Source organism: Acanthochromis polyacanthus, chromosome 13, assembly GCF_021347895.1.
Source record: "Acanthochromis polyacanthus isolate Apoly-LR-REF ecotype Palm Island chromosome 13, KAUST_Apoly_ChrSc, whole genome shotgun sequence".
Lineage (NCBI taxonomy): Eukaryota > Metazoa > Chordata > Actinopteri > Pomacentridae > Acanthochromis > Acanthochromis polyacanthus.
In genome coordinates this window covers 28,247,238-28,535,595 of record NC_067125.1, presented here as the reverse complement: position 1 = coordinate 28,535,595, position 288,358 = coordinate 28,247,238, and the positions used below count along the sequence as shown (strand labels likewise).

General features: G+C 40.8%; 15 protein-coding genes and 1 non-coding gene across 21 annotated transcripts; 11 read left to right on the top strand and 5 right to left on the bottom strand.

The window, feature by feature from the left end:
- Positions 1-17,325: 17,325 nt before the first annotated feature.
- cog6 (component of oligomeric golgi complex 6) lies at positions 17,326-41,309 on the bottom strand. Its single transcript, XM_022189108.2, has 19 exons — positions 41,096-41,309; positions 40,489-40,632; positions 39,080-39,151; positions 38,822-38,880; positions 32,460-32,571; positions 31,539-31,621; positions 31,247-31,317; positions 30,178-30,271; positions 27,960-28,088; positions 26,335-26,426; positions 25,886-25,950; positions 25,720-25,811; positions 24,644-24,761; positions 23,703-23,834; positions 23,424-23,591; positions 22,817-22,924; positions 21,093-21,146; positions 20,926-21,005; positions 17,326-19,189 (listed from the first exon to the last, which is right to left on the bottom strand). Exons 1-19 carry the CDS (start codon positions 41,228-41,230, stop codon positions 19,042-19,044), a joined length of 1,956 nt encoding a protein of 651 aa, XP_022044800.1. The 5' UTR covers positions 41,231-41,309; the 3' UTR covers positions 17,326-19,041.
- Positions 41,310-43,945: 2,636 nt separating this feature from the next.
- Positions 43,946-88,094, top strand: LOC110947827 (LHFPL tetraspan subfamily member 6 protein). 2 transcript variants are annotated; one of them, XM_051957697.1, is made up of 4 exons: positions 43,946-44,249; positions 45,234-45,752; positions 82,628-82,726; positions 87,236-88,094. In XM_051957697.1, exons 2-4 carry the CDS (start codon positions 45,368-45,370, stop codon positions 87,352-87,354), a joined length of 603 nt encoding a protein of 200 aa, XP_051813657.1. In that variant the 5' UTR covers positions 43,946-44,249; positions 45,234-45,367; the 3' UTR covers positions 87,355-88,094. The 2 variants fall into 2 exon arrangements, with proteins under 2 accessions (XP_051813657.1, XP_022044799.1); XM_022189107.2 differs by having other exon boundaries at positions 43,946-44,282.
- A 15,861-nt stretch (positions 88,095-103,955) lies between these two features.
- trnak-uuu (transfer RNA lysine (anticodon UUU)) lies at positions 103,956-104,028 on the bottom strand. The gene has a single exon. It is a non-coding gene; the product is annotated as a tRNA-Lys (tRNA).
- Positions 104,029-106,190: 2,162 nt separating this feature from the next.
- Positions 106,191-111,417, top strand: nek3 (NIMA related kinase 3). The gene is made up of 13 exons (XM_022189106.2): positions 106,191-106,525; positions 106,872-106,965; positions 107,061-107,158; positions 107,253-107,336; positions 107,687-107,754; positions 107,850-107,936; positions 108,826-108,880; positions 109,142-109,342; positions 109,599-109,710; positions 109,865-110,032; positions 110,118-110,249; positions 110,403-110,520; positions 110,995-111,417. The coding sequence occupies exons 1-13, from the start codon at positions 106,409-106,411 to the stop codon at positions 111,059-111,061; spliced, it is 1,401 nt and encodes a 466-aa protein (XP_022044798.2). The 5' UTR covers positions 106,191-106,408; the 3' UTR covers positions 111,062-111,417.
- Positions 111,418-123,209: 11,792 nt separating this feature from the next.
- On the bottom strand, positions 123,210-125,349 carry lpar6a (lysophosphatidic acid receptor 6a). The gene has a single exon (XM_022189105.2). The coding sequence runs from the start codon at positions 124,408-124,410 to the stop codon at positions 123,316-123,318; it is 1,095 nt and encodes a 364-aa protein (XP_022044797.1). The 5' UTR covers positions 124,411-125,349; the 3' UTR covers positions 123,210-123,315.
- A 6,044-nt stretch (positions 125,350-131,393) lies between these two features.
- Positions 131,394-142,101, bottom strand: rcbtb2 (regulator of chromosome condensation (RCC1) and BTB (POZ) domain containing protein 2). Its single transcript, XM_022189103.2, has 12 exons — positions 141,854-142,101; positions 140,592-140,726; positions 139,485-139,635; positions 138,435-138,601; positions 138,190-138,348; positions 137,655-137,762; positions 137,425-137,567; positions 136,884-137,074; positions 136,075-136,201; positions 133,370-133,509; positions 133,151-133,281; positions 131,394-133,039 (listed from the first exon to the last, which is right to left on the bottom strand). Exons 2-12 carry the CDS (start codon positions 140,715-140,717, stop codon positions 132,899-132,901), a joined length of 1,584 nt encoding a protein of 527 aa, XP_022044795.1. The 5' UTR covers positions 140,718-140,726; positions 141,854-142,101; the 3' UTR covers positions 131,394-132,898.
- Positions 142,102-145,054: 2,953 nt separating this feature from the next.
- Positions 145,055-198,463, top strand: fndc3a (fibronectin type III domain containing 3A). Of its 4 annotated transcripts, none has more exons than XM_022189099.2 (26): positions 145,055-145,506; positions 150,029-150,169; positions 164,181-164,256; positions 176,477-176,553; positions 176,660-176,906; positions 177,191-177,487; positions 178,564-178,622; positions 179,850-180,016; positions 180,127-180,186; positions 180,277-180,415; positions 181,101-181,154; positions 181,243-181,367; positions 181,551-181,725; positions 182,690-182,776; positions 184,909-185,047; positions 185,647-185,715; positions 185,829-185,947; positions 187,009-187,114; positions 187,320-187,495; positions 187,594-187,707; positions 187,873-188,022; positions 189,015-189,373; positions 190,310-190,522; positions 190,790-190,956; positions 193,678-193,802; positions 195,926-198,463. In XM_022189099.2, exons 2-26 carry the CDS (start codon positions 150,059-150,061, stop codon positions 196,247-196,249), a joined length of 3,735 nt encoding a protein of 1,244 aa, XP_022044791.2. In that variant the 5' UTR covers positions 145,055-145,506; positions 150,029-150,058; the 3' UTR covers positions 196,250-198,463. The 4 variants fall into 4 exon arrangements, with proteins under 4 accessions (XP_022044791.2, XP_022044792.2, XP_022044793.2 ...); XM_022189100.2 differs by having other exon boundaries at positions 150,026-150,169; XM_022189101.2 differs by lacking the exons at positions 145,055-145,506; positions 150,029-150,169 and adding an exon at positions 162,036-162,848.
- A 3,332-nt stretch (positions 198,464-201,795) lies between these two features.
- On the top strand, positions 201,796-207,778 carry mlnr (motilin receptor). The gene is made up of 2 exons (XM_022189098.2): positions 201,796-202,613; positions 205,914-207,778. The coding sequence occupies exons 1-2, from the start codon at positions 201,803-201,805 to the stop codon at positions 206,219-206,221; spliced, it is 1,119 nt and encodes a 372-aa protein (XP_022044790.1). The 5' UTR covers positions 201,796-201,802; the 3' UTR covers positions 206,222-207,778.
- A 4,144-nt stretch (positions 207,779-211,922) lies between these two features.
- Positions 211,923-228,882, top strand: zgc:153184 (uncharacterized protein LOC751652 homolog). Of its 2 annotated transcripts, none has more exons than XM_022189097.2 (6): positions 211,923-212,074; positions 224,910-224,993; positions 225,110-225,184; positions 226,088-226,156; positions 226,956-227,168; positions 227,832-228,882. In XM_022189097.2, exons 1-6 carry the CDS (start codon positions 212,069-212,071, stop codon positions 228,237-228,239), a joined length of 855 nt encoding a protein of 284 aa, XP_022044789.1. In that variant the 5' UTR covers positions 211,923-212,068; the 3' UTR covers positions 228,240-228,882. The 2 variants fall into 2 exon arrangements, with proteins under 2 accessions (XP_022044789.1, XP_022044788.1); XM_022189096.2 differs by having other exon boundaries at positions 211,925-212,074; positions 224,907-224,993.
- A 3,286-nt stretch (positions 228,883-232,168) lies between these two features.
- On the top strand, positions 232,169-240,190 carry LOC110947819 (TPA-induced transmembrane protein homolog). Its single transcript, XM_022189094.2, has 8 exons — positions 232,169-232,665; positions 235,002-235,082; positions 236,056-236,133; positions 236,383-236,469; positions 236,773-236,905; positions 237,171-237,331; positions 239,297-239,367; positions 239,466-240,190. Exons 1-8 carry the CDS (start codon positions 232,597-232,599, stop codon positions 239,668-239,670), a joined length of 885 nt encoding a protein of 294 aa, XP_022044786.2. The 5' UTR covers positions 232,169-232,596; the 3' UTR covers positions 239,671-240,190.
- Positions 240,191-243,943: 3,753 nt separating this feature from the next.
- On the top strand, positions 243,944-247,394 carry guca1c (guanylate cyclase activator 1C). Its single transcript, XM_022189092.2, has 4 exons — positions 243,944-244,238; positions 244,734-244,883; positions 245,427-245,514; positions 245,703-247,394. Exons 1-4 carry the CDS (start codon positions 244,044-244,046, stop codon positions 245,837-245,839), a joined length of 570 nt encoding a protein of 189 aa, XP_022044784.2. The 5' UTR covers positions 243,944-244,043; the 3' UTR covers positions 245,840-247,394.
- Positions 247,395-247,712: 318 nt separating this feature from the next.
- On the top strand, positions 247,713-248,054 carry thrsp (thyroid hormone responsive). The gene has a single exon (XM_022189090.2). It carries the CDS (start codon positions 247,713-247,715, stop codon positions 248,052-248,054), a length of 342 nt encoding a protein of 113 aa, XP_022044782.2.
- Positions 248,055-248,391: 337 nt separating this feature from the next.
- On the bottom strand, positions 248,392-250,191 carry ndufc2 (NADH:ubiquinone oxidoreductase subunit C2). Its single transcript, XM_022189091.2, has 3 exons — positions 249,928-250,191; positions 249,183-249,326; positions 248,392-248,585 (listed from the first exon to the last, which is right to left on the bottom strand). Exons 1-3 carry the CDS (start codon positions 250,064-250,066, stop codon positions 248,536-248,538), a joined length of 333 nt encoding a protein of 110 aa, XP_022044783.1. The 5' UTR covers positions 250,067-250,191; the 3' UTR covers positions 248,392-248,535.
- Positions 250,192-251,261: 1,070 nt separating this feature from the next.
- On the top strand, positions 251,262-255,976 carry rab30 (RAB30, member RAS oncogene family). The gene is made up of 5 exons (XM_022189088.2): positions 251,262-251,436; positions 252,689-252,787; positions 252,877-252,960; positions 253,048-253,231; positions 254,243-255,976. Exons 2-5 carry the CDS (start codon positions 252,695-252,697, stop codon positions 254,491-254,493), a joined length of 612 nt encoding a protein of 203 aa, XP_022044780.1. The 5' UTR covers positions 251,262-251,436; positions 252,689-252,694; the 3' UTR covers positions 254,494-255,976.
- Positions 255,977-259,533: 3,557 nt separating this feature from the next.
- prcp (prolylcarboxypeptidase (angiotensinase C)) lies at positions 259,534-273,029 on the top strand. The gene is made up of 9 exons (XM_022189087.2): positions 259,534-260,048; positions 264,086-264,226; positions 264,311-264,412; positions 264,642-264,823; positions 265,210-265,367; positions 267,962-268,134; positions 269,957-270,124; positions 270,240-270,427; positions 272,035-273,029. The coding sequence occupies exons 1-9, from the start codon at positions 259,872-259,874 to the stop codon at positions 272,246-272,248; spliced, it is 1,503 nt and encodes a 500-aa protein (XP_022044779.2). The 5' UTR covers positions 259,534-259,871; the 3' UTR covers positions 272,249-273,029.
- Positions 273,030-276,219: 3,190 nt separating this feature from the next.
- LOC110947609 (protein FAM181B) lies at positions 276,220-278,201 on the top strand. The gene is given in 3 exon segments (XM_022188963.2): positions 276,220-276,251; positions 276,253-276,323; positions 276,326-278,201. Coding segments are annotated over 3 exon segments (1,230 nt in total). The 3' UTR covers positions 277,453-278,201.
- The last annotated feature ends 10,157 nt before the right edge of the window (positions 278,202-288,358 follow it).

Below are 288,358 nucleotides of genomic sequence, written 5' to 3'. Positions count from 1 at the left end.
CTTATGGGTGCTGAAGTCACAATAAAACTCAATTTAAATTACATAAAAAAACTTATAAATACAAGTAAATGCACTCATATGGCCTCAGGGGAGAAAATTATACAAAGTAAACACTTTTCCTAATGCACTGCTTCATTCTAAGGTGCTGTGATGGTTTGTATTAAGGAGTGGTATAACATTTATGGCAAAATGCTGATGAACAAATGAAATACATTCATTTAAAACCTTTTATTATAAGTAGCAGGGACAGAACCAGTATGAGCTTTGCTCCTTGCCTCCCTTTACTTTCTTTTACAGCCTGGGTTTTGTTGTTATGCTATCATCAGTCAGGACAAAATATTAATCACTGCATTAATTGTTGAGATTGAAGGATGCGGCTGTAGAAAGCCACAGAAGCAATCAAACAGATCTGAACTTTGAAGTTAAGTTCAGATATCATCCAGATTGTCCTTTTGTTAATGTCCATTAAATTTTACAACTATTTAGTGGTCTAATGTTGACACCATGAACCCCTGTGTAGACATTATGCTTTTATGATTTAATAGACAATAGATAAAAGACTTCACATCAGGTTTCACCCCAATAAAACCATGTATGGCTTTAGGATCACATTTGTTCCCTGTTTAACTCTGCTGACCCTGGTTGAAGGTCTACAAAAGTTTGGAGAGAAGCTAAATACTTGAACAGTTGTATGACTGTATGTTTCAACAGAAATTGTCCATTCTATGGGGTTAACAGGTGTATTTCTGTTCATTTCCATTGTCTATTTGCTTTATTATCAGTTGGTGTGATTGCTGTCATGTCTTTATGCTTGTTTGTAATTTGAAGAAATAAAGCAATCAATTAGCAAATGTGGAACAAATAAAATATTTACTTGTTTTGATTTTACTTTACTTTAGGTAGTATTTTTATGGAAATTTCAAAGATATACGAGTTAATAAACTGTGGGTTTAGCATTGACAAGCACTGTCCTTTTTTATTTTCAATAGATGAACCATTACCATTTTTTCAAATTACAGGACAAAGCCCAGGTATTGTAGTTTTTGTACTGTATATACACTGCCAGTCAAAAGTTTGGACACACCTTTTCATTTAAGGGTTTTTCTGATGAGACGGACTGCAGAGCGAAGGCAAAAGGGCCAACAAGGGCTGAGCATCTCTTGGAATTCCTTCACGACAGTTGGAAAACCATTTCAGTTGACTACTTAGTGTATATACCACTGAAAAACAGAAAATGTACATTTTTATTTATCACTGATTTACCATTAAATATCAGGAAAATTACCATATTTCACTGTTGGTACACCAGTAATTTATAGACGATGTCTTGATTTTTTTTGTGTGTGTTGTTTTTTTTTAAAAACTATATGTAAATCACTACAGTACAGATAATGTCCTGTTTTTTATTAGGAAGTTTTATTTATTCATTTATTTTTAACTGTGAACATGCTATTAGCTAACTGAAATATTTTTTTAATGATTTTTTTTATTTAGAATTAATTAGCTCCCAAATTTTTTTGCATTACTTTTGCTTTTTTTGTCTTTTATTTTTTACAGTGTACTCAACTTCTGCGGGCCTATGATCTCACTGCTGTTTCTGCTTCTGTAAACTGTCATTTCAGTGTGAGATTGATGCACCCCTCCTCCACCCCATCCACCTCAGCATCCAATAGTCCACCTGTTAGAAATCCTGCTTCACGTCTCATCCATTAGCGCTTCAGTCTTGCTCTGTACCGCCTCTGGCAGTTTCCATCAGTGGAGATATTCATGCAAATCTCCTCAACATGATCATGTCACAATAAGGTCTGATTACAAAATGCTTTTCCTAAATTCATTTTTCGCTCCATTAGTCTTGCCAGAGTGAAAGGCGGAGTCATGCAAAAGCAACTACATTCTTAGTATCTGTAGATATACGTGTCAAACTGTAGTTACAAAATTAGGAAGTATAAACATACAGATGAATTATATGAGCGCTGTATGAGACCCGCTCGTATTTTAGTGTTACTCTGGGAGAAAAATGTGTCCCTGTGTGTGTTCGTTCTGTGAGAAAGAGGCTGTGCATGTGTGTGAGCCGATTCACTGTTGCTAATGACCGCCTTCCTTTGGGATTAATCAAAGATTTGTACATTTAATTGCTGTCAAGTCAGCGCTCACCACCTGCCACGGCTTGCCACACGTGTTCACCCCCTCTCTGGGAGCATTTCCAGATCCATCTATCATCCCTGGCTGAAGGCTGAGACAACACAGCCTGCTGGGCAACCTGTACTCAGCCGTCCAGCCGGGCCCAGCCAGGCCTGCACAGCATGGACCCAGTTAGCCTGCTCAGCGTGGAGGGAGGTCTGTCAGCACCTGGACCTCACAGTGCAAACCATTCCTCAGATTATTAAAAACAGACTTGCCTAAAAACTGACACCGAATAAAGTCAGCGAGATGTACAGTATGTTTTTGTTTTCTTCGCTTTGCGGGGGCATTCACACGGCCGCGTGCAACCTGGCCGTGACATGAGATACGAATCAAAGCAACCGGAGTTCTGTGAGGCGCCGCCAACCCGGGCAGGCCTCACACCTCACTCTCAGGCTCACAGCTATCACTGTGGTGTGTGAGAATTGGTGGTCTGCTTTGTCCCTCAGCGCAGTCCAGGAAGGAATGTGGGCTTGATCTGTTATCGGTCTCGGCTTGTTTTTCCAGCTGATGCCCACAGGCCCGGCGTAGCGCAGCCGCCCGAGTTGAGCAAGAATCTGCCAGGACTGTTCAGTTAATGCCTCGCACCTTTTGGATTTGTGGGGCCATTAGAGTTTGCATGACAGACATTATTAGTCCCCAAAGGCCTCAGCGTCCCAAGGAGCTGCAATACAAGACAGTTGGCAGCATCAGGTGGAATCTGAAAGCGTGGGAAGAACAGTTCTCCTGTTTCGGTGACGCTTCAGAGGGTCGCATTTACTTAAATAGGATAAGAAAGTCTACTAAACAATATCACTGCATTTAAATAAAAAAATATATAGATAGTAACCAAGAAGTAAATAAATACAGTGCCCTCTATAATTATTGGCACTCCTGGTTTAGATGAGTTGAAAATATTGCAGAAGCAAACTCGCACTGAAAATTGCTGAAAAATGTATTAAAGGAGCAGATTAGGTGTTGTTTTGTTGGGAAAAGGGGGTTGTACAAAGTATTAACATCAGGGGTGCTAATAATTGTGGCACACATGATTTGATGTAAAAGAATTATTTCTTAGTGTGTGATTTTTTTCCCTACTGAATAAATGCACTTGAATTAAAGGTTGGATTTTCCTCTTTTTTCCATTGTGGTCCTATATTATTTAGAAAAAAATACTGTATTAGAAGCTAAAGAACAGATCTTAACCAGGGGTTCCAATAATTATGGAGATGCTGTAAGAGACACTTGATTGCTGACTAATAAGTGATAAACTCATGATGGTTTCAAGTTTGTTTTTTGTTTTTTTACTGTATTTACTTGACAATCAAATTTAAAAGTAGTGAGATTAGGCTGCGGTAACCAACCTAAGATCGATTTCACACGTAGCCAAGCTACCTACACAAGCTCACATAATGCATAGTGGTGGCTCAGGTGTTACAGTTAATCCAATGTTATACTCATCCTTGAAAGTTCGCTAATTATCCCACGCAAGGCTCCAAGCTATGTACAGGAAAACAGGCCTGACCTGTCGGGTTGGAGTCAGTTCGACTGGAAGCCGGCAAGTCTGAACAAGGCTCTCCGAGGCCTGACGTCTCCAGGGGCTCGAGGAGCTTCAGGCAAAGTGTGATCCAAACCTGCTCCCATGGGCGCCAGCACCAGGGAGCAGGTGGACGGCCACAGCTGCCTTTCTGACTCCCTGAGCTCATTAGTGCCCCTGCATTGTCACTGACTAGAGGATAATAGGCCTTCCAACATGGTTTTATTTCCTTCACATTCTTTCAATCAAGGGATTTCTTCTGATGCAGATTCGAAGCTGGATAGTATTTTATGTTCAAATGAGGAATGGGATTTTTGCTAGCAATGCTCACCACATTAAAGCCCACTTTCTTGCTCTTGAGTTCAAATCCGAACTTTGCAACAAGAGTCATTGACCCACATACCAAGTGTAATTTATTCTTTTTATTCAATAAAGCACTCACCACTCAGACACAGTGGTATAGAAAGTGTGTCTTTCCGGCTTATTGTCGCAAGAACGTTGAATGAATGAATCAGATCATTTAAAAGCAGAACAGAAGCAGGAACATCTGACATCTGTTCTGAAAGGCACGACAGTCGAAATACATTGAATTAGTTATTCCAAGAAAAGTTGAGGAACTCTTATTTATGTATATAAAGGGGACATAGTTAACCTCAGTTGCCTTTACCTTAATGCAAATAGATGCACAAGTGGATTACCCTGGATTGACTTTTAATTTGGGAAGTCTTCAAAAGCTATAGCGGCAGCTGGAGGAAAAGGAAAGACATCCCATGATTTCTAAAAACTAATGGATTCTATGAAGGTTTTCGTTTGTCTAGAATTCAAAATACTCCAGCTATAAAAAACACACTTTTTGAGTCACTCTATGAGACATCACAGTGGGCAAAGGGCCAGATAAGATAGTAAAGCATCAGATATTGCAGTCTACACTGAGGAAAATGAATGAATTTCAACAATACATCTGTAAAAAAAGACTAAGAATTTCATATATTAAAAAAATGTGTGAATGTGTATATTAGTGTTCATATTACACTAAAGTAATCTGATTTTAGGGGCTTTGTGTAATTTAAGTGCCATAAGAGACCCAAGGTATGTAAAACTGTCTTAAAGGGTTATATTTTTTTGCTATAGTTACTATGGTTTTCACATTTTACACCTGAATGAACTTCTGTCCTGACAAGATAGTGAAATATGCTCTCACTGGACAAGCTTGTATGACTGGTTGGTGGTTAAAAGAATCAATTAATTAGTATACAAATATACTATACTATGAATATACTCATATGAACCCAACTGGAATCATCACCTTCTGTTTTTTGCTTCCACCAACCAGTCACGTTCCACTTTACATTCACTTCCCCTTTTGAGTTTTGGCGTTATTGGATATAATACATCACCATTTCATCATTTTACATTTTTTTCAATTAAATATTAATTATGTAGAAGTTATGTACACACTTTTAAAAAAGAAAAAGAAATAATTCAGAGCTGCTTTTGAGCAGTTGGAAGCAACTTAAAAATCTCCCCTTCATTAAAAAAACAAACCATCAGTCAGAACTAGGCTCAGGGAGGGCAGCCGTCTGCCTCGATCAGCTGGGGTCATTTGTGTGGAATTTTGTCATAATTAGCGTAAAAAATCTTGACCAGAAATGTGTTTTGTGAGTCCAAAGTGAGCGTAACTTTTGGCAACCAAAATCGAATCAGTTCGTCCTCGAGCTTAAGTGGTCATGTGTCTCAAATTTGAAGAAACTCGTAACATTTTGTTCAAGAGACGTGTTCGCCAGAATGGGGCAGATTACAGCACCAAAGCATAATGCCACGACTGCTGCCAACAAAGAGGCAGGAAAACAGAAACGACATCAAATGAAAAGGTGAAAAGTACAACGCTGCTGTGCTAGAAACAGCTCCACCGACGTAATGACTGATATATAAAAAAAAGAGTTTCATCAAGTAAAGATGCTTCCTGCTGTTGAGTCGCACCCTGCCGTTCACAGTGAAGAGAAAAATCTTCAACTCTGTCTCTTCATCAGGACTGAAGTGGCCTTACTTGTTGAAATCAGGCATTTATGGAACTCTCATGCTCACCTTCTTCAACAGAGTTAAATCATCAGACTGTACAGACGAAACAAATGCTATGAGGGACTTGTAAAGACTGCAATCCAAACCTACTGTTCTTTCTATTTGCAAAATGCTTGTGTTTCTTTTGACTTGGGTGTTCATTTTGAGCTGAACCTGACAAAACCGAACCAGACAACCGAGTTTAAGGGTTTCACCAGCTGAAAAGAGGCTCGACCATATGGCCTCTCTTCAGGGAATAATAATTTTAAAAAAATACATAGAGTTCACAATCTCTCATATCGTGACAGCAGATGCAATGTGAGTGGTCTATTTCGCTGACTCACATGTTTGGGCCACCCACGTATGAGAGCGCCAAGCTAAAATCACACACTGTTTCCACGACAACCATAATTTATACCTTCAAAACAACTTTTTCTTTCATCTCGCACAAAGAGAAAAAAAAAAGCATAATTAGAAACTAACTTCTGGACTCACAATGTCATAAATACTGCATTTTTGCTACGTCTCAGCAGGATAAGCGTAACACAGTGTTCCTGTTAAGAAGGAATAGTCGAACATAACAGGTAACTGCAATGAAACGAAGGCCTTTGAAAACAGATGTTTGGGAGAATTTAGCATGTTGCCTTTACAGATGCTGAACCCAGACAAAGGCAAAAACAGCACAAATCCTCATAAATCTCGCAGCGAGACGAGTGGAAAAGCGGTTTTGTGAAGGTTTGATCCTCCATTCTTGAATTTTATCTAACTTCCTACTGTGATTTCCTACTTCAGGTCAAACACAACTTCCTAGTTCTTGATCAATCTGGAGAATTTCATATGTCGGAGCCAAGATGTCACTTAAGAGAAAGTCAAGACCTTTCGGAGTATGAATGGGAGGAAATGGCTGGAGAGTTTACCCACCGGGCCAGTCATTTGATAATAACACCCTTTCTTTGCTTCTGTGCACTCAGGTTAAATACCAAAGCTTGTTTTCTCTGCATGGATTTGATCTGCTTCCATGATTTGAAAGTGACCCCCCTCCACCCGGCTCCCCCCCCGCCTCCTTCGTAAAAACAGGGCCCGATCTGGCCCCGGCCCCGGCGCCCGGCTTGTTGGGACAGCTGCTCGCATGATCTGGGCCCTCTGCAGGTGCCGTGATTCACTTTCTGAGTCAACACAACGAACTTGAGCTGCAACCTCAATGTAGCTGTGATTCACAGGCAGATTTGTAAATTTGAATGATTACTCAATCTTCGCGTGTGTACCTCACAGAGAGGCTGTGAAAAATAGACCAATTATTTTATTTTTTCCAAAAAAAAGAAACACTACGAGGTTTAGATTAACAAGGAAAAAAAAACAAGGAGTGAGACTCACTTATTCTGCTCTTTTCTAAACTGCACCCGAGACTAATTTTGCTTCTCCTCACGAGATTTGAGTTGTGCCAATTATTTGGGATAATAAGGAATTTTGTGCCGTGTTACGTGGATAATTATTAATGATCTTGCAATGAGAGAAGATCAGCTGAATCAGCGCTACAGCTGACTGTCATGCATGCGAGGTTCATTACGTATAAACTGATCATTTGTCTGTTGTTTATCAGTATTACTGACTGGGGGAAAATCCTGCAGCTGCTCTAATGGAAATGGTCTTCCTCCTTTGAAATTTAAAGGCCTGTTGCTTGGTCAGTATAAATTCAGATTTTTTTTAGCTTTTTAAAGTGCATTTCACCTTGTTGTTTTTTTAAACTCACGTTCATTTTTTCTTGACTTTACTCAAAAAACAAATCAAACACTTAGATCCTCTTCACGATGTAAGTACCAATCTCTCAATTGTGCAGTTTCCCATCACCTCAGTTGAACGTTCAACAACATTTAATACAGTTTACCTGCTTTGTCTCTCCTCTATCATTACAGTCTGTGTTTCATTGCAGCTTCACCCCTCGACCACCAGTGTTCAGACCGCTCTGTGGCTCCCCGGAAGGATCTTCAATTGGTTGCTATTTATAGCATTTATCCTATACATTCAGCTATTCAGTGGGATACACATCAAAGTCTTTCAAACAAAGCAAGCTTCTGTATTCAGGCCAGCTCGTGTCTCCCCTGACTGAACTGCAGTAAAATGTCACAAAACAAATGAGAATTGTTTAATAGTGTCATACAGTGTATAATATATAGTAGTCCAAGCCACCATCTTTCATTTCTAAAAGTTATTTTGTGATGATTCCCATTTAAAGGACTTCATAATGCCCACAATACTACAAACAGAAGTATGGTGCTTTCACAAACTGACTGTGCTCCAGTTTTTTTCTTTTATAATAGGGAGTCCACTGATGCAGTCACGAGTCACTAAAAAGTTGGTCATCAAAACTTCTCCTTTCCATCATATTGCTAAAAAAAAAGCACAGCTGGTTTATCCAATATTGCACAAACAGCACGAGACCGACCAAATGTTTGATTTTGGGGAAATCTAATTGCCGTACTTCTACTGTATTGCTTTTTATCATTCAATAACTACAAAGACTGCACATAATGACTTTGCAGAAGGCAGCACCTCCTCTTTTTCCAAAACACGGCATCACCAGAAAAGCTCCCCGTCACACCCATGCGAGGGTAGAAAGTTTCAGTGTGGCTGATCTGGATCTCTCTGGTTCTGCTGCTCACCCCGGACTGATTTAGCAGCCCGTCGCTCAGCCGGTACCTCCCTTACCAGTCTGGCGTGGAGAGTGTGTGGGCTGGGATGGATTAATGATGTCAGGCCTGCAGTTTTGTCACAGCCACTCCCAGTCTGCGTACAAAGCCACTAATCACCAATCTACCTTCTGCAGACTGCGTCGAGTTCCCTACTCATGCTAAATATTATTGTTGTGAGTTGTAGGTTGAGTGACTCATATTTTCCATCGACATCTTACTCATTCAGCTGCTACAATGGGAAGGAGTGGCTTTCTGCTGACACACATTCCCACACATCTCTCCAGCCAGCCACATTCAACTGCAGTTTATGCTTCAAGAATCCAGATAAGCCTTTCGGAATACTTTACCAGTGACTAAGTACTTGCAACAGCAAAAAAAGTAGGTTAAATTCTTGAAATAAAAGAGTCAGAAAATATACTACAAGGCGAAGAATGAATGAAGAAGAAATATGATAATGCAGTTGTACTCCTGCTCTGTCAGGCTTGCTAACATTCAGAGCTGTGACAGTTTAGGATTGTGCTCATTCATAACAAGCTGTCAGGTGAAAGTTGAAAAGATGTGCCTCTACATGTAAGCACCTACAGATGCAACTCATCATGCTTTCGATTGTGCAGAAATAGAACAAAAATAAAGGGAGCATGGAATATTTTATCGTGTTTCATCCGTAACAAAGCGGACAAGTGTTTGTTGTTCTAACACATGACGCCTCTGCAATGGAATGAGCATCTTAAAACAAACATGTATGTAATATACTGGAAATGATAATACCCAGATAAAGACACCAGAAGTCAGAGACGAGTCACACATGTATGACGCAGAGAGTTAATGAGGTTCTGGCTTTTTGAATGTTGTCCCGCTCTTCCTGAAGGGCTTGGCGACAGGATCAAGCTGTCAGGCACGTCAATCCAGAGCCGTTTGAAATGATTCCTTAGATGACAAAAGGCGCAGTTGTGGAAAATCAAGTCTCTGACGATGGATCTAACTGACATCCAGCATGCCAAAAACACATTCTAGTCTTTTTCTTGTCATCTGTGGCATCATGTGGCATCTTAAGGAGGTCTTTTACTGTGACTGGTCAAAGGACTGTCTTGTACCGATCACGGTATCTGATCATTGTCCTTTAGAGCCACACCTGACTAAGGCGTGGACTACCGTCAAGGATTTGTCACCAACTGATCAGCTCAAGAACTTTTTGCACACAATTGGCTGAATACCAACAACAGAAATGGGATTCTTAAAGTCAGACAAGAAGAAGACCATTTGCATACTGCATTCATATTTTTGCTTTCTGTAGCTCCACGTACACCACAGGTGAAGTGACACTCGACCACACGTGGCAGAATAGCGCCTGACAGCTTGGAGTCATCTGCACCCCGAAATGTGCAAACACGAGTTTTAAAAACCCAGAAACGTCAGCACAGTGTGGTAAGTGATGAGTCATTAGTACAGACCAAGAGCCAAGTTCAACCCTCACACATACAGCGTATTCTGCTCTGTCTATGTTATGAGACAGTAAAATGAACACAGTCAACCTTTAAGCTATTTTGTCGTTCTAGTGTCAAGGGAAATTTCTACTTAATGCTCTTGTGTTTGCTACTGTGATTCGCTGACTGGCTAAGCTTTCTTAGAGAGTGTGTGTGTGTGTGTGTGTGTGTGTGTGTGTGTGTGTGTGTGTGTGTGTGTGTGTGTGTGTGTGTGTGTGTGTGTGTGTGTGTGTGTGTGTGTGTGTGTGTGAGTGCACACTATGGGGAGTCAGCATACAGGCTCGCTTCACGTGGTTTGAAAGGTGAAGGGCTATTAGGGGAAAGGTGAGTACAGGACTGCTGCTCTGGGTTACTCAGTAACTGGGGCTCTGTTCTATCCTTCCCTTCTCAGGCCTCTGCTGCTGCTTGGGCACATCCACTACCACAGCTCCCACCCATGCACATGAACACACACATACACACACAAATGCACATACAGCAGCTGTATCAGGGTGTTCTTTCCCTGTGATCTTTAGAAGAAAAAATTATGTGCCAGTACATCAATTTTCATTTTCATTATCTTGTTGCAAGACCTGAAAATGTGTCTACAAGTGTAATAAAAGGTGCAGAAAGTGCATTTCCCACCTTAGTGTGAATTAATGAAGAAATAATTTGAATGATTACTGCAAACTAAAAGTCTCTATAGCTGTCAGGCCTCTACTAACAAGATTTTAAATCATATCTGCCAATGTTTGAGCTCAAAATCTGCTAAATAACAGATTTTCAAATCAGGAAGTAAATGAAAAAACACAAGAACTTCAACAATATTCAGCATTACGACAAAAAAAACTAATCTTTGTGCCATCAGAAACAAGGTCAGAAGAAACTAAAACATCTACGTCACAACAGAAAACGAAGAGACTAATGAGAAATGTGCTCTTCAATCTGTGACTTTCATTTCCTTTTCATTTTTAGGAATATTACGGCACTTCATGACTCAGTCGGGACAACTTAGCTCACTCAGAAATGTCATAATTTGGTAGATGTGGGACACATTTTTCCTGTTAAAGGGGTTTTTAGGAGTCATATTTAAAAAATGCATCAGTAAAATAACAAGAAAACACAGAAAGAAAGAGATAGAAGATGGCAACTGCAAGACAAAAATACACTTAGATGGTATAAACTGATCTGATAATGGCAGAAAGATGCTGCAAATTTCCAACTATGACAACAGCGATGGAGTGTACAACAGGGCAGATGCTGCCACCTGTGACTGGATCAAAGCCTCCTCTCATTGCATCACCATCCAGGCATTCTGGTGTCAAAACAGAGTCGAGTGTAACGCAGCTATAGCTCGTGCTCTCAGCCCTGTTTACCATCCTTGAGCAGGGACACATGAAAGTGAGTTGACTGGGTGTGTGTGGCCGTGATCCCTACGGCAAGAACATCCCCAGTTCATATAATCACTGTCTTTCTTCCCCTCATACACACACACACACACAGAGCTTGGCCCAGTTCTCTTGCTTCAGAATGGGAGTCACGGGACTGTGCTTTGAAGAAGCGTACACAGCATGGACGCATGTGGACCAATGAGGGCAAAGACAGTGTTCTCTGTGTGAGTAATGATTGACAGCATGTTGGATTACTCACAGAGGCATTAGTCATGGTAAATTTGTTACATGTTCTTGTTCTCTCTTCTGTTAGTGTGAATAGGTCTGAGTGTCTTTCAAGTTCACGGATTCGGTCGTGTGCTGGTGGCAAACCTGGCGTTCTTTCAAAAACTTTCACAAAGCAGCACCTCCATGTTATTTAGTTTATTCGTTCATAATGATCGTGGACAATCTCTGTGAAACTCACTATCGCGTCGTGCACCACTTTGCAAAAGATTTTAGGTGCACGCAAGCAGAAAATAACAGCGAGAGATTTTTCACGGGTGACTACAATCCAACAACAACAGAGGAAAAATCTGGTCATTAGTGACACAATTTGGAAATCGCTGAACGTGCTTGTGTTCGGCCCAGGATTCTGTACAAAGTGTTTCATACCAGCAAAAGCAAACATGTTTCTGCTGAGAGGAAAAGCTTACACAATGAAGTATCGCAGCCACACGCAATACTGTACAAGCATTCTGGGGCACCATCAGGGGGTCCAACCTTTTCTAACAGCGTGAGGGCAAAGCAGCTCCATCATTGGCTAGTCCTCAGCTACAGAGAGCCAGTCAGCTCTGTGCCCTCTTCTCATCCCACAACTATCCAAACACTGTGCTGTTAGCGTCTCTGATATGCTTTGTTTATCAGGCCACCTGGACATGCATCTGGTCAGTCAGGGAGTATGCCTGTCAATAGCAGCGCCAGATGGATGTGCATTAATAACTGTGTCTTGTGTGTCAAAACCACGGACGGCAAACGCTGACTTTTGAGGCAGATTTGAAGTTTCTGCAGCCGTGTTATGTTGAGCGCAGTGAATGAAATGCTGATTAGGGTGATGGGAATGGCAGACAATCAGAAAAGAAAATTAATTAGTGTGCACTCAGGTTTCAGGTCAGTACTTCACAGTGCTCCCCTTCCTGTGCTAATAGACAAATTACATAATAGCCTCCAAAGAGGGAAAGGTTTGACATAAGGTAACCTTTTCCAAATGACAAAAAGGATGATGAGAAATAATTAGAAGTAGTATTGATATGATAGAGGAGATATTTCAGCTTCATAATAAGATGGATGACCGTAGCCTTCGCTTGAAGCAGCGAGGACAATACATGGAGAGCATGTTACATAACTAATATCTTTATTCTAATGGATTTAATAAGAGATGTTAGGAGTGAGGAGGGATGAGAGGCTCAATTCAAACTAATCATTCCGCTGACGTGAGGAAATCCAGAAGCAAACCATTTTCCAAGTATTGAGCAAGACCATTTTACTCATAATGACTGATAACTTAGTTTTGAAGGGATAAACAATTCCCTTCCTCTTGCAGAAAGTTTGAGTTCAATGTTTAACCAGAGAGGAGGCCATGATGCAACTGTCCACGATCTGCAAGTACAGCACGGTTTGTGAAATGAAGAACCTAATCAAAACAGATAATTCATTAACAGTGTACACTTTAAAGTCTGCTTACTAGGTAGTTTGCCGTCACAAAGTCCATTATTTCATCATTGATTTCCTAACAACTTCCTGTTGAATTCTACTTTACCTGTGTGGGAAGATTAGAAGTGGAAAGCAGAAGAAGGTATTTTTCCTGAACTACGGTTTCACTGGTAAAGTAAAATACTTGTCAGCAGTAGGCTTGTCACGAGAACCGATACTTCGGTACCAAGTCAGTACTAAGATTCAGAAAATGTGACGGTACTGACTTTTCTAGACTAGCCAAAGTACCGTAGGTACCGAGGAGTCAGATCTGGCCGCTTCTTTAGCGTTGTTTTTTGGCTGTAAATGAGCGATTATCTGGCAACCCTCACACAGTGCTGATCACATGACTGACTACGCTGCAAAGAGATCAACTACATGCAGCATGGCGGAGGCACACGCCCCTGGCTCGACAACAGCAGCTGCCCCTCAATTAGCTGAAAAAAAAAAAAAAAAAACGCCAGAAGTCGCGTCTGGAAGTATTTTGGATTTGAGGCTGACGAGGACGGATTGGTTATTGATCCTGAAAAACCTGTCTGCAAAAAATGCCGTCACCGCAGCACGGCGAAGGGGAGCAACACGTCCAACTTGGCGAAACATTTAAAAGACAAGCATCCAGACTTGTACACAGAATTCAAGATGAGTGCATTTGAATTCACGTGTTATCATTGTTGCTCATATCTAATTACGTTACAATGATTAGATGAGCCCAGCCCATAGTAAATGAGCTGCATGGCAAAGTAACAAGCGTGTCCAGCCTTGTTTGTCCCGCATAATAGTTTTGTGACATTTAGGGCTGAAAAGATTCCTCGGATAATCTGAATAATTCGATTACAAAATATCCTCGGGGCAAATTGTGTGCCTCGAAGCCTCGTTTAATATATAAATATATCTAAAATATATATCTGAACTACTATACAGCTCACGGTGTTTGACACGGACGGTCATTTCTGTGGCACAACGCGCCTGCTACCTCCGCTGCTGCGTGGCATGTAAAATCATGAAGGAAGAGAAAAGAGAAGGACAGAAAGGAGAGAGTCCACAGAAGAAATGGCAGAGAGTGTCCCAAGTGTGTGGTCACTACAAGAAGGGATGAAAAGAAAACACAGTACAGTGTGTCTGATGTCAAGTTAGCTTAGCACGTAGAACTACAGGGGATTTTTTTATTTTTACCGTGGTATCGAGTATCGTAGAATTTAAGTGGTATTGGTAAATTTCTGGTATCGTGACAAGCCTAGTCAGCAGTGACAAAGTTGTTTCTGTCGTTTATCCTTTTAGTCAGTCTGAGGTAACCAGTTTGGATGTTTGCACAGGCTGGCACAGCGGATATTATCTGCCAATATAGGCTGATCACAGATACATTGGTATCGGTATATAATGGACCTACATACATGGGGGGGGGGGGGACGGGACGCATTCTTTTGCAGTACATAATACAGAAAAAAATGCTTGGGGTAATTTGGAAACATGTCCTCACATTGTGCAGCAGAGACAGTTTAATCACTTTACTGTCTGTAGTAGAGTAGGTATCACAGCTTCGCAGCGTTCACGGTAAGTTTCTAAACAGTTTGTGAAATACACAGCTGGAGAGTTTATAAACAATGGCATCCTTATTGTTAGTTTTCAGGATAACTCTACTATACTGTATATAAACAACACAGGTTGATACAATGATATCAGAATGCTTTACTCCTTGAAATTGGTACCGGCCTATGAATCCAGTATCATTTGGGTTCTATTTAATATCTAATTTTTAAGACTCTCTACTCATTGTATACACAATATTTTTTTATTCAAGAAGGTACAGTTGCATTGACAGTTGACCTGGAATCTTCACGAATGTGGTATGAAACCTTAATGAACAACTTAATGTGAACATTCACTGTGTGATAAAACAGTTTTTTCCATGTATGTAGATGATACTGTTATATATATACACCTGTTAGACCGAGTATTTCCCAAGTGCCCACACAAGAGTGTGCCTGCTATGGTTGCCAGAAGCCAATAAATCTAAACTAAAAGTTAATTTAAACAGTTAAACTGGTTTTGTAATTATATTTACATGTAATTATTTTTGTCCAACACTTGATGATCATTCAAAATTTTGTTAGATACTTGAATACTTGATCCGCGACACTTCCACTGTCATTTCTGATTGCAAAGGCCTTAGTTAACATGCAACTTCATGAATTCACAGCAGCTTTTATATATTGCATAGCTGATGATGCAAACCAAAAATATGACAATACTGCAAAAAGTGTCACCACATACTCAAAAGAAATGATTATGAATATTTTGAGGTCTAATAGAATAAATGTGCAAATGCTAAATATGTCACATTCTATATAATCTGGCTCAAAAGGAAATGATATGATCAAGATGCAAAACAGACTTACAGAGCGCTTCCTGATGGATTATGCAGTGTAGGAAAATCACATCCAGCTCAGGGTTTTCCTCCTTCACCTTATCCCGGATTCTTTTCAGCAGCCCGACGTTTTTTCCTGTCGAGTTTGGAGATCCATCCGTGGTGACATTGGCAAGTTTACACCAAGGCATCTTCATCCTCTGGATGATCCCAGACATCCTCTCCTACAGTCGTCTCCACATGTTTCCCCTTCATGGATTCCATGGTCACAAATTCCACCATTGTCTCAAAATGTTCATTAATCCCTCTAATAAAAATTATAAGCTGAGCAGTGTCTTTTATGTCATTACTTTCGTCCAGTGCTAATGAATACAGCTTGAAGGACTCCACTTTTTCGTTCAGTGAGCTGGCTAAGTCTTCGTCCATTAGTTCACACGGCAAGTAACAGGAGACCTGCTGTCTCTACCATGCATTCTTTCAAAAGCTCCCCTTCAGAGAAAGGCTTGCTAGCCTTTGCTATTTTGAATGCTAGCAAATAACTTGCCTTCGTGCTTGACTCTTGAATCGTAGTTTGCAGAAAAAACGTACTTTGCTGAGTGTGTAAACTGGCTGCCAGCCTCTGACCGTAGCTGTCCGTTCTTGCGCTGACTGGTTGCTAGCGTAGTTAGCATGCTTCGTGGAAAAGTGCCGGCTGATATTGTATTCTTTAAAAACCGCAACGATTTCATTGCAAATAAGACATACAGCCTTTGAACGGACTTCAGCGAAAAAATATTTAGTAGTCCAGTCCTTTCTAAACACTCGACATTCACTGTCGATTTTTCTTTGATCCACACATTGTTACAGCAGGGCTCAACGCAGCTGCACAGAAGAAGAGAAAATAAGCAACAAAGGTCACTTGTGTCTGGAGCGCGCCATCTCGTGGGGTCAACAGAAACGTCGGGTACTGTAGGGAAGACCAAATGAATGTGGTCTTTACTGTAATTTCGTCAATTCTAATATTGACAAAATTATTTTGCGGACCGGATTGAAAAGCCCAACGGGCCATTAGAAGGTACATTTAGTTTATAGTAAACATAATATGTAAGCCAACGATACAAAATAAATTTTGTTACTGCAGGGACTGATTAAAAAAAGTTACAATAACTTGTTAAAATAAAGTAACTGCAGCCTTCCCCCTGAATGTATCCTATATTAAGACATGACAAATGAATTCTGAAATGCAGTACATATGCTGTGGCACAAAACCATCCCTCCTACTAGTTACTAAGTCATGCTTTGAGGATGATGATGATTCAGTTTCCAAATGAGGAAGCAACACGTGGTATTTCTAAGCACAGATGTGATTTCCAGAGTGGCTGCAAAATTCTAAGTTCCTTTCAAAGTTTCAGTTGAGGCAATATAGCTGTCATCTGTAGTTCAACAGTCATCACCGGCCACTGGAGCAAAAGGAGGACAAAAACTCAGTACTGCTGGTATTATCCTTTAACCCAGATTCCTGCTGGTTTCATGCTTCAGCAGGCAAAAGCTTGGTAACTGCTGTCATATGGAGCGAATGATGGGATGAATGTTTGCCACTGTGCTCACCACTACCTGCCTCTAAATGGTGACTCCATCACCTGTCACATCTGTTAACTCCTTAATACAGCCACTGGTAGGACGAGGCTCTCACATGCTGAGCTGTGCAGGTCCACTTGCAGTCGCAAACAACCGACGTGCAGCTGAGTAAGTGAAGGCGTGCACTCTGTGTATTGTTACACATGAACAATGTGTTGTTATTCAGTAATTCTGCCTTAATATCATCCCACTTTCTGCTAAAGATTGCTGAGTAAAAACACTCAAGACCCAGTTTGTATCCGACCGTAGCCAAGCAGAAGTAGAAAAGAGAGCCGGTCTATTTAAAGGACTTAAGAACGCTGTCCAGATGCTGAACTTTGTGGTATTCCATTTATTCCCAGTACTCAATGTCCTGGCCAATGATATCTGAGTAACATCCGGTGAGCTGGGGAAATCCTGGGACTCAGTGCTGGCAGTCCTGCCAAGATCAGGCTGGCTGCCATGGACCTTGATGTCAGATAGCAGAAATGAAATGCTGCCTCTCAGACCAGAGACCATAACAACACACTGGATCAATATTCACTTATCTTTACAGTTTTACTGGGGTTTTATTGGGGATTACGTTGACTGGGTGGTATCAGATTTTCAGTGATATGATATTATATGTCATCATGTCACAAATATCTGTTGCTGTGTGGCTTCCTCGAGAGAGATGAAAGACACAAACTGTTCTGTGTGGGCATTTAGAAATAACTTGGACTGCACTTTTTTTGAAAGATAATCCTTTTCACACACATCTTTTTGGGTCTATTTTTTCTGGTTCTTCTGAGGTTTCAAAAGTTTTTGTATTTTGTAGACACACATGTCTGTTCAAAAGTTTGGGGTCACTTAGAAATGTCCCTATTTTTTTTTAAAAAGAAGCTTTTTTTCAATGAAGATAACATTAAATTAATCAGAAATGCAGTGTAGACATTGTTCATGTGGTAAATGACTATTCTAGCTGGAAATGGCTGATTTTTAATAGAATATTTACATAGGGGTACAGAGAAACACTTCCAGCAACCATCACTCCTGTGTTCTAATGCTACATTGTGTTAGCTTATCATGTTGAAAGGCTCATTGATGATTAGAAAACCCTTGTTTATTTATGTTAGCACATGAATAAAAGTGTGAGTTTTCATATAAAACATGAGATTATCAGGGTGACCCCAAACTTTTGAACGGTAGTGTAGATATCTATTTTAACTGAATACTGTCTTGCAAAAGCTACGGCTTTTATACCTTTAATTTAATGCATCTCAGTCCAAGACTAGAAGGTGTATGGGGTGTAAAAAATATCATGTAGTGAAAAAGTTAGTTTCCATGTAAATCAATTCAAAAATTACTCTGCTGTGAAAACAGTGAAGAAAAATATTTCTCCTTTCTGACACCCTAAATTGTGTTTCACATTTCATTCGTGTAACCGTACAATTTATGGCAAACAATTAAATCCAATCTCATTAAAGTTTTGCATTCACATTGTAGTCCACATGATAGACACTGTTCAAAAAACCAACTGTGATGGTAAAACTGATTTTCCATTTTATCCCTACAACTCAAAACAGTTGGGATTAAAATAAACATGACGTTTGTAGTGAAGCCTCTGAGGTTCCCCTTGGAACTATCGCAGAATTTTTCCTGACCGCTTTCAAAAATAACACAAGCCTCTTAAATCCTGCGTTTCCTTTTGTTTTATATAATATTCAGTTTTTTCAATAAAAAGACTTTGTTTTCTATAATTGTGGAACCAAAAAGGGTTACATTGTATAAAAACAAACAGAAAGAAAGACAAATGAATGTATGCTTTACAGAGAGAGAGAAAATGCCTGCAGTAGTGAAAGTAAATGCATCATATACATATAATGCTCTTTCCTCCAGGCACACAGGAGGCCTTTAGATACACCCACATTTCCCAGAGAGAACTGCACCTTTACATCAACTTTCATAGACATTTGTGTTATTATACTGTACAAATGACATGGCTCTTTAAATAACCTGCAGGCGGTCCTCTGCTGGTGCCTTTGAGATCATCGAAGTGGGACGAAAGCGTCTCTCAGGACAGCAAAGTCTGAACCTGCTGAGGGGATCTGGGCAGCAGGTTTTCAGGGTCCTTGTAGGTGTTCGCTGGGCTGGTCAGAGCAGTGTAAACCTCCCCATATGCTCTGCACACCAGCTCTGTCGACTGACGGAAAATCTGCTCCCTGTACAAACAGACAGAAACCTTTAAAACTGACGCTCGCTAAAGAAAGTCGCAGCAATGAATAAGCCTTTAAAACATTTCTAAATCGGACAAGCAGAGCTTTTTTTTGTAATTAATCACTAATCAAGAGCTGAAATGCCTTGTGTGAGAATTCACTTATTTTTGCTCAGTGACCACTATGTGCCCCTGCAGTATGAAAACAGAGAAAGACAGTATGTGGTGCACACTGCCATCTATGGATACATATTACAGCAATGAGGAAATTTCCACAACACCACATACTGATAGTGTAAGAAAATATGACTCAAATAAGAGAAGTTTACTCCCTATACTCACATTTGCCCTGATTTTTAAAGTATCTTTATTAAAAAAAAGTGCCTGTGTATACTGAATTTTGTAGGTTTCTGTAAGGTTATAGATGTTTTCACTCCATAATCAAGATAAATCTTTCTTTTTTATAAGAATTTCTGTAGGTTTAGGTCATAATTTATTGATTTATAGACTAGAAAAGAAAATATACTGGGCACTAATTAGTACTAATTAGGTAATTGTTTAAGTGATGTTAATTTGGTAATTTGCTGCCTTGTTTGGTCTTAAAATTTAGCAAATAAAATATTTTGTATTTTAAACTGTTGGTTGAACAGCACATGATGTCTGAAGATGCAACTTTGGGCTCTAGGATATTGTGATGGTCATTTTCATGGCATTTTTAGACCAAACTATTAGTCGATTAAAAGAAGAAAATGCTCAGATTTTCTTTTAGAAGCAACATAATTTCCTTGTATACATCTCTCTATATAACCATCTTAATATGTATAGATATATATGTACTATGAGTAAAGTGAAGAACATAATGTGACTATTTCCTGCAGTGGAGGATACATCACTTGGACCGAAGAGCCTAGTGAGAGGCCTCGAGGACACAGTGGGAGCACCTCGGCTGTATCCCACTCAGGCTCTTGAGAATCCATATTTTTAATTGGCCCGCAGAGAACATGGTACCTCGGTGCCATGTACACCACCTTACTCCACACCAAGTGCACTAACACGATATGTGAAACAAACGGAGTCTAAAATCGCATTCCCATTATTTGTGTGCATCAAGAGTGTTTTCAGAGTGCTGGCGGGTGTTTTTGTGTATTTAGGTGAGCAGAGATGCAGACGTGGGAGACAGCGGGAGAGAGGGAGAAAGACAAAGAGGAGGAATGATTTCAGGGAACGAGTGTGAGTGAGAAATGGACCAGAAGCTAATTAATGGCGTCCTGCCCATCAGTCCTCCCATGTCCATTAATAGAGAACATTAACCTGAGGTACAAAGTGCTCCTCAAGCCTGCTGCACTTCCCAGTAAACGTAACTCATAGAAAGAGCCCTCCACTGTAGCTGCTGGATTGGGCTAAAAGCATGTGCATTTTCTGATCAGTAAGACAAACACAGGCAGCCATGCAGAGCCGACCGTGCTCTCAATGCGTTGGTGGGCTTGGCAATTTAGCATTCAAACTCCTCGTGCATTTAGTCGAGTGTTTTGTTTAGAATGCGGTAATGATCGCATTACATCTGGGGAACTAATAAATGTCGGACATTATTGGGTTGAGGCTCCAGTGCTATTTTTAATCACTCTGAACACGCTCTCAACTCCATTGATACACCCACGTGATAAGGTAAACATTTAGCTACAAGCCTGAGTATTGCATGCATGCTGATCATTACATGAACAGAAAACACCACAGTCAACTCACTTGATGGCTGCACTCAGCAGGAAGTTGAGCTGCGGCATCACAAGTGTGTCAGGTGACGACAAGTATCGATCAAACTGGACCTGTTGTTTGCGTGAGAGGGACAACTGCAGCATTAATCAGGTATCTGCGGATAAATAAGCTCTAGTAATGCCAATGCTGGAATTCACCATTGCTGCTTTCACAGAAGAGCTGTCCATGCTTGGAAGGAGCGACAGAGGACCCTGAGAAAAGAAAAGACAAACATCAGTTTAGAATGCAACCAAGGCCACAGTATCTGAGCAGCAGTGATGCTGAATGTCAGGTGGCTGAGGTTCATTCATGTCGCCACGTCACTCGGAAAAGTTGACTCCTGCTTTTCGTCCACATTTCCTAAAGCAGCTGCTAAAAATAGATGTAGATAGGGACAAACTGATGCCTGGCTGAATGGCTTACTACTGGACAACACTTTAAAGCTTTAAGAAAAAAAAAGACATCTTTATTGTGTTTGTCTCTCTTACTTCTTCCAGTTCTTAACAGAAAACAAATGATTTACACTCTGGCTATACAATATAATCTAAGCTCTGTATCACAATAAAATGTCACATTTATCTAACTGGCTATAACTATCTCACAATGGCCTATTTTTAAATGACTGATTGGGTTGTTGTGGCTATTCTTGGTTTAAAGCAAGATTCAGACAAGCTGCGTCCTGAAAACAAACCAAATTTAAGTCAATATGACCTAAATTTGATAAGTCTGGTTCATCATTCAGTGCTAATTTATAGCACTAAAGAGATTTATTGGCAAAACAAATCAATGCAATGCACCTTTTTGAGAATGGCTGAACTTAGACATGAGTGTTTCACTTTGTGAAAAAGAGAAATCTCCTCCCTAAATCCTGCTGTTAACTTGACAGAGTGAATGCACATCTGACTTTGTGTACACAACAGCATGTACCTTTAAGGCAATTAGCTGTCACTGATTATCCAGAATGGTAACATTAAGACAAGCTTAAATGCCTAAATTGCCAACATTAAAACCGGCAAATAGAAGGCAGTGCAAGGTTCAAAGCAGCAGTGCAGCACCTTGAGTGGCTTTATAGGGATATGGGCACATTAACAAACATACTATGAGCCAACAAACACATCTGCGGGCTACTAACACTGTGAACAGCATCGTTATAATGCCTGTTTTCTTGGTCATCTAACAGATAAATACAGAATGAAATGTTACACTATTAGCAGACGTAAACTGAAAAAGTCTTAGACAAACTCCAGAATTTTTGTCAGTCGCTGACATCTGGGATGTCGTCAAGTGTAGAAGGATAGACTTAATCTTTTCAAATAGACACAGCCATTTAAAGAAAACCAAAGACAGGCCACCCGGGGAGAGAGGCAGTCTGCAGAAAAATGACAGTTTGTGATTGAGCTTTGCGTTGAGCAGCAGCAGCAGGGTGTGGTGTGTCCTGACATGAACCAGAGTCAAGACTTGCATGCTAAACCACAACTATGGGTCTCAGTCAGCCCAGTGGCAAAGTGTGTTATAAAGAGGGAGGAAGGCTCTGGGGCATCAGCTCTTATCTGCACAGGACAATTCTGCTGAAGCCAATATATTTTAATAGAGCATGATATAATCTGTCTTTCTCTGTCCCTTTCTCATCTGAAAATCTGATAGAAATGCTATTATGCCCTAACAAAGACATTGGTCATGTGGTAACCATAGCAATAGTAGAGCCTACAAATACTGGTCAAAGCCCAAAGAGGTAGTGTAAACAATACTGTTAGGGCCTGGATGATATAAAAAGAAAAGCATTAACAGGAGAGATGTGGGGGAAAAAAAAACAAAAACACACAGTTCTCCAACTTCATGAGTGAGTGCATGCGAACATGTGTTTAAGTGCTCCATGTGAGACCTGTTCAGCACTGTGCTGCTGGACACAGCTGTAAATGTAACTCAGTCCGGCTCTGGTCAGCACGTAGGACGCCTGTTCGTTGATTAGGGTGTCAAGGTGAGCCTCGATCTGAAAAATGTGGGAGAGAGGGGTTTAAAATGGAGTCCAAGCCTGCATTGTGAACCAGTGGTACTTGTGGCTAATGGATGATCACTGTGCTATTGATACTGAAACTTCGCCAGGAGCTCTTGTGGTGCTCAATTACAAAAGACGAGCTAAAAATAGAGGGATAGATGGCGCGTCACAGCATGAACAACAATACATGACGCACACCCTTTTCATTAGAGAGCAAATTAAATCTTTTTAATAAAAGATTTGGGCTCTATGGGTTTCAATAGAAGGGGCAAGAACAATTCACTACTTTTAATGAACAATTCAGACAACGCGACGACTAAATTGGGCCTTTAAGTGTTTCATTATGTAATTTGTCTTGCTCTACTACAGTACAGTGTATTTATTATTTCATAGCTTTGACTAATTACTCAAATGTAAATAGATAAATGAAAATTAAAAAAGAATGCCTAATTCACTATTAATCTGTTAATAATTATGTATAAATAGCGCAGACCTGGAACTCGAGCATCTCAAGCCTCTTGTCAGTGAACTCAAAGAGAGCCAGCGTGGTTTTCATGACATACAGCGAGTTGACCATGTAGGTCGCCATGTCAGCTGTGCCGAGGTTACTGGCAGACACAGTACACAACTGTAGGAGGGGATCCAAGATGCAAGAGAGAACCTGGGAGAGAGACAGAGCCTTAAGCGATGAGTGAAAAGGCATCGGGTTTTATGAACAGATAGAAACACCCTGCGTGTTCTCATCTTCCATTATTTGATAGAAAAGTGTTACCTGAGCAAAGTCAGCCTGGCGGGCATCCAGAGGAACGACGGAGGAGTCATGGGAGGCCAGCACCTCCCTGAGGAGAGAGAGGGTCTGAGTGAGGGAGGCTGTCGGTCCCAGATCTGCAGGTGGCAGCTCCACCTGCCAGACAGACAAGGCCACAAGATGAGATACAGGAGGCCGTGCAAACAACGAAAGTTTCACAGAAGTTACTTGTGTGTGACAGCACCATCTAAGCAAACATCCCTAACAAGCAGCATGATGAACCAAGTACTCAGCTGCTACCTGCTGTTACTCTGAGCCTCGGTCAGTGGAGCTTTTGTAATGAAGAGAGTTTTGATTTCATTGGCCTCTGGACACACAATGCAGAACTGAGCATGGACACCTTTGTCCACCTAATAGAGCAAATTATGAGAAGGCTGTGTTCCTGACATTAGCTGGAATTGACACCAAAACCCTGAGGGCCTCCAATGTGATTAACACTGAGCTACAGGGATAATTCTTGTAACTGCTATTGATCGGGACACAGCCAGCCTGTAATGTGGAAGAGCTCATGCTCGTGCTGATGTATATTTGGATGCCAATTTAACTAAATGGTAACAAGTCTGGTGTTTGTTGGCAGCTAGCGCCATTTTGATGCTGTGGCCAGCAGGCCAAAACTGTTTACAAGTGTAAGAGCTTCAGAAATAGCCTTGTTGTCTTTGAGGGTTTAGACGTAGAGTTGAAATACACAATGTGTGTCCACAGGGAGCTACGCCGAACTATGCTGCACTGTCATTTAAGCATTTTTATGAAAGAACATTGTGAACCGTCCGTGCTATAAAAGCAGGGCTTCCTACTTTTATCGTTTTCTTGAGAATGTTGTTTTTAGCAATCACTTTCTCACATTCACACAACAGAAAACAATATTATGAAGTATACAAATAAAAAGCATCCTGGTCACACCACACCTTGTCCATGAGTCGACTTGCATGAAGGCTCAGGCTGTTGAAGAACATCTTTTTGCTGAGGAAGTGCATTTCCTCAATAGTGACGAGCAAGGAGGCGACACTGGTCCCAATGATAGAGCTGAACAAAGATCCGATAGATAAGTCAAGTAAGGATTTATTCATTATTATGGGATCAATTATCTTATTTACAATCCATCAAGAAATGTATAAAACTTTAAAATGGAAACAAAAAGTTTATCCTAGCTTATATTACTTTATACAAGCAGCAAATTCCAAAATTTGCAAAGATAGAACCAAAGCATATTTTGTTCTACAAATGATTTATATGGTTATTCATTTCTCAAAAATGTTGTTTATTAACCCTTTGAAACCCCAAAGTCTCTCAGCAGGTTTGAAAGGCAAGTTAATTAAAAAAAAGCCATTTATCAGAAAGTGTAAAAACAGACTTTTGGCTTCAATGTCCTTGAACTAATCATCTGTGATGACAAGAAAATTAATCAAACCTAAGTCTAAAATGACTGTATTTCATCATAATCCATTTATTCTATATCTTCACCAATAACCAAAAATCTTGCAGTGCTCGTTGTAACAATAAAGCCATTAGTGACTTAGCTATGATGAACAGTTGTTACAGAAATTGAGGGATTGAGCTTCAAGCTGTGTTTACACAGAGCAGAGAGCATGGAAACAAAAAAATAACATCTGTGGACACTTGGAAAAACCTTGTACAAGTTGATTCGAGGCTTTTTCAGTTTCTCTAAAATAAAAAAATCAAACAAATTCAATTTTTGTTCTTTCTTTTTTGTGATTATGGCATTATATATTTAGAACTTTATTACACTGCACAACAGACATTTTTGATTTCTCTCTACCATTGTTGTGCTGTTTCCACTGAGGTGCAGGACTTTCATGAAGTTAAAAATAAGCCCACAGAGACAGAACATGTGACGGGAGCAAAAACCACCCCGAAACTCTTTATGTTTCAGAGGGTTCAGTTTTTGTTTATGATTAAACAATCAGTTATTTCAAATCTAACGTCACTGCTGAGTTATTATGTGGAGTAAAATCTGAAATACCTGATGGTGTGGTGGTAGAACTTAAGCAGGTTGGACAGCTTGTACAGTAGGACGGCACCTGGCTCTGCCACAATGACCTGTTCTATCCGGACCTGTGGAACACACAGAGTCCATGAAATAGCCATTCAGTCGTACATAGTTTTTAAAAATAAATTTGGTTGCTTACTTTCAGCGGCCTGCAGACTCCCTCAGTGATGTGTCCGACCACTTCCTGCATGTTCTCCTCCACACCTAATGTAAGTGGAAGAGCCACACAGAGCACAGAGTCAGGACTATTTGAAATTAAATACATTGTTTGTCTGAGGACATTAAGTACATAACCTCAATATTAACACATACAGACAAGTAAATAGAAATTTATCCAAAAAAAAAATCAACAGTAGCACATTCACTGACTATAACTGAGAGATGGATGATTCCTAATACATTCCTGTAAGGTAGGTGACAGTATTACCATGGTGAAAATGCACTTAGAATGATATAGCCATACAATTACATCCCTAAAAATGCAAGGATTTTCCATATTACTTGTGAGTAGTGTGATAACAATGAAAATGAACTGCAATAAAACACTGAACCAGATGATGATGGACAACAGTGTGTAATGCATCACACCTTGTAGGGTGACTTGTTTCAGTAGAGCTTCTAGATGCTCCTTCTCTGACGCAGTAGCTTGATGTAGCCAGGCTAACATGTCCCCAACATACCTGAAAGAGCAGCAAAATAGCCTGTAGTAAACAGTAAACAGTCATTATGGGGCCAAGCCGAGGGGCTAATCTCACCATGCTGCGACCACAGACGCATCGAGGCATTGGTCATTGTGTTTAATTCCCCCTCACACACAAACATACGCATGACTTTTGCCATTATATAACGGTGGAAAACAGCAAGGTTAAACTGAAATTATTGTGTGTAAACGTGCGTGTGTGTACGTGAGTGTGTGTTTGTGAGTGAGTGCGAGGACACGGAGAGGTGAGAAAGAACTTGATGTTCTCAGAACTGCTGATGCCTTCTATAAAGTGGAGGTGATTTTGTGTTAAACACATGGCTGGTATTCCGAGAAAATCTCCCATTTGGCTCCTGGGCACAGGAGGAAGAGGGAGCGAGGTGCAACAGGAAACACAGGCAACACTCTGGACACTCTGTGATGAGTAGACATTTAACATCTTCCTGAATTGGATTTTAAAGTTAAAACTCTGTGGTGATGGGGACAAAATCGGATCTATTTATACACCAGGGACAAGCACAATCATAGATATAAGAGATACAATTTAAAATGCATCTAGCCTGAATACTGAATAGTTGTGTTTTTAAGGAACAGCACTGCATTTCCTGCAACATGTCCAATGACACAACCCAAATGTGTCTGTGTAAACTGAATGCATGGTAAGATCAAACTAAATTCCAGTAGCAGCAAAACAGCCTGGCATTTCTTTTTTATTTACATTTTTTTACAGCATATACCATACTGTGCAAATGTTTTAGTAGCATTAGAGTGATGTCTATCATGTAATTAAACCAGGGAGCATGACAGCAGGCCCAAACATACAGCCAAGGTGAGGAAGCACCAACTCCTGTGACAAGAACAACAAGGAGCTCTGCAGCATATGGTATTGTCCCCAAAGAACCTTAAACATCATCAGTCAGACACTGAGACAGTCTAAATCCACAGAACTGAAGCAAGGTCTGAGATTCATGAAACACCCTGGCCACCGAATACTGTGAAAAATGTGTGCAAGTGTACCTAAGAGACTTTGTTTTAAAAGCAAAGGGTGGTCCCAGCAAATATTGTTTTTCTTTAATCTTGGAATTCTTTTCAAAATCATTCTTTTAGTGGCTTAAAGATTTGCATTCTACTTTATACTTTGTATTCACTGGCTGTAGTTGTGCACACCTGTAAAGAGGAAACAATTTTAAGGCTTGATATAATTTAGTTTCTTTGAAAATAACTGAAATAATGACTGCATAATTACATGCATTTGTGTTTAGGTATGTAGAAGGTACTATTTTTAACCAGGGTGTTTTCTTTATATTATACAGCCATCGGTTTTTTATATTGACCTCGTTATTCAGGCCTCTTTCAAACCTTATGCACAGACACAAAAGACGTGTCCATGAGTTTATCCAGCTATAAATAAGTGCAAAAATAGCTTCAAGTTTTCTTTTAGTACTGCATGATTCAGCTCTTACATGAGGTCCAAGAATAGAGGAATTTCATTACAACGGGATTAGAGCTGTACCTCATAGGGTCGTGTGAATGCATCTCTATGGGGCGTGGGGTTCCTCCTGGCCCACCTCGAGTGAGGGCGTCGATGAAGCCTCGTACCACAGCACACCTGCGTGCCGTCCCAAACTCATCCAGGGTGTACCTGACCAGACAAAGGAGAAACACGGCAACGTTCAACACCCAAACCTCATGAGAAAAGCCAGCGGCTACAGCGTTGTTGTGTAGACTGTGTGTTGTGGTCAGTTGCTATGATCAACACTGTAGGCAGCTTTTCCAAATGGAAAGAGTTTGAGGTTGTTCTGATGACTTGGCGGTGGCAGGTCCTGTGACAGACTAAACAAAAGATAGTGCTGAATTAAGATTCCAAGAACGCTGGCATCCACTCTCCCAGCCTCAACATACCCAGCCAGAGCCAGAACATGACCTTGGACGCTTTTGTCGGCACAGAAACAGGTGCATTTCCGAGAACGCAGCACAGATAGCGGGAAACGTATCAACGTGTGAAACTTTCATTTGTGTTAAAAACCTGAGTCCTGTGTAATTATTTGTTCTATTTTAGAATAAATTACCTTCTCCTGTACAATAAGCTACACATTATTTACAGAGACAGACATTCAGTGCTTTTGAAATTGTGTTTATCCATTTTCTTTGCATTTCCTGCTTCAGTCTGTACCTCAAAATAACTATGAGTAATGGGCATTAATGTTATTGACTCATACAGTCTGCATCATAAGTATTTGGGCAGTTACACTACTTTTATATACTCAGTGTACATAAAAATACCAAAGACTCAGTTTTAATTGTATTTTTATCAACTGTGTGGGAGACAGTGTTCCAAGTTTAGGGTTTAAATTTATTAGGACGTACACATGTGGAAGAATCTTATTCAATATTTTGTTAAAGATCCCTGCAGCCAACTATTGCCCAAGGTCTTTGACTCAGACATCACCAGACGCCTTATATGTATTTAGTTGAATGTGAGCACACAGAATTGCATCAATGCTGCTGTTTCTGTCAGCAGCAAAGTCATCAATAAATCCCTCTGTGCTAGTTCTATTGGCAGTCCTACAGATGAAAATGTGTAAATATCCAGAAATGTCAGTCTGGACTGTACGTACTTCAGACATCTGAAAGCACTTCAACACCTTCAAGACTCAGTAGCAAATAATGTGTGTCATGATTGTCAGAATGATTAGCGTATCAACAAAATCTTTGAATTAAAAGAGTCAAATGAGAATTCCAAACAAATAGACGAGGTAAATTAAGGATAAAATCACCAACGCAAAGTTTCACAATAAGCTAATTCTTCATTACCTGGATATGAAACTAAGAGCAATACTAGTGCGCTCACATGTTATCTGCAGCTTGTGCTCCACCAACATGTCACAGGCATGAAGTATTAATGCTACACTGACTTCAACAGGGAGCAATGAAAGAAAAGAAGAATACTGCATGTTTGTGATCAAAATCCAAGGCAGCTTTGATAGGCTTCAAGAATACATACAATAAAGGGGCACTGAGTGTAAGCAAAACTGTGTGTGGTTACCATGTAAATAATGAAATAACAAATCATATTACATAACGGCTTTACTTAATGTAATCAGAATTATTTGAATGTTGCTTTTTTTTAAAACCTAAGAGTGACCAGATTTGTAATAATTCATGTAAAATACCCACTTGATTTGTATTACTAATACAAGATTTATAGTGGGTTTCTTTTTTTCCCGTTACTACACCTGCTCTTTCCTCCTCTACTGGCTATATAGTGGCGACATTTTCTGTTGCTTCAGGCTGTTTGGTCTGTTGTTTTATAACCAAGAACCTCTTTGCTTCTCTCTCTCCAAGAACACAGGGACAAGAATGCCCCCAGCTCTCACTGTTCACCTGCGAAAGCCCAAAGAGGACTGTAGCACAGTGAAACAGGGGAGCCTCACAATCACTGGGTAAACAACAACTTTGTTTCAAATTTATCACACATCTGCTCCTACAATGAAAGCTTGTAGCTATTTGGAAAAGGCGTAACAAAGCCAATAGTTCAAAAACATTTTAGCTCACCTGCTATTAAACTCCCACAATATCTCATTCACATTGATCCTTTGTTTCTGCACGCGTAAAAACATTCATCACTACAAACAAGTCGACATAAAGAAAAAACTGAATAAAGAGGCAGACAAAATGATAAAAGGGAGCCAGTGTTTTGCTTAGATAAATATGTTTGTGCGTTATGTTACTTGTAAAGGACGGGTCGGTCCTGTAAGGCTTCCATGGCTTGAGTCAACACAGGGCTGATATCACACGTCTCCTGGGTCAGTCCTCTGCATTCATCTATGCAGAAAGAAGGAACAGAAATTTATCGGAAGGAGCCTCATCCAACTGATTTAATAGCTGCAGTCTTCATAGTAACTATGCCTGTGTTATTCTGAATGTTTTGGACCATGATAACGGTGTTGGCGACAAGCAAATCAGAGCACCAAGGATGTCTTACAATCACATTTTCCCATGAGCTTTCACCAAGAAGTCAGTCAGTTTGCTTATGTTTTGTACAACACAAACAATGGATACAGTGAGGTCAACCTTCCAGACAGCGGCCAAAATGGATAAACACACTTCGCTGTTGGCATTCTTACCAAACGCTGGCAAGAAATGTCTCCTTTAAAAGACGTACAGTACTATATTTGAAAATTCAGTTGCCCTTTTTAAACAACCGCCAGATTCATAAAACAAAGACCCTTCACAATGAGCATTAACTTTCACTACATGAAAAGAAATGACCAAACATTCTAACTTACAACTCTTCTATTTTTCCATTACAACTTTCACTAGAAAATGTCTTTGGGTAAATCTAAACTACAGCAAACCCAGTGTCTGTAGAGCAACTCATATTTTAGTAAATGGTTTAGAGTTTGGTATTGCATAATTACACAAATGAGGTTTCTGTGATCTAAATGGTTTATTTCCATTTTGATTTCAATGACAAAAAGCATGTCTAAGCTGTGGAAAAGTTTGTTTTCCGGCATTCTTTTGGCAAAAACAGTCAGAGGATGTGAGTCACATGAGTGCTTAAATGTGTCCTATACACGCAATTACTCTCACTTGAAATAACACAGCTTTGTATTTAAATGAAAAAATGAATTAAAACAGCTAACAAATCATCACCAGAGACAATACTGGAAACTGACTCAGAGCCCTCAGGAGGAAAGTACAGTTTTCATTAATTTTGACAAGATGCAGTGTTTTGTTCAGGGACACACAGTGGGTCTTCAGTGTGCTGGTGATTGTAAATCTGTGTACGGTACTCACTCTGAGCCCAGCGGTAGAGCTGCTCGTATGATGTCTCCTGTAACACTGCCATCTGCTCCATGATCTCTAACCTGAAACAAGCACACAAGCCAAGACCGCACATTACATACTCATGACCTGCAGAATAGCGTCAGATCCCCGACATGAATACTAATCCTGGATGTTATTTTCCATCTGTCTCTTCCACCTTTTGGGCTCCCAATAAACGTCATGAATTTAGGAAAGAGAACACAATTACTGTTACAGAGACTGTCCCACTTTCACTGGAAGTGGAGCGCAGAGTAACACTTACCCTGCGGTTTGCTGGTTGGTTCGCAGGAGGATTTTTACATCCTCGTGGATGTGCTTCACCCGGCTGAGAGCTTTGAAGAAATCCTGGGAAATTTAACAAAACACAATTTACTTTTTACATGCAAAACTGGTAGCAGAATTGCAGAAGCCAATGTAATTTTTTCCAGAAATCCAAATAGTTACAGCTTCAATAAGACCGTGTTTCTAACCGATGATATGCAGATGCACAATGCAGATGATTTGAAGCTGACAGATGTGTATGTCACTTTACCTGCCAAAATTCTCACTTTAAGTATTCAGAAAGTTCAAGATGATTGATATTTATATTTGCACACTGACAAATGTATAGTATCTGTAAGTATACAAGTATAAAGTAATAGGAAAAATGGCACAAAGAAGCAACTTCAACACTGATTTTAACATTAAATCAATAGACTTAACGGGAATGAACTGCAAGTTGTTGGCATAGAGCAGAAAGGAGACAAGTACAAAACAAATAAAAATAAAAGTACTAAAATATTTATACATGGTAGCGTCATCACCTGTTGTACATTCCAGGGCCTTTCAGTTAGTGTGAAATGAATTATCAAAGAAATTCAGCTTTTGTTTATGATGCTTCTAGTCATAGTTTTGCCATTTCAAAGAGGTGCAGGACTTCATATTGCAGTAAAAACAACACCCAGAAACTGCTCAGACTTTAAATGGTTAACATCCTGATGCTAAAACACATTAAATGTAGTAGAAGCTGTGGTGGAGTTGTGATCAATGAGGGTTTGTCAGAAAACTGTAGATAAATGATGCCTATTGATCAGCAAAGCAATTATCCGTGCTTGATACTGTATCCTCCCATTCTGTGGGCACCAATGGGACGATTCTTCACGTGATTTACTTCATTAATATACATGGTAATAGAGATTATTACCTCAGAAATGGGTGCATCCCGAGCCCCTCGCAGCGTGGACATCTCCTCATTAGAAAGCTGGAACTTGGCCAGGAAAGCCTGAGCGACCTGAGCTCTCACCTCCAGACGTTGACTGAGAGGGAAGATATAAGTGTCACACAATGCTTGCCCTTGTTGCACTTTATTACATTTTCTGAAGAGTTATTTTCTCCTTTTAATGCTTTTTAATTTAGTCTGTGTTCAGTTGGGCAGTTCTTGTCATCGTGATTTGTTCTCTCTTGAAAACCCTGTGGATCTTTATCTCAGAAAATGTATATTTTCTTTAGTCTTCCGTCTTCGAGTTTTATCACTGTAAGTGTGAAGCCTTGCATGGTTTCATTTAACAAAAAAAAAAAAATAGTACAGGCTGTCAACAAGATGTAATGTTCAAATATCTACAGCAGATGGCAATCACACTCCTCACACACACACTGAGCGAGCTGAGAATGAGACAACAGGGTGGGACACAGAGTGAAGATATCATGTGCTGCAGTCAGAAAATTAATATTGGAGGAAGACGAGGGAGACAAAAAGAACACAGAGCCGGATACTGGCCAGGTTCTGTCACTATCAATAACAGCCGAGCGATCATTATCCATGTCACTATAAGTGCCCCAGCACAATAGTGACCATGGCAACCACCCCAGTCAAACAGGGAACTCTGTCACGGGATAGCAGAACAACAGCCAGTCCTCCCTCCGTTCCCTTCATTCCATCCCAACCACTTCGCCTATATTCTCTTCCTCACGGCGAAGGCGAGGCAGGGATCAGTAAATCACCAGGTTATTTTGGTAGAGCAGAAGAACCCAACATTACACAACCATTGTCTCTCACATGGCTATTACCAGTGCTCAGCCAGCTGAAAGTAAGGGGTTGTAAAACTGTTCCAGGAGCCTGTGATTCAGTATTTCTCTGTGCAACCCACACACACAGGACCTCAAGGTGTCTTTGCCCTTTTGTGAGTTCATGTGTTGAGATTTTTGCTCCACATACAAAGATGCTTGTGGGGCATATTTCAAAAGATGACTTCATTACAGCTACATGTAAGAGGTGGCAAAAATAACAAGATCTTATCCCTGCCCAAGCCTGCACATGTGCAAAAACTTCAAAAACACAAACGAAAAAATGTAATCAGAACTGACTGGAGTCAAACCATCATGCTACTGCGAGATGAAAAATTAAAACAAGAGGCACTCAAACATCCCGATATCCCACCACAACTACAATGATATATAAAAAAAAAAAACTCGCTATGCTAATGAGGTCATTAATTAAACTGAGCGATGAATAAATTTAAAAAAAAACTTCTTCCATGTGAACATGCTTGCCTTCACACAATACATGAGCAATATTAATACGAAATCTGCAAACTCCTGTCGAGTGCCGTCTGAAGAAAAGCAATTTTATCACTAATATGCAAATTTATGCAGCAAGCATTTACCAACAACTAATTGAATCATCTGTTCCATAGTCTAGAATAAACATGGAATTTGCATCATTAAAGGTTGTTGAGTTATTATCTTCACAAGAGGAGAAAAGAAAGAAAAAAAAGACGCACACATGGCATCTGGGACAAACAAATAATAAAAGCAGCGAACAAATTCATTAGCAAGTTATGGAAAGAAAACAAGGAAATCTCCATGTTTATTGTCACTCCTCTTGCAATGTAGTTCTTATGGGGAAACCACGAAGTGTATAATTTACACATGTCAAATACAATCTAGCTTAATGCATCTCCTTTTAAGGCAGCACTCGCTCCCACTTGTTCCTAATTTATTTTCTGTGTATGGACATGTTCAAGCTCACAGACCTGAGAGCAACTGGCAGGGAAAACGCTGCTCGCACGTCGGACTCGCAACAGATTCACCTCCAGAAGAAAAGAGATGCCCCCTATTTCTCACATCCAGGCCAAGAGTGACAGACCTGTTCCTCCAGGATATAAATCACAACAAAGAGACAGGCTGCACAGGCCTGTACAAGGTGAGGAGAGGGGGATTGTGGGAGCTTCCCTTGCAGAACAAGCAAGAGCAACGGCGGAGCAGCAGAATTATTTCCTACAGCGCTGTCAGAACATGACACATTCTTCTCCACACTACAATCACTGAATACCAGAGAGAGACAACATACTTGAGTGAATCCGCAACGTCACACGGGAAAACGGCAACATTTAGAGACAGTGAACTAGTGGTTCAGAGAAACACAGAAGTCAATGATGTAAGACTTTCGTGACGTCTCCCCAGCAAGTGCAAAAGTTAATCTCGACCCGGGTTATATGACGGGGTAAAAACAAGTCACAGTGAGTGTTAACAGTCTGTTTCTTAGCGTGTGTGTGTGTGTGTGCTCAGATTTCTCAAGTAGGCCAATTGATTTTGTCTGTTCAAGCACAGAAATCGTTTAAGCAGTATAACACAGCACAAGCTCATAAACAGCTCTGTCAAAGTGAAACACTGAAATTACCAGCGCCTACTTAATTACCTCGCAGAGCCAAGCTGATAAATCAACACCAACTTTATAAAAACCGTAAGCTTTATTACAGAGTAGCATTTACTGACCTCGCTAGCTTTTAAACAAAGTGACTTAATACTTCTATGGAAAGATTTCACAGGACTTTTACTTTTGTTTCTTGTTCAACTGATAAGCGTGCAGAAGCAATGGTGAGCAACAGCCCCAAACACTCAAACGTCCAATGGTCTCAGGAGTTGTAAACCATGCGGGTCGATTATCCATTAGAATCTATCAGGGGGCCCTTCAAAGAACTGCATGGAGATTTGGCATTCACAAAGCTGCTGGTTAGCCACGCGTCACTGATCACAGAGTGCATGCAGTTACATCAGACTGCACAAAAGGCACACTCACAGCCATATCCTCATTAGCCGCTAGCTGATAATGCTCAAGTGTCATTTTACACAGGTTGTCATTCACACTCCCTGATTGTTCTCTCAAGGGTTTCAGCATTCTTGATTTATTAATGACCTACACAGAAGTCATACTAAAATAACTTTATAAAAAAATAGTCTCGATGACACACGGGGCTCCATGTGCAATGATTCATTACCTGCTCTAAGAATTTCTGTGGGAAACGTGTAGCTACCACAGACCAAATGCAGCTAAATCTTAGTTGTGGTTACTAAATTTATCTGAATCGTACTTTGGCAGGCAGCCAAGTAGGCCTACTATAGCTGCATGAGTGGTTTAGTAACAAGTGGAGAACTAGTCCAACAGTCCCTCCCCTTCAGCTTTTATGCAGTCAACGGAAGCATCCGTTTGTGAGGCGTCTCAACATGTTCAGCATGATGTCATGTCACGCTAATGCAAAGATTACACAGATGAGAACAGGTGGGCTGCATTACATTTCATTATGAAACAACGCACAACACCAATTTAGTGCTGTTGTTGACAGCGTCTTTGAACAGGAAAAGCCCCACACAAAGGAGCAGCACGTCTGAAAGCCAGCGGACAAACACAGGTCGCCTGCACTCAGCGGCTCACCTCTTCTCCCTTTGCTTCTGCAAACTGTAAGTAATCTGCTGCTACTTTCCGATTCATTAGAGGTGACAAATGACACCGTGCCGCTGGCAGATAAGACAACAAACAGTTGCGGACAGGCCTCCTCTGCCAGGTAAATACAAATCAGGAGCATCTGCAGAGCTTTGAAAAGCTCTGCGTGTCCTCTCTCAGCAGAGCTGCCCTATAAACACAACTTGTGAGATTATGCTGTAAATGTCGCACTGCTATAATAAGTGTCAACAGGACAAAAACGTCAAAAAAAAAAGATTGTCCTGGGACTGCAGAGGCTTGTGTGACCTGAAATAGATCTAACCAAGAGGACTGGAGTGGGGAGGTGCAGTGGCCGAACTGGTGGGCGGCTGAAAGAGGACAGCTTGACTGCACACTTCCCCTGGCAGCTCTTCTGAGACAAAAATCGCTAAAGACAAGGTCAAAGCCCAGCGTGCACACACCATCCAATCTGGCTGTGGGGTCATTGTGGTTCTGCGCATGAAAATGTCACACAGACGGACAGCAGGTCCCAGTGGGACCACTATGCAAAGAAAAAGACAAGGCAAGAGGGCCACTCAGAAGGGCATTCATGTAAAACCTCTGACCGCCTCTCTTCAGCGAGACCTCCTTTCACAAAGTGATACATTGTTTTAATTCATTGCCTGCATGCACTCACTGGTGGTTTTATCCCCACTGCTGTCTTTCAGATTCAGAACTCATCTCCTTCCTCTTCCATCTCCCTGCCTCCCCTCCGATGTCACCTTTTAGTCAAGGAGGTCCTGAAGCTCTGCCAGTGGAGCATGGAATTGCGGCTGTACATCACAGCTGTCAGCAATGTCTTTTGCCAGAAATCTACATTATCTGTACCCGTGGCCCTGCCTCCATGTCAACTCACAAGGTCGCTAAGCACTGAGGTCACATCTGCCACAAATGCTAATGAACCCCACCCCAACCTCGAGCTGTCAGCGAACACGAGCAGGTGTTTTATTTTCATATTGCTGCCAACACTCTGGCGGACAAATTCATACATTAATGATACCCAGATTAATTTTATTGGAAGGCTTTCAACCAAAAAATATCAGTATTCTAAGCGATGTGGATGGACGAGTACCCAAGATACGCTGTCTGTCTGCACTTTGACTCAGTGTCCTGATGAGCTGAATATATTGAATCTGCATATCTGATGGCGTTTGATATGTGTTGTCAGCAAATCTCAATGCACATGCTCACATACAAGAACGTACTCTTGAGCTGCTCTCCAGCTACAACAGTCGGTCTTCAATAAGACCAGGGAGCGGCGCTGTGTAAACAGGAACTACTTTGATGTATAACTCAAGGCCAAACATCACAGGACAAGACAAATAAAATAAATAAAGCTCTGTTAATGGTGATTGCCGCCCTCCTTATGCAAACAGACAACTGCAGAAGAAATATTAATCAACCTCATGAATCATTTATTCCTCCTCATCAAAAATAAAGACATGCTTGCCAGGATCTCCTGCCCAGCACTAAAACTCTTCAACTTTAACAGACTGGACTGCAGCCTTGAGCTAATAAGTGTTTTAACCGAAAGTGTCATATCTATTTGTAAAAATAGCTTATATGATCAGTATATATCTTTGTATTACCCTAATTATCTGATTCTATTGAAAATGAAAATCCCCTTTGATAGATAAAAGGTAGAGGCGAATCCTGGGAAACAAGGAAGTGTGAGCACATTCAGCCAAGTCTGTTCTTTCAAACAACATGTGAGCAATAAAGGCTTATCACTTTCAAAGTGGACCATGATATTCCTGCTGCAGAGTTTGACTCAAGTGCTACTTGTCTGGAAACTTGCCCAAATGGAAACTTGACTAAATGGAGTCTCATTTCTGTCAAAATGAGGCTCAGGCGAGAGTGAAATGATGGTGTCTCGCTTTGGACTGATGAAGATGCCTATCAGCGATAAATGCGACATGTTTCCAAAATGACTTCGTTTCAGAGAAGATAAGAGGAGAACTAACGGGTTGAGATCTCTTTGAAATTTCAGCAGATAGTTTAGAATAAATTGGCAATCCTATCTCCATGATTTGCCTGACAGAAATTTCTGTCTGAAATGTCAGTTTAAAAGCTGACAATAGGAGCCTTGTCGTATGGTCCTATTTTATATTTTAGTCAGACCTCAGTTACAGTCACATCCTGATTAATTATTATCCCAACACTTTTACGAGAGCCAACAATGCTGAGTTCGACATGTGTTCAATGTGATTCATAACAAAACTCTGACAACAAACAACACCTTATGAAAAAGCTTTGCTGTGCATGTGTACATGTAGGAAGTGTTGTGAGCTTGAATTTTGTTCCCCATATATATGGAGCCAAATATAAGAAACAGTTCTTATATTTGTACTTATTGCACCTTAAATAATGCAATCCAATACAAAAATACCAAATTTCAACGTCAAAAGTTACAGTAGAGCTGAATTAACTCATAAGTGAAAGATTGCATGCTGCTGTTAACCAATAAAATATTAAGTTTCCTTTTGCAGACGATAATTACTGCACACAGAGTTAAATTAGATTGTCCGAGACTTTCTATTTTTCTCTGTGTTCCTGTAATAGCAAACCACCGTTAAATAACATCTACCATGAAATGTAAAATATATTTATTGTGAAAATGTCTACAATAACATAAAGACTGTCAGTGAGCAGAATTTTGGGACTATAGCTGTAAAGGTAATTGGATTTACTATTTTATCCTTAAAAGCATTTTCCCATTGATTCCTGACTGCAATCTTATTTGAAATATAAAAGTATACGTCAAGTAACAAAGTTAACAACCACACACCCATTCGGAATCAACTTACTTTTCTCCCTGCAGCTTGTTGGTTTTTACGATGAGGTCCTGAGTTTGCTCTTTGGCAGCCTGTTAAGGAGAAGTTTTCACATTTTTAAAAGATGGTTTTCAAACAGTATATTCTCAAAATAAACTCTATACATCACCCAACACCTCCTATTTGGTACAAGTGTTTGATGCAACCCCCGACCGAATACTCGGTATAGCTAAAATAAACCATTGCAGGAGAATTTTCCAACAATATGTGGAGCTGATTTGATTTCCGTACCTTTAATCTGCTGGTCATTTCTTCACAACACGTGCTCATTGCCTGGACATCCTCATGAACACTTTCAAGCTCCTGTGGAGAATGTAAAACACAGTTACAACAGAGCAGATGCAGATGTATTCCTGTCTAAACAAACACAATCAACAACAAGAGGTGTGGCAGCCAGTCTTAATCTTGTATGTGCGTTAGTAGATTTGATACAATATTAATAATATTAATGATTTTGTTAATGAATAATAATGACACTGCATGTAATTGGAACTTTGTCACGACAGAACATGTGCTTGTAGTACATTATTAATGTTCAGATAAATATCGACAGTCTGCTTGAATCCCAAGTTGCCAGGTTCTCCTTGGCACTTTTTGGTCTTGTGATTATTGCTGGAAACAAATTCTCAAAAGTTTATGTTGCAAAGGGGAGGTGCATCAGTTACTGAGAATTTGCAAACATCAGGCTACTGGCAGAAGAAACATAGGTTGAGATGTTGTTTGTGGCCAGTGGGCTGAAACAGATGCACACCTCATTCTACACTATAGTGCAGTGGAATGTAATTGATGTATTTCTGACCTGGTTTTGTGTGAGGTTGAAGACAGCTGACAGTCAGTAGGAGGGTATTTCAACATACCAGGCATTTAAAATGCAGTCATGTGGTTTTTGACATTTAATCTATATGCATTATAATAGTATTTTAATCTAATGTTTTAAGATTGTTAATAATTGCTTCTGCAGAATATCTCTGGTTCATTTGTTGCTCTTGCCGTGGAACTGCTTTTTGTTTTTTGGGAGGGGTAACTGTTTTGTCTAGTCGCCCCAAACAAATGAGCTGGTGGTGGACAAACATATGTGTGCATTGTCTTGGAGGCGGACTAGTTTTCTTTGCTTTATTTATGCTTCTTTTGTTTGTGATGGTAATCTGCTTCCTACACTAATTACTGTCGGTGCCATGTCGAATCCCAGTCAGGCTGTTAGGGGAGGCTAAAGAGGGTGATTGTTACTGGCTGTGACAGTAATTATGTGTTGAGTTTTAGAGTTCAACTTTTGTGGGTACGGTTTAGAGATTAGAGTGTGCACTGGTGTGATGGTTGGACTTATCCCATGCTGTGATAGCAACAGCTGGTATGCAGAAATTGGCATTAAGGAGGGTGACTATACATTTCTTCAATAAAAGAACTATGTATTCCTTACTGCTACCTGCTAGTGAATGGGAAGTTATACATCCATGTGGACATTAAAATACTGAAAGTGTTTCGGTTAATCTAGTAAGAAAGGACTGGGGTACCACTTTGTAAAAATACAAAAGTGAACCAACAACAACAACTTCACAGATGTGTTGCCTTGTTACACAGAGACAGATCTGAGTGCTGTTTGTGGGTAACAAACACTACTTTAATTCAAAACTGTGCATTACCTCTTTTACTTCTTTAAATATTCGTGCAAACTCCTCGTTGATGGCCAGACTTCGCCTCTCTATGTCACCGCGAAGATTTCTCCTGGTGCGCAAACTGTTCTCAGTGAAGAACACTGACAGCGCCTTGAGAGCCTCCAGCATCTCCTGGATGAACAAAAAGAACATCACGATGGCAGTTAATGGAGTTGCTGTGACAAGTGTAGCACTCCCAAACTACTCCCTTTGCACACAAGTCACAGCAGTTCACACTTAAAGGGAAATTAAATTGGGGCATGCTGTATTTCCCATTTGCATCATATGCTTCCTTTAATTAACATGACTGACAATACTGGTGTCAGTGGAAACTCCAGAGACTTAATACCTCATTCTACACAATGTACAAGAAAAGGCTGCAGCAACATGCTAACTGCTAACCTACTAAATATAGGGCATTATTGACATTATTCTTATTATCGGGTTTTAGCACAGCCATTGCAGACCCCTTGTCTTCTCTAAATGATTGTCTCTGTCAAAGTTACAGTGCTACAATTACAATAGTCGCGATTTACAGCTTCCAGGTTTAGCAATTGTTAGCCTGCTAGCATCAAGCTAACCTCCTCCGGCTTACCTTGTCGTTGTCAAGCCTCGTCTCCAGTATTTTGTTAAGTTTCCTTGAAAGCGGATTATTTGGCTGAGTCGACGCATTTGAATTCTGTATTGCTGTGGAGCTGTCAGCTGAAATTTCTGCTTTAGTGTCAGCCATTGTACACAATTTGGCGTCCACGTCAACTTTCGGAAAGATGTTTTTGTCCGTTTGGAAATAAGGTCCGGGCGGAGTCGAGATTCCTGGATGAAAACGATATATGGTTCCGCAAAGTGGTTAATTATTTCTCTTTAGGGAAGTTGTTGCTTTTATTTAATGGGAGGAGAACCGCAGAAGATTGATGGTAAGTGATTCTAGAATTCGGTTTCTTCTAATAAAATAATATTATTAGATCTTGACATTATTTTATGAAGTACCCTGTGGTTACTTATATTGTCAACTGGCGCTTTATTTAACATTTAATGTAATTTAATTGAAAAGCATTGAGATTGTGTTGCTCTAATATTTGTCCTACTGGGTGTTACTGAATAACAAGAGCCCTGAAATATTCATAAGTTTAAGGGATGTATGATTTACAAGGAGGAGAAAACTGGCTCAAGTAGTTCCTTTATTTCCATTTTACTGGGTCAAAATCTGTGTCAGTTTAACTTTTTAACAAAGAGCGACGAGACAAAATTTTAATGAGATCTTCGAATCAAAGCTCCCTCATTACAGGCTGAAGAACTTTCTCCATGTAGTTCTGTCTTCCCACACTCACACAGACAGGAAATATTTATCACTGATAACAATGCTGCATTCAAGTGCTGTTGGTTATATTGTCCCAGCAGTAACTTGATGCAGGTCTTTGAAATCAGTGCTGAAAAAATTAAAACAACAAAACAACAGTTTACACCATTAGTCACAGTAAAGTTGTAACTTTCCATCTGCATCTTTCTTTACCGTCTAAAATTAGAATTGCCTTTTTCTGTAAAACTGGATGAAGCAATTTTTTTTGTGTGATCCTTCAGTTCCGCACAAACAAGACGATGGAATAATCTTGTGGCTTACTTGGTGGTTTCACAGCTGGACTAAGCTGAGCTAAGAATCCATATAGATATAAATCACCTGTCTGAGCATTAAAGATAAACAACTATCCCACAGACTGTGCACACCAAAAAAGGTGCATATGGAGAAACTGAAATCCAATTAACAAGATTTTTTTTTAAAAAAAGCTTCAGAAAAGTTTTTAGAATGCTTTTCACCCAACATTTAAGTTTGTTAACTGAAGAATATGATGAATAAGATCACAAATACACATATTATAGTGGGGTTTTGGATCTTTTAGCTTCAGTTTTTCAAATGGAAAAACGGTGAAAACTTTTATGATTAACACTATAACACATTAAGACCACAAATAACTGATAATGTATCCAGATTCAGCTAAAGCAAACTAATACATTTACTTAAATACTGTATTGTTGTGAATTGCAAATACTCAACCACTTTCTGACTATTTCTTATTTTCCTACAGTTGCAGCAACTTCTGTTTCACTGTTTCCCACAACCACCCCCTTGTGCCATTTCATAGTACTAGGTTGTTCATTTAATTAACATTTTGTGCAGGATTTTGTCTGGACAGCATAGATAATAACACACTGGGGTACGCAGAGTGGTTAAAGTATTTGGTTGCACGGTTTAGAGTCAACACATCCTTTAACTGTTGTTATCTGTGAGTGCACAAAACAAACCTAATCTAAGAGATGTCATTATATTTCCAGATGAGACGTTCAAAACAAACGTGGTTAACGTACACGGATAAGCGCATAATTAAGAACCATGGACATGCAGCAACACAACCATTCCAACACTTTTTTGTGTGAAATAAAGTAACTAATATAGTTTAATGTTGTGGCATATAAGAGATCGCTTAAAATTTATAAATAAAAAGCATAAGATAGAGCTGAAAATCTTTACATGTTTTAACAAATTTTATTTGAATGTGAGTGAAACTAATTTTTTCAGCCAGTCAAGTAGCACATTCAAGTCCCTGATACTTTTTTATATGTTTTTTTTTTTACTTTACATTTATTTAGTAATGGGAATAAGAAGAATAAGTAGCAGTAGTAATAAAAATACTTTATTTACATAGCACAGAGGCAATCAAGCAAAACATTAGGAGACAAGGCAGAGCAGCCAAATAAAATAAATAGTAAAAATAATAATTAGTTAAATGAGTAATTAGCTTGATTAGCGCACACATCAAACGAGGGAACAAGGCAGTTTAAAACATTAAAGAATAAGACTGAAGATTAAAAATGAGAAATTATAAGTCCAAAAACTAGATAATTAGGGAATTAAAGATCATACCAAAAAACAAGGCAGCGAAAATTAAAATAAAGCAAAAGAGGACATATAAAATAAACAGAGAACTAGTGCATAAATACAGAATAGAATGCTTAAACTAATTAAAGCTAAAAGCAAACTTCAGAAAAAAGCAAGTCTATAAAAGTGGGGTTTAAGAAATGGCTTAAAAGAAGTTCGTGACTCTGCAAGGGTTATCTCCTCAGGCACATCGTATTTACTTTTAAATATGCTTTTCACAACTTGCTTGTGGTTTTTTATTATTTCTGTTTAAAATTTTTGTCACTAAATAGGCTGCTGCATCCTGAGAGTTTCATCCAATGACGTATATATATATAGCTATATATATACGTCATTGGTTTCATCACTTTTCGGCTACACAGCTGGTTTCTCAGTTGTCGAAGGCGTCCGTGAACGCAGCAGCAGCTTGTAGGACTGATAGTAGCTGTGAGTCCAGCCCCTGGGTGGGGATTTGTGTGATTGATGGTCACCTCCCGAGAGTGCTTCACGGACCCTCCTCCTCTCCCCGCCTCCCTCCCTCTCTCTCTCTCTCTCTCCCTCTCAGAGCAAGAATGTGGAAACCAGAGTCCAGTCAGTCAGAGCTGCACGTTTCTGCGCCGCACCGGAGTGAATAATTGATCAGCGCCTCGCTTTAAATGCACTGATGAGGGGGAAGTGATTTGTGAGCGGAGACTTTTTGTTGGGATTTTTTCTTCCACATTCTCAGGTCGAAGGTGTCGCTGTTATTATTTTTTTTACTCTGTGTTTTCCTCGACTGAAGGAAAAAAAGTTTGCTTTGAGAGCCAACACAGCTGGAGTCCGCGGATGGAAATACCCTGTGAGTGCACACCGAGCGCACCTCTCCCAACATGTAAGCTGCCTCCTCTGCGCTTCTTTGCCTTGTTCTCCATTATTTTCATTCCGACAGTGTAGCACTGCGATAATAGGCTGTAGTGTTGCTCCTTGAGGTCACCCCTAACGAAAAGAGAAAAAAAAATCCCCGTATAGTCCTGAAGTGGCTGCTCCTGCAGAGTAGCTCTCCTCAATTTCCACTGGTTTTGTGGGCAGTTTTTTTTTTTTACAGTCCTTTCAAAGTTCATTATATGCATGATATTGCTGTTTTTGTGGGGAGTTAACATTGTCATTAAAATAAAATGAAAATCCTCAGCAACTATGCTCAATTACAACTAATTGTTCCAATAACAGGCCACCTAATGGGAATAGTTATTATGCATATCCATTGCTGCCTCAAGCGTGAACTAATAACTGTGATTTTTTTTCTTTTTTCAGTTCTTTCTCAACATTTTATGCCACAATTAAAAGAAAAGCCTTCAAAAATGATGGAAGTTGCTCTTCCAGCTTGAATCGATTATTTTCTGGTCTTTCTTTGTGGTTATAATTAAAATTTATTCACAATATAATTACAGTGAATCTGTGTTGCAATGCTTTGTCATTCTGGAATGGTTTTTACAGAAAACAAAACAGGTCTAACTAATAAGTAATCTGCCCCAAAACTTGATTAAGCCATATTTGACTGATGGATCTCTGTTTTCACATCTGTGCTTCTTGTTATTGTGTGTGTGTGTGTGTGTGTGTGTGTGTGTGTGTGTGTGTGTGTGTGTGTGTGTGTGTGTGTGTGTGTGTGTGTGTGTGTGTGTGTGTGAATCATGCAATCATGCACTTCTAATGGCTAGGGAACAGATTTCTTATCTTCAACCCACCAAACTGTGATTTTTCTTGCCATTTCCAAAGCCAACAACTTGTTTGCACAGATGAAGTGTCTGTCAGTGCTCAGTCTGGATGTTTCTCTCACTCCTGACAGGGACCCGGAGTCACTGAGAAGGTGAAGACTGCTGGTGTTAAATGCTCACTGTGAGGCTTCCTGCAACACAGCAACTGCTCGTATAACTGCTGTTAGTTCAGTGACTGTGTGAACCATTCCCCAGACTGTTTACTATGGCGTCTAGTCTGACATGTACGGGTGTTATCTGGGCCCTGCTGTCCCTGCTGTGTGCCGCTGCTTCCTGCGTTGGCTTCTTCATGCCCTATTGGCTGCTGGGAACGCAGATGGACAAGCCAGTGTCCTTTGGCACGTTTCGCCGCTGCTCCTACCCGGTGAGGGACGAGGAGAGGCAGGCCACGGTGATGCTGGAGCAGTGCGGCCGCTACGCCTCCTTCCACGGCATCCCGAGTCTGGAGTGGAGGATCTGCACCGTGGTGACAGGTGTGGGATGTGGCCTCCTCCTGCTGGTGGCGCTCACAGCTCTCATGGGCTGCTGCATCTCTGACCTCATCTCGCGTACCATCGGTCGCGTGGCCGGCGGCATCCAATTCGTCGGAGGTGAGTTTTCTTCTCCCAACTTCAGAATGTGGTGCTTCAGTTCTGATTATGCAGTGCAGAGGTTCTAATTGCAATTACAATAAAAAAGATCTGGGAGTTAACAGTCAGATCAATCATTCATTATGGTTTGCTTTTCATCCACACACTACAGATTCTCTGCAACTCCAGAGATATAGATGTTTAAACAGATTACGGGGGATTTAATAGCTGTAATCATCCTCTCATCAAATTTGCTCACTGAAACAAGATGTGAAACAAAATCACCCTGCCGAGAAAACAAGGAGGCGCAGAAATCTTGACACTTTTCTTGGCCGACAAACCTGCCGCCAGACAGATACTCACTGCACAGGAAATGAAAAGTCTCCCAGTGAGATACTGGTGTTCTCTTGATGAAGTCGGGTCGTTTTTACATTGTTCACTGTAAAGTTTAAGAGCAACATTCACTGTATTGCTTATTGCTGGATGGAACTGGATTGATTTGTTTTATGAGATGGTTTTAAAAAGTGGAACATAACAAACTGGATTGTTAATTTCACATAAAGCGTGTTGGCGCATGAGCTGTTTGTCAACATTATGTGCTCATTCTGAGAGTAGCTTTTGGCTGTGTGCGACTGTAGTCCCATTTGAGAGAGCTTGGAATGGGCTCGCATATTGTAAGGATAGTGGAACGTATAATTTGATGAAGGAAAAAAAATCTTCAGAGCTTGGCTGAGTTTTATCATACTTTCCTGTGTTTTACTCGGACCAATCATTTTCCTTTCACTCCCTCTTGCATGCAGCAGATGTTTGGCATCAGTTCAAATCTTTTGTTTGTAGTTTGACTGCTGAAATGATGAAAAATCATTTGTGCTGTAAACATGCCCACAAAATGTCAGTGCGACTCTCTGCTCTGCGTTTGATGCAGAATTCACCCTGTAGTTTCAAAGAATCCCGCAGCCTTTTGCCTCAGTTTTGATAAGCCCCGTCAGAGCTGCAGCTTCGGCCCCTGAAAACGCCCTTTTATTTGTTTGTTTGCCTACAGTAAGTGGACACATTTCCGCACAGCAGCTTTTGTTTATGTGTCCTGTTAGTTTTGCACATGTGCATCTCCCGGGACGTGAGGTCTGAGGGAAGACTTCCATTGAAGCTGCAAATTTTCTCTGCCCTAGTTTAAGAAGCTGCGGCGCTCTAGCCCTCTCATTAACTGAGAAACATTCGCTCACATACTGTGGCTCACCACTTGGGCTGTTTACAATCCCCCATCACTCGAGTTTGGCTTTAAAAAGTGATGTGACAGAAAAGCAGGTTGCAGGCAGATTTGACGGAGCTGCCAGGTTTTCCAGAAGGATAAATCTACAGAGGACCACCACAACACACCATGTCCTAATTCTAAAAGGCTTAGCTACTTATGAACATCGGTATTAATGATGTATAATATGGGGGATGATTAAGGTGAAGCCTGGCTGGTCTATTCAGAAATGTGCACTTTTATGTAAGGAAAGCCTCCTTTTAAGCTCACGCAGCAGCAGCAGCAGCAGCAGCAGCAGCAACCCCCCATACATGCAGCGTTACAGCAAGCTGCTATTTTTGGTTATAGGATTAAAAAATTCCTGTCTGTCTTTCTTGCGATTTCTCTCTTTCTTGGAATCACAAATCCGGACACGCATGACTTTAGATGGTGGGACAGTGCAGGAGGGCAGCGAACAACACAAAAGGACGCTGCTCAGATCTTTTTAAGTTGAACGCCGGTGAGCCAAAGGGCAGAGATGTCTGAGGAGGGCTAATTGGAAGTGACACAACTGGGAAGCTCAGTGGGCTGTTCCTTGTTTTGTCTTCTATCACTTTGAAAAAGCGTGAGCCGAAATGTCGAGGAAGGCAGGGGAAGAAGTTCAGAGAGAGAGAGAGGATAAAAAATACCTGATGAGGGAAACAATCACGTCTTGTTAACTGAGCGGCTTGCTGAGAAATAAAGATGTGCTGCGGAACAAGTGAAACGGATGCTGAGAAGTGTGATCAAATCTGAGTAATTAGCAGGAACAGGGAGGGGAAGTAAATGCGGCGATAGCGAGGTGAGACTCACGGTTCAACGTCTGCTCTCGGTGTCGTCCCCCTTTTGTGTTTTCACTGCTCCTATTGTGGGCCACTAATGAAGAGCATCTTGCCAGAGAGGCCGGGGCCTCTGGGCTGCCACAAGTAAAACATCCACTTCACATCGTCCTGTAATTTATCTCACTCCCATGAAGCAGATTAGAGCTGAAAGGATTTATCAGTGCTTTATCTCGTTACCAGCAACCCCGACTCCAAAAGACTTGTAACAATAACTATCACTGTGGCTCGTGTTGTTGTTGTTTACCTCTTGTAATGCTGTTTCTTCCCAATTCACAAAAGGTGAGGTTGTTCCAGAGCTTGTTAATTGCTAATGGCACGGACCCAGATTTCCTCTAGGACACAGAGTTGGAGTCGGAGCGTGTTCTGGCTCAATAATCAAAGGTCTGAGAGCTGCAGACTCGCATGAAACAACTGCCTTCACTGGAGTTTCTCGTGTTGGTTATGCAGCGGTGTGGACTCTAAACGACTGTTGCGCAGATGAGAGGCTCAGACATTTAAAGATTCTTGACTTGGATTTGGTTGTTAGGGATTTTGTGTCTCCCCCCCCCGCTGAGCGTTGCCTTGTCTTTTTGGGTGCCTCAAGCAGAGATGCTCACAGCGGGAGGAAAGCTATTTAATGTTTGTTTTCAACATCCACGCTTTAAGCGCTCCTTTTACCTTCTTCTATACCTCGTATTTAGCCTCAGCGCTGTAACCTCCATTTAAATCATGCTTTTGTATCCAAGCTGTGATTGGATAACTGCTCTGCTCCATTGGCATTTAAATATTAGGGAGAGTGATGGGAGCCTGGGGCCAGGTCAGCTTCTAATGAGCTTACTCATAATGAGATGCTCCTTTCCCTGCCTAATACTTTTGATTGGCAGGGCTTTATAAAACTGACACCTGATTTTTCTCATGGGATAGTTCAGGAGATCTCCAGGATATCTGTTAAGACAAATCGTTGCGGCTTGAGAAACAAGACTAGATCACTCAAAGGAGCTGAGAAGGAGACAATAAGGGCTCCATGTCACATTTGAAGGAGAGAGTGGCTGGGAAATGCAGATTGCAGTGGCCAGAGATAAATTATAAAGGTCCCTTAAGATAGCTATAACTAGACTGTGCTCTGTTTGATGCTCTCATTATATATATTTTATGGCAGAGATAAAACTATCCCATAACCTTGAATCTGCTAACATCAGGTTTTTACCTTTTTCTTTGATGGATTTTCTTGCACTCTCATCGGATGTGTTGCTTATTGTTCTCCAAACCTGCCTTTTGTGTCAATGTCAGGCTGCACAGGTGATGCAGGGTCCAAACTGAAGAATAGGTTTGAAAATCTGCAGATGTCTGAAAGTTTTCTATCCTCGGCTCAGGTTTTCTCTCAGAAACAGATTGAACTTTGAGATTTCAGTGACCGCCATGTGCTCTGAATTGGCCTCCGACGTCAAGGATTTTGTCTCAGATCTCAAACCCTTGTCTGAGACGGTTTAATTCATGCATTGTGTGACTGGCTTTAAGGGATTAATGGGCTTGTGATATAGCCAGATGCCAAACCCGACCATAGCTAAAAAAAAAAAAAAAAACCACAAAACCTTCAAATCATTTTTGAAACTAGGAGGAAAACATTGCAAAGTTGCCAAAAGTAGAGTAGTGTGACCCATTTTCAGCACACCTGATGGAAAAATCACGGCGTTCTATTTTCAAAGAAAACAAAAGACTAATTAGTGTTTCTGTTGTTTGCAAAGCAAGAAAAGATCAAGGAAGCTGTTTCTGCACCACCACATACAGAAGAGACAAGTTTTGGAAGTGCCTTTGTTGTAGAATAAATGTTAGAAAATGTGAAAGACAGAAAAATGTTGTTTTGGGAATCAGCTCTTAAGGTCAAAACAGGATTTGCGGATGTCCATTTAATAGCCTAAAATGCAAATGTGGACCCAGTGTGTGCCACAGAAAACCCTGCTGCTGTTTTTTTCTGATCCAAAAAACTAAAGGTTTTGATTTGCACCATTGAACTTTACTGGCCACATTAGAAGAGGCAGTGATAAATTATTGTTTCAAACCACCGTGCCCAAAAACCTCTCCAAATATTGCCTTGACCTGCAGAGAATGTCAGCTGGATTGAAATCATTTAAACTCTTGATAAAAATGTCAGGAGATATAAGTGTTTCAGGCTGGAGGGTGTTGAAGCTATATTTTATTGAGGAAAGTGTTGAGTCCTCAAAACTCAAGGTGAAATAAGACAAACAATGCGATGCGTGACGTGCTGCATTTGTCCTTTTTTTGAGAGGTTGCTGGGACGGTGTGTATGTAGGGTACAAGACGTCAGATGGGCTTCTGCTGTTTCAGAGGAAGTGCAGACCTGTGAGGTGTAACGTTCCCCAGGGAGGTAAAACAAGTTTGAAATAGCTCAACGCAGCATTTTCAACTCGATAAGAGAAGGTAGTGGTCAGCAAGGAATCCATAGTCTAATTTTGCAGAAGTACAGAGCGCTCTTCGCAGTTTTTTGTAGGAAAATCCAATGTCATCCATGTGGGACGGGCTAAAAGCATTCATTATTGATGGAGACATTTAATGTCGATTCCATTAAATATTAGCTCTGGGTTCTGACAGATCTTTGATGAACTGAGATCATAAAAATGTGAGTTTTCACATGCCTCTCTGCTTTGTGCTCCCCTGTGAGGTCTCCGAGAGTCGGATGACAAACTTGTAATTTATTTGACGTATATTTATCTTTTGACCGCTTACTTTGAGGCTGGATGTTTTATTTCTTCAAAGTGGAATTGAAGAAGCGCCTTCAAATAGACTAAAAATACAGACAGAATTTAATCCAAGTGGATGAAACCATATTAGGTCGGTTTGTCTGAGCAAGAGGACGTTTGAGGGGGGGAAACAAAGCGCGTTCTGGATATCGCCTCGGCGGTTTGCACAGACTTTCTGGCCGCGCTGGTTGAATACTTTCCACAGCAGCCTCCACTGAAGCTGCAGTTGATCTGAAATATCAAATAATTGGCTGTGTTGCCGTCTGGGAAAGCTTCTCCATTTCGTTTCCTGGTTGATTGACTGTGTTTACACCTCTGTGCCAGCCACTCGTTCGCCCACACTGGTGTGGAATGTCAGTAAATGAACGATATGAAGCCGCACCGGGGATGAAATTTGCTTATTTCTGCTAAGTTTGCCAACAACAGTGTATCACTTCCTTCAGTAGCTCCGTTGTTCCCTGCAGGGGCGACCGGTCGCACACATGTAATACAGTATCCCGGTCATGTTTCGCTTAGCCCAGATGAAATTAATTTCACCACGTCTGTCTGCACTACCTCTCAGCTCAAAGGGTACATGAAGGGCACGAGCACGAGCGAGAAATTTAAAGACATGTAAATAAATTACAGATGGGCGGCCCTTGTGGCTTCTATAATGTTGCCAAGGGCTATTTGGCACAGTCTTGTGTTGTCCTGTTTCCGAGCCATACCAGCGCAGCCAGGAGCTTTGTCCTTGTGTCGGCTTTGTGAGTTCTTGCCAGCTGGATCGGGCCCAGTCCCACAATGTGCGCTTCCACTCCCCTCTCAGCACCAGCACTCATTTTCAAGAGGTACAACAAAATGAAATTGCATCCATATGAGGGCGGCTTCTGGATGAAGAGCTCATCTTTCTAAGGGAGGGGGACGGACGTACTGTCTGGAACAGAGTCTCTTGACAGTTATTGTTTAATGGTGTCGGATCACGAGACATTTCCGGGGCGATGGGTAAATATATCCTGACATGCCGTGTTATCCTTTTACTTCCAAAACCGATCTGTATTCCTTGCTCCTCATAGGCCTGCCAGTTGGGTGTGATGATGATGGACTACACTGTCTCATCTGTCGTGTAGGCATTGCGTAAAACTAATGAGATAGCACGGGCCCATATGTTTGAGAGGAGAACGCCAGGAGTTCTCACCGTGGACAGGAGCCTTGTGTAATGGTGTTTAGAGCGCTGCCTTGCTCTTCATTGCTTACGTTTCCGGCCTCTGATGGTTATAAAGTGAATGCCTCTTCCTGCGGGCTGATTGATCACCTAAAGTACAGACCGCTGTAATACTGTAAGATGCTCATTCAGCCCAGCAGCTATTTTTTTTTCTCAACGAGCACTTCCTTTAAACCCTCCACCAACCCCACTGAGACAGAGTCAGAAAGCATCGAAATATAGCCCGAGCACCACAGGCAGTCTATTCTCGCCAGCACTCGGGTCTATCTTTCTCCTTCACCCTTCGCTCTTTCCCACTCCTCCCTCCCTGCCCTTCCCCTTACGGGTTACTCCAGTATTATTTCCAGTGCTCTCAGTCTTTAACTCTCTATTTCAGGCTTGTTTCACCTTTCCCCTATTTATTCTTCCTGTCCACCCATCTGAATCCTTCCCCTCTTTTTTCCTCCATCTCTTTCTCTCGCTCTCCTCCTCTTCCTCCTCCTTTTCTTCGCAGTGGTTGAGCAGATTTCTCTGTGCTGCAAACAGGAAAAAAAAATACATTTGGCCAGTACCTAGTGACCCGAAGAGCGGACCTGGGCTCAGCCAGAAAGACAGAGAGAACGAATGCAAAAAAGAAAACAAGAGTGAGACAGAAACAGAGAGAATAGGGCGGAAAGCCCAGCATCAACAGGGATTTAGTTTTGTCAAACAGGAAGTCTGGGGAACCAAAGGACAGACAGAAGGGTTATTTCTGTCTATTCCTCTGTTAAGTCATTGTTTTCGCTGCTATAGGAGCAGACATGCTGCATATCAGGTTGTTTTGTGTCACTGGGAACAGAACTGTTCCAGAAAACGTGCCTGGTGTGTCTGCAGTCGTGTCTGGCATTAATGTAACTGTGAAAACAGGCAGCAGGGGAGCCTGGCTGTACAGGGGAATGAATGAATGGATTCAGACAATGAATTTGGTAGTGATTAAACTATTAGTTGAATGAATGACTTTTTTGTGATCAGTTATTTCATTCATTGTTAATTTATCAGAAATGTACCAAGCAAACAATCAAAAACTGTCCGAGCTACTCAAAGCTCTGCTTTTTGCTAATTGCAAATTAAGTGGATTTAGGATTTAGGCTGTTGATTGGACAAAGCAAGTAATTTGACTGTGGCCTGTAGGAATTTCAGATGAGCATTTTTTTTTTTACCGTTTTATAGATGAACTAATTAATAATTCACACAGACTAACTCAGGCACAGCAGTGCTTTGAGTCGCCATCCTGACACGCTCATATGGACGATATAATAGGATGCTTGGCAGGTGAAAGGTTTGCCAGCTTCATTATCCTACTTCAGTGCAGTAACATGTTAACATTTGCTTGTTAGCACAAAAATACCAAGGATGTACAATGATGTGGGCACATAAAGGCATAAAAATGAAGCTGAAGTTGACAGTTTTGTCTGAAAATGTCACCTAAAAATAAATATGGCACCTTGAAGTAGGTTTTTTCTATGTTGACCAATGAGTGTGTATATTGACTTGACGTTCTCTGCATTTTGGTAGATATGTGCTATCAATGAGTCAGAAAACATTGACAAATTGAATTTCGGCAAAAATCCAATATTGCCCACCCCATCTAAACACAGCATTCAGCTAAAGTTGATGGGATGCTCATTAGTTATGCAGGTATTGACCAAACCAAAGCATTGAACAAGTTAGAAATTTGCCCTAATGATGGCATTTGATAAAAAGTCAAGAGATAACCAAAGTCATTCATCCTCTTCAGAATATTGCATGGAAATTCATTTAGTATTTCAGTCTGGGCCAAAGTGGTTGGCCGACCTACCAACTCTGCCTGCTTTGACCCATATAACGGACATATTCATCGCTAATGAATATAGATTATGTAATAATTGTGAGGTGTGTCCAAGAATTCAAGAACCTTATCGGTGTCTTTGTGAAGTTTTCTGGGATTTTCTCCTCTGCTTTTCCAGAAAAAGGGCAAAGCAGAAAGAGAGGTAATTGTTAACACACATCACATCTTTGCCACTGACACTTAAAACAGTGAATATGTGTGATTGGATGAGTCATTGGTGAGACAGATGTTTAACAGATGGTGGAGGCTTCGCTTCTGGTGACACACACTGAGGAGGGCATGTTTGATGTCAGCGCCGCGGCCTGCACCTACAGTGAGCAACACTTCAGTCACAAGAATAAACTCCTTTCATTAGAAACGCAAATGGAGAGCACGGGAAAGAGGAAAAAAACCCGACCTGTATCACCACATGTTATGTCTGATTAGGGCTGAAGAAGACGGAAAGCCCATGTTTGACCCGTTAGACATCTCGTAGGGAGTCTGAGGCCATGAGTTAGCTGAATAAATGAATAAGTATGGATTGCATGGATTGGGTCTGAGCCCTGTGGGATAAAACAGTTTGCTCAGTATTCATACCCTGTTTTACAGTCTCAGAGGCACCGTGCCTTTAACACTACAGTTAATTATACCCTGTTCCTCCTAGTGAGGGGAATGTGGGGTCAGTACTTCTTTTGTGCTGCCCTCTTGTAGGTCAAATAGCAGTCCAGTTGAAAAAATAGAATATGAGCTGGATGTATGGAGGCAGATCCTCGACTGTAACGGCAGCAGAGAAAAGAGAGAAGTCTGCTTTTGGTAAAGAGATATCCTCAGTAATGCGTTTCTTTAGTGCCTTTTCCGTGAAACTGCAGACACATACATGCATTGTATTGCAAAGTTCCATTATCCTAAAAGGCAATGCGAACACCCACTCAGGAGTGAGTCATTTTCTCCTTTGACTTGTGGACGTCTCATTTAAATTGTGTCCAAGTGTCTCTCGCATCTCAGCCCCTGAAAGGCCAGGAATAGCATTAGGAGCCGCGTGGAGAGCCGGAGCTCTCGTGGTGGCTAATGTGTGGAAGAGAGTCTCCTCTGTCTCCGGGAGAATTAGATCAGGGTCGGTGTGCAGCTCGGGTAGAGAGAGGCCCCGCGAGCTCAGTGGGTCACACGTGTGGCCGAGCCGCCAGACGCCGAGGACAGGTGAAGACGGCGTAAAAGGCAGCTGAAGATCAGATCAGAGGAGCACCGAGGTCAGCTGTGCCTGGACATTCGTCTGTCGAGAGGGGCCTCCGCTCTGTTAAAGACCCGCTGACGGTATCTGCATGTGTGAAAGGGACATGTGCTCTTTTTAGGTGTGAATTTGCAGCTTCTTGTACCTCTATGTTTTCCAGCGAGCGCCTGCAGATTAGTTTTTTGCGTGCGGCTGAGTGTATTAATGTCCTGTCTGCTGACGCCTGGGCCTGCACATAGCTGTCTGCCTTGAGGAATGCTGGGAATTTAGGGTAAATATTCTGCTGCCCACCCCCACCCCACTACAATTTTAATTTTAGAGGCTATTAATAAATGCACTTGCAGAAGAGAAAGCGTTGGCTGAAATTCACAACTCTCCTTTCGTGGTCTGTTATTATTAACGATAACAGAGTCAAGAATTGTGCCATTAAAAATTCAGCTTATATAAATTAGAGATGCAAGACCCTCAAGAGTGTTTGTGTGTGTTTACTGATCAACACAAATAATTCTGAAGGAGCGAAATGTGCATTTTTTTTTTTCCAGAAGCCTTGCGGAAAAGAAACACCAAAGGCACCTTGGCGTCGTAATAAGCAAAATGTCACTCCCATCATTATCGTAAAATGACAACCCTGTAATTGTGCCGCATGAAATTATGTCTCAGGAAAGAAAAAAGTGCATGCTTCAGTTTTTCAGAAGGCTGACACAAGCTGGAGAATAATCTGCATTTTGTGGCCGACAGCTTCACTTGTGGGGAGGTTTGTGCGAGTTTGAGTGGAGGTTAGTTTTGTTTTGCTTCCCAGACTCTTATTCCAGCTGGTCAGCAGTAGTTGGGTGGGCCTTTTTCCCCATTACAGGATCTGGTTTCCACAGCAGCAGGGGGTGCAGACCCAGAGGAAAGACAGTGAGAGGGTCAACATTTGGAGAAATCCCCGGAGTCTCGTCGTTAGGGGTTTGTTGGTTAAGATAAACAAGGCGAAGCTACAAGTCGCCTTCAGTTTTGTGAAGCAACACGCCATCATATCTGCTAATCATCACTTCAGTTCCCAAAGTCTATTTTTACCCTCCGCGGGCAGATTGTTGCCAAGCCTCAACAGTTAAATGGCACCTTGTTGACTGGCCTTCAGGTGAACCCGATAGAGAGAGCAAAAAAAAAATCAGCAACAACAGCGAGGCATAAACAAAACCCAGCATGAAAGAGTCGAAGTCAGGCATTTGTCCTCTCTGGCTAACAGACAAAAGGCGGTGAAAGTGCTGCGGAATAAGAGGCCCCAAGATGGGACGCCCATTCAGTTGAGAGTGGCTGGTTGTATTTTGAGCTACCCGGTCAAAAATGCAGCCTTGAGAAAGGATAACACAAGATCTCTGGAATGCACAAAGTAAGCTTCATCTCAAGGAGAGCTAGAGGAGGCTATAAACAGGGCAGAAGATGTCGGCTCTACCCATATTTGTATGTGTTTATGAAGATCAGCCGAGCAGATGGCCATATATAGGATTGCTGTGGATAAAACGGCTTTGAAGAAGAGCTGCATGGAGCTCTTAGAAGGCTATTATATAAAGTGTCATAGAGAAACAGTTGTTATAATAAATAAACCAGCATTAGAAGCTAAATCAAGCACTTGTCTTGACATGTTCGGTCAGGTGCAGCTTACACAAATAGCTGTGTGGTTGGTGGAGGAGATACTGATATCAGCAGCGATACTTTATCTCATTCCTCACCTGTTATAAGAGCAGAGAACATTAGTAAGACCGTCTGCCCTTCGTGCCCGCTCCGCCTCCTCCTGCCACTTGCATGCACTTTTATTACCATTACTCACTTATTCTCTTTTCCACTTCTTTTGCTTCACTCATGTCTGTGTTCCTCTCGCTTGAACAGAAACAAAATGTCACGGAAAGTGAAAGCTGAGAGTTCTGCTCCTTTCCAAAGGGGGAAACAGGGGGAACAAAGGTAGTCTTTGATCCGGCAGAGCGACTTTGCCGTCTGCTCTCCAGTTCTGGGACTGGACCAGTCTGATTCCCCTGTTGGTGTTGCGCTCCCATTACCTCCAGCCAACTACGCCCGGTTCCTGGCCCACCGGCTCTCTGTTGGGTTCCCCATAGCAACAGCGGCCTGGCTCCAGTTACATCAGAATACTACAGAAAGTTTTTCCTGGGTGTGATTTAGAATCGTACTGTGACTGAACCCGACGTGTTTTTAATCACGTATTCTCGCTATTGCGCGAGCCGGCGGCGTGACTTGATGTCTCTAGCGGGATGGTGTGGATGAATCGAAATGATTTAGTATGAGTTATTCTCGGGCTTTATAGACTCACCAACATAATGAAAACACCAATCTTCACTGAATAGCTCCAAGATAATGCAAACACTGACCGCTGTCGTTTATCTCCTTTGTGTTGTGCCTTTCATTTTAAATAAAGCCTCACAAGGCGGAGTATTCTAAATCCATTCAAAAGCAAAAATGGGATCAAATTTTTCGTTTTATTTCTGGCAGTGTCTGCTCTATTCTAGTGGTGAACATATGCACCAAGTATAGATTTTCCTTAAATGAAACACATGAACCCCATTACAGCCTGACTGTACCTGTGTGTAGCCACCATTACAGCGGCAAATTAGAAGGAAACCAGAAAGCTTTTAAGAGAGACAACTAAAGACAAGGGTGTCAGCTGTTAAAGTGAAGCAGAATGGAGCGTTTGTAATTATAAAGTCGTTATATGTGGAACCAAGCCTTTGGGAGTGGAACAGCATTGCTCCACTGCCAGTGATATCCCTCACAACTCCTTATCTCCTGCACCGCCAGCTAAGACTTGATCATTACTGACTGTGTCGCTATCTCGACTGTCCTGATAGTGCTACTCTGAAGCCCCTTTCAGATGTGCGCTGGTTTCTGTGAATCTGATGGCATCTGAACTTTTGAATGAGCTCCCCGGTAACTTTTCTGTAAAAGTCAAGATAGCAATCTTACTAGGCTCAACCTAGTAACATTCCACCAGCACTTCCAACACAGCACAAGAGTGAACATTAGTGGATTGGCACACACCTGCGATGTGCTCCCAAGTTGTGCAAAGCAATTTTGGGAAGGCTATTTCCACCTATCAGAACCTATATTGGTCCAAAAACAGAGAGACCACTAAAGATAAAGTTTGTATGCCAAAATCACAAAACTCATTTCTTCTTCACAGTCAAGGAACAGAAAGGTCCATTGAATATACAAATTTGCTGCAATGAAGACAGAACAGATCAGATTAATAATACCCACCAAAAATATATGTAATGCAGGTTTTGATGAAGCCTTAGCAGCAGCTGAAGTTTAGTTTTTTGCCTCCAGCTGTTAATCTGACAACATATGAAAGTTTGAATGAGCACCCTGATAACCTTTCTGTAAAAATCAAGACAGCAATCTTACTAGGTCAGATCTTGTAACATTTCTGCAATACTTTCAACACAGCTTAAGTCTGAACATTAGCAGATAGGCACACACCCAAGATGTAGTTCCAGGTTGTGTGAAACAATTTCGGGAAGGGTATTTCCTTGTTTCAGCACCAATATTGGTCCATAAACATCACAGAGAAACCACTAAAGACAAAATTTGTATGCCAAAACCACATAGCGCCTCTCTTGTTCACTTGGCTGCACAATTTAAAGGGGAACTTCGGTTTTAATAAAACGGGGGGGCCTCTTGCCTCATACTTTTCGCTAGCTGAGCTGCTAAGCTGCCTGCCTGGCTAAATACTGGAGCTATGTCGAAATTCATTTCTCAATCACTCACATGTATGAAATGACAAATGAAAACAGACCCCAGGTTGAAAAAAACCGAAGTTCCCCTTTAACATCCGTTACAAACTTAAATGTCCACGAAAACAAAACTCTCCTGCAGTGAAGACAACAGGTTAGATTAGAGACTTGCCAGTAGCAAATGTAAGTAAGGTTCTGGCAAAAAGTTAACAGCAGTTGATGTTTGGTTTGTTGCTTCGAGTTGTTTGTAAGAATCTTTCCTCTAAGTTTTAGTCTGCAGCGGCAGGATCCATGAGAGAGCTGTGTGGATTTACACACATGAAACAACACTAGAATGATTGTTAATATTATGAATATAAATTATTCCCAACATACAGACGATCAGACAGGAACTATTGGTATCAGCTGCAGTTGAATCATTCGTTACATGGCGGTTGTCCTAAGATTAAATCATGAGCTCCATCTCAGCTGTCGTGATACTTTGCTGTCGGCAAAGTTAGATTATTATCATATTTAGGAAATCATACACAAGCTGTTATTTATTTGGACAGTTTAATAAGCTTGCTGCTAGTTTAGATTTAGTCTTATTATTGCATTATTATGCTTTATACATGACTTGATGTGTTTTCTAGTCTGGCATGAATCACAAATACCCATCACTGTGGTGGGTACTTTTGAATTAAACCATTTAGAACATTAACGTAAAAGTGACTTATGTCTGAATGACAGAATGTCGTCACTTTGACAGACTGATGAAGCAGCAATGTAACGTATCCCATGTCTAAAAAGACTGTAATGCTATCCCTTTATTAGCATTCCTCTCAGGACATCTCACATTTCTTCCTTCTGCTTCCTCCTTTCTCTGCTAGACAATGTCATTTGCAGGAAAACTTAAGATATGTTCTAAAATGAAATTCAGCTCATTCACAAAGCGCACATCGGATTTGATTGCTTCAGGGTTAAATCACACAAATAGAAGATTCAGATGCTTGTTTGTCGTCACAACACAGTTACAGCAACCTGCTAAACTGTTCAGACAAAGGGATAGCAGGTTAGAAGTCAATGTTATTTTTCCTAACATCGCTGAATCTTTGTGAGAACTGCTGGATCAGGGATTGAAATCCTCCAAAGCCGTTCTGCTCAACATGTTTCAGCTTGACCGTGATGTGCTTCACCATCTGACATTTGAAGATAACCACAGAGTAAGCGGCTGGACAGAGCGTGGGTGTTTTTTTTTTTTCTTTTTGTTTTTTTCCCTCCTCCCTCAACAGAGCACTCAGCCTCACTCATGATGGATGCCGAACAGCTCGTCATGTGCAAAAAGGGAGATAATAGGAGCTGAGGAGTCACAGGCGCTTTGGCCTGCTGATAACACAGTGCAGGCTGCCAATCACACACTGGAGTGGACAAAGTGTAGGTTGTACTGTTTTGATTGCCAGCTTGATATCTGGGTTTTGATCTGGTGCAACACCGACATCTTTCTCTCATTCGGCCAGAAATGAGATGTTGCTTTGTGTTGTCTTTTCTGCCTCTGTATTTGCATAAACTCTCCAAAGTATTAAAGTGATGGGTCTCACCGAGGTTGGTAAGTGTGAAATCAGTCATTCTGTAGCGACACTGAACATCGCCAGTGGACACCGGTGACATTGAGGTAATTCTCTAAGACATCTGGTAAACTGACTTGGGCTGCATGCACAAAATGTCAATAAATGCAGAGGCAGCTGTGTGGTGCACAGAGACCCTGCAATATCCCGCTGGGTCCTAGCTAGTAAGTGTCCATTATTATCTCAGCATCTTCTCCTGCAGCCTCCGATGTGTCTGGAGCTCTGCGATCGTTTAGCTTCCACTTTCCCAGGCGCTGCAGTTGGAGGCGAGTTAGACGTTGTTTTGGCCGTTAAAAAGCAGCTGAAAAGCATATGGACTCTCTGGCTGCTGATCTGTGCTGGAAATGTCCTCTAGGATATGAGCAGGACTTTATTATGTATCTTGGCAGATTCTTCCTGTATGATTAGACCAACTTTTGGATCAGACTGCACAGGGCTGCAATTCTTGATGAAAATCAGGTGGCTTGACAGACTGCTTTGTTGAAGAAGCCGGTACGCCTGTCTGCCTGATTGTTAACGTGGCTGCGAAATGTAGAGATACAAACCCTTGATCTTACTTTTTTGCCTGCAACCAAAACCCAGTGTTTGCTACGGATGCAAGCACTACAGAAGACGTTTCATCGCAACACTGGATATATCTTGACATGTGGCTGGCCGGTTATTCGCAGAAATGAAAATTTTGCACCACCTGAACTGACCTGAAGATAGTGGAGTTTTCTCTTTTAAAGTTGCCAGCATGCTTATAGCTGTGTGAAGTATTAATGTAACTACTTTTATCATGAATTCGGGGGTTTTAAAAAATGTGTTTTAACATGACAGGAAAAACTGTAGAGACAAACGGTGCGGAATGAAATGTCAAAGGTTTCTAAGGAAATCTGACAGCTTATTATTTTAAAGGATTGTGTTCCCGTGGGTTCGGAGCTTTCATGTGCTGGTGTGAATCTCACACTCCCTGCCTCTTCTTCACACTTTCAACCCAAAGGAGAAAAAAAAGCTGGTGCTAAAGGAAAAGCTGGCAAATATATGGTTGCTGGTCAATCCACAGCTTTGTTCTCTATCCTTTAGAGACGTTCGCTGGGAAAGACTCAAGAGGAGCCGAGCACTTTTTCTTGGGCAGTTGTTGAATGGCTACTGGCAACTGGTGCGTGGAGATCTCCCCCAGCGGCGTACATTCACTTTGAAGAGACACGTTCATACTACACATACGCCACTCCAAATGTCAAACGGAAAAGGCACCGGAGTTTTACAATTACACTGAGTGTCGTCGCTGTGCGTTTTCATTTGCTGGAATGTGATGCTAGTCAATAAAGTTAAAAAAAAAACATGAAAAAAATCTGTGTGGTTTCATAAAACAAGAAAACGGATGACACGAGTGGGACAAACTAACTTGGGTGTGGTTGCGATAAACTTCTTTGGGTTTTTTGATTTCCTATCTGAAATCCAGTATGGAGCTCCCGTGGGTTTTCACAAGCATCCTCTTTTTCTCGGAAGCCAACTGAACAAAACAACAATTCAAAGCAGACAGCTTGTACGCACGTATCAGAGGTTTAAAGAGTTTGTTGTCATTGAAGGCGCAGCATTCAAACAGTCGTTCTTCCCACTGCTTATTGATGGGCTCTCAGCAGGGTGTTTGCTGACTCAGGAAGACACCTGCCCTGAACCACAGCAATCTGTAATCATGATCAAAGCTCAGTTCTGTCAGCTGGGAACCCACTGGTGTCCTTGCTCTAAGCTTTGTTGTTCTGGGCTCGCGCTGCTCCCTTCGGCAAGCCCCGTGGGCAGCTACACAGGAGGTGAATGGGAGTTATGGGAACAGTGGAGGGTGGAGACACGAGCAGGAGCCAGGCCCGAGCATGTGACAGCCAGGACTTATTGATCTGTGAAAAGAGGGCTACATCCTCTCCTGAGCTATCAGCACGCCACTACTTGACATTTTGTGGTGGTGAGCAACTCCTTGCCGCCTCGCTCTGCCCTCCAAATGTGCTTTACATTGCTTTCTCACAGTGCTTTTCCCGGCAATCTTGGTTCTTCACGTGCAGGATTCTGTTGATCTCTCCATCTGCTATCCAGCTATCAAGCTTCTTTTGTATTCCGTCTTAAAAAACCACCAAATGATTGATCCTGTGCTGCACGTCTGGCAATTAAGGAGCCTCCATTCACACCTCAGTTAAACATATCATCCTCTAACACACTCCTCTGTCTCAGCTCTTTGTGATAATTACCCCGTTGTTAGACCTTGAGCTTGAGAAGTAACACCTATCCAAGGGCAACGTGTCGTGTGCAGAGTGGGCCTGTGATTCATTGGCATGTATATGGCCAGCTATATATCTTCTCGGGGGGAAGTAATAGGTGGGGGTGGTGGAGGGAACATGGGAAAATGGGCTTCTGTCACTTGAGTGGCTGCTAATGTGGTCTTTCCCGTGATAATATGAAGCGGTTGGGAAGGCGATCTGTTATTATTATGTTCTAATGACCTAAACAATACAAATGAAACGCCTACAGCTCTGCATCGGTTTCTCATGATCAGTATTGATATGTGCAGGGATGAAGCTCATTTCCCCTGCACAAGGTGATGCCCAGCAGTCCATTACCAAAAGAGATTCCATTTACAGTGATATGAAGCAGACAAACATCCTTGCAGTGAAATAGCTCCTTAATAACCTCAACAATTTATTTTAAATCATCTGTTGATTAAGTGATTGATTATTTGCCCAGCAGTCGATAAGTTTATCCTTGACAGAATGGGTATGAGTATCTCAAACATAGTCACATGGCGGCTGTGTAAAAAGTAGTGGAGGAAAATGCTTCACTCTCTCTCTCCACCATCCTCCAATTGTTCTCTGCTGTGGCATGTCAGCTGCGATCCAGACCTAATCTACCAACCCAATAGTGAGGCACCTACAGGGAGCCCGGGGGCCCCCAGGCCCTGCACCACTGCCTCATTCGTCTTCAAGACAAGCTACAGGCAGAAAACAGTCTCACGCCTCTCCTGTTGTGCCTGCATATGCAGAGTTACGTGGGGACGCTGAACCCTGAAGCCTTCATCTGGTCACCAGGTGTGCACCGGAGCAGTGGCCTGTCTCTTCCCCTACACGCTCTGTCAGTGAGCATAGATATGAAAATCAGTGAAGATGGCCCTGTCTTTGCCCATGGGGAGGGTCCAGCTGCCTCAGAGGCAACCAGCAGGCGTGACCGAGCCTGCACACTGAGGTGACGATGAGCAAACAGCATGGAAAAGTTTGACCTGCCGCACTGTTTGTGCAATTTCCTGTTTTTTGGTTGTTGTTTTTTTTCACATCTGTCTGGTTTGTTTGGGAAGCTGCTCACGTATCACCCATATATGTTTGCTGAAACCACATTTAATATTTTTGTTTTCTTCCTGCTGTAAAAGTCAGTCAGAAGCTCTGTCACGTTGGTGGGTTCCGAGCAAACAATCGGTGTCGCAGTTATGCAAACACATGCACATGCTGCAGCAGCCAAAGACGCTCAGCATCAGTGTGTTTACTCTCCATTACGCAAAGTTTTAGGAAGACAAAGAACTGTTTGCAAGTCATTTGTGTGCTTGTTTGCTTGTGTTTTGTCACACAATGCACTCATTGGACTTTAGTTTAGAGGCTTTACAGTCTGTTTTAGCAGCACTGTGTGAATCTAAAGCTATGCAAAGCAGTAGGTGGACAATTTTGCATGGAATCCAACCACATTCAAATTAAAAATCTCTGTTTTTCAAATTTACATTTCGAAGAAATCCAAATGGAAGAAATTGAGTCAAAACCAGACCCAGTCTTGCCCAAACTGTGCATAATACAACAATAAAGTTTACTGCAGCAGACAGACGGTCAGCCTTATGTTGAGTTGTTTACTTTGGCAGGTACACTCAGAAAGTCTTGCAATTGTGGCAAAATGAATGACATGTCGCGCCTGACAATGCTGCTCGGGGCTGTGCTCTTTGTTTGCTCCTTTCGAGAGGAAGTCAAACACAGCTTCAGCAAACTCCATCCCTAAATGCTGCAGTAAAGGAGTCAAACGGCCGGTCAGAGCTGAGGCCAGATGCCGATTAAATATCAGATTAGAAATGATCCAATTTGAGCTTTTTTGCTGCAGAAAAATAACCCATGAAATGAGGCATTTGTGATAGTAGCTCATCTTCAACCATCCCTTCCCTCATCTCTCTCCCCACTTCTCTCTGCACCAGCACACTGAGTAAAGAATACATTAGAGGGTAATGAAATAAGGACATTTAAAGATTTGAACTGAGTGTCAGTCATGGGTAGACGATCACATTACCAGTTGTCCATTGCAATGACTTTCCTTCCCATTAAGAGGTATTATGATCTCCTCTAAAATGTAATTATCGTGGAAATGGGCTCATGTCTGTGCATCAGGAGTGGTCAGAGAATTTGATTTTTCTGTTCTGTTTTTGGTGCACATGTGTCTATATTTGGAGATTGTGTCAGGAAATTATCTTTTCGCAGCTCAATTATCCCGTCCTAAGAAGTTTAGTCCATTGGCATGAGGGAAATTATTTTTTGGGTACAAATCCTTGAAAACTGCGCTGCACGTTTTATTATTGAGCTGACGGGAGATTCAGATGTTGAAGTCAGAGGGTAAAGATGGTTTTTAATGTGCTGCTTCCTCTTCTACGCCCCAAACCTCAGCTCTGCTACCTCCACTCATTTCCCCCTCCCTGTTCAGGGGCTTGCTGAAGGTTGATGGGAGCTGAGGCTGGGGGAGGGTTGCGCTGTGCAAGAAGGAAGGGGCTCTGGAGGCCGCCTGTGGAATCTTTGCATACCACCAGAGAAAGTGGGAGGTTCCCCCCCCCCCTATCTTTTTCTTCTAGCAACCGGCATCATAAACTGTGCAGCAGCAGCTGGTGTCAGGGAGAAAGATGGAGAGAGAGGAGCGACGCCCTGCTATCTCACTTACCATCTTCTTTAAATAAAAGCCAGTAAGCATAGAGGTGGTGGGGAGGGGTGGGGGAGATTACACAGAAGAGACAGAAGATGTGGCACCCATCCTACAGCAAATCACCAGATGGAGCAGATCTAAATCAAGTTTCCCCCCCTGCTATAAATACAATGGAAAACAAGCAGACACAGGGAATAATAAGCAGCGGCATATGCCGTGGTCAACCTCTGTGGGTAGAAACGAGTGCTGTTCTTCCATGCTTTGCATTTCTCCTCTGAAGTCATGCATGAAGGCACTCAGTTTAGCACAGCACTGGCAGCAGGACATGCCAATCAGACCAGTGGCCCCTTTTACGTTACTTGCACAGAGGAAAAACGAGTTATACCCAATGAAAATTAACTTGAGCAATATAATGCTGCATTCAACTTTATGGTCCAGCGACTGCTCAATATTACAACCGGGCCTTATATCTCTGTAATTAAATGTTGGACAAGAGGGCTGGTTGGGTTAAAAGCTGCTGTGGTGAGGTTTTTTTTTTTCTTTCCACATTCCTGTTGGGTGTCATAATACTTGGATAGGTGGAGGAGGGTTTCGTTTGTTGGCCCACAAGGATCAATTAAGCCATCAGGAGGACGAGATGGTAATAAGATCTGTAATGGAAGGTCCTCCTTCCTTGGGGAACACTGTTAAATTCATCACCACCTCATGTTCACACATTTATCACTGGCACATTACAACTTGTAATCAGTCACAGATGTCAGGGTTGGTGCTGACTCTCGATCACTCCTTGACACCAGTATTAGTTACTACATAATGCATTTAATATGTGTTCCCTCAAGCTGTGGAGTCCTATAGGAAGATCTCACAAGGACAGATTGAATTAATTAGATAGTGTTGCGACGTGTAATTTTCTAATAATAAGGTTGTCACAACAAACTGGAGAAAACATCAGTTCTGTTTCCTGACAGCGCACCTGTGCAGAGGAGAAACGCAGCGGTGACACCTTTCCATTTGAACCAAGCTTCCAGTCGAGAGCACACTCGACGCATGAAGTGTGATCGCAGGGCAAAAATGTTTCATCTTCACATTATAACACATATTCCACATGCCTGTCTGGCCAGCAGGGTTGGGTAAATCTATTTGCAGCAGAGTTGGTTTCACACTTCCTTCCTTCCACAAGCTGGTTTCATTCCTACGGCTGCTGGTACCAAAATGGCACAAAGCTATTTGTCAGAATAAACTTACGGGCAAAAAATATATATTTATTAACTGCGGATGTTTGATGTTCCTTCCAGCTAATCTTAAGTCAGCTCAGCTCCCCAACCTGAAGTGATGTTGAGCAAGTGTTGTGTTGCTAAGGTGAAGTGCCAAAAAACAGTTTGAGTCCAGCAGTTCAATACATTCTGACCAAAAATACTGCACCTTGTAATTTCTGTGTTTTGGAATAAATGGTGTTGCAGCCACTGCCAAGCCACAGCTTTCACTTTGCTCATTGTGGCCTGGCAGCTCTTTCAACCACAACGTACAAGAGCTGACTGACATTCACTCATGTATCATTACAAAGGCTGCATGCACCTGACTGGACGAACACACCGCTCAGCTGGCTGTCATTAGTGTCTGTCCACCTGATTTCCAACTGAACTTAAAACTGGGGAAAATATGCTGCAATTATTGTGTAGCGTTGTCAGCTCTGTCTTAAGTTAACCTGCAAAGCTGGACAGAAATGAGCTATACAGCTGCAGGTTCACTCTTCATTTTATATCCACATCGCTGAGGAAGTTATTCGCCAGATTTGGAAGTTTTGGGTTACATCATCTAAACTTTTCCCCATAGTTCAGAGATGAGTTTGCCAGCTGTCAGTTTACAAGCGGTATAGTATCCTGTAAGGGAAGGAGGTACTAGCCTTTCAGGGGAACTTTTCCCTTTTAAAAAGCGAAAGATTGTTATAGATGACTTCATTATACTTTGCAAGAATCACATGGCAAGCCCACCTTCGGAATCTGTTTCTTCAAAATCTGTCACATTTTGATATATTTTGTCCAATTCCAACATATTTTTTTCCAGCAGAAAGCAAACATTTTGTGAAAATTGGGCTCAAAAGAGGCATATATTTTGTTTTTCATCCAGTATGCACATTTTCTAGAGCACGCTTGTGTAATTTTAGAAGGATTTTGAAGAGTTTGTGCCAAGACTTAAGAGACGCTTTTACCTGCAAACCCTCCTGAGGTTATAGAAGCTGAGACCAGCATCACATGTACACACCTTATCTAATAAGTGTAAATACCTTCTCATCTCTTCTTGCAAGTCCCTGCCTTGCTGTGGTCAGATATCTGTATTTGTGATGCACAGTCATGAGTCCAACTGTACTGGAATCCTGGAAAAAAAAAAAAAAAAACACATGGAGAATGGAGACGCTGTTTGAGCCCTGCCTGCAAAGTTGGCCTTGCCATATGGTGCTGGTGGAGCAGCCAGCGCCTGGGGAGGATACAGTCATATGGGAGCAGGAAATACACAAACACAGCAGTAAAGGAAAACAAGACAGTGGAGGAGAGCAGGTCTCCTTTCTGCAATTCACCCAGCAGACATAACATGAGTACATGCAGCATGACAGAGACGAATGAATGAGAAGATGGGAATAGAAAGGGTCAACAGTGACCTTCAAACTGAATTAAAATGTGCACAGGCATTCGTTTGTTCCCTGTGAGAATTGATGTCTTTTATACATCCCTCCGCATCTGCATCTTTTTTCCCTTCTTGTTAAGCATCTTAACAAAGGAGCTCTGATAAAATCTGTTTTCCTCTGAAGTGCCACACGCTTCTCACCGAATTCAGCCTTTGCCACCATCTCATCAATGACACTGCGAGCCAGGGCTGGCACCGTTTGACATTTTAAAGGCATTTCTGTTCCTGTCTCTGTTCCACACTTGAAAAGAGTGATTGTGGAGCATTCAGAGGATTGATGAGGGACTAAAAGCCCAAGCACAAGGCAGCCTGAGGAATCTGTTAGCAGCGGTGAATGGGTGGGTGAGTAGATGGGGGTGGCTCTCCTGTGTTTTGTGCGACCTTTTCAGAACGGCTCGGAGGATTTTGGTGCCATCTGTGCCCTCCGGGTACCACTAATCCCATTGCTGCTACACTCAGCAGTAATGGGTACCTTAAACCTTTGCAACATGCCCCCGATCTCACTCACACACACTCACAGGGACACACATTTCTCTTTGTGCAGCTTCAACTGAATCACAACTCAGCCACAGAATTCTTTTACTTCTTGCTTTTGTGAGTGATGGTTAATGCCTGGCCTCTGATCTGCAGTTATTCTGTCAGAACAGTTTTTTTTCATGACAGGATTTGCTATAAATGAGACAAATTACTTTTCTATTCAGTTATGCTCGCTGATGAAAATTCATTACCACAATTTTGACATTTCAGCGGCTTTTTCCTCATTTTGACCCAAGCTTGAATGCACTACAGATGTGTTTATTGTAGCTGTTGTTGCCGCCGTATCACTTTTTTGCCATCTCAAAATGCATTTTCAGTCAGCGCAGATTCCTCTTTATTCCTCTGTATTTTTACTTGACCCCGCAGGCTGAACTTTGAAGTACTCCCTCCTTCCTAAATGAAAGTGCGCTGCCTGGGTATGTTTGACTTGCTCGCACTGTCACGTTTGTGCTTATGTGTCTTGCATGCCTGGGTCTCTGCAAGGGAAAAAAGGCATCTTTGGAGACAGAATGCTCTGGTCCCTGCTGAGAGGAAGTCTATTTTAGCTTTGGCTCGGTAACAAAAACTGAACAGGGTGCACAAAAGAATTTCAATCCTGTACTGAACAAAGGAGCCACAAATAATGATTTATGAATTAATTTTCACTTGTGAAGCGATACCTCGTAAGCACACACACCACTCTGAAGTCAGCATTATTCCTGATGTTGGTGATCTATCCTTGGCATTCTCTCTCTCTCTGTGGCAACTTAATTTCCACTCATGTCATGACAATCCACAGACCGTGTGGTGTGTCAGAAGGATTTTTAGCAATTTGTTTTGTTTGACACTTGCTTCAGAGCTTTACTTTCCTGTCAAGGGGGCTGCAGCTTGCTGGAGGTTCACCGCTTCTCTTTTCATGACTGTTCACCTCATTTTCTTCTACTCTGCATTCCCCTGTGTGGAAAACCCAACTCTTATGCCCAGACTCTGTTTTCCTCTCCTCTTGGTAAGTGAGATACAGTGGATGATCAAAGTCTTTCTTCCTCATTGTAGTGCAAAAAAAAAAACCTGAAAGAAGCTTCAGGATATGACACAGATTGCTCTCTGGGATCCATAAACTGTGGCCTTCCACAACTCCACTTCATAGTATTCTACTTTTTTTTTAATAGTAATTAGTTTTTCTGCGAACATGTTTAAATTGGTGCAGGCTAAAAAATCTTTAGTCAGCCATCAAGAGACCACTTGAAGTGAAACACAGAAGCACAAATTGTGATATTTAGCCCTGGGGATGTGTTTGTGCCTTGTGTTTGATCATTCGCTCATAATTTGAAATCATTTCTGAGATAAGAGGTGATGACGACGAGATATGTGCTGTGACTCGAAATGGTAACAGTGGGATGAAAGAAACATGAGATTGACAGTCCGGCAGAGAGCCGAGCCAAAACGCTACTGGATTTGTGCAGCGTGGCTGTATGCAGCGCCTGTGATTTATTATTGTGAAGCTTTCATGCGGGACAGGATTTTTGGGTGTTTTTTATTAAACTGGCTCAAGTGTGTAAGTGCTTCCCTGAGGAATGATTCATCACTGGGTTGCCAGGATGCAACCAAAGCTCGCCTCCCTAATGTATGAGCCACTGGAGCAGCCGGAAGAGTTTGTCTACCCGGTGTCCCCCTGCTTCCCGCTGTTCATTCATCTCTACATTGATTTTAATAGTCAGGAAAATGGGGGTGGGTTGCAGCTTTGAGGGATGGATGGTGTGCAAGTTAAAGAGTCTGATCTCATTTGTATTTTGTTGTAGCTTAAAAACGGGAAACACTATATTATAACTAGAACACTCTCTCCTGCGTGATGAATCATCGTCCACTTTGGGGACAATCAAGCCAAAGGACTCGCATTTACCTTTTTTTTTTTTTTTTCTCCATCGAGTGCAGATGTTTGCATGCAGGCAACAACACAGCATGTGCAAATAAAGATCTTTACGCCGAACCTCTCTAACTGCTGTGGGACCCTGATCATCAGATCACTGGCAGAGTGAGGACGTGGTGACCTTCAGGCTTGGGGGATGGGGTGGGTTTTCTGCTCTGTAGGGACTTACCCAGTGGGCTGAACTCAACCTCTCCTCCATCAAGAGTTCCCATGTTCCCAGACACCAGCGATTGTGTCTTAATGAATTCACTGAATACTAATCAGGTAGCCTAAGTCCAGGGGGTGGGGCAGGGGCTTGACACAGACAAGGTCTTGTATAAATATGCAGAGGAATTTTTTTTTCTTCGTCTTCTCCCGCCGTCGTTGCATTCATTTAGGAAAAAAAGCTGAAATGAAATTGGTTGTTGCCTTTGAGATATATCTCCTAGCTCACTCTGTGCTGCCCCGTCCTACTTCATCTGTCTGTTAATACACTTGTTTGTGCCATAATGGAGCTGCGACAATTCTATTTAGATTTAGCTCGTGTCCTGGGGATACCCGATGATTGTTTCGTCCTCACCGACTTCAAATCACTCCAATTTCGGCGTGCGTACATTTCACTGCCGAGACCCTGTTTATATAAATCTCTCAGCCCTACTGGCCAGGAGGTTATATCCTCTAACATTAATCAACACTCAACAGACTCCTAATCTTTTATCCGAGTCCTGTTAGCCCCACGGACAAACTCTTTATGGCTCAATCAATCAGCCTGACTCGCTCTGAAATGTCCAGTGGTACATTCCCAACAGTCTCTTGGCAGCCCATTCACTCTCTGCGTGGCTGCCATAACAGTGCTACACGAATCGACATCCAAGAAGAGAAAAAAAAATCATCCTCGGAAAAAATAGTTTGCACATGCGCTGACCTGTGATCTCGGACAATTCAGACGTAATTTGTGAGCAGGAACAAGCCCCCACTCTTAGATTCAAAGGCACTCAATTCGATTCAATCAGTGGCTGCTTTGTGGATGAGCTCTTCTGGCAGCCAACGGGAGCCTTTGTGGACACATGACATCGGAGGGGCCAACTTTTCTGCCTCATCATCGGGAAGCCCTGTAATGACACGGAGTTCATTTTTTGCTGTGGACTTTCACAGTTTCATTTCGCAAAGCTGATCTCTAATGCATCGTCAGTGTAGCAGACCCAAGTTTTATCTGCGGTTTTAAGCCTCTGAAGACAGTCATCCATGTTCATGAATACTGATGGAACTTTATAATGGAACTTCGCAAAGCTCTGTTTGTACGGAGCTAATATGAGCTGAGGTTGGGAAGTAATTTGTATAATTGAGGGAGATCAGTGATGATTTTAAATCTGAATGTGAAACATGGTTATAATTTAACGCTTTCTACCCGGCAGTCCCAGCATCGGGCCATATCCTGACCGGCTACTGGCAATTTGAGATGCTTGCTGAACTCCAGAACTCTTCAAATGACTAAAATGGAGAGAAGACTGAGTACTAAGATGACAAAAGGGAAATATTGTTGAACTTTGTTTCTGCTGCATCAAGCTTGATAGAGCCGCAGTTCAGAATTTAAATAGCATCTGTGTCTACTGACTCATTGTTGTCAGGCTGCTACTCTCTAATTTGGAAATGGGATTAGCCAGACGAGAGCATCTCAATTTTTGCATTGTATTATTGTATCTCTTAATTCTCCCAAGTGTCTCTTATCCACAGAGCCTGAGGTTGTTCATTTTCACCACACAGCCAGACAAAAACCCAACCATCCTTTCTTCTATTACATGCTAAGTTTTGCTTTTCGCTTTGAAATTGCAGGGAATATTGGACACCATACAAGAGGACTGCAGTTTTTTTTCTAGGAGGGGCATTGAAATTTCAGTCTGCTTAATGACGAGCTATTACAAAAATCATTCTCTTGTCCTAATGTTTTTCAGAAAACACGGAGGTAGAGGTACTTCACTCGCCTTTAGCTTGTTAATTGCGTAGTAGTCATTGGGACAGTCGAAATGCACAACCAGTGTGACTGTTGGAGGAACCCGCTGGTGTTTAAGCAGCATGGTTCCCTCCTCTTACTGCACATGTTTGTATTGTGATTTTTATTTTTTTTCTCCGTCTTTGAAATAACTCGATGAAAGGCAATTTTGGAAAGACTCCGGGAACTATTGATTTTCATTTGTCCTTGTGGCTCCGCTGTAATCTGTGGATTCATATCCACTGACTTACAGCATGAATGCCTGCTGCTTGATTGAAGCCATGTGTTTGTGGGAGGCAGAGGTGTAATGGGGGTTTTAAGTCTGTATTATCTGAGGCATTGGAAAAAAGAAACTTGGCCCAGGACGCCATCCTGTTTTGAAAGTTCTCATTTTATTAAGAAAGCGTCATGCTGAATAGCTGCTCCATTGTTCATTCTGCATTACATCATTGTTTTTAACATTTTCCTAAATGGATGCAGGAGCAAGAAAAAGGAAAGCGGCCGATTTAATTCACGTAATTGTGTGTGTTTTCTGAATTTTCTGTAATTACCCATATAAACTCCTTCATTTTCAGCCTTCCTGCTGGTGTGCAGCCCTTTGGGTATCAGTTTGTCAGAGTTCATACTCATCCAGCTGGTTTCATTTCTTTACCTTAAGTGTTTTTGAATTAGTTCGCCCGAGGGCTTAACTGACAGACTGTTTATCAAGATGAACATTTTAATGAATGGGCCTGTCAAAACAAGAATCAAGTCATCACATTTAGCCCATTCTCTGACCAAGAAAGCAAAAAATAATCGCTGATTTGGGAAAAGCCCTCAGGTGCTCTGTATATTTCATCATTGTTTACCATATCAGACATTTTAACACCAAAGTGTTTTCAACCAGCATCACTGTCAAGTCTATTTTCCTCACACTCAGTGTTTAGAAACTGAGGTTATAGATTTTCTGTTGTTATCGATGGCTCCAAAGGACTCCGCTGTCAAGAAGACAAGTCTTAACAGGACTCTGTAGTTTCATCTGTAGCATTTACCTCAACAAAAACAACATCCGCTTCAGTTTACTCCAGTATGTTTCACTATCCAGTCATAGATGGCATAACAACAGACAAAAAAAGCATGATAATCGTTAATCTTCATATAAAATAGAATCGGTAGCCTTTTCTTGACATCTGTTTGGTTTCAATCTGTGGAATCATTGGGGCAGAAATGGCTTTTCATCCTTGAGCGGACAGGATAAACCAGATATTATATGATTATAGGATCGCAGTGCCAATTCAATATGATACAAAATGCCATGAGCGCACACACAATCCGCCCCGACCTGATCTCTGCCTCTCCATTGTACTGCCCTATTGTATTGCTCACAGATTACTTGACATGTTACATAATGTGTTCCCATTTGTCCCATTCTCTGCCTTAAAGGCTCTCAAATGTCATGATAACAGCATGAAAGAGGAGCCACTTGAGCTTCGTCGTGTAACCTTTGCATCAGTGCAGAGGGTACAATTTTAAAAAGGTACCTTCCGCAGGGTTAAATGAGCTTTTATCGTTTGCCGCTTTTTTTCCACTTCTGCCCGAAGCTAAGCTAACCAATTTCTGACTGTAATTTTGTGTTGGTACAGATATAGGCGTGGGTATAAACTGGATTTCTTCAAGAAAATCATAAGTTTTATATCAAGTAGGTCAGTCTTCCTTCCAGCAATTAATATCTAACGAACATTCTCTCATGAAACTTGAATAAAATGGTGTTTTCTTACTGTAAAAATGGATTCCTCTAAAAAATGGCGACTTTATGCTTTGTATTGAATGTGTGTTCTGCTGTTATTTGTAGGTTACGCCCTTCCAAGGCTTTAGAAATGGCCTCATGCCCTAATGAGATTTCCACCCTTTACTGAACGGTTTTCATATTACAGCCACACAATAAAAATCCTGGGACTAAGAGTTGACCTGTTAGTTCAGGGAATATTTGGCTTTTTTGCGAGTAGCGTAAGGCTGCTTAAACTCAATCCAACTCAATCCCCGGGGTAGTAAGTCGGCCTGGTGTGTGTCCCAGAAGACAGCGTGAATGCAGTGGGCTGGGACTTTAAACACAGGCTATGGAGTACTTTGTACACTTGGCAGTGGGAGTCAGTTTTTCCTCAATCCCTGAAGCGTTGCATTGTCTTTTGAAAGGAGGCTCTTTGTGTTTGCGGTATGGAGCCGCTCACATGATGAGCCGCAGTACTGTCGGAGAGGCTGTTTTGATGTCTGTCTGTGTCTATGTGGAGGATACTAAAACATTCATTGCATATTTGAATGCTATTAACATGAATATTACAGCGTTAGATTGCAGCGTCTTTGATTTCCCCACTCCCCAGAAGGCTCTGCGTTAGCATGCTTACTGCTCATTATAAAGGGTAATTACGACAGGAAAGCACTGCTGTAGGTATTTGCCGACTTTTGGACACGTGGCCCACTGTCATGCTTTTCTGTCAGGCTCTGTCAGTGGGAGGAGGGTGCTGCTCAACACATCAGACATGACCCAGTTAGAGCAGCTACACTTGTAGCGCCCTATAAAGTGGATCCTACCCTGAGGAGGATTTCCATAGGCTACCCTTTGGCTTTGTTGTTCTCATCACACGTTTTCTTCCCCTCACTTGCCTCTCTGATGGATGGAACAGCCACCACTTTTTAAATTGAAATTCCAGACTGCCAAGCTGACAGTGTTACAGTTTGTTGAAGATATGTATATATTTCCTTTTTTTTTTTGCATGCCTTCCATTTTATTTGTCTTTTTAAATTGCTGAAATTTAATCTAAATGAGGCTGGAAAATGTTGCTCAGATCTATTGTGAGCTGGCTTTGATTCCATCTCTGTCATGTGCAAGGAAAGTAGCTTATTGTCGCCTGCCTGCCACCATGCCTCATCGTGATAATAAGTCATTAAAATATGGCGAGATATTGCAGAAGCTAATCTTTCTGTGGACTGTGGTGGGAAAAAAATGAGGCAGTTAATTGATACAGTGCAGTAAAGTAGAAGTCAGGTGATGTTGGCACTTGTTTTTTTTGAGACACTAGAACACTCTCAACTCACCATTTTTACGGTTTTCATGCTTTTAGCACAGTTTAGCCCACGACTGAGTAGATTTACAAGAGAAAGGTCAAACTATGTGATGCATTTTGGAAGGAATTTCTCCCGGATGCTGCTGAATTCTTTTCCTTGTGCTTAGCATGCCCTCTTTTTGTTGGCATTTGACTTCCCCTCCTCACTCAAAGAAGGGGAAAGAATGTCCAATTTGCAATATGAGATCAGAGGAGACATGCTTGAGGTTGCATGGAGGCATGGGGATTGTTGCTGGAAAGAGTGAGACAAACAGAAAAATATCTACGCCCTTGTGTGAAAAGCTCATTCTCCCCACACATCCAGAAGATGTTCTCTTTTCAAAGCTATTTGCTTCGTATTTAGGCACACCCCACTTTCGGCTCGTGCTCGTTTTCCTGCACTGCACTTGAGCTGCACAACTAAAGGGCTGTTTTGACCGCTGCCTAATGAAGCAGAAGTTAATTTTGCTCTTGTAATTGGTGTGTTTATTAATTACTGGTTGTAGTCGGAAAGTGTGTGACAAATGAATGGTGTGATTAGATAAGACCAGCTCTTGACAGAATGCCTGTAGGAAAAGCAGTGAAACGGATCAATACAACACAAACTGCTCTTTCCGCCCAGGGCCAGTGTTGGTGACTGATGGGTGGACATGCAGAGAAATGAGAATGTGTTACAGGAGAGAGTGGCAAAGGCCAACTGAGCGCATACTGTGTCTTATTTTGGACTCATTCTCCACCTGTTCTTTAGAAATATGCAATCAAAACTGACTGCATTAGTCACTAAGTAGTCTCATTTGACAGTTTTCCATTTAATGCAACCTTTTCACAGCCTGAACTTTCAAGTACTTGATAAAGGCTTTGGTACTAAGGTTTTTTTCTCTTGCCTTTTCCAAGCTGGGATGGTGGTCAAAAACAGCGCCCAGTGTTCTGCAGCATGCCCCGTTTGGCAGTTTGCTCCGCTGCACAGTGTTTCGCTGTGTAGGAGTGCACTAAACACTCGTAGGCCGCTTTGCATTCACATTTGCTTAACCAACGACAGTTAACAGCACTGCTGGCACCACTTGAAAGTACTGAGATTTAGTATCACCTCCTCAGATAGAAGCTCTCTCCAAAGCGTGGAGAGAACAACTGCAATAAAAACAGAATACGTGACAACACAATATCACAGTTTGTTAAAAAATGTCTTGGTTGTTTCAAATATTAAAGTATTCTCAGTTTTGGTAACAAAGTATAGCAATAATATGCCATTTAAATGTGAAATAATGCAAACATGCCAAACCAAAAGCAGACTGAAATCATAAAAACGTTCTGTTGATGAACTGTGAGGCTGCTTATTGGCCTGTTGACAGATGCTTGAAGCACCAGAGTTCAGTTTATTTTCAGACAAAGAAGATGAACAAACAAGAAATACAGACTGAAACATTGCAATGTGGCACAAGACCACAACCACGCAGCCCTCACATGGACCTGACCTAATGATGTGAGATAAAGGACTGTTTGGATCTGTTTGACCTTTTCATGGACCGGCGGCGGCAAATACCAGAAGGGGAAGAGGGAGAAAATGTGTCACGGAGATGATGGTCGCGCTCGGAGTGAACAGTCAGAGCTTGTTTGTCATAGAGCTCTGAGCTTACTGGCCTGGTCAGTAATGCAATTTCCTGTGTTTGATATTTAAGTTGTAAAGCTAACAAATGATGGAGAAGCAAAACCAAGCAAAATATTGTCAACTGGAACAGGAGGAAACATGTACGTTTCATTTATTATTGGTATTTATTGGGGAAACACATAGTTCATGTTCATTATAAGCACTGTTCTTGTCTCTGGGAAGACCCACAACATTAGCAAAGTGCTACTGAGTTGAAAAAAATGAAAATTTAACAAGCTTAATATAACATTTTTGTAAAATAAACACCAAGGCGTAGACTTTAGGCTAAATGACGCTCGAATGGCAGTCATTGGCTGCAGCAAGTGTTTCTATGCTCCACTGTGCACATCGCACATACTTCACATACTCTGTTTAAATCCCTCCTTTCTCTGCATCCCCCTCATCCTCCATCTCTCCATCTCCTTTCAACAGAATTTCCAGATCCCCACATGAAAAAAAAAAAAAAAAAAAGCACACACACGCACACACCAAATGCTCACAGAGGAGTAAGCCCCCTCCGAAAAACGGCTGCGTGGATCACGACTTGAACGAATCGAGAAACGTGATAAGAAAAGCAGGCTGCACAAGTTTGCTATGTGCCTTGTGTTTCAAGCGAAGAAGGAGCAGAACGGGCCTCAACATGCTGGCAAAGGTCTGTGGACAGATTAGTCACACGGGCTGTTTAGGCTGATGTGACTCCGGGAACCTGTGGCTGCTTTTGATTAAAGCTCTCAAAAGTAAACCGGCAAAGAATGAGAATGAGGTCCGCCATTAACATGTTAATAATATCATTTTAAGTCGCCGCTTGTTTGCCAGCTGAGAAATTACCCTCTTTATCTGCGTCTCTTTCTCCAATTGTTTAGAGGAAAAAAACACAATTCTGAAACTGAATAAGACCATCGGGCATATAAAGGTAGATATTGTTTTGGATGCTGCCCCCCCAGATGTGGTTGCTCTTACATTTCTGTGCCACTTTTGGATGATCCTCCAAGCCCAAAAGGGAATGTCTTACATTAAGCCAGCTCACTCAGGCATATCCCCACTCCAATTCCCTGGCCACCAAAATTCTCTCCAGCTTTAGCGGCAGCTTTTTTTTTTTTTCTCTCCCCTCCTCTGTCCTCTTTGGCCTCTTGAATGATAACCTTGAATGGTATTGTCTCGGGGCATGAAGGAGGGTAAAGAAAATTCCTTGGGTCTTGACAGAGAGCAGGAAGGCTTGACAAAAGGCATCAGCTCTCCCTAAATCAGAGAATGTGGGGGATATGGAAAGGGGGCAGTTTTTCATTCAGGTAAAAAGCGTTGACAGAAAAAGGAACGGGAACAATAGCTCAGTCCTGATGGAATAAAACAGTTCTCTCTGTGCTTTTTAAAGCATCGAAAATGTGATTTCAAAAGTGAAACTCAACTACGATGATGAAATCTGAGGCAAGGAGAGGTAGAAGAGAGATCTCTATATTAGAGCAGATTCTATGGATTGAACAGTGATCTGTAGGACTGATTGTATTTGGTTGAGTCCATTTAACCCAACTCTTTCCCAGTCTATAGAAGAGCCTTTCACAGAAGCCATTAGGCCTCAGATAGTCATTCTGATAACGACCACATGGAGATCAATCGAAATTCAATCTGTGAATAAGTTGCCCGGCCTCTTAGATTCTGCTCTGCACACTCCATTCGACCCTCTTCCTCTCTGCCTCCTCCTCCTATCAAGCATCGGCCGGCTGCCATGGCAACTGAAACAAAACTCTGAAAGGCGTTAAGGTTTTTGCAAACAATGGTTGTCCGCAAGAAAAGCGGCAAGGTAAACAAACAGACCTCCCAGGTCTACGCAGATAAAGCAGCACTTGAACCTCCATTCCCAGAAAGCTGAGTGAGGGCATCTTTAAGTTTGGCCTGGAGGCGTGATCGAGGCTGCTAAAGGAAAACAAGCTATTTGGATTCTTAATAACCTCTGTGGACGGCGAACACGGCGCCTGTGGATGCTGGTGGGAGCAGACTTTCGCATGTTTATGATCTTTTCTGTACGTCTGTTTTTCAGTGTCGTGTAGCTGCTGCAGAGCTTCTGTAACAACCTTCTGGTGAAATCCACCAACTATCCTCACGGCAGCTGTATGGAGTACTGCAATGATTTCATCATGAGACGCCCATCTGTTGTTCATACGGTCTAAAATTGAAGATTTCCTTTCTGTGGTTTGGGGAAAGCTGTAAAATTCACAAAAGACCTTATTAGTAAGAGCTGAAAAGACTGAATTTGAGATTCTTTGAAATATTAGAGTTTTCAGCAGAAAGAACATGAAGATTTAAAAACCATCTTCTTGTTTGTATGCAGGGAAATGCTTTTTATTAAACATCATGGCATAATTAGCAATTAGCATCATAGCATTCTTCTCCCTTTGGGCGATCTGCATGTTTACAGAATCCCTTTCAGAATGGGAAACAAAAAACAACCTACGACACTGAAAATGGGACGATTTGGATCATGCAATAAGTGAATTCAGTTCATTTGCATGGAATTGTCCGAGCAAAACAATTCCTCCTGTCATTATTTTTGCAGGAACACCGTTGCTGCATCCTGGGCTTAGCTGGTTAAAGAAATACAAACATGCAAAACCGTTGTATTTCTCCCCTACAGCAGTGCGATAATGAGGTGCAGCCAGACCATTCTGCAGAATACAGTATGTTGTAATTAGCATAGTCCTTTAACTTTTCTCTTAGGCTTTTGCTAGTGCTTATTCTGCTGGAATGCTTGAATTTTCCCAAGAGAATCATGAGGTTTTATGTTGTTTTATAAAGTCTAGCATGCAGTTTATTGCTTATGTTTGCCCCAGTTTAGTTGTTCCTAAGACGGGTCATGAGATAGCAGATTGTGGTCAAACTGTGTGGGGATTCATGAAATTACTTATGCAAAAAAAGAAAGGAAAGTCTGTGTTTGTGGGGTCACGAGAAGGATTTACTTTTATTTCAAAGGTCACAAGCTGAAAAGGTTGCTGCCGTAGCTGACAACCACATGCTAAATGACACAAATCCCAGACTGTCTGTTTGTGCAGATCGCGGTGTATCTGTGTCAGCTTAGCAAGTAAGAAGGACAGGAAGTATCTGTCTACAGCAGCATGCATGCAGAATCAGAGCCCGAGGTAGCTGCTTCTCACAACTCCACACTTGTTTCCAACAGCTCGCCTCATAAACAACATGTGAAGGAACGTTTTCTCATTCTTCCTAATCTTTTTCAAACATCCCCAGTCACCAGCCTCCCTACCTCTGGTTTTCAATAACCCACATAGTGAGTGTGGAGGATGGGATTTGATGGAATTAAGCATCCTGGGAAAATAAATAAATCAAATAAATAAAAGCCCGAAGAGAAACGTGGGACCACATATGATACAGAAGTGAATTACACCTTAGCTATAGGTGCGAATTTTTGTTCGTCTGCTCCCACAGTGGTTTGTGTTTTGCAGGATCTGTTCTCATAGTGTCACGCCAACATGTGAGCGCTCACGTTGATTTTCACCGACTGCAGGCTCCACGAGTTTATCCCCCAAAATAACAGAAAACAGTGACAGGGAAACCTTTGATTTTTTAAAAAGTTGCACAGTGGAACTCGGCTCCTGTCTTTGTTGTGGCTGTAATTCCTGTCTTGCCTGTAGTCTTAAAGCAATTTTCAGCGATCACTGTCATCATCATAATCTGACCTGATGTGGAAACTATGCACTGAAGTCTTTCTTTTCTTATTCTTCTCTCTGGTGCCTGCAACACAGCAGAGCAACTGAAGTGTTTCTGATCGTTTTAACAAATGTGTTAATCAAAGCGTGATTGAGAATCCCCATAAATCGTGATTTCTCAAATGGAAATCTAACACTTTTGCTGGATAGAATAACAATGTCTCTGGGAAACAAAGCCACATTTAGTCTCCCCTCTATTTTGCTGCAAGGAAATTCAAATTGATTACATGCTGCTGTATCTCCGCATTACACAACACTTGAAAGAGAATTTTAGATTTTGTTCAATATTAATCATGAATACATTATCATTCTGGCTTGCTTTACTGTCTTTACTGTTACAAATTTGAATCAAAACACATTCGATATCATTATGTAACTGGGAACATTTAGATCACTGTATGCATGCATTCGCCCTCTGCTTTTTTATACCTTGTAGAATAGTGGGTTTTTATGTTCATCAGGGGTCCATGGTGACTGCTTGAACAGGGATTTACATCAAATACTTCTGTTTTACTTCTGCTGTACTGCTCTGCTAAAGGTAGTAATTTTAGGTCTGAGGCAGAACCTCGTCTGAAGTTCTCTTAAGGGGTCTGAGGGAGAAACGGCTGAGTTGTTGCGTATGAAAATCCCCGGATCCCCCTCTGATCCTGAGCTGTAATGACACAGACTTGGTCAGAGCCTTTTTATATCCCTTCATTCTCATCAACATGCCAGAGTTTCACTGAATTGATTTTCTCCCACCAGTGCCACAGTGAGCGGCTCCATTTTTTCTCACAGAACTGCACCAGTGACATTCGTTGTCTTTTTGAAAGGCGACTGGGGAAAACACAGATGTCTTTTTCACTTTGCCTGCACCACCTCAGATGTTAGCCAGTTTGTCTAGCCCATCTGCATTAGCATGTGGATTAATTCCAGCTTGTTATCTGGTCTAGATGTAATAAGGCAGTCCTGGATGGCACCAGTAATCAGGTTGGAAGGCAGCGCTTTCTTGCCTTCTCTTCCTCCGCTGCCATCTTCACATCCCAAAACTGATAGCAGGGCAGACACATCGGAGGGGATTAAGCTAATGTGATGGCGGAGCCACCTACTAGGGGGCCCCACAGGGTAATTTTAAGAGACAGGCCTTGACATCCAGGGAATAACTTGTCAGGACCTGGCTACAGGCAGATATTGAGGATATTAATCCTTAATGTAATGGCCTTGACTAGATTTTACTCTTGTCTCAGTGCGCAGCTTTAAGCACAGTCATAAGTCTCTTTAATCACTGACAAAGCAGTCCCTCAAGGATTTTCCAGAGTTTTACAGTAATTATTGCATACCGAAAAATGCTTGTTTTTTTCACTGTTGCCTGTGTGAGAAATTGCCAAGCTATTTGCATATGTTCGTCGCTTATTTGTAGCGGTTTTATGAGCTGCTGGCAGAGGAGTGCTTTGTTTTGTTGCACTGAAATTGTGATGAAGTGGGTAAAATCACTATCCGTGTCATTGTGCAAAATATTGCGTGGCTTGTTCTGAGCTAAAACCATTGGAACAGGTCAGAGCTGCGTCTGCTGGAAACCGATAAGGTAAAAAGGAATAAAATCATGTAGGTGAGGTCACACATGTATCACTCTGTTGGAAAGCAGCTGCTCATTGTCTTTTTGATCGTTTTAATTAAAAGACAAACCAAAGAATGTGGGAGAATCCACACAAAAGCTGGGTATAAATTCATTCATTCTCACTGGATATCTAGATGGAACAAAGTAAAGACACAACGCACCGTTTTGCATTTTGATTCACGTTAATGAAAAGATTCTTAAATTATGAAAACCAACACAGGCGAGGTCTCCCACAAAACAATGCAGACCTTCCAAGCAGCACCTTGATGATGAGGGTTCGTCCTTGCCGCGGGTCTCCCCTCGCAAGCCGTGTCTTGTCAGCCTCCAGCCATGTTTTGTGATATTTTTGGAACCCCCAGTGATCAGTTATGTTACTGCAATTCCCTCGTCGCCGACTGACTCTCCGTCTCTTCATCTCGTTCTCAGGTCTGCTCATTGGATCGGGCTGCGCTCTCTATCCGCTGGGGTGGGACAGCGAGGAGGTGCAACAGACTTGCAACAACAGCTCAGACCAGTTTAAACTAGGTAAGTCCACAAACACACACGACCTGACAGCCTGCACACACACACACACACACAGGCCTCAAATGACACACAGATGGTGCATAAATTAGTTTTGCATTCGCTGAAGAATCGATGAAAACATGTGAAGCTGAGAACAGACTTTCATGTCTGACACTTGACATTGTGCCTTTTTCAGAGAGCAGATGCAGGACTCTGGTTCTGTCAAATGCTGAAGAGATATGATTTTTGTGGTGTTTAAAATGCACGATAAAAAGTCAACAGAACCTCCAGAAGCTGGCCATTTCTAAAGTGTTTTATAGCTATAAATATGTGCCAAGAATAAGCAGGGGCTCGATTTTGCGCTTTGTATGCAGCTGGCATTTTAGGACTATCTCACAGACAGTAATGTGCTACTTTATCAGACACTAGGGAGGTGGAAGAGATCTTCATACTGCAGCTGCTCCTCCATTTGATGTTAATCAAATCACGTTTGATTCTTTGCTGAAATATTTTGAGGACGTAAATTAACATTATTACCAGACATCAGAGGTGTGTATTGACAAGTTATGTGATGTCGCTGGGTTTAAAATATAGAAAACTCTTCCTCAGATTTCCCTCTAGTCTGACTGATTATGTTGTTCAGAGCTGACATTCTGACCCGACGATGACACATGCAGGAAACTCACGCAGTGTCAGAAATGAGAAGGCTCATCCTTGTGGAAACATGAATTTAGTCAGCGGCTATCTGTGCAATCTTCCCCACCAATTTTGACGTTTGTCATGCACAAGTGAACATTTTTGCCATGATGGTGGTGGTTCTCTAAGAACGGTAGGATCCAAAAAGACGCTGAGGACCATGAATATCTGCAGCCAGCTTCCAGGAAATTCAAATGTTGGCTTTTGTCATAATTTCTGAGTCAGCAGAGGCATCACGTCGGCAGTAGACAGCAAATATTTGGATTCCATTTCAGCACAATCTGCTTAGTAGCTGCTAAGATACACTGATAAGCTAGAATAAAACAACCGGACTGATATGGCATAGTTTTCAGTGGTGCCACCAAAACAGCACTGACATGTCAGGACACGGACAAAGGACTTCCGCAGGTGTGTCAGTCAGCAAGTATCAGTGCAAGGACCAAAGTTTTCCAAGCAGAACATTGCATTGTAACAAGATAATCAATGTTATTCACTTCACCTGTCAGTGGTTTTAATGTTGTGGCTCATTGGTGTATCTCTCTAGATAAGATCTTTCACACCATTGGCAACAAATCAATGAATATCAAACAGGCAAATGTGTTAAGAGCTGCGCAAATATGCAGGAATCACAAAGTTTCGTGCATCTTCTGCCAAGTCAGTCATTAATTGCAGCTCCCACTATGTCAGTAGATACATGCAACTGCTCCTGCAGCATCTAAATCTGAACCATATCCACAAAATTCAAACTGACATTATTACGACTGATTTAAATTCCTAAACATCTCATCCTAAACATTTCAGAGCGTGTCATCGGAAGCAATTATGTCGGATATCCAGTTTTCATTTTTTCCCCCTGGTTTCCCTCTTTGAAAGAACAGACTCTTGTTACATATAAATTATTGTTAACAAGTGCGTTTGCATCAGCGTGCTTTTTTTTCCAGCGCTGCCGGCAAATTTAATTTGCTTGTTGAAGACCAGTTATTTCGCCTCACTTCCTCGTCCGCAACACGACAAGATGCTCTCCAGCACAAACAGTGGATTTCACACAAGCGATGCGTTCCTTCGTTGATTCATCTCGCATCCATTAATCATGAAAGGAGCAGTGATAAGTTTTCACGTCGCTGAATGTATGTTCAATCTTTAAACGGTCGCACTCGTCAACGCACTGAAAGCATTAAAAAATCCAAGTCACTGCTTTGACAGAATGTGTTTTTCAAATGGAATATTCCCATCATTAATTTTAATTAGCTAATAGATCAACTACATCCACATTTCTGAGAAGAGGTGATGTCAATTTTCATTAAGTGTGACTCACAGAAATAAGTGTTTTCAATTTTGGCCGTTAAATCTGGTTTCCACAGTGACGAGTCGGCTCATATGATTTGTGCGAAGCCTCCTCCTCCTCCCACCCACCTGGTGATTAGATAACTGCGTTCAGTCATATTTTATCATAGAAATTGATTGTAATGAGAAGTTTCAATGGTCATCACAACATTTTCTCCAAAATCAGATGCTCGTCGTTTCCTGTTTAATAATGCAGATTATTGATGATGTGTCTTAAAGAGGTTCTTTATGTTTCCCTTTCAGTTTCATCCTTTTGTGCCACTGGGTTTCTTAACCATCTGTGCTGTGTATTTACCAAGTACAAGAATGTTTGCAAATGAATTTAAACTATGTTCTGTGCCTTTGGTTTAACAATGCTAACACTTTTTCACAAGGAGGAGAGAAATGTAGTAGCTCGAGCAAAAAATGTTCAACAGTTCACACACTGTTTAACACTGATGGGTAAATGTTGGATCTAAGGTGCAAGTATAGCGCCGTATTCTCATGATATGTTGCACACAGATAGACAATGCATTTCAAATGAACATTTGTGTTTTAAATGATAACACTGAAATTATGATTCAAGACATGGGTGAGCTGTTGGATTCAATTTTATATCCCCCACTGTGCATTTAATCTCAGTGGAGTAAACACTGAATTTCTAGAAGTGATGTGAGATTTATAAGCAGTATTCCCATGTCTTTGCTCGAACATTTATTCTTGCTAGAACAAAAATGAGGGATTCCTTGGTCAGAGGCTTATTTGATCACATTTGATTGAAATCAATTTATGGGATTTGGAGATACCCTGACATACAGAGGGATAAACTAAAGAGTGAGAAGATTTTTTCTCTAGATCAGGTGTGTCAAACATGCGGCCCGCAGGTCAATATCGACCCACCAGAGGGTTCAATCTGGGCTGAGGATTAAGTGTAAAAATTACAGAGACGACATTAACCCCTTAAGCTTCAGTGTACCGCTGGCGGTACACCTACTAATTTGCATAGGAATTTCAAGAATGTCCGACGGCTGCAAACACGATTATACAAACACTATACACCGATGGAAAGCTTAGATTCTCATGAATCCGCCGGTATAAACCACTTTCAGATGCGATTACTACAGCGGGTGAGAAAAACACATTTGTCCGACAAAAACAAATATTCATCCATCCGTTCTCTATACACGGCTTCAACGCACACAGCGTGACTCACATTTCCGGGTTCATTATTACACACAAAAAAAAAGATTCCACAAAAAACGGCCATAATCCAACCTTTTACATCCAGATGACACAAGTCAGTAAACTATTTTGTCCAAAACATGTCCTGAAGTCGGTATAAAATCCCCGAATCGGTCATTTTCAAGGAAATGCACCTCGCGATGCCCGTCCAATATTCCCCGTATTTTTCGTAATTTTTTTTTAACTTAAAAATAGAATATTAGCGATTTTTTTGTACTGAAAACGGCTGGAATTGACTGAAGCTTAAAGGGTTAACTGCAATTTTTCAATAAAAATAACTGAATTTAAATTACCCACTGTACTGCCACAAATTTGATGTATTTTTATGTATAAATTTAATACATTTACAAGACGGGGATAACTTAACTTTCTTTCTTAATGATTTCCACTTTAGTTTGTACGGTGTGGTGTCAGGATAACTACACAGATGTGGAAATAAATGTAGTAGAGTACCCCGCCAAGGCTGCTCAGTCGTATCGTTTCCGACAGCTGAAGTCTTGAAAAAAAATTGTGGCAGAAATCACGGCACCATAAAATGTGGCCATTAAATATAGATGCACCCACAAACAAAATGACCTCACGCTCAGTACAGGCGTGTGTTATACATGTGTACATTATGTACGGATACCTAAATGTGTAGCAGGTGGAGGGAAATGATGGGACTCGGAAACACCCCCACAATTTAATCAATTGTTCCTTGTATCATTTCTGACAGATAAGTCCACAGTGGTTGATTTGTTGCAGGATCACAATCACGTGACTGTCAGCAGGCAGCTGATGTTGCATTCACTTTTTGTCATAGTTACAGTGACGCCTTGATGCTATCTGGCAATGATACAGAAATCTTTAACAAATCAGTGGATCCAAACTATAACTGGGAAAATCTGATAAATTGGTCCTTGGTTCATCTGACCTTCCCTGAAAACTTCATCTAAATCTGTTTGTTTTTTGAGTAATGTTGCTAACAGACAGACAGAGAGACAGACAAACCAACGCTGATCGTCGCATAACTCTGCCATGTTCCTTGGTGGAGTAATGATTAACTGAGGAATAATATTGAAGAGGCTGAACTTATTTTTCCTTAAGAAATTCGATGATGTTTTGCAAAAAGATAGCTCATTAAATATGAACAAACAAAGGGAAACATTTGGAGTTGTGGTTATCTGTACGTTATTATGCTGTGATTTTACTAGTCCGGCCCACTTGAGACCAAATTGGTGAACTAAAATGAGTTTGACATCTTCTCTAAATCCTCTGTTTCATCTGCAGGTTCCTGCCAGATCGGTTGGGCGTATTACTGCACAGGAGCAGGGGCGGCGGCCGCCATGCTGCTGTGCACCTGGCTGTCCTGTTTCGCGGGGAAAAAGCAGAAGCAGTATCCATACTGAGCTTCAGAGAGACGAGGAGGGGGGGACGGAGAGAGACCTCGGGCGGTTTACGACAAAAGGGAGAGGACTCTGACTCTGTGGACTCACACCAGTACAGCACATCAGGCACCAAAGACACCAAGTCATTATGGTGCTCTGCACATCATGAGACAACTACTCATCTGACAACTGCAGGGACTCTTTCATAATGCAGCACACACACACACACACACACACACACACACACACACACACACACAGCTTTGAAAAGTGGTACTTCTCTCAACAACCTGTTCTTAAATGAAAAATGTATGGACCAATCCTATTTGTAAAATTGTTACATAACTATTTCTTTCATGAAAAAGAGTATTCTCTGCCTTTTTTTTTTGTCTTCTTTTTCTTCCTTCGGTCATTGATGTTTATGTGATAGTGCGCCCTGTGATGAACAGAAAAAAATAATATTGCCTCATTGTTACGTGAAGTGTTTCGCTTCTCCCTCTTCATGTTTCATTCTTGCCTTAAACACAAACTGAAATGCAATAATCCCTATAATGTACAGCAATCCAACACTGGCTGCCTGCTTTCTCCACTCAGCCTATTCAAATTCCCTCCCAAAAAATAAATCTACGCATAGTTTATTTAACACATTCATAAGATATACATTGTGTATGGTAATGTATCTTATCATATTATCACATTTTTTTATTCACTCTTTATTCTGTTGTCATTATTTTGGTTTTGTAAATAAATGTTTACTGAAATACTGGATTCACAGCGGTTTATTTTCAGCTAGAGACTTTGCCCTGAAGCAAAATGAACCGGGCTGCTCTCACATTCCTAAAACGCTTTTCCCATGACTTCCTGACTTTGCAAATGTTCCCTACATGTGGAAGTCCTTTTCTTTCCCAGATCAATAAAGAAGATAAGGACAGACAGAGCCGTGAATTTAGCTTTTCCTTGTTATTGATGAGGCAAATCTTGCGACCTCTCGTTGGAGTTTTCCCCTTTTGATCCAGTTTCTGAACTTCAAAAAGCTTCCCAAGATACAATCACAGCCTGGGAAATTGAGCAGCTCTGCATCCATCAGGCCATCAGCTTAATGTCAAGGGGTATCTCGTAGTCCCTCAACCTGCCTTCGTAGCGTGAATAACAATAATAGTAACCTTTTTCTCTTAGCAATTACCACGGGCTGCATGTGTGCCATCAGAGCAGCACTCAGCTTTTCAGTTTTCTATTTTTAGCCATCGGCTCGTCTCCGCTTTTTCCCCTCCTTTGATTAACAAACAGCATATCCCCAGCCCAGAGTCTACAAAGTCAGCTCATTTACAATGCAGCTGTTCACGGCGTATTTGGCCCTCATTAGCATGCCCATTTCCTCGCAACGTGCAGCATTCCAGCAGATAATGGCAACGCCCCCTCCTCTCCATCTCACTTGAGAAATATCTCTCGCAGTAGTCGCTCTGTTTAATATGTTAGCGTGGCTTCCTCTGCATTCTGCTCCGTCTCTCTGATCTGCCGGCGCTGATTGATATCAGTGGTGATTGTTACAGAGTGTCAACCAGATGCCTCATCAGCGCAGGCAGACACATTGGGGTCAAGTTAGAGTGCTCCTTTCCTTCATATCAGCCGGCATATCTTGGAGTGACAGGGTGCACCGTTCAATCTGAGCTCTTGTTACACGTAGGCGGATGATTGTCTTAAAACATGCAAAATGTGTGGTAACTGGGACGTAGAGCGGCTCCTATCAGCAGCTGAACGAAGTGATATTACAAGTGTTGTAACTGATGTGAATTCAGCCTGACTGGTGCTGATGTTCACTGGGAGTAGTATGACTTTTTAATGTTATATGGGCTGATTTGGGCAGAAACCTTCACTAAAAAAGCCTGCAATATGTCAGAATTAAAAGGTTTTAAAGAGCAGATTTATAAAAGAATGATCATCTTAAACCCTAATGGAGTCAAGAAACAAATACAAGTTAGTTTCAAAGGCAAAATATTGAAAAGACGGAGCAGAAAGATGAGCTGATCCTCAGAGCATTATTGTAATTTCACATTGGAAGGCGAGCTAAAGTTTAGTCCTTAATTCATTTTCTTTAACCTTTAAGGAAAATGCCACGAGAGATGAAAACACGAGGAGAAATCAACAAAGGTAATCAAACTTGAATGCTATTGAAATTACAGGAGCTCAAAACGTGCAGCATCTGTTAGAAAAGCCCCTGAGAGTTCAACACACCGCAATTCAGGAAGAGCGTAAATCTGTACTGTCATTTTAGCAAAGAGGTTTCTTTGGTTTGCTTTTTGTCTGCAGCGTGTTGCACTCTCAGGGCCACTTTAATTATTTAAGGACCAAAACACTGAATCACCTTTGCAGAGTTCAACGTTGGCAGTCACATAGATTCCATCCACATCAATTAATTCTTTCTAATTATTATTTTTTGCCCACCCTTATAGTTCCCCAGCGAGATAATTGCTGCCCTTAAGAGCACCTCGGCTTGAAAAAGGTTTTGTGCCACTATAACACCAATCTCCATAAAGATACTGCATAATGGATATAGCTGCAGGATAGCAAGATAGTGAGCTCTGTCTGCATCCATAGAGAATCTGCGTGGCAAGATAGTGGTCTGCTGCCCTCAACACAACTCATTAACTGTTATTTTGTTGTGAATATGCAGGCGGAGGCACAAACAGCAGCCATATGAGGGAATTCCAATGTTGAAGTGTGCGACACAATAACAGCTCTGCTTGCACAATATTACATTCCTATACAACGAAACAGCATTTACGTTTTGTAAGAAATGTGATTTCAATCCGAAACAAACATATTTCTGGACCTGTGATGTAGTAGGAAAGTCAGGTCACTGTTATTTCTATCACACATCTAAAACAAGAGCTAAAGTGCTTTCCAGTAGAGAAGGTTAAGAACGTGCAGATTTATTCATTATGTGAATTTATGAGTAATTTAAATATATTGACTAAAACTACACACAATTATCCATCCATCCATCCTCTATACACCGCTTTATCCTCACTAGGGTCGCGGGGGGTGCTGGAGCCTGTCCCAGCTGACTCGGGCAAAGGCAGGGGACACCCTGGACAGGTCGCCAGTCTGTCGCAGGGCTACATGTATAGACAGACAAGCACACTCACATTCACACCGACAGGCAATTTAGAATCATCAATTAACCTCAGCATATTTCTGGACTGTGGGAGGAAGCCGGAGTGCCCGGAGAAAACCCACGCATGCACAGGGAGAACATGCAAACTCCATGCAGAAAGATCCCAGGCCCAGGCCGGGACTGGAACCAGGGATCTTCTTGCTGCAAGGCGAAAGTGCTAACCACTACCTCACTGTGCAGCCCACACACAATTATATGAAATACAATTTACCAGAATAAATTAGAATATAAGGTTAATATACGATGTGTAAAAGTTACACACCAGTGCTGTGTGTTTGTATATTCTCACTTTCCCCCCATTTTTTTGCACTTTAAGAATTTTCTGCGGGATTGATAAAGTCTTATCTTACCGAGGACGTTTAACAGACTAATTTAAAAATGAAAATTAGTCTTCTCTACAAATTTATGGATGGAAAGCCTATGAATCCAATGAAATAAATTCTTTTCAACAGGAAGAGACGTCCAACACAACCAGGCGGAAGAGAGAGACCTGCCTCGAATGGTTGGGGCGAGGGTAAATTGGAGCGAGAGAAAAAAAGGACCGCAGAGACAAAAAAAAAAAAACGGCAAACAAGAGAACATAAACATAAGCTTCTAATTTGAAAGATCCACGAAGTCCGAATAAAGAGGCAGGAGGGGTCAGCAACCAGGCTGACCTCTGCCTCCCAGGAGACCGGAGCTTAAATTTATTAAGTTAAGCTGTTTTTCTCTCATTGTTTGGTTAGATTTAGGCCCAAAAACTACTTAGTTAGGCTGAAGAAAATATCCAGATTTGAGTTAAAATAGGACGCTTCCATCACATGCTTCTTCATTTTCAGGGGTTAAAGGATTGAGGAGTCCTGCACATATTTGTTGATTTCAAACATATTCAGGATGGATCACAAACAAATATGGAACAGGTTTGTCTCAAAGCATAGTTACAAAAGCAGTTTGTCTGTATAGGATTGCATATTTGGTGAAATATTGGTAGTTTGGGCATAGATGTGTGTTACGATCCAACCTCTAGGGGTTGGCTGGATGCAACCAGATGTAATTGGTTTAGGTGAAGGGATTTATTGCTTAGTGGCAAAGGCAACATAAAAGTGACAATAAACACAAGACTGGTGAGTGTTGCTAAATCAAAAAACAGAATATAACAAAACGAAGGCTAACAGAGATCCCAAATTATCTAAACCCAAAACAAAGCAACTAAACTCCCTAGCCAAACATAACTACATCAGCAACACCCACCACCAGTAACAAAAACTAATTCAAGGTGTGCAAAAGCAAACTCAAATCTGGTGCCTCACACACAGACATTTGACCACACAGATCACGAACACTCAAAACAAATGGCTTCTTCACTAAGCCCAACCTCTCTGTAGCACTCACTCATCGTGTCTACAGACCAAAGGATCTGCAGTACCCACCAACCCAACCACATGTACCTACAGACACACATCACACATCACACAAACAACAACCTGACACACAAAGAGGCACCAGGGTGGACTGGTCACAAATACCAGCCACCCCAACTAATAACTTGGTGGCAGGTATATAGCTTGCAGGTGCATCTAGTTGGATAGTGGTGGAGGAGAGCTGGAGGGCGGCCCAATCAGGACAGTCGGGAGGCGGGGAGAACAGGACTGCAGTGCAGGTCGTCATCTCAAGAGTTGTCAGGTGAAATGGCTGGCAGCTGGGGTGTTGGAGAAACTCATAAAACAGCCACAGCTGAATCCACACATGCAGTCCCCCCCACACAGAGGCCTAAAAAGACACCACCTCAGAAACCAGACGGCACACCAATACTGGTGGCCGTAACATGGAGTTAAATTTCCCGCTGGAACAGCAAATCAAGGAGTGTCAGAAAGTTAAAAGTCTAACTTTTTTTTCAGTTTTCACAATTTCCCGCGGATAAATGGTGTCATTTTGGTGATTTTTTTAGATATAGCATGTCTTTTCACCTTAGTGGAGTGCTTTGGGGTGTGGATGGTTAGATAGTATTATATTTTTTGGTTAAATGTGAGAAGATTAAGTGTAGATTTGGTAAATTTTCCACATGGAACAGCAAATTCACAAATTAGTAGTTTAAAGACTGTTGAAAATTTGCTTATTTTCCTGCTTTTACATTTTCTAGCTGATAAATGGTGTCATTTTTGGTGGGTTTTTTTTTTGTTTTTTTAGGGACACCATGCTTTTTCAACCTGCCGGAATGTTTTGGGGTGTAGAAGGTGTTATGGACTTGGAAAGCTCACGGCCACAGCTCTCAGATCAGACTCAATCTGCTGCACTTGTGTGATTGAGCTCGGCTGTGTGCTGTTGCCAATCAGCTGGTATAAGGAGCGATCTCCCAACTGCTTGGATGGCTGTGGGTAGGCGACCTGGAAGGTTTGACACCATCAGTCTGCCTTCTGTCTAAAAAAAAAAAAAAAAACTCAGTACCTTTGTGTCATTAAATGCCCAGAACCCAGCACTTCCTTCCTTCAGTTTTGGGGAATGTTTTTTCTTTTAAGGGGTTTTTGTTTTTTTCTATCACCTTTGGTAGATTTAGTGGGGGATAGAGGTATTTAACCATGCCCTATCCCCTTTTAGACCACAGAACCCTGTTTTCTGTTAGTTTGTGCAGTTTTTTTTTTTTGTTTTCACCCTGAACAACCTTAGTTCATTTAATTTGTCTGAGACAGAGGAGGGGGGGAATGTAACAAAGGTTAAATAAGATATTTTTTGGGAGACTGGATTGGCTTCTCCCATTAATTTGAATATAATCAATAGGGTGACCCAGTGATTGATCAGCCGTGATTCCTTGGTTTGAAACTTACATGTTTTCTTTTTCCACATTTCTTGTTTTTCTTAGTTTGTTTAATAAAAGGGCAAAAATGCCAACAAAATACATAGAAAATCTGAATATGGACAAATAAAGCAAGTGTTTTTGAAGTGGCTCCACCCTGTTCACTTAAAACATAATCAATCATATATTCTCTTCTCTGTCACCTGCTATACTTCACATGTCCCTCCTCCACTTAAAAGAAACTGCCAATTAGATGTGAATGTTTGGAGACCTGGCAATTGCCTCGTTGATATGGACAGAGAAGTGAAGGGAATTCATGATGAAATACACACCAGACAGACCGCATCAGCAAAGAGGATCAGAGGCTGTTACTCAAAGCTCACAGACAGGGATAGATGGATTACAGCTCAAGGTTCACTGGTTCACCCCCAGGGATGCAGGGAGGCAGTGGTTAGCAGGCTTTCTAAATTAGCAGTTTGTTTGTACTCAGAAAAAGGTAAAGCCCATACTGGCAGGGCATATTTGAGCAAGCGAGAGTGTCTGCTCAGTATTAATTGTGCCGCTGTTTACCTTTAAAAGACCATATATGTGCACAAACACACAGGTGTTTCCAATTCTGGCTGATTCCAACTTTGCTCAGGTTCAGAGTAGGTGGGCTTTTGCTGCTCATTATATGAGGTCACCGAACTCCAGCAGATATTTTGGCTTCTATTAGGAAAAGCTAAAGCACAGGTGATGCTAATAACATTAGCGATGGCTCATTTGCATTCGAGTGTCCCGGGAAGCAATACGAATTAGACATCTGTGCTTTTCCTGCCAAAACATCTTCAGCAGAGAAGATTGTGTTTCACCAACATGCTCACATGTGAAACAAACAGAAGGCAGAGTCTGGGAGATGATACACAGTACTGAGAACAGGTCTAATCAGCCACAGTAATTGAAATCACGTGTAGTTTTAACCCTCCAATCTCCGAGCAGTTTCTGGGCATTTTTATTTGCTCCTGTCATATTTTTACTCGCTGTGGGCTCATTTTTCACTGCAATATAACGTCCTGCACCTCTATGGAAACAGTACAACCATAGCCAGAAGCAGAGAGAAATCAAATGTCTGTTTTGTCCAGTATGACACAGTTATATGTTAAATAAAAAACAAGGTTATTAATTTTTACAAAAATAAAAAAGGTGGCTCTACATCCAATGTCTGTGTAGATTCTCAGTCATCCAGGTCATGATAATTGTAGGAGCTTCAAGTAGAAATCAACGGGACTTCTTAGATTCTCAAAGACAATGAACTAAAGAAGCCTCTTAGATGACAGTTGAAGCATCTTCAAGAATCTTCAAGAGAAGTCTAATTGGTCTCTACTGAAGCTTCTAAAATCTCCACATGCAATCTTCATTTTACTATTTACATTTTTACACCCTCCAGAAATTAGGTATTTGTCACACTATGCTAGAGTTTCACCATGCTGAATGTATCTTCCAACAACTTGCTGACCAGTTGCTCCTCTGTATACCATTTTTGAGTCGTGTTGCATTTATTTATTGCTAAAGTATGTCTTGTTTTCCTCTCAGTATGTCTTATTTGTTTCCGTACTTCTCTCCTGTCTGCTGGGCGAAAACAATTTGTCATATGGTTGGTCCCTGCTGAGCCGCTCATGGCGTCTCAGTTGTCAACAACTTTTGTTTTTTTTTTACAGAATCTGGCTGAAGCAAACGGTTTATTTTTTATGGAGGTATTTCAGGTGCAAAATGTTTGAGCACCTGTAACATTGAATTTGTAGTTGTGTACATTGAATTTGTATGTGTATCAGCAAATCTGAATTCCCACACTCTATGAGTTGTGTACTTGTAAAATAATTTCTTGTATGTGTCGATTTTTTTTCTTCCCACAAATACAACACAAAAATACACATTCATAAAATCGTAATTACAGGTGCACAAATCACATTTACAGGTGCACAAATCCTTCTCTACAAGTCACATATTTCAACACTGACACGCTCACATTTTGCTCCTATTGTTGCAGGACACTAAGTGCAAAACATACTTGTGCACCTGTATTGTACGAAGTGAAGTTGAAGTGAGAATTTGAATATGTGCAAATCTGAATCCCGGAAGTCGGTAAAGCGACCTCGGACGGAATAAAAACCTCTGATTGGCTGGGCGGGCAAAGCGTCTTTCCGACTGGCCGAAAAGTCTGTCAATCTCAGAGCACAGAATTTATAGACAGATCGGATCGTTTTGTAGTTTTGCACCAAATATCTCAGCGGGACCGGAAGTACGATTTCTGATTTGCACCTGTAGATTTCTGATTTGCACCTGTAGAAAACAGAGAATGTGTGACTCGTGGGGAGGATTCGAGTGGTTCTAAGTAGCAATTTGTGTTTGTGTGTTAGAGGACACAGCTGTTTTCGTGGTAAATTATTTCACATACTTATTGCACAAGTTCACATTCAGATTTGCACATATTCAAATTCTCACTTCAACTTCACTTCACACAATACAGGTGCACAAGTATGTTTTGCACTTAGTGTCCTGCAACAATAGGTGCAAAACGTGAGCGTGTCAGTGTTGAAATATGTGACTTGTAGAGAAGGATTTGTGAACCTGTAATTATGATTTGTGCACCTGTAAATATGATTTTGTGAATGTGTATTTTTGTGTTGTATTTGTGGGAAGAAAAAAATCAACACACACAAGAAATTATTTTGCAAGTACACAACTCATAGAGTGTGGGAATTCAGATTTGCTGATACACATACAAATTCAATGTACACAACTACAAATTCAATGTTACAGGTGCTCAAACATTTTGCACCTGAAATACCTCCATAATTTTTGACCAAGTTTTCAATGATACATATAGGATAAAATGTTTTTGGTGAAATATTAGGAGTTTAAGTTCACATTTAGTTCATTTTCCTGATGGAACTGCAAATCACAGATGAGTAGCTCAAGGACCGTTGAATTGGAAAGTTAAAAATCTAACAGTTTTACAGTTTCTAGTTGATAAATGGTGTCATTTTTTGTGATTTTTTTTTTTTTTTTTAGATAACGTGTGCTTTCAACCTCCTGGCAGGATTAAAATGAGTGTACTTGGCCAAAATGTGATCATCAGACTGATGAGGTTCATCTGCATGCAGGATGATGGCTCCTCTCTGATATCCATTTTATGCCTTTTTCCCCTACTTATTTACTACAAGCAGTAAATCCCACAGGACAGGAGACAACTTCAGCGCTGCCCTCTATAAAGTTGTACCACTTGGCTCGTTCAATTCAATGCCTCAGTCACTGTTTTCTGTTTGCCTTCAGAAGAAATGTGACTTATTTTCTCTGACAGCAGTAATAAAGTCAACCTGTCGGCTACATGTCGCGACGACGTCATCAATATGTCAATTTCTCATTATGAGATAAACATCCAAATCTCAGATGACCTCCATGTTGCCTCACTCCTCCTCTTCCCTGCTTCATTTCATCCTCTCCTAATTATTTCCCTGTAAGAAGAAGACTGGCACTGAATGATGGGAGGAGAGGAGGAGGAGTGAGAAAGCTTTGGTTTCCTCCGACAGATGTCTTCCTTGTGCCGCATCAATGAAAAACAGTAGGATTCAGGTTGGCATCGCCTTTCAAATGCCTTCAATTGAAGCTCAAACTCTGGCAGTGTTTCCAAACCCATCAACGGTAACTTTATAGCTCCTAAAGACCAAAAGTGCTGCTTCACAAATTACCAGAGATCTGAAATTATATCTGTAGGCACAAAGAAACAGCACTGTGAGCGTTTTTTAAAGCTGGCAGAAATGTTGGCTTTTTCTGCTGAGTGAAGTTCTGTTGTACTGTTTGAATTTTTTTCAGCCTTTTTTTGCCCTGAACACAACCACCTATAGAGAGTGAACACAACCGACAGCCAACAGAGTGCAAATATTCCACAGCCATATGGAAAAGCTGCTTTAATGAGTGCTATACACGGAGAAGATGCAAGAGCAGCATTCTCCGAGCGCCTATCTGCGAATTGTCACAACACTGAAGTTGCGTTCGGTGTAATCAACTCTGCTATCAACACTCTGCAGTACACAAGCTTCCCAGGAGAAACACGCTGATTCTTTCATCCGTCACCAAACGCTCGCAAGCAATGGATTCCAAATATGCTGCTGATTTGATGCTGTTTTAAATTGCTCTAAATCTATTTTCCTATCATGTATTTTTAAAGATGCTAGTCCTATGAAATGCTCCACCTGTTCCTCAACATGCCATCCCAGCTGAGCTCTCCCACGAGGCCTTTTGATGAAGTGAATCCCGGCATGTTTTCAGTCATGAAACAGCCTCTCTGGCCAACGGTGGGTTTTCATTTTCAAGACAACAGCAGCTCTTTTAGAATGCAGCCTTGATTCTTTAATCGTCAATGCATTTTGTTCTTTTTGTTGTTGTTGTTAGAAACGGTTTTAATTTGCAATTCGTTTCACACTGAATCACATGTGCGGTGGTGAAAAGATTGAGATAAACTCACCAAGATTCGTCACAAGTCTGCAAACAGTTTCAAATAAGCACGTTGTTCTCCACCTGACCAGCAGTAAATGTCAGACCACAAAATTAGTGACTGTCTGCAGAGAAAAAGTTGGAAATCAAGCAGCTATAGAGCATGATATTTGTCAAGGGCAAGTGAGGACTGAAACATTTTCATGAGTCAACTTCCTGCAATATCTTTTATGTTCCTGTAAAGTTTTCCTCTGGTATTTTTGCGGTACTAGGAGACGTCTGTGGTACAATCCTGCGGTAAAGGTCCCAAAATGCAGCACAAGTCCCTGAGGACAGGAAGTGTACTAAAGGGCACTGTCACATGTGTGTACACGGGGCACCAGCATCACAAAACATATGGTGTTTTTTTTTTGTATATTTGTTGGTATTAAATTGATATTTCAGTTGCCAAATTTGATTAATGTAGCTTTAAGGTAATTCTATCTTTAAAAGTACGAAAAAAATATTCCAAAATATCAGAAAACCTGGAAAGTCAGTGATTGTTCTTTATAATCTGAATTGCTGTAACTCCCTTAACACGCCGTCAAAAGCCAGTCTTGCTTCAATATACTGATTTCTGTTTTCGTTGAGTATTTGTTCAAATTACGTTCATTCCTCCAATCACGCTTCTATACTATGAACCTCATTTTCACAGCAGTCAAACATTTTACATTGCCATCATCATCCCTGAAATGATCAAACTCTTTCCTCCTTGTGGAGAAAACACAGGTCTAGATTTTGACGCACTCCAGGGTTTGACTTGATTAGGTAGTGATTAGTATTCTTACTCTAGGGCTTATTTGTGTTGAGATACTTGAAAATTGCTGCAGAATTTTCCACAACTGAAGTCTATGAAGTCCATCCTAAATGTTGTGCTGGTGCATAATGCATCTAGGTTTTTCACATGTGGAAAGTACCACATTAGTTCACCTGCTACTATTTAAGTACAGATACTTACCCCAAGTGTTTGTTTTATACTATGTTTTAGTTTGAAGTAAATGGTATTTGTTTTGTATTCGTATGTCTCAAAATTTGAAATTTGGCCAACCTTCATTTGCTTGTCATTACTAAGTGCCTAATCAAGCAACAGTGATGTTTTCTAAAGCTATATAACAGAGAAATAATCTAGATTTATTACAGTCAAACACATCTTGGGGCCCTAAGAACCTGAAAACCTTTCCAAATATTTCTCCTTGTTTCCTTTCCTTTCCTTTTTTTTTTTTTTTTTTTTTTTTACTATTTTCGCCTTATCTTGTAATTAAACCAGGCGTAAACTAACCGTGACGTCACCCGTTGGTTTCAACGCCGAGAAAATGAAGCCCGGATTTTGCTATTTCCTGGTTACCGTTTTGGATTTTTTGGAGCCAGTGACGTAAAAAGCGTCATCAAACAGACTGGACCGGAGAGCAACTAGGGGCAGGATTGGCTGAGGATTCTCTTATCCCGCCCACATTTTACCGCAGAGGCTTCTGTTGCTGTCTATCAAGTATAGCCACGCCCCCTGGCTCCGCCAACTTCAACGATTTATTTAAAATTCAGTATTGATTTATTTTTAGATCGGCCTCCTGATCTCTCATTTTGACCATGAAAACTAACAGGAAAAAAATCCTGAGCTGTAGAAAATCAGTCCAGCAAATTTTATTTTTTCCAAAAATGAATTGGGGTCTATGGAGAAAAAACTTTTTGGAGCCAACCCTAGCGGACGGCGTGATATTGCAAGTTTTTGACACTTCCGGGTGGGCTTCAATTCTAGAGCCAGATGCTACGTCCACTATATATACAGTCTATGAATTAAACACACAATTGATCTGATAGTCAACATTTCTCATGAACCTATACTGTATTGCATTCGAGACTTTGAACATTATCTTATTCAAGGAAAAACATATTCAGTAGTCTATCTGTTTCCTTTGAAATGACTGAAAAATGTCTGACAGAGCGATACATTTAATTAAAACCTCAGTCAAACATGAATTCAGAAAATAGTTTCATCTATTAAAACTGCATTTGAAGAGTTGAATGTTTTTCACTGAGTTCCACTGGGGCCTCAATATATTGGTATTTTTGAAAGGCACTAATTAAAACAGAAAAAGAAAACAATAATGTGAAATCATTATGGACAAAATGACTGAATAAGCAAAGAAAAATTGGAAGAATAAAGGATCTGAACATGTATCAGCGTTAATCTAACAGCCACAGGGGCCATTTTTATGCAGATCCAGTACGTACAATTTAATATTTTTATTATTTTTTGCTGATTGTATGTGTGTTCTTTTACTTCAGTGGGATTTTAAATGGAGCTTTTGCTTATTATTACATCACTGTAAGGATGGGAGTTTGGGAAGTGCTGCCTCAGCAGAAACGACAGCCCGATCTAAATTCAAACCCTGTGAAGGATAAACCGATAAACAACAGTGAAGACAATGAACCGAGGAAGAGGGACAAGGTGACAATATCCAGCATAATTATCTGAGGATCAGAACCATGGTCTGAGGGTAAGGACGGTGATAAAAATCTTTGTTTATGATGCTCAAATGGACCTTAAAATTCGAGTAAACTTTGAAAGTGACCTTCGCTGCCCACACAGCAGCTTCACCCGCACAAATGTAGTTTCTTTGATGCCTGAATTATCAGATCCAGTTCATCCATTTCATTTCAAATTCATTCTGTTTGAACTGCTTAACAGTTTTCAGATCTGGGCTGTGATCCAGTGGGTTTGGAGCCAGGCTGTATCTTTAATGTTTCCTCCATGAACTGGCTTATATCAATGAACATCAAAAAGTTCTTCATAGCTTAGCTGTTTTGATCATCCCTTTCTTACAGCAAGATTTACCGGTGCTGCCTCAGTTTGTCCTATGCACAAAAAAGTGTCACACAATGTTGTTACAGTGTATTGCAACACTCTTTCATAGGCCTAAACATTCTTTTTTTATATTTAAGTATTAGGTATTATGTCTTTCTCTTGCTTTTAATGGCTCTCTAATGGACAGTGGGCCTCCAGTTGTCCCCATTTGATGGCTTTCAATATAATGTACGCCTCATTTAGAAATTAGATTGGCTGGACATCAAGATTTTTTATGTTAAAATAGATGTATTTTACTCATAAAATGGGGCATAAAAATGTAAATGAGGCTTAAAACTGACAGATTTTGACATGGGGGACTTTCTTTTAAAATAAATTCCATTTAAAGAAAGTCATTCATGCAGGATTAATGTGTTTTTTGTTTTTGTTTTTTGGCCTTTGAATGTTGTTCAGCTGCCATGTGCAGAACATCAATGAAGTTTTGTGGTATTATTAAGTATAGATGTCTTTAAAACAAATAAAATTCGACAAATAAGTCTTAGAGATGTCTGTATATTATAGAGGCCCATGGAGGATTGAGAAACTTCTACCTTGGAAGATATTACTGCCATTTATTTTCTGTGTTTATTGCCTCGCAGCTGCTTCACGTCTGTCAACTGTCATTTATGTAGCAGCACAAACTAGAAGAGTCACAGAGTCTGACTCACACCATATGTTATGAGTCTGCATTTCAATGTGCTCTCAGCTCCACAAACACCTACACTAGTGCCCGTTCTTGTAGAAACATGATCCTCATCTCACCCCTATCGCCTCACAAATTAAATATTAAATCTGTGGTTGAATCCCTGCTAGACAAACACTTGCACTGCTTGGTTCTTAGTAGCACAAATACTGTATTTTTTTGGCTCTGTACTTATTATTTTACCTCATAAAAATCACTAACTAGGGCTTCTTCTATGATGTGAACTTTCATAATGTAAAATAAGAAGACCTTGTTCCTATCTTGCCTTAAGAAATAGTTCACCCAAACTGCGTGCAGCCCCCAATTCCTTTATCAGTCGGAGCTCCGCTGAGGCTTTGTGCAGGGCGTCTTTCCAAACTAAATGAGGCACTCCAAGAAGAGCACAAAATTGTCCACCACATTTCCCCAAACAGCTTGTGCAGCATAATCCAGGAGCTGTAAACAATCTGTTGTATCGTGCCCACTATTTACCTCATTATTGCCTTTATTTTCCTCCTGTGGATGAGTATTTGCCGATAGGTCCAACCAGAGCACTGCCAAGGAACACAAAAAACAGAAGGTAATGAAGCAAATATTCGTAAACATGCAGATTGGTTTTAGGATATCACCATTATCTCATAATTTGATCTTTATAGCTTATACACACGTGGACAAAATTGTTGGTACCCCTCAGTTAAAGAAGGAAAAACCCACAATTCTCACTGAAATCACTTGAAACTCACAAAAGTAACAATAAATAAAAATTTATTGAAAATTAAATAATCAAAAACAGCCATTACTTTTGAATTGTTGATTAACATAATTATTTAAAAAAAACAAACTAATGAAACAGGCCTGGACAAAAATGATGGTACCTCTATAAAAGATTGAAAACTATTTGACCAGAGTGACATGATTAACTCAGGTGTGTCATTTAATTGACATCACAGGTGTTTCCAAACTCATAATCAGTCAGTCTGCCTATTTAAAGGGAGACAAGTAGTCACCCTGCTGTTTGGTGAAAAGGTGTGTACCACACTGAACATGGACAACAGAAAGCGAAGGAGAGAATTGTCCCAGGACATCCGAAAAAAAATTATAGACAAACATCTTAAAGGTAAAGGCTATAAGACCATCTCTAAACAGCTTGAAGTTCCTGTGACAACAGTGGCTCATATTATTCAGAAGTTCAAGACCCACGGGACAGTAGCCAACCTCCCTGGACGTGGCCGCAAGAGGAAAATTGATGACAAATTGAAGAGACGGATCGTTGGAATTGTATCCAAAGAGCCCAGAGCAACCTCCAAAGAAATTAAAGGTGAACTCCAAGGCCAAGGTACATCAGTGTCAGATCGCACCATTCGTCGTTGTTTGAGCCAAAGTGGACTTCATGGGAGACGACCAAGGAGGACACCACTGCTGAAAAAAACGAGACTGGAATTTGCAAAAATGCATGTTGACAAGCCACAAAGCTTCTGGGAGAATGTCCTTTGGACAGATGAGACCAAACTGGAGCTTTTTGGTAAGGCACATCAACTCTATGTTCATAGACTCAAAAACCAAGCATACGAAGAAAAGAACACTGTCCCTACGGTGAAACATGGAGGAGGCTCAGTAATGTTTTGGGGCTGCTTTGCTGCATCTGGCACAGGGTGTCTTGAAAGTGTGCAAGGTACGATGAAATCTGAAGACTATCAAGGCATTCTGGAGAGAAATGTGCTGCCTAGTGTCAGAAAGCTTGGTCTCAGTCGCAGGTCATGGGTCTTCCAACAGGACAACGATCCAAAACACACAGCCAAAAACACCCAAGAATGGCTGAGAGAAAAGCGTTGGACTATTCTAAAGTGGCCTTCTATGAGCCCAGATCTGAATCCCATTGAACATATGTGGAAGGAGCTGAAACACGCCATTTGGAGAAGACACCCATCAAACCTGAGACAACTGGAGCTGTTTGCTCATGAGGAGTGGGCCAAAATACCTGTTGACAGCTGCAGAACGCTCATTGACAAATACAGAAATCGTTTAATTGCAGTGATTGCCTCAAAAGGTTGTGCAACAAAATATTAAGTTATGGGTACCATCATTTTTGTCCAGCCCTATTTCATTAGTTTGTTTTTTTAAATAATTATGTTAATCAACAATTCAAAAGTGATGGCTGATTTTGATTATTTAATTTTCAATACATTTTTATTTATTGTTACTTTTGTGAGTTTCAAGTGATTTCAGTGAGAATTGTGGGTTTTTCCTTCTTTAACTGAGGGGTACCAACAATTTTGTCCACGTGTGTAGATATGGACAGAAATGAATGAATGAATAGATGGCATTTGAAGAAAACTAAATGAGTAGATTTAGATCATATCCTCTGTTCTGTCACAGTGGAAGTATGGGGGTTTAAATAATCTACAGGAATATACATATGAATAAATAAGCTACATTCACTAGGGTAAAGCATGATCTTTTTTTTATTTACTTTTTGTTTCTTTAAGAGACCTCTACATCCCCTTGAGACAATTTTACAGTGTGTTTGCATCTCCCAAACCAGGGAACCATTTATTATTTCCACCAGATACTATTCCCTGTGGTCTAGAAGTACATTAACCTCCATTCAAGTCTAACCATTACACAACCTATAAACCACACTTGCCCGAACAGGGACTTGAACCCTGGACCCTCAGATTAAAAGCCTGATGCTCTACCGACTGAGCTATTCGGGCTCTAAAGAAACTTCTTGGTGAGGTCACTTCCTTTCAGCCAATGACATCACTTTATTTCCATTTTTGCCTTAATTGACCACCAATCACTTTGGCCCGTGTTTGAAGGTCACCAACCTTTTGAACCAATTAGTGCTAAATGTCACTGTTTTTGACAGTGCTACCAGTGGCAGGCTAAGGGGCCCTTAGTGCAGAAGCGTGGAAGATTCAGCCACCCCTCATTACTTTTTCTGTCATGGCTATCACATTACCTTTTCCACTGTGACCCAGCAGGCATTTTTTTCGACCCTGGCTTGTTTATTTAGCAGTTCTGTGAGAAGAAAAGCTTCTCTCAGCCCATCTCAATGACAGTATTTAACCAAATCACCGGTGCTGCTGACCTAGACCCCTTAGGGATCTTTGTTTTATTATTTTTAATTCAATTTCTCCGACAGTAGGTTAGGTCACAATGTAGGGGAGGTTACCAGAACTATGGCCTGTTCAATAAAGCACGTTAAGAAAAGTAGAGATTAAAGTCCAACACCTGACTGGAACGAATCAGGTCAGTCAGGGCTAAATTGGTGCCATAAAATGTCAGTTCATGCAATCAGACTCATTTAATACATATTCAAGTAGTCACAATAATTGTACGTACACACCTCGTAAGTTGATTTTCTATCAATTAAAATTTTTGGACAGATACTGAGTAAAGAAACAAAAGCTTTATGACAGCACACCAGTGAGCCAGTGGTAAAATCTTGGTTTACTGGTCAGGTCAGTGTTAAAGGATATTCAGTGTGACTCAGTGGATGTGGGTTGCGGTTATAAATTTGCCATTGGCCACACATTTTACGTGGTTTTCTCCTTCCCCTCCTCTATCTATATATTACCATTTTTGAAATCCCCTGCACTACAGGAAACAACAACAACAGCAACCTCCAGGCAACAACCTACACGCTGAAAATTTCAAGTTTTCCCAAGGATTTGGATCTTGCTGTAAGGCGGCCCTGCTATTTTTTTATTTTATTTTTTTTGGTGGATTTGCCCTTTCAATGACAGTGCTCACCTCCCTGCATGTAAATGTTCCACCAGAACAATTCCCACGTTGCTAGTTTGAGGCGATGCCGTTGCTGTATGTATCCTTGGCTTTGCAGCGTCTAATACATTCGTGACTGGAGTTTATACATACAGGCCAGAGTGTTTTTTTCACCTGCAGAAAGATGAATCTTCATGTTTACATCCAAACACACTTGCGATTTATAGACTGAACTTACACATATGTTAACATGCAACTGCACTTTGTATGTACATGTTGCACTGCTCTGCAGCAGTACATTTCTGCTAATGTTAAACAATATGCAGAATCCAAAAGTGCAGTTACACTACTGTATTTATAGCGATGCTAATAACCAAATAAGCTACAAAAATAATACCAGCTAGATTACTATTTTATTAGTTTACATTTGTATTTCAATTTTTTTTTATTATATTAATATTTGCACTTTTGTTCAACTTTTTTCACTGCTGTCTGATTGTGTGCATGCACTGACAGGATCGACTTAATTTAATTTCACTCTGAGCAATGACAAGAAAATAATTATATTTTATGATAATATGATAACGCATGACTACAGGAACTCCAGTTGAGCATCATTTCTGGGCGGGCCTGGCGATTAGTCCGCCCTAGACAACATTAGATTACCAGCATGAATTGCCCACAGTAAAAGAGCTTGAACAATGTTAAATTGGGTTCACGGAACCAAAATCACCTCTGCTAAGTCAGACTTTATGAAATAAGCCTGGCTTAGTTGGTAAACTTCCAAATAGTATTATTTATAAATAGTATTTTTTTAAAATACTGATATTAGATGAAATCTGGCCTGTCCAAACTGTTCTAATACAATCAAAATTTTACTTCTGAACAGGTTACTCAAAAAGGAAAGGCAAAAAACATCATTAACATATCATGAACTGAAAATATTATGCAAATTAGAAAGTGAGCTGCTACATTTCTAATAATACTATTAAAATATATCACCATGAAACCATTACTCGCCTAAAGTAAATTATACTAACATTATTACGGTCAGCGGGGGAACTTTCATGACGAGACTTAATCCAGTATTTAGATATTGGGATCTGCCGCCATCTTCCGGTCACAGTGCGCAATGCGGCTGCGCCTCGCCCTACGTCATACAATAATAAGGAAGTAGCGGGCAAACAAACACCGATACAGGTGGAGGATATTTAGGTACATTTCTCTAATGTACGCTTTGTAAAAGTCTCACTGTGAACACGGAAGATTAAACAAGAATGTAAAGTGACACCTCCACCTGCTTATTTCTTTGTAGCTCGTTGTTTTTTATCCTTTCTGGTCTGCCTTTGTGCTTTATAAAGAGGCACAATGGAGAAATATTCACTCCTGAAAGTTATCGGGGAAGGCTCTTTCGGTCGGGCTGTGTTAGTCCGATGTAAAAGCAGTCAGAAACAATATGTGGTGAAAGAAATCCAGCTGCCAAAGGTACGTGATATAATGTTCATACTGCAGCTTTGTCTTTGGGATAGGAATCGAAGTGGATCCCCTCAATGCAACAACATAATCATGATAATAAAAATGCAGAAATATTAAAATAAACATTAAAATATGTTGATTTTCGCTACCACACATGGAGAAACAAACAATCTGCTGACTATATTTGGATCCAAACTGTGATGCTATAGCCTGAGGATGGAAGTGAAATATAGATATGGAAATGCTATTTGTGTTGTGCTGATAACCTACCAGATTACTGCCCACATTGAGGCATGGACACTGTTTGTTTTTCAGAATAGATAATACATTCATGCTCGTATTTGCATTTTTATAGAATCAGTCCAAATTGGAGAACTCAAGGAGAGAAGCCATCCTGCTGTCCAGAATGAAACATGCTCATATTGTGGCTTTCAGGGAGGCATTTGAAGGTAGTCACACCATTTAAAACTTATTACAAGATATTTTGGGGCATACTGTTATAATTGTTTGCATTGCATAATAAGAAATGTGATTGTTTGTTCAGCTGATGACCTCTTGTGCATTGTTATGGAGTACTGCAGTGGAGGAGATCTGCTACAGAGGATTCAGCAACAGAAAACTGCCCAGTTCGGTGTTGATAATGTAGGCCTTGATGACCTTTGCTACCATTTTCATGCAATTTTGTTCCTTATTTCTTCAAAATTGTTTTCACTGAAATCGGCTTTTCTTTTCCCAGATTTTGAAGTGGTTTGCTCAGATGTGTGCAGGTGCAAAGCATATCCATGATAAGCGAGTTTTGCACAGAGATTTGAAGTCCAAGGTATAGTGGAGTCTTGGTATTATAATTTAGAATTATTCATGGATTTCATGTAAATAGAGTGCAAACACTGTCTTTTAATTAGCGTATCTTCTGTTTAATTTAAGCTTCTTTATGTTTGTCCTCTGAGTCAGAACAAGAAGTCAATGATTTAGTTTATTGCTTGGTTGCATGTTGATAGAATCTCATCAGTGTGAGTGCTGTGGAAAGAAATGAACAATGATGAAATTGCTGATCGAGATAAGATCACATTATCTTCCATTTCTGCATAATATCATCATTTTGCCATAGTTGGCTGCTCTTACTTTTTGCTTTGTGTTAAATCATCACTTCTCTCTCATTTCCTTAACCAGAACATTTTCCTGACAGATAATGGGACAATCAAGCTCGGAGACTTTGGCTCAGCATGTATTCTGAACAGGTAAAGGAAGAGAAAAGATTTGCAATTTTAAATTGAACGCTTGGCGCTTCAATTACGGCCGTTATATTTGAGCTTTGAAAATAAATTTGTTGCAGCTCGAAGGCATATGCTCACACATATGTTGGGACACCATATTATGTGGCACCAGAAATTTGGGACAGCAAGCCATATAACAATAAGAGGTATGTTCCTTGTACCTTCATTTTATAATAAACAATATGGGATGAAATAAATCCTTACTGTGGATCAGTGTCATTGTGGGGAAATGTTTGTCACTGCAATGGGAAATGTTAATCGCTAAGGCAAAACATGTGAGACCAGAAAAATGCAAATACATGAATACATATTATTCTTACAATGCACTACCAAGACGCATAATGCATGTTGGGAGTCGATTAATATTTACTTTGCAAATATGTACAAAGGAATAAACCCACTGTGCATGTTTGCATCCACAAGAAACAGACCAGAGAGATGTGCACATTATTAGAAAAAGTCTATTTACAAAATACTGTATTATACTACTGTAGATTAATGTGCAAGATCCAGCCACGCAGTTTTATATATGAGAAGAAACATAGAAAATATTTATAAAAAGGAGAGTATCTATTTTAAATGTCAAGATATGAGTGCCTGCAGACAATGTGCCACTTTAATTATGTGCAGAGAACATGCAGAAATATTGTGTATATTCCTTTTTATTTTTCAATGTGCTTAAACACTTCATTAGTGCTTTAGGGAATCGCTATGCCTGCATTTTATTCCAAAAAGCTACAAAAGTGGCTTGACTTATACTCCCATGTTTCAATCGAGTGTCTCTTCAGGCTTGATTTTCTGACAGCATACATCAACACAAGGCTCTTCAGTGGCCAACTGTTCAGTTCTGGATGTTGAAGTGTCAGTAAATGTGTCAACAACATGCAGTTTTTAAGACAGCGTGAGTTCTCAGCTCAGCGGTGGTTATGTAACCCATGCGTGGGTTAACCCATCTTGTATCTACTTCACTGTGCCAGTAAGTGACAAATGTCTGGTGTGAATGAATAACCACATCTATCTGTCTGTGTTCTCCAGTGATGTGTGGGCTTTGGGCTGTGTTCTCTACGAGCTCTGCACCCTGCGACACCCGGTACTTCCCCTCCCTCCACACTCCCATGCACCGAGGGTTCGACTGTAGGATTCTCGCCAAATGCTGTCAATGAACCATTGTGTAAAATACCGCTGCTGTCATCTCTGAGCACAGTGAGATACTGCAAAGTATTGTTATGAAATGATGGAGGCCCAGTGTCTTCAGCTGAGTTAGATTATGCGCTGTGTATTTTTTGTGGCTCAGATGTTGCAGCGCTGTTTGTTGTCTCAGAGATTCTCACAGCTCACTGTATGTGCTCAGTTCCAGGCTTCGAGCTGGAAGAGCCTGATTCTTAAGGTGTGTCGGGGCGCGTACCCTCCCCTCCCCAACCACCTGCCCTACGAGCTGCAGTACCTGGTCAAGCAGATGTTCAAGACCAACCCAAAGGACCGGCCGTCCCTGCAGACCATCCTGACCTCTCACCGGGTTTCCAGACTCCTGCGCACACATCTGCCCTCCCAAGTAAAAAACATAAGCTTCCTGCATGGCCACTGTTACTCAATCAACTGAACTTGAAGTGATTTTATGGCTGTCCGTTCATCAGAACGACAAACTGACAAGATACAATGTTGGTGTGAGAATTTAGGCTCTTGCACAAGTTTCCCAGCTGTGGTAACCCTATGTGGAATCTGACCTTTGACAAGCTGCTGTTAGTTCAGATGGCCGCGGAGCTCATGTTATGTATTTGATTTACTGCAGTGCTTTGAATCCTTTACAGGCCGTAGAGACGGAGGAACGGGTGAGGCGTAGGGGTCGATGGAACAGAGAAGAGGGGGAGAAAGTGGCTAATCTTCTGGGAGAGAAGACTTTAATAACATCGACATTTGAAGGTAGTCAAAGTTAATGTCATGAAAAATGACACACAGCTATGATTCTGGGAGAGGCACATCAGTGAAACTCGTGAACTTACATGTCTGTGAGAAAATATGTTTCAGTGTTTTTATCACCATAACTAAAAATGCATGAAATACCCCTTCACCACAGGTGCTGAATTACCTGCAGGCTGCTGTGAAAGCAGAGAATCTGGCCCTCGAAAGCAGTGGGCTGCTGGGCCGCCAGACACAGTGATGCAGGTGTTGGCCAACGCCAGTCTGATTTCATCTGACAGCACGGCATCAACCAGACAGAACCTCACCGGTTCCACTCATGAAAGTATGACAGGCAGCGGCGTTTTAATTTCCTGAACTGTACAAAAGTAAACTTCAGAGATTGAAGTGTCGCGTCCCTGTTTTTCCAGGTGTGTCTGAGCAGCTGGAGGACGGCAGGCAGAGGAGACAATGGGAGAAGGGTCCTCCCGAGAGGATTCTGAGTCTGCTGGGAAAAGCACCGCTGAGGAGATCCTTCAGCACCTTTTTAATAAAGAGAGGAGGTCTGTTGATCTCTGCTGTCTTAATATGAGCTGTAGAGAAAGATAAACTAACTGAAATTTGAGGATGTTTTTCATAAGCATCCTAAAAGAGTAACTTGTCTTAATAGAATAGTATCAAAGGCTTTGTGTGTGGGGTGTGATTTCTATTTTCAGATGATGATCCCCTGGTCGGACCGCTCTCCCAGCCGCAGGGTGACGACACTGACGGTCCCGAGCCGGAAGTGATCGTAGACAAGTATCGACTGCAGCCGCGCTCTGATGATGAAGACACGTAAGTAACTCTTATTCCTGCTTTTACCATGAAGAACACATAATGTAGTATGTCAGCAGGATAAAAGGGGGAATACCTGTAGGCTGGTGGTGTTATTTTGCTTTTTAATGCAGCTTCAGTGGTGGTCCTGCGTGGTTTAAGCCTCATGTAAAGCCTGTTATTGAAAGATGCAATTTTACATTTTTACAAAATATGCATGAGGTTGGAATAAAATGTAAACAAGAAAGTCCTTTGAAACTGCTTTTGTGCTCAAAAATCCAACAGTTTGGGCTGCTAAGCAAAGTATGAAAAAAATAAACACTGTTCACATTGATATTCATATTAAATATTAATGTTAACAGAGAGTGCTTTATGAATATGTGTTGGAGCGTTGTTGAGCGTGCGGAATGTGCTGCGTTTGTGTGATTTGTATATGTGGCCTGTGATATGAAAACATAGTTAAAATGCATTGTATTGTATGTTCTCTCTTCACAGGGACTTCGAGGAAGAATCTCCTTGTGACTGGATGGATGAAGTTGAGAGAATGTTGTCGGAACACTGAGGCCTCATTCCTTCTGAGCCTACACAGTCACAAGGCCATCATTGCTCATGTTTACATTCTGTTAAAAAAAACACTAACTTTATGTGTGTCAAAATGATTTCACTAAATGTGTAATCGATCATGTTTTCGTCTTGTAACTTGGGGCCAATTTTTGGAGCAGGTTTTATCGGAGTATACAAAAATCCAGTGAAGCTCACTCAGCACCAGCAAGGAAGTTTTTATCATAAATGTGTCAAATTTTGCACTATTTCTGTGTTTTGACTACATTGTAAACTCTTAATTGCTTCAACAAAACACTAAGATTTCAATTGATTATTGTTCGACTTGTTTTCAGTAAAGCTTTTCTTACATAAAGATGTCTGTGTGTGCCGTTTGGGATTTGATTGGACCATCTGCTGTGTGCTGTTCAGGTTAACAATGATAACATTCTCAGCAAATTGAGGCCGTCTGGAAGCTGCTGTTTGGCTTGTCGGGGGAAGCAGGAAATATTAGACACAGAGAAGCCGGGTCTTCACGGGGTCGCACCGTTTCGAGCCCGCCTGCGCCTTTTGAAGCCCGCTTCCTCTGCAATATCAAAAGTAGACTAAACAGTCTTTCGGATTCTTTATTCTCTTGACGAGACACTAACAAAGCATGCATCTGGCCTCCTTAAGCTGTTATGGTGTTGTGAGTTTACTGTAAAAGTGGTGCTGACACTGAGAAGTGACTGCAGATGCTGATCATGTACCACTAGGTGGAGTTTGAAATCACTGATGTGAACCCTTTGAGAGTGGCGATGGTTGGGAAAAGCTGCGTTCTGGTTGAGACATAATTAAAGTGTCCTGAAGTTAAATACTACATGCAGTCGGATAAATCTAAGAGGCCAGATCTGCTTATATGTGAATTTGAGAGACTCTTCTCATTTGTTGGCACCCCAAAGAGAAAAAACACTTTTAATATGAGGGAACAAGTAAAACCTGTTACTTTCTTTGTTTTGCCAAATTAAAAGCTTAGACTAAAAGCAAACAATAGCAAAACCACAAATGCCTGGCAACAGAGGAATAAAAGCCAAGCCTCGCCCAAGACTGTTTGGGCTCAACAGGATGTAGATACTACAGACCCTTGAGACAACAAAACCATGCTGATGCTGATTCACCAACAGTCGCACCAGGGATGGATTATCCAGCTGCCAAAGTTCCTCCAGCGACTGAAGCCTCCCATTGGCTGACAGGAGAGCTCCACACTATGAGAGTCTTCGGGCCAAATATCTGCCTATCATATATTTTATTGAGGAAGCTCAGGGCTGCAGTTCAGCGCTTATCTTGAAGCCACAATGAAAACCCATCCAGGGCTCACAGGCCAGCCCCCAGCCTTTTGAAATTATTTTTAATTCCCCTCGTACCCCCAAAGATGTCCATGTTCAGCAAACATACAGATAAAGTGTCATAGTGTTACGTCATCGTGGTCTGTGTCCTGCAGATATGAGGGTCTCCCATTAGAAACTATGATGGACTAGACAGTGACTTTACAGCTCAGTCTATTTTAATCCGAGGAGTTTGGGGTGCTTTGTGTAATTTTATTGTTCAATTGTGTAGTTGTATCAATTAATGTTGCCTTAAGCATCAGAAAATGTTCAGATTCTTCATTTTTTAATGTTGATCAGATTTTTCTTCATCAAATCTGTTTTTTTTTTTACGCTTCCACACTTTTTTTTCACCAACTGAGGTTCTTTATTGGCCATTGCTATTGAGTATCTTTCCACCTTTTAGATGCTTTTTCAACTAACAGAAGATTTTCTAAATGACTTTAGACTATTTTTGTGTGGTTAAAGTTCTTTATTAGACAATGATATTGAGTATTTTGCCTCATAGATACTTCTACAACTAAATTGGATTTTTTTTTTATGGCTTTAGGCAGTTTTTCTCTCATTAAAGTTACTTATTAGACACTGATATTGAGTGTTTTGTCACATTTTTGATGCTGCTTCTACTAAATCAGATTTTGTTATGCTTTTACATCTTTTTAATCGCTAACTGAATTTCTTCATTAGTATTCCACATTTTAGGTGATTCTTTATGCAACAAGACCTGAGTTATGTTTATATTCTCTAGACCAGTGGTTCTCAACCCTGTTCCTCAGGACCCCATGTCCTGCATGTTTTAGATGCTTCCCTGCTTTAACACACCTGATTCAAATGATCAGCTCGTTATCAAGCCTCTGCAGAAGCCTGATAACGAGCTGATCATTTGAGTCAGGTGTGTTGGAGCAGGGAAGCATCTAAAACATGCAGGACATGGGGTCCTGAGGAACAGGGTTGAGAACCACTGGTCTAGACTAAGGTGTCAGAAAACTATTATTTTGTACTTTGGTATCAAATCAACACATGTCAAAAAGGTCAACAGGTTGAGGTTTTTAACCTTGAGAAGTCTGGTTTAAATGGAAAAATAAGCTTACAAATTGTTACAGTGCCTTGTGAAAGTATTCCACCCCCTCGAACTTTTCAACCTTTCACCACATTTCAGGCTTCAAACAAAGATATAAAATTGTAATTTTTTGTCAAGAATCAACAACAAGTGGGACACAATCGTGAAGTGGAACGAAATTTATTGGATATTTGAAACTTTTTTAAACAAATAAAAACCTGAAAAGTGGGGCATGCAATATTATTCGGCCCCCTTGCATTAATACTTTGTAGCGCCACCTTTTGCTGCAATTACAGCTGCAAGTCGCTTGGAGTATGTCTATCAGTTTTGCACATGGAGAGACTGAAATTCTTGCCCATTCTTCCTTGCAAAACAGCTCGAGCTCAGTGAGGTTGGAGAGCGTTTGTGAACAGCAGTCTTCAGCTCTGCCCACAGATTCTCGATTGGATTCAGGTCTGGACTTTGACTTGGCCATTCTAACACCTGGATAAGTTTATTTGTGAACCATTCCATTGTAGATTTGGCTTTATGTTTTGGATCGTTGTCCTGTTGGAAGATAAATCTTCGTCCCAGTCTCAGGTCTTTTGCAGACTCCAACACGTTTTCTTCCAGAATGCTCCTGTATTTGGCTCCATTCATCTTCCCATCAATTTTAACCATCTTCCCTGTCCCTACTTAAGAAAAGCAGGCCCAAACCATGAGGCTGCCACCACCATGTTTGACAGTGGGGATGGTGTGTTCAGGGTGATGAGCACCCTCTTCCACATGTTTGGTGTGTCTCCCAGGTGGCTTGTGGCAAACTTCAAACGAGACTTTTTATGGATATCTTTGAGAAATGGCTTTCTTCTTGCCACTCTTCCATAAAGGCCAGATTTGTGCAGTGTACGACTGATTGTTGTCCTACGGACAGACTCTCCCACCTCAGCTGTAGATCTCTGCAGTTCATCCAGAGTGATCATGGGCCTCTTGGCTGCATCTCTGATCAGTCTTCTCCTTGTTCTAGGTGAAAGTTTAGAGGGACGGCCAGGTCTTGGTAGATTTGCAGTGGTCTGATACTCCTTCCATTTCAATATGACTGCTTGCACAGTGCTCCTTGAGATGTTTAAAGCTTGGGAAATCTTTTTGTATCCAAATCCAGCTTTAAACTTCTCCACAACAGTATCTGGGACCTGCCTGGTGTGTTCCTTGGTCTTCATGATGCTCTCTGCACTTTAAACAGAACCCTGAGACTAACACAGAGCAGGTGCATTTATACGGAGACTTGATTACACACAGGTGGATTCTATTTATCATCATCAGTCATTTAGGACAAAATTGGATCATTCAGAGATCCTCACTGAACGTCTGGAGTGAGTTTGCTGCACTGAAAGTAAAGGGGCCGAATAATATTGCACGCCCCACTTTTCAGTTTTTTATTTGTTAAAAAAGTATAAAGTATCCAATAAATTTCATTCCGCTTCACAATTGTGTCCCAATTGTTGTTGATTCTTGACAAAAAATTAAAATTTTATATCTTTAAGTTTGAAGCCTGAAATGTGGAGAAAGGTTAAAAATTTCAAGGGGGCCGAATACTTTCACAAGGCACTGTATAACAATTGTTTGTCTTGCAATAAGCAATTTAAATCAGCCCACATGTACTACAGATGTACAGTAGCTGATAAAAAAAAGTTAGTTTTTATTTTGTGTTTTGTGTACTACAACCTAACTTTATCATCAATGATCTACTTTTTTTATTTGTCTCCCTTCTCTTTATTGTTCATCACCATAAAACCTCAAACAGAAATCTCAAAGTCTATGCGATAAGGCGCTGCTGGTTTGTGCAGGAGTTGTGATTATTTCGTCCACCTCCTTTGACTGCTGGCATAAAAGTGCATGACCTGGCTTGAAAGTAAATCCTGACCGAGCAGTTATTGTACTTTATAAAATATTAGCGCCGAGCAGCAGATGAACAGAGGCTTCCTCTTGCAGGAAGGATGTGAAGTTCTGTCTGTTGTATCTCAGTGGCTATAAATGGGGCCAAAATAGCAATGTCTATTTGAATGAAGTGCATCTGTGCAACCCTCCTACACTTAGCATCAGGTCTGTGAGGTCAAAGTGGAGATGTATTCATATTTTGACTCGTGTTTGACATTTGGTTGCTGTGCTCTGACCACAGCAGACATTCGGAGGTAAAATGTTCCACAATAACTTCGTCACCTTCTGATTTGAACCTGTCGCCATGCAGATGTGTCTTTGTTGACAAACCAACATAAACCGCACTGTTCTAGTTTTGATGCTCGCATGTGAGCTAAGTAGCACACACGTGAAAAAAGAAAAAAAAATCAGTGGAACTGAGGCACACATGGTGATGTAGCATTTCCTTCATTGCTTTATGTTTGGGACATTTTGAAACATGGTACATCCTGTCTTGCAACATGTACGCAGAGTCACTGTAAAGTTGCATTTTCTGGCTACTGCTTCTAATCTGAGTCACTTCATCCTGCTCATCCTGGCGACCTGATAGCAAACAATCAAGCAACATCCCCTCTTATCGAACAACACACAAAGGACCTTTCATTTTATCTTTTTGGGACGTCGTCCGCACACCTCGACCCTCAGCTGCTGTCATCGCCCTTCATGAAATATTGGCTTGTTATCTGGCACAATCTCGATTCCCCTTTTGTTTCCCTGTCTCCCTGTTTTCGTGGCCTGCTTTCTGAGCGCCCCAGTTTCACTCAGGAAGAGCTCTGCAGATGCAAGATGACCCAGTGATCTCTGTTTGGCTACTGATGCTTAGAAAGCCTTTTTTTTAAAAACAAAATTCTCTTTTCTAATTCAGAGCAAAGCAGTTTGTTGCATATTTACAGCATCTCCACTGCTTTTTGGACTGTTTTCTATTTAGACAATTCGCTAAATTCTGTTCTGCATCTGAGTTTTTAAGCCAACATGCATAGCCTCCCTGGTGTCCGTAGTAGCAGATGGTGAAACCTGCTACCATGACTCACCCAGTAAAGAGAAGTGCTGTTTATTCATCATGTGGAGCAGCTCTTCCTGTTAATAACAAAGCACTTGGTCTCTGCAGTTGGGAGTCTCTTTGCAACTATAAATATGAAAGCTGTCATTGTTATGATTATTTCAAGCCCTCTGCAGTGACCCTCCATTGTCTGCTGTCAGTGTTTTGATGCTCTGTATCAGACAATAGAGGCTGGCGTGGCTTAGCAGATTTTTTTGTCGTGGAACTGCACAATTCATCAGCAGCTCAAAGTAAAAAAAAGGTCAGGAACAGTTAAATTTAGGATCCTCAATTATGTGAAATAGGACACTGCTGGCTCCTTGCAGAGTGTAGGGGCATTTAGCCAGTTTTAAATGCTGCTATTGTTTGAAGCTCACATGCCTGCTGACTCCAGATGAGGTGGTCCACCTTTAGGAAGAGTTACAGGCTCTGCTGCAGTGTGTCTTTGCCATTGTTCCAGTAGATCGGTTGCTTAACTGCAGGTCACTGAAAACATGTATTTCACAACTTTTTGAATGAAGCAAGAAAGTGCGTTTAAAAGATTTGCGATCTTTTCAGTGACAACAGTCATCTGATGTTTCACAATGTTACTGGAAATCTTGAACTTTTAGTTTCATTTCCCTCATGTTGTGTCAGAGGTAAGAGTGAATTTGAGCTCTTGCTTTCTTTTCACCTCGCTGATCTCACACAGTCCACTCCCCCACCAGAAACTTCATCTGCGCCTTCGCTTACTGTGTAAAACATCTCACCCCCGCCACCTTCTCGCCGCTTATATTCTGTTAAAAGCAGCCCTGTGCGTTGTGGTATGGAAATGAGCATGAGATTTTGCACTGGCTGCAAATGCAGCAAAGAAAATTCTGACATGAATACACCCACAGAGTACAGCGCTTTTTAATTAGAAAAAGAACAGCATGGAAAGATTTTTTTTTCAAAAATAACTTGTTTTTTTGTTTGTTTTTTTTTTAGCAAGGCATTTAGTTTAATTTAAATAGCTGAATTTGCCTTTAAATAAGCTCTTGCATTGGATTGCACTTGAAAAGTTTCAGGAAAAGAACGCTTTATTCAGGCACAGAGTCACTGAAGCATGAAAAAGATTGAGGCTTCAGCATCAGTCACATCATTCAGTCTTGTGATTCTGCGTAGCGGTACGAGTCCAGTTTATTTCCCAGCGATCACTGATAGTACAAGCTACTGCACAAATTCACACAACAAAGAAGTGATCAATGGCGGTTTAATGGTTAAAGCCTTTAACAGTCAGACCACTTCGACTGTCAATAACATCAGCTCTGTTTGCATCAGTGTGAAGGTTTCACACAGTGAAGAGCAGAGAATGTGCTGCTGATGGACCATGATTATGATTTTTTACGCTCTGGCTCATTTATTAAATTACACATTCTTCATATTATTATTTGCAAGCTATTCTCCAGAATCTGAGGTTCCATAGGATGGTTTATTTCCGGCTAAGCAGCTAAAACTTGCAATTTTTCCCTCTATTGTGTGGCTATAATGTAAAATAAGTGAAATAGCCCGTTTAATATATGATTATAGGACCTCTCTTATGGACCATCAGGCTGCTTGACGGTACCTCTGTGTCCACTGGAATTATCTTGGACCTATTTGTCTGCTACATGGAGCTAATTGTGTGGTTTGTTTTGGAGCAATGCAGATAACCTCAGAGGTATCAATGAGCCATGTTCTTCCCGCCGTGAGGTGTCAATTCATAGTCTCTGCAGGATCCTTATTCAAACAGGACATCTTTCACGTATGTCATGTGTAAATTTCACTCTTGCGGCGCTCTTTTGGGGGAGACAGAATAAACAATGAATGCGATTAAATCTTACTCAGAACCATGGCTTCCACACAAATGTGGGTTGAACAAATTAAACTGTGATTTTCTGTGGCTCCAGGAGACTGAATTCTGTAGAGGAACTGAGGGAAAGTATTGTGTGGTCTCTGAGGCTTGGTGGAAATTCCTTCGGGGAACACGCTGACCTGAAGGCTGACCTGTAAGCGTCAGCTTTTATGTGTGGTTGTGCTGTGGAGTGTGCTATGGGCATTTGTTTATGAGTGTGCGCTGCAGCATTAGCAGGGCCTGGCCATCTCTAATCCTGCCATGTGCTTTAGTGTAAAAGTTGATGGGTGGATTTCAGTTTAGAACAAGTTTTGATGATCTGCTCCTTAGCTATTGCGCAATTCAATTTTTTGTTCACCATTTATTTCTTTTTTCTTGAACATTTTTCCACAAATATGTGCAGTAAACAGGCAGATAAGTTTTCAGCAAAGCTTACAGACTATAGTAATAACTATCAGGTGTAGGAGCTTTAAAAAAAATGTGACAATATGCCCTTTAAATTGGCCAAAAATTAAATAAATCTGTTAATGCAAATTATTTAAAATGAAGCTATACATACTTTAAATTGTGATATTGCAATACTACAGGAAAATGAGCAGCTTACTGTGACAAATCTCTTTTCTACATTTTCCAACATTTTTGCCAGTTTTGCATCATTTTTTGCTGCATGCAGGTTTTTACTGGACGGGAAGGACATGTGGCTCTTGTGGGGTTCGACCTGGCGACCTTTCCTTTCTCTCAGGAGGCTGTCAGTTGCACCAGCGGGCTGTTCTCTCTGATTAGTGGCTGTAACTACAGGAGAGGATTAATGTCTTCACATTGACTGGTCAGACATTGTTTAAACTCTCAGGAGTGTCCACAGGAAGGACTTCCAGCTAAGGAAACCCCGACTTGTCCCATCAAGCAGAACACACCCAATCTTAGTGTGTGTGTGTTTTTTCCCAATAGCCTGTGATGCCATGCTTAGTCAGGCTTGAAACAAAGGAACATTTGGATGTGCTGTTAAATGCCACGTGTACGGGAGACAGCCTTTAGTGTCTTAATGAAAGGGGTGTTTCCGTAAAATAAATCAAAAAATGAAGAGTCACTGCGTGTGTCAGTGCACGTGAATTCCCAGCAGGTTCCAGATTTACTCAGAACTATTTCTCTTCGTCAAGCTGGGACGTGCAGCTTCTGCGCTTACTCAAACTGCGGCTGATGTATTTCAACATTTTATTTTAATGACACCACATGTAGAAAGTGAAAAGATGCATTTGCAAAATGTAACATCAAAAGTACGGTTTCAGTTTGAGCAACTGAGCAGTTGTCCTCTGTGAGTCATCTCTAATCACAGGAAGTGTTTGGCTGCTGTGCTAGTGCCACACATGCAGGCTGTAACAAGCTTAATTCTCGCCTCAAGGTAAAGACTCAGTGAGGAGAAGAATTACATGAATCACGCACACATTTTTCTGTCAAATTTGGTCGAAATATACCAATTTAATTTAGATGTTGCTGAACTATATGGACGACCAGGTTTGTCTTTCCTGCTTTTAACAGGATGGACACTTTGTGCTGCATTCGTGTTTTCATAGACACCTCGGCATCCTGATGAAGGGAGTGCTTCAACAACACGCTGCTCCTGCTTTCTGTTTCATTCCTGAGATATTCTGCAACCAGCACCCGATGCGGTCGCATAACTCCTGCGGGGATTGATAAGACCTGTTTATGGTCAGAGGCGACGGGGGAGTTTAGGAAGATTACATGTGACTGTTTGGTCGGTTATTTAGCCTACCTACCTCCTCGCAGATGCTGAGCCCATTCCAGAGCTTGTTATTAGTTCAGTGCTGCCTCTGATTTCAGAATGACTGTGGCTGTTGTGCCAGCACAAGCAAGAACCTTCTATTTTTTTGTCCAACCACATCCTGACAACTGATTACCTAAAGTAATGCTTTGTGTGTTTTTATTGCCTTCTTGGTCAGGAAAGTTATTTGGCAAGCAAGCAGTTTGCTTCCTACCCTCTCTACCCTCCATGCCTGCCCCTTGAGGGTGACAAACTGTCTATATAATAACACCCACTTTCCATAAAACCAAGGTGGAAGTATCAGAGATGCTGAAGGAGGATTCTGGTGGGAAAATAGTGCAGATATCTAAGTGGACACTTCACATATCAGGGTAATAGCAGTCATTTCCTACTTAATTTATCCTCTAAGACAGAGACCCCCCCCCCCCCATCCCAAAGATCCATTTAGAGGATAGGCACTTCCTTTGTCATGTGATCCAGAGCTGTGGATTGAATCGGATGAGGACCTTACCACCTACCAGACCCTGCCTCTTCTTCCCCGAAAGCACAAACAAACTTAGGTTTTTGTCAGTGTACCGGCTGAAATTGCTCCTGACACGCACTGACAGGAATTCAAAGAAGCCATTAAGAGGTTTACTGGAGAAAATATGCTGGATTTATTACAGGAGAATACGAACCTGAGGCTGTAAGTCTGGACCCAGACTTGTTTTTGTCTCCACTAAGACATGCAGGATGACACTAAACTGTGATGGCCCTGATGAGGGCGACTTCTCAGCCCAAACAATATTCTTCTTTTTCTGTGTGGCATTGGATTCCAGGCATCATTAGTTACTTATTTATTGGATGACATCTCTACAGAGTGTTTTATACCGAAACTTAGCCAACTTTTGGGAGTCAAACCTACTTAAAATGTCAGAATCTTAATCGCAGAAATGTTTACGAGTGGGAAATTTATCACATGACAAAATTTCACAGATCCTGAGTTGATCGCACACTTTACGGGAACGCTTTGATGAAAGCTCCCGTCTGAAATTACAAGAGCAACGCAAAACAGAATGTATGCGATGACAAGCAGTGCAGCGTCTGTGTTTTCTCATCCTGTAGCCTGCTGGGAAGGAGAGGTCAGGCTGATTAGATAACTGTTGTGTATGCAGAGGAGCCTGCTGGGTTCACGTGAGGCCCAATCCCTGATACAGTCACATTATCCCAGCATTAAACTTTAGCATAAACACAGCTTATGTTTTTTTTATATACATTTATATATTGAGCAACATGCTTATTAATAGATGAGAACCAGTACTAGAAGTTGCATCAGTTTCTGTTTATGAGGAAGGAGCAAAAAAGATGTTGAAAATAATTAGATGGATCCAAATTCACTTCCCTTATTTCTCTGCTTTTTGTCTAAAATGACAATGAAAAGGGTTTAGAGAATCGCCGTGGTTATTCTGGCTGCATTCAAAGTGTGACTTCTGTTCTGTTGTTTGTCTTGATCCGTTCCTGCTCTGACCTTTGGCTGAGATGTCAACAGCTGCAAACACCTTGTGGGCAGACTGAATACACAACCAAACTCATTTACAAAATCGTGCATAGTGAGAAATCAGTGATGTGTGATTATCCTCTTGGCACTTAACACGGTTCATGAGGCTCAGTGAGCATGAGGTCTTCTTGTAGCTGGTCCGATGAAGACAGCCTTCTGTGCAGGTACTTGTTTGTTTTCATTACAGCCCAGGTCTTTAACCCCGTCCTTGACTCGCTCACATGGCTTCAGAACCGGAGTTATAGGTGGGCTGTGCCTGAAGTGCTGCTGACTGACCTTCAGGCTATGTCAATAAGCCTCCATGTGCTTTCTGTTACTCTCTCACATGCTGTGTTGACTCCTCATATCGCTGGTAAATTTGTCCACAGAGTGACAAATATTTCACACAGGTCTTATTTAATAAAAGTTCTACGCTACGTGGCTTAGAAATGTAATCTGATGTGGATCAAAGGCCTCCCGATTTATCGGGGAGCAGCACAGACTGTTCTATTCTCAGGCAGAGGAACAGTTAAATTTTAAAAACATCACGTCCTTGTGAAGGAGTCAAACAAAACGTTACAGGATGATAAAATGGAATTCCTATCTAGGTTAAGAAAAACACACGCTGCACTGCTTTGACTCCATACTAGATGATCCACTCCAGCTCCACCCCCCGTTTAAGTTCTGCTTTTTGATTCTCTAGGTTTTACAGAACATCTACAAACTCAAGTGTGATGTTTTCCTAAAAATATGAATAGCCTGTTGTTGTTAGATGCCAGTAATGAAGACTTCCTCTATCTTTAACTACTGGTTGCCACACAGGAAGCTGGTACTCCCCGGTGGGAGTCACACCAGCTTCATCAGACTGTCTACTTCCACTTTTTTCCCTCCCCATTTCAAGCAGGACAAATATTAGAGAAGTTGAATTATGTGAAGTCACACTTGTTTACTTCAATCTTCACCTGATTTGAACAAGGCAAATTCAGAAGAGTAGTCTCATCGGGTTTAATTTAGTAAATAGATATTGTGCAAAAAATAATTCAGAAGCTCAGTGTACTATGTTATGCTGGAGGTTAAACACTTGTAAGAAGCTGTTTCTTCATTTAAATGACAAAAAATTTCACTTGTTTTAGACAGTTCAAGACTTTTATTCATTTCTGTGGCATGAGTGCAGTATGAAGAACTCTGTCAGTGCATTTAATATTCAATAAAGACAAAGAGTCTACAATGAAATGCTGCCAGAACAAAACAAAACAAAAAAGAAGGCAAATTTAAAAAAAAAAAAAAAAGCTCTGTACATCTATAGCTTGATATAACTTTATGCTAATTTAATAGATAATACTCTAAAGTTAGCACCAAAACTTACCATGGAAATGTACAGATATACAGGCACATGAAGCAGTCAATATCATAACTGTCCCACTGTTCAGTGATCACATTCCCTTCCAGGTCACTGGTGGAGTAATTGTGCTTAATACAGTTGCAGTATATTCCACAGGAAAGGGGAAATTAGTAAGTAGTAATAATAAATCCACAGATGTGAACAAAGGGTCATTTAGTAACACTGAGAAGCTGAGGCTGCCAAGGACACATCCAGTCATTTGCCCTGAGACTTAGATAAGATAAAGCGCTCCAAAAAAAAAAAAAAAATCCATTGTCTTTTTCTGGATGGATGGATTTTACCTTTTATGCCGAGCACAGCAGCCCCACTGTCACACTGAAGACTCGGTGTGGAAGACTTTAGCTTTGAGAGTCATCAGGCTGCACTGCAGATTGGAGCTGCTTTCCGACTGCAGGGCCTCCGAGAACTTGACGTCATACGTGTGGTTGGCCTGAGACTTTCTCTTCATGGAGTTCTGGATGGTCTCCGATGTGAAGTAGTAAACAATAGGATCAAAGCAACAGTTGGATACAGCGATGCAGAGGGCTATGGGGTAGATGGTTCGAACCACCGACTCCACAAAGCAGCCCTTTAAAGTCTTAGTGCGGACCAGAGCGTAGAACACCAAGTTCACGTTGAAGGGGATGAAGCAAAAGCAAAAAATAAGAAGGTGCACAATAATCATGCGCAGGACCTTTGTTTTGTTAATCTTCCCTCCACGGCTGATGGTTTGGGGACAACGCAGAGTCTGCAGCACCATGATGGAGCAACAAACATTCAGCAGCAGTGGGATGATGAAGCCCACCGTCTCTATGAAGATCACCACTTTTGACAGGTGAGACTTCCACTGATTGGACGAAAAGTTCTCGAAGCAGAAAGTGGCGTTTCCCTTGTTTTCGTTGGAGGTGGTCTGCAGCAAGAACCCGGTGGGGAGACTCCCTGACAGCACCAGCACCCACACAGCAGTACACACTATTTTGGCATTGCGCTTGGTTCGGAGCATCCTCGAGCGAAAGGGGTGCACAATGGCCAAGAAGCGGTCCACACTGATGCAGGTGAGGAAGAGGATGCTGCCGTACATGTTGGTGTAGAAGAGCGAGACGGAGACCTTGCAGAGCGTTGCCCCGAATGGCCAGCTCCGGTTGATGAAGTAGAAAACCCTCAGTGGCAGGGTGCAGACGAACAGCAGGTCTGACACCACCAGGTTCATCATGTAGGTCGTGGTCTCGTTCCTCAGCTTCAGGGAGCAGGTGAAGATGTAAATGGCCACCACATTGGTGATGAGTCCAATCACAAACACAATGCTGAAGACTGTGCTGTACAGCGGGTACTTGAACATATCATTCTTGCTGCAGATTCCATTTTCTGAGTTATCTGTAGACGTTTGCGAGGTGAAATTGTACATCAGGGTGGTAGCGTTGTGCATTATGAGAGACAAAGATCGGAGGGATGAAGGGTGTCTGTTATGTAATAGCTATATAATGAAAGGCCTGCCCTCCACAATGAAGTGACCGTGAATAGAAAGCGAAGAACAGAGTAGTCCAACCCTAGGATGCACTGAAACACAGCTGTCCATGTTAGAGAGGACTGCTGCACATGGCCATTCTCTGCCCTGTCCTGGTGGAGTTATTTTGGGGGCTCCTTCACGTTGAAAAGACCTCTCCCCGAGGACAGAGATCCAGGCTGGAGCGTCTTCCCCTCCCCCTGCCCTGTCTCCCAACCAAGGCTGCACCCCACAAGTTAAAAGTTTTTTACTCACTCAGATAAATCAGTCACTCAAAGGTGCTTCCTTTTCACTCAGAAATGTCCAATCTTGTCAGTCCACAGAGCGAATGATGGCATATCCACACTCAGGTCTGTTAGAGAGGTGTCCTCATGGCAAGATTCCTTCTCTTTGTCAGATCTGAGTGCTGCGTTTTTGTCCTTTCTCAGCTCCAAAACAGCAAAGTTGCCAAAAGCTTTCCACCTCTCACAAGGTCCTGACCACAAACCACCATGCTGCTTCTTCTTCCCCAACTGGAGCCTTGAGTGGATCCTCTGCTCTGTGGGACAATGTGTGTGTGTTTCAGCTGTCTGTCCTCTGCTTCCTGTTGCCTCTCTCTCTGTCTGTTGCTGGCTGAGTGGGTCACTCAGGGGTTTTCTCTCGGTCTCCTTCTAACAGTCTCGAGGGCTTCCTGCTCAGCACTCATCACACTCGGATAGAGTCTCCACTTCTCCTTTGTGCCGGTATCACAGGCAGTTTTTGTACTTTGAGCAGCTGTAGTAACTCCTCCCACCGCCTCACATCCAACTCCTCCTACCCCTTTGTCTGCTCTTTACAGTTAAAGAATCAGCCAGAACAACACTGCACTGAGGGGGAACTCATCAGAGGTTTATAAGTGCTCAGGATTTACTCACAGCTTAATTCATGGTTGCCCATTTGAAATAAATATTTTGAGCTGTTTTTACTTGGCTAGGGAGTGAGGAAAAGTTAACAGCGCAATGAAAATTGGGTTAATTTTAAAATCAATTAAACATTAAACATGTGCATTCATTAAGACCAAGAATCTCAGTTTAAAAAGTGTTATTTTACACTAATACATTGTTTGATATTATGCTCTAACAGGTACTTAAAGCTGTGTTATGATTTGAAACATGACTCTGTGGTGAAATGTAACTATGCAAATTGACTTAAATACTGTATTTCTTTTCCACTATGTTGCTTGTAGACAATGTACATTTTCCAATTTATTTTATGTAGTTAGCTGCTATAGTTTGTATTTACATTGCAAATGAAGGTGTTATTTGCATATACAACAAATGATGAGATTAAAAAATGCAACACATTACTGTAAAGGAATCTGCTAAGTTGAACTCCAGATCAACTAAATGCAACATAAACTACGGCGTTATGTTTGATTAACATAGCATAAGATTTCAAATCAATGAACAATTGTCCTTTTTTAATGTAAAAACAAAATTATTGGTTGAATTTTAACTACAGGACACACTCAGTACTTCTTACACCACTGTGTAGCATGAAGGACGTCAAAAATTCAGAAAAAAAACCCTGTCAAAGTGTGTTTTCATGTATTTTTCTTCATCAGTCAAACCGCTAATAAAGACTACGTAGAGGTCAAACGTGCCTGAGAAGTTCTCTAAAGTCCTGGAAGTGCCTGAGGTGACAGCCTCCGCAGGTCTGATGAAAACTCAACTGCCTTCTTGTTGCTTTTGACAGCCTGTGTGGGCCACAAAAGAAGGACAGCTTCTTCTTTTTTTGCCAAGCGACATTAGAAATGAGGCAGAAAACATAAAGCTTTCTCTGTTCAGTGGTTTTACCCTTGTCCGTGGTCACAACTTTCTCTCCTTTCAGCACGAATTGTAAAACTACCATTCAAGTTCTCCTTCAGCTGAAACTCTCCTCTTGGCAGTCCCTAAAAAAACTTTGAAGCATTTGTGGGAGTGAAGTAGCTTAGCAGGCAGGAATGTGAAGTTTAGAAATAATTAGTCTCAGACAAGTTGAAAGCGCTTCTTCATCAGGCCTGTAGCGAGCGAACACTGTAAATTGTTTGAGTCTATTTGTGTTGGTGGTTGTTACTATGTCCAGTAGGAAGCGCACTACCTGGTCGGGTTTCCTGTCAGTAAACGAATCCCTGTGTGGCAGATCAAACACTTGCTTTTCCACCAAATCCCCCTCTTGTCGCTGATTAAAATCACGCAAAGATAAAGATGACTTCAGCTGCCTGTTATTGGTTACAACAATATTTTCCTGACTCCACTGATAGAAACATGACACTAATCCACCACCACTAGGCAAACAAATGGAGGGAAATCTCACAGAGAATCAAAGAGGCTGAGGGTGTTTTATGGCCAGCGCGCCTCTCTTTGTCAGTCGCGACAAAATAAACATCATCAAGGCTGGAGTAAAATGTTCACGAAAGCAGAAAAACCTGTACTATTGTCTTTCTCTCGCAAAATAGTTCCATCCAGCACATAAAAACAAGCTCTTCACATGCAAGTATGTGGTCGCTAAACAAAAACATGTGCCTGAAATCCCTGGACTGTTAAATTTCTCACAATGCCAGGAAATAGTCTGGCACCCCCAAGGCCAAGACTGAAGTCTTCAAATAAAAGTAACGGTTCGTGACATAACATTGTTGTGCAATGATCATCAGTGGTGGGCAGAAGTGTGGTCAGACACAGACTAATAATTCAATGACAGCCCTTAAATTTGACAAATCAAAACCAAAGAGCTGCAGCATGACTTCAGCTTTCACACTAAAAGCTCATATTGCTTGTGTAGTACGATTAAATCCAGAGCTGTTGCTGTATGTTGAACATATCGAGAGAAACTTCCAATTAATGGTTGATTAAATGTAATCAAGAACCAAAATATAACCTAAAAGATACTCTGTAAGGGTGCAGAATTTGTTTCTGTTTCAGGTGTAAAAATCTAGATTGGTTTATTCAGTCATTTAGTGAACTTCAGAGGTGCAGGCATGTGAATTTTATTACATTTATCCAGAGATGAGAGACCAGTTACGCTAAAATACTCCAAAATGTCCAATATTAATTTAAATCAAAATAAACTGTCATTTCATTGGCCAAGGAAACTGAGTTGACGGACTTTGCTTTGAAGCTTGGAATCAGCAGCACAACACACTGAATCTGCATCATTTCTGTTAGCTGATATTATAATAATCTGGTGTATCACACAATTGAAAAAATCATTAAATTTGATGCAATATACAGTTGTTTAGCACCCAAACAAGCTGAGACTCGGGACACACCTTTTAGGACTTCCGTTTTTAAGATTTTAAGACTCCTAAGACTGTCAAAATACGAAGTAATCTTAAAGAAATACCTAAAATAACACATTATTCAGCACCAGAAGCAACTGTGTTTGACCACTGCGAGGTGAAACACAAGCAGCCTCAAATGAAAACTGCTGAACTTGGAAGGTCGAACTTGGCAAAAACTACATTCTGGACGTTCAATCCGCGACTCAAAAGGCTTTCAGCTTGTGCTCTCCCGCTCACCTTGGAAACGGGGTCTGCACAAATGTTGTGCTGGCGTCCGCAGACAAGCAGCCCAACAGAAGTGCAGTCCGAACACAAACAACCGAGGCCTGGGAGGCTTTCCAGAAGAGCAAAGCAGAGAGAAGCCTTGACACCAACCTCATACATCTTTCTGTCGCACTAACAAGTAAAAATAAAAGAAATGATGTCTGAAAATAAATGAAAAGTCCTAAATAACTCATGACATTGGGTTTTTTGATTGTGGAAACATGCCTGAAGCCGCTTTCCCTGGAAACCAAACATACCTGAACAGGATATGACAAATGCAGCGATTAGGCAGAGGGATAACATTATTATCTTGATCTTCTTTGTAATATTACGTCAAAAACTGAACCTCAGTTTCGACATTAGGTTAAAGGAAAAGAGCCTGCTGTGGATATCTGAGCTCCCCCACAGTGCCTTATCTACTAAAGCTTTTGACTGCTTTGTAAAACAAACACTCCCCACCCACGAGAACATCACCTTCCCCCTACTAAAGCCACTGACTTCATATACCATACACCGTCCTGAAAAAGCAGCTGAGTGTCAGCTTGTGGTCGCTTTGTTTTTTATTTTTTTACCTGAGAGTGTCTACAGTGAAAACTTCAACACTTGAAGTGGGTGAAATGTCATGGCTTGTGTGTATACTAGTGCAACTGTCTCTGCACCAGAAAGCAATATGTTTCACATAACTGGTACAAAATACCAAAAAACATGCATGCACCGGATTTTAGCTCCTTTGCAGCTTATTGTAAAATACCTAAGTGTCAGTAAATGTGTCCCCCATTGCATGTATGTTAAACCTAAAGTCTTAACTTACGCTCTCCTCTATTGAAAAGCAGCATTAATGAGGTTTCTTGGCATTACAGACCCGAACATCATGTTTGGAATTTAAAAGCTTTAACTTTTGTACCGTTTCTCAGGCTGGAGTCTCATGGTTAATATAAACTGAACAACACCCTCTCCACTGACCAGAAATATCTGGCAGATAGTCTTGTTTTTCGGTCTTTCATTTACATGTCTCAGGGCATAATGTCATCCAAAGTGAGCCGACTGTTAAACCACACATTTTCATTTTGTCTCAGGGGTGAATAAAGCTGTAAGAGATGCCTCTATAGCTATACGGAGAGGTATGTAGGTTCTTTCTGCAGGAAAGACAAACCCGCTTGTTTACGGATTTCACACAAAACTCAGAAAAGTGAACAAGCAACTGCAGCCAGAAATGAGAGTGAAACAGGACGTGGTTATATCATTTAGTACTGATCTATGAGGGTTGAGGAAACAACCACACTGCAGCCACAAACTGGTATCAGGACAAGTCACAGCAGCGATGAGAAAGAATCCAATAAGTGCAACTCTTTTCTATCAAACCGACCACCTTTGACATATTAAAAGATCGACACAGAGGTGGCTGGTCTCCTTTTATCCCAGACAAACCCACATAGCAATAAATACTGCAGGTTATTCTTTACTGTGAATGAGAAACAGAAAGTGGTGAAGAAAATATAGTAAGCACATGTACTGACTTTTCCCATCCCATGCTACTTCAGACGTCTCCACTGGAGGCCTTTTTTCCTCCCTCTGCTCCACTCTCTAATTTAAAGGATTTATTGTGACTAAATAATACATAATTTGGATCACATTTTGTAGCAGAGCAGCAGAATTTGTTAAGTGGCAGAGGGCCAGTTACCGTTAGCAGCTGCGTGCACTTCCTCATTTGCCATATAAACCGTTTAACATGTGTGTCTGCCACGCTGAGTCATTTTGTGTGACTGAGTACATATGCTTAGTCTTTGGCTCATCCAGATTATAACATATTAACTTGACTGATGGCCTAATTCTGCATACTATACTATGAAACGGCCCCTTGCCCTGAAAAGAAACCTAATAAGGCGAAATGTGCTCTCTAGCAAGAATAATGCAAAACGAACTGAAATGATTATGTATCATTGCATGTAGCAAAGTGCAGGGGATCCGACCTGTAAAATCCTGCAGTATCCTAGCCTAGCCGCGCTAGACCCATGTTCTGAAGGCACAAGGGTCTAGGCACGCTCGACAGGGAGGGAGGCGGGCTAAAAGGTTGTCTATCAAATCACTCTGCAGCAATTGGGTAGGTATACAACCAATCAACGCAACGAATAGGCTCCGAGAGCGCCGGAAATCAGAGGATGCGGTAGTTCGGTGAAGCCTTATTTATACAGTCAATGGGTGAAGCTCAAGTATATTACAGACATGTTAACAGAAAGATTATTCAGAGTTGGTGCTAATGGGGCTCAACGACTGTTGTCGTTTTTGTTGTCGACCCTGGCAGAGAATTAAATTCGTTGCTGTGTGTTGTGTAGCGCGGCTAGGCTAGTTGTTTCTGGTTGTTTCTGTCAGAATCGTGGCGCCTCTGTTGTCACTTAGTTACGCCCGCCTTCTGATTCTACACTTCATGGTGATTCGTCCGGCCAGTTTTAGGAGAATCCAGCCTCGAGCCTTATGGAGGGTAACTAGACCCACCCTGGCAGAGAATTAAATTCGTTGCTGTGGGTTGTCTAGCAGTATCCCAAACTAGTTAACTAGGCAGCAAATAGTCTTCTATAGTGCATCATCCTCACAAACATGTGGGTGTAAATGTAACATCATGTGTTTTGGGAGAAGCCATCAGCTGGAATCAAGTAACTGAACTATTGTCTGCGAATTGTTGATCTGGTTTTCATCACAATATGCCCCAACAGAACAGCACGAACCCTTTAACATTTGACTTTAGACTGAAAAACACATCATCAGCTTGTGTTAACTTGCTTAATACACGCCAGTTTAATCGGATTCCTTTATCTTGTAAGGCATCTTTGCTGTTCTGGCCACATCCTGCAACTTTCTGGCAAGTATTGGAAATCTGTATGAGGCCTGACTGCATCACGCAACAGCAAACACACGCTTCAGGAGACACTCCGGCAAACACGTGACTTATTAGAAGCTTGCTCTTGCTTCTTCTTGCTGGAGATGGTGTGAAAGTGTGCCTGCAAACACGAGCCACAGCAGATTGTATCATACACGCGTGCAAATCATTGGTACCATTTCCTGAGGAAGTGATCTGACAATAACAATATTACAATTTTTTTCATTGAGTAACCCATTGTGTGACTTTGCAAATTTCAGTGCATGCATTTCACTCAGTGTGTCACTAAACAGCAAATGTTTCTTTCCAAAGCGAATTAAAGTAACTCTGATATATAGGAGGGTGATGACAGATGTCCAAGCACAGGTGTGAAAGCAGCAGGCTGTCAGCAGAGATGCATGAAAAATAATCATACTGCCCCCTCATGGCTGCTATTGGTAAAACACAGTTACCTCAGATAGTGGGATTTGCAAGAAGACATGCATCAAATTATGTAGTTATTGATTTTAATATAGAGTACATTGTCAAATGTAACCATTAGTGTCACTGTCTGAAGCTCACAGCATTCATTCTCATACAAAATGACAACACACTGGCAATTTTAGTCATTATCAAAATGTTCCAAAAACATTCTAATTGGCTTGTTAAAGTAATAACATGTCACACTCTAGTGAGACTAATTCAGGAACTCAAGATGGAATAATCTGTTAACTACATTTAAAGACCTTGTGGTCCTATATGAGTCTTGGCAATTACACTGAGCCAGAACTGTTCCATACCAGGGGGGGACGTATAAAGAAACGCTCGTAAAAACAACCAGAGGTTTGCTGCCAACATGTTAACAATAAAAAACAAACAAACAATAAAACAAGCAAACATTTGTAAACATACCAAATTACAATGAAATGCAACTGTAAAATCAGCTGCATGTACAGTGTAACGTTGCTGACAGGATACACAGGAATCAACACGTTTGTGTAACTCAAACATAGTTCACAGCTGCACAAAGAGGGTCAAACTCATCACAAGTATACATGCAGTCGTACGTTCTTATTTCTCATCAGTGTGTAGCCCACTGTACTGTTTCCTATCAGTCCGCTGACATGGTGGCAAAAGCAACTGTCTACAGCAAAACAGTGCAAATGTTAGTAAAATACCAAACAGTAAGCACAAGTCTGGATGGCGTATGAATAACTAATGAATAACTACATTATAAAACAAAGTGGCAAAACATTGACTTGCGTGAGATAAACATTGTCATTGATCAGATAACTGTTCACAAAAAAAGCGCCAAAATAAGTTTTCTAAAACAGAAGAAGATCTTGATTGTTTTTCCTCAGTAAATATGACTTCTCACTCCAGGAAGTTTGAGCATCAAGGCTTTAAAGAAAAGCAGCACAATGTGACAGGTTGATTGATGGCTGACTTGTTGTAGCTGATCACATCCCGCCTATACTGATCAGACATAATGTACAGAACTACAGGATGATAAATAGCAGTGTGATTTAAAAACTACCTAAACCTGCCTACCGACTCTTCCTACTACAAGAGATTATGTGAAGCATTCAGCGTTTTCAGGCATCCTGTCTGAACTGTGTGGGAATTCCATGCACCCGTTTGGATGCTGGCTGGCTCCATCAAACGAATCCGACACAGAATCAGCCAAGCATATTGTCAGTAACACAAAAACAACAGAGAGACAACCACTGTGGCACATCTCTCTCTTCAACTTCTGCTCTGTCTGCAGACTAGTGGTGTAAACCAACTTTCACACCCCACACAACCACTGTGCTTGGGTTAAGGTTTGGAGCGGTAATGCAGAAGCATCACTTTAGTAAGTGAAACCTTCACCCGTTTGCCCTGCCAGTATTTACATCCTCAGAGACGAGTCTTTGAAGTGCTGGGCAGCCGGGTGTTTACTTTGGTCTCGGGTGCTCTCCTCTGTGAGCTTAAACCTCATCGTGCTGAATCCGTCACTACAGGGGCCGCTGCAGTCAGTTTTTAAAAGCCCCGTAGCGACTGGCTTTACTAATGAAGTTCTTGAGCAGGTCATGATCCATGTCTGCAAAGGCCTGGGTCTGCGTGACAGCTGTTAGATGGTTGACACAAAACTTGAAGCAGAACTCCTCCAGGTCCTAAAAATGAAGAGGGCTATCTGGTCAGTGCTGAGGAGGATAACGGACTAGCTACTGTGTAGGTCCCCACCACCATGGTGTTTGACTGTGTGTCAGGGGCTATACGCTTACCCGGGCCTCATACTTGACAGCAGCAGAGAGCAGAGTGATGGCATTCTCTTCAGAAATGCCCCTCTTGATCGTTTCCTGGCACAGCCTCTTCAGCCTTGTCTCTCGGTAGAACGTCGCCAAGTCTAGCAGCCCTGCACACACAGGAGCAGCACATAGATGAGAATGGTACAGACTTGCTTTAAGGTTTTCTGAGGCTCTCCGGGAGTAAACTCGGCTTACCAATAGCATCCTCTGGTGGCAGGTTAATAGTGTCTGTGTAGAGATACTCCAAGAAGGCTCTGTACACCAGGTATGAGAACTGGTGGATTTCTATGGCATCCTCGTCCGTTTCATTCAGCAGTGCACGGAAATGCTCACACCTGGAGAGGGAGGGAAAGGAGGTGAGTGTGCTGGTTGCATGGCAAAAGCTAGCAAATTACCATTTCAAGTGTTTGCATATGCACTAGAAAATAATGAATGAGTCTGTCATGCTGTGGTGATAAAAACATCTTACTGTTCAAGAACACAAATCATGGTTTTCATTCATATGTAGTCATAAATAAAGGAGTTTAATTATCGTTTTCAAGAAGCTCAATGCAGCAGGCACTGAAAGAAAACTGCATTACCATCCAAAGAATACTGGATTTCCAAAAGAAAAAAAAAACTAATGGAATTTCAGATTGAGACACTAAAACATCAACTGTGTAATATGCAGTATAGATACACTGTGTATAGACATTAGTATATATGACTGGTTGAGAAGCTAAAATTTACATCAAACAGTGTTTTCATAACACAGGGAGATTTCCGTCTTACATGCAGTGTTGTAAGTATGTTGGGGTGATGTAACCCACCGTATTAATTATTATTAGGTTAAGAAACCTGCGCACGTCTACAGAAATAGCCATGGGTCTCGTATTAACAGTGTAATTGTTACTTTTTTACACATCACATAGTTTAACTCAAAATTTACTTTTCAGGCTATAATGCACTTCCTGAGGCAAAGTGGAGTCATTCTGCCAACGACTACAGCCCACAGTATTTTTCCAATTTGTTCCTTATGGACTCCTGCATTAGGAACACTGATTAACATTTTTATTCCCCCACCCCCCCATCTCCCCAAACCTCCCTCATTGCAGATCTCGACTGGGTAAAAACACCGCCCCTATCATTTCTTCTCAGGACGTGGTTGAACAAACAACCGAGCCTTCATTCTCGAATGCATCTTAAACATATCATTTCCACGTGATCTTGCCAAAGGCCGACGCTTCGCACTGTTGCGTGTTCGTGTGCGCGAAGGCTGACGATGCAGACAGTCTGGCTCCTTCCTACTGACAGTGCAAAAGAGCAAGGGACTGGAACGCAGATACTTTGTGTTCAAGTGTGGTTATAAAAAGAAGCACGGGAAACAATAGGCCCGTCTTTGCTTCCCCGTGACTTTGACAGGAAAGACAGGGAAACTGTGTCTAGCAGATGAAGTTTAAATCCAGGAAAAACAGCACTCTGTACATATGTTAAATTCATTACCACAGAAAAATGCCTTGGTGTGTTTCCCATCATGATGGCTGCACAAGTAAACAAATTATTTAGTTGTATTGATTTTAGGCTTCTATAATTAACAATCAGACAGTTCCGTAAAATATCAAAGAGTGTCTGTCTTCCTTGAAATTCCCAGCGTGGTAAACCGAGGGTTCTCATTACACGCGATCAAGCACAACCTCGTAATGTGAAAAATAAACCCATGTGATGAGAATGAAAGTCAGGATGGAGAAGCAGGCTGCTCTTTGAGGAAGAAAGGAAAATATTCTCTTAACAACAGAGTGCAAAGAGTGCAGCAGTCTGACATCAGGGAAGAAGACCTGGAGACAGTGTTTCAGTTCAACAAAAATCACTATGTGCAATTCCTAATTCAGTGTCATTAAAAGAGGAAGCAACAAGCCACAAGCTATCTTCTAAACAAAATGTTGTGTTCATGCAAGAACACGTGTGTCAAGGCGTCTATACAGCCTTAAAAAACTAAATGTTAATTAGGGCTGGGCGATATAGGTGAAAAATGTTTCATTTCAGTCAGTATCACTGATAATTTTTATAAATCTTTCGAATAAAGACCAGGAGAAGAAAGATTTACTTTGGATTTAACCACTTTAGCCTTTTTTAATCGAGGTACACAAGTAGTAATTTAAATGGTAACACTACTATGAAGAACAGACACAGATAAATAAATTCCCCCCATAACTAAAAATAAATAAGAATAAAGGAATCCTCGTGCCTTAGCACACATTCAATTAAGGAAGGAAGTAAAATCTGGAGGTGGAGGGTGAAGCTGCCATACAGCCCTGAAGTTAGGATTCTGAAGGACCGGCCTGGACCGGGTTTAACCAGACCAGGGCCCCCCACCAACAAGTCTGTCGGCCTTATGCTCTAGGTGGAGGTGGTGGGGACACAGGGTCATTGGTGTTTTTTGACAGCAAAGCCCATCTCATAAGAGCAATCAACCTGCCCTGCCAGCCACAGACTTCATCAGAGGGAGGCCTGTGGGTGCAGATGGGGGGTGACAAAAGGCCCAGGAGTCTGCAGACTGGAGCACAGAGACCTGTATGGAACCCATGGAGACAACGAAAGAAGGCGAAGGGGCTCCAGAAACAAGGATAGACTGGTTATAATCCAGGTAGGGGCACATTTGGGATTTGTTCACGGAACCTGACTTTGTGTTCTCATTATTTGCTTTCATAACGCATGTAAGTGAAACTATATCAAACATTCTATTGATGATGCATCTATTGCCAGTACATATCACAACTGTTTTCTCTCCCATTGCAAAAACCAAAGGTGGGAAAAGAACTGTCACATTATTTACATTCTTCCTATTTGAATAATAATAATAATGACCAAGTGCTAAAGTTCACATTTTCATTGTAGACTTTGAAGATTCGTGCTTTCTGTACCTGATTTTCAGCAGGGCTTTGTGAACATGGATGCACTTCCCATCAACCAAGAACTTCAGGTCTGAAATCTCTGGACTGTCAAACTCCTTTTTTAAAGACTGAGCAACTGTCAGGTAGTCATCGCCATCTGGCAAGAAAAAAGAAAAGTAAAAAATAATGAACAAAGTGGTTTCTAAATTAGACTATCTTGTCACTTGTAATGTCTATTTTACAGTCCTGTAGCAACTGCCGGATTTCACTGCAAAGATACAGCACATCTACAATATCTGCCGTGGATGAATATGTATTCTTTCATTAAAATCACAGAATATTCATTACATTCAATAACGACAAAGCTTTCAACCATGACTCTCTCTAGGAAACGTTAAAAGGAAATTCTAGGGAGTCCTAATTTTAATTGGTGCCACTGTTTGTTTCTTAGCACAACGAAAGACTGAACTCATGAGAGCACTGAGGAGTTCAGTGGTTTGTTAATTTAGCAGAATTTTATTAAACATGTCATTAGTTCTAAAATGGAATGTAAACAAAAAAATGAAACTCTCACGGTGACATGCTAATGCTCCACAGTGGGGGCCGAGTTCACATAAACACTTGTTTGACATTGAGAGGAAACAGAATTTCCTGTTTGTTTCTGAGACCATTTCCAGGAATTTGCACCTATGACATACAGATATGCACCCGCTGCATAATAAACTGGTCAGAGAGTAAATGTTACATTGACAGAAATACAACAGATTTCCTAATGATTGAGGACAGTCGAGTTGTGCGACGCTTCTCGACTTTTAGAAACCTTCCCGGAACACTCTTACCTACGGAGAGGAGGTGCCACGTGACTGCTGGCGTGGCGAAGCAGGCGAACACGTCGTCTGTGCTGCTGAAATGGGTGAGATGGGGGCTCGCCACGGCCTGACCTCGACACTGACCCCACATCAGAACCTGCCCGCTCTGCGTCTTGGCAGCTGACGTGTGGCTGGTGTGGCATGCAGCAACCTCCACCATCCTAGAGAGAAAAACAAAACTCAGACCTGAAAGAAACACTAATTCATATCCTTCTCATGTGCCGCGTGTTGAAATATGTCTAATAAAGCTGGTGAAGAGATAAAAAGGAATTCCATTATTGACAAAACGAAGCATATTCCACAGTGAACGCTACTCCTCCAGCAATTCTTCTTTGGAGTCAAGAATCGATCTTTATTACTCCGTGATATTAAAACATATAAAATGCTCGAGGCATTAAGCTGCTGAAATGATTTATCTCTCAGGATCTTCTCACACAGCCCCTCAGTGACTTGTTGCCGTGACATGAAGTGTTGCTGCTCATTTCGAACGAGGCAGTGACGGAGTACTAACCTCTCCTTGTCTGTGTTTATTAGGGTGGGGAGAGCCTGGTTACTCTTATTGCCTGTTCCCAACTGCCCATATGAGTTGGCTCCCCAAGCGTAAACAAACCCCTCATCCGTCAGAGCCAGTGTATGCGCATATCCACAAGCAACCTGTATTCGAAAAGAAGAGCGCATTTAGGGTGAATGTCAGCGGAGATAAACAATGAGGAACCGCATTTTATGACATGTATCTCTTACCTGGACGATGTTGACGCCTTGGAGGGCAGCGATCCTGCACGGTGTCTGCTGATTTCCATTGTTGCCCAAACCTAGCTGTCCGTTGCAATTGTAGCCCCAACCATATATCTGCAAACAAAGGACAAATTCAGAAAATGCACCAACTGGGTATTGCATCCAAAACGATTTACTTTCTGAAGCTGTGAATACAATATTCACAGCCCTTCAAGCCGTGGCTGGTGAAGTGTGTGCAGGTGAAACGATACACTACGTTTGAACAGCTCTTCTTTTTCTATGTATTTCACAGCTAATTGTGGAAGTCTTTATGCCTACAACCAAGAGGAACACTATAAATTCAACCTTAAAAGACTGAAAATACATGAATCTATGTTGTATATCCCTCCTCTCGATGACAGCCAATTTTTTAATCTGGTTTGAACTACAGCCACAGCCAAGCGCTTTTGATATCAAACGTGGTCGGACAGAACACTTCTTTTCTCAAACAGTGCCCTTTGTAGCCACCTTTAGCCATCTGCAGACTGATCCGGTCCATTACCTCGCCGTTGTCCAGTACAGCCATGGAGCAGAGCTGACCGCAGGCGATGTTGACAACCACTTTGTTCTGCAGGCAGCTGCTGACCCGTCGTGGTGTCGGCTGGTTGGCAGTGGATCCTGAACCTACTTGGCCTGAGTTGTTGTAACCCCACGCATACACCTGAACACAAAAGAGAAATGCTCACCGCCCTAAGAAACACTGAGCAGAAACAAACTACAGCAAGGACACAAGAGAGGATGAATCACCTCCCCGTCGGTTGTAAGAGCAATAGTGTGGTGGGAGCCACAGGCCACTTCTGTCACTCTCTTGCTGAGGAGGTTGGTGGACACCAGAGCGGGGGTCAGGCCGTGGTTGGTGGTCCCATTTCCCAGCTGGCTGTAACCATTGTGGCCCCAGGCGAACACTTCTCCGTCTAAAAAGTAGCAGGTAAACTTTTATTCATGTTGTCACAGTGGTTAATATTTTATAGAACGATAAGAAGCAGTCGAGTTCTCAAGGTTTACAGCAGGGTCTCTGCACAGCTCCTATCAGGTATCACAAATATTGTTTACACAGCGTTTAAGGAGCTTAAATATAGCTGGAAAACAACAGAGGTGGGAAACGGAGATAGAGAGAGGAACACTAAACTGAAACTGAACTGCATGCGGAGAAAAAGCAGCACAAAAATAGACACAAACAAACTGAGCAGACAAAGAGGCAGCAGGATAACACGGATCACACCAGTACGCCAGCAGCTAGCTGTTTTGTTTTTTGTTATCAGTTAGTGGAAATGGAATTGGAAAACAAATCCCTCCACATGGAAAGTAAGAATGAATGAAGAACTGGCCATCATCAGATATGACATGGAGTCAGTTAAAAATTGCCATTGCTACCTATCACCAAAAAAAAAAACAGATTTAGGCAGTGTTAAGACATCTGCACAAAAGGCACAATCTGTTATCTAAACAGATATATCAAAACAAAAATCATTTCTGAATTCTGCTCCAAGATCTGTTAATATACTGACTGCCACAAGGAATCAGGACTGCACAGGACATCTGACTGTTGGAGAGCAACACTTTCTCATCTATTTAGGAGTTACAGTAAGTATTCCAACACACATCACACTTCTAACTGTAATGTTTTATGGTATTTGAACATAAAGCATTTTTTGACACAATCTGGGCAGCAGTGACGCAGCACCATCATAAAACTCGACTTTCATGTGTGGCCTTGTTTGCCTCCGATCTCATTCCTCTGCCTCCTGTGGAAATTTCACCTTGGAGACAAATAAAAAGTTTGCTGAACGAGATTACCTGCAGTAGCGATAACCACATGCGGTCCTGTTCCATAGCTTAGGGACACAATCTTCTTTCCACACAACACATCAATCCTGCGCGGCTCAATAGTGCTTTGAAGGTCTCCGAGCCCTAAACAGCCACTGCAGTTGGTGCCTAAAGCAAAGACCTGCAAAAAACAAACCATCACAGCTAAAGTGCTACCAATGATAATAAACAATATGAGAATTTACAGATCGTGCTGATACCTTTCTTAATATTTTGGGAGATGTTTGGCAAGATCACATACTGGGAGTTGCCAAATATAAATAGTTTAATATAATGGGAGTGCAAAAAGCTAGTATGATATTTCACATAGGCAGCAACAATAGAAATGCACACTGAGCACTGCTACTACTACTACTATAGTCAGTTATTATTTATTATTGCTTTTTTAATCAATTGTCTATAAACTTAGAAGTGTCACAAATCTGATAAGATTTCCTATACACAACACAAATTGCAAATTCTGAATGCCAGATAGGTTTTCACAATTATTATTTTTTAATCAGGTGCCAAGATAAAATAATGGACGAATTATTTCAACACTCACATGACCACACTTAACTACCCTTGCAATCAAGTTGTAAGTGTTCCTGACACAATCTTTTTAGAAATACTGACATCCAAGAATGTTTTTGGCAATAAATAAAAATCAATGAAAATAATAACTGTGCGCACAGCAGGCCAGACTGAATGCAATGTAGTCTGCAACTTTAAAAGTGAAATCCACTCAAAAAATACATTTTTAACTGCACAACTGGCTGCTCTGAAGCATCAGCTGTTTGTGCCAGGGGGGGACAAACAAATGAGCAAGGGTGGAAAGATGAGGCACGTACGGCACCTTTGCACAGGATAAAAATGGAGCTCGCTCAGGTATTAGGCCTATATGGCTAAAGATAGCCTCATTCTATCTGCTTATCCCTTTGCCTGGAACTGCTCTCTGCATTAACAAGAGCATGAACAATTTTGCTATGCATTTCTCAGCAACAACAAAAAAACAATCAGATCAATATTACAAAAGTACATTAAGATCTTGCAACAAACCTCAACAAAAACGCAGGAATTAAAGCGACCTCATGTTACCTCATCATTAACTGTGACATAGAGGGCTTCATTTGCAGCACTGCCAAAGACACAAGCCTGCCGGATAAGCCGTAGTTCCTCAGGAGGAAGGAGCGCAAACACTGGCCACTTCCCCACGTCCAGCATACTATTCAGCTGTGAAGAGAGGAAAACATACAGTTTAACAGATGTGAATACAAGGCATATGAATTACGAATATATTCAGACTTTAAAAACAAAATGCTGAGTCACAGTCGAGCTGGAGTGTGTCGTCATGTTCTGCTCAGTTTAATAAACTGCCATTAAATCATTATTAGGTTTTAAGCATCTAAACAGCTGAATGAACATGCCCCAAAAAATGAAACGTAATGGAAATTGAGTACTGGCTCATCTTTAGCAACAAAAAAGCAACAGAAAGTAAAAACCGGGTTGATAAATTATCCAGGAGGTTTACTATTTTTCAAAGTGCTCAGCAGCAGACAGTATCTGGGCACCGAGCCCAAGTTTGTAGATGGATTAAAACATGTATACACAGTGGCTGTGGTAAACACATTGTGTGCTTACTGACAGAGTGAGAAAAGTCCAGGTCATGTCATCTCTACACTTACCAGAAATACAGTCTGTACAATATTTCTAGGGGTGAACCACATGTCAAGGTTTGCTCTCAGGGTACAAGGCCACATAAATGTGTAATAAATGTGCGGTCTGTGCATTAAATGTAGATCAATCATTTGCTTGATTATGCTATTTCAAGATTAATATATGCTCATAAAACCTAGTATACCCATTGTGAATCGTTTCCCCCCTGTGTGTGGGTTACAGGCAAATACAAAGGCAAGTTTTGAATTTTTTTTGATACTACTACAACCAGCGATTTTCAGCTTAATCACAAGCACCAAGCGTCCAAAAACCAACTCTTTATCTTATTAACTAACACTCTGAAGATTAATAAGGCCCTTAAAACGATCTGCTTTATTGTCATGCCTGAACCAACAGTAGTTACCTCTCAGTAATAACTTGCATTTAGCACGAACGCCCCAAACATACCGCCTTCATGAGACGTTCAATCATCACTTCAAATCAGCAAACACAACGCACACAAACTACCCACGCTGCGTAGTACAACTTGCATGCTTTGTTTTTAAGCTAGCAGAGGCAAAGTTGCTACCATGCCATTCACCATTAACGAAAACTACCATCTCAAAGAGTCTTATCCAACAAAAACTATTAAGCTAAGTAACGCAAAGAGTGCTGCCGCTGCTGGGTCCAACTGTTGACGTTACCTTGCTGTTGTTTCTTGCTAGTGTTTCGTCCGCGACGCCGTGTTTCTAGCCAACAGTGACACTTAAAAACTGCCAATCAACATATTTAGCGAATAACCTTGATGATGAAATCATATTTGGAGGTCTGGTAAAGTTAGTTCCACATCAGCCGCAACGGGATGCACCTTGATGAAGCTAGCTTTGATCGCAACCACCGCCTGAAAAAACATACACTTCTTTACTTCCTGTAATGGGGCGGTGCGTTCAGGACCGTCGGAGCTACGAGCTTTTGAAGCTACTGGGAAAAAAAGCATTAGTTTTACAGTGACTCATGAGATAACAATAATAATGTGAGACACGAAATGTGTTCTGGAGTTTCTAAAGAGATATAAAAGCAGAAGTTGGATCCAAACAGGAAACAATAAGATGTGAGATGTACAGATCTGTAGAGAGTAGGAGTAAATAAGTTAAATTCCATAATACTTGTTTTCAGACATTGTTTTCGGTTTTGGATTTGGTTTGGTTGATTTTTTTAAATATATATTATGTATTTATTTTCACTTTTGCCTTTATGATACAATAGCACGTCTAAAAAAATCTAATGAAATTAAATGGAAAAAACAATTAGCAAGAGACTTTTTAAATTTTTAAATCGTGAAATTCACCATATGAAAGTTTTTTCTCCCCCCAAAGTCAACAAATTAATACATTCCATAAAACAGTTCAGTAATTTATTGGTTATTTCCAACACTAAAAATTCTTTTTTGTTCTCAATAATACACTTTCATCTTAGACTCCACTACATTGTATTTCGTTTGGACAAATAACAGTAGACAAAATATTTAGACCAAAAATGTTTAATAAATAATATTTACATATGTTCTTTTTTATCTTTCTTTAATTGAATCACATGCATGTGATTATTTTTAGTTTTTCTTTACTTTAATGACACTGAATTTCTTAGATTGAATTAAATTAAATGCTGTTTTTCCATATATATTCTCGTAAAGTCTTAATCTTAAGTTATTAAATAAGTCAGGAAATTTCTCTCACTGTATAATATTGTAGGTTCCTAATCTTAACATTTAATTTAGTTGAGGTCATTTATATTATAATTTACTTTTACTTCAGTTACTTTGTCTGCACTTTTGTTTTTTTGTTTCATTGTGCAGTATCTTTACATATTTTTATTTTCTTATCTTTGTTCTTTATACCCTGTATTTAGTTAATCTGTTTTACTAATTCCATAAAATATGCATACACTTTATTCAACTTACCTCTACCATTTCATTTAATTCAGTGAATTTAGTCTGTTGTATTTTATACTTTAAATTTCCCGTAAAGCACTGAACAACTTCTGCACATAATAATAATAGTCATGATAATAATTATAATAGGAAGAAGAAAGTAGGGTTGTAACTATCATATTTGATTTAGTCAAGTTTAAATTAGAATTGTACATATTATTGTAGGGTCTTAACCATAATGTTAAACTTACTCAGGTAAGTTTAAATAATACTCTAGGGTCTATACAATACATTTATATTGAAATTTCTTTGGTAAATATGTAACAGCAATCTAATTCCTCTACTGGAAATCCCTTTGGCTTAACAGCTGTTCTTTCAAACGTACTATATAAATAATGATGACCCTTCATTCATTTTCATTTGTTTACTAAAGGAACACTGCATTCTTGTTTTGTTTCTCATTGTCTGAAAATGTATTACATTTCTGTATAATAACAGCTTATACAAAACTCTTGAAGTTGAATGTTCTTGGCAGGTTCTCTGACCCACAATACTGTCTTTTCTTCACTCTTTCTTTTCCTCTGCACTTTCTCTCTATAAACTGCAGCAAAATCAGGAGGAGCAAATGTGATGGGGGAGACTGAGATGTGCATTAAGCAACTGATATCAGTCGGTTTCAATGGATAAAGTGGAAATGTAGCTTTGTTCACTTTTATTTGATCAAATTTTGTAGTAGATAGAGGACCCCTTTGGAATCCAAATTTCATTGGCTTCTGTTGCAGTAACAACACAGTACTTCTTAAAATCCAGCAGGTGGAGCCATGGATAACCCAGTCATGGTGCATTTGAGTGCAGGAGACTTTGCACATGTTTCTGTGTAAAGCCTTACAGACTCTCATTTGAAATGGAAACATTCTATGTGAAGATAAAATATTTTGTGTAGAAAAGGATATTTTTTATGACTTAGAAAATAAACTGTGGGCCAATAATTTAAATAAGATTCTGCTGCCATGTGCAACATTTCATGAAAAAACAACTCAATAAATGAAACTTAGTAGATGCGTGTGTGTGCGCGCGCGCGCGTTTGCGTGTGCGTGCGTGTGTGTGTTGGCCAATGAACTAATTGTTGTCATTTGACAGGAAGAGTGGTAATGCAGCATATAGAGAGTTACAAAGGGAATCATACAACAAAGACATGTTATGCTGAATTTGTTTATGATTAGGTACGCTGGTAACGAACTGTCTGTAATATATTGGCTGTGGCTGGGTGACAAATTTCAAAACCTAAGAGTAAAACCCCAGCGAATTTGAAATAAATATATAAAAATTAATCATCCTAGGTTTTTATACCCATTAATCATATGTCAAGCTTAAAATGCACAATATACTCATGACAGATAAACAGACAGACAGATAGAATTCTTATTTATAGTTTAAGTCAGTAGTCAATATTATATGCAATAAGAGAATTTAAGCATTTACTAAGTGCTTAAACTCTCTAAATGCCATTTAGCTGTAGAAATATATTTAACGACAGAAAAACTGTAACTAATCTCTTCACAGTTTATTTTTAGTGATATTTTCAGTACAGGATGAACATGAATGAACACTACCCTTTTCAGGCAACAGGATTCTCTTAAGGTGGACTGGAAGTTTCCAGTAAAACGTGTGTGACGGTGGAGAGCAACCCCGAGTCTGGTAAAGTCCGGTATGAGCGAACCAAAAGTGCTTCTCTCGGTGCGCCACATATCACACATATTTCTCTGCAAGTGATTTGGTGGACGAACCGGCCGTAGACACGTCAGCCATAAGGTTTTCATTGAGTCGTGAAAAATGTAGGTGCGCAAATTAGCATCATTACAACAGCACTGTATTATCGCTGCGTCCACGACACGAGCAAAACAAACCACGTTTCATTTTTTAAAAACGTGTATCTTCGCTATCTTGGATTTGGGATCCGACGTGTGTGTTGCTGTAATACGCATGCGCACTAAGCCCTGTAAGCGATGGCGAAATTCCTGCCTTTTATGCGAGGAACAGGGTTGGATGGAAAGTTATCTCGATAAAACTGGCAGTTAGGCTCACATTATTGATACTTAGAGTCTCTGCTGTTGCTCGCTAGTTACTTCGATCTGCTTGAGGTGTAGTTAATACAAGCCATCTGGGCTCCTATTACGAGAAAAGCACATCATCCTGCTAACTATTGGCTAGGTAGCATTAGGTAGCTAACGCTAGTATGTCACATTTTGCCTTGTCTTGTGTTTATCTGGGTAGCTAGCGAGTTATCAGTCTCGGGTGTTACAGAAAGTAGACGATCGTTGGAGCTTGCTGACATTAGGCTTTTTTTTCCCGGGAAGACCTGCGGAGGAATCATCACTGTGCATCGGCGTGTCGGTCCAGACTGCTGCTGCTGTGCCAACTGACTGAGTGAGTAACGTTAGCTGAACTGAGCTGTTGGTAATAACTCACTTGTATTGTCTGACCGTGTGTTAACTGCAAATTAACTCGAAATTACTTGTAACCCCGTGAGTACGTCGACTGCAACGTTGCAGTTGGATAGCAAACATCTGTGAGGCAACCCTTCGAACACACACCTGTAGCCAGAGTAAACAATTGTCTCGGGTGCAAGATAGCTAACCTGGTTAACGAAGCTAGCAAATAAGAAGCATTGTTACTAAACGCAGGCTTTAGCGTTAATAGTGTTAAATATAACGAGTCTGTGGCTGTTGGTTTGGTGGTAGGAATAATGTCAAATAAACCTGAAATAGGGTTATTTAAATGGGCAACGATAAGGCTAAGTCACATGCATTTATTGGCTGTCCAGCTGTTCCACTGTGTGCAGATGTCTGCCATTTAAAATCATTTCTGCAAGTGCTATAGCTAAACATCCGCGTTAACGTCCAAAGCTCTAATACATTTTCATTTCTGTTAAACCCTGACTGCAAAAAAAGTACACTCGAGGCCTGGCTTCTCACTACTGTTACATTTTTTCTCTGGGCCTTTATCTAATTCTTAACGTTTTTTTTATGCTACAAACCTAGCTAGGCGGGACACACAATTATTCTATCAATTCACCGTTTTTTCCCCCACCCCGAGTGGCCAAAACTGTAACCGAAAAACAGCTGCTCTGTCCTTGTCACTGCTCCCTTAGCCACAAACAAATATGCTGCACAGTGAAGGCAACAACAGATGTGACCACAATGCAGATATTAAAATTGTGTTTATTGTGCTGCAACAGGAAAGGCTTTAGTGTGATGCAGCCAAAACAGGAATTTAATATTTGGATCAGCTGGTGTTTTTCACTGGGTGCGAGTTAAAAGGAGTCTGTGGGCATTCTTGATTATTTCTGAAACTTGTATAACCATGTCTATTCTCAGAGAAAAGCATAAGAGCAAAGAAGGGGAAAGTACCAACACTCTTTTTATATTGTAGTGCAGGCAACATGTCACTCATGGAAGTATTTAGTAACTGGATTATACAGAAAACCTCACAATTACACACTCACCCCAATTAAATGACATAATTTTGGAAAAATGCACAATGAACTATGAGATCTTTCTTTCCTGCCACTGTTGACTTCACCCAACGTGTGAAAGGTGGGTGGTCGAGTGGAAATGCAAAGAAGATAAGGGCCAGTCATCAGGGATTCCCCTTTCATGCTTCTCTTTTTCCTGACCTCCAGGTAGCTATTGTGAGCCTTACATTTAATGTAAATTTACTTGAAAATGTCTTGAGTAATATGCCAGTTCATTGTAATGATTGACTCAGAGGCCTAAGGGAGCTCAGAAATAGTCTGGCCTTTATCTAGAATCTGGTCATACTGCTAGTACCTGACAGTAATATGACTTTTTCATGTCAGCCCTCTGTTAAAGCATTAGTTCTCTCGAGCCCAGTTCATTGACCATCACACTGTAAACTGACTTTGTTATTTAAGCTTAAGGAGGGGAGGGACTAAAGCTAACAGATAAGCCAGATCACTGTGAGGTTTAGGGACGCATGCGCCAGAGAGTAATTAGGTTCAAGGACACATGTTACATTTCTCTCATGCTGTTCTGTCGGTATTGATGGAATTTTTGTTTGCCATGTAATCTTTGGACTTTTTTTTCATGAGTGGCCAGTCCCTAATATGGTACTTTGACTTTTTATTCTTGTTTCATTGCAGTGTTTATTGAGAAACTGTGTTTTTCTAGATACTCTCATAGGGTTTGACTTCACATGAGTGTATGTACAATCCAGCTTGGTTGATTTGTTTGTTGATTGCTACAATTTAGGAGGCATAATATAGCTCCGTTGTCAGCTTTTGCCTATTTGTGTTTGTTATTTGAAGGATGTGATAGGAGACTGGACAGCACTGTCTACTTGACTCTATTCTCTGTACTAGAGGAGGAGACAATTGAGAAACTGTCTTTCAATGAAGGGCTTAACAATTTTCTGTAATCATTTCCAATTTCCTTTTCTCACGTGCTCCTTCCTTCTCAGACATTGCATAAACACTATACAGAGCTGTATGTACGCTCAGCAAGTTAACTGCCAGCTGACAGATGTCATGCACAGTACATTACACTATTGTATTTTCCTTTCACTCTGTGACATGACGTGTCATTTTAATCCAGTTGCAGATGGGTGAATTTAACAGGATGTTTTTTCTGTAGATGTAGCTTTTCTCTCATGTCTTTCTTATTTGTTACACATCATGCAGGTGCGTTTATATTTTGGCTTATCATTAAAAAAAATATTTAAATTTTGGATGTAGGCAGAACTTTTAATAAGACAGAACAGCGGCTTACCAGTAACCACATTGCAGTTTCACTTTGAGTAATTGTTGCTATCGCATTAACTCAGTTTGCATCACCTTTCTGAAAGCTGACACAGATACTGAGAGAGAGAGAGAGAGAGAGCACATGTTTTTTTTTTTTAGTTTATTTCTGATATCGTAAACCACTTCAGGCAAACTTCTTTTGGAGTGTAACTTGGGGTCATGTTTTGCCATTTCATTTTATGGTTTTGTATAGAAGTTCCATGTGTGGGAAACCAAGCAGGAGTGGATACTAATAGGTAATGCAGCAGCTGAAACTGGAGTTTCCAGTGACTTTTACCGACATGCAGATTTGTATTCTGTTTAAATAATTGCATCTGATAAACCCTGTCTTTGGTGTGGGATCAGGCTTGTTAAGATTGGCTGCAACAGCTGGCCTGACCTGGCTGTTCGCTGGTGAGCATCAGAAAATGTCTTTCATTAGAGTCCAGCATGTTCCTGGCAGTGGAAAACAATGGATGTGTTTGGAAATTAATTACGATGTGCATCAAATAGCCGCTCAGTACCGCTCAGCTTGTCATTATGTTTTGCATTTATGGGCTATTTGCCTCATATTTGATGCCTTGTCCACTAGAGAAGGCTTAATTGTCAATCACTAACCATCGACCTTAATGTTGTAATTAAAGCAATCTGCCTGCAGTCAAGGTTAACAGATGTGTCTCTACTGTTGCTCAAGTTTTATATCCAAATATTTACAACAACTTTTTGAACTCAGCATTTGTCCTTCTGTTCTGTTGATTTGAAATTAAACCAAAGTGCTTAAGAGATGCTGTGAGATATTTTGTAGTGATAAATATGACTGCCGTTTTGTACCAAAGATTTGAAGGCCAAAGCTGCAATTTAGGATCAGATCTTTGCCAAATGGAGATAGAACCTTTCAAATGTGGAAGAATAAACAGTTTTTCTTTAATTAAAGCAAGCACAGGGTTGTTGGAAACACAAACTCCCTTGAGTTAACATTACATAATTTAACCACCGTGTGCTTACAGGTCAGGTATTGTAATCAAGTAGCTCCAAATATTAACCGTATCAGAATATTGCATAAGAGCATCCTGGGTAGGTCTTATTGGTGTAACTTATTTAAGAAACAGAGCTGCATGGCTGTTGAAAAATAACAAAGGCTTCAGAAATCTGACTCAGCTGGAGTTCGAGAACCAGGGAGGGCCACAGTCAAGCGAGCTGTCAATCATCACTGTCAGTCAGTGGCCACACTGCAGACATCAGAGCTCTGAAAAGCCCTCGCATCTTATTTATAGAGCAATGATTTTCAAAATGACCAACAAGACTCTTAATGAAGGCCCCAAATTTAGTAGTTGAAGCCTTATTAGCTTACCAAAAACATAACTGACTGCATATTTTTTTGACAGAAATTCACATTTCTTGACCAGAATCATGAGATTGCTCGGAGCCGGCATCTGGCAGCTGTCATTGACGTTGCACTCATTGTAGCTAAACTACGTAGGACCAGTACTGGGTGTCATTACATGGCCTAAAAATGGCCTATAATGCTTTTCACAGACCCTGCAATACAACTTGGTTTGTTTGGTTCAATAACAGTCTAGAAAGGCTGTATGCTCATTTTGTTTTATCCCATTTTTGTATGTTCAGGCCAACAGGAGGAATCTTGGGAATTGTTTCGGTTGTATGTGCCACTGAGCTGCTTTCTTTTCAATGAATGAGCTGCATCCTGTAATCTGGTCTCCAGCTCTTCTAGCACAACCTCATCTGGTAGTTGCTGCATGATGTGAACATCCACATGTATAAAACATGCCATCTAGCTATTTTTTTCCACTATTTATGCTTCTTAGTTGCTTATAAGAATGCTGCATTTTAGTTATGCTCTGCATACCAGCAGAAAAAAAACCATTACAGTTTACACTGTAATCAGAGTAAACGTAGTGAACCATAATTTTTCCTGGAATTCAACAGTGCACATTTTCTGACTATAAATTTAAGTAATGATGCACTCACAATGTAGACTAACAGAAGGGAGGGAGAAGCAGCATTCTGTGTACATTCTGGGTAAATGTAGTTATCAGCACAGGTTGAATGGCTTCTCAAGACGATGACGCCAAGAACCTTTGTGGTTTACTCTGTACGTTTCCATTGATCTCTGTGTCTTTGTTGCAGCAGTACCTCTTCACTGGTGTGAATGAGGGAGACATGGCAGACCACACGCCACCTCTGGAGTCTGGCCAGCTTCTCAGCCCTGAACTCCCAATCCTGGCCTCACCACCACCCCCAGCCATGGTCAACGGGGAGGGCCCCCAGCAGGTACATTCAGACCCCTTTTTCCCTCTCATGTCTCTCTGCTATTAGTCACACTCACTGCATTAAGTCTGTTATGTCCAAATGGACTTCTAGCGAACTGCCTTGTAATTACAGTTGAGGGGATTTGCTTGAAACAGTGCCTCTGACTTATTTTGTCTGTTGTTGGTGTGTGCAGTTGTTGAACTTTTGTGCCTTTGACCCCATGCAGTTAAGTCTGCCATGTGGAAAAACAGTTATAATTGCATGGGTAGGCCTCTTTTTTTTTTTTTTTTTTAAAAGTGCTTGTCAGAAATATTTGTACTGTTGTATGCAAAACACTGGAGTGCTTCACACAGCCAGGAATAGTGCTGCCCCGAACAAGCACTACATAAATGAACTTCTTTGGTGAAACTGCGAAATTTTAGCTGGTTTACCGACAGTTTAGTGCTGACTGAGGTGCTCAAGGCAGGGACACGGTGTATAGTTTGACCAGCACAGCAGGGAAGCACTAATATGATATTTGACTGGATGTAGTCCAACAGAGGCTTGTATGTCAGTGCCATGTGCGTCAAGACAATAATAACTCCAAGAGATGTTTGAACCCTTCATGTACATGAATGAATGAATTAGTTGAAATTTATATGCATTTATTTTATGTTGACCTTTAGCCTTAACTTAGTAAATAAAAGGAATAATCAAGATTACAACATTTCAAACTCAGCTGTATTTTTAGAAATATTTCTTTCACTCTACTATGTTGCTGTGACTTCTAGATGTTTTCTGGTACATTTAAATCTGCTGCTTGTGAACCTGATATGCTTGGAGGCTTCTTTCAGATTCTAAGCTAATTCTTACTCAGTTAAGTATTGAAACAAACCAAATAGCTTTGCCGTTGCTCATGGAACATCTTTCATAGACAACAGGTGCTTATAACTTATCAACCACAGGCTTCTCGGTTTTGATGGCAGTTTTGCCTTTTTTTGCACAGGGTATGAGCTGATATCCCCTCCCCAATCATCTCTTGTCAGTATCACAATTAGACTGAGCGTTTCTGACAAGCCTGGGTGATTTTCCTGTCACACTGATGGTGAACAGTTCGATCTATTCAAGTTTCCCTGACTTGCTGGGGGATAGCTCGGAGCCCACAGTGATATCTTTGCAGTCACTTCCTCAGTCTTACGCAGTTTGCCCTGATAAGACTTGCTAATATTAGCACTGCGCTCTAAACACGACTTTCCACCTATCTCTGCCGTTTTCCACTGTGGAAAAACCCTCACCTGAATCAGGCTTTGTTCACGTAGAGATCAAATTTAGCTGGTTGTGTTCGCCTGTGAAGGTGGCGTTCTCATGGAATTCAGTTACCTTACTGCCTCCCACAAAGGTTACCCGATTGCCTGAACATGTCCCATGTCACTGTTTACGCTGTTATGAGAGCTAAAACAATGAAACGCTGCTGGTACTACCTGGCGTACACCATTACCACCCTGCTGCTCAGACCAATTTGAGACAGTGCATGTTCATGATCGCTGAAATAGAAATAACAATTATTTGTGCTTTTCGAACATGTTGTGTATCCCTCTTGGGCATTTCACCAAAATGCATGCTCTGAAATTGTGTGCAAACAGGGTTTATTGCTTTTAAGCTAAGATTTTATATGTTTTATATGTTTTACTTGATCAACAGAAGCTTAATTTGCAGCTATTTTGAAAACTGAATGTTGCTTTAAGCATTTTTTGAAAAGCAAAAATGTCAAATGTTGGCTCTTTCTGCCTTCTTGGATATAAGGATTACTTTTCTGTGTTACGCATTATAGTAAAATAAATACCTTTGGACTATTGATCCGGAAAAAAAAGAGATGACATCCTGATCTGTTGAAATGTCGACAAAATTATTACCTGTAAGTTTTATTGATAATATTAATGTTGTTCTGAGTTGCTTCTGTAGTATTTTATCAATTTTACATGAAGTAAACTAACAGGTTTGTGTAGTTGAATCTACAAAGCTGTATTATCCCTATGCAAAATGCAGAAAACCAATAGCAAAGAGTATTTTATTTCAAGCATTAAGCACTCGGAGCTGAAAGATATTAGGTCTGCAGCCACACCAACAAGAGTGAACAATGGGGAGTGATACACAGGGCGACCTTTCGGGCAGCATCCATTATGCAAGTGTTTTTCACTGAAATGGTTACAGAAATGGATATTGTGCCGTGCATTTTTAAGGTCAGTATTTTCCACACGTCTATCATTTTCGACAGGGCTGTACTGGTGCATCTCCTTACAATTTAGACCTCTTGTTACTTATCAAGGTAAGAAGTTGGGTGTGGCTTTCTAATGTCAGTAGCGGGTTTGTGTCAGGCTGACTTTCCTCGTAGGAGATGCTCAAATCGATACTAAAGGCAGCATATTAAAGAATAGATCTTTCCGGTTCATGGTGTTCCTGGAGTATTTTTTAAGAGCAGCAGAGTGTTGGGTCACACACAGGCGTATGCACTCCAGTCTCTGGAGCAACACAACTAGTTGCATTTCTCTTTACTAGGTTTTGATGTCGGTATTGATTGGCTCTTGGTTTTCAGTTAATGCAGCCATATCTTTGACTCTTGCATCAATTTCCCGAGACAAATCAATTTCTGTTTGCACGCCTATCTTGACAGTGTCTGCGATTTTTATTGTATTAACCTTTTCATTGTATTAACCTTTAAGCCGTGTTCATATGCTCAGTGGCAACCGGTGTGGCATATAGTGTGTTCTCCGATTAAGGGAGTTTTTAATACCTTGCGGAGAGCACACATGGCACAGGAGATTTAATGCGCCTGATTTTGTGGCGTCAGAGCCTGATCCCCGAGCACCTGTGAAAGTGACCTGCGAAGGCTTCCTTTTTGCAGTGTTTGATGTGTGGATTTTCAAGCATTGTCGTTTTTGAGCGACGCTGCGAGTAAAATGTGGCTTATGTGTGGGTTTTGGTGTCTGAGGAGGTGCATAAATATCATGACAGCTGCAGAGTGAGGAGCAGGAACCACTGGAGGGGTCTGGGCCCTGACAGAATGAGGCAGGACCATGATGACAGTGAAGACGATTCACAGCGATGGCTGACCCCTCTGTTTCTGACCTTTAGTCAGAGAAGCTGCAAGGACGCTTCATTCTTTGTTCTCGATTTTTATTATTTTTTTAAAAATCCCAGTCTTGGCTTGGTATTAACGCTCTATTGGACCAATTATTCTGAGTCATAGAGGAAGCTGTTGTCTTGGGGTCATTACCTGAGATGATTCCTTTTAAGAGATGACTTTGGCTACAGTATGATTCACTGCTTCCTTCCATTTAAACTGCCCCTCCCCCCTTTGGTTTTTTCCTGCTCTTGCCGTTTGGTTCGGAAGCTAAATTGGTAACGGATGAATCAGTCTGTTTCTGTCAATGTTTAAGCCTAGCTAATGGCTTATGTACTTAGCTGTTGACTGTACTGATGGATATGTATATTTTCTCCCATTTTGTTCATTACTCCTTTTCATTAGACCTGCCATTTAATGTTTGTGTGCTCTTTGTGCTCGTGTTTTCATGTTCCTCTGATGTGCTTCAGGTCTGTGTTTGAAACCTGACAGATTGTAAGGGATTAGTATTACTCCTCGGTACAGACTTGTTGCTGTGCAGTTTCTTTTAAAAAAAAATCTCCAAGTAATCATCCAACCTTTTGGGAAATATATATAATTACAAGATCTTTCAAAACACCGTAGCACATTAGAGGGATGGCTTTAGAAAGATCAGTGGATAAAGGAGTAGCGATTTTATTTTTTCAGTGTTATTCTAATGCAAACTTGCTTGTTTTATGTTTTTTCAGCATGAGCTGAGATTTAAAAATCAGAAAACCCACAGTTTGCCCTGGCGGTGTGTAAAAGCACTCGGCATTGAATAGTAACAACATAAAGTGAACAAGGAACACACAGCCGCGAGTGTGTGGTCTGCTTGTGGCTGCGTGTCATGCGTGGGCTAATGTTTCTGTGGGATAGTGAGACCTCACTCTCAATTCAGCTGTCTTTAGTGCTGGCCTTGTATGCTATAGCTAGACACAGGAGACAGGGCCTTGGACATGTGCCCCTCACAAGTTGCCAGAGGGCTCGAGATGTTGTGACAAAAATGCAGCCCACTCTGCTCGGCTCCTGGTCAGCTACTGAATCATCTGCGAAGATGGGGGTGAGCCCACTATTTGTCAACTATTGTGAGGAGGCGGACAGTGCGTGACTCAGCTGTGTTTAGGACACTTTCTTCTGAGCCAGTAAGACAAACCAAACCTCGCTGCACCAATATTTGGAGCAGACACGAGTCGGAGTGGTGTATCGATGTGGAATTTCTGGACTGATGACAAATAAAGGATGATTAACTGTTTATTGTGGCTGATCCTGAATATTTTTTAATGCGTCATATAATTAATACCAGACATTACCTCCTCTGCTGACCAGCTTGTAAATGCTATAAAAAAACGTTAGAATGACTCCACCTACTCCTGCATTAGACAGTGATTTGGCCCCGTTTTGTGAGGCTTTTTCAATAAACTGGCCAGCAGACTTGTGGCATCATTCATCCTCTCCCTTGTCATCCTCCCTCTGCTGCAGATGTGAAGAGACTCACCGCCTGACAGTCACTTCTAATAGAGAGGAGGAGGGCTGGTCTCAACCTCGCTGTCTACAAGCTTTCAACTAATTTTAAGATGCATATTTCCGCAGGTTTGACTGTTCTATGCAATTAGTGATTCTGTTTTTTGAGCAACTCACTGTCAGCATAATGAGCTGTGTATTACGGTGTAAAACCATAATGGCTGTGGATTAAGAGGGCATAAGAAGTTGACTGTGGGCAGAGCGGTTGCAGACGTAGCACTTCTAGAAGTTTTTGTTGTGCTCGCTTAACGGCTGTTTGATAAATTACTCTCACCTCACACTGGCGGATTTTGTTGCGCTTATGGATAATGAGCATTGTTGTCATCCACTTGGGTAAACTAAGTTTGTTTCATTGTCTCTACTGAGGCCTCTCGGTTTTGATTTTGCTTTACTGTCCGTGTATGGGAAGCTTTGCCCTACCCTCATACAAAGGCAGTGACACCATGGTGTTTCCCACATTTCACTTGGGCAGGGCATTCGGGTATATTAAGGGCTGCAAAGTATATTTGGTGACCTGTTTTTATTTCTATATCCGTTCTAGAGAATAGTACCATATGCAGTCATTTAACTAGCGACTGTTTGGCATATATTTTCCCATCTACTGATTCTTTTATTTATTTTTGTTGTTGTTTTTATTTTAAAGGCCTAAAATTAGCTTTCATTGTAGAGCCCTGCCCCGCTTTTGCTCTCTCTCTCACAAATACAGTCATATTGACAACAGACCAGTTGGTGAATAGCCCCTCCTCTCCGTGCACGCTCCGGATCAAAACACGTGCGAGAGGACTGATTGTTGTTGGCTTTTCCCCACAAAGGAAACGGTTGGCCAAATTCCTGAATAGAATCAATCTGGAGTTCACAAATGCTTAGTATAATGAACACCTCCGCACAAATTTGCTGCAAAATGCGTTCAAGTCTATAAGGTAGTCTATCAGCACTTTGTTCTTAACACAACATGATCAGTTTGGGAGCTGCAACTCTTCAATTAAGTTATTTGCGAGTCTTTTCCTACCTTTCCTGATTGTAACCATAGCAAGGACACATCTGTTTTTAGGCTGAGTCTACTCCACCCTTGTTTGTAGCTGGTAACCAGCCTTTACTGCCCAGACCAAAAGTGCAGTGATGACGTTACAGCATTGCATAAACTGAGCCTTTACTCCTTTTTCTAGGGCAGTAAACATGGCACACAACATTTGGATAATTGTTAAACTTAAACTCAGGCCTGTCGGCTATAGCCACAGACAGAATCTAATTCTGTGGGAAAACCTGCACCTGTTGAAACAGTTATAGCCATAATTACTGCAATTACACAAAGACATGCATGAAAAGCCTTAAGCACACTCTGTAACATTACATCAAATGGTACCATTATGCCTGGTATTGTTCTGCATCGTCCCTTAAGTATTCAAATTAGAGAAATAAAAACAGTCCTATCATTAATCAAACAGAAAATAGAATGTTTGGGGGTGGTATTATATAGTAATAGTAGAAATGGTAATCAAAAAGACATCAGTTAACAAGTGCAGTTTGTAGGACTTACTTTATTTAAGTTGCAGTCTGAAAATGTGTTCATATCATATTTGTGACACAGTCACTTAATAGCTTATGTACTAACTAAAAGTTTAGTTCTTGGTCAGACTTTCCTCGTCAGTATTTCATAGCCGACACTGACTGGTTGGATGTTTGGAAGAAGGAAACCTGAGAAATCGCAGACACTGGGAAAGAACAGAACGTGAATTTTAATGTTTTGGAAATTCAGGATTGTCACGTTATTCTTCATTATTATAAATGGCCTAAATGTGCAAGTACCTGGACTTAAGACAGAGCAGGTTGACTGCCCAAACAGAGTGACCAAGCTGGAATGACCCTGACCAGGAAGCTGACCCTGAATCCAAGGACTGTTCTGACAGAAGTACAAAGTGAGATGAGAGATTCCTCTGGAAGGACTACACTCAGTACAGCACTTCACAAGTGTGGGCTATGTGGTAGAGGAGCCAGATGGAAAGAGCTCTTGAAGAGGAAAAAAAACCCAACAACACACACGTTACAGCATGCCTGAAGTTACAGAAATTCATGTGAAATTGTCACGCCGTGTGAGTTTAAAAAATATAATGTGGTCTGATTTATCCAAAATTCAGCTTTAGTGAAGGTCTGGACTGCCACAGCATATCACTATGTAACGCCAGCTCCACTGTGGATCATAATGGTGGCAGCATCGGACTGTCATTTATTTCTTTAATATAATATGTTAATGGGAAGGCCTGAACATCCTCATTTATTTGGGTTTTGATTTGGCATTTAGCTGGAGAGTGAACCTCATCATGCTCTCGTATCAATACAGGAGAGTCCTTGACGGACCCAAAAATAAATCTCATTTGAACATGGGCAGAATGCATACTGATCAAATTAAAGGCATTATGGAGGATGGTTTTTTTGTTTCTTTAATTTGTCTGACTCATATAAAATGAATATACTGACCTTTAGTGGACTTGTATGTATGGTTTCTAAAAAATTTAAAAAAATAACTGTGGACATGGCAGGACCTGAAAAACATCAGCCAATCAATGCGCTCGGACCGAGGCGTTTGCTTTGCTCCCTTTCCTGTCAATCAAAAATCTTCTGGCTCAGGCCTAGTTACGTAGATTACGTACGCCTTGGACTTGCGTGTTTTCTGTATGTGTTGCTTTGGTATAGCTTCGTAGTAAGCTGGCGACTTGTTTTGCTCATCTTTTTTTACATAATGGCAGATAAAGATCCAGGGGGACCCAGCCGTAAAAGACAACTTCACGAGTGCTACGCAAGTTTCTGGGGGGGGCGTTTCTTCGTAAATGTTAGAGGGGGGTGAGAGAGAGGTTGTATGTGCGCATGCGCATGGTACGTTCAAAGTCGTAGGAAATTAAATCTCCTCTAATGCCTTTAAGAAAGAAGTTGAACAATGAGTAAATTCAGGTGTACTGAACCAGCAGATATTGATGCTAATACACTCGTTGTTGAATAGTTTTTGAGAAAGGTAAAAATGGCAGATGGAATTTGAGTTTTTCAGCTTGTTCATAAATGTATGTACCCAAAAGGATATTGTAGTACTTCATATTGTCCTGTTTTAACAGTAATTTCTATTAAATGGGAAAGTTAATATTCAGATAAACTGGAGTATTTTGAAGCCTCAAAGGTATGATCTTCAGAACTGTCTAAAACACTTTTTAATAAACTGGCATAGAGAATTTTTATTAATATGATGTTTTGTGGTTCACAGAGGAAGCATTACTTTGTACATTTAAAAAACTGAGATTGCACTCCTGGCATTATCTTCCAGTTTAAATTTATTATTTAATATTTTGCAGAAGTCTTATTGAAAGTGCTAGATATTATTTGTCTCATACTTGAGAGTATGCAGGTCAGTGGTGCGTTACTATTTGTATCATTTATTTTCATTTTTCAGTCTTATTATGAGGAATATGACTAGTCAGACATTTTTCAAATGTTTAAAGCTTTCAGGATGAAGTGGGAAATGTTTCATTTTTAAATTTTGTTCATAAAACCCCTTTGAAAGTTACAAGCATTCATTTATGGAAAGAAAAGGAACTTTTTAAATAGAACGAATTTATCACAACAGGGAACCTGGCCAACAAAAGAATGATTCGTAGCTAGAAATAACTGGCAGTCTGGTCATTTTGTGCTGCTAAGCCCCGCAAGACTTGTCCAAGTAATTAGTATTAGATAGCTCTGTAGGCTATTAGAATATATTCGCTTATATAGTCCCAGAATGCACAGCCCAAAATCACCACGTATCAGTGGCGGTTGTTCACTGTTCATGAGTTGATAGGAATATGCTGTGACGTTAAGTGGAAACATGAAGCTAATTAACATACCAAATAGGAAGCCAGTGGAAAATACTGTGTGACTCAGATTTCAGGTAATACATGCAAGGATCTGATTGACTCTGCACTTTGACAACATTTTGTGGTTGCTCTGATAAATACATATACCTAATTATCTCCTCTGACATAATACTACTTAGAAGATGATTATTTACAAGAACATGCAGCAGCATGAGCGCCTCTTTTTTTTATACCTGTCTTTTTATATCCTGCTATCCACTTATGCATCGTTTCCAGGGGATCTTGGAGGGTGGAGGATCATTAAATTGCTTTGAATCACCATTGCACACGCAAGTGTATGCCATCAGCTGCAGGGAGACTGCGTTAGTTCCTGGCCAGTTCCGGCTGGCAGGATTTTCCCTGTGTCATTTGGCTCCTGCTTCCTGTCCACCCAGCTGCTATGTCACATCAACGCACAGTAAACAATTAAGAGGAACAAATAGTGAGAAACCCGAACTCTGAGTCAGAGACGGCCGAAAAACGTCAGAGCTAACAGCCATGAACGCACAGAGCAGGCCCATTCTCCTGGGTAATAAAACACAGCAGCAGCCACCTGTGTGACAGCGTGTGCTAACTGATCCTCAGTCTCTTTGCATAGGACTCGTACCTGGATGTTAATCTTTACGGCGGTGGGAACCAGATATATTTTTCCACCTTTGGACATAGTGTTCTGTAAATCTGTGGCAGTGTATCTGACTTTAATTGTTTGTCACTGCATGGTTTCTTCCATCTAGTGTTTGGTTAGAAAAGAACGTCCCTGTTCTGAATGTGGCCGGGAAACCACTGCACATTGTAGTGCTTAGTCATCTGTGTGAAAAGTAACCTTTGCAGTATACTGCCACTTTTTCAGAGTCTCCGCTTACAAGTGATGTCATGGCACAGGTGGTTTGTGATGGTAGCTTTCCATTAGGGATTTTATTACATAATTGTTAATCAAGTAATTGCCATCGATAATTCAATCAATTAAGAGTGTATCAACTAAAAAAAAACATACAGCAAGAGACGTGTGAGACGGTGTGTTCAAGATTTGCTGTAGTACATCACTGCGAACAGGTGCTGTTTGGTTAGATGGAGTTATAGGTGTGTTTGCTGACCAACAGGAAGATTTGCATAAAATGAGTGTACTGCCAGTACTAAAAGTATGAAAAAGGTGTCCAGCAGATGTCTGGTTTGACTATTTACCTGAGGTTAAAGCTACCGTTAAACCAAGATTTTCAAACACTAATATAGTCCGGAGTGTCTTTTCGCAGAGAGCAGCTATAACTACTAATGCTGCTAACATTCAAGAGCAGCATGACTCTGATTACATGCTTCCAACAACATTAAAACTGAAATGATGAAATTTATCAGTGATGCTCTGTTCTGAGTATAAAAATGTTTTAGAGTTGGCTGTAATTACTTCCAGATTTCCTGCTCTGATAAAGGTGATTTGACTCTATTTGTGGGCATCTGTTCCAGCTGAGAAACTGTTTCCTGTTTAGCAAGGCTAACGCTAACTACATTGAACCATCCAATCTATCGTGTAGATGAGCTATGAGGATTATTTTGATGTAACACCATTATCTCAAGGCCGCTGCTGTGAGGAGATTAATAATGTTACAGGTTATTTACTGTGAAGCACCGCAGCTCTTTTGCTGTATTTAATACTTTGGATTTGGTCGTTGATTAACACTTTTAATTGAAGCCATTACTATGTGCTGTTTAATTTAGAATTCAATTAACCTGGTGTTGACTTTGTGTAATTCAAATTCCTAACGTACCTGTGCCACTTCTGCGGCCAACATTAAGCTTCAGTGGTTAAAAACAGTTTTTCAGTATATAGAAAAAACATCCGCTGTGTTTCATTCATTTCAGCGATTATTTATTTTTAGCTTCACTATTGGTTAACAAAATGGTTCCAAATTTGCAAATATACTGAACCATCCAGTAACACATTCAGTGTTACTATCAGCAAGTTCAGTGTTACGCACAGTGTTTTTGCTTATGCCAAGTTGTGTTATCAGAAGAGGAACCTGACTTATCTAAGAAATTATTCATCTTTTTTTCTATTCTGCCAAACAGTCCCTGTGTTTGCTTATAGGTAATGTGTCTTAAACTGTGACAGTAGAGGTTGTGCCTCTTATCAGTCTTAACTTCATGTGGCAGTTCTGTTGATTTATTAACTTTTTTAAAATCTGAATTAAACAATTGAGACAATATTTCAGGTGTAAGAATAAAAATAAATAAATCTTAAATACCCTTTGGTTATCATAACCTCAAACTATCATGTTGTTGGAACTGTGAAATGAAAAAAACCTTCACAACAAAGGCACTGCATCGGGTTGCTTGTTTCGGCAGAGGAGAGTTAATCATTTCAGTTTTGTTTCATTTTATTTTAGGTGATGAGGCCACTGAAAACTATCTTTGTCTGTAGTTGATTATACAGAATAGTATGAATTGATGTACCAATGCTTGGCTATGATCACTATCAGATTAGTTGGTAATTATCCATAATTGTTTTGTAGTCAGACTGGCATACAACCTTTCCAGAAAGACATTTTGTTGATTACAACATATTTTTATGTAACCAAACAAGTGAATGGTGACAGTACAGATTTACTTTGTGATGTGTTCCATTGCTGCTTGCACTTGGAGTAAAAAAGTCAGAATTCAAGAGACTGGCAGTGTAGTGAACTGAAAAGATTGTTGATTTGATCAATACAAAGTTTTAACCCCTTATTTGTGTCTGTGCTGTGTAAGCTGTCAAATTCCTTTTTCTTACCATTCTTCTTACAAAATTAATTTTGCTTCATATTTCCCTGAAGTCATCTTACTTCATAAGCTTATTATACTTGGACCCTAATGATTTCTGCTTGCAGCTATTTTGTATAATTCCTTAAATCCAGATTTTTTTTTTCCTTTTACAATGACTGAATGAAACGGTTGGATTTAATTTTGCGGAGGGTTTTAATGTACCCTTTGTGCGGTATCGGTGACAAAGACTATCCGTTAACTTGACACATGCTGATCGAGTGATCAGCACTGTCGCTTTAAGGAATGATCCATTTAGAATAAATGAGGACAGATGTTACAGAAGCAGCGAGTACTTGGAAGCTGTGTTTATTGTGTCGCTGTACAAATACTGTCTCTGTTGTGACTGTCAGTGTGCCGCCTTGTGATCTTGGAAGACGGTAGAGAACTCGAGGCTGCAATTGTCACCAACGCCGGAGCGCTGCAATTGAACTCCCACCACCTCATCTCCTCTCACATTGATCGGAGCATTAAGAGAGGATGTATGGCATGTTGCTCTGTGAATGGGAGAGGGAGCCAGAGAGAGTATGAGGGGGAGGGAGAGCAGGGAGGGAGGGAGAGGGACTGTAGCGTAGTCGTATATGTCAGCCTCAGAAGCTGCGTGGGTCGCTGAGCTCCCTCACGCCATTGTTGTTGTTGTGCAAAAGACAGAACAAAGGACTCCCCATGCTATGGACCCCGTATACCTTTGCCGGCTCAGCTGTGCTATGATCACACCCTGATGGAATGCTATTGAAATTAACCATATTAAGGAGCACAGCAGGCGTTAACTGAGCTGGCACACAGTCAGTGACAGAGGCTAGGAGGAAACTGAATAGCAAATCTGAGGCATCATCCAAAGTCTCTTCTCATTTTTTTTGGTCCTGTTTTCTTGGACTCCTCTGTCTCCTTTTCCGGAGAGTGGCCACTGCTGATAAGGTTTCAATCCCTTCTGTGAAGGTTTGGCGCGGACATCGCTGTGGCTTATTTGTTGAAGGGGTTGCTGTGGATACTGACGGTCGGGAGGCTGCACTGGAGCCAGAGGCAAGAGTGAACAAACTGCCTGCTGCAGAGAGCGCTGCTATTGGAGCAGATGCGGCTGAACCAGGCTAAGCAAACATGAGATTCACGCCACGCTTTCTGTGAAGGCTGCGTCCAGCGTACGAGAACAAGCCCCACACTGCTCCACTTTTTGCTCCTTGTCAGCTTTCTTCCTGGACTTTATGCAGGAGTTGATGGAAGTGGAGGGTGTAAAAAGACCAGCCCAGCCAGATGTGGTAGCATCGCAGGTCATGTGATTTCTCATGAGGGTTGGGTGAAGTGGTGGAGGGTCTGGTGGACCCTGGAGCATCTCTTCCTTTCTGTGACTGCGTGAATAGTGACGCTTGAATGAGCAAAAGCAATGCGGGCAACAGTAAGTAGCAGTCAAGCAAAATTTCCTCCTTTTTGGTTTCTGTTGACGTGCAGTGAATGTCACAGTATTGATTTCAACTGTAATTTCCATTGTGAAAATTAAACGGTGAGGGGAAAAAAGAGGGAAATCGTCATCCTAGAAGGGGTGTTTGCTTCACACCGAAGGGAGTGAATAACACACATGCACCCGACTGTGAAGTGCCCAGACTTTGATTCAATTAGACCGAACTTGCCCCTCCCACCACCATCATCTACACTTACTCCTGACGCTGCTTGTGTGGGTTTGTATGAACATATGAGAGCCTGTGTGTGGCAGTCAAAGGGCTCTTTCCTATCCCTGCTGAGCACATGAATGGGAGCAGTGACAGAGATGGAGGTGCTGATGATTTCAGTGCTTGAAGAGAGCTATAGCCAAAGTCCTTCGCCAGAGGAGTATAGATTCTATGACAGCGACTTCCACAAGAGTGAGGTAACCAGCACCCACACACGGTGCCAGGCAACAAAAACCTAGTTACGTGTGTTTTAGAGTTTCTAATGATAAGTTAAGAGTGTGATCAATTTGAGAGGATTTGAAAGGAGAACTTTCAGAGTGTCTTAATTTATTATTCCCATTGTCTGACTTATGGAATAAGCGAATGAAATGCTGATGGTTAATGCTGCTAGTTTTATTTGGATGTTGTCAGAAAAGGTAGTACTGCCAGAAACAGTGAAATGGTTTCAAAAGTTTACTTGGATAGAAATTCACATTTTCCATCAGTTTTTTTTCCCTCATTCAGTCTGTGATTGTTTAGTCTTTTGTAATGACAGAAGCTGCATGACTCATTGTAGGATACAGTGTGTACCTGATATTTCACGATGAACAGCTTTTCTTCTCTGTCTATTAAACCCAGGTATTGCGAGAAGCAGTTTAGTTAGAAATTATGATTAATTCGCCAGTTTTTATTGTGTGATATTAATATCAGCCTTTTAGAGACACTGACTGATGACTGTTTTCTGTTCTCCTTTCTGTATTTTTTTTACTATTCTGAAATGACAATTTAATTTCTGGCCCTTCATCTGTAAGCAACATCTGTTAATTGTTATGTAAATTTACATTTAATTTGCTTTTATGCCACTTGCATAGTGAGGAAAATTACACATTTCATACATTTCTGTCAGTCATTATGTAACCATTACTCTACATTAGCTGTTGAATTTGACTATATTTCTCCAGAATCTGATGTTTTTCTGCTTGTCATCTTGTTCCGCTTCTTAGTTTATTGAAGCAATTCATTGGTATAATTTGTAGAGTAGAAATGAATGAATAGTGAAATGGCTCTTTGTGTCTCTACAGGTAATCCTGGTGCAGGTAAACCCAGGTGAGGCCTTCACTATTCGACGAGAGGATGGTCAGTTTCAGTGTATCACAGGTAAGAAAGCTGGTTTGACATGTTCGTCTTTTCGGTGCGATTCTTCATTTGAATGCACGTTCTCCCATAATCCAGTCAACAGTAATCTTATAACTCATGTGGGTGCATTTGAGCCGTGTTTAATCATTAACTCAGTTGTGCAAAGCGATAAAAGTAAAAATCTCCCTTGAGGTGCACGCTGTGTTTGAAGCTTTAAAAATAATCAAAACAAGTATTTACAGTGACGTTATTGAATATATTTTTGATGCACACTCTTAAAAAGGTGTTTGGTTTGATCCTCTTTTCTTTTTAAACCTTATCTAAGCAAATGGTTTATATACGACAGTCTTTAAAGCAACAACATAAATAGCATTGTTTGACTCAAGTTTGAAATTCTAGCATTACCTCTTAAATATAAATCATGTCATAGCTTCAATCTTTTCACCTTTCAATGGCCATTAAGAAAGAAAACTACCCGTGTGGTTGGTGCTGGACTGAAAAGCTTCCTCTGTGGTGGTAGTGGGGTGGTGGTGGTGGTGGGATAATCAAACTGATGTTCAGCGCAATAAATTGTTCCACTGTTATGCATGACTCATTTTGTTATTCTCACTCTAAAGAATTCTGCGCGGAATCATTAACTCTGATAGCCAGTTTGGTCATCTGTAAGATTACACACCTGGACAACGAGATTTTGTTAAAACGTTTGACAAATTTGCATTTTTATTTCCGGGAGCACAAGCAGAGACACTCAAAATGCTAGAGACGAGGTTTTGTACTTTCCATTTGTGTTTGGCTGATTAACAAAACGTAGACGACCGGTAACATTTTTCCATCTGAGAATTAGAAAGAGAGCCAAAGAGAATGGGAGGGGTGAAGTGTATGTTACTTCTATGGAAAAGCATACATTCACCAAGTGTTTTATTGGGCTCTCCTGTGCAATCCGATGCTGTCACATTTTCAGTTGTTGTGATAATTCTACTTAATGCTTATTATTGAGGTTGCAGTAAATGGCGGTGGTATACTGACTTTATTTTATTGCCCCCCTCATGTATGTTAATGAGGAGGACTAATTTATGGCCGAGCTGCTGTTCTGGTTTGCACTGGATCGCACAGTTGCTCCTAATAAAGTGACTCACGATTCTAAGTAAGAATGAGGTGCATTTTTGTCAGATTATGTCAACGTAATGCAATTAACAGCACTAGATCTGTGCTTAACCTCTCAATTTCCAGCAATCACCTTCACACATAGTCATTCAGCCTTTTTTAATCGTGTGCTTTGAAAGGGGAGGGTGTTGGCCAGGATGCAGTGACGTATCTTTACGGGAACGATGGCAGTCAGTGTCTCACAGCTCTCAGCCTACTCAGTGACATAATTGCATCTTATGGTTCCAGCCAATACAGAGAATATTACAGCTTGACAGAATGTGCTACACAACATGTTTTAATGAAATTAGATGCTTCTAGAGGCACGGAGCTGATTGAGCTTCATTCCACTGATTCACATTGTTTCAAATATATGACTACATGCAATTTTACCAATATTCTTATGCTAATATGTACATTAAGACATATTGTTTGTGTAATCACTCTTTCTGTCTGCGTTAGGGATGGAAATCTTAAAGAATTTCAGTCAAATAGTCAATTAAATGTTCAGATTAATGTTCAGTCATGTCACATTTGGAATTTAAAGAACAGATGAAGTAAACAGGTTACTTGTATTTTACATTAAATAGAAAAAATAATGACATGAAAATTATAATTGCTATTAAATAGTTGGCACAAGAAAGTCCAAAGTATTAAACACCGAAAAAGTGCTGCAGTCTTTCACAGAAAGTTACCTGTAACATTATTAATCTCCTCACAGTGGACTTGAGCAATAATGGTTTTATCAACAATAATCCTCATACCTAATCTACACAATGGAGTGATTGGTTCACTCGAGCTAACTTTGGTCCAGATGCTGGAAACGGCTGCTCAGCTCGAACAGATGTCTACATATACTGCACATCATCTTTTTCGGTCCATGAAATCTATCAGCATTTACTGCCAACTCAAAGACATATTTGTACTTGGAGCAAAATGTCACTAGTTCACTTAGTTATTTGAGTTCATATGTTTTTGGAAGCATGAAATTTGGGTCCCGCTGCTCCTGAATGTTAGCAGTGTTAGCAGCTAAAGCCTGTGTTAGCATTTGAAAATCCTAGACTAGCTTTAGCATGAGTTTCAGCTAGCTAGCTAAATCCATCAACCTTTTCACAACTTTGTGCTACAGAGTTCATCAACACGACTGCCACAGTTAGCAGTTAGACAGCAGGAAGGTGTGCTTGTCTTATTCAACCCTGTAACTCCATCTCGCTGAAGAGTAAGAGGCTCCGCCTTGTGTTGCAACCACTTACTAAAGCATATCTAACATGCATGCATGTCCCTAGTCTTCTGCCTCACTGGTACATATAGTTTTAATCGATTCAGTTATATAATAATAATAATAATGGATTAGATTTATATAGAGCTTTTCTGGGCACTCCAAGCGCTTCACAATGGATCCATTATTCATTCACATTCTCACTCTGGTGGTGGTAAACTACATTTGTAGCCACAGCTGCCCTGGGGCAGACTGACGGAGGCGTGGCTGTGAATCCGCGCCGACGGCCCTTCCGACCACCACACGTTCACTTGCATTCATAAACCAGTGTGAGAGCAGCACTGGAGGCAAGGCGGGTAAAGTGTCTTGCCCAAGGACACAACAGCACACGACTAGGTCAGAGCAGGAATCGAACCGCCGACCCTTCGATCATTGGACGACCCGCTCTACCACCTAATCCACAGCCGCCCCCAGTTTATTCACAACATTTAATTGATTAACAATTAAACATTAACATCCTCAGTCTGCACAAGTCAATAAAATGTCCCTTTCATATAAGCTTCCAGTGTAAGTTAAGGGGACCAAACCAGCAGTTTTTGTCTTTGTTGCTCTGTTCAAAAATACATTTTACACTTTGTTTATGAGGTTAATTTGAAGCTTCAGCAGTCTCAGATAATTATATTTAGTGGGCGTCTTCCAAAGTGTGTTGTTATTGCAAAATTCCTTATTTTTATACTCCAAACGGTGTTCTCTTGTGGCGCTGTGGTGGAAGGAAAGTAACACAAAGTGAGTTTCCTACTTAAAATGACTGTAGCTTTGGAAGGTATCCACGTAATTTGTCAAACTCAGACATAGCCTCAATATTACTTTTGCAGAGCTGTAGAAGAAAATTCTCCTTAGATCAAGAACTGTCGACTTTGTCCCCGTCACTTGAATTACAAGCACAGAAGGAGCAGATCTCTAATCAGCATGAACAGGAGATGACTATATGATTATATGATGATTATAGCAAACAAAATCTGTTCACTGTTTATATGGTCACATTATTACTGTGTTAGAGGGAACATTTGTGAACCTGTCTTTTAATTAAATTGTAGTCAAACAAAAAAGTGATATAAAATGTATAAAGAGTCAGACTTTTTTGTTTGTTTTCTTTTACACAGTTAATCTGGTGTAAATACATTCACTGTGTAGCCTAGCCACGCTAGACCCATGTTCTGAAGGCACAAGGGTCTAGGACCGCTCGACAGGGAGGGAGGCGGGCTAAAAGGTTGTCTTTCAAATCACTCTGCAGCAGTTGGGTAGGTATACAACCAATCAGTGCAACGAATAGGCTGACATAGTTCCTAGAGCGCTGGATTGTGGCTAAGTCCCATTAGCTTCCCAACCAGCGGAGCCAACTGGTATATTAAGGATTTGCCATATCCCGTCGGCATAAGTCCAAATACGTCTTTCTTCTCAATCAAACACTTCAGTGCCGTCCTTTGTTTATCTTTCAAGTTGAATTTTAGCTTCAAATCTTTAAGGGCTGTGGCCAAAGCCGAGTCGAAAGATAACTGTTTATTGTGTGCCAGTTGATTCTGTCAGAATCGTTGTGCCTCTGTCGTCACTTCGTTACGCCCGCCTTCTGACTCTACACTTCATGGTGATTGGTCCGGCCAGTTTTAGGAGAATCCAGCCTCGAGCCTTATGGAGGGTAACTAGACCCACCCTGGCAGAGAATTAAATTCGTTGCCGTGGGTTGTCTAGCGCGGCTAGGCTATTCACTGTGAGCTTTATCTATATGTTGATCACATCGCAGTTTATTAGTGTGTCACTCTTTCATTCATTTGTATATATTTTCTCCTTTTTTGCCATGCTTCTCCTGCTCTTTAATTTGACAGATGATCGATTATCAGTGCACTGTTTATTCCTTCGTAATAAATATACATGTGGCATAGTTACAGTGTTTAAAGGAAAAGTTCACACAGAAAGACGGTGTTGATATGTCACACATTGTTATTTACCCTGATGGCGGTCATTTCCATTTCCTCAATTGTTGGTAATTGGGCTGGCTTTGTGACAGCCACAATGAAGTCGAGGCCCAACGTGTTGCCGACAGCATGAGCAGAAGACTGCGGGAGGAGTTCTAGGAGGTAGAGTTGTGTGGCCATAATTGTAAACGATTATGATAAATTGTAGTTGCCTGGGAAAACATTGATCTGAAAATGATTCACTTTGGTCGTGGCTTGCTACACAGGACATCCCCCCCTTATTGACATTTCTGTGAGCTCATACCCACTCTTTATTTTTTCTCTCTTAAATTGTAAATTTGATTTAAAAAGGGGAAAAAGCACGCTAACAGAATAAAGGCTTGTGAATGAATACTGTTTGATACCCTTTGTGACCCCAGCAGAGGCAGGCACTCGACATTGTGGCATAAATTTAATGACCTATCTATAGAGCTGTGTTTACTTTTTCACCGTTAGAAGGCACTGGTATGTCTGTAGCTTTGTCTATACCTTGTGGCGTATATGAATAATAATGAGACAATGCGCCGCAGGAATCCAGATTTAAATGACAGAGAAGCAAAAGGAATGATGGAAAGCGATGCTGCCCAGCCAGGAAGCCATCACACAGTTTGTTCACAGCAGGGGCTCTTCTCCCTACTTCTGTCTGACTGAGCTCCCACACCAGCCCCCCATTATGAGCTGAGTAAACCTTCCTAATAGGGAACAAGCATACATAGTTTCTCCATCAGAGGAGAAACAAGAAGCTGAGAGGTGCCACATAGATCAGTGTGACTGCTACTAACTGGCCTGTCACAGGGTGCACTCATCTCTCTGTGACGTGAATAGAGGGATGACTCACCGCTTGCAGTGCAAGGAGGGAGGAAGAGGAGTGTGTGAGTGCGCGCACACAGGCAGGCAGGCATGTGCGCATGCATGCGTGCGTATGTGGTTGGTTGATTTGGTTTGTTGCGTGTTCCTGTCAACAGACTATCTCTGTTCATTTAGGTGTCTGTTGTGCATGTGCATGTTTCCATCTGTAATCGTAGTGTGTGCTGACAGGACGGCAAGACGGTTACAAAGCCAGAATGATCTGGTTTGCACGTATTTCTGAGGATTAGCTCTATCCCACATCAATTTGTGTATTCAATCATATATTTTTAGCAGCTGGATGTGCGTAATTGCTACGTGTTAGGGCATGACAGCCTGCTTAATAGGAACAGACAATCTCGTAAAACGCAGTTTATAGAAGGCATTTGCCATTTTTGATATCTGCCTTGGAGGAGGGACCTTTAGCGAGGGAAGCTAATTAGAGTGGCCATTTAGCATCCTTCTGCTCGCTATCTTCCTTGCCATATAGGGAGCTCTGCATGGGAGCGGACATGTCCTCATAGCTTCAGCTTAGCCCCCCAGTGATCTGGGGTTGGCCTTTGTCAGCATCTGCCACTGTATGCTAGATTTGAAGTCTGTATCACTGGCATCTGCAGCCACCTGATAAGCTTAGTGACTGATGAGACAAGTCAGCATCAGAACCATTGGGGTGATTAGATCCTCTTCTCTATCTGACTTAGCCTGCCGGTGATTCACCCTCACTTTGGATGATTCAGTCTCTGGTTGATGGCACAAAGCACTGTCTTGTTCCATTGGCCTTATTGAGCCTGATAAAGATTTACCTTCTCTACATAAGTCAAGATAGCCATTCTAGCATCTTTGCAGAAGCTAAAAAGAGAGCGTGCATGTATCTTCACATCCCCACGATGCACACATGCACCTGACACAGTTTGTAGCCATGTTAGTTTGATTGATTGGTCCCTCGGTCTACGTCCCCGTCATCTCCGATGCCAGAGCTGTGAAACTCATCTTATCCTTGATGGTCCTGCAGGTGTGTTTAGTCTTTTTCTCCCATCAGAGGGAGTTGCGGCTGTCATGTCCTCTACGCTTAAAGCCGACCGACTGTTGTGAAGGGATAATCCACGCTGTCAATAGTACTATCGTCTTTCTCAGGAGAATTTGCGTGAGAATTTACTTTAAAGAAGCTCTACAATAGACCTTTTCCATCATTTGTCTGTTCTGACAAGTCTGTGTTTTCAGGATGGAGTGAAATCAATCCAAGCATATAATCAGTTGAGTTGCTTGAGACTGTTAGGGCCTTGATATCCTCGGAAAAACACACCGTGTGTATAACTCACACTTTCAGATATAACACTGGAGCCAGTCGTATACATGTCAAGTACCACAAATAGTTGTTTAACAAATGCAAATATATCTGAAGAGAGAGGTTCAAAAGCACGTAATATATTAAATTCACACCTCTGGACAGCTGGTCAGTGACACCATAAAAATTTCCATCAACCTAATGGACCACGGCATACTTCAAAATGCACAAATTGCAAAACTACACCTACCTTGAGTATTTCTGAGTAGCATAATGTACTTCTTCACTAGAACTTCAGGAGAAATACTGTAATCTGTAAGTAACAAGCATGTGGTAATCTTCACTAGGGCTGAACCTGAATATCCCGAATATCCGAATATTCGTTCGCTACGGCGGTATCCGGATATTAACTTTGGTATCCGAATATTCGAATCTCGTCGTGTGATCACATAAACATATACACATATGTCTATCAGTGTTGCCAACTGAGTGACTTTCTCGCTAAATCTAGCGACTTTCCAAAGCGTCCTAGCGACTTTTTTTTTGTCAAAAGCGACTAGCGACAAATCTAGCGACTTTTTTGCCGTTTCGGAGACTGACAGGAAAACTCGGATCATTCTGCAGTTACTGTTTTCAACAAGCAGCAGGTGCTGCTGTGAGCTCCTCCCCCTCCCAAAGCACAGGCTGTCAGTCCAGTAACCCCGCAGCAGTCCCAGTGTCTGATCACTCCGCGACCAGACAACAGATGAATTGCGCATGCGCAAAGTCACTACAGATCCCATCCAGACTTACGGAGCGGGATATAAATGAAAATGTTTCTTCACTGTCATACTAAAATAAACCACAGCATTTAGCCTCTAGTTCAAAAACATATTTTGGGTGTTTTATACTCACTTTTTGGTCTCTTCCACAATGTTATTCCTCTCTCCTACAACATTGACTACAATTACATGCAAACTGGGAATATGCAAATTAGGAGATGACGTCACTTAGGACAGCCAATAGCTACTGTCCTTACTGAGGAGTTGGCAACACTGATATCTATGTGATCACCCCCTCCTCCCCCAGAAGAAAATATTCGGGGCTCGTCTCTTCCCTGCGCCTTCGGCCCACTTCGGCTCATCCCGCCGTATTCTTCGGCTCATCTCGGCTCCTCCATTCTGTTTGTAAACACCACCCGAATGGCCGGGTGGCTGCCGTCTCTGATGTCACGCTTCACTTCGTTGCATAAACACATGCTGAAGACCTCCGATGTTTGGGAATTATTGAGTTTAACTGAAGACAAAACGAAGGCAAAATTTGGACCCTGGAGACCAGATGAACGGATCCGAATATTCGGGCCATCTCCGCCACAAGCCCCCCCCTCACACACACACACACACACACACACACACACACACACACATACGATTTTCACATAATTGGACTGCAAACATCAGACACATTAGCGCTTTCTTTTCATACTCGTCACCTCCTCCACCTAACTCCAAGGACATGTACACAAACATGTGCGTGCAGACGGTTCATTCACAGCTTCTGCAGTGAGTAGCTCTAAGAATGACTGAGCTTGTGACTCATTCTCCCATTGCTGGGTTGATACCAAGGGAGAGGGAGAAAGGGTAAAGAGGATGGTAGAATATGATGAGAGGGGAGGAGTGTTCAAAACAACAGATTTTTTTTCTTCTAAGTTCAGCCAGGGGTGGGATGTCTGCAGCAGGACGATTTCACATCCACTCGACTGTCCTTGTGTTTGTGAGATTTGTTATATTTGGTTTTGTCGGGTCAGGTTTTTGTTATTTTAGGAAACGGGTGGTTTTAAAATGCAGTCTTTCTTTCCTGGATGGAGTCAAACAAATCATTATTTTTGAAAAATTCAGCCCCTGTAGTCATGGCCCCAGTCTTTCTCTGGTTTAGTCTGGCTTTAGCAGCAGCAGCAGCAGCGTGTGATGTTCTGTAATAAGCACAAGCATGAAGGTTACCGATCCCCCTCCCCTCCTGTAAACGTCATTTATACCGGTGGGGTTGCAGAAACCATGCGAATGCCTCGACATATTACAAATTCAGACAAAGTTTAATGACACCAGAAACATAGCTTGTCTTATTAAATTGCTCCCTTGTTTACCGTGCAGCTTTTGCTCTTCAGTCTCTGGTTTGTACACAGATCAACACAGGCAGCCATCTCCTCTTTTTCTTTCCTGCTGCTCTATCCATCTATCTATCTGTGGCTGGACTGGTGGTGGTTGAACGCTGACGGGCATGTTTTGGAGAAGCAGCCTGGCGGAGGATGAGTGTACACATGCGTGGTTCGCTAATTTGCTAATAGAATGTTCCGCTTATTGCAAATTACTGCCTTCTTAATTGATAAAAGATATCTCCTCCCTACTAAAAAAAACAAAACAAAAAGAGTGCCGTATAGTGCAACTAGGGGAACATTTGCCACAGTGTCATCACTAAAAGCAAGGTTGTGGCTTTAAATTGCAATTATTATTTTTCGGTTTTATTGACAGTTCAACACTTGGCCTCGATCCCTTGCTTTCCTGTAATTATTATCCGGTGCATTCCCTTGCCCATCCTCTGTCTCCTCTTTATTATTTATTAGCTCTAATTAATAATCAAGCCCACTCTATCTTTATAGGCTCACAGTTCATCATGTTGCCAATGAGGGCTTATTGAAAGCTCCTATATGATTCTTGCACCTTTCTCTTAACCCAGGCAGCCTTTCTGTAGCTTATCTTCCCTGCTTCTCTTTATTCTCCTAATCTAATCGAGGGTACATTTGTACATCTGATTAAACCTGACAGTTTGCTTGGATTGTTGCCATTATTTCAACGCCACGTCTGCCAAGTTTCCTGTTTGCAGTATGCGCTAGAGGACCTGAGTGTGGTCCAGCTTGAGTGCGTTTGTTATGATCTCTATCCATTTTCATTCAACAGGTGGGTCCTCGAAGTGGCTTTAGAACCTTAACGCATCTAAGTATGTATGTATGCAACATGTGTGCGGCCTTTGATATGTCACCCTTGGGATTTTTTTCTTATTTTTTTTCTGGAGGACTGATGTTTTTCTGTGGCTGTTTCCTCTGGAAGGTTGGCACTCCACGGCCACGTCAGCACAACCAGCGCTCCATTTGACTCAGGGGGAGGGGGATGTGGCCTTTTTTTTTTTTTATCTGATCTCTGTCAGCACTCGTGCGTCAGTTTGATGTAAAAGAGTGGGTGTATTCCCCACCCCCCCACCACCATTCTCCACCCTACCCTTCTCTTTCTCTCCCTTACAGTGTGGTCCCTCATCCAACTTCGCTCACCTTGTCTTTTCCGCGGTCTTCTCATCGCTCCGCTCTCCAAGTCAGAACATTACGCAAAGCCGTTCGTTCTAAATGGATAATGTATAGAATGCTAATGTGATTCATCAGATTTCGTGTTAGTCAGCATCAGCAGCACCGACAGGAATTGCCTTAATCAGTCATTAGGCAGGTGCACAGCTGAGCACTGTGTGGCATAAGCACGGCATAATTTATCTGCCTTAAAAGTGAGTCGAGTTAACAGTACGCACTTTGAACTCCCACTCAAATTATATTGTAATCTGAAATCAATGATGGCTGAGCCGGTGTGACTGCCTTCATTCAGCCTGAGCTTTCCCATGCTCCCTGAATTTAGATTTTTGTCCTTGCGCACCCTGTGTTCTCAGGTCGGGAAATGACTCACTGGTCATTTGCTCTTTCGATTTCAGTATAAGAGGCCTGCCTGCTAGCCGTCTCATTCCAGAAAGTTTAGTCGAAGGTAGTCCGCAACGCCACCGGTCTACGTGGTTACGCCTTGATATGAGGTCACTGTTGATGCACAGGTCTATCGCATGAGTTGCTGGGTCTGTTGGATAAGGTGATAACATGCTCCAACATGTTCAGTGCTTGACTGCGTTAAAGCATACAGTACCAGACAGCAGATCAGCATCAGACTCAGCCCTGCTTCTCTCTATTAACATACACATAAATGATAAGACTTACACCGAATAACTACCAGATGTGGGTTAAGTTTGAGTTGAAACACTGTATTTGTTTACTCTTCTTGTTCGGTCTCTGTTCCTCTCTCTTCTTTGGTTAAATTACATTTATACATCGATGTCACTGAAATTTTGTCTGTTCCTCATAGTAACACCAGGTCACTAAAACTGAGCAGCGTTCAACCTCCAACCAAGAGAGGGTCATGATGGAAATTCAGCTGCCTGAGTCACAAAACTAACCACCTATATGCCTTGCAAACATAGCCTGCCTCTGTATTGAGTTGTTGAAGTGAACTCTGGACCTGAGTCATTCTCTGCAGAGGTGTGTACTCGGTTGTTAGTTGATTACACTTAGCTGAAGCAACAGCCCTACAGTAAATCCTGCCCCCATGAATGTTTGTTTTGTCATTTTGGAGGTTGCAGTTTATGGTGCTGTTGAGCGGCACCAATTACAGGGAGAGATGTTGCTAATATTTAGTCTACACTCATTTTAAATGGGGTCTGCAAAATATTAGATGCAATTACACCCTCACACCACAACCGCAACCTCCAAAAAGTTGAATCGCTGCCTATTTAGAATAGTACAATAACAACAGTGAACTAATTTGGTAACCTCTGTGAAGGTGGGGTTCATTGGAGGGCTTTCTTATTACACTGCATCAGTTTTATTTTGGTTACCCAACAACCTGTCATCTGTCTGCATGTCTGCTTTAACTTTCCATTTCTCTTCTCTTCCCTGAGAGCTGGAGGCTGGACTTTAGCACCTGAGAAAGTGGTGCTGGCTGTTAGTGGGAGTGTCAGAGGTTTTGCTGCATCATTACACAGGCCAGCCTGTGCAGTCACAGACCCGTTATAGCTGCTTGTTTATTAGTGCTTTCTCTGCTTAGACTACTTTTGACAAAATGACGGAAAACTCTTCCTCAAGCAGTGTCCAAGGAGGTCAGTGTGCGTTGTGAGTCCTTTTGTTCTCCTGCATGACATGTGGCGTTGTGGGGCCCTGGTGTTTTCTGTCTTAGGTTTTTAAGAAGAGAAATGTGCAAACTTGGCTCAGAGGTCGCTCTCTCTTTCTCTCGCCGAGGCTTTCTGCTGAGCTGTCACTTCTCTGAGCTGAGCTAAGCCGTTGAACTGGCCCCTACGACAGAGCAGGAAACTTTGTTGTTTCTCAGCACTTTTGTAAAGTGGTCTTCTTGCATTTTGCCAGTATTTTAAAAATGCATTTTTCTGCCATGCCACACTCATAGGTATTTAAAAAGTGAAATAGTCATTGAAAATGCCCCTTGTTTAAAAGAGTGAGGTTATATTTGAGGTTGGCTGGAATTTAGACCTGCAAAGTCTCTTATTCCATGAATGACACAATACAAGGAGCAATACAGAAGTTAAAGTCCATTTATTATCTTCATAGTGGGTGAAAGGTAGCTGCAAAAGCACAGACAGTTGACTGTGCATATCAGAATGTTATGAGTGTAGTCAACAAATCCTTACCTGATCACGTTTAGGATCCAGTTGTAAATTTGGGATTCTGGGTCAGTATTTGATCTGTTCATCAACTATTGTGTGATGCTTTGATTTGTTCTAAATTTACTACCTTTCTGTGTTGTTATTCTGGCTCACATCTACCTGTTGGGCTTGAATGGATGTTCAGCCCTGTGTACATCTCTTATCTGCAACACATTTCCCACAGATGAAACAGCTGTTTGTCCTCAGGGAGAGTGTTTGATCTTGTCCCTTCCTTCTTCACAGGTCCTGCTCAGGTTCCCATGATGTCTCCAAATGGTTCAGTGCCTCCAATCTATGTGCCTCCTGGATACGTTTCACAGGTACTCCTGCTATGCCATTTCCAGTCCAGTGTACCTGAATGACATCTTTTCCGGCTCAGAGCAGCTTTGATTTCCGCTTCCCGTGCTCTTGTTCGTTTCCTCTCAGATCATAGAGGAGAACGGAGTGCGGCGGGTTCTGGTTTTACCTCAGCAGCCAGAGTTCCACCCTGGAGGGCACTCCCCTCTCCACCATCCTCCACCTCCACCCCATGCCCACCTGCCTGCCTTCATCCCACACCCTGCCATGATGCCCCCTCCACCTCACCTGTACACAGGCATGGCAGGAGGCGTGGGCGACATGAGCTCTCAGTACATCTCCCAGTACCATCCAGCTCATATCTACTCGGAGCAGGGTAAGATGAATCCGGCAGTGTCTGGACTCCACTGTTATATTATTTATTTGTTCTCAGCACTTTATTTGTACAGTCTAGTTATGCAATCGTGGCCTGAGTCAAACTGTTTAGTCTCTCAGCTTTTTAATCTTACCTCACGACTGTCTGGTGTGTTTGTACGTCCCTGTAATAATTTCCTGTGAGTTTGCTGTTTTTCGACCTGCCTGTCTGGCCTCCAGACAGATCTTTGTTGCTCCTGTCTGCGTCTGTACAAACCTTCAAGTGTGGCCTTTGTGTCGTTCCAGTCTCTGCAGATTCTCACTCCCAACATGGACGCCCACCGTTTGTTCACAGAGACGACAGAACTAGCAAAACGCACGAACGTCTGCAAAAGAAACTGAAGGAGCGCCAGGCAGGCGGAGGAGGGCAGGTGAAGGACAGCCCTCCCCCGTCGCCGCAAAAGACTTGCAACAGCCCCCCAACAGCGGACATTCATAACGGCATCGGAGGGAAGGGGTCGGAGGTAGAGCAGGGGCAGCTTCGGCATGCAGTAGCCTGCCCTGACAAGCAGACGGGCAAGGGGAGAAACGGAGAGTCAGGAGGTAAGGAGGTCAAAGGGTAGAGGTTTGACAAGGTTTACAGCTGGGACAAGAGTTTAATAGTGCACTGTGGTGACTGCAGTTAATTACTATCAATTTTTAAATCGGAGGAAATGATAATTTCACCCGATGACCTCATGAAGATAGGCAAAATCAAGGAGCAGCCGACCATTAAATTGCTACATTTTTAATGGGGCGTTTTCAAAAAATAATGCCATTTGTATTATTATTATTATTGTTGTTGTTATTATTATTATCTGCAGTTGTCGTAGTAGTAGTAGTAACTAATTCATAAACTAGTTTTCCAACTTCAGACTGTGTTTGGTTGTGGCTGGCTCCCTCACTCAATTGTATCATTTCTTTTAGTTATATTTAGACAACCATGATATTGGATTTCTGCCAGTATCCAATATGCTGATATTTTTAAATTGGCTGATTGCTGATGCCAGTAACTTATTTTTTTTCCACCTAATTGCAGAGAACATCAGGTTTCTCCTATAGTGGAATTAGCATATTATTATTATTTTTGAGCTTACACAGTTGGCTCACTGACAGGGGAAGACATATTCCAATACTATATTATAAAGCTTTTATTGGCCAGGAACGATGATGCTGCTGATATCGTTAGGCATCCACAACTATAATACATTGGATTCAGGTCACTTTACTTTCATAGCTGACTATCTTGCTTTTTCTACAATAAAACCCTAAGGAAACCAGCTGAATGTTAATGTGTAATACTGAATTTAGAAATGAGTTTCACATTTTAAGTGACTATTACCAGAGCTAAGTGATTTGATAAATGTTTTTTTCTTTTTTTTAAGTCATGAGTCATTTTAAATGCACTGACATAATTATTCTGCTGTTGGTTCAGCATGGAAAAAATAGTTATAACACCAAATAACTCATTGGATTGATGGTGTAAAAGTATGGCACTTGATAAACTGTCCCAGCAGCACACTGACATGACATTTATATCCAGATAAATGTTACAGTATATCCAAACTCCTGCAGAAATGTTGTTTGTCACATGCTTTTTTCTTTATTTCATGTAGTCTGTGGTGCTTTTCTTTCCTCAGAGCTGGACAAGGAGGCTCAGGCCCTGCAAGCGTTATTGAGTACCATCAGTAAACCAGCGGTTGGTATTCGCTTCAATCTCTCTGTTTAATTTTGTTCTTTATGTAATTAATACAAATTGCGTGATTTCATGTGAATCTGTCAACGCTGCATTCACAAAAACTTGTAACGATGCGTCTGTGTTGCATCGTTAAGCATTCTATTAACATCCGTGATGAATTCTTGCTTGACGTCTCGCTAATGGAGTCAGACCTGCTGACTATCATCCATGTGGGGATTTCTATTCCCACATGTGCCGCTAAACACCTATGCTAAGTGGTTTGCATTTTGCTTGGATAGAAGTGCTGAGTTTTAACTAAATATTCCCCTAGCTCTCACATTTTCTGGTACTGTGCTGTAAGTCTCATAAAATTGCATTTATTTTAGCACAAAATATAAGATTAGATATTAGATGTGAGAAAATAATCAGGTAAAGATATAAACATGTGCAAAAGTAATTTTTTTTTTATTCTTTGAAATGACCCTTGAGAAATGGTGCTGGGGTCACAACAGCAGTGTAGATAAATAAAGTGAAGAGTAGCTGTTCTGCAGAAGCTGCATGGGAATCAGTAGATTCCCTACAAATAGAATTTCCTTGACCTCATAAGATGAGATTTGTCATACTCTGTCGCCAAGGTCTTAACTCCTTGTACAAGTGGCAAAGCAAGTCTGTTGGAAAGATGATAGATAAAGTTAAGGGAATACAGAGGAAGTTCAGCTTCAATAGAAAGTGGATTTTTTTCCCCATCTGTGCTGCCACACTGGTTTGTTAAAGGACCGAGAATCGAACTGTGGGACTAAGGTGGGCCCCCCAAGGCAGAGGGGAGGAGGTACAGACTTGACCTGATTGAGTTCTTCCACATATGAATCCCCCTGCAGTGTAGCTCAGGCTATTTTTAAACCTCCTCCAAACAGAACGAAAAATCTTCGGGTTGCACATCACATCCTTGCCAAATGCTGAAAAACCTCTTTCCCCGATGCGACATCAGCTTGCATACTTTGATCCCTGTCTATTTTTCCTCTACCGAGCTATGTCATTGTTGTGAAGGTTTAGGAAGTGTAAGACTTGAAAATCTGATAGAGTGCTGTTTATAGGACAAGATCATTTGTGGACATTTTAGGTTTTAAAAATGGAAAAAGTGACTTCAGACATTTAGCAGATACTTTGGTTGAAGAAATAAAAGCTTTTTCTGCACATTTATGTTATTAGATTGACTTGCCAGTGACCCATGAACATCTCGTATTCCAGGTGTCAGACATCCAGGCCAGAGGAGCAGTCGTGAGCTGGAGTGCGCCCACCCGGCCAGAGAGCGAGAACGGCAGCGTGGAGAACGACTGTAGCCCCCCGGAGAACCTCAGCTTCGAGGTCTCCGTCTCAGTTAGTGGCAAAGATGGAAAGTACCAGAGCATGTACTGGTGAGCGCAAACAACAACATGCCAGAAGGCTCAACACCAACTGTTGTCAGAGATTTTACACTGACAGTTGACTGAAAACACTGAACAATGTTTGTTTTCCTTTGATGCAGTGGAGAAGAACCAAGTGCAACTTTAGAAGACCTTCGACCAGCAACAGACTATCACGTCAGGTCGGCATAACATTCTGCTTGGTTTGTTGGAAACGCAGTGTCGATACAAAGAGGAACATTCTGTAACACTTAGGTTTTTTTGTTTTTCAGGGTCCAGGCAATGTGTAACTGTTTACAGGGAAGCCCATCGGAGGCTGTGAGCTTCACCACTTTAAGCTGTGAGCCAGATCCTCCCAATCCTCCCAGGAAGGCCAGTGGGACCAAGAACACACTTGTACTCCAGTGGAAGGTAAACAAAATAACATCTGATCATTGGGGTTGAGATTTGAAGCCATAGATTTAAAGTCAGACAAAAAATCTGGACAACGTCTATGTGATAGAAAGCTAGGATTTATTACAATGTGAAACATACAGCATATTAACCAAGCATTAAGACTATGATTTAGTTTCCAATAATAAAGTGGTAGCCATCGCAGCTACTACACACACATTTGTCTTAAGGTAGGAGAATCAAGTTAATACAAAAAGGGCACTCAGTTAAAATCTGCCCTTTAATACCAATTTTCTTTGAGATCTCCTTTAGTGTGGTGCTTTTTCTCCAACTGTGGATTCATTAACGTTGTGCCATTCCAGGGAGTTTAAGATAATGGTTGCCTCCCAGTTTAGCAAAGCACTGAAAGAGCCAACTTGCACGCTCAGCATACTTTGCTAAATAAAGTAAATCTCCAAGTGCGCACTTACATTCACTTTATTTGTTATTAGTGGTGCTGAGGATTGGTGGCAGTTGAATGAGGGATGGTGCTCCTAACACTGTCTGAAAACATTTCTCCGTGTTCTGTTTCATTTTTGATCTGTGACATTTAAGTTATTACACTGTACCAATTCAAAAAGTCAAAATGAATAAAAATATCCATGCATTGGTGTATGTATTAGTGGCTTGTGGAGCATTGTAAAACTGTGTGGTTTACCTGCAGGCTTCATGTGACAACGGTTCCAAAATTCAAAACTACATTCTCCAGTGGGATGAGGTACATTTTTCTTCATCACAAAGCTGCATGTTGTTTCACAGAGATTCCGAGCTGCTCGTTTCTAAACTAAAGACTTTGCTCTGTTCAGGGGAAGGGCACTGGTACTTATGAGCAGTGCTACTATGGACCTCAGAAGCAGTACAGAGTGACCAAGCTTTCTCCAGCGTCAAGATACTCCTTCCGCCTTGCAGCCAAAAATGACATTGGCGTAAGGTAAGCGCATTAACAAGCTAGATGATATTTCCTGCGAGGCACCCTCCCTGTTGTCTGTTTTTATGTTGCTGTTTCTTCCATTCACTGTCTCCATCTGTTTGTGTATGTGCGTCTCTCACTCTGTCTCTTCCTGTCTCTTTCTCCCATTCTCTCCCATCCTCTGTCTCTCTCTGCCCTCCCCAGCGAGTTCAGTGAAGTGGTGGACCTGTTCACCTCATGCAGTGTGCCATTGCCACCCTTCCCTCCAGAGCTGGAGATGACAGGGGTGACCTGGCTGTGTCTGAAGTGGCAGAGGCCCACTAGCTCTCCGAAGGAGGACGACATCTACTATATTTTAGAGATGGAGGAGGAAGGCTCGGTATGTCTCTCATTGTTTCTGTTTGAGATTGAAGCACAAGAATGACACAGCAAAACCGAACATCTGCAACTAATGGTTTTCATTGGTTTCATTGTTCTTCTATGTAAAATGCTTGATGCATACTAGGGACAATTACTTCTTATATCGCAGATATCGTATCTCTTGAGCTGTAGTTTCCTATGTACACTATAAACATTTTTTACAATCTATAATTTATTAATCACTTCCATTGTGGATTTTTTTACTGTCTATTTTTATCATCTAATTGTTTTTTAATATTATTTATTATTATTGTTCATTTTATTCCTTTATTGATGTATTTGTTGCTTATTTACTGTTGCTACTGTTACTATCATTTTTAACCTTGTGTTTTTTAGTTTTACTCTCTAGTTTCTTTCATTCCACTTCTTCTTTGCCTTACTTGAATGCAGCATTTTATTATTATTTTTTCGTTTTTGTTGTACTCATTTATTTTGAGAATCTTTTATCATGTTTGGACTGACCAGCCTTGTGTTGTTTGGTGTTTTTCCGGAGTATCCTTCTTTTCCTTTTGCCACTGGCTCTAAAAGACGTTATAAAAGGTGCTACATAAAAAAAGTTATAATAATATATAAAGAATTATCAGTTATTACAGGCATCAGTTACCTGGTTTATATAGATTCTTACGTAGCTGCTTGCTGTCTTCAGGAATTCTCTTTTTTATTTCAATCCAAATTCTTATTTTTGTAACACTTTTGTTCTGAAGGTTACCTGACATTTGTAGCTACTGTTGCCTCTGCCTGCCCCACCTCAAGCAGCTTTCTGCAGGCTTAGTCTCTGCCAGGCAACGCGAAAATGTTCCGCTATCCCCCTGCAGCTGTTTGTCCTGCAGACCACTTTGTTTTCTGTGCTACAATGGTTGTCTGGTAAGTCACTGCTCACCTCACTGTTTTCTTTCTCTCTTTGTCATCTGTCTCCGTCCCAGGGATATGGCTTCCAGCCAAGCTACGACGGCGACGAACTCACCTGCACCGTTAGGAATCTCCACAGGAGTACCAAGTACAAGTTCAGGGTAAGGGATGATGTATGCAGTCAGAGCCGCTGATCCGAGGTTTAATAAAAGCTGAAGCAGAATATGTATGTGCGGAGGGGGCAGGCTTCAGGCAGGGAGGGGTGCTGAGTCCCACGTCGGACCGATGACTCATCCGTTTACAGGATTCTGCCAGCAGAGCAGTGGGCAACCGACAGCGTGAACATTAGGACTCCGCTGCTGATCGCATGCGGGGCCCCAGTGAGAAGCCAGTCGAGTAAAGCATTTCAGCCGTAGTGGTCTTTTGGCTGGCAGTAATGTCACAGAGTTTAGGGACACCCTGTTGTCATTCTCTCCGTGTTTCTGTCTGTGTGTCTCACTCTCACCCACATTCCCACCTTCTCTCATTTACTTCAAAATTGTTGCTCCTCCAACTGTTGAATTATTTAGTATTTACTAAATAGCTCTGAAGAATCGCAGGTAAACATCCTTCACAATTTACTGACAGAGACCATTACAAGGATCCGTGATGCTCCTGGTAAAAAGCTAAGAAGTGTTAATCCAGTGAGAAAAGGTGGCATTGAGTAATAGATATATTTTTGATAGAAGACTGAAGACCTGCTACCGAATGTGAGGTGGGATCTGTGTCAAAATGTGTCATATACAAACACAGGATGTCATTTAAAAATCTTTCCTCCATGTGCTGGAGATAGATTTATTCAATCAATCATTCTGACAAGCAGATAGCAGCTGTCTTGGACAGCTTTGCTATGTACTTTGAGGACTGTTAAGATGCTTAACATCTTAAACTTGGCTTCTAAAAAGTCTGTGTGTTGTGTTTACTGCAGTAGAGTTCCCATGTGTGGAAACTCTGTGCTATAGATCTACATTTTGGTCCAAAAATTGTTTAAAGAATGTAAATTAGCCACACCATTTTACTAGCTGCCATGCTCCTCTGTTATTATGAACAATGCTACTGTATTTAGACAGTTTCGTTTCTGCTACAGTATATTCCGATCAATTGACATTTTGTGAACAGTTATTGTGGAATATTTTAATGCTTGTGATAATGATTCCCAGCAGACAGACTGTTTACTTCTGTTTGAGTAACAGTCAAAACTACAGTGCTGGCCTAAATAACTCTAAAATGTAGGAACGTGAACAAGGGACCTTTTGGTGTGGATCCTGCTATGTTTGATACTATAACACAGGGAGTGGGAGCCTGTGATTGCCCATTCAGATTGGAAATGGGAGAGTTTTAAAGCCTGTGGCTCTTGGTCGTGTTCCTCGAGCTGCTCTGGAGCATTTTTAGCAGTCTGCATTGTCTTGCTGGGGGAGGCTCTGATGTGCTTGTCGTAAACCGATGTTTAGATGGATGGTCTGTGTCAAAAAACCATCAATATGAATGCCAGGATCCAAGGCTTCCCAGCATAGCATTGCATTGTAACGAGATTTTCAATGACATTCACTTCAGCTATCCGTGATTTGCCGAAATAGCCGTATTTATAATGTGCAGTTACAGTCAGTTATCAGTTGAAGATGGGAGCCGGCTCACAGGTATTCAGACTTTTTCGCTTCTCAATACCTGTTATTTTCCTGCTGTAAGTGTCAGTAACAGGTCCTCTTTTTTTTCTGCCCAGTGCTTCAAGATCGTGAAATCATATTAATGCATAGACCGCAAATAGAATTTGTAAGCTTTACTCACAAAGCTGTAGGAATCTGTATCATAGAAATTCTAAACATGACAGAAAGGTCTCACCACAACAAACCACCGTAAGACTAAATGATAAAAATATTCCAGACAACCTCCCTCATTTCCAATTATCCAGCTGCATAGTGTGAGGGGAGGCTGGGTGCTGTGCAGGTTGGTCTTGCTGCAGTGTGCGGATGAACTCTACTCAGCAGGCTCCCACAGATTTCTATGTTTTTGCAGGTGTGGCACACTGAAATGTAAATGCTTGTGTTGTGTAGATTCAAGCAGCAGAATCTATTTGTTAATGTCATCTGAGGCCATGTTTGTTGCAGGTATACTTATCATGTCTCTCCAAGTCTTTTAAAACGTGGTGGCTTAAATAAAACGCTGCACTTAGGAATGTCCAGCATTGCAAAAACACTTGATTTGGGAGGGGAGACTGTGTGGCTTCTCACTGCCTCTATTTGTGCACTTTGTCCAGGTGGCGGCATACAACTCGGAGGGGAAGAGTAACCCCAGCCAGGTGGTCGAGTTCATCACAAACCCAGACAGACCCAGCTGTCCCTGCAGGCCTGTGATCAGAGGAAGAGTCCTGCCGAACAGCTTCAAGATGGCCTGGGGTGAGCTTTCTCTCACGAGTCAACCTTCTTCTTATTAAAACCTTTCAGTCTTACTTGCTGTTGACAGCTGGCAAGTCCAGTTTACAGTTTCACTTTTCTCACTGAGCACTGCCTGACCATCTGAGACGGATGACATCCCAACTAGTCTGTACAGTATATGACTGACAATTCTCTCCACTTTTCAGACATCAGCATGAATCTTTCATACACCTCAGTAGACAAACACATCACTCACTGCTGTACTTGGTTTCTGCTTTCAGTTTTCAAAATGAAAGAAAAAAAAAAAAATATGCCTGCAGTTTTGAAAACATTGTCCAAGTGCAACAAAATGAGCTCCCGAAGAAACTTGAGGGACAGAAAAAGGCCACACGATTGGCAATTCATTCTTTTTCTACATTTGCATTTCCTATTTGAAATACTTATTACTTTGGGAGTTTAACGAGGCGGCAAGGTTGCATAAAATCACTCCCTGTTCTGTATTTCATTGTTTGTCGATCTGCTTCAAAACACATTTTAAAGGAATTCATATATCCCCAAGTGAAACATAATGTTGTTGGAATGGTAATGGTTTTATTCTATTTGTTCGTCTTACAATTTAGAACCCCCTAAAGATAATGGCGGTGCAGAAGTCACAAAATATGTTGTGGAACTGTGCGAGGGCTTAAGTGGTAAGTTGCTCACAGTGATAATATAATAAAATGCCGGAAATTATGTTTTTGACCTTGAAAACGCTCATTTATTGAACTAATTTAAATCCATTTAAAATGTTTTTTGTACTCAGGCTTGTCATGGGGGCCGGTGTACTCAGGGCCGGCGATGGAACATGTGTGTGAGGGTTTGAAGCCCGGCTGCTCCTACCAGACGCGAGTTTACTGCATGAGCGAGGGTGGGCAGAGCCCGGTGAGTCATTCAGCGTCGGTACACGTGCACACACACGGTAGCGCACAGAGTCTTGTGTTTCGCCACAGGAATTGAAAGAGTTTGATGATCAGTTGCAGGTGATTGCAGGGAGAAAGGAAGCACGAAACTGCACCTGTTTTCTTTTCATAAAGAAGTGCCAAGATGACTATTAATATTAGAAACTGTGACACAGATTTTATTGCTTAGCTTGGTTAATCTACTTGAAGTTAAAATTGACTTTCAAAGCAGCACCATCCCAGATTTCCAGTAAGACTTCCCAGAGTGGCGACTGCAGGTCCACACAAGATTGGAGCTTTATAAAATCTCATAGTTATGCGTTGTTTTCTATCGGCTTTTTAATTATTGATACATTTCACAGCTGCTACCTAAACTGTGCTTATTAAGACAGGCAGCCAGTGTTGATCAGATAAATTTTGATGGAAATAATTTGAGATATACATTCTATTTACGGTGAGTTTTAACAGGAAATTGGCATTTAGTGAGTCTCTTACGTTGGTGAGATTAGACTGTGCCTCCTGGTGTGTAAGTACAAGACAAAGCCTGCTAATCGATTAACCCTCGCTGCATGTGTCAGAGGATGTTTTTTCTTAATTAGTTCAGTTCACAGATGCTTTTGATTAATTTTTTTCATCAGCTGTTTGCGCATGCATTTATTCATGACGCGTCTTGTAAAGAACCATGAGTCATGGCGGCAAGTTCCTGCTTCTTTGGGTTCAGCTCAGTGTGACATAACATTCACATGTCTTCCTTTTGTCACAGATGTTGAGGCTATTTTTCACTGGCAAGACTATCCATCTAACTTCATCCACAGCACACAGTGTAGCTCTGTATGCTTGTATACCTTCTTTAATTCACATTTGTCTCCGCTCAGGTCCGTTGTAGCCTGAATCAGCCTGATAAGCTGGTGAAAATGGCATTCTGTGGCCACGTGTTTTTTTTTTTTCTTCTGTGTTGTGTGAGAGCGAGTGAGAGGATGGAGCTGGATTGTCAATTTGTTACATTCTGTGGGTCTTAATTGGTGTGTTGTCTTCCTTTGCAAGCTGTCAGAGACCCTGCAGGTCCAGACTCCCGCGGTGCCCCCGGGGCCCTGCCAGCCCCCTCGGCTGGTGGGCAAGCCCAAAGCCAGGGAGGTGCAACTGCGCTGGGGTGAGTCATTCCTCTCCAACTTAGATCTGTGTGGGATGTATTTCTAGCTTCTGTTGATGCATTTATTAGTCTAGCAAACTACCTCTAAGCAGTGAGCTTTGATTATGCATTTTGTGTTCCTTTTTGTTGGCGGTATTTTTTTCTTAAAAAACTCTTTTTTTAGAGCCTATTGATTTCTAAACACTGGTCTGCAAACATTCTCTAGGTCCGCCTCAGGTAGACGGAGGAAGCCCAGTGTCCTGCTACAGTGTAGAAGTGAGTGGGCCGCAGTCTGAGGAGAGCAGGGAGGTTTACCAGGGTCCAGAGATGGACTGCTCTGTGGGAGGGTTAATGCCTGGGAAAACCTACAGCTTCCGGCTCAAAGCAGCAAACAAGGCTGGGGTGAGAGAGACTGTTAAAACCGAGAAGACATTTGCTTTTTTCCTTCTCCTACACGTTTCCCTCCCTCACTGAATACATTTGTTGTTTTGTGCAAATAGTTCGGTCCTCTTTCGGAGCGCTGTGAGGTTACAACCGGCCCCGGGGCCCCTGAGCAGTGCAAGAGCCCTTCCACCACATGCAAATCCCCCAGCTGTGTTGTTGTGAGCTGGGAGGTGAGACCAGCTTCATTTCTATTCCCCCACTGATGCACACAGTAATCACATGCATCTCTCTGAAAATATATACAGGATAATTTACATACAGCTGCATTATTATGAAGCACAACAACACTGTGTCATCAGTGCTGATGGGCTTTGTCATTGGTGTTTGTCCTCTAGACACCTCCTTGCAATGGAGCTCCGGTGACAGAGTTTCGTCTGGAGTGGGGAGCAGCTGAAGGCTGCATGCAGACGTGTTACACCGGATCAGGACTCAGCCATGAGGTGAAGGGACTGCTGCCTTCAACCAACTACTTCTGCCGGGTACAGGTGAGCATCAACAAACACTATATTTTTTGCTATTTATTTTCATGAAGCCAGCACTAATCTGTTTATTCATGTGTGCCATTCTTTAAAAGGAACCCTAAAATACTGCATCTAACAAACTTTTTTCAGCTTGAATAATAATAAGTAAGAAGTCATTTTAGTATTAGTGCAGGTTATGTCAGCTACTGTGGAGCAAGGATCACTGAAACAGCAAAAACTTTCACATGTGGATCTGTAAGCATAAATCTGATACGAGGTCAGCCAAGTAGGAAATATCTGGAGCAGTCTTCCCTCAGTTGTTGTATCCTTGAAGGTACTTGTTTTAGCTTGAAGTGGGTAATGTGCAGAGATTTGTCTATTCTTAGTAGGCAATATATTATTTATTTTTCACTTTAATACTCCTTGATAAAACTCAGCTGCAATATTTCATACCAACAGACTGTAACAGTGTTTTTTTTTATTAGGGAAAATAGAAAAAATCAACTACAGCAGTTAAATAAGACATTTTTTCTCTAAATTTTAGAGATTTCCTCTTGGGGGTTTTAGTTGTTTTGTGATGATATAAAGAAAATGTGTGAATTAGATTTTTGATGAAATGTTATTCTCGCAATAGTGTGAAATAGGGAGTTAGTCTTAATTTTTTACACAGTTGTTTTTAGGGTTTGCTTTATTGGTGGGAAGAGGTTTGTCTTCGTGTGTTTGTGTGATGGCTGCCTAACATATGCTTCCTTTAAACTACATATCCACGGCTTCTAGTGGCTCACAGTGAACAATCTGATATGGCACAGTCTTAGATTATCTTAAAATGTGTTTTTTTAGGATTAAATACTTGACTAAAATAGAAACAAAACACATAGTACTTGAACCTTGTTGAAATCTTTACCAGTTATGTTTACATTAGAACTCCACCTTGTGGTCAAACATGGACCTTGCATGCGCGTCCTTCCACGTCACAAGTGAGAGTTGACTCAGTCTTGTGTTTCGTTGTCGTGCAGGCTGTGAACGTGGCTGGCGTGGGGCTCTTCAGTGAAGCGGTGCTTTGCCAGACGCCCTGCTCGGTGCCTGCAGCTGTCAGCAGCATCTACGTGCTGAAAGAGTCCGAGCTGCTGAGGTACGAGACCCAAGTGGATGCAGATGAAGACGAAGAAGAAGAAGAGGAGGAGGAGGAGAGCAGTTCAAGGCCACCGCCGGTTTACTCTCCATCCACTTGCCTGGGTATCTGCTGGGACCCTCCATGCGATCACGGCTCTGAGATCACTTCCTACCTGATCGATCTGGGAGAGCGGCAGCCCGTCGTCGTCGGTCCCGTCACCAAACACATCATCCAGCATCTGCAGCCTGACACCAGCTACAGGTCGGTGCTTCGTCACTGAAAACTCACTGAATGTCGCGTTGTGATGTACGATGCAACTCTGAACTTCTCAGATGTCAACAGGAGCCAGCTGATTTGAAAGTGCTCAGTAGAGATAAAACGAGATACAAATCAATTAGACACACAGGTAAATATACTGTATATTAACTCTGTTGTAACAAAGGATGCTAAAGAGGACACCTGAAGTAAAAAAAAAATTTCACATTTCGAAACCAGTCCGTACAGCTGTTTACAGAACAGTTGCTGTCCAGGCCTGAGGGCTCAGACATTTAACTTGACAAACAACATGTTTGAAAAAGAAACAAAACAACAATGCTTTCAGTGCTTGAGACTATGAGGTTACCCCACCAGTTGTATCCTGGACATACGAAGATAACGACTGCAAAAAAGGATTTTCTTCTTCCCTTAACAAGCTGTTTTGTTTGTCTTAATAGGTTAGATTGGACACCATGAGCTACTTCTGCATAGGAGTTGATTCCAGATCATAAAACTGGTTCCTTTTTACAGGAAAATAAACATTTTGCAGAGTTAAATAAAGAAGGCTTAACAGAATAATATTTTAAGAAGCAGTTTTTATTTATCTGAAATGTCATTAACACTTGGTTTGTTTTAAACTGCATTCGTGAAATGCACAGTGATAATATCTGAAAGCTCGACATATGAGACTCCCACTGAAACATAGACCGAGGGTGAATTATTTGGCTGACTTTGCCAGTGTGTTGAGAACCAAACACGGAGCTGAATCAAAATAAAATATGCTGCTGTACATTGACAGATGCTGAACATAACCTTCTGCCCAAGAGATGAAATACTGCTAATGCCACTTTGACAGTCACTGCAGTATTTCTGCTCAGGTAAGCTCAGTTTTGGCAGCTCTCTGATGTTGCTAAATCTCTCCTCCTTCTTCTTCTTCCTCAGGATCCGAATCCAAGCCCTGAATAGCCTGGGAGCAGGCCCCTTTAGTCACACCTTTAAGCTGAAGACGAAGCCCCTGCCCCCTCAGCCCCCCCGCCTGGAGTGCACCGCCTTCAGCCACCAGACCCTCAGGCTCAAGTGGGGCGACGGTCCGGCCAAAGCTGCCACCTCAGACGCCCTCCAGTATCAGCTGCAGATGGGGGACAAGAGCGGCAGGTCAGTGGCCCGTTAGTCAGGCGACGGGGAAGTGACCTGACAAAAGATGAACCGATAAGAGCCGAGATGGGAGTTTGAGCAAAAGCCTCAGATGACTGTATCCAGGAAGGCGTAGGAACTAACACGGCAGACAGAAACTGATGATGTGCTTCATGCCGCTGTACATTTCCTGACAGAGGAGCCACTCGTCTCATTTGCTTTTTGTCATATTTACCCTTTGCTCATTAAATCCGTTCTCTCTTGTTTTTCATGTTCCTGTCATTGCAGATTTATATCCTTGTATAAAGGACCATGCCACACTCACAAAGTCCAGAGGCTTAATGAGTCTACCTCTTACACTTTCCGCATCCAGGCCTTTAATGAGGCGGGCGAAGGGCCCTTCTCCAATGTTTACACATTCACCACCCCACGCTCTCCTCCAGCCCCAGTGAAAGGTACAGTGCCAGCTTTCCTTCTTTTCTTCCTCCCTCTATTCTGTCTTTATTCCTTTTGCTTCCCTCATTCTTTCTTTTTGTCTGTTTTGTGTGTAATAGTTCTTATTATCTTTGCAAACACTCGATGCTGACAGCCAGTGCGCTCAGCTTTTAACCTCAGTTGCCCCAAGCTTGACTTGCGTTTGAGTAAAAACCCGGCAGCCACAGATTCACTTGTCAGCTGTCATCACGAGTCGGCAGCCCACAGCGCTGTGGTCTGGTCTCCGCCGCCTCGGCAAAGCCTCTTTTGATCCCACGCGTTGAAGTCAGTAATGAGGACGTAGGCTTTATTCTCAGTACGGCACCTCTGTTGAATCAGGCAGTCATATGCCAGATCGTCGGTGTTACTCAGCACTGCTCGTCTCCCCACACAGTGAAGTGGACTCTCAAATATAAACCGTTGGAATTTGGACTAACCATTTCAGCATTACGTCTAAAGTTTAATATTATAATGCCAAAAAGCTGTGTGTGTTTTTAAAATGATTACCAGGGCACTTTGCCAGTTCAGTACCACCACGTATTTTTTATAGTTTTGCCTAAAGTGCCACCTACCTAAAGAAGAGCATGACTCATAGCTGCTGCTCTGCTAATGAGGCAAAGTCACATGTCGTTGTCTAGAATTCGCTCTTCATCCATCAGCTGAGTCACTGTTCTTATCAGAGCAAGTACTCTCATATTAAATCAAGTAGTTTCTGTTGCAGCCGCACTTTCAAAATCCCCCCAAAGCTCTAATTCAGTTATAAGTGGAATATTACTTCAAATGGGAAAATGATTATTATAAATTTTGGGTATTTTTATTCTCTATTGGCCTTTTTAGTGCTTGGGATGCTTTTACAGATATAATTTATTCTAACTTCCTCCTCTGTAGATTACATATCATGTTACACTGAGTTTAAATTAAATACAGGGTGACACAAAAAAAAGGAACTTTTTAACAATCCAATAAAACCAAGAGTGATGGAAGAGAAATATTTTATTCATAGTAAATGAAACCTTAAAACATGCCATTTAAGAAACAATGATGGAATTTTCATTTTTTAAAAATGACTTCCTGTGGATGGTGTCCTCCTGTACGAATGCATTCTTGAAATCTGCTGTTGAGATTCCTCGACACAAAACGAAAACAGCAAGACACAAAATGACAAAAACCAGACACAAAACGACAGAAATTAGACACAAAACGACAAAAACCAGACACAAAACAACAAAAACTAGACATACTACAACAAAAACCAGACATAACACAACAAAAACCAGAGACAAAATGACAAAAACCAGAGACAAAATGACAAAAACCAGACACAAAACGACAGAAATTAGACACAAAACGACAAAAACCAGACACAAAACAACAAAAACTAGACATACTACAACAAAAACCAGACATAACACAACAAAAACCAGAGACAAAATGACAAAAACCAGAGACAAAATGACAAAAACCAGAGACAAAATGACAGAAATTAGACACAAAATGACAGAAATTAGACACAAAACGACAAAATGACAAAAACCAGACACAAAATGACAGAAATTAGACACAAAGCAACAAAAACCAGACACAAAATGACAAAAACCAGACACAAAACGACCGCTGCAACATCTCAGCTGGGATACTGTGAATTTCATTCTGAATTCTCTGTTTTAACTCATCCAGAGTTCTCGGTCGAGTTGTGTACACTTTACTCTTGACATAGCCCCAGGTAGATTTCAAGAATGCATTCGTACAGGAGGACGCCATCTACAGGAAGTAATTTTAAAAAAAATGAAAATTCCATCATTGTTTCTTAAATGGCATGTTTTAAGGTTTCAATTACTATGAATAAAATATTTTTTTCCATCACTCTTGCTTTTATTGGATTGTTAAAAAGTTCCCTTTTTTTGTGTCACCCTGTAAATAAGTATTTTTTCCCCAAAGGGTCTATTTTTCACACATCTAAGTGGCTGTTATGTGGTACCAGTCTGCAAAATAAATTTCATATAAATAGCAGTTACTTTGCATTTAGGATAGAGGTGCAGTGAATAATCAATCTAGTCAACTTAGCCATATTATTTGCCAGTGAATCTAATTGTTGTATTTTTTTCGTGCTAACTGATTACATAAACGCATGAACCACCCTCTTAGTCTGACAGCGCTTCATGTGGTCCCAACTACTGGCTTGAACAACCTTTCGGCACAAAATAATAAAGCAGAGTATCGGTAATTGCACATTTGTAGCAGCACTTCATAAAATCACAGAAACACACATCGGCACAAAGAGAATTTTAATTGTCTTTATTCTTAGTTAGTTAATGCCTATAGCAGCCTGAAGCTAAATTTAGAAGCTGATACCGAAATAAGAGCCGTGTAATAATTGTGCACTTTATTATCTAAATAGTCAGTTTCTCGTTTCAGTAATTGATCGATTACTCAGTTATCAAATTAGTAGTTTTGCCTTGTCAAGCTTTTCAGATGATGTCAGTGAATCCTAACAAGAGCTGCTGACAGATCTGTTCTTATTTACATTTCCGCTTGTTAATGTTGTGACACATGAAGTAAATCTACAGAAACTCGCAGTCCTCCTCGTCATTAGGAATTCAGCATTTCATAATCCGACTGCTTGGAGCTTTTGCATTAAAGATGATAAAGTACATTTACTGCAGTTATTTCCTCCCTCCATTACTTCCTCTCTCCCTCTGCAGCCCCTAAAGTGGAGCGTGTGGACGACAACTCCTGCGAAGTCACATGGGAGGCCCTGCCACCCATGAAGGGGGACCCGGTGATCTACAGCTTGCAGTGCATGATGGGAAATTCAGAGTTTAAACAGGTACTGGCGTTGTCACGTGAAGGTTCGGCGCTCCCTCTTCATGCTTTATGTCCTTCCCTGTTACCTTCCACTGACCTGCCATTCATCACGGTGGCCTTTTTATGCAGATCAGGATACAGATGGATCCAGGGCCTTAATGTTTTCGCCGTGGCGTCGCAGCGTTCTGTATTAGTCACCGCTGGCTTTAAATTGCCCATTATGCAAAGGTCATTGATCCATGAGGTATCCCAGGTGTCTGGCCCCTGCCAGCACATTCATCCCTCTTAGTGGCCTCCAGCCATGTTAACGTGGAATAATGGCCACTGCAGGCTTATGCTAATCTCAGCACATCATCCGTGGCAATTGAATCAGGAAGTTGAAATATGTGACCGCCGTCCCCGTTTGTTTCCGTCCTGGATTCAAAAAGCCATGTTTAAGAAATGGGATTCTTCTTTTGCTGAGGATAGGAGTTTTATTATTTCAGTCTTTTGCACCAGCCAGACTATTGTAGTTTGGCTCTTGTGAAATGCACAGTTCAATCATTTTTATGCTTCTGCTGTTTTCAAAACTGTATAAAAGCGCCTTCTATCCTCCTACAGTCTTCTTTCTCAAAGAGTTGTTTCTCCATTAAATTTTACAATTTCTAAGCTGAGTTTAATTCAGTTTAAGGCTCACTTTCACTCTTTGAATGAACTGTTAGTTTGCTCAGTGAAGAGAATCAAAAAATTGTCACTCAAGCAACCAAACAGATCAAGTTCACAAGGCTCAGTAGAAACCAGTGGGTGTGTCAGCTGGGCAGACAGCGAAGGCAGATGGCTTCCCACTTCTTCCAAGGCAACAAACAACACAACTCCGACAAATAAAGTCAGAAAATAGTCTGCTAAATGAAAAATAGTGAAAACTGAGAGAGAATTTTGTCTGTGTAGTTTTTTTTCTGATATGCTTAACAGTTGAAACAGCTGAAAGGCAACTTTATCCAGTTGGTCCAGCATAAACTCAGTAGTTTCTGTTAAGTTTTCTCAATAGTTTTCTGGTGTTTCCCGAGTTCTTATGATAAGCTACATTAAAATTTACTCTCATTTTTCCTCACTATGGACTCAATACAATATAAAGTCCTGCACCTTTGTGGAGACGGGACAAAATAGAGGGTACTCAGAGTTTTGTGCAGTCTAACCAAGTCCTAATACCATCAACTGTAAACCAAAAAAAAATTAGATAAAAACATATTACTTTCTAATTCATTTAAGAAAATTTTTCAAAACCTGGAATCAGCATCAGAATATTTTGAGCACATTTTTTCAAGTGTCCACAGATGTTGCCAACACTGGAAAAGATAGTAACTCCATACGGCATACTGTGGATATTTTACTACTTACATTTTCAGTTTGTTTTGGGGCTTTTGTCCAATCATGTCTGTGTAAACATTCACTGCAGTTTTTTTTGGTCACATGACAGATTTTTTTTTTTTTTTTTTTACACACAGAACTTCATTGTAGCAAATTGGGGGGGGGGGGGGGGGGGGGGGTTTCAACAGGAATTTTGATAAAATGTCCTAACTTGAAGCCTTTTTGAGATTTATTTTATTCCTCAAAAATGCACAATTAGTTTAAGGACAGTTGGAAATTCAATGACTTCTTTTTCTTTTCCTTTAGTTGGCGTTTCTTACTATGATAAATGCAGTCATTTTGTCAATTCATAACAAATTCTACCCTTCAAGAAAACCAGCAAGTTTTTGGGCCTCTGTGGGTTAAGATTGGAAAAAAAAAAAAATAATTTGTGCATTTTGTCCACATGCAACATCCCCATGCACCACCTGGTTATAGCACCAAAAGCCATTTATTTACAAATTAAATCAGCACTAAATTCAAATTAAAGCGAGCTTCTTAACTAAAATGATGAAACGGTTGATAAGCACCGCACAGCTCACTGGCTGCTGATCTGGCAACGATGATCGGGGTGACTTGGCTTTTAAGCTCCCTGTTGATTGTAGAGTGACAAACGAGTAAAAAAAAAACACACAACCAACCAACACGCGAATACACAGCACCAAGGAGCACAGCAAAAAGCATGTCCAAATCTGATTTTTCACTCTGCTCCTTGTCTTACATTCAGTTTTAATCACACATTGCCCCTCCTGTTCACAGGCCTACAAAGGCGCTGCCACATCCTTCCACGTCCAGAACCTGCAGTCCAGCAGCGACTACCGTTTCCGAGTCTGTGCTATCCGGCAGTGCCAGGACGCCCCGGAGCTGAGCGGTCCCTACAGCCCCACGGTGACCCTCTCCCCGCAGCGGAACGACGTGGCGCTGAGCGGCAGCGCTGCCGGCTCGGGGTCCAGGACCGGCACCGAGTCCAACCGAGCCCGACAGAGCCTGACGGACGAGCAGTGCGCTTTCCTCCTCCTCATGGTTTTCGCCGTCATCGCCATCCTCATCGCTTTCGTCATCCAGTACTTTGTCATTAAATGAGCAGTTTTCGACGCCACCCAGCTTCAGGGTTATAGCTTTATTCCCACCCCACCCCCCCTCTCTGTTGTTTTGTATCCTTCGTTTTGTACTTAATGTTCTCCGATTTCAACAGAGTAATTGCGTTAGTCGAATTGGGGGTGTAGCGGGAGGATGAGCTGGTGAAGGAGAGCTGAACGGCAGATATAAATCGAGAGATTTAACGTCTCATTTGGCACCTGTGATACCTTCCCGACTCTCCCGGCTTTTGTCAAACCCGCCCCGAGTTTGTGATATCTGTCGTTCGGTTCTGATCTCTAATCCAACACGATTAGTTTCCTGTGCAGAAGGAACCCAGAAAGCATAGGTTTATGTAGGGGAGAGGGTTGGGGGAGCAAGAGGTGCATATATAAAATGTATAGAAATAGTCATTATTTATATTTCCATTTACGTGTCCAGTATGAAGCTGTTTTTGATAGGTGTGTTCCAAAAATAGTATGTAGGTGTGTCAGTAGCCTGTGTGCTATTTGATCCTGGGACCTGGTTGGGCCAGTGTTTGCACAGTGAGGTGTGTGTCCAGATGTGTATACTGTATGTAGTTCGGGCTTCAGGGCCACATGAAGGGACTTAACTCCCCCACCCCCCCTCCCCGCACCCCAAAGTTGCTGGAGTTTGAGGAATCTCGCGAAGAATCCGAAACGAAAGATCTTGTTCACAGTATAGAGCGTTCATTTAGCACTTTCCAACCTTTTTTTGATGTTCAGAATGTTTAAGGATGCAAAAATGACTGGAGAAATGTTAGTATATTTTTGTACAGCGAAGACACGAGGATCTGTAAGTTTGAGGAAAAAAAAGAAAAAAGCTCAGTATAAAGTTAGAAAACAAACAAAAACCAAACTAACAGTGAATTCTAATTATTTTTACTATCATATAGTTATACTGTAGCTTGTTTTTACAATCATGCAGCTGCTTTACTCTGAAATATTGTTGTTCAGCACAAAAAAATGTATGCTTTCTTGTATGTTTAGTTTTATTTTGTTTCCCCCTCCCCGCCCCTCCTTCGGTAATTGATTTTTTTGCACCTTCGTGAAAGAAAACCTTGACTGACCGCGTCTTGGTCTTGTGATGCATTTTATAGAACACACTTTGAGATTGTGCAAGCCCTACTTGTGTTTTGGGTGTTTTAAAAGTTGTAGTATCACATAATGTGTCACTGAAACAGCTAATCTATCAGCAGAAATAAATAAAAAATAAAAAAAATACAAGAGGAAAAAAGTTATGTACCAGTTGTTTCAGAGGCCTTAATTGGAGAGGAAAAAATCTCGGGAGAATTTTTTTCTTCATTTCTCTTAAGTTTTGATGTTGTTGTTTTTTTTTTCTTTTAGTGTTAGAAAACACTAAAATGTGTTTTATTTCCTTTTACTTTTGCAACATTCATTTGATGTTAGTGAGCATACGTAACCGTGAGAGAAATGGAAAGTAGTTCTGTGTATTAAGATTTATTTTGGTTTCTTTTGTCAGGTCATACATGTGTGAAGTATATTTTTTTATAATATTGAAGTAATATAAGTTAATACTCTCCACAGAAGATAATAAATCCTGAGTAGTCATGAATCATGGAACGTAAACGGCGGATACAAAATGTGTTATCATGTACTTCCTGTGAATCTAAATTTGCCTTTTCTCTGTGTGTTAAGTATTTGTAACGGATTGCGAACACTGTGCTGTCAGTGGCGATCTGGCTGTAGGGTCTAGTGTTGTTTGGTTTTTGGGCAGATAACTGCTGTTGCAAACTGTAAAAATGAAATACAGGTACCTTGCAAAACGTCCTGGATAATTACATGAATTGGTCCTTCAGACATTCTGCAAATGTCTTCTCTTTGTCATTTAAAGAATTCAAATTCCTATTTTTGATAGCGATTGCAACGTGTGCCATTTTAACACCTCTTCACCCTGGGCTTACCACCTTTGGCTGGAGAGATTAACAAAATGCTACAAAAATGAGTAAAATATGCACAAAATAGAGACCATTTTTATGTAATTTTAATGTTTGCAGTTACCTCATACACCGTACATTCCAAAATGAAAATTTGTTATACTATACATACTACCAGACATATCACTTTACAATGTTCGTTATGGGAAAATGTATAATCATAGATATGTATCTAAAGTGTATCTGTATAGCCATGATATCTACAAAGGATCCATGCACAATAAAAGATTTATAATTCTTCATCATGTTTGAAGTTTGGGCATATGTTTGTCTATCATCACTTAAATCGTGACGGATGTTTCTAAAAGTGCTCTTTGGTGAAAATACAGCTGCAAAATCACCTGTTTGTCCATTTTATATGAATATGTTTGGTATGTTTAGCTGCAGATATGCATAGATTTGCTGGTCTGAGTTGCTAAATCACACCAGTTAAAGAGATTTGACCCGAGATTGAAATGATCGGGAACAAAACGGCGGCAAACTCAAGCTTCATCCAAAGCTTTTGAGGACAAGTAAATCATAGTATAATAGTTAAACAGTAAAAGACCGCCAAAGGCATAAGCTACCATTACATTTCATGGTAGGTTGTAAAATTTTATGATGTGAATTAAACTCTAAAGAAGTAATATGAAGGACCCTAAAGTCCGATTAATAATTTAAGGTTCATACATTGACTTCAAAATGTCATTATTTCAGTGTCGTTTGCAATGTAATAATTTAAAAAAATAACTTCTATAGAGAACTGCTTACTAACAGTTGAGCTATATAAAATTAAAACCGGAATGTTTTGTCTCCAAAAAGTTCAGTTATTTAAAATTTAAGCCGTTATTTGATCACTTTTATGTGTAAAATATGAATTTCTGTTAAAAATGCTTAATTTAATCACCATGTAAAGGCACAGGCCTTGTTCAGAGTCTTTTAAAAATCTGTCACAAAACCCAAAAACTCTCTTCTAAAGTTAAAAATCAGAATTAGTAGCTGCAAAAATGTAACCACAAAGGATGAAAGACTACTTTAGTGCAACGTCTCTCTTTCTACAAAGTGGAATTTCTCTTATGACTGAACACTCGCACTGTCTAAGGTAAAAAGAAACAGAATCTTGATGAAAGAAATGTGAAGGAACTGGAACCTATGTATGTTCTAAAAGCACAGTTACCAAAACCTCTTCACAGACAACTCTAACCGATATTTACTATATTTTAATTGTAAAACAAAAAAAGAGGGTGTTGAAATACAATGCATATCCTTTTCCCTGTATGAATCATATAAATTCCACATTACATACCTATGAAACTGAGAGTAATCAAAAAGACTCTCATTGCTTCTGGTATGTTACTAAAAAACACGAGCTAAAGGGAATCTAAAAGAACTAACGATAAAGCACCAATTACCAACATTATTGCATAGCCTTATCATTTGCAAATGCTGTCATCATTTTAATTGCAAAAAAAGTTGTGTCCCTTTGTCTCCTGCTTTTTATTTTAAGTAAATCTTCCCTGCTGGAGTACCTTTATTTTGGATTTAAAAATGACAGTTGGTCACACCAAGTTTCCACTAAACTGGCATTAAAATACCAAAGGTTCAAAAACTGAAGTTTCACAGCTGAATCAGTGGAGCTGAGTCATCTCTGACAGCTGTTTGTCCAGTCAAAATATCCATGAGTAAGACTTACATACACCTGTCTGCACATTCTGTTTGATAACTCAATCCATGTCATTGCTCATTTTTTAAAATTCTATTTCTCAAGACAAGAAAAGTGTCCAAGTATAATATTATTATAGAAATATTTCCTCTTGCTGTGTGTGCACATGAAACTCTGTTAAATAAGATGTAGGACTTCCTGTTCTCTCCACAAGCACACCTAAGTGGTGTAAAGCAAACGCAGCGTGATTAATGAGGGTGAAAGTGGCTTTGCTCTTCTTAGTCATTGTGAACAACACTGGCTCTTGTTGAGAGAAGGACTGGAAACCCTCAACAAAAAACAGACAAACGAGCTCTCCCAGTCGGACGGCGGAGGGACCTTCCTGCTGACCCTTCTCAGGTCCGAGTGCTTCATCTCAGCTCCGAGTCAACACACAAATACACCCTGATGTCAGCGGGTCATTTAGCTTTTAATGGATGTGAACCGACAGAAGACACCAGCAGACCAAATAATGCTGCCTCGAAATGGGAAAAGCTGGAGATAAGGAACTGAAACTAGGTGAGGGGTGTTATTCTTAGAAATAAAATAAAATAAGGAGAGTTTAGTTTAGACTCTGCACTGCACTGTGTCTGACCCGAGAACTTTAAATCAAACTGAAAGGATTAGTGGGATGTGAAATCAAGGACACTGTGGAGTAACTGGCTGAAGGTCACACTAAATCACAGCTCATGTTCTAACACTAAAAACCTCAACCAGGTGGAAGAGTTACCCAAGATAAACTGTGACTTCAGGAACATTTTAGGCCTCCTCCTGAGTCCTGATCAAACTTCATGTGAATTCTTGAAAACTCCTTCCTCTTTAGCTGGCTTTGTTAAAGTCAAGTTTGCTATAATAACGCTGATAGGTAACATAAGAGTGAAAATGAAGAAATGAGTGATAAATGCAGAGGGAGAGACACGGGGTTGGCGGGTAATTAATTTCTCATTTTACACCCAGACAGCTCAGCAAACACACTGGGATTTCACTAATTGACGCATTAATCAGTGAATGCACAGCCCTTCCTATATGTTTTCATAGTATGTGTTTATTTGGAGCTGCAGTGTCAGAGGAGGGGGGGTTCCCTTAAATCCTCCTTCTCCCATCTTTGCCTTTTACCGTCATCCGTCCTGTCATCATTTGATTAGGAAGATTACTGAGGCACACAGAGCAGACAACCTCCCTGTTGCTCGCTGACTCCTCAGGGTGCTGTGTAGGAGGTGCTCCCTTTCCTCGCCTCTCGCCACATCTCCACTGGTTATTGAGCATCAGGACAGGCTCTTCCACTTCATGTGATTCTCCCGCTGTGGCTGCTCTCCAGCAGACTCGACAGGCGCCGAGAAAAAGTTAAAAGGTTGAAAGAGGCAGCTCAATTTTTCAAGGTAAAGTCGCCAGCAAAGATTTCTTTTTGCACCAGCTTTCTGCCTTTACGGTTGAAGTTCACAGGATTAGAGCCGTGAGTTTGCATGGCTTATCCCTTTTTGCTAAAGTACTTTATATTACAGAAAACATGTCTTCAAGACATCACGGTTTCTGATAATTTCTTCAGCAGACACTTGAGTTGCGTAAGAGTAAACTGTGCATTTATCTGAGCAGAGTTTAGGTTGTTCCTTCAAGAACTAATTAAAATCAATCTGTCTTTGTATCCTTTTGCAACAACTTGTGAATTCTGTCCTCAGTGCAGATAAGAGTTGCACTTGTTCAAAATTTGCACAAATTAAGGAACACTGGTGGTTCCAAATTCAGAGAAATACATCAGAATGTCTCCTCAACATCTATGCAGTATTTCTAAGTCTACATCAACTGTAATTAAAGAGAAAAAACCTGCAAAAAACACAAATTTGGTCATTGATTATGTGATTATCTCTCCGCATCTGCTCACTGAGGCCAGATTTCCTACTCTATGGTGCCAGCACTCAGTGACACTGACATGCCCTGGACCAGACCCCAGGTGGACCTTCATGCTGGTGGAGCAGCAGAGGCCATGGACCAGAGCGCCGACGACCACCACTATGAGGGCTCCCTGTTCCCCACCTCCACCCTCATCCCCGTCACCGTCATCTACATCCTCATCTTCATCGTCGGGGTGACGGGCAACACCATGACCATCCTCATCATCCAGCACTTCAAGGACATGAAGACCACCACCAACCTGTACCTGTCCAGCATGGCGGTGTCGGACCTCATCATCTTCCTGTGCCTGCCCTTCGACCTGTACCGCCTGTGGAAGTACGTGCCCTGGCTGTTCGGGGAGGCTGTGTGCCGCTTCTATCACTACATCTTCGAGGGCTGCACCTCGGCCACCATCCTCCACATCACGGCTCTGAGCATCGAGCGCTACGTGGCCATCAGCTTCCCCCTCCGCAGCAAGGTGGTGTTGACCAGACGCAGGGTCCAGTACATCATTTTAGCCCTGTGGGGGTTCGCCTTGGCTTCTGCGGCTCCCACGCTCTTCCTGATAGGGGTGGAATACGACAATGACACCCACCCGGACTTCAACACAGGGCAGTGCAAGCACACCAGCTACGCCATCAGCTCCGGGCAGCTGCACATCATGATCTGGGTGTCCACCACCTACTTCTTCTGTCCGATGCTCTGCCTCATCTTCCTCTATGGCTCCATCGGGTGCAAGTTGTGGAAAAGCAAAAATGACCTGCAGGGCCCCTGTGCAATGGCCCGAGAAAGGTCACACAGGCAAACTGTCAAGATTCTAGGTAAGTAGGGTTTGTTTTTGTAATCTCTTCTGGCAGATTTATGTCTAAAATCCAGCAGCAATCCAGTTGAATGCGGTCAAAATTGGAAAAAGTGCAACACTTTTCTCTGCACATTGGAAAGGTCTGCAGAGCTAAACAGATTCATTTTAACACCGTGACTCAAAGTTTCCCATTTCCTAAATGCAAACACGCTTGTAAATAATAATCTCCATCAATTATGCACAAAATGCAGCAACATTTCACATTATCCACGGTTACACCCTATAATCCTGCCTTGTCTGCTTGTTATTCCCACACACTAAAACAGCAGACAGTTCGGATTCAGGACTGACAACATTTCAAACTCTCTTTGTAGGGAAAAAGCTTTAACCAGACATCTATCTGTTTACTCAGTCAGTTTGCCTTTCATTGCTGCTCGGGCAAAAAGAAGAAAAACAGCTTGACGCGTTGGGTTTTCTGCACCGGCTTTTGCTGCCATTATTGAACAGTTTTCACATATTTTTAGAGAACTGATTTATATTCCAGGAGTTTTACCTGCTCCTGTTATCCATCTGTTTTCCAGTGCGCACACGGGACATTGTTTTCCTCTCTATCCTTCAACTCTGATGAAGAGAAAGCTGGTGCCATGTGTGCTGTTGTTGATATCAACCGGTTAATTATTCTGTTTTGTCTGAAGCTAATCATGTCCTTCCACTGCACATGATGATTGGCTTAATTTGCAGCTCTGGTAAATTGTGCAGGAGTCCCTGTTTTACAGTAAAAGCCCACAGCCAGGCCGGTGTGTATTAGCCAAATGTTTAATCATGATGCATCCATTAGGATATTAATGCCGTTCATTATCTGAGCACAGACTGCACAGAGCTCCTGTTGTCAAACTTGCTGCCATTTGTGTCCACATTTGTCGAATCCCAAATTGGATTGTCATCAGAGGCCGACATAAATCTGCCACAATGGAAATTTACACGCTGCTGCAATCCTGGGCATCTTTTTAATCTGCTGGTGTCAAAACATATCAGGGGTCCCTCGATGGCCACTGTTTCCAATTTGATCAATTCTCGCCACAGCATCTGCTCCTCCTGTGAATCCACAACATAGGTCTTCATTTAACTGATAACCGTTATCGATAGTTCTCCAGTAATTAGTCTTATCCAGGCCAGATGTACCGCTCTGTTATTTATTGAAGTGACATTTATTATCCCCACAGAAATTACTGCCCACATTACAAATGGATGATAATTTTATCTGCAGGGGCTTCTTGATCAATACCAGTGACTCAGTGATTACCTCAACCAGGAGCAGAGATTTCTGGTTGTGTGTTGTTTTGTCGGATTTGTGGCGTGTTTCCTCCTGGGTGGACTTTTCTGCTGCATATACTGTATGCTCTAATTGGCTGCTTACTTGCCTGCATTGGGAACATGTGACTTTGTTGTTGGAGCCAATTACAAGTTCTAGTCACCTCAGGGAATAAAAGATTGTTGTGCACATGAGTGTGTGTGGCTGTGGCTGAGGTTAAGGAGGCGTTCTTTTGATGTTGCTGTCATTGTTGCTGGTCATTAATAAGTGTCAAGGGTGACCAAAGCCCCATAGATCACAGGATACTTAAAGATCCTGAAAACCAATTTTCCTAAATTACCTGCTAATTGTAGACAAACCTGACAGGAACACAGTGTCATCTTTCAAAGCTAGACTAGATTTCTTTGTGTGTGTGTGTGTGTGTGTGTGTGTGTGTGTGTGTGTGTGTGTGTGGGGGGGGGGGTGTAATGTGCACCAATCTGAATTCAACAGTAATAAAACTAGTTACTGCTAGATAGATGTTGCTTTCCATCAGATCTGCTCAAACTATGCCCCCACAGTCCCACTGAAGTGGATTAGAGTGTTATGAGACTTTCATTAATTTTAGCATTAGTTGTTTTTATTTCTTTTATAACCTTATATTTAAGTGTTGCTTATTCAATCACAGATACTGAAGAGATCTGTTCACTCAAAATACAATATGTTTTTCTGCCAGTACTGGTCTATTTCTTGTGTAATTGGGGCAGAAGCAAATAAACAGAGATACTTATCTGAAAAACTAATAGAATTAACTCCACTACAGATTTTTTTAAACTGGAGGTAGCTGTCATAGCTGAATGGTAAATATAAGCTACCACCAATAGTCGTGTTTGCTTATCTGAGTGCAATGACTGGAAACAGGGAAATGACTGTGTCCAAAATTAGCAACGTACCAGCACCGATTGATGTATACCTTCTTTGTTCAATGTGTGCAAAAGAAAAATATAAAAACCGTCGAGCTACGAAGACAAAACAAGCAAAAATTACAAAAATTTCCACAATGGGCATGACGAGGCTTGAAAATTGAGAGGAAATACTTTTTAACATGCAGCATTTCTGTTTCCATTGCAATAAAGAATCCAACACCTTTGACTGTGACTTTAACTCCCAGTGCTGCAAAACTACAACAAACAGTAGTTCCTGGATGTAAAACCAGATATATGGGTACCAATGACAGTTTGACCAATCAGCATTTGTCTTCTCCGGGTTCAACCAATTTATGTCAAGGACCCTAGAGGAGGTAAAATTGGAAAACAGGCTAGAAAGAGGATCCACAGGGACAATTTCTGGAGTAGAAACCACGGCTCACAAGTTCCTGCAGAGGAAAACAGCTCATTCTTGCACTTTAGTTGTTGGACAGATTAGCAAAATACTGTGCTAATTTGAAGCTTTTGTTCTCTTTGGACAGAGTCAAGCAAGCTATTTCCAATGGTTTTCATTTCTCTTTGTAGTCTCAGATAGCTAGACCATTCTGTAGCGCTGTGTAGAATGGTCTGACTGCCTCTCAACATCCTGCTATATGAGAGAAGAAAGCTTTAGTGTGTTTGCATTACTTTAAACCAGTCACAGTTGTCTTGGGTGAGGACAAACCTAAACAACGGTGACGGTATTCAGTCAGAATAGTGAAAAAATAATTGCTTTGGTGGAACATTTGCATTCAGGAAGGCGAACACTGACATTAAAAATGTATAAATTCACAGCAAAAAAGTTGTGAAGCAACAACAGCTGCCTCATGGTTGCTGTTGTGGCTTCCTGTTGCAATGGGGATTTTATAAACGTTAATACAAAGATTTCGGGAGAAAGTCATGTGAAATGTTGAGCTATTGGCAGGCTTATTCCCGCAGTATCCATCCGGTCAGTCCAACTATTTGCTAAATGATTGCTGACTGCAGTTTTATTCATGCAGATATGAGAAAAGTATCTTATCTCCATCTAATTCGTGTTATGATCTCTTCCTTCCTCTCTCAGTGGTGGTGGTGCTGGCCTTCATCATCTGCTGGTTGCCCTACCACATCGGCAGGAACCTCTTCGCCCAGGTGGACGACTACGAGGAGGCCATGCTGAGCCAGAAATTCAACATGGCCTCCATGATGCTCTGCTACCTCAGCGCCTCCATCAACCCCGTCGTCTACAACCTCATGTCTCGGAAGTACAGAGCCGCCGCCAAACGCCTCTTCCTGCTGCACCAGCGGCCCAGACAAGCCCACCGCGGCCAGAGACAGCTCTCCGTGATCGATCAGATCTCCACACTGAATGAAAGTCTGACCGGGGTCTGAGAGGCCCGGGAAAGTCTAATGAGCACTTAAAAGCTTGTCTGACTTCACCACCAGGGGAGAGGGTTCGGGTTTCCTCAAAGTTCAAGGGTTGAGATCAGGAGCTAAAGAGAAAAGGATGTGTAGAGCAGAGATGCTTTGAGGGGGAAAACAGGGCTGAGTGGTCCACCGCACTCCAATGCAAAATTATTATTGCTTCTCAGTGTCGTTCTGTTCGCAAAGACATGATGATGATTGTCTGTCATGTCAGATTATAGTTTTTACCATTCAGTGGATTGCATTTACAGCTTTCCTTGTCTCGGTGTTACATAGAAGTATTTACCTCCACGTTGTGCACTGCTGCGTGTTTTTTCCGGCTTGTTGTCAGAGTTAACCGAACACATCCACCGTTTCACTTCACAATTATCATCAATCCGAGTCTCTCCTCTTTGCTCATGACGGATGATGTTTGCTTCATGCGAAACGGCAGTTCATTTGTAATTTTTAATTGTAGTCGGCCGCAGTGAGATTGGATTTGTTCGGTGTATGGTGAACAGTTGTTATCATAATGTTTGCTCGCGCTCATAAATCAAGAAGAACAAAACAAGTAAACCTATTAGCGGTGGGCCATTAGTTGTGCAGATCTGAAATTGGGTATCCCAGTGTGTGTTTGAGTGAATAGATGGACCATGCACCTGATAAAAGCAGATTAGTATGAAAATGGAGCCGTTGTTGTCTGTGTGTGTGATACTGAGGCCACCTGAGCCCGGAGGTTTTGGGCCTGTGTACGTGCCGCTCATCACATGTAATCTGACATGGCTATTATATTAAATGGGCCCTGAGTTAGATTTACGCTGGCAGCTGACGTCCCTGCATCACCATATTCAAAGTAATGGCTGCTCTAAGTGCATTTCAAAGGGGAGAGAAAGATATTAGGTTGTCAGCAGTAGCAGAGCTTATTGCCTTTATTGCTTCCACTTGCATAATCTTGACCCGTTGTACAATTGTTCGTTGATGTTGGGTTTCGAGTTAGAAATTGTACACTTTTGTACTTCATGTGCTCCAGCAAAAGAAACAAAAAGTAATGTCAAAGTCATGTATTTTTAACCTGAACAATGTCTAATCACAAAAATAAACCACTTTGTCCAGGTTCTGTCTGCCTTACAAGGTGTTCTTTAAAAGGAACTGTCGTGCTTTTGCCCATGAATCATCGGGCCTTGGTTTGCACAAATACAAAGAGACATGGTCGCTCTGGGCTGACTCATCCTCATGACACTTTTTTTCACCGAGTCATTCGTCTCTTTAGGAGCCCAAGCAGCCGACGAAAGCTTCTATCCCACAGACTGTCCTGCCATCACCTGGGGAAAGATCAACAAGCAGCACGACTCCTCCGTTGCTTATTTTCTTTACTGATAATGAAGACAGCGGCTGCGAGCGGTTTATCCAGAGCTGTCAACACCTCTCTGAGGCTTTCTTTACACCACCTCCAATCATTCGGAAATGTACACTTTGCTTGCTTTGACTCTATTTTAGCAGCAATCTTTGAACATACTGCACACACTGTTCTATGAGAATTGTTAAGATTGCTTAAATGTGGTGACATTTCCTAAGAGATTCATGTAAACTCAAACACTGCAGCAAAAATACAACTGACAAGTAATCAGTTACTAAAATATTATCATTACCTCTCAGGCATTGATTAAAGCCCCCAAACTCATCTATGTATGTCAAAGTTACATATTATGATGTTTTTTTTCCCCATGAAAAAGTTTTTTTCTGCCTTAAAAGGGCCTAAATGTAGCTCACTCCCAACTCACTGCAACTCGAGCACACAAGCTCACCTATAAGCTCAAACACTATAAAACTGCTCTAAACTACACAATGGCAAGGTGTCATACTAGAGTACTTCAGCCATACATATCAAACTGGAAACCAAATTTGAAGAAGAATCCTACAGGCATCATCGGTACACATCAGTTACTTTGCCATGGTGTTCATTGCTTATTTTTCTCATCTTGTATCTTCAAGCAGATGAAAAAACAACACGTCTTGGATAAAAAGCCACAAAAAAATAATTTTAGCTGGAAGGTGTCTTTAAATCCACTTCATGGCCTTATTTTATGTAATTAAGATGTAAAATATATGCATTTAGAGTTCATGCATAAGTGTATTTAAACCAATTTGCAAATTAAGTGCTAAATGGCTGCATCTACCTGTTTTAACACTGTCTACTGTTTTTATATCATCAAAAAAGTGCAGCAGCTTCGTTTCATTTGCTATTAAACCACACATGCTTGTTTATGGCTTCTATTGAAGTATCAGAAACTGCTTTGAGTACGTTCTTGTTTTGCATTAATCTACATTAAACTTACTGCTGTTCAAGTTTATCTCCTCTGGGGACTGAATTTTCCGATTCATCATTTAAGTGTAATGGTCCTTTCCACCAAAAGGGAGAGCCAAAGTCTACTACAGCCCAGAGAGACAGCACATGTGCACACAAATTACACTAATTCCCAATGATTCGGATTGGTCAAACACTGCTTTTAAAACTACACAAACACTCCTTGCTGATGAAAGCTTTTGCTTTTCTCCTTTCCCTCTCAGAAATCTTGATCAGCTTCCCCTTTCAGGCCATTTCCACTTATTATCAGCACCACATATTTGCTTCCTGCTTGGTTCCCTGCGTCCACTGCAGTGCAACAGGAAGCTGGGCTGAAATGAAGGTTATTCAGGCGAAGTTTGTGCAGGACGCCTCTATCTACAACACCTGCAAAGGTTCACTGTCTTTCCTGCTGCTTTCCTTTGTAGTCAAGCTGCTCTCCTTGAGGCCTCTGGTGCCATCTCTTCCCCAAACTGCAAGATCTCCCCACCCCAAAGCTGACTGGGAGCTCGCTCATCTGGAACTGCAACTTGTTCCCTCTGACAGCTGCTATAATGGAGAGCCTGGGGAATCTGGTGACCACCTACAGAATTGGGAAGTTAATTTGTCTTGTGCCAAAGCCTGAAATGATTTGTGTAATTCACTCATTCGCAGTTTGTCTGCCAGCGAGGAGGATGCCAGAGCACACTTGTTGTCACAGCTGGGTGACAGTACGACAGCAAACACAAACACAGGCGCTCCCACAGCGCTTTTTAATGGCAGTGATAACGATAATAAGCTTCATTTATAAATCACTAATCACTTGGTCTTGTCAGGCATCCAGTACACAGCTTCCGTTGTTTAATGAGCCACACAGAAGAGTCAATAGCCTCTTCCCTGCTCCAAATCAGCAGTTTCCTGCAATTTGTAGGACAATTTATATCTACTTGGTATCTGTGAAAGCGTTCACACAAAGTGTTTAACATTCGGTCAGCTCTGAAATCTCCACATTTGTCCATTTTCAACATGTTAAACCAAATCACATGTTGCTTTTGACTGACTTCTGTGCTCCTGATAGGACATTTCTGCCTCCAATGATGATCAAAGCACATTTTTCATGTGCACAGATTGAGCGCTGAGGTTATTACTTGTCCACCATGATTGTGGCTTTAAGATAATGTAAGGAATTTTGTGTGGTCAATATAGCAACAGAAGAGTCTGCTTCTCCTGCAGCTCTGTGGCGTGTTATTGGTCAGTTAGGAGCCGGTCCATCAGACGGTTTGCTGCATTTCCACACCACAAACTTAAATGAGTGACTCTCCTTCCTCCAGGCCTCAGGCAGGACAGCAGAGTCACTCCCAGAACTTAGAAATGAGAAAAACTGACTGGAACTCAGCTATGAGGTAGTTTACATGCTTGCCAGCTGTGAGTATCCTGCTGGACTTGCATCAGAGGAGAAGCAGAGAAGAGAACATGCAAGATTCAGTGCACTGGGAGGGGAACAAACAGAATGAGAAATGTGTTATGGTGAGAGGAAATTCTGCCAATGTTGTTGCACATTATGAGGTACTTGTAAGTTGGAGTGAAGCTACATCTGCACACAGTTCAAACCAAATGCTAACAATTTAAATGATGTCTTTAAATTTGCCACACTTTTTAAATTATGTCAGATGTAGTTTTAGAGATCCTGCAGGAATTGTAGGATTTGAAGCAGCAAAACTCGACACCAAAAGGTTTCTTATGCTCAAAACAATTATTCACACTGCCTAGTTAATGACCCACCTCTCACAGCTCAGTCAAGCCAGAAGAAGACAGAAAAACAACAGATGTGAGAAAACGGTGCCTTCAAAATAAAAGCCTGACATAGTCCTAAGCATGTGGGAAATATCGTGCTTTAGAATAGATGTAATAAAATTACTAAGTAAACGCAGACTGAAGGTTTAAAAGTTAAATAGAGAAGTTTATGTTTTATTTTTTATTCACAGGTAACATTGTGGATAAAATAAAGTTAGCTATTTTGTCCCACAAGTGACAAAAACTAGCAGCAATATATGTATGATATGTACAGACTTATAAGTGTGTTTACTATCATTGTATTCATCAGATACATCAGATGTAGATGTTCTCTGCTTTTCCTGTTGGATTCACAGTGTGCCAAAAATGTCGTCTAATTTTAAATTGTCGTCTGCAGCTGCTAAATCTGTCAAATAACAAGGAAAAAGAAAGACGGAGAGGGTTAATAAGTCATTGCAAGCATTCTCTTTATTTTCCCTTCTCTGTCTTTAAATTTATTTTAAATTTTGTTTCATATTTATTTTCATTTTAAATTGTGTTGTATATGCATTGATGTTTTTGATATTATAAAACAAATTATGCTAGTAGAATAAAATAGAAAAAATATATTTAAAAGTTATAGTATTATAAATGTTAATGTATTTCTTCTTATTATTATTATTGTTATTGTTAAATCTTCTTATAATTAAAATATAACTTATAAATGGATTATTGTCATTATTATCACTATAAAGCAAATGATGATAGTTGAATAATAATTTTAAAATTAATAAAAAAGTAAAAAATAAAACAATAAAAATAAAATGAAAATAGAATTTAAAAGTTAGAATGTTTTTAATAGTAGTAAATGTATTAGTCTTATTAGTCTTCTTCTTCTTCTTCTTATTATTATTATTATTATTGTTATTATTAAATATTATTGTAATTAAAATATAATTATTTTTGTTGCTATAATAATAATAATAATAATTATTATTATTATTATTATTATTATTATTTTGTAAAACAAGGGATGAATTTTAAAATGAGTGAAAGGAATAAATAAAATTAAAAAAATAAAATATAATAGAAATATAATTTAAAAGTTATGGTACTTTTATTAATAATGAACAATTATTATTGTGGTTATTGTTCAACAGTATTGTAATTAAAATATATTTTTAGAATGATTTATTTTTCTTATTCTATTTTTTATTGTTTAATTTTATGTATTATCTAGTGTACTGACATATGTTGCTGGAATTATTTATTTGTTTTCTTTTTGTCATGTTTATTCGTGGACCTTAACTTGGTTTCCTTTATCAGCATGATTTGCACCTTGTTTTTCTTACGTCTAATAAATGTGACCTACTGAATACCTTGGATTTCCCCAAGGGGATGAATACGTACCTATTTGTCCATTTTCAGCATCATTTGTGGAAATCCCCTCTAAAAAGCTGGTTTTATTTTTAAAGTCTGGAGCAGAAGTGCCATTTCTGAACCGCATCCACTTGACGGCGCAGACGGAGCCAAATGCGCGTAAAAGTTGTGGGCTCCTCCTCCGCGTCCATGAGGCTGATTTGGCTCCAGATATAAACACTGAGCTTCTCTCAGACTCCGCTTCTCACTTTCCTCCAGGCAGCAGGCAGCAGTTTGCTCCAAGAGGCCGAAAAGGAGGAGGAGGGGGAAAAAAAAAAAGAAGGAGGCAGGAGGGGACGATCTGTGGCACATTTCCCAGGATGGAGGTAGCAGCTCTCTGAGTGTAGTTGTGTGTTTGCAGCCTGTACTTTTAAACCAGATGTTTTTACCATTTAATGTGGGTTTTGTGTAGCCGTGCCGTGGTGGAAATTAAAGCATTACATCATAGGAGCTCAGTGAAGTGACTTTACAGCATTTTCTAATGCTCTGTTATTATTGTGATGCTGCTGCTGCTGGAGGGGCTTGTTTGTGCAGCTATTTAACCCACTACACTGCTGGCATGCTGTTAGTTGACTTACGGATCATTGTACAGTTGTGGTTCATTATGATACTCCTAACTGTGACATTGTGTGTACTTTGTTGTGCTCTATGATGTAATTTTCTACTCCTTTCCCCCCCTTTGAGTGCAGTTTTTCTGTCATTGGCACACAGATACATAGAATTATGGGCACAGGATTTACCAAAAGCAACAGAACTTTACCACTATTGCTGTTTATTTGAGCTACAGGCTGATATTTGGCTCGAAAGTAGGTTTGTGGTGCCAATGTCATAACAAGTAACCACAACGTACGAGGAAGGAAATGGAGCTGAGCTGTCATGAGCAAGTGTTTGTGCACTTTGGAGTAAATGCCATTTATTTCTCCTCTTATTAGAGCGCTTTTAGGTCTTTTTCTAACCCTCCCACCCACCTCTCAAAGGCCAAACTGTCCGCTACACACTTGCGCTGAGGCTAAAAAAGAAAAGGCGTGCTCTTGTCCCGGTCCTTCCACCCATGTGTTTTTTCCTGCAGGGTTTGCTTGCAGGTTTGTGGCCTCCTCCCTGCAAAACAAGCTTCTCCCTCAGGCTCCTAACATCACTCTGGAGTATTTAATGTCATGTGGCCAATAGGAATAGAAACACCCATATGTTTTTTTTGATTTTGGGTGAGGGAGAAGATTGGTAATAAACTACTCTCACATACTTGGAGCACACTTTAGGACTGAGTTATGCTTTAAGTCAAATCTTTTTCTTCTTTCCTTGCTGCTAAACTTGAAAGAAATGAATCTAGACTGGGTTTCTGATTCTGAATAGTTGGTTTGTACAATATAAAGTTGTTTTGAGAGTAAAAAAGACTGAACAAAAAGCTGAACTTTGACATGAATCACTGGCGAATCCAAGTTTTTCTCGATCTCGCAAACTCACTGCAAGTTTTATGACACTTGGAGACCAACGACCTCGCCAAGGCACTGTTGTGTTGATTGTTTAGGTAAAATGTTAAACTCTAGTCCTAAAGCTTGATATAAAATCCAATGATGCCCAGAGACTGAGACATTTCATCAGTCAGGTTCAGATGTTTCCAATGTTTCTTTAAATCATGTGTCAGTAGTTTTCCTGCAAATCCCTTCAAGTCGGCACCTAATCATTGCTTATTGAATCTCACCACAGCACCACAATGAGTGAAGTGAAATTTGTCATGTGGCTATCCAAGGCTATGCTGCTGCCATTGATAATGAAATTTGAGTTTTGCACTTAATTTTTGATTTGTCACTTCCCTATTTTCTGAGAATCGCAACCCAGTAAACAATCAGACGCTTAAATTAAGCCAAAATGGTGCCATTTTTCACTCAAATGTTAGCTTTGTTGTTCGCTTACTAGTAAACAACCGTAAAACTGTTTTGTAAAGTCGACTTCACACTTGCTTTAGCTTTGTGCCTCGATAACATCACGTTAGTGATCTCGGCCGTGTGCTTCCAGCTTCAGCAAACGGTCGTCTGCAACATTGATTTACATCAAGCGCGTCGAGCGAGTCTTATGAGAACATTAACACATGGAAATTCTTAAATGTTGGTTTTTTTTCCCCCACGTGGGAACGACAAGGTGCTAATAGAAAAAGTGGAAAATTGTGTGTGTGGAGGCACCTGAGGATTTGTGCCGGTTTGTGGAGTGGTGGGTTCAACTCTGATGGAAAAACAACACCACAGCTGGAGGAGCGAGCACTGGGGATGGCCGTGCCAACCATATGGTGTGCACATTTATTATGTAATCCATAGTAAAGTTAAGAGAGCAATAACACAGGAACTCAGTCTGTGCTAGCCAGACAAGTGCTAATGACTTAGATTTTCCCCTTCTTGCTTTGCAGCAGCGAGCCTTTAAAATAGTGTCATAGTGTTATTATGAACCAGTACTTCTTATGTAGTGCAGCTTCTCCTTGTACTCCACTGGAACCAGAATGTCATGGTAAAATATAACAAAAAAGGAGTATTATGAGTGAATTATGCACTGTTTGCAAAGTTTGTACACTGAGCTTAGTGTGTTTCCGTGCAAGATGACTGGTTAGCTCCATCTCAAACATAAAACAGACACCAAACTGACCGTGAAGCTTGGTGGAATGTAAAGCATCAGCATCAAGGCGAAGCCTGCGAAACCGAAGCCGGTTCTCTCGGTCACAGAGCTGTTATGCTTGGATCTCTGCTCGCATCACACACAGTGGGGTGTGTATGAAATGTTACTACTAACGCAGTTCATTCAAATCCCGTGACTGAAGGATGTCTGAGTCTCGATGAGATGATTGGGATGATGAGCATATAGTGATACTGGGACAAACCGCCGGCGTCTCATGTGACTTTAATGACTTAGATTTCGCCCACGCTTCCTGTTGTGGTAGCCTCATCTTTGAATTCTATCTCTCAGCATGTTTTCTGCCTTGTGTTCACACATTTAATCGTCTTTACAGCGTCCAAAATGATACAAAATCTGCAGAATTGTCGTGTTTTCGCTGGAGTTCCTGCAGTTTGTCTCGAGTGTTTCACAACCAGTTTAGTTTCCCCGGGGATGAACGTCAACGGTGTGAAAACAAGAACTGGTTTTGGGCAGAATTAACTGCCATGTATCTGATACTGTTTCATGGTCTCAGCACCCAGATGAGGACAGAAATGCAAAGTAAGAGCAAGTGAAGAGATTGTTATCTGCAGAGGTAGTTAGTTGCGATGTGTTGCAGAAAGTGCAAGGCAGTGAGCAAAGATAAGAAGAGTGATGTAAACAAGGCAGGTTTCAAACCTTGTACAACAAAACTTTGCAAATGTTTTGTAAGGTAGAAAGCATGTTCAGTGTAGTTAACAGGCCCGAGATACACACATAGTAAGTTGTGGTTGACATGCAAAGAAAAACTCATCCGCTAGTGACTTTAATTTGATTCTACAGTGCTGCAAAAGGTGTATTTGTGGGGGAAAATGCACAACTCACTATCTTTTGACACTATAATGTGGTCTGACTTGCTGGTTTGCAGCGTTTAAATCTTCTGAAGTTAATCTAAAAATCGGTATTTGCTCTGTTGGGCTGAATTTACATCTCCTCCATCTAGTCTGACTTCAAATTAGTTGTGTGGGCGCTTGGCTCATTGGAGAATATTTGCACCTTTATGACCAATCAAATGGTTCATAAAGCCTCATGATGCCTTAACTACTTTATGCTGCGTTTTATTGGAAAGTGTTTGTTGTTGTTCTTTTCCTAAACAATGCCATTATTTGCTGCCCTTATAGGAACTCCAACTACACATGCGGTGTTTTGCTTTTCCTGCTATGAGGTATCAGTATTCGGTCCAAAGCAGTGCGTGGGGCAGATAGATAGGTGGGGTGGGAACTACAGAGGAGATAAGGACGAGGACACTGATCTGTACAAGGAAAACATACTGCTGCCTTTCAAGGAAGTTATGTCATGACTGGATATGTGTTATCCAGCTGTCCAAGCTATGCAGTTTCTGTCTCTGCTCAGGTTTTCAACTTAATGAGACAAAGCAATGCCGTCAGAACTGACTTGAAGGACACGTCGTTGCCATTTTGTTTCAGTGTGAGCAGGTCAGAGAAATGGGCCAAGTCTGCAGATTGTCAAACATGTTGAATTTTGTCAGTTTGTCTAAAAACGCGGGGTACTACGTACAGAGCAATTGGGGAACAGCGAGTCAGGCAGAGGAAGTGGAAACTACGACGAGAAACAATATCATCACTGTGAGTTTGTAGCTTACAGACTGCAAACCAGTTAACCCTTACTGCCTGCACCTCCTCAGCCACACTCTTCTAATTCTGGCACCCAGCCGTGCTCTTTATTTCCTTTTTTGGCAGAAAGGAGTGCAAACACAATAAGTGCTGCAAGCTGCTTGTACTTTGCAAGTGCCCTTTTTTTTCCAAGCCAAGTTTTGCATTTTTTACTTCCAACAGATGTTACAACCTCAATTAGATTGTGAATATTTCGGATTTCCTCGTCTGTGTTTCATTATTTAAAGTATCTTATTGCAGCACCTGGGAAAAAAAAGGTTGAGGTTTTCAGGTTGTTCTTGCTCAGAGGACAGGTGCATCCTGCAGGTTTGAGCATGCTGTAAACCTGCGAGGCTTTTTGGAAGGGGAGTGAGGATTACTCAAATTCAGACTGACTGCTGACTGACGGCTCAGAAACAGAATGTAACAGAGACAAATGCGCAATGCCGGTATAGTGGTTGGGAAACTGGGCTGTGACCTGTGGATTCAATCCTACCAGAGTTGGAAGAAGTTTTCAGATTCCTCTAAGTAAAAGCAGAAATAACATGAAGTAAAAAATACTAAAATGCAAGTCACATTCCTGCATTCAAAACTGTAGCAAAGCAGGACAAAATTCATAAGCAAAAGTTAAATGTCATGATTATATGACCGTACTCTCGTTTACCACTTTATTAGCTATACCTAGTTAAAACTAGTATCTATATATGGAATGCAACAGTCCTAGAATAAGTTCTGCCTTCACAAAACCTATAATGTTGATTTTTTTTTTTTTGTTTAAACAGATTTTGAGATGCACTAATTCAACTGTGTGGTCACTTTTGAAGTTGCAGTGTTTAAACACTATGATGCTATATGGACACTTGTTTCTGTTTTGTCCCCTCTTATATCACTTATGGTCAACTAAATAACAGAAACACTACTCTGTATAGTGATATGAAATTAGTGAAGAAGAGATTTGACTTCCTTTATGTGTATTAGATGCATGTAAATCCTTAATATGCACTCAATAACTTAACATGTTAAATAAAGTGAGCACACATGGCCAGTTTTTTAATCTACAGGGGGTCCTCGGTTTACGACGTCCTCGACCTAAGGCGTTTCATCGTTACGGCGGAACTGGTTACATGGAACTAGTTGGTGAGCAGAGCGGATGAATACGTCGTCACGCGGTGCTATAATACGGCTTTGTTTACATTTGCCGGTTGTACACCACCTTGGATTGTGCTGTATTCACTAACTTTTTGCTCTTCGTTATGGCTCCCAGCTTAAGTCAAACTCTTCTGATGGAGTTCCACCTTACGGCGAAAATCAGCTTAGATCAGACTGTAGGAACGGAACTCTGATGTAAGTTGAGGACTGCCTGTATTACAATAAGCAGAAATTGATTAAATGTGCACATTTATTGCATTTATTGAGGTTCAAACTAGATAAAGGGCTTTGGGGATTAGATTCCATTAATGTGGTGCATCTTCAGCAAGTACAAGCTACTAAAGACAGGGACAGGTGTAGTCGTCAGGGGTCTAGAACCAGGTAGATGGAAGAGGAAACTTCAGCTTGAATGCACAGATCCTGCAGGATGAGCTGGTGGTTGGTTGCACAGTCTCAGGTCGACAGCAGGACAGAAACATAGAGAGATTCTCTGATTTGCTCAAGAAGGATCTTTAGCCAGATATGGTGACATCAGAAATGAGTGAAAGTGATTTCAGCTACATGGGTATAAGGAAGTAGCAGAGTAAATAGAAGTGAAAAGGCAGGAGATTATTGTAAACTCTCCATATTGCCAGAGTCGCCTTCATGCCTGCAGAAAAACCCAAATGGCCCAACGTGTCGCTTCACATTCCCATAACTGCCATCAACTGCACTGTGCAGGCGGCTGCCAAACGCAACAGAATATGTGATCCTGAGTATGCAGCTATGCATGAATGGACTCCAAACCCCTGTGGCAGTCTGCAGGAACTACACAGCATCGGAGTGGGGAAAGTGCACTGATTCACCGAATGAAGTCATCCCATGTCTGTCTGCAGCAGTCGGCCTCCGTGTCAACCATCTGATCCCCCGTCCAGATGGTTCTCGTCCTGGATCAGAGAGGATGAGAATACCAGAACACTGTGTCGAAGTTTTCTTGCATAAGTTTAAACATTCTCAGGGGAAGTGATCTCTCCTGTGAGCTGTTTATGTTTTCTGATAACTTTTTGTTAATCATTATTCACTCTCAGCTCAGATGATCCTAAACAGGCTGCTGCAGTTATCATATCAGAAGTGCATTCCTTGAGCAGGCTTGCTGCTGTTATCTGTTCTCATATCTTCATACTGTGTCAATCAGACTGCAGTTAAATAACATTTATAAATCTCCCGGGGGGCCTTGCGTTATGATTGAAGCTCTTGTGTGCTTCTGCTCTGGGAATCCACCTTTTATCAGCAGTTTTCTGTTCTCAGGTCATCTGAATTTATTTTTCCACTCCGTCGATGCTTGTTTTATTTCGTGTTCGTTTCCCCGCTGTTCTGTTCCCGCAGCACCTCCCATTTCTCAGCTCATAGATGTCCATTTACCTCATCGCTCTGACTGAGGGCCTTTCTAATGCGCTTCTACACACACTCACATACACACAATGTACATGTGAAAACACACTAAAGCAGAGCCGGTGAGGGCAGTGGAAAAGTGAGATATTCGGATGAGGTCTTGTCCAAAAACACATCATGTTTTCCTGGAAAGGCAGCGAGCAAGAGAAGTGCCTGTCTGCTTTCTTACCATTTAACAAGTGTAGGCAGAAGGGAGCTGCTCACTGTGGTGGTTTTCCCCCTGGCAGAACACGCTGACTTGTGAAAACAAAGTCTGCGCACTCAAACTGAAGCCATTACGCTTGGAGAACCTACTGAACAAGATCTCACCAAACAGCTGTGTGCTTTATTTATCTTCACTTTCACAGATTTCCACTGTGTTTGATAGCTTACGTATGAGGATTGAGGGTTATTCTGAGAGAAGGGTTAAAGACCCCTGAGCCAGACAGCATTTCCATCAGCTCCGTGATAGATTACATGGCCTATTGCTCTCCGACCGCTGCCGGTATATCAGGCAGAGATGTTCGGATTTACTGACTCTAATATCATGTGCTGCTTTCTCCCCTCCCTCTGGAAACAGGAATCACAGGAACAGACAATATCAGGCTTTGTGTGATCTGTTTGTCTCTGTGTTCTCCTTCCACATCTGCTGGTCATACAGTAAACCTCGTGTCTCCTTCCACAGTCTGGAAATGAAGACATTGGCTGGGATTAACCTTTAATTCTCCAAGCACAGCTCACGGAACACAAGAGCTTATAGGGTACAGATAAGAGATGTGTTGAGCCTTTTCAAAGTATGTTCTTATTATATTAGGTTAGGGGGATTTTTCAAGTGTTTCAAGACACTATTGAATTTCTAATATGATTAGAGGAGCAATTTTCTAGTAGTAGATGTGAAAATTAGGAAGAAACATACATTCATTGCTGACTTCTTTTTGGTGACGCCATTATAGAAACAACAAAGTCAGAAGTTTAGGAATTCTGTAGTCAACTAAATGTTCCTTTCTTTAAAAACTATGATTTTCTCAGAATTTCCAGAAAGGCTACTGCTATTTATTATCTGATTTCTTCATTAAAAAAAAAAGTTTTTTTTCTAAATTTCCAGAAAGTCGACTACTGAATCGATATCACAACATAAATGAAGCCATAATAATGAATTTTATTGCTGTTCCAATTCTTCCAGTCAGCTGTCTCTAAGATATGAAACTCAACAGTAATTTGATTGACGATTAATGATTAAACCCTCTTTTTGTCAACTATTAAAGTAATCTTGAACTATTTTGATATCGATTACTTGGTGTAGTATTTTTTTTTAAGGAAAATAAAAGCAAAAAATCTCAAATTCCAGTGTCTCTAAACTGAATCTTTTCTGATTTTTTTTGTCTCCTCTGTGACAGTAAACTGAATGTCTTTTGGTTGTGGACAAAACAGGACATTTGAGGATGTCATCTTGGGCTTTAGGAAACATACTGAACTAAAACAACTAAATCAATTGAGAAGAATAATTTGCAGACTAATTGACAATAGAAATACTTTATAGTTGCATCTGTAAACTCAGGTTTTGTGTTCTAACTTGCTGTCATTTACTTGTTCAGACATCATGTTTGCCTCCCAGCTGAAGCCATGCGACATGTAGAGAGTAGTTTTACCTTTTTTCATATACTCTGCTTCCAAATTAGCATTCTGTGTAGTTAGCAAATACAACTATTTATTTATCATACTGTAACTAAACAGACTTTTAGGATTGCAACCTCAAACTTTTCATACATACTTGTCATGGACTAGTAGATAGTAGTAATGGGCTGCAGGTACTACATGACACCTAGAGAGACTCCACAAATTGTTAAGGGGTGAAAAATGTCAAATAGGCATCCAGGCAATGTGCTGCACTGCAAATGAAATATTGTCTTTGAATTTGACCCCACTATATTTTCCCACCTTGTCTGGGGAATTAAACTAACAAATTCTGTCATTTATGAGACCTAGCTGTCCTCCAAGGCTAACATTTACCGCTTGAGTGAGTTTTGCTACGAGCGTGAACTGACTTTTCTATAAAAAAAATTGTCATAAAAAATGTAAACGATCCTGACTTTTCTTGAAACAGCCTTTAATGCCAGTGGATTAAGTCTGTACTGTAAGTGCAGGAACAAGTCTAAATTAGCTTTTTTTTCCAAGGAAGTCGAGTTTTTTTTCTTTTTCAGCTTCGACCCAGTCCCACTTTTCTGGAAAACTTCAATCACATGCTTAAGGCTCTGCTTTAAGAAGCTTTTTTGTCACTTCCTTGTTTAGACATGCTCAATTGCTCCATATGCCAGATTGCTGCATGTTTCAGATGTGGTGTAGCTTATCCAGAGATGCTCTCTCTTAGGAGCTGAGGGGTTGAAGAGCAGAGCTGTGATCCAGGCTGCCTACACAGTGCCGGGGCTTTTTCCCAGGCCTAGAGCCCCAGAAATAGTTTTCCCTGCTCTCTCCTGCAGTGAAACATAGTTTCCCACTCTTCCACGGAGCCTGGGGTCCCAGCTGAGTCGAACATGCGCAGTACCGACAACCAATCTGAGGCCTGGTATGATTCAGTGAAATATTGCTGCCTTTTGTCATCTCAGTGACTGCTGGTAAAACCACTTCAACTGTTAGCATTGACATTTTTTTTTTAAATAAATTAAAAGTCAGACAGCCACACCATGACATTAAAGGCTAAGATTAGTGGGCTTTATATATTTTGCATAAGGTTGCTGACAATGTCCCTGTAAAATGTTACTGTGAAAATCATAGCGTATAAAAAAACTCGGTCACACCACATTTTTTAATAGCCACAACCCTAAAATTCCTCGTCTAATTTTGTGTGGATCCCGGAATAGCTGTCAGGGGACAGACATGGGACCTGTGGGAGTGTGGTGTGGTGTCTGGATCCTTTGGGTGCTGTGGGATGAGGCCTCTGTGGATCAGGACTGTTCCGGTGTATCCCACAGATGCTTGATTAGATAGACATCTGGAGTGTTTGAAGGTTTGGTCAGGCTCTTGGTCGTGCTCCTCAAGCACGTTGAGGAGTGCTGTTGCAATGGAGTGGGGTGTGCTTGATGTGGAAAAATGTTTAGGAGGGTGATATTTGCCAAAGTAACGTGTATGAAGGCCAGAAGCTGAGCATTAAATTGCTCAGAAGCAAACATCTCCAAGTTGACCGTTTGGTGGATGGCGGCCGTGCAGTCACAGTGGTAGTTCTGACGCACTTGGGAGTCCATTTTGGCTAGTGTTTCATGTGCATTTTCTTTACAAAATGGTACAGAAGTAGAGATTTACGTTGGCTTTATCAGTAGTGTTCAAGCAAAGAAGGTTTTCTTTGCATCTGGAATGTAGATGAGTTGAGAATCTGTCAGTAGATGATCAGTGTTATTCCCTTCACCTGTCAGTGGTTTTAATCTTGTGGCTGATCGTTTAATATCGGATTTTGCTATTAGAACAAAATACAAAGATTGGAGTTCTAATCCAACTGTGGATGTTTTGATACTTGTAATTAAGGCTGCACAATATATCATTTCAGCCTCTACATCATGTTTGCAGACACAATAGTCACATTGCAGGAAGTGCAGTTGGAAGCGAATGAACTCAAACACATCTTGCTGCAAAGTTTTTTTTGCTGCTTCATACGAACATAAAACTTGCAGAATTCTAATTTTTCCATAACTAATCTACAAGCAAAGACTCTGTATAATATGTGTATTGAAAGGACTCAGTTTGTTGACTTGCAGGCTTCACATGGGCACAGTGAAATGAGCGAGGAACAGAAGAGAAATGCTGACAAGGTGTTGCAAAAAGAAACGCAGCAGCAGTTCGGTCAAAATGTTCTCAGAAAGGACCATGTTGACCAAAAGGTAGCAATGTCTTGCAATAGCTGCCAACACAAGAAACAACTACACTATTTTGTTAAACCAAAAAATCCGCACAAAAAAGCTCTGTGTGATGAAATCGAAGCTAGAGCCTAAAGCAATAACCAATTATAAATGCCTTTCCTATCATACAAGGTTCCAAATGACTTTTTTCAACTTTTCTATTTGAAATAAATACTTTTTCTTTTCAATGCAGATGAAGTCACCCACCAAAATTTTCTCACATTGTAATATACATAGCAGAAAAACGAAATATCGCAGTATTTGTCCACTGCCCCACCCTCAACATCATGCGTCCCTGCTCATAAGACATTCATTGGACATTTTTACATTACACATGAGTGAAACCGCAGCTATGATTTTAAAAACTGCATGCATTTTAAGTGTCTGTACAGTCAGGAGTCTGACATTATTTCCATTCTGCATGAAGAAGCTCATTTAAGATAAAGCCTCGCTGTGAGAAGACGCACCGAAGAATATTAATGGCTCTCCAATAAAACCAGTTAACACTGCTGAAGCCTTTTGCAGTGTTCATATAGCTGTCACTTTATTTAAGCTGCTTGTCTGATAAATTATCTAAATATGGAAGGTTTAATCTTTGCTGTACATGAGCACAATCCTTTCCCAACACGAGCAGTGAAGTGCAGCGGTCACCTTGAATGAGATGATTTTACTCCATAATCACTTTGAAACTTACTGAAACTGAAGCAACTCAACTAAAAGAACAAACCAGGGATTTTTTGTATTTTTGAGGAGTCTAGCAGACATTTTTTAAACAAACTTGACCCAAAACATTTGAGCAGATGGAAACAAAAGGCTTCCTCTGCTCGCACTGTTGTGATTTCACTTTGTGCTCGAAAGACGGCGTTTGTTTTTGGAGGACAGGAAAGCGTTTAACAATTAGAGGTTACAAAATAATAGAGTGGCAAGTGGGTGGTCCCTGGTAATTACTATTTATCACGTATGAGCAAAGAGAGCTCAGGAAAAGGGCTGGGGTGTGGATTAGGACGCGGAGGCAAAGCAGAGGCACGTTAACGGAGCCACTTGCTGGTGTTGTTGCACGTTTGGGTGGAGGGAGCAAGGTGGTGAGGTCATGTTGAGAACAAGGGGAAAAAGGAAAATAAAGCGTGCGATTAAAACATGGAATGTGCGTGTATCTGTGAAGCCTGGGAGATCCGTGTTTTCATGGGCGGTGGTTCAAAATGTGCAGCAATGGCGGGTGGGGGGAACTTAGAGGAGCACACCCAGGAAATGTGACAGAACTGGCAGCTGTGAGGGGACGCATGAGCTTTTTAGTGGTCAGTAAAAAGTAGGATGGAAATGAGATGCCGTATGAAAGCCAGAACGAGAACAAGAGGGGCCCCAGGAGTGGTGACTACGACGCACATCATCAAATGGCAGTCCTGCTTGGCCAAACACTTGGCTCAAAACTGAACCTAGAACCTGGAAAAAAAGAGTTGTTTCAAGGCTTTACATTCATGGACATTCCAGCCTGACGCCATCAGCAAACTTATCACTCCATCCGCAGATATGTGGAGTGAGTTGCTGGTCATCAAAGGCGAGCGCAGGGGAGGGAAGTTCAGCAATCAGCTTGGGAATAGTGGGAGAGAGAGAGAGAGAGAGTAAAAGGGCTCAGAAGTGATAACGATGAGTGTGAGGCTGCAAGGACAGGTCGGACCTGTCGCCGGCTGCAGTGTGATGTTGAACAGCTGTGCAGAGAGAAACTCACATCCGGAGCTCTTCAGCAGGAGATGAGTTCCTCCAAAAGACAGAACAGAACCGCCAGTGGAGTCTGGTTGTTTTTTCATTTCCACCTCCCCTGCTGTGTTTCTCAACCCGTCTGCATTTTTGCTGTTCAGAAGTAGGAAGTGAAACACTTTCTCTTCTTCAGAACATCAGTTATGTTCTGCTGCTCTGTGCGCTGCTTATTAAAAAAGCGTTGGGCTCTCTTTGTTGAGCAAGTGGGTCCCCTGAGTGGCATTGTTTAGCTGTTGTGGTTCATCTAACAACAAGGCAAAGGCATGACATGTCTTAACATTCTTTAAACTACCAAAGTCATGTACTGTTTAGTTCTGTTTAGTTTGTTGTGGCCAAGCTATGGTGCAATTTCATTTTCAAGCTTTTGATGTCGCATTCCACGTTCAGAGTGCAAAGAGGAAATCCAGAATGTCAAAACATGTTGATTTGTCATCCTAAGATACATGTGTAGTTAATCTCATTGCTGTTTATTTACTGTTTGCGTGATAACTGTGGAATCATCTCCAGTCTTTGATGTCTATTATAACTGTATCTGATTTAAATTCTTCAAAGTAAACTTCTGATCTCATCAGTGTATTAATGTTTTCTAATATGCATCTAATTTACATCACCATGAGTCAAGGCTTAAGTATTTTTCAGGTGTTTTACTGAATGTTTCTCCTCTCCAGAAGGATTCTCCATCCAAGCCATCTGTGGCTGAGCTGGCTGGAAGGTTCAAGGGTCATATTCTACCGATGCCCAACTCAAATGACGAGGTAATGGACTTATTTAAACTCAGTAACCAACAAAAAGTGAAGTAGTTGCTGAATTCATACAAACTGTGTGTGACTATACATTTCACTGACACTCCCTCCACGTCTTTCATTCGAAGCTGTCATTTCGAAGAAGACCTCCTCCTTGCTCCCTGAAGTTGCAGAATCAAGCGGATGATAATGAAGAGTCAGATGTGAGTAATTTTGTTCCTTTACTGACCCATGTCTTGCATTTGGCGCCTAGAGATTTTCAGGAAGTCCCCAGTGTTGGATTTGTTTACTGTACATTTTTATTGCAGCCTCACTCTTTCAACACAGTGGACTGTGTGCTGTTGCCAAATTTGCAATTTTATCATTTTTTCTTCCTCTGCCTGAAACGTTGGGAAAGTGCTGTTGGTTTTTCTCCCAGTAAACTAAGTGCCAAACAAGTTTGCATTGTGGCCGATGAAAAGCACAAACCACAGCAGAAATCCAAAGATGTGTACATCATGAGCATGAAAGCAAGAAAAACATTGTTTGTAACTGTTTATTACTCTGCCAAGGAAAGCGGCTGAGTTATGTGATGATTGGCGCACGTTTTTCCTTCCGTCTGTTGGTCTGTGCACAACATTACTGAAAAACAGAATAAAGGATTTGGATGAAATTTTCAGGGAAGGTGATAAATGACACAACTGATTGAATTTTGGCAGTTATGTAGCTTATAGTCTGGATCCATGGCTTTGTTAAAGATTTCTGTATCATTGCGACATAGAGACATGCTGTCACTGTAGCTATGACTACAAGTGAACACTACATCAGCTGCCTGCTGATGATCATGATTGCGACCCTACTACAAATCAACCGCTGCAAACTTATCAGGACTTATCTGTCGGAAATGATACAACTGAGCAGCTTTGGCGGCGTACTGCAGTCTCTGAGAGCTTTTCTTGTTATTTAATTTAGTTTTAATACTTAACAGGGTATGCGGTTGCTTGTCCTTCGATACTGTAAACAATACACATTATAAATGAAGTGACTAATGAATAATTTATGTAAATATTAGCTTTCTATGTTTCAATTAGAAGTCGTAATTCTTGTCTTACTGTGTTCTTCTGCAGAAATCTATCACCTCGCAAAAACCCTTCAAAATCAAGATGAAGAACTCCGCCATCATTGAGAAACTGCAGGTTGGTGCATCTTGCGACATCTGAATATTTTGTGAGAGAAGAAGAAAACACAACAGCTGGTACCTTCACCAGTGTGTGGTATTACAGCATGTAGTGAGGGGTTTGAGATAGTTAAGCATTACTGCCACCCACTGTTCAGTTTCCTCTGGTGCCTGACATGTTCACATGGAAAGAAAAGGGGGAAGGACTTTGTCCCTGATGCCACAATCGGCTCACATTAATGAGCTAATGGGATAATGGGCCACAGTGGTTCTGGAGAGGCTCTGACTTGCCTCTCGAGTTCCTTTAGTTAGCATTTCACACGGTGGGCAGCTATGGGACAAAAGGGCTGCCGCTTCTCCCTCTTCCTCTTCTCCCCAGTGCAGGTAGGAAAATGTTAGCTGAGTTTCAGAGGGTAAATCTGGATTTTTGTGTGTTGTTTGACACTTGTTGGGGCATTTCAGGTGTTGTTTGTGACACTAAGGGTGTCTGAGGACATGCTTGTGTCAGAGTTTCAAAGTTGAAAGGTGGCAGGTACACGCAGATCATTATTTTATGTGTTTACCTGTAAAAGACTTGATTTAAATTTCACTAAGAAGTGCATATGTTTAAAGAAATGCCATTTTTTAACTTTTACTTCACCTCATGGTTACATTTTTACTTCCTATTTACAAGAAACCTGTAAAATGAATCTCTAAAGACAAGCTTAATTGTATTAATTTTACGTTTATTCATTAGAAATAAAGTTGAAGTGTTATCAGAACAAATGTCTTACAGATGTCACTGCTTAGGCTTCAGGTTTTACCTCTACTCCTTGCAGGCCAACCTTGCTCTGTCGCCCACTGCTCTGTTGCCGTCGCCCAGAAGTCCGGAGGTGAAGCTGCAGCCCGCGCCGCTGTCGCCCACGACGCCCTGCAGCCCCCTGAGCCCTCTGAGCCCCACCCTGAGACCCTCACATCTGTCCAGCGAAGAGGAGGACCGCATCAGCTTCGACAGCCCTCCTGAAGGCACCCCGCTGCCGAGCATCAACAAGGTGAAGCTGCACATTGCCTTGACACTATCACAGACAAAATAAATCTGGGCTGTTTGTTGTAATACAACTGGACAGGTGCTGTGGTGACTTTCACGAGGGCAACCGGCACCCCACACCATCCGGTTATGATGATTTCTGAGCTTTTCTGATTAAATTAGCAGCCTTGTGCTTCATATGTTTAGACTCCTGAGTCACTAAATGACAAACACGAGCTGCTGTCACATTGAAGCCCCCCTGAAGTGCTTCTCTTGGTATTCGCAGAGTGAGCTGTGTCGTCACAGCCGGGCACGTGAGCCTCGTCCCCGCTGACGTACATCTCAGTGGGTGTTCTGCATCTTCTGTTTAAGAAGGCCTCGGATAAGCTGCAGCAAGATGCCCCTGTAGTACATGTGTGCTGCTGCGGGAGGGATTGAAGATGTAATCCCCTTAGCCTAGTTAGAGTCCCTGGATACCATTTGTTCAGTACTCTCACGCATATGCTGATTGGACTTGGACAGTTTCATTGCACAAAATGACTGATTATGTCGAAATTCTATCTTTAAAAAATGACAAAAATGCTAAAAACGTGTGCTGTATTATAGATTTAAGATGCTTGGAATTTCTAAAACTGTGTTGTTTTTTCTCTAAATTCTCTGTTGCCTCTTAATCATCTTTTCCACACAGACCCGTGCACGATTATCATTCAAGAGGCGTCTGCCCACCAGACAGCACCGGAGGTCAGCAGGGGAGGAGGCGGGGGCCTTCGGGAGCGGCCTGTCCCCGACTGAACTGCACAGCCCCAAAGAAAATGGGGACGAGGAGCAGGTTTTCAGCAGCCCGACGGAGGAGGAGGCCGAACCCGGGCAGGTGGGCGCTCTGAAAGAAGCTGAAAACAAGGAGGAGGACTGCGAAAACACAGAGGCAGAGGTAGAAAAGAGTGACCCGGAGGACAGGCGGGATCCGGAGAAGGAAGTGGAACGAGAAAAGACCATGGAGGGTTCGGACGAAGAAGGTCAGCTTCCAGAGCAGACAGACGGTGATGCTAAGACAGAAGAGGAAATGCCTCAGCAAGGGGGAGATGACAGGGAGTGAACTGTGAATGTTTAAGAAAGACAAATCTATAAATAAATTATTCATTGCTTTGATTGAGAGAACTCTGAAAAATCCTCCTCATTGAGAGTTCACCTGTTTTAAATGTTCTTGGTACCTGCTCCTCTAAGTTCCTCTGCCGCCCTCTCCTGGCCGTCTATAGAACAACGTCTATAAACACTGGAGAGTCATGAGAAGCAGCTGTTTTTTTTCTGCACATGGAGAAAAGTTGACACTGTCTCCATGATCACAGGAAATTTCCTTCATGTCGTACCACGTCTGCAGGACTCCTGTTTTTATGAAAATCTATGAAAAAGACTTTGTTAAGAGTGCACTTCTACATCATGAGCCTCATACACCGAACTGTACAATGCTGGGTTGACAAAAGGCAAAAATATTAGTAGATTTCATATATATGTATACATTAGCAGATATATAAATGTTTTGACATCATACCAAATCACTTTAAGTTGAAGTTATATTCCTTGCTTAGTTTTTCTTTGGATGTATGTTGGTCTCAGCTTGTCCGTTATTTTCTATACTACAGAAAAAAATATAAAATTCACAGTGCGACTGTGGAGTGGCTCAGGTCCTCAGAAATTATGCACAAGAAATTGTAATAAACAGCTTCTTTATGTGAAGAAAACCTCCTGCTACATGTTGTTATTCGGTTTATATGGGTTGATGTGTCAAAAAAATTGAGGACAAGACTAAATGTATTGAAAAGTCTTCTGTCACGTGCAGCTAAAAGGTTTATTTAATAGTTAAAATGTTGTGAATTCTGAGGAGCTGCATTAAGCTCCCAGGCAACTATAATCTGCTCACGTATGTTTTCAATTAATTTCCTGCTTTGTCAAGTGTGTGCAAACTGTGCTTGTTCATATCATGATAGGACAAAATGCACTTTTATAGTTCCTATTAATACATGCAATCAGGTAATTTTCCACCGTAGGTTTGCATTTTCAACCTAAGCGAGCTCTTATCCAAACAACAAACCATCTGTTCCTGCAAAAGCAACAGAATATACAATTAGAGGTTAAATATAATGCATGGTTTTAAAGAAATTCAGGGGTTTTTTGTACATTTGCTTTTATATCTCTATATATACTATATTGCCGAAAGTATTTGCTCACCCATCCAAATAATCAGAATCGGGTCTTACAATCACTTCCATGGCCACAGGTGTATAAAATCAAGCACCTGGGCATGCAGACTGCTTTTACAAACATTTGTGAAAGAATGGGTTGCTCTCAGTGAATTCCAGGGTGAATCTGTGATAGGATTAGCCTAGCCGCGCTAGACAACCCACGGCAACGAATTTAATTCTCTGCCAGGGAGGGTCTAGTTACCCTCCATAAGGCTCGAGGCTGGATTCTCCTAAAACTGGCCGGACCAATCACCATGAAGTGTAGAGTCAGAAGGCGGGCGTAACGAAGTGACGACAGAGGCGTGACGATTCTGACAGAAACAACCGGCGCACAATAAACAGTTATCTTTCGACTCGGCTTTGGCCACAGCCCTTAAAGATTTGAAGGTAAAATTCAACTTGAAAGATAAACAAAGGATGGCACTGAAGTGTTTCATTGAGAAGAAAGACGTATTTGGACTTATATGGCAAATCCTTAATATACCAGTTGGCTCCGCTGGTTGGGAAGCTAATGGGACTTAGCCACACAATCCGCCGGTGCTCTCGGAACCACGTCAGCCTATTCGTTGCGTTGATTGGTTGTATACCTACCCAACTGCTGCAGAGGGATTTGATAGACAACCTTTTAGCCCGCCTCCCTCCCTGTCGAGCTTCCCTAGACCCTTGTGCCGTCAGAAACATGGGATCTAGCATGGCTAGGCTATGATAGGATGCCACCTGTGCAACAAATCCAGTCGTGACATTTCCTCGCTCCTAAATATTCCACAGTCAACTGTCAGCTGTATTCTAAGAAAGTGGAAGTGTGTGGGAACGACAGCAACTCAGCCACCAAGTGATCGACCACTTAAACTGACGGAGCGGGGTCAGCGGATGCTGAGGCGCATAGTGCCAAGAGGTGGACAACTTTCTGCAGAGTTAATCGCTACAGACCTTCAAACTTCATGCGGCCTTCAAATTGGCTCAAGAACAGTGCTTCAGCAGAGAGCTTCATGAAATGGGTTTCCACGGCCGAGCAGCTGCTTCCAAGCCATACATCACCAAGTACAATGCAAAGCATCGGATGCAGTGGTGTAAAGCACGCCGCCACTGGACTTTAGAGCAGTGGAGACGCCTTCTCTGGAGTGATCAATCGTGCTTCTCCATCTGGCAATCTGATGGACCAGTCTGGGTTTGGTGGTTGCCAGGAGAACCATACTTGTCGGACTGCATTGTGCCAAGTGTAAAGTTGGGTGGAGGGGGGATTATGGTGTGGGGTTGTTTTTCAGGAGCTGGCTTTGGCCCCTTAGTTCCAGTGAAAGGAACTCTGAATGCTTCAGCATACCAAGACATTTTGGACAATTCCATGCTCCCAACTTTGTGAGAACAGTTTGGAGATGGCCCCTTCCTCTTCCAACATGACTGTGCACAAGTGCACAAAGCAAGGTCCATAAAGACATGGATGACAGAGTCTGGTGTGGATGAACTTGACTGGCCTGCACAGAGTCCTGACCTCAAATGATAGAACACCTTTGAGATGAATTAGAGCGGAGACTGAGAGCCAGGCCTTCTGGTCCAACATCAGTGTGTGACCTCATAAATGCGCTTCTGGAAGAATGGTCAAAAATTGCCATAAACACACTCCAGACCTTGTGGACAGCCTTCCTAGAAGAGTTGAAGCTGTTATAGCTGCAAAGGGTGGACTGACATCATATTGAACCCTATGGATTAGAAATGAGATGTCACTTACGTTCATATGCGAGTCAAGGCAGGTGAACAAATACTTTTGGCAATATAGTGTATGTCCCTCTTAATGTTTATAATTAGAAAGTAATTTTAATGAATTTATTATGATGAAAAAAAAAAAACAATGAGGTGCCACATACACAATTAAAGAGGCTGTTGCCCCAAAAACAAAAGACACAAAAGGGAACAGAAATCATGCATGTATGTGTATTGGAATAATATTAAATGATTAATGGGTTAAGCAGGCAAACCATGTATAGGAGCTGGCCCTTTGCTGCATGTCTTCCCCTAACTCTTCTCCCCATTTCCTGTCTCTCTATCTCTCCTATCAAATAAAGCCGACAAAAGGCCTAAAAATAATATTTTTAAAAAATGAGAAAAGTCGATCTACTGGAGAATCAATATTTGAAAATAATATAGAAATTATATGAAGTCAGTGCGTTACAATCGGTCTATTCTGAAGTGTCACTTGGTACCTAAATTTGGTGTCTTCTGTATAAAGACATTTTTTTTCAGTGATTTAGTGCATAAAAATTCACCAAAATGATGAAAATTAAGCATCTAACCGTGCTTTATCCCCACATTAATGTGTCCCTTATAACAGGTCAGATCCATATAATTTGTACTTTAATTTTGGAATGCAGCTTTACTTGAATATGCTTCTTGTACAAAAAATAACGTTTGCTTTACTTACACACGTCCTTGGTATAAACAAGTGGTTTTTATTCATTATAAAATGAAATATTGTGACATTTAAGTCATAGTTTATCGTATAAATACGTTGGTCATGTGTTCCTGTTTCATTTAGCTGATAACTATGGCTGTTTGTTATTGCTTTAATGTACCTAAAATACGAAATTAATTAAAGTAATGAGTTCATAACACTGAAGTTGGAACTTTCCGTCATAAATTAAAACGAGCAGCAGGTAAACAGTGGACAGCGGCCATTTTGAACCATCTTCCTTTAGCTGCGCAAATATTTATTCATCATAAAACTCCTCAAGGACACCTGGGAATAAATAACCGGGTCACGTGGGAAGAAGTCCACTTCCAAAGCAGCTGCAGAGCGGGAAAATGTAAGTTTTTCACCTTTAACTGCTGCTAAATTATAAACCTAACTTAACAATGAGGCTGCTTTATTTCTTAGCAATGTGCAATCCATGAAACACCAAAGTTGTTTCACGTTGGTTCGTGTTCCTCCCTCGTTTCTCCTCTCTCCGCCTTCCTCCGTCAACTCCCCCTAGACTTTAAGGAACTTACCTGCCATTCTATAAAAAGAAGTTAGAGACGAAGCAGAAAAGGACTTCTCGGTTAAAATAGTGTGAACTTTCCGAGTCTAATGTTTGCTTTATTTCAGGGTTTGTTGCCATTTTTTAAACCGCAGCTGAGACGTTTACGGTCCGCCGACACTGCGGGATTTGTGAACATTTAAAGTTAGAAAAGCCACTTCCGTGTTTTTTTTTTTTTTTTTTTTGCGTTTCTGATCGCAGCATGGACACTGAGCTGCAATTGATTAAGGCACATATGGACGACGGAGCTGCAAATTCTTCTAATGAACGGGTAAGTTAATGGAAAATTAAAATTATGTTTAATTATCTGTCTAATTCCAGCAGCCTAGTTATGGTCATCATAATAAGTAATATTCTAATAAACACACGTACTACCGACTGCTAGTACTGTATTTGCATGTTTCCTAGGTAACAGAACTGAAGTCATGTGTTAATTAATGAATGACAGCGATTTAAGCTGAAAAATTCAAGCAAAAATGCCAAATATTCACTATTTCCAACTTTTTGAATGTGAAGAAATGCTTCTTTTTAAAAAAACAAAACAAAACAAAAAACTTCCACCTTTGTGGACTTCTCATATTCACCAATTTTTGCTTTATAGACAAAATAATAGCTTAATTAAAGGAGAAACTAATGAGTAAAGTACCATACACTGTCATTACTTTGCTTAAAACAAAATGGTGCCATTGTGGTTTTGGTTATTTTAGCGTAATAGCCCTAAATGTTACACTTACTTTTTTCACAGCTAACATTAGAGCTTAAAACAATCAGTTAATCGATGAATGACAATTAAACAGATGTTTATATCATCAATTACTAAAAGTTAAAGCAAAAAAAAAAGAGCCAAATATTCTCCTTTTCTAGCATTTTGAATGTGAAAAATTACTTTTTTAAACTTCCAGCTTTGTGAACTTGCATCATGTTCACCAATTTATGTTTTGTAGACAAAATAATAGCTTAATTAGGAGAAGAAGCGATGAGTAAAGTAACTTACATTATCTATATTTTGCCCAAAACAAAATACTTTCATTGTGGTGTTTATTTTAAAGTAATCAGCTGTAAATATTGACCCACCTGCCGCATATGTTACATTTACTTTTTTCACAAGTAACATTAGAACTGAAGTCAAGTGTTCATTAATGACTGACAAAAAATCTGATAGATATTTATATAATCAATTACAAAAAGTTGAAGAAACAAAAGCCAAATATTCTGTATTTCCAGCTTTTTGAATGTGAAAAAATCCTTTTTTGTAACCTCTGGCTTTGTAATGTGGTGTCATAGTCACCAATTTCTGTTTTTCAGAAAACAATAACTTTATTAAAAGAGAAATAGATAAATAAAGTAACATACATTATCATCAAAGACAAAACTTTTTATTCATATTCCTAAATATTTGCCACTCTCCTGCATTTTTTCCCCCCCACAGGCAACATTAGAGAGGAAGCCATCGGTTAATTAATGAATTAGCTCAGAGACAGTTAATTAAACATGTTTTCATATTCAGTGTTTAACTGAGGTTTAAGAAAAAGTGTAAAAAATAAAATCACATTTTCTAGCTCTTTAAATGTGGCCGTTTTCTCACGTGTATGAGTGTTCACTTTACATGTTAGGGTTTACAGTGTATTATCACAGAGTGAACATTTGGTTATGCAAATTTGTGGCAAATACCTTCATGGTGCTTCATGGTTCAGTATTTTATGGTAATATTCCCAAATATTTGTCACCCTACTGCATGCATTACGAAAACTTTATAACATACAAAATAAATTAGCTTATTGACAGACAATTATTCTGTAGCTATTTTAATATTCAGTTAAATTCTTGAATCAGTGCTTAAGAGAAAAAGCCAAACATTTATAATTTCCAGCTTTTTGAATGTGAAATTTACAGTACAATAAACTTTACATGGACTAAAGTGGTCTAAATTATCAAAGAGTTAAACTCTGACTTTTTGAACATGTGTTGTATTTACCAATTTCTCTGTTACACACAAAACAGTAACTTGATTTTTTTTAAAAAGTGGTCAAGAGATTATATTATCTTTAGTCACAGCTTGATGTTACATACGTTATCACGTTGCATTTCGTATTCAGCATTTTACAGTAATATTCCTAAATGTTTGCCTGTACTACATTTGTTTTGTTCCCAGGTAGTATTAGAGCTGAAACCATGAGTTAAGAAATAAGTTGACTGGCAGTAGAAGTTTTGATATTCAAATAAATACTTGAATAAAGATTAAAGAAAAAAAGTGCCAGATATTCACCACGTCCAGCTTTTTTTAGGGTGAAATTTTCTTTTTCTTACTCGTGTCATAGCCAGCTTTACATGTCTGAAATTAAATTGAAGAGTTGTCCTCCTTATGAAATTGTTGCTTTTTTCTCAGTTTCTGATGTTTCGTGGACAAAACAGGAAGTTGAATAAAAGAGAAAGTGGTCAAGATGTTCATCAAAAATAGAAATGTTCTGAAGTCACAGCTCTGTCTAACCCAACATCATCAACATTTTGCAAAGTGAAAGAACTCACCCACTGCCCTGAGATGGCTTATTCTTTTACAGGAAAGGAAGGAAAATGATGAATGCCACCTGTGGTTTTGTGTTTTGTCAGATCAACGGAGCTAATGGGGAAGCGATGCCTGTTGCAGCAGAAGGTCAAAGGAATGTGGGAAACGCAAACTGTCTTCAAGAAGTAAGACACTTGTTGGTCCTTGGCATTTCCCTCCTATGCTTGAAATAAAGGAAACGTAACTTTTCTGTTAGCTATTTTCCATCATGCTCTCTTCAGTGGCTTATTTAAGACAATAATCATATACAGTATATGCAGTAAGTAGCCTTGCAAATTAGTATCATAAACGTTTATGATATTACTTTGCCTACTGCATTTACTTTGTTGCTGGGTAACATTAGAGATGAAATCTTGAGTTAATTAAGCTGACTGACAGAATTAGTCAGTAGTTATTTTAAGAATTAATTAAATGTTTGGCTTTTCTAATGGTTAACTCAAGTGCTTTACAGTAATTAAAAAATAATATTGTTGATGTCAGTAATAAATCTAACAAGTTTATACATATAGTGTTATTTATGGTGTTATTTTATTGAGTGAGTTAATATTAATGAAAAATAGAATTAATCTTTAGTCACATCTTGATCATTTTGCAAAGAAAACGCCTTCATGGTGGTGTTCAGTGTTGTAGAATAATATTCCCAGATTAAATGTTTAAATTAAAGTTCAAGCAAGAGTGCCACACATCAGTAAATCCAGCTGTTCAAATCTGATTAATTGTTTTCTTCCTTGTGTGACGGCAAATCCAGTAAAGTCCCCATTTTCTATATAGCACGTTTAAGACAACAACAGTTGCGCTGAAGTGCTTTCAAGTAAAAAAAAAGAACATGACTGATGCTACTAGCAGTTTTAAATATTGATTTTAAGTAAGACCATATAGCGTGATTTCATCTGAGTAAGTAAACTTTGCATATTATTAATTATAACATGTCAAGTTGTTGTTAATAAGAAATCGAAACAACCTTTAGTTACAGCTCTATGTAGCATGTATTGTTGCCATTTTGCAAAAAAAAAAAAAAATACATGAAGAAAAAATCCAGACAGTGTTGTTCAGTGTTTTTTTTAATCATACTCCTCCTAAATATTTGTCATCTCCCAGGTGACAGTAAATAATGGTGAACATGTGGCCAATGGGAATCCTGCTGCAACAGAGACAGATGCTTTGGTTCATGTGCAGGTGAGCTTTTATCAAGGTCTGTTTATCAGGTAGCTGGTTTGGTTCTGTTTGTTCTGTTGCTGTCTCTATTGTAGAACAAGAACAGATTGTGTTGAACTCTCCTCTCTGAGGCAACAGGTTGTTTTTGTCACAAACTTTCAGTGACTGTTAAAGTGAAAGAATCCACCCACTGACCTGACATGACTTAATTCTTTTTATAGTACAAGGAGGAAATTGACGTATGCCTGCTTCGATCTTATGTTTCCTCAGACCAACGGCGCTAATGGGGAAGCGATGCATTTTGACCATGCAGCAGGAGGTCAAAGGAATGTGGGAAACACAAACTCTACTCGAGAGGTGTGACACATTGCTCCCTGGTATTCCCCTCCTATGTTTAGAGAACAGGAAGTGTAGCTTTTCAGTCAGCTATTTTTCATGCATTCCAGTTTCTCTTTGTGTTTCTTCATGTAATTATAAATGCATGAAATAACTAAAAAATACTCTATCTCGAGCTTTGGATGGAGTTTTTAGTTGCTCTTAGCACTGCATCTATGTTGAATTATGTCTCACTAAAATGGCACCAAATCTATGCTCGTGTCAGAGATGATTCTTTGTATACTGTGTCCACTTATTGACAAATTGTTTTACTTCTCCTTTTAGAATGGCTCTGTGTGCAGAGTAAAGAAGGAGCTGAACGAGGTCGTCTTCTGGAAAGTCAGACTGTGGATGGTTATCATCGTTGTCCTTGTCCTCATCCCTGTTGTGATTGTAATTTCCCTGGCTGTGTGCTCAGGTAAGGTTGGTTTGAAAAGTGAAGGGTTGCCACATTACACTAGATTCATTAAAGTGTAAATGAACGAACAGAAGGAGAAGAATAAAATTCTTTTTAATGACTTTACAAACATGAAAAAACAAATATTACAAAGACATCGAAAGGCCAGAATGCAGTGCTCATACAAGAACCTTTGTGCAGTTGGGCTGTTGACGAAGTTTTCTCTTTTATTTCAATACAGCTGCTTTTAAATTTCAAATCTTTGACCCAGTTTCTCTTTGAGCAGCGATCCATGAGGACGTGGATGACAAGTTTGACTCTTCATTGTTTAAAGTTCCACACTATTTCAATGGGAGCTTCCAGTTGCCAAATCAGGTCTTCCAAGAGGAGCTTTTAAACCTTCACTCCAACATAAGCCAAACACTCGCTGCAGATCTTCAAAACAAGGTTTGATCACTTGTATTGTTATAATATTTCAGGTGTGCTTTATATATCTATGTTTGTAATAATTGCTTGTATTTAGAAATTAGTATATAGATACAAAATATACTGTATAAATTATAGACTATGTTTGCAAACATTTTTAAATTGTTATTTTCTAGCAATCACACTGAATGCGTACATGACCCAATGGCTAATCTGGCTTTGACATCAATGTGTGTACATGAAAAACCTTCAATAATGTGTACAGAAGAGTGTAGTAAAGAATTACATGATGATATAAATTCCCGTTTGTCAAAAACTTTTACATTAAGGTCTGCTTTACCCTAGACTTAATATACTGGTTTTATTTAGTGAGAGGGCTCCTTCCTGAACTTACAGTAACAACTGTTATCATCATGCGAATGTGAAAGTAAAGCAATCGCAGCACTGAGTCACAGTCTGCGTAAAACAAAAGGCCAGTCCTCTGTAGCTGCTTTTATCTCTCACTGGGGATTGAACTTCAAAGCCTTTAGCAGAAAATGGAGCTCTAAGTGATTTGGAAGGTACAGTACACAGCAGACGTGAATACACCCTTGTGCGATATTACTTAAATGCCAAATGACTCAAAATTACATCACCTCTCAATAACTGCTTCGTTTGTAAGCTGACAAGTAGAGAGTTTGCTCTCATAAGCAATCAAAAAGACATATTTTGGAATGATTATATTGAAAATACAGGCCTCAAAGTAGAAACCAAGTGATCAGCAACACAAAACTGAACCTGAGAAGTTCAACTTCTCAGCTCAACTTTGAAGCTATTGGTTTTGTTTATCTATATGTGCAACGTGACTCCAAATGGAAAAGAATCTCTAGAGAAAGTGAGATATCAGATTGTGATACAGGAAGATCAACTAAAAAAATCACTCAAATTACAATTGCAGCAGTATTTGGGGGTGTAGAACAAGTCATAGTACCACTTGCGCAATATTGCTCTAAACAACAAATGAGCAATCGCCTCAGACTTGGCACAGCGCCTATCTGCAGAAATCAGAGTTTATGTGATAGCTTATATCGTGTGACAGACATTGCATCATGTTGGCCTCTAAGAAGAAAATGTTTGCTTATTCTGCGGCGTAAATCTTGAGGATTATACTTTGCCAAATGGCATAAGAATATCTGATGAATACTGGGAGCACGTTCTTTAGTCAAATGAAACAAGATACATTTGTTTTTGCTCAGATGGGGTTCAGCATGTGAATCTAGTCAGGACTACCACAGTGAATGCACAGTCCTGACAATGAAGCACGGAGATGGGAGTGTGATGATATGGAGCTGAATGAGAGCAAAAAATGCTGAGGAAATGAAATTTATAGACGACACTAGGAATGTCTGTGAATATACTAAAACACTGGCTGACAAGTTCACCTCCAGTCTGCAAAAACTTGGCAGAAGAGGAATATTCCAGCATGAGAACCATTTAAATAACGCTAGAGTTTTTAGAGGAGAAAAATGACGATCCCGGCATCCAACAAAACACCCTTGGGGTGTTTGTTTTTTGTTTTTTTTTAAAGAAAAAGATAAAGCAAGACAACCTCCTTCAGCAAAGAGCAGATAAAAACAATCGTCTCAGAAGAACTGTAGATCTGTCCAAAAATTCATGCAGCAATATTATCTCCCATGCCAAGACAGATTAAGTCTTTCATCAGAAATACAGGTGAACAAACAAAATCATGAAAAAAATGTGATTTTATTTTCTGTGATGAAGATGCACTGACTTATTTTTAATTTTACATAAGAGCAAGTGACCTACAGCTTAACTTACAAGTAAAGCAGTTCCTGTAAGGTGATGCAATTCTTAATCTTTTTACATTTAAATGACATTTCACAGTGCTGTGCACACTTCTTTTGTATACTGTGCATAGTTTAGTATCAGCCAAAAACATTCCCCTCTCATTGTTTCCCTCTGCATGTTTTAACCTGCCCCACCCAGATGGCTGACCTCTACAGATCCTCCCCTGCTCTAGGGCGATACTTCTCCAAAGCTGAAATACTTGCTTTCAGGTAAATGCACGTCACATCCAGTGGTTATAAACTGTATCTTGCGACCTGCTAAATGAAATCAGTGGATTTTGTTTGAACTTGTTTGACCTCCTCCTCAGGAACGGTTCAGTCATCGCCGAGTACAAGCTGACGTTTAAGTTGCCTGAAGAGCAGCAGGATCAGCTGAGAAACTTCACTCTGAGCAGGGAGATGGTTTACAACGTGTTTCGACAGTTTTTATATGACCAGGAGCCTGATGAGTCAGCTGAGTCGGGGCCAATGTACATCGAACCTGTTTCCCTAGAGATGTTCTCAGCACGCTGATGATGAGACTCAGAAAACCACCAAGTCCTGTTTTCTTTGTTATTTAAGTGAGACGCTGACCAAGTTCTAAACCTCCAGTGAGGTGAATGATGCTGCATATGACTTGTCAGACTTGTGTGCAATTTTCTCATGAGTATGAATATGGTGCGTCTTTACCACAGGAAGCTAAAGTTGCGCAAACATGATGTACATCTGTCATGTGGATGACCGCGTTGTGTGTAATGTGTGCAGGACTTATGAGGTTAAAAGGGCACCCGTCTCCTGTGGCTTAATCCACAAGAGAATGACAACAAAATTTCGAGCTTATACAGTTTTAAAAAACACAGCTTTTTATTTTTGCATTTGAGATTTTATTGTGTATGTTTGTGCAAGAGTATTGATTTAAATGTCACTGCTGTTTTTTTTACATTCCTTCCCTCGTTCATCACTGTGATTTCAAGTATGGCCGTTTGTACAGGAGGAAAAAAAACTGCTGTGAAGTGTTTTCTGAATTTTCTTAATACAAATGTTTCAATTTGCATATCTGTGCCACTATTTTGCATCATTCGGCTTGATTTGTATACTGGAACGCAGCTGACACATTTGCCTAGACAGCAACAAACACTACAGGATAATCAGCTTTAGTGCAGAAAGGTCAGTCTCATGCATTCATCTTTAAATGAAGGCCCTTATAAACTGTGGTTTCTATAATTCCTGCTTTGTGTATTTTATCACCAACTGCAACACATCTTACATTTCTCTACGGTTTTATTTGGAATATATACTGTAGTGATTTTCCTCATTGACCTCCTGTGTTCAAACGGTTGAACAGTAGAGGGAGTCCGTGTCTCACACACAACTGTAGCCGTTTCCTTTGTGTTTTTCTCTGTGCCTTGCTTGCTTTTTGTGGCTCTTTTTGCAGAGAACAATCTGGAGTTTGAATAGTTTTTTTCCCCCCCCGCTTAAGTATAACAAGCAGCAGGTTGTTGCAGTTAATTAGAATGGTGGCGCATCATTCACACATTTTTATCAAATAGAACTCAGTCCTTACGTCAGATTTCATTCTGTTTTCTGGCAGTCTTCATGTCAACACGTCGGCCATCTAATGAGATTACAGCTGTGATTAATGTCGATGCCAAATTGTCTGGACGCGAACAGTCATTCTTCCGCAGCCTGGTCATTAGTCCTCTCTTCACTCGGTGGCAGTCTATGAGATTTATTTCTCAAATAAAGGATATTGTCTGTCTGAGCATAGAAGTTATTACACTTGTTCTCTGACAGGTTAACTAGTTTATTCTGCTTTTTACAACTGACATCAAGATTACAATTCATGTGGTGTAAACACATGAGGTTGGTGTGGAAATTCTACTTCCATTGCCGTACTTATCTTTCAGATAACAGTGCACATAAAAGCATTGCTTGCCTGGTTTTTAGTATTTTTTTATTTTACTGAAAGACAAGATTAATTGAGGACTTCATGTTTTTATGATATTGACTATTCTGTTATTTATTTGTATTGTGGATGTGGTCGCTTTACTCTTTTTGCTTGCTACTGCAACAGCTAAATTTTCCTCTCAAGGATCAATAAAGTATTTCTATTCTAGTCTGAAAATACACTATTTGATTGCTCTGAAAGGGGAATATCATTATGTGGCATGAATTTGTCATAATAGTACACATGGAGAGAAGTACTGAGCTTTTTTCTCCTGGGTTCCATTTTATTTCTGTAAAGGGGACATGAGTTTTCATGTGCAGTCAACAGTCCTTGCTGCATGATTGTCACATGCTGGTCAAAAGGTCAAGTTTGAAAGGCAGGGCATAAGTGGAATCCAGGGATTTCGACAGCTTATAATACTGTACATAAAACCAAATCACGCCATCTGCTCTTTGAAACCCTCAAATATTGCAAATGTTGAACTAAATGAGGCACATTTCTGTTCAGACTCAGTTTATTGATTCAGACTGGACAACTTCAATTCACCTAAGCTGCTCTTTGCTGTTAAAGTAAACACTTTTCTTAATCTTTTCGCAGTACTGACAGATTTTGTGTGGAACTCTGCAGCAACATGGATTCTGGTTGTGAAAATGGTTACTAGCTGCCTGTGTTGTCTGTAGTCGGCCATGGTCCATCTTTTCAATCCTATTTTGAGAACAGTTAATCGTCTAAAGCCAGATTAAGTACATAATAAGCTCTCTGAGCTTTGATAGCCTTGTTTTAAATAGCAGCCACTACTGTTGAGCCACTGCTGAACTCTGCATGATCCTCCGAGATAGGTCACACTTAGGTCTGTCATGGGTCAACAGTGCTGGTTAAACGTGTATCGATCCATAATGAGATGTGTGGGCAGGGGGTTTCCTACACTGGTGTTCAAAGACTAAAAACTGTGTGAAAATCCCAATTAAATGGCAACATTTCTTACAGATTCCGCATGTAGGTGATGATGTAGTACTGCATTAGCAGGTACTTTTAGCTTTATAAGCATGATTGAAGAGCTGCAGTAATTCCTTGTTTGTGTCAGGATATAAAATAAAACCGAAAAACATCATAGTGTTTAAACTGGGGTCATTAGACTGCCGATTGTATAATTTATCTATTTATATTATATATTAGATTTAGCTATTGCAGTGTCTGCAATAGCTAAATCGTAAATATAATATTGTTTTCATTATGTTTGTCATTGTGAGAATAACAAGCATGTTTAGAAATTAAGTGCACTGAGCCTTCAAAATAACATTTTTGCTCCTTTACATTCGACTTTTGATTGATTGATCGATTGAGATATTTATTTCGAATATGTAAAGTCAAGTACCACATAAACAGGGAAATAATATTACGTAAACATATATACACATACCATACATACACATATACACATATATCCATACACACAAAACAATATCATAAAGCAAAAGTAATATTCCACAGTTACAATTCTGGACTAGGTCTACATATTAAAAAAGGACTGGGAAGAAGTAAATGAACACTTATTCAATCCAACTCCTTTTCTATAAATTACTGATTGATAATTTCCAGTTTCATAAATATTATATAATATACAATTTCATACTATATCTATATATATATATATATATATATATATATATATATATATATATATACACACACACACACACACATATACCCATGCATACATACGAATACACACACACAAATATATATACATACATGTACCTGCACGTACACTCATACTAAAGACAGCAGAACACTTTAGTCAATTGTACCTTTGAAAATTCTTTAAAGCTAAAGACCCTGCACATATCAGGCCTTTAATGATTATAACTTGCTGCATAAAACTGAAAAACTACATTATTAAGTCTTGAGAAGAAAAGGGCATGTATGTACATTTTTCTCCTGCTTATTCATTTTACACATACAATCTAGGATTATATTTTGTATCTAATAATAATAACTTTATGCAATAAATCATAAGAGGCTTGATGTGTGAAAGCACAGAAATATATTGGTTATGTTTTTAAAAGAGGTTAAGTCAGTTTTAAGAGGCATGCCCTAAGATCATTTCCAGAGGAATCCCAGGGATTTGTGATCACCTTTACATGGGAACAGCTATGTGGGCCAAATTAGATGTTTTATCTGTAGGTACAAGGAAATACAGCTTTACTCTTTAGTCTCTTCTCCTCCGACCTTTGTTTTTGTTTAAGGATCAGTTCGTTTACAAGAAAATTTGGGTAGAGCTGATCCACATTATTGACGATATAGTGACACTTGGGGCATCTGTTGCAGTCCTCCAAGCTCTGGCGGATGCACCTGAAACAAACTATTGCCATGCAGCACTCTTGGAATTCATTGACAAGGCTGGCCCAGGACAGACAGAAGTGGAGGAACTTTGTTGCTGCCCTACACACCACTTGATGTAAAGGATGATGATGATGATGACAAGGAAATATGATTTGGAAATACCCCATCAAAAAAATGTAATGAATCACACTAAAAATGCAAAACAAAATGGCAGATAAGTAGAAGTAAAATATTATATTTTCATTATAAAAGCACAACTTTGTCTCTTAATTTCATGGCAGCTGTAGAACCATTGTGTCCTTGGTTAAAGCAGACATTTATCTAAAGGCCAAGAGGTCAAACCTGCGTGAACTTCCTTTGTTTCCGCATGAATCCCGTCACCCTGGCATCCAGCCTCTCCTCAGTCATTGAACATGCAATGTTCTAGGAAGACTTCTACACTTATCCAATTAAGGAGTTATCTCTCCTTTTGGCAGTCCTAAGAATTAAAGATTAAGGCGGTCGTTGCATGGGGCTACAGAGCCGCAGCTCATATCCAGTCCTCTCCGGCCTCCATTTCAACACCAGCTCTCAACAGGATTCCAGACAAAAATCAGACAGCCTTACTGGAGGAATAATGGGTGCCCACGGCTCCAACCTGGATGATATCCTGGAGGAAGACATGCACCACTGGTACACTAAGTTCATGAGGGAATCTCCTTCAGGGCTCATCACGCTCTTTGAGCTCAAGACTATGCTAGAAATGAACGGGATGACCGAGGAGGCCAGCAGCTATGTGGACCAGGTCTTCTTCACCTTCGACATGGATGGGGTAAGAAAACACCTGCAAGATATTCATCCTATCCTGCTCAGGAAAATATGGATTCTGTGCTATTCTATTTAAAAAAAATAAAAAAATTCCAGATAGTTGCATGGTCTCTGACCTTGTTTAATAAATCTGATCTGTCCCTGGTGTCACAGGCAGCAACTAACTTTGCAGTTAAAGATTCAACTAATATCATTATTGCAAATGGTGTGACATATATGGGAATGCCCTGAGATTATGGTAGACTCTGACATTTAAAGAGGGATCAACCGAGGTTAAAACTCCACTCTAAGTTGTTTACTCTTTCATACACATAGGACAGAGAGCCTTAAATTAGAAGCACACGATATACAGTGTTAATATCTGCTATGCCTTCCTTAGAACTGCATTCCCCCTGCATCTTTTGCATAGAATAAGAAACTGCTAAATGATTTAATTCTGAATAACAAACAAAATCATTTTAGAGAGATTTACTGTTGTTTCTCTGTGTCTTTCCAAAAGGATGGCTATATAGACTTTGTCGAATACATCGCAGCCATAAGTTTACTGCTGAAAGGAGAAATAAATCAGAAATTAAAGTGGTACTTCAAACTCTTTGATCAAGACGGAAACGGGAAAATTGACAAGGAGGAATTGGAGACTATATTTAAGGTATAGTATATTTTTCATTTGAATGCTTCAAACTTAGACTTCAACATTTGAGGAACTGAGCAGTTAGCAAGTTCCATGAATTGTGAATCTTAGCTCTGAGAAAAAAGCGTTTATAAGGTCATGAATTAGACGTAACACTCAATCCAGGGGCTCCTCTTGGTCCAAGTCTCGTTATGGCCTTTGCTATAATCCATTTCACTGACTAAGTCAGTCATGAAAAGGTGTCATAAAACCAATCATATCCCAGTTAAATGACACCATTTCCCTTGTTATGAACTGTGGTATAACATTTTTCACCCATAAGAGTCAATCATGACCTGCTTTTGGTAAAACACTTCTATTTTTCTGTACAGTTCTGGCTAACAAAAGGTGTAGTTCAACTATTATACAGCTGGGTTTTTAAAAAAAAAATAATTATTTGCTCTACGTGTTCCTCATCAATTACAGAGTTCTTTCATGCAGCCTGTGAATGAAGAAGAAGCACTAAACTGATAATCCACTGCTGGATTCTCCTCAGCTAACCCCTTTAAACTCTTCTTTCAGGCTATTCAGGATATCACCAGAAGTTATGAAATCCCTCCTGAGGAGATTGTGACCCTTATATATGAGAAAATCGATGTGAACGGAGAAGGTAAGGAATCAATTCGAATGTAATGATATAAGCCCTGTACATAACAGCAGCTTTCTTGGTTGGTAATGATGCTGCTATGACCTGGGATGTCTAAGGGCTTTGAGTTTATAGAGTGAAATGAATAAGAATGATCCACGTATTATTTCACGTGTAAAATGCCCTTTTCGTCTTTTCTACTATCTGCTCAGGTGAGCTGACGCTGGAGGAGTTCATCACTGGAGCCAAAGAGCATCCTGACATCATGGAAATGCTCACTAAAATGATGGATCTCACCCACGTCCTGGAAATCATTGTCTTGGGTCAACGGAAAAAGGACGTGAACTGAATCGCTGATCAATGAGCTGGAGGTTGGGGAGTTGAGATCGCATTGAGTGTTGCGTAAACAACTACGTGCACTTGATGAAGAGCCAAGTCCCATCTCAGACAGCTAAGAATTAACTGATTGACTGAGCAGGGCCTGAACTCTGCATGTCTGCCAGAGGGAAAACAGAGAATTTACCCTCTTCTCTTTCCTCTGCTTGTGCTCACTTCTCGCTTGGATTTGTTCATTTTTTTTTTTTTAAGGTTTAAACCACTTTAACAGGAGATGTGCTGGTGCAGAGATGCCAGTCTGCTTTCTGGGTCCCATCATGGTTCAAGCAGATGGTGCGAAGAAAGATGAAAAGATCACCTGAAGAGTTTTCTGAGCTGGAAATCTTAACATTTGCAGAACTGTCAGGCACAAAGAGATAAGCAGAGACAGTTTCTTTGGTCCAAAATGTCTCAACAGCGTTGGGATTCTTTTTTTTTTTTTTTTTGTAAATCTATATTTGATTTTGATTTAGGATTGAAGATTTGAATTCACAATTTAACTTTTACTCGTCCAGTTGAAGGCTGCCAAAATGAAATGTGAATTTCATATAAAATATTTTTTCAAATGCTCCATGTTCACTTAGCATGTCAGCCTATGACACTCACTGGGATTGTATATTCTTTGTTATGTGTTGTTAATCTTGTAAGATCTGCATGAAAGCTACTACAAGTTAAAAACGGAATGTAGGCAAACACGATGCCAGTGTGAGGATACGTTTCTCGAAAAAACAACCCTCACTAGCACAGGATTCTTAAATTCTTCACCTGATTAAGATGCAGGTCTAGAATTAAAAGCAGGTTCTGCATTGTACATAAAATACTTTTTTTAATGATGGCATCAGTTTTTCTGTGACTATGCAAAAAAATAAAAAATACCACATACTCTTGTTGCAAATCGTGGAGGCAATGTTATAAAAATGTGGATGAAGAAAGTTAAGAGTACATCAAATCATGATACAGCATGTAGCATCATTGCTGGAAGGTCAATGGATAACTGAAGATTACATAATTTAGACACCTGATGACTAAAATATGCCATTTTGTAAGCACAAGAACTCTTGATACATTTTATTTCTTTACCAAATTATTGTCTAAAGAGAGTGTGCCAAGAGACAGACTGTCTGCAAAGCTTTCATTTGCATTTGTGCACAAAAAAACAGTTGTTATAAAATAACCTGATAATTAGATGTCATGTAGTTTGATCCAAAAGTAAATGTTTGCACGAGGTCAGTTTGGTTTTATATAATCCAGTGTTGGCCTCCATAATCAGCATCATGATCAGCCTAATGTGTTTTTTGAGACAGCTTACGCAAGTTCTGTTTGTGTTTGCGTGCAAGCAGACAACAGTAGATCTGAGAGTTCAATAACTTCCAAATCGCAACAAGGTTAGGCCAAGATTCTTTATTTTGGATCACAGCTTAACTTTACTCAGCTTATTTTTGGACATATAAAAATCAATATCAAACCCTGAAATTCTCTTATGTCAAGGTCATTCAAATGTAATGATCTGCATGTTTAATGTTTTACCAAGGGTTTACTTTGGGGCACAGTAGTCAGACATTGTGGGTTGTGGGTGTGTAAATCAAATAAAGATAAGGTTTGACTCTGAATAGGACCCTAAGTGTTCCTAAATGTATCGAACGATGCTACTACGCAACTTTACTGATCATCCCACTTGGGCTCATCTTATAAACTCCGGCGTTCGCTCTCATTTCTTTGCACTGCACACTGCCTCCAACTGTTTGCCACAACAGCCGACCACATCCACCATGCAGCCTGCCGAAGCCAGATACAACAAAAACAGCCTCCTCTTGGCTCTGAGACGATACAGCTTAGCCATCAGTGACATGGAGCAGACGATTCTCCTGCCAAGTCTGCTGCGAGATCTGCCCTCTGACGAGCTATGGGATTGTGAGGCTGCAGAGGAGACCTGCCGAGACCTGTACGACAACTACCTAATGCTCAAGGCCATACGAAACGCAGCAGAGAGCGGCTTGATTCCCCTGGACGACCACAAGGCCAAGAACAACTCGGCACTCAGCAAGACCCTAGAGCCTCTGTTGGACGCAGATCCCGAAGCGCTCTTTCACTTCCACCTGAGAGGACTGTTTTCTGTATTGGGTGACCTCACCAAGAAGAGTCAGAGCCTCACAGAGAAATACATGGACATAATTGGAGCGGCAAACTAAAGGCAAAACATAAAATATGTGGACATTAAACTATCTGCTGTTTTTATGAGTGTGGTGTAAGTTGCCAGATCATCTCAAATGTCTGAACTGTTTACATTCACTGAGGTCATGCTTCTCACTTTATGAAATGCAATAAATGTGCATTGCCAAAACTGATCGCGTGTCTTTATTTTATGTTAAGTATAATAGCCCCTGTTATAATCATAATATTGCTTTTTTTTTTTCTTGAGTATGGAGAACCACTGCAGTGTCTTCAGCTTGGTTTATGTATAAAAGAACTTCACAGCATATAAAGCTTACCATTTTCTCAAATAAGGAAAATGTCAGTCAGAAAATGTTGAATTTAAGGGTTTTTTTTATTTACATAGCTATATTTCACACAATATATGACAGGAAGATTGCAAAAAAGGCTGCACAAGACTGGCGATAGTCTGCAAATGTTCTTTCTCCCTCCCTCTTTCACGTGAGCAGCCACTGACACTTAGCGCACAGGATGGAAAGGCTCGACAATCTCTGCGAATGTCTTTTTTTCTGGTGAGATAAAAGAAACGGGAGAGAAACAGTTTAATTAAATACATACGGTACACTGGCCAGCATGTTTTCAATTTTGATCACAGTCAATGTTCTACTCAAATTGAACACAAACTATGGCACAACAAACTGTGCAGCATGGGGGTTTTAAACTCTCATAAAAGTCTGACCTGTGATCAGCATATGATTGTTGTTAGTGTTGCTAAAATATGGAGAGAAAACCTAATTCTGTGCACTACAATACTAGCACATGCATATAGAATGAAAAAAACACGATGAAATCTAGCCAAAAAGACGAGTCATGACTGACAAATGTTCAGTTTTACTGCATGTTTTTTTGTCATACAGACATTAAATCCAACACTGCACTTTCCAGAACAAATGTTACCCGATGCATAACAAAATCCATCTATTTATTTTGACAGAGATTTTCCATCAGTGATGTTATTTCCTTTATTGCAAATATGCAGCCTCCCTATCCCTTTTGAAACATATAATGAACAATTACAAATGTGCATCAACATCACACATGAAGGAAGCTGTACAGTTTGGTTCTTATGCTTTATGTTAGAGCAATAACACTGAAAACTGTCTTACCCTTTTCTGCGAATTCCTCTGGGTGAAGTCTGATGTACTCATTCATATCTCGATCAAGTTTGGCATAAGTGTAATTTTCATATTTTGTAATGTGGTAGCCGATGAACCAACCGATCGTTGTCAGGAGGACTTGCCGATGAACACCTGAAAAGGAAAATAATGGGTGTGATACAACTTTGTTTGAGACACAAAACCATGACAACATTTTCAATATAAAGAGGAGGAAGTTTTTTAAGTTTATAGACCTGTTTTTAGATAAATCTTGAAACTGAGTCGAATCTAAAACTAAAATAGAGACCTAAACAGAGCACCAGTAGATTGTAAACAAATTAAATATATCGTTAAGCTCTAAATGAGGACTGCAATGATTATTGAGTACTGTAACACAAACCACAGAGAGGTTGTTGGTCAATGTTTACCTAACATTGATGCGTTTCCTGTTTTATATTGCACTATATATATGGCTGTAAGTTACTAAATAGTTCAGAACTTTTAATAATCACCGTACTTAACTAGAGGTATTTTCTAAGATTATGGGAACCAGATAGAAACACACACTGAGCATGCTAAGCAGTCATAACACAAGTTACTCCTCTGCTATAAAACAATAAGTGGCCTCTTTATTAAATGCACCGTATCCACAGTGAGGTTTTCTTTGCTGATTTTTGATTAATCGTGAAACATGTTTAAAAAAAATAAAAGCGTTGCTCCACAGACAAGCCTGAAAAGCAGCTAGCATGCTAACCTGATTTTAGCGGCGGCCTGTGGTTCATAGCATTGTGCAGCATCGCGGAGAACCAGCCGACTCCGGCCAGCCACACCGAATTCCTGTTGGCGATTCCGGGAGGAGGGAGAGACTTTCCCTCGTCTGGAATGAGCCCCATGGCGAGAAAATTACCCTTCAATTCAGAATTATTAGTGACCTCCCAGCTGTCTGTTCCTGCTTATCTGCTATCACCTCTCGTAGGAAGTCAAGGGCATACCTTGCAACCGAATGAAACGTCCGGGCAAAACAAATGGGAAGAGCTTCGGTTCCGCCTGTTCTGTTTCCCAGCAACCAACGCAAGGCGACAAAACTTTACATGTAGCCACGAAAGTGCTGGCTTTACGTTGATTTTGTTAGAAATAGCCAATAAACAACTCTCTTGTGCACATTTGTTATAGAGAATACTTATTAGTACACTTAAAGGGGCTCACGGTAAGCAAATGGAATATTACGTTCGTTACTAGTAGCTTTAAAAAAAAAAAAAAAAAAAAAGTAGTTATTGCTAGCTAGCTTGTACCGAATAACCGTTAACCAGGTTAGTGGGTCTTAGTTATCAACAGTCCGCACTAGTAGGGTAGTTCTGTACCTCATAGCAATAATTTGATGCTAACTGTGCTGTTTTCACGTATATTTTTGTTTTTCATGTGTATTTTTTTGCAAGGATATAACTTTAGTTCTAAATTAGTTAGGCTAATTTTCATTATTAATTGCACTGCAGAGTTTAACCTTAATATTTAAATTAGCTAGGCTAAGCTCCGCAATATATAATACTGTAGGGTGTTAGCGTGAATATTTAAACAGGGTAGATTTACCTCCACGATTAATAACACTGTGGAGTCTTAGCGTTAATATTTAAATTAGTTAGATTAATCTCTCACAATGGACGAGACTGTAAACTCTTAGCGTCAATATTCATTATAGGTATCTTTTTTGAAAGATTTTAAACACTGAAATTTAAAATACTCAGGTAGATGCATATAATAAATAACTATGTGTGGTCTTAATGTCAGTATTTAAGCTTGTTAGTAGTAGGTTATGGTCTTGTGCCATGCTATTGTTGCACCTTTAGTTTTTGGCTAACTTATATAATAAGTACGAAGCTGATCATTTGTTTATTTCCTTGCAGAGTTAGTTCTGGCTACAGAGTTGGTATGTATATGGATAATTATTACTTAGACATCTACAGAAGGCATTAGAATAGAACTGCACGCTTAGAGGAAATAAAGTACTTGTATTGCAGCCCTGCAGAACAGCGCTGAAGTATAATAAGTGAGTAAATGCGGTGAGCTGCTTTGCATGTGAACTGATGACATCATTGAGTGCAGTCCTCCTCCTCCTCCTCTATCAGCCAGGCTGCTGCTGCTGCTGAGCTGCTGAGGATACACAGCCGGAGGAATTATGCCCTGCCCAGCAGCGGCTTTGCCCATTTGAAGAGGTGACCTATGTACACCAAGTAGTCAGAGGTCCGGGGATCTCCCCGTGTTTTTGGTAAGTGCAAACTATTTCGTGGCTCGATGCGTAGGGCTGACTGTGATTTCCCCCCCTCCTGCATCTGCAGATTGTGCCAAAATGGCTAGAATCACACGGTAGCTGCTAGTTGCTACTGTTGCTAGCTTCGCCCTAATGGCTATCAACTCAGGCTGAAAAGGCTAGAAACAAGTGTAGTATGAACTGAGATTAAATACGTGCAGGGTGCTACTAATTTATCCTGCTTTGAATATTTATAAAAAGGCGAGATTTGAAATGCGACACGGGGGGAAATTTTCATTTTTATGCAAGCGAGGGTTAAATGGATGCCCCAGAATATGGTTCTTTGGATCACGATTGTCAGTCAGGGATTCACATGTTCTCTCAAGCAACAGTTTGCTTGCTTAAAATGCTCGTTTCACTGTGATTATGTTTAGTTTTAAAGTGCGTACAGGTCTGATTCACTGTGCTTGGAGCGAACAGATGTACCGGCGCTGCAGTGCTAAAATTATATGTTATTATTCATGTTTACATAGATTTGTCGTGCCGCTGTGTAGTGCGATGACACTAAGCACAAAACAGATAACATTTAGCTTCATATTTGTGCTTTCTGCAGGCTATATATTTCATTTTATCAGTGTGTCTATCTCCTGTGGCTCCATGATCAGCCAAAAGTGATGCATGGCCTATAAAACTGCAGCTAAGCCATCAAGGAAAGTCACGTTGTGCACATATCATATGATACAAAAATGGGAAATATGGTAGAGAACTGAAACAGAAACGTCTGCTTTTCTAAAAGTGAACCACTTCCAATAAAGCCCTAATGTTGTGGCAGACAAAACACAAATGCATAAAACATGTATTTTCATGCAAGTGCCAAATATGTGGGTGTTAGATTAAAATGAGACTTTGGCTTCAAGTGAAGAGTTAACAAAATTGCAGTTCCAGTGCAACCAATGTGTTTGTGCAAATGAGCTAAATTCAAGAAGATCTAAACTAGGGCATATGTCACTCGCAGCCTCTCTCGTATGTGTTGGAGAAGCTTATTCAGGTGAAATGTCAGCTGTGATCTGCGTTCTGAGGATGCTGCCCTGTGTGCCAGTTTCACAACAGTTTGGTGGTTTCATCCGCATCTTCTTCTCCTTTTAGGAATTCAGAATTGTGCCAGTGATGTGTGCCAGGACATGGTCTAGAGACACTTTAATCTGACAAATTGATTTACTGTGAAAGCCTCTCCTCACCACCTGTTTATTTTGTTTCTTTTTTTCCACAGTTTAGTATGAGCATGGAAGATTATGACTACCTGTTCAAAATAGTTCTGATAGGAAATGCTGGAGTTGGGAAGACATGTCTCGTTCGGCGCTTTACTCAGGTTTGTACTAGTGTGTGTGTGTCTACAAATTTGTAGATGTAATTATTTGAATAACAGCATTACATTTTAAATGTGGGTTCTGATTTTAGGGCCTTTTCCCACCTGGACAAGGGGCTACTATTGGAGTAGATTTCATGATTAAAACTGTGGAAATCAAGGGGGAGAAGGTCAAGGTACAACAACATTAATTACATTTTTTTAATGTAAAAGTGTGTGCATTTATTGCAATTACTGATTTTACATATTATTCTGTTTTCCAGCTGCAGATATGGGACACAGCTGGACAGGAGAGATTTCGCTCCATTACTCAGAGTTATTACCGTAGTGCCAACGCCCTCATTCTTACGTATGACATTACCTGTGAGGATTCCTTCAGGTGCCTTCCAGAGTGGCTGAGGGAGATTGAGCAGTATGCCAACAACCAAGTGGTGACTATATTAGTCGGTAAGCAAGCATTACTTTCTGCTTCACTAACTAAATATTTTGTCGTCAGTGTCCTCAAACATAAACACATTCAAACTTGTGCATTATGGAGATTTTGTACATTTAAAATAGTCTCTAAAATTTGAATTTCTCAACATATACAGGGGTCTCTGCAGTATCAAGACTTTCTACTTGTGTAAGAATCTGTGCAATTTAGATAAAATCAGTTCGTTATCAGTGTTTCTACTTATCAAAAAATCTGAGCAATTAGATAGTTTTTTTAACATATAGGTAAGTGCATTGTTATTTTAAATGTCAGGGGAATCTGTCCAGCCTGAATTTCCACATATGAAAAAATCTGTACAATATCAACAGGAGTCAGAATCAGAATCAGAACTACTTTAATGATCCCAGAGGGGAAACTAATTCCGTTACGGTTATTCCCAGTCAAAGTCTTAGAAATGTAAACAGTACAAAATATATAGCTAAACATATGTAAAAGAATATACCACCCTAGAAATATAAACATAATGTAGAAGCATGGCAAAAGCATGCGTTTTCTAAGAAAATAGAATGTAAGTATGTAATTTACACAGTGGAGTGGAATAAATAGTGTGTTTATGGCACAGAGGCAATGTTTCCTATACATTTGCATATCTCCTTTGTTGCTGTAACACTACAAATTATCCTGTTGACGGATTAATAAGAGCTTATCTTATCTGACCTCAGTTCACAGTAATTTTAAAATAGATTTGTCAAACACTAAAACAGTTTCGTGTTGTGTAATTTCTTCATTTTTTTTTCATTTCTAAGAAAACAAGCATTTTTGCCCAGAATATCGAGCTGAAATCCAGTCTTTGCTCAAATCCATCCCACACAGCGTACACACACATACACCTCCATTTCCATCTGTCATGTTACACACACACCCACCACCATTCAGTCAGACTGTTGCTCAGAAAGATAAGTTGTAATGCCAGAAGGCTCCTATTTGTTGCATTTGCTGACAGAAGATTGTTGTGTGTTTTCCAGGTAATAAAATAGACCTGGCAGAGAAGAGAGAGGTTCTCAGGCAGAGGGCTGAAGACTTTGCCGATGCTCAGAGCATGCTCTATCTGGAGACGTCAGCCAAAGAGTCTGACAATGTTGAGAAACTTTTCCTCGACCTGGCCTGCGAACTCATTCGAGAGGCCAAGCAGAACAAGCTGGATAACAATGACACTGCCCCAATGCCCGGCGAGGGTAAAACCATCAGTTACTTGAGCTGCTGCAGCCTCAATTAGAGAGAGCTCAGCCGTCTGGCCATGGCAACTCAGTAGCCATTGACTGTAGAGGGTAGATGGCTAAGCCCCAATGCCTCCGTCCCGCTAAGATGGCGTAATGCCACTTCTTAGTCTGGTCATTTCTAGTCCCATGCCTTTTTTAAGCCGTACAAGGGAGTCAGTCAACTTAAGTTTGGCCTTCCAGGAACAGGCATTTTAATATGCTGCCATTATGGAGAACATAATCCTCAGTGCAACATAATGTAAAGTGTTTGCCTGATGCATCCAGGAATCTGAGTAGGGCTCCATTTTATCCTCATTGTGAAATTGCAGGATTTTCCTGTTTGGGTTTTATGATCCATTTTCATCCGACATCAATATTCACCAGCAGTATTATGTGAGTGAAAAGCTCTGCCAGGTATTTTGTCACAGATCCCACACAGCTGACGAGGCGTTTCATGATCATCGGAAGTTATCGGTTCATGGTAACAACATGTTTACATACAGGACATTTTTGAAATTACTACGTTTGATCAAATCGCAAAAAAAAAAACAAGACAAAAACAAAAAGAAGCTTTGCAAACTTACCTAAAATCTGTTGCACAATCATTTATTTTCCACTACAGTTTCCTTCTGCTCTGAAAATAGTATTCAATGTTATTAACTTTCATAATATTATTTCTGAATCATTATTTGCACCTGTCATTACATACTGTGAAATATTTGTTTCCCGATAGACCATTTTTACTTGCTGCTAAAATATGTTTTTAAGTCAAATAACATAAACTCAAAAACGCGTATAAATACTACAGTATTCTGTGACGCCATTATTTTTTAGTATACTTGCAGTGCTTGTGATTAGTCAGTTGATTTATTCTGAAGCAGTTGGAAAGGCCGTCATCAGCAGAAATTACGAGCAATTTAATCAAGTGAGATTGTTTTGACTGTCAGCCTTTTCTTTTTGTTACCCATAGACGTGAATATCTCTGCCTTTTGTTGTTGCTGCCTAGCCATGAAATCTTTTGAAGGGGTATGTTCATGTAGTTTCGTATGGACTTGTTGTATTTCATAAGCTTTTATTGTGAAACTCCTCGATTGTTGAGCATGTTTAGCCATAATTTGTAGTGTCTAACTTTATCTTTCGTATATTTGCCATAACTGTAATGTACTGTATTGCACAATGCCATATACTGCACACTTATTTTTATTGTAACATTCTGTCTTTTGTTGTACAGATTTAGTACTGTAGTACATCTCGGCACTTTGCTTTTATAATTTTTTTGTATTTCCAAGTAATCCCTTTGTAAAACCGGCGAGCGTATTGTTTTGCCTTTTACCTTTTAGATTTAACAGCGGTTACTCATGGCTAATCCCTTGCATCTTCCTGTCGAGACAATGTGGGAAATACAAAGGAAAACACTATTGGGATGTTGTGCTTCTTTTCCTTTATGTGTACAAAATAAACCCTAAAATACTCTGTATAACATTAAACAGTAACACTCAATATCTTGTATTTGTCATATGTTTTTGTTTATGGTGGATCAGGGAGGTGAAACTGCAATCATCCACAGAAATAATTTAAAATGCTCTTTTTTTGTGTGTGTTTCAGTTTCAGTAATTACTGTTCTCACTGTTAGTGATTTGTATGCTGCCTCTCTAATAGCTTTTCCATTGATTTTGTGCATCATATTGAATCCTATTGTTGAAATCAGACTGTGAAGGTTGCCATTTATTCGAAAAATCATAGATCTGGTCTTCATTAGCAGTTTTCTCCCTTTGAACGTAAACCATTTTTATATATCCAATCATAAAGCTGTTATTTTTATTGCAATGTCCTATTTATCTTTTCTGTCTGTAAATTTTGCAAAGCTCTCTCCAATGCCTTTACCTTGACCTTCTCTGTGCGGCAACACTGCCCCGATGCCTCAGCTTATTTATTCAGCAATATCCGCCTCTCCGTCTCTGACCACGCTGCTCCTCTCGGATTCAGAGAGGAAAAGTCGAGTCCTCCTGCACGGCTTAATGAGCACGCTCGGGTCCACAAGAGAGAATGCAGAAAAGCTGAAAGGATTTGGAAAAGGCATCTCTTGACATCCTAAGACGCCGCATGGTCCGCTGTCAGGCTGCGGTTAAAGAGGCTGAATCTGTTTTTCCAGCTCGATTTCCAGAAATGCCCGTGATTCAGAAGTATAATTTAAGGTTACATACTGTTGCAAGCTTTTCCACCACATCCATTGCTGAACATAACCCTGAAGATTATCCAAATTGTTTAGTTAAAATGATGGACAACAATAGGATTTTGTGTCAGACACATTTCCTGTCTACCCTCCATACTGTGCAGCGATCACTCATTTTGGGCCAGTTTGTCGATCTTTGAAACCCGTTTCTCATAATAGAGGCTCGTCCCAGATTGGCCAGTTTCCTTCTAAACTATTGAATCTCTGAATCATATAAGTAGTTATTTGCTTCTTTGCCACTGGTATTTTTCCCAGTCATTTTAAACATGCAGTTGTATAACCCCGGTTAAAGAAATCCAATCTTTGCCTGCTCAATTTCTTTCCAATCTAAAATGCTGGAGACAGTAATTGCCTCTCAGCTGATTGCTTATGTGAGCGGTGGTAACATTTTCAGTAACTTTCGGTCTGGTTTCAGATTGAGGTGGCCTTCGTTATGGTGACAAATGATTTACTTCTTGCTGTGGATGAAAGTGAAAGCTCTATTCTTGCTCTGCTAGACTTGAGTGTGGTTTTTGATACAGTTAACCGCTCCATGTTTTCACAGCATCTTGAGGCTTGGATTGGATTCAGAATTTTGCTCCTACATCATTATGCCCCAACCCGTGAAACAGAATCATTTCTGTTGTCAGAAATTTGCACTCTTCAGTTTACTGTTTTATGCATGGTGTTCCTCAAGGGCCAATCTTGGGTCCGTTAATGTTTTCCACCTAAGTATTTGCTGACCTTAAACCAGTTTATCAGTGAATATAATGGACAGTTTCATTGTTACACAGATGATACCGATGTTTGGGTTGTATGTTCTGTCATTGTCCACTTGTCATGGCAATCGAATACAACTAACCGACTTCTTTTCTGAGATCTGCTGCTTTACCTCTTGAAATTTCTCAAATGTAATTTCTCCTACATTATTATGCCCCAACCTGTGAAACAGAATAATTTCTGTTGTCGGAAACTTGCATTCTTCAGTTTACTGTTATATGCATGTTGTTCCTCAAGGGTCAACCTTGGGTCTGTTAATGTTTTCCACCGACATATTTGTTGCCCTTAAGTTTATCAATAAATATAATGGTCAGTTTCATTGTTACTTAGACAACACCAATGTGTGGGTTGTATGTTCTGTCATTATCCACTTCTCATGGCAATCAAACCCAACTAACCGACCTCTTTTTGATATTAGCTGCTCTACCGCTTGAAATTTCTCAAATTTAATGACGACTAGGTAGACATTCTCTTGTTTGTCAGACATAATTATTTTCGGCAGATAATCCAGGAGTCCACTGACATTGCTTGAGGCCAGCTACTATAAATTTAGGTGTCTTAACTGATTCTGAGCTATAATAAACTGATAGTACTTCGGCCTCTGTTCAAAACCCTTATCAGTTTAAAAATGAGAGTGGAAGGACTATCCCCAGCAACAACATCATATAACTCCCAGACTGGCTGTCTTGCAATAGCTCCCATTTCATTTTCAGCAATTTTTACAACTGACTTTCAAGGCCTTTCAGGACCAAAATCTTTCCTGTATGCTATAAAGGATCTTCTAACCCCGCATGAGCCTGGACATCATCTTAGATCGGCATATAAAGATCTTCTGATATCATCCACTTTCATGCTATCATGCTTCGGTAGTCCAGAACCTGAACCTTTGGAGTGACTCACCCACAGAGATTAGATTGGCTAAAGCTATTACAGTTTTCCAATCTCTTCCTAAAGCATTGCTTTTAGAAAAGCTTTCATATCTCTGTAAAATAGGTAGATTTTAGAAAAAAAAGTTTTATTGCTTGTCTTTTTGCTGTTTTCCTTTAGTGAAGGGTTTTGTAACACAGTTAAGAAAAGACATGTTCCTTTCATTACCATATTATCACATATCAGTGTGGCAACTAGAATTTCAATAAATGGCATAAATATCTGTTGAATTTCTCCATAAAAAAATGCAGGACAGATCTTTTATTGCTTCTGTATACTTGCAGTATGTGCAACTTTTTGTACTTTTTTAAAATGATAAAATAGCGGTATAAAAATAATCAGGTGGCATCAGCAGAACATATAGATTAGAGATATGTTTTACAAATAAGGTTGGAGAACATATAATGACAAACAAAAACAGGTTATATGTATAACAAATTCAGTCAGTGGCTCCAGGAAAGAAAATGTATCCAGTTTCCTTGAGCCCACTTCAATTGTTGTTTATTAAACACAGTTTATTAATGCTGATTTCGGTGGAAAGCTTAATTCCATGAGAAAACACTGTATCCGCAAATCTATGTCATTTATTTAGCAAATATTCAAGAGTGACACGTGGATTATCATAGTTAAAGATAATAGCTTTAAGGTTAAAAGAATACCAATGAAAAGTAAAAGTTCAGATCTGTCAGCTGAAGAAGAGGTAACAAATTCTGTATTATGTTTACAAAAGGTGCAAGAGTATCTTTAAATTTGGCACTTTGACAATGTGAAGAGTATGTTTTATGTATGATTTTGAAATATGCTTATTTAGCACTGTAGCATACCAAGTAAAGCCAGGCCCTTCTCCAGTTTGTTTTCAGTCAAACCTCCACACAAACTTGCCTCCTGTAGACTGTGCAGTCAAGTGCATATTTCTGTGACGTATTTCCGGTATTTGCGCCACCATATTTAAGTCTTATTAAGTGCAACATGTCGCCTTTTGTGCTTTAATTCAGTCGACCAGGGACACATTGCTCCTCTTTGGCCCTTGGTGGTGCGTAAATGCGCATTTATAAGCGTAACAGATCTGGGGCAGAAATCTTTTTCTGGCACTGGAGGCAGCAGTGCGCTCATGCAGAACTCACTCTCCCATCATGCACTGCGAATTATCTACAGTAAGGACCGTCTGTTGTATGCTTCATACATCCATGGCTCCTTTCTCACTCTAGTCAAATGAAAGTTGGTGAAATATTGTGGAGGCTTTGACTCTGGTGCGTCCTGCAGCAGAAGCGCAGCAGCAACAACTCACTCCTTCAGCTCCAATGAAAAACTCATTCCACCAGCTGTCCGGTAACACCTCTCTGGATTTGCTGACAGGGAAGCCTCACTTCCTTTCTTTTACGGGACGAGTCTCCTCTCCTCAGGGCAAACACAGACAGATCATGCGACCTGCTGCGCTGAGGATCAGTTTGTTGTGAGCTGACAGAAGCAGCAGGCATGGCTGCGGGCAGGACGGATGTTTCGGGCAGAGCCGCAGCTACCTGCGTCCTAACGCTGTGTTTGGTTTGTTTACACGTGTCTGCACTCAAATCTCAACTTTTCACCAGACTGGGAGGGCTGCCTTACTCATCTGAACCCCCCGTCAGCTATAAAACATTTTATTTTGAGCAGAAGGTGAGTTTAAAGTTTGCTTTTTAACTAAGAATATGTCCATAAAATGTTATTTTACACATGAGTTTCACACTAGTTTCTTCCTCTTTAATTTGCTTCTTTCTCTTTCACTTCACTTTTCAGTGCTTCATTTGTACCTTATGAAGGCTGACTTTATTACAAAAGACAGTTGTAGCCAATATTTTGTATGAATAAATAAGTATGAATTAAAATAATACTTGATTTTATCGTTAAGCAGCTCTTTCTGAAAGCATACCTGCTTCTATTATGTGATTCTTCCTGCCTCATTTAGTTTACTCACCTTTTTATTTGCCACTACATAACTTGGCTTCATTGTTTACTCTGCACAAATAATTTCACCACTTGCTCTTTCAAAAAGAAAAAAAAAACCTCCCAATGCACTTAATTCTATAGAGGTCTGTGTGTTGTGTGTGCAGACAATACAGTAGGTGTTTCCCATGAGGCTTCCTGTAGTGAAGGGAAAAGCATCACAATTGGCTCTGTTCCTGCCAGCAGATCTTTAACTGTCTTTCCTGGCTCGCTGCCTAAAGAGGTCTCCGGGGCCCAGTGGATGCTAAACGCCTGGGAGGGCTGAGAGATCCTCACTGAGCCTCTACATGTTCCACTTATTGTTACTTTATGGAGATTCACATTTCATGATGAGGGTTTGCGGTGGTTCAAAACATCAGCAGGTTTTATGAACATGACTCATACAGTCACAAGACTGTTTTTTCCTATGACTTCACCAATGGCTAGTTCAGTTTTACCTTCATCTTGTGCTGATTAATCAGGTGAATCATGGAAACTGAAAATAGGTCATAAAGATGCTTTGGTACACAAGCTGGTGATCATTATTTAGACCTTAACTCTAAACTGAATATAGCTTTTTTTTTCTTTTATTGGTGCACTTTACTGCATGTGCAAACTCCTGTTTCATTTTTGTTAGTGTAAGACAATTAGTTCTATTTTTCGCACATAAAACTGAGATATTTGCCAGTTTTGCATCACTTTCCAGAAGTCGTGCTTATGATCACTGGAAGAAGACATATCCAAGTAAATGAAAACAATCCATATTGTTGTTTTACCAAACAATGAAGTGTAACTGGTAGAAGAATAACAAAGAAAACAAATTAAGGAACTTTTTTTAACTAAATTTTGCAGAATTATATGCTTAGTATTCTTATATATGTAGTATATTAGTAGCACAGAACATTTTTGTGCTCAGTTGTTGCAGCTATTTATTTTTTTTTTACTAGAGAGTAATTATTGACATGTTTTTCAAGCAAAATAATGGCAAATAAACTTGGTTTTTAAATTTGAGGGTGTGTTACCTTCACTTGTTTTACACTTAAAAACAATAACTTTTGTTGTCACTTTAATCCCTTGGAATTTGTGCTGAGCATTTTTCACTATTTTCTGATGTTCACAGAGCAACAACCAATCAATTATTCATAAAAAAATGTCCATATTGAATGAAAATTGGAATAACAGTAGTTGCTGATGTCAGTGCTATTAGTGCTGCTAATGATGTGTGAGCACTAAATAGTGTCTGGATTCAGGAATTAGCTCCACACCTGGTCCGGCCCACGACATCCTGCTTAATCAGCCAAGCTGACAAGAAGATAAAGACCATTTCCTGCCCTCTGACGCCCGCTGTCTCGTCTGATGTGGGTTTTTAGGCCAGTCAACGAGAAATTGTGCTCTTCTTCTCGACAAGGACAGCAAATACAATCCTTGCAAACCACTTTCCAGCACCAGTGGAAAATCTGCTGTTATCACAAAAGAATCATCAATCATGCAGCTTTTTTTTTCTACACTTTTATTTCTGCCAACTGCTGTGAAGAGTGCACCAAGTGATCCAGCAGTTGTCGTCCGGAAATCCTCTCGACTGCACTCTGCCTCAAGACAATGAATGGAAGTGTCCTGAAGCATCCTTCAAATTTACTGCAGCAGTTTACTGGAGCTTGTTCTTTGCTTGTTCCCCCTCATGTCTGCATTTGCTGGACAACAGATTCAGGACTTGGCTTGTGGAATCGGGCAGCTTTCTGTACTTAGTAGATGTGCGGCATACGCAGTGAATTTTAATTGAGTTAAACTGCTAAAGTGCTGCCTGCTGCAACCACATGGTGGCACTACGTATCAGGGTGTGGATGCGTTATGAAACCAATCTCATAGGTTTTGTGATGTGCATACTGAGTGGGAGCAAGTGATACAGTGCTCACTGGGGGTCCTTTTGCTGCAAGACTTTGTAGATTCAGCCACTTTAGCTTTGCTATTTAGATCACAGTCTTTTGCAGGAATATTTTTGTCTCCGTTGGCTCAAAAGTTTGATCCACAAAGTCAGAAATCTGCCATTTGAAATCCTGAATCTAGATTAAAAAAGTAACTAAAAACACAAAAATCTAAACAAACGATGTCTTTCTTTTAAAGCTCACCAAGCAACACAGAAATGCTTTATTTCCAAAAATCTGAGATTGCATTTTGCTTTACCAATACCACTGAAACTCATTCTGCTGCCAAGCTGCTGAACTTTGTCTCATGGTCCCCTCGCACTTAAAAGCACTGCCAAGTGTGAAGGAGTCGAGGCTTGAATGAACACATTGAGGCCCCAGAATCTTTTTGCTGTCATTGGCTCATAAAATTGCTGCCTCCTTTGTATCCGCCGAGGAGAGAAGAGAGCGAGGACGGGGAAAAACAAAACAGAAACATTTTGTATTAAGTGCCGGGGCTGTTTCCAGGGTTGGACTACTCAGTAGCCTCATGGGGTTGTCTTCTCTGTGAAGTTGTTGTTTTCTCGCTGCCTTTGTCTAATAAAGAACACAGGAAATATGCTTGAAAGGAGAAGATACACCAGAATCCCCGAGGTTTTATGAAAGGATATTTCAGAGCTCATCTAAAGTGGAACTAATGTGGCATCCCTTAAAAATGGCTCCAGCATTTTTTAATACAAATTGGGGCTAATTACCCTTAGAATCCAGCCTCGGGACTGTCATTTCACAACACCATCGCTGGCACAGGGCCAGGGACACAAGGATCACACCTACTTGAAAGCACTTTCTGTGCACTTCGCTCCATCCCTTTATTATGTTGTGTGTTGTTTTTAACATCAACATTTCTGCTGACAAGGGTGACCAATTCCCAGAAGATAGTCTTTTATTTATCTCTGCATTATGTTGTTACCTTTCGTGGCTCTGCCTCTAATTTTGTGGAAAATTTGCTCTGCTGCTTTGTGCTCGAAAGGGGAGCACGCTTTGTGGCTCAAATCAGGGCGACTCCCTAATGTAACTGCACTTTGAATACTCACCATTAGTCTCAGTAGTTCTTATTGCTCTTCAGAATTAATACAAAGAACAAACTATTACAGGCTCGCGAAAGGGTTGAATACGCTACTCTTAGCACAGTGTTAACAGAAACTGAATGTTAAAAGGCTTTGCAAAAAGATGAGTAGATTACAAGGCTGTTGAGGAGACACATTAGAGTGTATATGTATCTAATAAATGGGTAAGATAAGATAAGATAGGATAAACTTTGTTCATTCCTCACTGGGGAAATTTACATGTTACAGCAGCTGAATGCAGATGAAGCATAAAAAAAAGCAGGACAAGAATTACAAGTACATTGAGGCTAAAAATAATCCTGCAACAAAGGTCACATAGAGACAGTATACCAGGCATGATGAATCTACAGATGTATGCATGTATGACCGTGAATTTACATATGGATATGTAAAGATATGACTTGATGAATTTACATATGTAGGGTATGGTGTGGAGGAAAATGTGTTTGTCAGTAAATGAGGACTTAACATGATCTCGCGGCAACATAATTTATAAAAATTCAGTTTTTAGTTTGCTGAATAACAAGAAAATTAAAAGTGAATTTAATTTAGCAGTTGATCCTCAAGGAAACTTAACCTCCTGGTTTCCTTTTGAGGGACGTTTCTGGCACAGTTGTAGAGTTAAGTTGTTAGGGATTAGTTTGTACCTTTACACAAATGCATCGCTAGTTTTATTTATTGTTCCTGTTTGCATTTCTTCCAGATCGATCATTTCGGATTCCTCGAGGATGACACCTTCAAGCAGAGGTACCTGGTGGCCGACAAACACTGGCAGCAGCCCGGAGGACCCGTTTTGTTCTACACTGGAAACGAAGGCGACATCACCTGGTTCTGCAACAACACTGTAAAACATGCAGCTGCTGCTTTTGTGCATTCACAACTCACACGTAGTCCTCGGTCTAAGTCGAGACATCTGTTCTGTCTTTAGGGCTTCATGTGGGAAGTTGCAGAGGAGTTGGGCGCCATGCTGGTTTTTGCAGAACATCGTTACTATGGAGAGTCGCTGCCATTTGGACAAGACTCGTACAGTGTAAGGGAACATGCAGAAGCTTCTAATTAAAATGTGTATAAAGAAATAGTAAGTATCAACAAAAAACTGGCTTAGGTTTGAATATTTTAATGTTCATTCCTGATACTCTAGTGTGTGATAGCTTCAGGTGAAATAATTATCAGCAAATCCACTGCCTGGGGCAAATTTCACATGTGTGTTTCATGTTTTCTTCCGATAAGAATTCTTGTATAAAATCATTCGATTGCAGGACAGCAAACATCTGAACTACCTGACCGCAGAGCAGGCGCTGGCAGATTTTGCGGTTCTGATTCAGAACCTGAAGAGCACTTTACCTGGAGCTCAGCAGAGCCCCGTCATCGCTGTCGGAGGGTCCTACGGAGGGATGCTGGCTGCCTGGTTCAGGATGAAATACCCTAATGTTGTTGTTGGGTAAGACATCAGTGCACTTTCAGAGATCTGCAGGTTGAAGTACCCAAAAAATCTGGAATGTATTTAGCATTTTTGTAGCTCTTAACAATAGATCTGCTTCAATACCCAAGAATTTGGTCATTTCTGACTAAAGAATCCTAAAGTTTTACCTTTATTGCCTCCTGTTGGCAAATAAATGTCTAGGATAAACACCAGATGTTCCTTTGAGCCCAGCATGACGAATGTATGTAGTCTGAACTTTACGTATCTGAGACTGAATCATTCTTTGTCTTCTATACCATTCTGTCCAAGCAAACATGTTCACTAATCCATAGATTACTGATGATAATGAATATGTAATTCTAGGAGAAAGTATAGAAACGGTTCTGCTTCTTGTCGTGTTTCAGAGCTCTGGCAGCCTCCGCACCGATATGGCAGTTCCCTAGGATGGTGCCATGTGGAGATTTCTACAAAATAGTAACTCAAGACTTTGCCAGAAGTGGCTATAACTGCGATGCAAATATCAGAAAGTCCTGGAAGGCTATCAATAATGTCTCCTCCACTGGTAAGTCAGGCTGAAATGTGTCCTCTAATATGAGTTATTTGAAATATTCTGTCAGGCTGATTTTTATTTGACACTAATTTCATCATATTTCATATTCTTTCCCAGAAAACTGGATTTTAGGTATTCCAGCACTGTAAAGTCGACATTTTTAAAGCAGAAAAACCTCCTACTAAAACCTGAAAGCAGACAGCTGATATTAAAACTTGCTATACTGTTGGGGATAAAGTGTGGAGCCTCTCCACAGAGGTCACCTGAGCTCAGAGCTGAATAAAAACATGCACCTTTATAGGATCCCCTGGCACTTTTCCAATTATCATAATCCTGATCCGTAAGAATGAACTTTATTGAACTTAGTGGTACTTTTATTCTTATCACTATTAGTAGTGAATGTAAACTGATAAAATATTCTATGCCAGTTTCTAATAAATCACTATTTTCAAAGGATTTATAGGTGAAAACTAATGTCTAGATCAATTGTTAATCATATATTGCTTTATAGAACAGGTGGAGGCCATTGATAAGACCATTTTGTTAAGCTGAGAAGTACGAAAATCAGCAGGAATCATGTTTTGTGTTTTATAGAAAATTGACTCCTACCTGAACTTAATAATCTGATAATAATGGTCTGTTAATAAATGGATTTTGGCAGATGAACAGTGACTTTTAGAAACAAGCAGCCAGTCTTCTCTGCATTATGAGATGTTATTGTCTCAACAAAGGCACCTTCTAGTATGTTAAACACATCCTTGTGAAATGATTGTTGTGACACTTGGATTTTGTTGTATTTTATATTATATATATATTATATATATACACTACAGAGCATTAGAGGGCTGTAATGTGGTTTGTTGGTGGTTTATTTGTCTAAAAGTTGCCACTGGCAGAAAAGGATTTTCTGAAATAACCAACAAAATCACAAACTGATTTAACAGTTCACTAAAAAGACAATGAAAGTGCTGGAAGAGGACTGTCCATAATCTGAAAATGCTGTTTTTATTAATAGGTTACAGCTAGGGATGTCCGATATTGTCTTTTTTGCCAATAACCGATATTGTCCAGCTCTCAGTTTCTGATTCTGATATCAACTGATACCAATATGTGTGGGCTTGGAAATAATTCCACACCACAGACATATTGTGAGACTGGCACAGCAAACTTGTTACTGCAGCCACACTTGCAGGGCTTAAAGTGAAAAATAATCCTAAACCTGAACTTTTTTGCTTTTGGATGGGGCTCAGGGTACAATCTATGTAACTAATAAGAAATGAGATATCTGCCTTTGCAAACTCACAATGCAGACTATAGTAACACAAAAAAGGTCTGTAGGTCGTGGTAGGTATTCCTATAACTTATAGCAAATCTTTAAGAATTAATGATTTTAGAAAACCATAGCTTCTATAAAACTGTGCCTCATTTAAACATGCTACGAAAAAGTCTTTCATCACTTTTCATAATGTAGCTTGACAATATCTCCAACAATTTTTTCTTGAATTTCCCTCTGGATTAATAAAGTATCTATCTATCTATCTATCTATCTATCTATCTATCTATCTATCTATCTATCTATCTATCTATCTATCTATCTATCTATCTAGCTAGCTAGCTAGCTAGCTAGCTATCTAAATACTAAAATCTGGGAGGAATATGACACAGACTAAGTTTTCAATTCTTAGTTTAGAGAAAATGTTAACCCTTTATTGGAGCCAGGACACGCAGGAGCTGCACTGAGAATACCAACTAATAATAATGTATGGCAAAAACAGAAATCACAACCAACTCTTAACGGGCATAGTAGTCAAAAAAAAGGTGGCACTGTTGAGGTTAAAGCTGCACAATATCTAAGACTTAGCAGTTAGTTAATACCAAAGAGAAAATTCAAGCACTTGGTACAATACCTTAAACCAAAATTCATGTACTGACACACACGTTGGTCTTTAAAGATAGCAGCACCAACAAAATGACTTGAATATAGAAGTATTTAAGCATTTGTCATTGTTGGCTGAAATACAATTCAGGCACAGTGAACCAGAAACAACAGACAGAAGATGGTAGTTGGTACATTATGGGAATTTTGGCCGTTTTTCATTTACATCAGTCAAAAAGATATGAATAAAAACTTGTGATGTGGGACTTCAAAATCAAAGTAAAATTCATTGTTAGATTTGACTTTCATTAAGTTGAACTTGTATATAAAGAGTGGAGGCACTGCTCTACCTAAATTATCCTCATTTCCACGACACCTTTCAGTTCTATTTGCTTTTCCCTCCAAAGGATTTCTGTCACTTCAAACACAAAAGCACGACCCTGAAGTTTTCTGTGTATTTTCTGATTCTAAACGAGTGTTTGATTCTATAAAGTTTGGACACCTTTGACCAAGTTTAATTAATGGATGTTTGATTAGTATTTAGCAGCTCAGTTTATATAACTTGTTTTTGCTTGTTTTTGTTCAATACAGATAAAATAATCGTTATTCTCTCTTCGTTTAAATGAAAATACCCAATCTTAGTCTGATAATATAGTCTATGTAGTTCACATTGAAAAGTAATTACTAATTTATTTACATCTAATTGTTTATTTTGCTCTTTTCTGACAAGCTTCTGGTCTTCAGTGGCTGTCAGAGGAATTCAGCTTATGTGCTCCTCTTAAAACCAAAATTGACGCCATTGGCTTCAAGAACTGGCTTCAGGAGACCTGGGTGAACCTGGCCATGGTGGATTATCCTTATGAAGCTAATTTCCTGCAGCCGCTACCTCGCTGGCCGATCCAGGTATGAACAGCAACTAGTAAAATACTGTAAATATGTAAGATTCAGAGCAACAAATCAAAAACTGGGTCTGGCAGTGGTTGTTTTCTTGCATGGCCCAAGGAAAATTTCCAGGTTTTTGTAAATATTTGTCAAAAGTTTTTACTTGATTGCAACTTGTGAGTTTTATTTGTCTTTGCTTAAGCGCCTAATTTGGCCTGACAGCCTGCCCTTAATTGAAATGAATGTGTGATTCAGCCGATTGTGTTACAAGTGTTTGTTGTGGTCTTCCAAGCTTTTGTTTACAACAGCTGTCCGCTAACTTCATCAATATTCATAAGGATCTCGTTTCCTTTTAGATTTTAAGTATTCTTTAGATGAGCGGCTACAAGTGAGCCACCGTTCTTTTCTTCCCTCGTACCAATGGGCCCTTTTCATTTGCACACTCCGTCAGATCTCCGAGGTGTTCCTGTTCGGACGCTCACATTGGCGCCACAGAAAGAGGACAACGAGAGTTGGCCACTCTCGACTGAATGGGACTGTAACAAATACTTAACTAGACACTTGATGCAAAGGAGAGTTTAAACTTACACCGCAAGTTTGAAACATTTTTCTTTACAAGGTGCCCTTTTGTTTTTATGCAAAGCAGCTTGTGACAGTGCAGCGGCTGTTTTTTCCAGGAGGCTGATTGACTTGGGCTGCAGTGTATTCTACCAGTCACCTTGGCACGTCACGTGTACGAACCAAGCCCTGCTATTGACCCCCTGGCTCCCCGTTCTGGGCTTCAAACCCCTCCTAGGGGCTCCCACTCAAGCCTCATTATTAAACTCCCACTTGTGTGATACATTTTTCACTCATCACTCATTAAATCACTGAATAGACCCAGGAGCATCACGTTAGGTGAAATAAACACTAAATGGTCATTTTGAGCTTTTACTTTTTTGGTTCCGTGCCGTTAATGTATGCGACCCCTATGGGTGGTTTAAGCGGTTTAGGCAGTGGGTGCAAAGAGGAGCTTTTTTAATGACAAAGCTAATGTGATTATCTGAGTGAGTGTGAGAACGGGGTATTGAGGGCTTAGAGGAGGGAAATCTGTTGGCAGAGATGAATGTATAAGCCTAATCCTATCTGAAAAGTAAGGAGAAGATGCTTTGGAGCTATTGCAGTGTTTTTTTTCCACAGTATAAATCTTTGGTTGGACATGTCTGTGGCCCTCCTCATCCATCGACCACCAACTCCTCCCCGGGCCGCAGACAAAAGCCTTAGTAACAGACTCCACACTAGTGCAGCTCCCCTCCAACCTCCAAACAAGAAAGCCCAGTTTTCTCGGCTTCACAAAGAGCGCAGGACAACAGCAGCGGCCAGCTCTGCCGCCGCAACCATAACAACACGCAGTGAAATCAAACAGGAGCTGAAACTCAAATATTTATCATTCACGCTATTAATTCTCAGAGTCAGCCACGGCCAGGAGAAAAACAATGGTAATGAGAGCGAAATCTTTAAATTTTAAATCATTTAGATCACTGGCTTTAAGTAAATGGGCTCTCTCTCCTCTAGTGCCAAGAGTAGGGCAATAAATTCAGGTTCATTCCAGGGAATTTCATATGCAAATCAGGCGCCACCACTTTTTATGTGGAAAAACACTTTATGGGCCACGAAAAAAGCAATCTTCAGTCTTGTAAACAACTCGGATGTGAGGGAATTAGTTATTTTAATTTCCCTCTTTAATGGTATTCTAAAAAATGCATGAAACTTTTAGCGACGTAATAGCTTAACCTGAGCTGTAATGTGATTAAACCTCTAATTAATTCTGTTTGCTTTCCTTTTATTTGCGTCTATTTTCAAGGTGGTGTGCAAGAATCTCCCGTTCGATTCCGCCGTGTCTGACTATCAGCTGCTGCACGGAGTCTCCCAGGCAGCGAAGGTTTACTACAACTACACCGGAAGCGCTTCCTGTCTCAACACATCCCAGACAGCAACCGGCAGCCTTGGTGCACTCGGCTGGACGTACCAGGTGCGTAGCAGAGTGCAGGGATCCGTCTTGTCATGCCGAATAAATTGGTGCACATAGGTGTCAGCGAGCAGCTTGACCTGTCAGACTGAATGTGTGTTCAATCCGTCTTCCCCAGGCCTGCACGGAGATGGTGATGCCCATGTGTACAGATGGCGTGCAGGACATGTTTGAACCCGAGGACTGGAACTTCCAGGCCTTCTCCGATGAGTGTAGCGCCATGTTTGGCGTCCGGCCACGGGCTGATTGGGCAGGAACGGTCTTTGGGGGGAAGGAGATCGCCTCTCACAGCAACATCATCTTCAGGTGGGCATCACTGACACAATGCCAGACTGGAGCAGAAGGTTCCTGTTGTTATCTCGGTTTGTCTAGTGGGGAAAGAGCAATTTAAATGCAGATGGTGATTCACTTTACTGCAGGCAAATTAAGAACCAGCCAACCAAGCAACCAACTTTATTTCTAAAGCACTTTAAAAACAACACTGTTGACCAAAGTGCTGTACACAGTGAAAAATACATATAGTGCGAGTGTAAAAGTAAGGCGCAGGTTATACAGTAAAAGTCAACTCTCAGCTGAGCCATACGCCAAACTGGAAAATATGTTTTTAGTAGGGCTGGCCCGAATAGTGGTTTCTATATAATATTCGGGCCCTATTAAAGACGGATATTCGTTCCGGAAGGGGGGAGGGGGGCACGGGGGACACAACACCTTTAGTTTCGGACAGTCAAGAACAGTACCAGTGGTCTGGTTACTTATCGTTAGCCTAATAGCATAATTGCCTAAGTCATTTTCTGGCCTTCATGACTTAGGCAACTATGCTATTAGGCTAACGTTATGAGTGTAAATATTTTATTCTCTCAACATCTTTATCTCTTTTAATACTCATGCAGTTTCTGGGTGTTCCTGGCTTCATCACAGTTTTACTCAATATGGGCTCATTTTTTTCTGCACTAGAACGTCCTGCACCTCTGTGGAAACTGCACAACCATGACTAGAAACAGCAAGAACTCAAAAATGGACTCAATACAGGATGACACTTATTATGCCATAACTTATAAAAAAGAAAATAAATGAGTCGAATTTCTTAGTCAATCTTGTTTCAGTTTATTTTCTAGAAAAATAAAACCTGGAAATAACATGTTTGTCATTTTTTCAATTGCCCACAGATGTTATAAATACGTAAAATAGTGACTTATATAGTATATTAACAATAGTGACTTTACATGTTATAGATATTTTACTACTTTTAACTTGTTTCCATCGCCTGGACTTCAGCCCAGGTTAGTCACAAAGTCTGTGAATTATTGCCACATGACTGGTGATTGCAGCTGAGTCACGAATAGCTTCATGTTTGCACCAAGAAACATAGAATTTTTAGTTTTTTACAGAATCTAGTTACTGTACCTGGTTTATTTTTAGATTATTTTTTAAATGGAATAAAGTGATTTTGATGAAATGTCTTGATTTTGAACTTAGGTTTGATTAAGTTTTCTGATGGAACTACGCTTCACAGATGAGTAGTTCAAGGACCCCTGAAAGCTGACAACTCTTTAATTACTATTAGAATTTTTTTCATAGTTTCTGCCTGATAAATGGTATAATTCAGGTGATTAATAAAGACAAGATGAAAATGCTTTTTAAACCTGTCAGTGGGATTTTTGTTGGCAAAGCCTGGTGGGCACAAAAATTCAAGAAAATTATCAATTATTGTTTTGTTTTTTTTAGCTTTATTTGCTTTCCTTGTGTGTGTGTGTTTTTTTTTTTTTTACAATAAATATTAGACACCACAGTACACTGACAACTCACAAAATCCATGACGTAACTGTTTACCATAGTCTACAAAAAATGTTCATTACGTGTACACACTATTGTGTCTGATTCCCAGTAAACACGTCTCTGCTGTTGCATTTCAGTAATGGAGGACTGGACCCCTGGTCTGCTGGCGGAGTGACTCACAACTTTACGGATTCTCTGATTTCCATTATGATTCCTGACGGAGCTCATCACCTGGACCTCCGCTACAGCAACGACCTCGACCCGCCTTCAGTCCGCGCCGCCCGGGCCTTAGAGGTGAAGTATTTCAGGCAGTGGATCAAGAAAGCTAAAAAGACACGCCGAACTGCGTGAACCTACTAAATTCCACACACGGTAAAAATTCTGCTTGACTGGGACACTTGTGATATCTGGGAATTAGCTTTAATTGGTGTGACGTGGTATTTCACACGGTGCTGTCGGTTAAAATGCCAAAGTTTGTTCCTTTTTTAAAATCAATTTCTGTATGAATCAGTGAGCCATCTTTGATACACTCCATTTCTCTATACATTTTCAAGGGCTTGGAGACAAAAGGTACTATATTATCGGCAAAAGATCTGTTTGCCGTGTGAAACCCATTGACAACAACGCTGTATGTTTGTTTGCTTATTCGTGTAATCTCATTATCACCATCAAAAGACTGGATGATCCTCATTTTGTGTTTTTATTCCTTCATATAAAGTTTGCCAATCCCCATTAAGACCCGTCTGCCTCCAAGCTCATGATTTCTTATTTCAGTCGATTTTACAGTCATGGCTGCGGTTATTCATGTCTGTGATGACATTTAGTTTCATTGCTCCAAATTTACATCCCCTTTAGTTCATTCTGTTGTCATTCAGCGGAATTTGTTCTTTTGAAGTATGTTTTCATATGCTTTTTAACGATAAATGAGTCTCAGGAGAAAAGTCTGGCACCAAATATGACAAAGAAATCCCATTTTTTTAGAAGATTTTCAATGCACAAAGTGTAATAATAAACTTAATTTGGTGCCTTCTCTGCTGTATTTAAGACTTCTACTGATTTTCTGTATGTGTGGTCATCCCCAAGAATCGAGTCTTCCTTTAAAACTGATTAAAAAGCTGCCAATTTACTGTCATACATTCTTGTCTTTTGATCACATATGCATGTTCTGTTGTTCTGCCGAGCGCACTCTTTGTCATGTTTTAGAAAGAATACGGCCGTCAAGTTCCGTTTCCACTGAGCAAGAACAATTGCACGTGCTTGAGATTTAATAAAAACCCAATCGGAGGAGGCCAATAAAGCGAGTGGTGGGAGGTTATTGCAGCTCTGCCTGCTGACCTTACCCCCGTGGACCAACCTGTGGGATTCCCCCTAGCACGCATTAATTCACTGGCTGCCATTAAAGCTCTAAATTGTGGCACCAAGGCTCTGGTTTGTTCCCCCCTGCAAGTAATATTATTAATACAGCTCCTGTGGTGCTAGAGAGGTTGAGGAGGTTGATGGAAGGTTAAGAGTGAGCTGGTGAGAGGATGCAGGGACCAAGAAGCCTTTTGTAGTTCACTGAGAAGTCGCTTTTAAAAAAAAAAGTCAAGATAAAAGTGTCAAATGCCATGAAAAATACTAAATAACACGCTGAATGCTAATGACAAAATGTCATCTTACTTTGTAGTTTTCTTTGAAGTGTTCTTTTTCATTTTAACCTTCTTGTGTAAAGCAAACCTCCTGACATGACATGACCTTGTGAAGCAGATGGGAAACATGTCCTATGCTGGTATGTGGGTTGATTTTCTACCAGGAGACACAAAAGCCGCCTGACTTTTCAACATTTTTGTCACAGCCTCGACTGAATTTCAGAGAAACACGGCTAAACATGGGGGAGGACGGGCTCTCCGCCGCTAAATGCCCTCCTTAAAACTTTTCTCAGGACTTTGAGAGGTCATTAATTTCGCCAGCCTTTTCTGTGTCTCTGACACCGGCCATCAATCAGAGGTGTTATTAGTATTCGCTCAACCTCAAACTCTGACTACGTCCCTGCTCAGACGGGGGACCACACACTAGTAGGAAGAGATTAAGGCTGTGCGTGTCACATCACGTTGTAGCGAGCAGCCTGCTCCCTCGGGCCTGGGTGCTGCTGAATAAGGAAATTCAGAATGTGTGTGGTGGTAATGTTTAACAATATCTCAACAATATGGAACAAGTTTGCTGGTGGAAAAAAGTGCAAAAGATCAGAAATTCTTCACATAAATCCCCTTGAGGTGCAGATTTTTAGAAATGCAATGCATAGTTTGATGATTCGTGGCAAAAACACTGAAATAAACACTGCTTTATTATAGGGATTTACTAAACACTTTCACATTTGCATTCTCAAGATTAGAAACAAGTGAAATCCTCTCTCAGTTGTGTGTATTTATACACATATTTTTCGAGCCAGTCTGCTGCAGCCCATCCCCTCTCAGCCTCTCAGCCTTTATGCAACAATAGAAACTTGTTTCCGGGATCTGTGCGTCAGGCTCTGTGATGTGAATGACCCACCAGCACAAAAGCCAAGACCCCCTGACTAGAAAAAAGGGGGATATGGCTGCCACGACTGTGATGATGTCACTTTGCCAAAATTGTGCCGCTAGCGAAGAGAGGGAGGCGAAATCACTTTGGGCAGGCATTAAAAGCTCAGCACTCCACCGAATCCATGAGACGCTGTGATGTGGCTGCTTCCCTCCTACACTTATTACAGTGAACTATTAATGAACCAGTAAAGTTTGGAGTATAAATTCAAAGCCTGTAGTCTAGTAAAGTTCTGAATTTATATTAAAAACTTTGAGCAAGTCACTTATTTTAACAAAAACATTTGAAATAAGTACAAATGAAAGTTCAGTGTCAAAGATTTCTCAATACCAGCTAAAGTATTCTCTGTTTTATAACAATTTGTTGCTTTTAGGTTTGTTACCTGGATTGGAAGCTCGTGTTTGAGCCACATTGTGCTATAAATGTCACTTTCCCAGGAGTTACCATGAAGGATTTTCACTGCTTCAGACTTTTTCAGCTTTCAAACTTATAAATGAGTCAGTGAGAGGATCAGTAGTTATTGTATTTTCAATTGTTCTGCTACAGCATCTCAAAAAATAAGAAAAAAAGAAAGTTTGATGTGATCAAAGGATTTGACAGATAGAATTTTTTTTTTTAATTTTCTGGCCGATGGAAAAACGACAAAACATACAGTGAGTGTAACCGAGTTTTTTAGTTGTGCAGTCAAACTTTGTCTGACGCTTAAATGGCCCAAAATTCTCTTGAATTGCGTTTGAAATTCCACTTAAATTCAGATAAGTGCTGGCAACGCAGCAGTCTGGCTCTCGGACACATCCTCCATTGTATTCACTGCTGGCCAAGAAACTTCCTGTAAATACGTTATTGTTTACAACAGAAGTTTCATACCCAGGATTTCTTAAGGTCAACATTTCTTCTGGCACACTGAGCCTGAACTGCACTTTATTCCCCTTTAATTTAACAGCTCCGGCAGCTTTTCTAGTTAAATCGACTGTTCATTATTGAGACCCATTTTACGAAGGGGCTGTGAGGTGCAATTTAATGAATCTCTGGCACAAAGCTCCCTTTCAGTGCTGCGCGAAGAATAGAGGCTATTTAGACCCTGTAGGGCTTTATGTCAAAGGCAGCCCATAATAGTTGTCAGGCCAGGGCAGAAATTCCCACTGGCCTGGGAATGCACTAGAAATCAACTTTTGCCATGAGCAGATTAAGACACAAGCAAGCAGTTGGGAAGATTCTCCCAAATAGTGGCATCTGTTTGGGCACAAAGATTTTCCCACAGAAAAGAAGCTTTTCTCTCTACTGTAGAGCCGTGATTTGATAGCTGGGTTTGTTTCAGCATCCAAAGGAACAGCAATTAAATTACAAGTTAACTTTTTATTTGGCAGGCAACACATAAGTTGGTGATTCTGTCTTGTTTTAAATAGTTTCATAAAACAAGCAAGAATCCCGTGTTGATCAGATGAGGATTTTTATGAGATGTTTGACTTTAAAGATTGTTTTTATTCATGTTTCTGGGTTAAACACAGTTTTTTGACAATCAAAACTGGACATTTACTTCTAGGTTTAATAGAGATTTTTGTGTTTCAGTTCTGCCTGGCTGAAATACTGCATCCACCAGGATTTTAAAGGCTTTTCTTCTCACTGTTACAGTAATATCCTCCAGTTTCATGAAAGCTTTTTTTGGTTCAGAGCACACACAAACAGTTAAACTGAAGGGGGAGAGTTCTGACAGAGGTTATTGTCTTCAGCTCAGCAGGGAATTTCAGACAAATCCCTCTTAGATGCAGGTGGTCGGGCACAAGCAAAGAGTTAAGTCCTGCGCTCCCTTTGCCCCTCCTCTTTGATGTTCTGACATCATTAGCCCGGCCCCCTGAAAGATCTCCTCGCTTTCCTCTGAGCCCGTCACTTCTACTCTGGAATGTTTACAGGAACTTCATGAGCAGCATCAGGACCAAGTGTTTATCAGAGGAAAAAAGACATGCTCTGAAGAAATTTTGGGTTCAGAGATCACAGTGGATGCCACAGGTGTAGCCGCTGGGCTCAACACAGTAATGGCTGTTCAGACTGCAATCATGAACCCTCAGTTCATGAATTTCTGCTTCCCTGGTTCTGTGATGGAGTACGACGTGGAAAAAAGTCTGGATGGGAGTCTCCTGGGTGAGGCAGAAAATGATGAGGACTACAAAGAGACCACTAGGGACCTGCTGAGCTTCATAGACTCAGCCTCCAGCAACATCAAGCTGGCTCTGGACAAGCCAGTGAAATCCAAACGGAAAGTCAACCACCGGAAGTATCTACAGAAGCAGATCAAAAGGTGCACCGGCATTATAACACCTGGAAATGTAGCAGAGGCCCCAGTAAAGAGACAAGGCTCCCCCTTGACTCAACCGAGCCCTTTGCAGAGCAAAACTTTACCTAAGCGTGATGGGGTCCAGGCCAACTTACAGAGCAAGAGCTTGGCAGCCCTCTTCAGCCCTGTGAAGGATATAAGGGGTGAAAAAGCCAAGAAGCCGCCCCTGAGGCACCGCAATCTGCCTCCTTCTTTCTTTACTGAGCCCGCAAACTGCTCCAAAGTCAGCTCCACATCTGGGATGTCGCTGAAGGACTTGGAACGAGGCAATCCTGAGGCTGCAGACTTCTTTGAGCTCCTGGGGCCTGATTACAGCAACATGGTGAGCGACCAGGACCTGTATCAAGGTATGCCTTTCAGGGTGCAGCCAGAGCTGGGGGGCCCGGATCCTGCCTCCTACGATGCTCACCATTTAGTCGGCGGTCTCCTCTATTCCGAGCCATGGACTAGCTGCTCAGGACCCTCTAAGAAACTAGGGGAGAGCCTTCGTACAGGCCCAGCCCAGCCTCCTGCCTACTGTCACTCTGAGGCTGCTTCAGGGCCCATAGAAGACAATGCACTGTGCACTTTGGCCTTCCCCAACTTCTTCACAGACTGCTCCATACCTCAGGTCACTTATGATTTAAGCGGTGGTTATAACAGAGCTAATTATTCATCTCTATGAGAAACTGACATTTGTGTTGTTAGAAATGCTGGTTTAAAAAAAAAATTGCAGAGACAAGTTTAACAGTAGAGTAAGAGAGTTTCATGTTACTGTATTGTATGTGTTTATCTGTCGTGGAAGTAATATTGCAACTGGAAAACATGTAGTATCATCCCTGGCCAACAAAAAAATGTGTCATGCCACTTCCCCCCCTCTGCCCCCCATGAAAAAGCCTTTTGTCATTCATAAAAACACATGAAAAGTTCATTAAAGTGTCCCAGTTTCAGTTGCTTCACATGTGGATCAGATTTTCCTTATCTCAGGCAATTTGCAGTGACATTCTGTATGAAAATACATCTAATGCTGGTTCCGCTTCAGTTTTGTCAATGAAACTGGTAATTTGTTAATCAGACGTCAAAACATTTTCATATTTTGCAAAAAGAGAACACAAAAGACGTAGCTGTTGGTTTAGTTCACCAGACATCAGCCTTTTCCTAGAAAGTGATTATTATAGAATTGTGACAACACAACAGAAGCACTTTTTTTCATTCCTGTTAGAAGATAAAAAGGGACGTAAAAAGGGACGACTAATTTTTGCTGAAATGATGATTGCAACAATGTTTGATGCCATGTTTGCTTTACAAAATTTTATAACTCTGAATTCATTTTCAGCTGGCAGATTGACCACTTATGTCTTTTTTTTTTTTGGAACAAAAGCATTTAATGTGTCTAGTCATTGTAAGACGACAAAATAAAGCTGGTCTTTATTACTGTGTCTGTTTTTGTGTGCGTAGTGGAAGGTGGGGTGTAATTAAAAACCCTTAATGGGAGACGATGTAAGTCTGCAAAAGTACATTTATGCATTCTTGTACAGAGTTAAGCGGCCTTACAGAAACACACTGGTGCTGCATCATTAATTTTCCATTTCTTCTGGGACAGTGAGCAGCCGGTAAACACCCTCTGCTACATAAATACCTCAGAAATTTGGAGATGGAAAAAAAATATAAGTTCATGTAAATGTTAAGCCTGTTATCATTATTACCCCTAATTAACTTGTTAAGTTTTCGACAAACACGTTCGTACTTCAACAACTGAGCAAAGATGGAAGAAGTGTAACATTGTTCTCAATTAATTTCACACTTATGGCTACCACGCCTCTGCATTGGTCCGTTGCGTGGCTAAACGTCTAATAATGGGCTTTGTGCTGGTAATTATTCATTTATTTTCTGCAGTTTTTGCAGCGAAGTTGATTGGGGATTTAATCGAGAAAATTTAACCTTTTCACTGAGGATCTCTCCCTGGGGATTTGAACAGCACAGTCCTACTAAGCGCATACATTATTACCTCCCTCTGCTGGCTGCTGAAGGTTCATTCATTTACATTCTAACATGGAGGCAGATCTCATCATGGGGAAGCAAAGTGTGCACGGTGAAGTCTTGAAGATTTAATGATTGAAAAAATGATTGGAGGAGACTGTGGCATGAAGACCGATGATTTAGAGAGTCAATCAAACTGAATCTGCTTTCAAGGAACTGCAAACCTGAGTCCATTTTGTCTAAAAGCAATGAGAACATCCAGACTTGTTGTCAGACAAATGAGAGATATTGAAGCAAGAAGATTTTTTGAATCTTTTTCAAGGACTCAGGAGGAGTTTCCCTGTGTCATCCAGATGTTTCATGCTTAGCAGAAATTCCAGAAAAGGAATTTGCAGTCAAGGAATGTCCCAAAAGTCATGATTTATAAACTCCAAGCTATCTCTGTTTTCATATTTTAAAGAAACGCAGCTGTTTTATCTTAGCTGACTGAGCATGCAAGATGTCTCAGTGCTGACATGCTTCACTTTAAAGAGATGCATTTGCACACATTCATTAGGCTGCTACAGTAGAGTCTAATTCTTCACCCTCTGGCAGCTCAAATGGAGTTTACGTGAGGTCTTGTGCCATGGTTACTTGGTAAAAAAAGACAAAACAAAAGCAACTTTTACTTTTCTCCCACAATTTATTGACCCGTAGCTTCCTCCCTTCTTCAGTTTTCAATCAAGAAAACATAACAAATCTCAGAGGACCACACATACTAGTGTGTTTTTCAGTGCTGTCTCCAAGCCTGTAGGCAGTTACAAGCACTAGATGGCAGTAATGTTCTATTGAAACCCAGCGAACACCACTCCCATCCAGACAGAAATCATGTTTGATATTATGTATGTAATTGTAGCTTTCTGTGGTAAGTACTGAGTGCTCCTTCAGATGCCTGTCCATAAAAATGAATCTGTCCTGAATTTAGCATGTTGGAGGGGAATGGGTGGTTGTAAAGCATCGTTTTTCATCCCTCACTCTTCCTCAGCTTTGGCTTAAAAGGATTCCCGGTCACCACCGTTAAGATGCTTACTCTTGTGAGCATAAAACATGATGCTGTACATGTTCATCACAATGCATGCTCTACGTTGGATCTAGTATTGTCTGACGGCCTTTTTTTGGTTTTACCTCCTGGCTTTATTTGTAATTTGGTCCACGTTGGCCCTTCGTCATACACAGGGCAGAACAATATCTACAGCAAACTATGCACACACAAGGCGCATGGATTTTCTGTCCCTGAGTTAACACCAGCTGATACATTTAGATTAGACCCCATTGATGGAGCCACGACTGTATCCCGCTTTGATTTATGCCACACAGGAGATGCAATGTTTGTTAAAGTGATTAACAGGATCTGTGCTGTTGCAGACCTGAATACCAAGAGCCAGATATGAAGGTAAACTACATCATATAGACCACAGTTTTCCTGCTATGGTGTACAATGCTCTGGGCTAATATTACAATGCATGCAGGCAGATGGTATATAATGTATATATAATACAACTGAGATGAACTCCACTGAAGAAAAGTTACTGTGCTGCACTGGAAATTGAGCATCCACATCCATACTTGCCCTCCCACTGACCTTTCACAGTTAGTCTTCATGTCTTGTTAACACCACCAGGGTGGAAGCTCCGTGGAAGATGATATTCACAAGCCTTTACAGCCTCTCTTTGTGACATTCAACTTTTATCTATAAGTTTGTGTCAAAGAATAACTTTTTTCCCTCTTAATGGAGAGCAAATAAGGATTCCTACATTGGCTGCTGATGCATTACCATTATCCTAAACTAATTACTTTGCAGGAACTATTATAAATTAAAAGAGGTTCATGCTTGGCTTAATAAAATTACCTCTGAATTGCTCTCGGTATCCCCTGATTATAGTTTATCTGCTTGTAAAGATTGCATTAATCTTTGAAATTCGGCATTTCTATCTGCATATTTGCCCATATACCCAGTAATGCTATATATCTGTCATACCCTAGTATTAGTCAGTGATTTCATTTGTGCTTCAGTGTCCAGAGAGTGTCTTTCTATTACCAGCCCACACAGTAACTGACACATTTCTTCTTCTTATGTCTTTCTGAGGATTTTCTATCTAAGTCTTCAAATAGATCTCCATTCAGCAACACACTAAACTGTAAATCCTGAAACTCAGAAATGTTATTTCATCATAAAGCACGTTGTAGGCTGCTTCCCACCATTCAAGGGCACCCTACTGCAAGTTCTTTTGTAAACAAGGTCAGTGCCGAGAGATATGACTTCGCAGTACACCCTGCATTTCTCGCGTCTTGTATTGCAAGGCCTCAACCACTGATAGCAGTGGGAATCAGAATCAGGTTTGCTGCAGATAAGTTTGCACATGCAGGGCCACTGCTTGGGTGTGGTGGAGCACCAATGAAGAAATACAAAGTAAGAGGAAATACTAGCAAGTAAGAATATAAATACATCTATCATTAACGACAAGTGATTAATAATTGTTATTTTAAATGATAATAATGCGCCCCAGCCTGATCCTCTTCTTGTCTTTGCACTGAGATTACCCCAACAGCCAGTTTGCTCGCAGCACAGTATATTTCTTTCCATATGCATTTCATGTCTCACCGCTTTCCATTTAAGTCTGCATTCATTTTCAGCAGCTATGATGCACTGTTTTCCTCCTCAGGGTATTGTGGGAATGCTTGCTTACATCTGTGTATTTTTGTCAGTGTGATAACAATTGCAAGCTGTGCAGCAGACAAAAAGTCTTGGCTAGATTTAAAGACAAAACTGCCTCGAATTTCTCCTCTCCAGCAGATGTTACCTGTATTGACAGGAAAAAAAGTCTGTCATGCAAATCACATTAATAAATATCCGTCTAAAAGCCCTTCCTTGCTCCGATGACAGAGTTTGATAGGTGCACTTTGTGCTGTTATGACTTGAAGAAACACCTCCGTTCACCGCAGCATGGTTGAATGGACAAACCCGAGCTATTAAAAGGGTTCAGGGAAGCCAAATGACAATGTTGCTGTAGTAAATTCAGCGTTGTCTTGGCTTCGATGGTGTGATGATAAATGCCAGTGCTGCTCTTAAGGATGCTAAAATTCCATTTTCCTCATTTTTATGCTTGGAGCTGAAATAAAAACAGAATATCATACTATTAATTAATGGTATGATAAGCTTATGGAGTCTGCAGTTTCATAAAAACACCATTTCTACCTCTTTTGCTTTGAAATATCCCAACCATCCATCCATCTTAATCGGGGTCATGCTTGGGAGAGCTAAGTATCAGAGGCATGTTTTAGCCAAGCAATTTCCTCAGGTTCCTCCTCTCATAGTTGGTCATGGTCTGTCAGAGTCACAGCTTGAGATTTTGTATCCCCTGACAACAGCTAAACAGAAGCTTTAATACACTGAATATCTGTTATCCCTGAAATGTTTCAGAGCCCCATCCAACTCTGGACCCTCTGAATTATTCAAGCTTCCTTCACCGAGTCGTGTCTCTGTGCTCTGAAAACCTCCAAAGAGAGGTGCTTTCTACTGAGGCTGTCCACCTCCTCCTGTCAGTTTCTGCCATTTGCCACAGGATCCATCCAAAATATGTGGCCACAGATGAAGTTAAAAAAGAAGCCGCAGATTGTGTTTCTGTGTTATTTTTCACATGCAGGTCAAACATTACTGCAGCTAATGCTCCAAAGTGGCAGTCAAAATTTCAGAATCTTCTTGGTGTTGTTGCGGCTATGTGCTCCCTCACCTGGATGGGGCCGGTGACCTTTATCTGAGAGGGATCTGAGGGAATGCTGTGGAGGTAATGATCATCGCAAAACCTTTGAATTGGCGAAAATAGTGATGGTAACTTTGGCAGCAGCACTGTGGTATTTTATCACAAAACTGGCCTCATGTTCCTGCTGTGCATTGATGTCCCCCAAACTTTCTTAACTTGCTGTCTTTGAATATTACAAATCAGGAGAGGTGGCAGGCAGTAAGCTGCGCTGTTACCCCTGCAACACCTCGGGGAACACGATCATTAGCCTTCTCCACATCCTCCAAACACATGAAGACAGGATTTGCATATTTCCATAACCCTTCGATTATCTTCAAGAGGGTAAAAAGCATGTCCCTGTGCCATGAGCAGGCAGAAATGCAAAGCTTGATAATTGCTGTAATTGCTCTTTTTCCACCGTTTAGGCATTCTGTGGATAAACCAGCTGTGCAGAATTTTTATGAACTAAAGCAGACTAAGGCTCTGTAATTCGATCCACGTGACATGTTTGGAATTTGATTTTCATCTTGTCAGTTGCTCAGAATTACTCGAAATGCAGACAGCGGGGCAGCAGGTGTCAACGGCTGGCGCTAAGGCGGCTTCAAACGCAGAAACAATTAGCTATGTCTCTTTTAATACAGCTGTCCAAAGCAATTATGTACAGTGTGAAGCCTCACCCATGCGCTCCCAGATAAAACAAATCATGACTGGGTATTTATTTACTTGTCTGTTTGTTTTGTTTTCCTGCTGTACTGCGGCGCTGTGTGGCGGTGGTTGCTCTTAACTGCATGAACATGGATTTGGATGGCGGTTGATGTTCAGTAGCTCAGTGAGCCAAATTCCATGTGGATACTTCCAGCAACAGCATGAGCTTTGGAATGGAGTATACAGACGATGTTTACATGACATTCTCTGTGAGTCCTGTTTCTGCCCAGCAAAGGACAAACAATAAATGCTGCTATTTAATAATGCTAAAGAAGCATATATTCAAACAATCATATATTCAGACAGATGATTAAAACATGAATAAAGTCTCAAAGTCATAACATTTGATAACAACAGCAACTCATTTACACTCTTCTCAGCATCTGGGCGGTGAAAAGAGCACTCATTATAATTAGCAATGACAAAATTAACAAAATTAGCAGCGAGACTCAGCAAGACATCTCTTACCCTGCGGCCATTTTCGGTTTTCAGTCTGAGATGCAGTTCATTTAGACCTCAGAGCAAACAACAAAACAAAAACCTGTATTTCATTTCCGTTATTATCACTTACTGGCTTTAGGTAGCAACAGACTTGAGAAACCGGAGCATTGCATAACACCTCTTCTGAGGGCTGGATATGTATAGCCTGCCTGTCTGTGGTAATTTAATCTAGCCAAGTCTGCCATTGCACAAGGCATGATAACACTTCTTTTTTTTTCTTTTTTTTTGGCAAATTCTGCCTGCCTTCATGCAAAGTGGGAACGTGAGTAACATTTTCACCTCAAATAGTTACTTCATGAAAATCATCAAAATTGGCTGCCAACGAGGCCCACAGAGCTGCTCTGTTGTTGAGTTTTTGTGTGTCTTACAGCGCTACTGCAATTATCCCTGTATTGCGTGTCTTAACTTATGACTCTTAACATCCTGTAAAGGGAAAAAAAAATTCTCTCTGGCTGTTGTCAGGCGCAAATGTTCAGAGATGTGAGGATGGAAATGTGTTGTGATGCCTCCCTGTCTTTGCATCGTACTGAGGGCAGGAGCCGATCTAAAGATATAAATGATATGCCTATCATCTGAAGGAGAGGAAGTTGTGTTATACCACCTGCACATCCCTCGAGAAGCATAATAATCTTTAAAAGCAGAGACAATCCCATTACCTGTCACAGATTTCTTCCCTCATAATTGCCGTAGCCTCCCCTTTGGGAGGGATAGAGGGTGAAGGACGCCAGACTCACTGATATCAGACTATCTTCGGGAAAAATCTAGCGGACATCTATTTTAGTCTTGTCTTTCCCATAGCATGGTTTGGCCCCTCTCAAAACCTTGAAAAAGGATTTTGGCATCAAACAGCACTGCAGTGACACCAGTGCATCATGACTTGATGCTACAGAGCAACAAACCTTGAGGCTTTATACTAACAACAATTACCACACTTGTGTAAACCAGTGTTGGGCTGAATTACTGGATTGCTCATATCTATTTTTGGGTTACAGTTTAGTATTAGACACTTGCTGTCATTCATCACAAACATATAATCCCTCGAAAAGCCTTGGAAACTGCAAATGTGTAACTCCCTTCACCTTGGAGGTCATGTTTCTGTTGTCTGTGTGCTATTTCATGGGATATCTATTACCTTGTTGACAGATTTTAGTGAAATGTAGTAGAAAGTTGTGCAATAGGCCAAAAAATAAGTGCAGTTTAGGTGCAGGACATATTTTTTTTAAAGAATTTATAGATCTTAAATAATGAGTTTTTTTTTAACCTGTTTAGATTCTTCATCTTTACGTCACAGAAGAAAATATTTTCAGTATGTTTTAAAAAAAAACAATGTTTAATTCTTCAAACATACGCTATTGAAGCTTTATATTCAAGAAAAAAAAATTAAAGCAAGTAAACTGATCCTGCTAGCAAATATTTCTCTATTGGCTTTCGAAAAAGCAAGATTCCACACTAATTAAGGTAAAAATATCATCAAGATGGAAACTGTTGGGATTCTCAGACTAAATATTGACACCAAATTGTGAGTTGTTTCTGTGCCACAAGTGTACAGTCTGTTTGCCCACAGTATCTCCAGCACTGGAACACACTGAGAGCTCTGACTCACCATAGTAACCTAATTCTGGTCTGGTTAGGACTGATGGAACAGCGTGTGCTAGGTGTAAATGTAGGGATGTATGCTAATGTGAGTGTGCAGGTACCAGGTGATGATTGGTGGATCAACTGCCATCCTGCAGGCGATTGGCTCCTGGTGAGTGACGGCCCACCATGAAGAAGCCAAGATGGTGGAGCCCAGTGGAGAAAGGTTTCCTCTAATGCCAACCAACCAACCACAGCGTCCAGCTCATATCCAGTCTGTTTATTCTTACCTTCTGCTACACATGTGGATTTATTAACCAGAAGGTGTTTGTAGTGATGAACAGATGTTTCTTCTGACCTTGTTTCCCTCTGCCTGTTCAAGACAGGTAGGTGTTGTATTATGGTTTGTTGATCATGGTTAGGTTATCCTGTTGGTTTTCTTTATTGATAGATTTGCTTGTTTTTGTTTTGCCCTAGTTAAATCCATCTCCTTAGACCTGTAAATACATTTGAAGAACAATATAATTGTAGCGTGCAAATAGTCTCTTTTTTGACTTGGAGAACAAGTTGCAACCTTCTTTTAAGTGCTCAGAAAAGAGGTAAAGTTAGCCAAATGTACACATGAAGTTTTTTGAGGTGTTCATCATGACAAATTGTGAAACACTGAGTTAATCCACACCTAAGTGAGGTATGTCTTTTGGTATCAGATAGTGTGACCAGTACACAGAGACTTCTTTGATCAGTGACTGTAATAGGCCTCCTTAAAATGCAGCTTTGTTCAAATAACATCATGCTACCAATCACAAAAGAAGGGCTGGATGCTGACATGTCAGCTGTGGTCATAGCCATGCATTTAAATGTCCACAACTCCACTTTTTGTCATCCTTTCTGACAGCTCTGGATAGACATATCTGACAATATTGTCCCACAAAATGTCTGTTAGCTTCACTAGGACCTTCAGGAAGGAAGACAACTTTCCACAAATCAACAACCTCATTAGCTCTCTGCATTGCAAATGTGTTACATTATGTGATGACATGTGATGGGCATGCGTTAACGAAGTCTTGTTTCTGGTCAGTGATCCCACTCTGGATCTGCACATTATCATTTATGACATAGTTGGTTGTTTCATGACGTGATGTCTCTTCTGCTGTAGAGATGCCATATGTTTGATCATTTTTCCTTCATGTTAAGAAGTGTTAATATTGTACTTAAAAATACCAGTTGGTAGCATGTCAGCAATCTTCTTCTGTGGCTGCTTGGATGCTTCTGCTTGGGAAAATGGCTCACTTCCATCTTGTATCACGGCCACCCCTACACGGAATAACAGTTGTGGAGAGTGATTGTCTAACATTTCGATCCAAAATCTCCCAAAGGTGTTGAGTTGGCTTTGAGCTCTTGTGACTGTGACAGCCACCGCCTGTGATTCACATCATTTTTGTACTTATAAACCCCTTCGTTAGGCTTTGACTTCCTCTGTTTCATCCTGGCAGCGATCACTCCCATCAGGCTAGAAATGTTATCATAGGTTAAAGGTGATCACTTAATACAACTTTGCATTGATTTGCAGTGAAATTTCTCTCTAAAGGGACAAGATGACCCAAACTAGGCCAGTAAAATGTCCCCACAGCATAACAGAATCACAGAATTCCCTCACTGTAGAGGTCAAAGGTTCTAGTTTTTCCATTCATTTGCCTGTTTTACTGTATTTGGCCAATCTCACAGGCACAAAACACATAAAGGGATTTTCAGACAAGCAATATATATATATATATATATATATATATATATATATATATATATATATATATATATATAACATTCTAATTGAACAAGCTAAAAAAAACAAACAGGTGTAGTTAATTGCCTCTGTTCACGTCCTCCCCTAGGAGCAGCTCAAACCCTGTGACTCTGAGAGTTGACCAGAGAGGCTCTTTGCCACCAAAGGTCGCTTGGTCCAGACACTTGTTTGTTCGGCTCCCGCTGCTCCGTTTGTTCAGCTTTACATCTTAGCCAACCCAATTACAGAGTATCGGAATACCTCGGGTCTTCGTGTCCACTAAATGGCTCTGAGCTTTCCTTTGTTCCCCTGACAAAACAATAAACAGGATCTTGTTGTAATTCAGCAAAAATAGAAAGAAAAAGTAAGCCGGTGAAAACTGAACATAATCATCTTCAAGTTACGTAAGAATCCTCAAATATATGCTTTATATAAGGCCCCTGTCACTTCCCTTGAATGCAAATGTTGTAGATTAACAAATAAATTCAAAGTTATGATAGTAGCATAAATCACATTTCAGCATCTTATTGTTCTTTCATGCCACAGCTCTGTCTCCTTTTTAGGCTTGATTGATTTCTTTATTTATTTTTGTATTCTTCCGGAGCTCATTTCTGCTTCCAGCTTTTCATCGCTTAATCCCCTCGTCTGTTTCGATGATCTGACTAATGTCCAAGAAATTGTTGTGTCCAGGTGTATTGCTTGGATGAGGCTGCTTTTGTTTGTTTGTCTCTTATTTGTTCTGCATGGCGGTGCAGGTTGAGCGTTGCGATTCCGTGAATGATGACATGCCCTCATTTTTAATGAACTGTTTATCTGCTGCCTGGATGCTGGAGATGTTTGATGTTTGCCCATGAAAAGGCAGTGACAGAGACAGAAAGTAAGAGAGAGTCAGTGAACTCCTACTTGTGACATTTTGTTTTGTCTCATTTGAAATGTGGAGATTTTCTGTACACTTTAAAAGAGCAGTAGAAGATAAAAAAGGAGGAATGATCTCAAATAATTTATGAGATTCTGACTTTCCAAGAGATCAACTGGCAGAGATTGTGTGTTTTTTTTTTGTGTGTGTGTGTGTGTGTGTGATCCTGCCTGTAAGAGAGGTCATCTCTGTGATATCGTACCGTTCCTTCAGGATATGATGATAAAATAAATTTCACTGATAGCTGAGAAATCCGTTCATTGCCAAAAACATGATTGAAAACTTGCAGTGCAGTGATAAAGAACATAATTTAGAAGAAAACATAGCAGACTGCTTTGAAAAATGAGCATATCTC

Excerpts from the sequence above, each read along its gene's own strand:
- ndufc2 (XM_022189091.2), bottom strand. The coding sequence starts at position 250,066 with ATGGGGCTCATTCCAGACGAGGGAAAGTCTCTCCCTCCTCCCGGAATC. Across the intron at positions 249,327-249,927 it reads CAGGCCGCCGCTAAAATCAG|GTGTTCATCGGCAAGTCCTC; the intron begins GTTAGCATGCTA and ends TTTCCTTTTCAG. Across the intron at positions 248,586-249,182 it reads AGAGGAATTCGCAGAAAAGG|AAAAAAAGACATTCGCAGAG; the intron begins GTAAGACAGTTT and ends TTATCTCACCAG.
- fndc3a (XM_051957675.1), top strand. The coding sequence starts at position 163,200 with ATGGGAGCAGTGACAGAGATGGAGGTGCTGATGATTTCAGTGCTTGAA. Across the intron at positions 180,416-181,100 it reads CACTTGTACTCCAGTGGAAG|GCTTCATGTGACAACGGTTC; the intron begins GTAAACAAAATA and ends GTTTACCTGCAG. Across the intron at positions 181,726-182,689 it reads AGATGGAGGAGGAAGGCTCG|GGATATGGCTTCCAGCCAAG; the intron begins GTATGTCTCTCA and ends TCTCCGTCCCAG.
- rcbtb2 (XM_022189103.2), bottom strand. The coding sequence starts at position 140,717 with ATGCTGGACGTGGGGAAGTGGCCAGTGTTTGCGCTCCTTCCTCCTGAG. Across the intron at positions 136,202-136,883 it reads GTGGCACCTCCTCTCCGTAG|ATGGCGATGACTACCTGACA; the intron begins GTAAGAGTGTTC and ends TTTTCTTGCCAG. Across the intron at positions 133,282-133,369 it reads GCCACCAGAGGATGCTATTG|GGCTGCTAGACTTGGCGACG; the intron begins GTAAGCCGAGTT and ends CTGTGTGTGCAG.
- LOC110947827 (XM_051957697.1), top strand. The coding sequence starts at position 45,368 with ATGGCGTCTAGTCTGACATGTACGGGTGTTATCTGGGCCCTGCTGTCC. Across the intron at positions 45,753-82,627 it reads CGGCATCCAATTCGTCGGAG|GTCTGCTCATTGGATCGGGC; the intron begins GTGAGTTTTCTT and ends TCTCGTTCTCAG. Across the intron at positions 82,727-87,235 it reads CTCAGACCAGTTTAAACTAG|GTTCCTGCCAGATCGGTTGG; the intron begins GTAAGTCCACAA and ends TTTCATCTGCAG.
- mlnr (XM_022189098.2), top strand. The coding sequence starts at position 201,803 with ATGGTGCCAGCACTCAGTGACACTGACATGCCCTGGACCAGACCCCAG. Across the intron at positions 202,614-205,913 it reads GCAAACTGTCAAGATTCTAG|TGGTGGTGGTGCTGGCCTTC; the intron begins GTAAGTAGGGTT and ends TTCCTCTCTCAG.
- rab30 (XM_022189088.2), top strand. The coding sequence starts at position 252,695 with ATGAGCATGGAAGATTATGACTACCTGTTCAAAATAGTTCTGATAGGA. Across the intron at positions 252,961-253,047 it reads TCAAGGGGGAGAAGGTCAAG|CTGCAGATATGGGACACAGC; the intron begins GTACAACAACAT and ends TCTGTTTTCCAG. Across the intron at positions 253,232-254,242 it reads AGTGGTGACTATATTAGTCG|GTAATAAAATAGACCTGGCA; the intron begins GTAAGCAAGCAT and ends TGTGTTTTCCAG.
- nek3 (XM_022189106.2), top strand. The coding sequence starts at position 106,409 with ATGGAGAAATATTCACTCCTGAAAGTTATCGGGGAAGGCTCTTTCGGT. Across the intron at positions 107,755-107,849 it reads TCAGCATGTATTCTGAACAG|CTCGAAGGCATATGCTCACA; the intron begins GTAAAGGAAGAG and ends AATTTGTTGCAG. Across the intron at positions 110,033-110,117 it reads CACCGGTTCCACTCATGAAA|GTGTGTCTGAGCAGCTGGAG; the intron begins GTATGACAGGCA and ends CTGTTTTTCCAG.
- cog6 (XM_022189108.2), bottom strand. The coding sequence starts at position 41,230 with ATGGCTGACACTAAAGCAGAAATTTCAGCTGACAGCTCCACAGCAATA. Across the intron at positions 23,835-24,643 it reads CAAGTCGACTCATGGACAAG|GTGGAGCTGCCACCTGCAGA; the intron begins GTGTGGTGTGAC and ends TCTGTCTGGCAG. Across the intron at positions 19,190-20,925 it reads CTGCTGAGTGCAGCCATCAA|GGAGCAGATTTTCCGTCAGT; the intron begins GTGAGTTGACTG and ends CTGTTTGTACAG.
- prcp (XM_022189087.2), top strand. The coding sequence starts at position 259,872 with ATGGCTGCGGGCAGGACGGATGTTTCGGGCAGAGCCGCAGCTACCTGC. Across the intron at positions 264,227-264,310 it reads CCTGGTTCTGCAACAACACT|GGCTTCATGTGGGAAGTTGC; the intron begins GTAAAACATGCA and ends TTCTGTCTTTAG. Across the intron at positions 264,824-265,209 it reads TACCCTAATGTTGTTGTTGG|AGCTCTGGCAGCCTCCGCAC; the intron begins GTAAGACATCAG and ends GTCGTGTTTCAG.
- lpar6a (XM_022189105.2), bottom strand. The coding sequence starts at position 124,410 with ATGCACAACGCTACCACCCTGATGTACAATTTCACCTCGCAAACGTCT.
- thrsp (XM_022189090.2), top strand. The coding sequence starts at position 247,713 with ATGGAGCAGACGATTCTCCTGCCAAGTCTGCTGCGAGATCTGCCCTCT.
- guca1c (XM_022189092.2), top strand. The coding sequence starts at position 244,044 with ATGGGTGCCCACGGCTCCAACCTGGATGATATCCTGGAGGAAGACATG. Across the intron at positions 244,239-244,733 it reads TCACCTTCGACATGGATGGG|GATGGCTATATAGACTTTGT; the intron begins GTAAGAAAACAC and ends TCTTTCCAAAAG. Across the intron at positions 245,515-245,702 it reads AATCGATGTGAACGGAGAAG|GTGAGCTGACGCTGGAGGAG; the intron begins GTAAGGAATCAA and ends CTATCTGCTCAG.
- LOC110947819 (XM_022189094.2), top strand. The coding sequence starts at position 232,597 with ATGGACACTGAGCTGCAATTGATTAAGGCACATATGGACGACGGAGCT. Across the intron at positions 235,083-236,055 it reads ACGCAAACTGTCTTCAAGAA|GTGACAGTAAATAATGGTGA; the intron begins GTAAGACACTTG and ends GTCATCTCCCAG. Across the intron at positions 236,906-237,170 it reads TTCCCTGGCTGTGTGCTCAG|CGATCCATGAGGACGTGGAT; the intron begins GTAAGGTTGGTT and ends CTCTTTGAGCAG.
- zgc:153184 (XM_022189096.2), top strand. Across the intron at positions 224,994-225,109 it reads TGCCCAACTCAAATGACGAG|CTGTCATTTCGAAGAAGACC; the intron begins GTAATGGACTTA and ends TTTCATTCGAAG. Across the intron at positions 226,157-226,955 it reads CCATCATTGAGAAACTGCAG|GCCAACCTTGCTCTGTCGCC; the intron begins GTTGGTGCATCT and ends TACTCCTTGCAG.